Source organism: Anabrus simplex, chromosome 2 (assembly GCF_040414725.1).
Source record: "Anabrus simplex isolate iqAnaSimp1 chromosome 2, ASM4041472v1, whole genome shotgun sequence".
In the NCBI taxonomy this organism is placed as follows: domain Eukaryota; kingdom Metazoa; phylum Arthropoda; class Insecta; order Orthoptera; family Tettigoniidae; genus Anabrus; species Anabrus simplex.
This window is the reverse complement of record NC_090266.1, coordinates 59,815,784-60,104,141: the sequence shown is the minus strand read 5'-3', so window position 1 is coordinate 60,104,141 and position 288,358 is coordinate 59,815,784. Positions and strand designations below refer to the sequence as shown.

General features: G+C 41.8%; 1 protein-coding gene across 3 annotated transcripts; it reads left to right on the top strand.

The window, feature by feature from the left end:
• Window positions 1-73,361: 73,361 nt before the first annotated feature.
• On the top strand, window positions 73,362-265,153 carry LOC136863866 (estradiol 17-beta-dehydrogenase 2). Of its 3 annotated transcripts, XR_010859224.2 has the most exons (5): window positions 198,061-200,975; window positions 201,563-201,716; window positions 202,344-202,436; window positions 202,558-202,604; window positions 250,771-250,908. XR_010859224.2 is itself a non-coding variant. In XM_067140226.2 (4 exons), exons 1-4 carry the CDS (start codon window positions 73,391-73,393, stop codon window positions 264,523-264,525), a joined length of 1,131 nt encoding a protein of 376 aa, XP_066996327.1. In that variant the 5' UTR covers window positions 73,362-73,390; the 3' UTR covers window positions 264,526-265,153. The 3 variants fall into 3 exon arrangements, 1 of the variants encoding a protein (XP_066996327.1); XM_067140226.2 differs by lacking the exons at window positions 198,061-200,975; window positions 201,563-201,716; window positions 202,344-202,436; window positions 202,558-202,604 and adding exons at window positions 73,362-73,868; window positions 164,773-164,925; window positions 264,179-265,153 and having other exon boundaries at window positions 250,771-250,923; XR_010859223.2 differs by having other exon boundaries at window positions 198,061-201,716.
• Window positions 265,154-288,358: the final 23,205 nt, after the last annotated feature.

The following is a 288,358-nucleotide window of genomic DNA, read 5'->3' as shown; positions in this document are numbered from 1 at the left end:
AATGCTCACCTCCCTTTTTCCGCACAGTTAATAATAATAATAATAATGCTATTTGCTTTACGTCCAACTAACTACTTTTTCGGTCTTCGGAGACGCCGAGGTACCGGAATTTAGTCCCGCAGGAGTTCTTTCACGTGCCAGTAAAGCTACCGACACGAGGCTGTCGTATTTGAGCACCTTCAAATACCACCGGACTGAGCCAGGATCGAACCTGCCACGTTGGGGTCAGAAGGCCAGCGCCTCAACCGTCTGAGCCACTCAGCCCGGCCGCCGCACAGTTAAAATATTGCATATAGGTACACTGTAATCTTCAAAATTAACGGCCAGTTCTACGTATTCTTATTCTTGACCTTTTCGCAATTACTTAAGGGTGGCAATGCGTCTGAGTTAAGCCCAGTTTTTACGACCGGATGTGGAGGGACGTATTCACTAGTGGCTGTTTCTATGATGGTTGGTATTGCAATGTGCTGTATGAAAATGAAAATATGTATTAAGATGAACACAAACCCTTGTCTCCGAGCTAATATAATTAACCAGGCGCGGCTGAAATCCCCAACCTGATCGTGAATCGAACACGAGGCCGTTTCAAACTAACGCCACCACCATTCACCCAAAGAGCCTGACAAAAAGCCAAGGACAGTGTGCTTGTTATTTCAACAGTCTCTGAAAATAAGGTTGTAGCGGAGTGTTTCATTCAGTACGTACACTCGGATGTACCCGAACAGATGTTCACAACACTTAATAATGCATGTTTGCGGTTTATGTAAAACATCTTCTTAAAAATGTCAAAGTAGTTAGAAAAGGAAAACATATTGAATTATAGTCAAGTGTAGGGTGGAACATGCCCGGCCCCGCGGTGTAGGGGGCAACGCGTCCGCATGTCACCCGGTGGCCCCGGGTTCGATTCCCGACCGGGTCAGGGGTTAATATCCCTGGCCTGGGGACTGGGTGTTTGTGTCGTCCTTAACGTTCCTTTCCTCACATTCAACACTCTACACTTCCGCAATTACATTTACACGCAGGTTCATATCATATGGTACAAGTAGTGGCAAAAGATCTACAGAGGTCGACGCCACGAACAAATATTTAAGAAAAAGGGTGGAACCTCCTGTGAATGGAGGGCATAGAATAGGCCTACATACACGGTGTTCCCTGCCTGTCGTAAGAGGCAAGTGAAAGCTCTCACCTTGGTGACTATGGGGCCCATAGCTGGGTCTGACCTTCCTTCCACTTCCTTTTCCCAGGCTTCCTACTTTCACCTTTCATATCCGATCTCCCTTGACCAAGTCTTGTTCTCTCCCGACCCCAGTAGTTTTAGGTGTGCGAGGTCTAAGGGACCCTTCATTTTTAACTCTTCGCGGCTGTTTTCTTTCTTTTAACGAGACCCTCATTCACTAAAGTGTTGGAACTTTACCACATTTCCTCCGGTTGGTGCTAAAAGAAGAGCGTATCCAATGTGTACTTCCTCTTAAAATAATACACATCACCACCATCAGGTTGACTTAGGCTATTTGGAACATTGTTTTCAAATGCTTGCAAATATTTTACTGCTGTGAATGAAAAATAATATACAAAGAGAGACAGCGAATAGAACAGCGGTATGTTGATAAACGGGGTTAAAAGTCAGGTTGTGAGTTTCACAAATAGGAAAGGGCCTCTCAGTTTTAATTACTGCGTTGATGGGGTGAACGTTCCTTTTGGGGATCATTGTAAGTATCTAGGCGTTAATATAAGAAAATATCTTCATTGGGGTAATCACATAAATGGGATTGTAAATAAAGGGTACATATCTCTGCACATGGTTATGAGGGTGTTTAGGGGCTGCAGTAAGGATGTAAAGGAGAGGGCTTATAAGTCTCTGGTAAGACCCCAACTAGAGTATGGTTCCAGTGTATGGGAAAGTAGCTCGATTTGTTTTGGGTGATTTCCGAATAAAGAGTAGCGTTGCAAAAATGTGGCAAAGTTTGGGCTGGGAAGAATTGGGAGAAAGAAGACGAGCTGCTCGACTAAGTGGTATGTTCCGAGCTGTCAACGGAGAGATGGCGTGGAATGACAGTAGTAGAACAATAAGTTTGAGTGGCGTCTTTAAAAGTAGGAAAGATCACAATATGAAGATAAAGTTGGAATTCAAGAGGACAAATTGGGGCAAATATTCATTTATCGGAAGGGGAGTTTGGGATTGGAATAACTTACCAAGGGAGATGTTCAGTAAATTTCCAATTTCTTTGAAATCATTTAAGAAAAGGCTAGAAAAACAACAGATAGTGAATCTGCTACCTGGGCGACTGCCCTAAATGCAGATCAGTATTGATTGATTATTGATACTTAGCCGGTACTGCCACTCAGGTGGACGAGGGAAATTCTTGTTGCTTTGTTCCCGAGTGGCGGCGATAGAGCGCGCGGTCAAGCAGAGTAGTGGGCGTGGTTAGCGGTAAGCGTGTGGAATTAATGTTTAGTTTACGAGTAAAGTTCTTGGTGAGTGCACATCCGCACACTTGCTGTTGAACGTTATTTGGGTTAGGCTATCAGTGTGATGATTTATTTCGACTTGAAACATTTCTCCTAAAGACGAAATCGTACGACAGAACCCTTCGCAAATTTCTTCATTGCATCCGTGGCACTGCAATGCTATCGAGAAACCACGTGCTTTCGAAGCACTGGAGAATTTAATCAGCTGACTTCTACGTGAGATTTCAGAGGCGGAGATACAACGACTGTTTCGGAATTGCTTATGCCGAAGCAACGTTTGTATCGAGAACGATGGACTTCATTTTCGGCAGCAGCTTTAATGAAAGGTAAGATCTATATTGGTTTTCAACTTCATTCATTATCAACTCTTACCTAATGATTTAGGCCTGTCGTAATGCAACTGAACGCGCGCCTGCGCTGCTGCCCTTTATCGGTGAGTCTAGCAATGGACTGCGCAGTCTATTTTCTCATTGTCCCCTGGATACTGCCCTCTCTCGCTCTCTCTGCAGCATGGCTTGCTGATCATTGACCAAACAACATGTGAATCAGGTATGTTAGCACATCTGCTGCACAACTAATTCGAATGATAGAAAGGTGAAATAAGTTGCTCGGAAGAATAAAGCCCGTACAGTAAAATCCAGTTTCTAAGAAAATTACTGAGTTCAACTACTTTCAAATTATATACACTCCTTCTGCCTCTTACACGTTCACGTATACACTACTGTGCTGAATCCATAATTCTACGATGAAAAAAAAATAATTCCAAATATTTATTTCATCTACAAACAACTTTTTGAGAGTAGCCATGTTTTTATTTCAAGAGCCTCTCTGTCTCGTGGGAACGAACTCTCCGTGACGAGCGAGCCACGAGCTCGTGAAATACCGGGATTCTTCGGTGGACCTCGAGTATTTGTCAATTTCGAGAAATCCTTCATAACGAGAGATTTTGGCGACATGGTAAATCCAGGAATAAAGGATCTAAATTAGTTATAAACCATATGTGAAGATGGAATCCCCAGGGTAAATATAAATGCAGTTAAGATTGGAGAAAAATTTGCGTCCTGCTCCCGAATTAGCGACACGTGCCAAGGCCAAGGGATGACGAAAAATGCCACGAAACGCCAGGGAAGAAATAATTCATTTCGCCCGTTACAAGTATGGGAAAAATATGAAATTAACACCATGGTGAATTATAAATCTGTCTGAAGTTATGGACTAAATTTCAAGAAAATTGGTCCAGTATGTGGAATTAGCAGATTACATAACCAAGCCTCGTGGAGAGGGTGGCGTCCCTCCCAGAGGGTATAAAAGAAACCTTCCTCCGCATATTTTACACACGCCGTCTGATGGTCTGAACGGCGAAGCCCACGTCATTCGTCTGCAAGAAAGTTCGGGGTTTTTGTCTCATTTTTGAGACAGGCTATATTTGCTGATGGCGAAGAATTTTGAGACAGGATGTATATTCCTGAACTGCCGCCGATGAAAACTTTGAAGGTTTAGGTATTTGGTTAAAATACGTAGCTGAATTTCTCTCTGTGTTACAATTATGTGCGTTTAATATTTGTCAAAAGTGAAGTCTGAAGGCTGGCGGCGAGGTCTGATTTTCTTATCTGTTTGGAACACCTGGCTAGCAGTAGTGTAAACGACAGAATCGTCCTGAGAAAACTGTGGCAGTCGCCATTTGAGAGGCGTGCTCGTCGCATGTTAAACGCCAAGAAAGTGCGGTATTTGCGGTGTTAATCGACACCTAGTGTAAAATCAGTATGCTTAAGTTGTAAATATATATATATATATATATATAAGAAGATGATGTCAAATGTAGCCATGGAAGGCTAAGCACGAGGTCATCTGGCTAAATGCAGCCAGAATCCAGGATGATGACTACGATTGCAGGTCTGTAAATATATTTGTATTAATGTTGTAGTTAGAATTTGATTGTCCCAATAAATGTTCAGTGCGTGTGTGGGATTTCTATTTAATAATGATCAAGCGAATGTATTATATTTCTGGTCATCGTGTGAAACTCTTCAGTTCTGTAAAATTCACGTCAAGAAACTATAAAATGCAAAGTTTAAATAATGTGTTAATATTCTTTGAGTTATTGTTCAAATTGATTAAAAATTAGGAAGATGACAACGATAATGTAGTCGTGGTGAATGTCTTAATTACGAATATCGTATGAGTTCAGAAATTTTTTGTCGAAATAATAATAATAATAATAATAATAATAATAATAATAATAATAATAATAATAATAATATTTACCGCGTGATAAAAATTTTCTATTTTAAAAAAGTATTTAACAGATATGTTCAATAAGGTGTGCGTTTGTCTCGAAATCCAGTTAAGTCTGATAAAGTCATGTTTTTATTCGTGGGAAGTTAAATTTTTTGACATCGAGTATGTCGGTGATATAGGAAATCACGGCGTGTTGTTGTATTCCTGAGGTCCGAAAGTTGTAGTGAAAAGAAAAAATGAGAAAGGATTTTTATAAAAGTTGTTTGTCACGAGAGGATTGAGGTTTGAAAAGTCTTGAAACAGAAGAAATGGATTGATGGCGAAGAATTTTTATATGTTGAGATAAGAGTTGTATAGATGTTGAAGGCAGAGGAAGTGTGTATTTCATGTGTAATACCGCCGTGAGAGGCGATGAGAATGAATTTTTGAGACAGGCTATATTTGCTGATGGCGAAGAATTTTGAGACAGGCTGTATATTAAATGTGATATTTCTGAGGCAGGCTGTAGTATATTCCGCTTACAATCCGGGACAGCTGACCGAGTGAAGGTTGGTTCGAGATGAGTATTGTGTGATACGCAGTAAGATTTCAAGTTAAGATACCCAGTGAAAAACAATTTATGTTGAGGATTGTCGCTCATAGCAGTAAAATCCAAGTCAGCATAATGAATATTATAGTATACGACCTCAAGGGTAGAAGAGCATTCTGAATACACGGTTGGTGTTATTTGAATGTAATGACAAATTTCCACTCAGAAAATTTCATAAATTACGAGACGATAATTTATCATTAAATCGGAAACATTGTGGGATGAGATATTGGACGTTGTTAAAGCGATAGTTTGGCTGTGTAGATTCATTGAATTTCGCTTCACTGGATAGTTAATAGATATGGATATTTGGAATAGTGAGATGGTAGGCGATTTGAGGGCTTCACCCTAGAATTACAGTGTGGATTTTTGCGGTGGTGATGATTACTTTTTTGGCGATATTCACGTAATGTTAGACGTGTGTTGAAAATGATTATTATTTTCCCAAACTTCATTGTGTATGTCGAGATCGTATTTGAATTGTGGATTGCTTGCCACGCGTTATTCATTTTCAATTTCACGTTTATTAACAAGATAGGGACTTAGTTGCATTTCCCGACTTGCGTTCATTCTGTGGCAAGATTTGTTTCATTGTGTGCTATTAGTTTCGACAAGGTTTACAGCTAAAATATTTAAGTGTGTGTTTGAAGTTACGATTTCGCCTGACATTCTACGGGAAGCGTAGATGACCCAATTTCCGTTCGACAATAGATTTAGGACGTCACATGTTATCCTAGGATTATACTGATGATGAGACGTCCTAGTTCACGCTCAACGATAGGTTTAGGAAGGTGTGTGTATGTACATAGAGGTTAGTGTTAGGGTGTGTATTAATTAGGTAGGCCCGGCGATAGGTTTAGGGTGTCGGCTGGATATACTCAAGTCTTAGATTAGGTATTTTTGCTAAGTGACTTGAGCGATGGTAGTGTCTGCAGTAGTGTATGCAATGCGAAGAGTGTTAGCAAAGTAATATTGATGTCATGTTTTGCGCACAGCCCTTGCCAGCTGGAAAGTGTTTATCTAAGATTATGGAACCACTAGTGGGCTGAACGTGAGGATTGTCCAATATTGGGTACTGAGCTAACGGTGATTGAAATATTACTGCAGTTCGCCACGCGTGTTTTGGGTTCATTGAACTTCAGTATTTTATTTTAGTTACGGACGTAATTGTTTTGTCGTTCTGACGTCCGTTTGCGTCCGTAGTGTGCGTGTTGACACTCAGCTTATTTGTGTGAGACTTGAGTTACGAATGCGGGTTCGATTCGTCAGCCGGTAATATATTTTATTTTCAATTTATTTCGTTCTTTCATTTATATACGTAGTTGATTGTGGTCGATCAATCACTTTGTAGGTAGTTTGTTGGGACAAACAATAAGTAGATGGATCTGTAATGGTAGTCGTTGTTGTAAAGGAAAGGACTCTTGTATTTTTATTTTATTTTACCATGTGGACTTGTAATTTTATTAAGCGTAACGTAACCATTTATAACCTGAAAGTTGGTTTTATAATAATATTTTTCAAGCGATTTACCACTTTTTATTTAACTTCAGTGTTTGGCATTTCTTCTAAATGCTTGATGAATAATTGTTTCCTGCATTTCGCAGTTTTGTTCCTTCAGAACGACGTAACGTAAGATCCTATCGGATCGTGTTGTTGTTGGTTCCTTCTGAACAGCTGTTTGGGGTGATGCACGTTTCAGTATCGAGGTTATTTCATGACAAGGGTGTCACAAGGTGACAATACATGGTGGAATTGTATTTTCAATTGTGAATGCTGCAGTTAACTTGTAGCGAATACCATGCTTTCCAGTAATATTTCGCAACCTATTCAAAGCAACCGATAGTCAATTTGGTTCGATTAAGGGTCCATTCGGCGGGTGTTTCCATACCGGACATGGTATTTGACTGGTGGATAACCTTAATTAAGAGTAAATCTGGAACTCCATTTGTTGAAGGTCAGATTTTCCACGGATCGTGTGGATTCATTCTCAGTTACCGTTTGGATCAACAGGTGCCAGATTTTCAGGTTTTCTTTTCACTTTGGGCCGATGACGTAGATGTTAGGCCACTCTAAACCACAAGCATCATCAACAAGCATCATCTTTTCACTTTTCAGTTTCGCCGTCCACTAATCTGTGATATTTCTGCTTTTCTCCGAAGAAAATTCTTCGATACTGTAATCAATAAAACTAACGTCATGCAATGTGACTGCGTTTGAAACATTAATTAATTAAATTTTTCTTGATCAAGGATTTTATATAAATGATTTTTTTTGTGCTGTCAATTGATTCAATAGAAGTTAGTAAGCACATATTTGCTCCTCATTTCAAGTAGTTAGGCTCTCTTCTGAACCCCATCGTTTGGTTAATATCGTGACCGAATTATTCCCGCTACGACCCAAAGATTTAAGAGTTCGATATTGCTCTACTGCAGCAGCTGTGGCCGACCAACGATGGAATGGTAAGTTAAAGGGTTCAGTGCCATTCCACCATTCCAGCAATTAAGCTCAATCGAATTAATCCGGACGCGATGAAGTTAGGCACAATTAATAAATTACGTAAGATATCAAGGAATTGAGAGTAACGCAAAGTCGGAATGAATAAAATCGTGGTGACAGGGACCAAGACAAAATAGATATTCGAATTGTTAAGGACGACACAGTTTAAAAAAAATGAAAGCCTAATTCAAGTACATGGACGTATTCTGAAGAAGAACTAGTAAAATCACGTCAAATTCTCAGAAACAGTGAAGGAAATAAGAAAAAAAAGCTGCTTATAGCACATGTATAAGCCTAAAACACATTGAGATATTATAAGATTTAACAAATATGCGTTAATTAATAAAATAAGCGACATAAACTGATTCGCAGCGGCAAACAAGAAAAGCAGCGACAAGGCCTTGATTTCAAGAAATAATATTCACTTATACCGCACTAGAGACGATAAACAACTATTACAGCCATTCTTTACTGAAACAAATTGAAGTATCTGAAGACATATTGGAGATGTAATAGAAACATTACTATTATACTAAGTTATATCAAGCGGAACCCAATTATATCATTCATGCTAAAAGGCTTTGAAACTCTTACAATGTCACAGCTGATCTCATCATTGTGTTCTATATTCCCACTCGAGTTTTTTAAGGAAACCATGGCTTACTAAGACGATTGAGAGTCCGAACTGGACCGACATGGCTGAGATGACCCCAATGATGCCGGCCAAGCAGAATGACCAGAATCCCGAGCTGAATAGGATGACCAAAATAATGATATAATTCCGGAAAGCGACGGAAAAAGATGAGTTTTCTAAAAGAGGTTAGCCAATAATATAATTTAATAATAATTTCGTGTGGCTATTCCTAGCCGAGTGCAGCCGTTGTAAGGCGGACCCTCCGATGAGGGTGGGCGGCATCTGCCATGTGTAGGTAACTGCGTGTTAATGTGATGGAGGATAGTGTTATGTGTTGTGTGTGAGTTGCAGGGATGTTGGGACAGAACAAACACCCAGCCCCCGAGCCATTGGAATTAACCAATGAAGATTAAAATCCCCGACCCGGCTGGGAATCGAACCCGGGACCCTCTGAACCGAAGGCCAGTACGCTGGCCATTCAGCCAACGAGTCGGACAATATAATTTAATCATGTGTATAGATAAATACTAGCACGGTTAGGATGTCTGTAGTTGAAGCCTACGTTGATAGATATGTGTTTAGAGTTTACATTCTCGCGAGTGATTACTTATGCCAATGATATAAGGGGATAGGTAGTCTTCATCAGATATAAGACAAACTCATGTTAGGAAGTATAATAAAGTGTTAATCGTGTTCTGATCAAAACAAAGAATCACAATCAGCCATGTTATACCGTACCATATGTGAAATGGTAATAAGAGGGGTAATTTTAGGATCTTCGATACGCAATGCCAAGTGATATTACGATGTGTAGAGGTTATATGTTACCGTAATAAATTAGGATATGCATTAAATATGGAGATAATGGCAGATTGAAAACATGTTAACGTTATTTGATAGGATGTTGGTCCGACACTGCGAGTAAATGGAAGTAATATTCCTTGAGCGTCAGATAAGATATATATGGTTAAAATGTATGAAGGAATATGAAGCGATATAAGGTAAAATGGGTTATGATGATATCATAACAATGTTATATGTTGTGAAGGAAGAATTTGTTGAATTAATATGTAATACTACGACGAGATATGAGATATAAACGGTTTATTGGAAAAGTAAGGAAAGGGATATTGACGCACAGCAGGATTATATATGTTTATTATGCAGTAGCAGTATCTTGTCTGAGAATCCATATCCTAGATTAATGGTGACGTGGTTATACATACATATACTTATGGAATGTCGTTGTAGGTCGAGATCAGCAAAAAAAATAATTCTTATAAGAATAATATTGGCTATGCACTCGGATATTTTAACTTAATATTACTATTTTAAAATCCAATTTTTCCCAAATAATGATGGTATAACGGGTATTAACATGGATGATTACTATCATATTGTGTGATAAATATAATTGAGAGTAGATACTACATATTGTCTTCAAAAATGATTTTCCCTAGGCAAGATACTTAAAACAACTCGCACATTAGGTCATTTATTAATACATTTGGTCACATTTGAGAATCTTATCATCCTATTAGACACACCCAATGATTATTTACGTTACAATGAATTGATATATAAAGTATAATGATGATTAACATAGTAATTTTAACTTGAATAGAAGCAGATTTGGACTGGCGAGTGAGAAACATATCTTTTCCAGAAGCTTATATGGAAATGCAACGAAATATCAATCCTGTGTTAACAAAACTTGTCCTAAGCAAAGTTAATGAAAACTAATTTAAAATAAAGAAACATACTGCGATTTAGGCGATTCTTGAACAACAAACGATATGATAATGTACAGAATGATCCCTCAGATCGATAGAAACCAACAATTTCCCATGTCAAGATGCAATTTATATATTATTAATGGATATTTTATTGGATATAATTAATAATCCATTTCAACTGTGATATATTGTAAAAATAGTGAAAGATAGGAGAGGCAAAAAGCCAAAAGCACAATTAATGCCGATTATATGAGCACAGATGATTATTACATATAAGAAGAATGAATATTAATCAAATTTTAAATTTAATTCTCACATTTTACCTTTCTCATCCACTTAATTACTTTTTTCTTGAAAAAAATACATTAATTAAGGTTAATATGATGTGTTATTGATGTTTTCCATAGTACCAAAGATCAACTTAGATTTAAGCTGTAGATTTATCCATTTTCTTGCAATTTCGTGATACGACAGATGGAGACGTCCGTCAATTCCGATGATAGATTTACATAGCGTATCAGCGTTATTTGAATCCCGCGAGTACTCAAAACTAAAATCTATACTATAAAAAGGCGTAGCAACGCATGTACAAAAATAATGAGCCCTGAGATCTAGTCGTAATATCTGCACGTCAGCTATCCTGGACGCGGGGTATGCGTAGTACATAACAAAAGTTTAAGACCACCGGCAAAATTCAGTTAATGAACTCCTGTTCCTACATTTATGGTATGAATTGGTCTGCAAATACTTCTTTGCTTATTCGATCAATCAATCAATCAATCAATCAATACTGATCTGCATTTAGGGTAGTCGCCCAGGTGGCAGATTCCCTATCTGTTGTTTTCCTAGCCTTTTCCTAAATGATTTCAAAGAAATTGGAAATTTATTGAACATTTCCCTTGGTAAGTTATTCCAATCCCTAACTCCCCTTCCTATAAATGAATATTTGTCCCAGTTTGTCCTCTTGAATTCCAACTTTATCTTCATATTGTGATCTTTCCTATTTTTATAAACGCCATTCAAACTTATTCGTCTACTAATGTCATTCCACGCCATCTCTCCGCTGACAGCTCGGAACATACCACTTAGTCGAGCAGCTCTTCTTCTTTCTCTCAATTCTTCCCACCCCAACTTTGCAACATTTTTGTAACGCTACTCTTTTGTCGGAAATCACCCAGAACAAATCGAGCTGCTTTTCTTTGGATTTTTCCAGTTCTTGAATCAGGTAATCCTGGTGAGGGTCCCATACACTGGAACCATACTCTAGTTGGGGTCTTACCAGAGACTTATAAGCACTCTCCTTTACATCCTTACTACAACCCCTAAACACCCTCATAACCATGTGCAGAGATCTGTACCCTTTATTTACAATCATATTTATGTGATTACCCCAATGAAGATATTTCCTTATATTAACACCTAAGTACTTACAATGATCCCCAAAAGGAACTTTCACCCCATCAACGCAGTAATTAAAACTGAGAGGACTTTTCCTACTTGTAAAACTCACAACCTGACTTTTAACCCCGTTTATCAACATACCATTGCCTGCTGTCCATTTCACAACATTTTCGAGGTCACGTTGCAGTTGCTCACAATCTTTTAACTTATTTATCACTCTATAGAGAATAACATCATCCGCAAAAAGCATTACCTCCGATTCCACTCCTTTACTCATATCATTTATATATATAAGAAAACATAAAGGTCCGATAATACTGCCTTGAGGAATTCCCCTCTTAATTATTACAGGGTCAGATAAAGCTTCACCTACTCTAATTCTCTGAGATCTATTTTCTAGAAATATAGCAACCCATTCAGTCACTCTTTTGTCTAGTCCAATTGCACTCATTTTTGCCAGTAGTCTCCCATGATCTACCCTATCAAATGCTTTAGACAGGTCAATCGCGATACAGTCCATTTGACCTCCAGAATCCGAGATATCTGCTATATCTTGCTGGAATCCTACAAGTTGAGCTTCAGTGGAATAACTTTTCCTAAAACCGAATTGCCTTCTATCGAACCAGTTATTAATTTCACAAACATGTCTAATATAATCAGAAAGAATGCCTTCCCAAAGCTTACATACAATGCATGTCAAACTTACTGGCCTGTAATTTTCAGCTTTATGTCTACCACCCTTTCCTTTATACACAGGGGCTACTATAGCTACTCTCCATTCATCTGGTATAGCTCCTCCGACCAAACAATAATCAAATAAGTACTTCAGATATGGTACTATATCCCAACCCATTGTCTTTAGTATATCCCCAGAAATCTGATCTGTTGATATACGACACATGAATAATAACTGTTGAAATATCGAATTAAGTTTATGAGTTATAATTTTTGAAATATGTTTATAACCTACAAAAATATCCCCTTTTTTGGTGTAAAAGCCACCCTGTTCACTAAACTACAGCAGGTGTTGTGGCTACTAAATATTTTTCTAAATAGGTATCTATTCAGTAGAGTATGCATTTCTATAAAAGCCAAAAGTTGAAATTATCACAGGTTTTCTTTTTGCATTTTTCACGACACTCACTTCCCAATTCGGAAGGTAACGGTAACGTCAAAGATAAGACATCAGTCAGCGATAACTGTCCACCTGTAACGTGTATCGACCTCTGCGATCTGTTGGGCGAAGCCTGTACTACGTGAAGAGTGACGGTAGCTCACGTCAGAGATGTTTTCATTCATTTTTAAATACAGTGTTATTTCTTATTATTTAACTGCAAAATTCCTAAAAAGAACGTCCCCAGAAAACAACGACTCTATGATACTTCCATCTTTTGGCTTTTAAACCATTATACATTCTACTGAAACGTTATGTAAACAGAATTAAGTAGCCGTATACCTTCTGTAGTTTATTGAATAGGATGGTCTTAACACTCAAAATCGTGCTTTTAATAGGGGTCGGTAGATGCAGAGTGGGTCTCTGCCCATACGTGGTCACGGCTGGTCCGTAGTCCAACAGCTCTGCACTCTGACCGGCCAACCGAGCAGAGGAGGGGTGGCCACGGCTCTACCGTGGACCTACGCCTCTGTATTCGGGAGACGGCTGGCCCCAGCCGTCGGCTGTCCTGAGAATGGTTTTCCGTGGTTTTCCATTCTCCTGCACTAAGGTGAATGCGGGGATAGATTCTCATTTCGTAGTACAGGCCACGGCTGCCAACCCCCTCACCTTCTCCTGCATCTCCTTCACCGTAACAAATCTCCCGGCCTGAGAGACGGCGTCACCGTCTAAGAGGCCCGCCTCCCCCTTCAAGGGAGGAATGAAAACATTTTAGTAGTAGTTTTAATGGGTTCTCAAAATGTTTCAAAAATTGTAACTCCTAAACTTCATTATTGCATATGTATATTAAAAGGTATAAGCCACAAAATATTTTGCAGACCAAATCGTACAATAAATGTAGGACCAGGAGTTCATTAACTGATTTTCGCTGGTGGTCTTAAACTTGTGTTAGGTGTTGTAGTAATCATCCCACCCGTTGTGTGTGGAAGGATCCACTTGCTTAATACAAAACGCATGTTCATCTCAACATTATTTTACGTGATATTATCGTCGCTTCACCGGTAAAACGTTGTATCCCACAATACTCTTCCTATCCATTATTCTCCTTAAGACTGGTCACGCCTCCCAGCCACATATGGATACACAATCCATCAGAACGATGTCCGTTGTGTTCGTTTTCCTATGTCGACGATTAAACAAAAATGAACCTTACATGCATTGTACACTAGGAGTGCGTAAATACGTAACGCAAACGTACATTCCTACAGTACGGTACTGTAAGGTTCATTTTCCTTCACACATGGGCATAGGAAAATGAACACAACAAAATTTGTTCTGACGGACTGCATATCCATACGTGGCTGGGAGGCGTGACCAGTCTTAAAGAGAATAATTGATAGGAAGAGCTTTGTGGAATACAACCTTTTACCGGTCGAGCGACGTTATGTAAGAAAACAAAAAGAATTGTGTTTTTTGTAATTCAACTGATGAAAGTACTGGAGATTCAAAAAAAAGAAGAAATGGATATTCTGACATTTACCTTTTCGTGGTAGAGATGGGGGCAATATTTGCACAGCAAGCGGATAACGGATGTAGACACCCAGTGTCCGCCGGGATAAGGAGAATTCCCTTAACCAAGTGTCACGGCCTCCTATAGGTCATTCCATGTTAAGAAAACACTATTTCCATGTGAAAACCATATGAAAACAAGGTTTTCATATCTAACTGCTTTGTTCAACAACATCACGGGAAAGCGGAGGCACATAAATTTGTGAGATTCAGTTCTTAAGTTCAAGATAAAAGGGGGAAGGGACTAGACTACATATTTGTTTTTTAGGAACCCAAGGAGACGTGTGGTTTATAGGGGACTTGTTTAGGTTTGTACAGGAACAAGGGTAAAACTACTGCACGTACACAACTTCAGTATTGAATTTCAAGGCAAAGACAACAGATAACTTCTACAGGATACATTTAATGACAGTTAATAAATTTGCCCAAGCAACGCGGGGCACTACCATGTCGTCATATCACCCCACGCAAATAATGGTAACAATTAAACGCGCTTATAAAATCTTTGTAAAGAAGAGGTAAAATTCAAACGAAAAAAATAAACAACAGCTACATAACAAGAGAAAGCACAGATAACAATCACAATGAATTTCTGCATCAGTACAAGTCAAGCCGTGCTGTATGGTAGCACACCTTAGCATCAAAATAGTCAGGAACAACTGCTGTACAGAACGAGTGTGTTAGAACACACACAAATATCAACAGTGACAAGCTGCCGGCCATTCATAGCGTACCGGATTACGCGTTGCATGTACCAGAGTGACTCAAAGGGAAGGCAACAAAGCCGCCATTGTGCTTCCTCCCTGCCAATGTATTTATGAAACAGAGAATGTTAAGTAGTTATTTTAATAACTAACGGGACAAACCTTATCCTTTTTCTTTCTTTCATGTGTATGTGTATGTTTAGTCCTCAGCCCGAAGGCTGGTTGGATCCTCAACAGCTCCGCCATCAGCTGTCATAGATGGCCTAGGCATCACTGAAGAGGCGTACTAGGGAAATGAGTAGTGAGGTAGTTTCCCGTTGCTTTCCTCACTGAGCCAGAAGTTGCTATTACATATCAGTCTGCCAAGCCCACTGAAATGCATGCACCAACCGACCCTATGAGCAATATTTTCACACCATTCATAGCAGGGACTGGCTGCAGAAGGAATGGCATTACTCATACCTCAGTCACTTTCATTTTGTCAAAGCCAAGGATAAAGCTGAGACAGATCAATGAAAGTAACAAGATTGCTCTAGCCCATACCAGAAGACTTAGTGCAGTGTAAACACTAGGTCCCGCCAGCAAAGGCAACTTTCTTTCATAACACAATATAAATTACGTTATAATGTATTTAATAACGAGGAATGCATTTAATAACGAGGAATTATGGTTATCTAAGAGGGGGCGTGCTCACTCCTTGTAGATCCATAAGAGCAGTAGTGTTTTAATAGTGCCATTTGCTTTATGTCCCACTAACTACTTTTACGGTTTTCGGAGACGCAGTAGTGTTTCCTTAACATGGAATTATCTATAGGAGGGTGGAAAAGCAGGTGTAGTGTAGGGCACTCTATTTGTCTTGGATTGGGAAACTGCTTCTTAAGACGGACGAACCAGCATGGTCAACGGTGCAGGATTGAGAAGGCCTGAGGGAAACCACTCCATTAAAAATCCAGTGCATATACCTTCTTTTACAGCAATGGACTAAATGTAATTCCGGAGGTAAAACGGTCCCCAGTTCGTATCTCCAGCTGGGATCAGGGACAAAGCCTGAAAGAAGTACAAGACATGTTATGATAGGAACTTGGAATGCAAGATCTCTAAACATTTGTGGAAAACTAGAGAACTTAGAAAAGGAGATGGCTAAACATGACGTAGACATAGGGCCAGTTTCATCAGCCACTGTCAAAATTCCCATAACGGAGCGTTAGTTAACACACTGTTAAGATTGTAGCGTGGAGTTATGGAAATTGTGTTTCACAGAACACTATAACAACCTCGTTAACTAACGTGTCGTTAACGTTAACGGTCAAGTCAGCAGTGTGTAGCATTAACATTATTTCGCTCTTCTGAACGGTGCCGGGCATAATGATATTCAATTGTCACCTTTCTCCTGTACTCTTCTTGCGAGGAATAAGAGGTTCCAATTGAAATACCTGTACGACATCCTTAAAAAAAGAAGCGCAAATAAAAAGATTATTGGAAGAACAAATTGGAATGGTCCAAGACAAGGAGGTGGTATATTTATTCCAGCATCTGCTGTAAATAGATGACTTCGAAGATTACTGCATTAATCGGCGACGAAGTAGAGCCTCTTCTCAATGACGTGGACTTGTGATGCAGACTATGATGGAGGATTTTAAGCTAAATGTTATTAAGTGGACAGATTATTAATAACTACAGTAGCACAATCATATTAGAAATTAGGACTACCAGGTTACACATAGTGTAGGCTACATGTGATTATGATCTCCCTTCCTTTGAATTTATATTTCAACTCAATGTTTCTTACATATGAATAAGTTAATGAAATATTAGTTTAAATCCGGTAACGATCTGAATGACACAGTTGCATAATCTTTTATTGCAATTAGCAACTGCTGCATTGGAAACAGAGGTGAATTTCGTCCTGTACGATATTCTAGCCTCCCTTCTATCTCTTCGAGTACTTTCCTTACGACAAGTTTAGATAACCTATACCACTCCAAAAACTGCATTTCTGCTAGTTCAGGCATGGCATTTCTTCTCCGTGAAACTTCCTGTCTCAGCATTTTGTAGGTGCCTGAGCACCAAATACAAAACCTCTTCCAGCCATTTTTATTTTAACATGACGTTAAGCAGGTTAACGGGACGAGAGTGCTACGTTAAATTAACAGAGAATTTATCGGCGCGTTAGCGTTAACGAAGATTGATGAAACAGCCATTCTGTTAACTATCCCGTTAAAACGGTTTAACGTGACGTTAAATCCTTAATGGACTTTCATGAAACCGGCCCATACTGTATTAGGAGTAAATTAAATAAAATGGCCGATGGGAACATTTTTGCTATTTGTTCTACGTCACACCGACACAGACAGGTCTTATGGCGACGATGGGATAGGAAAGGGCTAGAAGTGGGAAGGAAGCGGCCGTAGCCTTAATTAAAGTACAGCCTCAGCATTTGCCTGGTGTGAAAATGGGAAACCACTGAAAACCATTTTCAGGGCTGCCGACAGGGGGGGGGGGTTGAACCCACTGTCTCCCGAATGCAAGCTCACAGCTGCGCGCCCCTAACAGCACGGCCAACTTTTGGTGCGATCTGTAACCTTTATTTATAATCCCGTTTATGTCGTTTATGTTATTACCCCAACGACGAACTTTCCTTATAGTAACAGCTTACAGCCGGGCTGAGTGGCTCAGACGATTGATGCGCTGGCCTTCTGACCCCAACTTGGGAGGTCCGAACCTGGCTCAGTCCGGTGGTATTTGAAGGTGCTCAAATACGTCAGCCTCGTGTCGGTAGGTTTACTGGCACGTTAAAGAACTCCTGGGGGATAAAATTCCGGCACCTCGGCGTCTCCGAAAAACCTTAAAAAGTATGTAGTTAGTGGAACGTAAAACAAATAACAGTATTATTATTAGTAACACCTAGGTACTTACAGTGATCTACAAGACGAACTTTCACCCCATCAACCCAGTAATTAAAACTCAGAGGACTTTTCCTCTTCGTGACACTCACACGCTGACTTTTCTCCCCAGATATCATCACACAATTGTCTGCTGTCCATCTCACAATATTGTCTAGGTCGTTTTGGACTCGCTCACAATTTTGTAATTTATTTACTACTCTATATAGTAAGTGTAACATCATCCGCAACAAGCATTATCTCTGATTCCAGTTCTTTACTCATGAAAACAGAAATGTACAATCATACTGCCCTGAGGAATTCCCCTCTTGATGATTAGAGGATAACTGATAGAATACTTATTGTGAGAATATAGAATGGACTAGTATGGATACAGGTGAACATGCCAACAACTGGTCATGCAGAGGAAGAAGTGGACCAGGTATGCGATCAATAACGTGAAATGCAATTTAACCCAGGGGCTGATGTAGCGACTAACCACAACCTAATATTGTAATGTTAAAATCTAACCTAAGACTAATAATATTTAAAGAAATTAGTGTAATTTGATCATATCATGGAAGGAAGAGTTCCATGTGTTTTTTACAAGCTGCTTTACGTCACACCGACACAGATAGGTCTTATGGCAACAGTGGGATAGGAAAGGGCTAGGAGTAGGTAGGAAGCGGCCGTGACCTCAATTAAGGTATAAACTTAGCATTTGTCTGGTGTGAAAATGGGAAATCAAGGAAAACCACTTTCAGGGCTGCAGACAGTGGGGTTCGAACCTACTAACTACCTGGTATTTTGAAGGAAGTGTTCCTTTTATTAAAGTCTCGCGTAGTAAATTTTCAAGGACTGGAAAAATATGGTTTCTTGAGTTTTGATGAGATGAATATAATAAAGATTTTACTGCAGTCAATGGCCATTAAAATATGTTTACATGACATGAGATGAATATTGACTTTCGTGTTTGTTATGATTCAACCGATGATGTAATTATGGGTCCTTACAGGAAAGTCCTTGTAGTCATGGTTCGAGGTTTGTTTTCTCAATGGAAACAAGCTGTGTATTATGATTTTGACAAGACCATGAGAGTCGAATGTCTGCAGGACATTATTACAAACATTGAAGCTTGCCACATTAATATGGTTGCCGTAACATGTGATATGGGAGGGAAAAACGCTAAAGTGTGGAAAGAGATGCATGTAAATATGGCCAACACTTCCTTTTATAATTCCGTGGACAAATTGAGAAAAGCGTGGGTTTTCTATGATGTGCCTCATCTTTTAAAGCTTTTGAGGAACCATTTCTTAGATGAAGATCTTGTGCTGCTCGACGGAACTGAAATACGTAGTGGTATGATACAAGAATTGTTAGCACACCAAAGTGGGGACCTAACACCAACGTATCATATCAATGATGTTCACCTGAGTGTAACTGGACGATCTCGTTAAAATGTACGATTAGCCGCATAGCTGTTTTCTCGGCATACTGCTAAGGCAGTTAAAATACTTTCTGCATAAAGACCATGAAAGTGAGTTCTTTGAGCTGGTTAATGACTTATTCGATGCATTAAATTCTAGAACCCCCAAGACCATGAAACTCCACCTCTCAGAAGTGGCTATGGACTTCACTGCCAATGAAGTACCCTGAAAAGATTTCTGAACATTATCTCCCAAGAAAGGGTTGGCAAAAGAAACAGTCTAATACCTTTTCAGAAGAGATTTTTAATCTCAATGTCAATACTCGGACTTTTTGATAACCTGAAAGGGCAAGGTATTCCTTACGTACTAACATCGTGCCTAAACCAGTATTGTTTGCAGAACTTTTTCTCTCGTGTTCGTGGGTTGGGAGCTTTTTATAACAACCCAACTCTATTTTAAGTGAGAAATCGAATTAGGCTGCTCTTATTATCGGGAAATACAAATTCAATTCCTTTATCTGGAAAATTTAAAGGTCACAAATGAGCTGCGCTTTGACATTGTTGACGAGTCTTCAGAGACTGAAATGTTTGTCGAGGACGCGAAACCGAGTAGTTAAGGGAGAAGAGTTCATGTTAGTCGGTAGCAGGGGAGGATGTCGCCCAAAATTCCCTAAAATACCTCGCGGGATATGTGGCTTTCAAGCGTCCCTCGAGTGACGAAACTCTTAGTGCCTCGAAAGAATACTGTTCACTGCCGCGAGAAGAGACCTGTAAATGGATCTTAGTTATTTCAAAAGAGGGTCTCACACATCCCAGTCATGATTGGATACAAAACATAGCCCAGGTCGCAAATATATTTGGTGTGTTTCACGGTCAGGCTGTATCCAGATGCAAGAATGTAATGAAACTCTTACTTGTATTATTAAATCAACATTTCCAGTATTCCATACCAGAATAATTTGTCTCTATGTAAACCCCAAGGCATTTATTACGATACGGTATTTAAATGCAGAGACTAGCACTGAGAAAATATGCCAAAAAGAAACGCTTTGGGTTTGTTCATCAACTAATAAACTAATAAAGTCTCCCGTCACGTAAGTTTTAATACTTTAATATAATTCCATAAATATGTCGATGTGATGCATATTTCCCTATGTCATTTGATCTAAATGTTTACTTCATCAGGAAAGAAATTAATCATTTTGAGTTGCATGGCAATATTTTATTTCTTATCGTATTGTATGTCATGTATTTGATAGTTGATGTTCTACCTGCTCATAATGTGACGAAATTTAATGCATTTTCACTCATTTTGCTTTCAAATCTATTGGAAGTGTCGGTACTTATAGAATCGGACTAAACCAGATAATTATATGATGTGAGGATTGGGAAGATATTTCACTGGCTAGAGAATTGACAGGCTCTGCTGTACTGCGACTGTGTACCCTACCCGCTATCGTTCATACCGCGTGAGGTCATAGCACTCCAGCCAATGGGAGCTTCAACCGCAGGAGTAGCCTACCTAGTAGTATAGTTAGTTACTTTGGGTTTGCAACGTCCATATCCGATACCCGAGGATGTTCGGCAACCAATCAGTCGTATGTGTACCGCGGGTGGCAGCATTCGCAGGCGATGAAAGTTAACGATGAAGCGAACAAAGTTGAGACAACTGAAGTCTCAGTGGCGTATCCTGGATTCCCCCAGAGGCACGCTACTAGTAACCATGCAGTAGCACGATATATGTAGTAAATTCCAATCCTACTGGCCCTAATTACATGTAGGTGAACTCGATCCTGCAATTCCTTTTTCAGAATTCATTGATGACGTTACTTCAGAAGTCCTCACATGTTTTCAACTCAACAATATGATCCTTCATTATTATTATTATTATTATTATTATTATTATTATTATTATTATTATTATTATTATTATTATTATTATTATTATTCTTTTCAACAAATCGTAGATATACAACTTAGGGATGATAGATGGAGAAAGGGCATAGTCCCACATACACGAATGGCCTCCATCCACGCTATATACATCATTCCTAATACAGATGACTCAGTCTTTGAGAATTTTATTCGCTTTAGAGCAGAGAAAGAGCGTTCTACAGATGCTGATGTAGCGGGAATGGTTTTAAACAATGTGCACAATTTATAAGGCTCAAGAAGAACACCATGAAGACCACTGGTCAATAGGAACTTATCTTTGAAGTGTTCAGAAGTGAACATTGCCTTCAATTCGAATTTATGTCGTACTAAATCAAAATAGTTTCCATACACTTCGATAATTTTACTGAATTGCTCTTAAGAAAAATCGCTAGAAAAAAGGAACGATTCTTGCAATCATTGTGTGGTGCTCAGAAAATTCGTGTGAAATATTTCAGTTTAGAACTCTGGCCTGTAATATTCAGTTATCTAAGGTTCAATATTGTGCGAATTTATATCAAAAAGTTATTGTTCTTAATGATATATCTGCCGCGTGTCACTACTTCTCCAACAACATTGCACATAGCAATATTTTCAAACGCAACGGCGATATAGCCTGGTACTTGCATATATTTTCAAATTGATTTTATTTTTATTTGGCGTGATTTAAGGAATATGAAAAATGCCCTTTTCATTTGATGAAATGACATCCTGCGGTTAATGTTTTTATTCCAGCGTATATGCCCTAACTTTTTCTGTTAGATTAGCCTATAAATTGTGTTCAGTCGAATGGAATGTTTCTTTTTCTCCACATTAACACACTTAAGAGTAAAATGATATTAATATTTGTGTTATTTTCTTATATGTTTATGCAAGGAAACCAATACTACTGTAAATTGAATAGACCTATTTGCTCCGTTTAAGTGTATGTTGGGTATTCTTTACTGAACTTGGGCAGCTGTTAAATTCAGTGTTGCAAACTATCATGAAGTCAGTAATTCGGTTAAAATGTCACTACATGAAAGTTTGTGAGCTAGGTCTACATGGGAAGAATATTGAAGCATTAAATGAATGAGTAACTACAACATATCTAATACATGAGAAGACTCAGGTTCCTCTTCTGGTTTAGTTGCAATTGGAATATGCAGTTGAGGTTCCTATCTTACGCAAGGCACTTTCGGAGAATTCATAATTATGTATAACAGGTCTTCCTGACATTTCTAAGAGCATTTTTGGCGTGAAGTATGAAGCAGTTCTGACGTTAGTCTGTTACGCGTCTTAATTTTCACCTAGTTTAGCTGACGCAAAGGATCTTGTACCTGTGCATTATAACAAGGTAGAGAAATGGCAACACTCTGAATTGATTAACAGCAACAAAATCTAAATCCATAAAAAACCTCCACAAAGCTTTGGGCTGGGTATGGTCGTAAGGCCAGTCTTGGAAAATTGAACAGCCGTATGGGATCCGTACCGAGGGAAAGTCATCTCGCTAGGGGGTAATCCATGCTTGCAGCTCGACGTTACCTTGGACATTCCGAATTTTTTCCAAGTTGCTAACAGTTCGCAGAGGGTAGCACGTGAATGGTGACAAAGAGTCAAGTGCAGTGACATCATGCGGATGGTTTTAGAACTATGCGAGCTACTGAATACAATTTTAAGATTGAATGCGTTACGTCCTTAACTTCTCCATTTTCTCTCTTTTTCTTTGTTTTTACAGTGGATTAGATGACGAGACCACACCGAGCAGAGGAGGGGCGACCACGGCTCTACTGTGGCTCTACGCTTCTGCATTCGGGAGCCGGGACGGGACACGGCTGGGCCTCACGGCTGGCCCCAACCGTCGGCCATCCTGAGATTGGTTTTCTGTGGTTTTCCATTCTCCTGCACTAAGGCGAATGCCGGGACATTTCGTAATAAAGGCCATGGCCGCCAATCGCCTCACCTTCTCCGAGTAACAAATCTCCCGGGCTGAGAGACGGCGTCACCGTCTAAGAGGCCCGCCTCACCCTTCAGGGGAGGAATGAAAACATTTTAGTAGTAGATTGTGACAATCAGTAAAAGCATTCACTTCACAGCGAATTTTAAGTTTAACCCGGAACGAACAGACCAAATAGTGCACGCGCTCTGTAAGTTTACACGGCTCCGCCGCAACACAGCGCTGCTGCCGCTTTGATCGACATTCGACAGGAGTTTATAGTATTCGCTATTCTAAACTTTGTTTTTTCTTAAAAGGAAATGTCAAACATTTAACCCTCCTTTTCGTTACTTAATAGTTCCTGGATTGTCCTTGAACCAACATTCGTATTTTTCTCTCAGTTAATATTACCAGAGGAAAGGAGCCGAATATCGGATGCAGGTATTTCGTCTCTGTGAAGAACTGTGCTCTCTTTCTGTTTACGTGAAGCACTACCTCGCTCGGATGCCATTCAGTTGTACTGAGTAGAAAAAAGATCAGTTGAGATTCTGTTGTGTTGGAAGCGTGTTATTACTTCTTTTGATTTAGCGAGTTTTTCCAGAGGATCTTTCTACAAATTACTTTACGTCGTACTGACATGATAAGTCTTATGGCGACGATGGGAGAGGAAAGGGCTAGGACTGGGAAGGAAGCAGCTGTAGCCTTAATTGAGGTACAGTCCCACCATTTACCTGGTGTGAAAATGGGAAACCACGGAAAACCATCTTCAGGGCTACCGACAGAGGAGTTCAAACCCACTATCTCTCGAACACTGGATACTGGCCGCACTTAAGCGACTGCAGCTATCGAGCTCGGTAGAGGACATTTCATCAGCCTGTAATTCATACTACGTATGTGTGATAGTTAATGTTTCAATAACAAGTACTATAATGTGGTTTATACCGTATATACTGTAACTTACTGTGCTGTGATATACCGAGGGAAAGCTAAATAGCCATATTTAAAACTGCTGATAACTTCTACTATCGGATATCGATGGTAGCGCAATATCATACCGTAAGCAAATTCAATAATATTATTAATTATGAGTTATTACGAAGACTCTGCCCGGCAATAAGGTTTTAATTCATTGTGCTCTCCAATCCGTGAAAAACCTTTAAGATAGTCGCAGTGATGAGGTAATTGTCCATAAAATGTTCTTCGAACATTTAAATTCCATGACCCTAAAAGTAATTCTTGGACCCACGTCCCCTTATTAAAACTATAGTTGCGTTGAACTATGAAATGGTAAGCTATTATACTCCGGTCGTACTCGAGGGGTGGCGTTAGTCCGGCAGATATAAGCCCTCCACCGGTTTTGAAAATGCGGTTCATGGGGTTAAAAATAGATGGAGCACAATGATTTAGGTCTTTTAGCAAAATAGTGGCTTAGTTAATTGTGAGTTAGTTAATAGAAAACCAAACATCTAATTCCTTTTCCGTACATGTTCCTTTTTAAGTTCTTAGAATGTGTTCTTTTTTTCCTTAAACACCTGAGTTATACAAAATTCGCGTGTTGGTACAAGTAATCGGTCCTCGTAATTTAGAGTTGTAGTTTGTAAAATCTCAAACCCACTTACTATAACTGACAAATTACACACAAATAACACGTGAATATTCACAAAAAGTTTCTAAAACACACCCAACTGCAACATGTATCGTAACCGCACATTAGGACAAACAGTAACCATGTGTTTACTTCACGGTTTAGCTTGGTTCAACCTGGCGAACACAACTGCATGTAAAACCGACCAGCACGAAACGATAATCGGCTAAATTCCTTTATCATAAATGAAAAGGAATGTTTCTATACCCCTAGAAGAAGTTTAAATAGTCACTAACTCCCTACATGAACATACACTTGTTTAATTCGCCTTTTCTTAAATGATTTGAAATATATTGGAAATATATTGAACATCTCCCTTGGTAAGTTATTCCAATCCCTGACTCCCCTTCGTATAAATGAATATTTGCCCAAATTTGTCCTCTTAAATTCCAACTTTATGTTCATATTGTGATCTTTCCTACTTTTAAAGACGCCACTCAAACTTATTCGTGTACTAATGTAATTCCACGCCATCTCTCCGCTGACAGCTCGGAACATACCACTTAGTCGAGCAGCTCGTCTTCTTTCCCCCAGTTCTTCCCCACCCAAACTTTGCAACATTTTTGTAACGCTACTCTTTTGTCGGAAATCACCCAGAACAAAAAGAGCTGCTTTTCTTTGGATTTTTTCCAGTGTAGTGATGGAGACGACAGCAGACTGTTATGCCTTTCAGCATTTAGTTAGCAAGCCTCTGATAACCTTCTAAAACATTTCGATACTAAATCTGCCTCTTAACTACTTGAAAAATTATTTTTGGGGGTAGGCCTAGTCAGGGTCTTCATAAATTGTCTTAATTTTATCAATATGAACACAGGATTAGTCAGTATTGACATCTATGAATCAAAGGTTGGAATGTTTGAAATTGGAATCATTAGGATAGATTTAAAAAAAACTAAAACAAAGATCAACACGATAAAGTCAGGTTTAGTTGAGTTAAGTGAGGTTTACATTTTGAATTATTAGGATAGGCCTAGATCACAAAATCTGAAAACAGAAATCAACAGGATGAAGTTGAGGAGAGTCTACACCAAGATGTTTTTGTAAACTTCGTTAATAAAGACAGTAAACCAGAACATTCTTTTTGACTGTTAACAAGGGCCTAAACCATCGGGCGGTTAGGGGCACGCAGCTGTGAGCTTGCATCCGGGAGATAGTGGGCTCGAGCCCCAGTGTCAGCAGTCCCGAAGACGACCTCCAGCGGCCCCCCACTTTCACACCACGCAAATGGTAGAGCTGCAACTTAACCAAGGCCACGGCCGCTTTCTTCCCACTCCCAGACCCCCTCTATCCCATCGTCGCTGTGTCGGTGCGACGTAAAACAAATTGTAAAAATAAAAGTGCCTAAACAAAGTTGCGTGTAAGTAAACTTTTCGGCCATAAAGCCCGGGAAATACAGCGCGCTGGACGCGACCTGGAGATAATTCCGACTACCGCCACTAAAGTTTTTTTTTTTCTTACAATTTGCTTTACGTCGCACCGACACAGCAACGATGGGATAGGAAAGAGCTCGGAGTGGGAAGGAAGCAGCCGTGGCCTTAATTAAGGTACAGCCCCTGCATTTGCCTGGTGTGAACATGGGAAACCACGGCAAACCATCTTCAGGACTGCCGACAGTAGGGGTTCCAACCCACTATCTCCCGGATGCATGCTCACAGCTGCTCGCCCCTAACCGCACGGCCAACACGCCCGGTAGAGTTTTCTTTACTGAGCTGTCTCGCCCTCTCATTACCACACGTTTGAACACGAAAAACTACAATAATTCATTAAAACTAGTCATTTCAGAAGACACTAAACAGACATGAGACCAAAAATTAGATCAAGAGCAACAACTGTATCACTTACTTTCTACAACGTATTTCTCACAATATGCTAAAACGAAATAAACCGGGCGAGTTGGTCGTGCGGTTAGGGGCGCGCGGCTGTGAGCTAGCGTCCGGGAGATAGTGGGTTCGAATCCCACTGTCGGCAGCCCTGAAGATGCCTTCCCGTTGTTTCCCATTTTCACACCAGGCAAATGCTGGGGCTGTACCTTAATTAAGGACACGGCCGCTTCCTTCCAACTCCTAGGTCTTTCCTATCCCATCGTCACCATAAGACATATCTGTGTCGGCGCGACGTAAAGCAACTAGACAAAAAACGAAGTAATTCACGAAAACGTTGTGATAACTTAAGACAAATATATCAGTAGCATTACTGTTTATAAGGACCACTTCATTTCGTACCGGTATTGTACACTGACTGACAGAGCAAATGCAACACCAAGAAGGAGTGGTTCGAAAGGGATGAAAGTTGGGGAAAAAGCAGAGACGGCACGGACGAATAATTGATGTTTATTTCAAACCGATATGCAGGTTACACAATGCGCACGGCATCGACTCAGTAGGATGTAGGACCACCGCGAGCGGCGATGCACGCAGAAACACGTCGAGGTACAGAGTCAATAAGAGTGCGGATGGTGTCCTGAGGGATGGTTCTCCATTCTCTGTCAACCATTTGCCACAGTTGGTCGTCCGTACGAGGCTGGGGCAGAGTTTGCAAACGGCGTCCAATGAGATCCCACACGTGTTCGATTGGTGAGAGATCCGGAGAGTACGCTGGCCACGGAAGCATCTGTACATCTCGTAGAGCCTGTTGGGAGATGCGAGCAGTGTGTGGGCGGGCATTATCCTGCTGAAGCAGAGCATTGGGCAGCCCCTGAAGGTACGGGAGTGCCACCGGCCGCAGCACATGCTGCACGTAGCGGTGGGCATTTAACGTGCATTGAATACGCACTAGAGGTGACGTGGAATCATACGCAATAGCGCCCCAAACCATGATGCCGCGTTGTCTAGCGGTAGGGCGCTCCACAGTTACTGCCGGATTTGACCTTTCTCCACGCCGACGCCACAATCGTCTGCGGTGACTATCACTGACAGAACAGAAGCGTGACTCATCGGAGAACACGACGTTCCGCCATTCCCTCATCCAAGTCGCTCTAGACCGGCACCATGCCAGACGTGCACGTCTATGCTGTGGAGTCAATGGTAGTCTTCTGAGCGGACGCCGGGAGTGCAGGCCTCCTTCAACCAATCGACGGGAAATTGTTCTGGTCGATATTGGAACAGCCAGGGTGACTTGCACATGCTGAAGAATGGCGGTTGACGTGGCGTGCGGGGCTGCCACCGCTTGGCGGCGGATGCGCCGATCCTCGCGTGCTGACGTCACTCGGGCTGCGCCTGGACCCCTCGCACGTGCCACATGTCCCTGCGCCAACCATCTTCGCCACAGGCGCTGCACCGTGGACACATCCCTATGGGTATCGGCTGCGATTTGACGAAGCGACCAACCTGCCCTTCTCAGCCCGATCACCATACCCCTCGTAAAGTCGTCTGTCTGCTGGAAATGCCTGCGTTGACGGCGGCCTGGCATTCTTAGCTATACACGTGTCCTGTGGCACACGGCAACACGTTCTACAATGACTGTCGACTGAGAAATCACAGTACGAAGTGGGCCATTCGCCAACGCCGTGTCCCATTTATCGTTCGCTACGTGCGCAGCACAGCGGCGCATTTCACATCATAAGCATACCTCAGTGTTGTCAGTCTACCCTGCAATTGGCATAAAGTTCTGACCACTCATTCTTGGTGTTGCATTTGCTCTGTCAATCAGTGTATATATTGTGTGACGTACCGGTATATAAGATTTAGATTACCTGAATTGCAGGAAATTGTCATAATTTCAGCACTTTGCTGTTCAGGCGTTTCGTTCTGAAATTCTTGAAGCCTAATCGGGAATTTTCTTGGCGTGATTGTTCAGAATTTGTTTTAGAAACTTTGTTAGGATTATTTTCCTAGTATTTCCTGCTCACAACAACCAACACCGTGAAAGCTTTACAGGAATTGGGCACAACATAGACAATTAGCTTCTTTACAAGATTTGTTTTTCCGAAGTAACGCAAACAGGAGCATGTGCATTTAAAATGTTTCTTACGAAATACACAAACGTTCTAGTTAGATGCGTTAAGAGGACCATCACTGGTGGCTTATGATAGTCCTTGCAGTCAGGTTCCACAGTTTGCATGCTCTTCAGCCGCTCTCAGCTACCACTGCCAGGGATAAGGCCCCTAAATGACCATTTTTACCATTCTTTCCAATTTGGTTTACTTTTTGGGGAAGTTCAGTTACCTTAAAACCTTTTTCTGGTTTCGTTACCTGTATCCTACTTGTCAATTTAAAGATTGTTTTCCTAAATTTGATATTTGATTTTCTCCTCAATAAATATTTAGATTTAACAGAACAACTCCTAGCCTTTCTTTAACGCAGAAACGAGACTTGTACTCCACTTTCCTTTTTGGCTGACGTAAAATAGTTATTACATGCTCATCGTTATCTGAATCGGAAATTCTACCAAATATTGATGACAATACGTCATTTCTGGGAGCTGGATCCTTTCTGCGTGTGACACTTTTCTGTTTCGGAATAGGAAACACATTAAAAACAGAAGGAAATGCATTGGAAAGAATTCGTTTGACTGATGTGCTTACACTGAAACTTGATGTATTAAAATGCAAGCTACACACTGGGAAATAACTGATAGTTACCGGTACCCAAAGTGATCCTGCATTTCTCTCTTAAACCTCACTCCGAAGGACAACTATGGAAACTCATATTTTCTTGCTTTTTAGTGGTATCCGAAGTACATGGAGGTACACACCAGAGCACCATATTCTCACCTTTGCCGGGCTGAGTGGCTCAGAAGTTTGAGGCGCTGGCCTTCTGACACCAATATCGGCAGGTTCGATCCTGGCTCAGTCCGGTGGTATTTAAAGGTTCTCAAATACGTCAGCCTCGTGTCGGTAGATTATGACACATTAAAGAACTCCTGTGGGACTAAATTCCGGCACCTCGGCGTCTCCGAAAACCGTAAAAGTAGTTAGTGGGACGATTATTATTATTATTATTATTATTATTATTATTATTATTATTATTATTATTAGTATTATTATTATTATTATTATTATTATTATTATTGTACCGGGCGGTACACCTCCACACCGTTTATTTAAAAGTTGCGCCAGTTGAAACTCCTCTTCTGGAGGAAGTCTGAACTTTATCTACGGTCTTAATTTCCAAATTTCTCAGAAGATGTCACTACCTGGAAAATTTTGAGTTTGTGAACTGTGTCATTTTCGACGTACTTTTGTCTTGCTTGTATTAAGAAGTGTGAACTTTCTCTTCTAGAGGACACTACTGAAGATCAACAATAGTGCACCCTAGTGTGGAGTCAAAGAACTATTTTGTTGGAGAAAATTTAATTTCAGGAGTTTGTTCTTTGTTAAATTTCTTTCTGTCATTGTTTAAGTTGGCAATATTTACCCCTTTCTTCCCCTTGTTTTGAATGTATCCAATCACGAATTTTTTCAATTAATTTCTGACCAATCTGGTGTATCTTTCCCCAACTTGAATCTGTTGCGGGGTCCTACCCAATAAAATCTTTGTGGGAGGGTGTTTTCTTTCCCCTAACGCCTAGAACTTTCTGCGAGAGTATTTAAACTGCTGATTTTAGGGTCTCCGAGCCACTTCTGTTCCATCTTTCAGTGTATTAAGTACATAGCAGGAGGCGGGAAGCGCCTCTTTCCTCGGCAGCGGTCAACAATAAGGTAATGGCCGATTAATAAATTTTTTCTTTGCCAGCTCAGCAGTTTAACTTTCGGGGCAGGTTCTAAGCGTTCCCCTATGTAACCTTTTCCTAAAATGTAACTTCTCTTTTCTTCTATTCTCTTGTAAAGCGACATACTGGGATAGAGAGTGTTAACCCTCTCGAGCTCCCACTCACATTGTTTGAGGTGAACTTATTTTTCGCAACCTATTCTTCAGTAATGTAAGTTAGTAGTTTCTTAAGTCACCTCTGTAGTATGGGATTAGCCCTTGCATCAGTGGCCTTAGAGCCAAAATAGGTCTTAAAGACAAAGTGTATTAGGAGTGCAAGTTCGCCTCCTCTCAAATTGTGATTTTAGAGGTCATGTATTAACTTTCTTGTCATTTAACAGACCTCAGTAGATTGGGTATTTTGCTCCTGTGTATATGTCCTTTGAGGACGGCTTAAAGGTGGAGTTCGGAGTGGCCTATGATAGGCTTGTATTTTAAGGGGAAGTTGCCCTTTTTGAAAATTGTGTTTCTGCCTCAAGGAGGCTTTTGGATGTAATTGGAAGCCGGTGTTTCTGGCATGTTTGGGGGTTTTCGGCCCCTTTGTTGTATGGTGTTCATTGTAAGGTTGGGCTCATGGCTCAAGAATTATGTTTCTGACTTTTTGAAGCCCCAAATGGGGTACCTATGTAAATGCAATTGTCAATCGTGTTTCGGCTACTAAGTACCTGTTCTATTTGTTGTTACCTAATTTTGAAAAGAAAATATAACCTTGTTAAATTTTAAAATTAATTTCACTTTAGTAGCTTGAGACCCCTTCACCACCCAGCACCTTCTTTCATGCACAACTACCACCAAAACACGGTAACAAGTGGTAGCAGAGCGTGGTTGAATGGGTCTCAATTTAGCCCCTTTTGACGGCTAAGCTCTGTTTTGATCCGAACTCTAACCATTTTCTCAGTTTCTGGAAATTTTTTATTGAGGTTTTTCAAAATTTTTCTGTTATCATGCCCGGCCCTCGCGATGTTCTCCTCCTTAACTACTTGCGCAAAGAGGAGTTGATCTACGAATTAACTATTAGAAACGTGCAATCTGGAGGCACGGTTGCTATCGACACTATCAAGCTTAGAGACTCCCTTGATTTGCCCATTTCCATCCCCAATTTGGGAGAGAAAGAAATTGATGACTCTCTTTCCACGATCGTCGAGAACATTACTGGGCTAGCATCGGTCGTTAGTTTTTTTGATGAAAATGATCCGTCTCCTAATCAAATTAAGCGTGTGCAAGGCAGGCTATATCATTTTTCAAATAGAGTTAATGATCTGTTGTCTCTAAAGGTGAATGACGTTCAGAGGAAGGAAGCTAATACGCTCCTTGAAACTATTTCTGAATTGTCTAGTAAAGTCACTCAATTGTTAACTGGGGAAATTCCTCCCAAATCTGATCAACCCACCATAGTGAATGTAGGTAGTGAGGAAGAGTCTCCTAAGGGAGAAGTAAATAGGAAAACCCCCACTGCTCAAACTATTTCTGCCCCATTGGACAACGAGTCTGAACGCCGTGCATCGTTGAGTAACATCCGTGCTGAATTAACTTCTTTGCCCCTGAAACCTCTACCTACTATGTCACCCGGGTTTAGCAGCTTGCCTCATCCATTGGCAATGTTGCTAAGAGGTACCTCTAAGTTTTCTGTCAACACCACCAGTGAAGTTATTTCATTTTTAAGATTTTTAGTTGAATTTCAGGATCACGCCCTTGTGTTTTCTCTTTCCCCTTGTCAAATTTTACAAATAATCTATCCTTATGCTATTGGTGTTCTCTCAGATAAAATAGTAAGAGCTATTGCTGAACAGTCATCTATTGAAGATTTTCACGCACACTTGCTTGCAAATTTCATTCCTGCCCGCGCGAGGTCATCTCTGATTCAGAAATACTATTATCGGGTACAGCGCTTGGATGAAAACTTGGCTGATTTCATACAGGACATTAAGTTTTATACTAGGGTGTTTGCCCTTCATTTTCCTGAAGATCAGATTGTGCAGGCTATTGTAGAGGGAATTTCACCTCCCTATAGGTCATATTTGTGTTTCGCGGCGTGCCCGCAAACCTTCTCGGAACTTGAAGCGTTGGCCGTCTCGGCGGAAGGAGTTAGATACGCCGATTCTTTGCGTGTCGCGAAAGAACCCCCGCCTTCCTTTAGTAACACTCGGCCTCCACCTCGCCGACCAGTCAATCCCCGTAAATGTTATGCGTGCGGGGCGCCTGACCATCTGCGCAATAAGTGTCCTCTGATCAAGTCTAGTAGGGCAAATAATGGAGCTGGTTCATCACAAGGCTGTTTTAAATGTGGGGCTTTCTCACATATCGCCAAGAATTGTCCCAATTCGAATAGCACCCCCTCCTGCTCAACTTCTGGGGTAACTTCCAACAACAATCAAAAGTGACTAGTGGCTTCGGCTGAGTCAACTAATTCATCTTCCCGAGGCTCAGCCCCTGGTAAGCAGATCGAAAATCCTGGGAACGTTAAATCTGCTAATCTGTCCTTTGAATGCCCCAAAGAGTGTCTTAAGATTGCGGCGGATACCCCCGCACCTGTTCCCTTCCTTAAGATTGAGGTAAATAAGGAACCTATAACAGCTCTATTAGATTCAGGCAGTGTTTGTTCCATTATTTCGGCTGAATGGTACTCGAAATTGAAGTCTGTTTGTAACCTACCTGTCTATGACTCTTCTCCTGTGAAATGTGTTTCAGCTAATACATCTCCATTAGAAATTCTAGGTTCCTTACTGGTCAAAATTCGTATTTTTAAATTTACATGGAAAATTAAATTGTTTGTGGCCAAGCAATTGTCTTGCCCCATTATATTGGGAGCTGACTTTATTTCTCACACTGGTCTTGTGCTCGATCTCCAGTCTAGGTCGTGCACATTCAAATTTGCTTCTAGTTGTAAAATTCCACTATTAAAGTGTAATTCTGTGTCATGTTCTTCTATTTCGCCTACCCAGGATGAGATGTTGTTAGACCTTAGACATCTACCTGAGGAGCAGGCTGATAGTATTCGCAAACTGTGTCAGTCGTTTCCCGAGGTATTCTCTGATACTCTTGGCGTTACTGACCTGATCGAATACAAAATTGAGGTCACGGATTCGATTCCTGTCCGTTTTCCACCGTATAGGCTATCTCCACCTAAAATGAAGGCTCTGAAAGAAATCATCGATCAGATGTTGAAGGATGGTATTATTAGGCCCTCTAAGTCAGCGTATTCTTCGCCTATTTTTCTAGTCCCGAAACCCCAAGGGGGCTTCAGGCCTGTAATTGACTACAGGGCTCTCAATCGGAAGGTGGTGTTACAATCTGTGCCCCTTCCCGACCTTCATTCTTGCTTTTCATGGTTTCGTAAGGCCAAGTTCTTTACTATCTTGGACTTGAATCAGGCCTATAATCAAATTCCCCTTGCTGAAGTGTCTAAACACCTTACAGCGTTTGCCACGGACTGGAATTTATACGAATACAACCGCGTGCCTTTCGGGCTCCCCACGGGGGCAGCTGTGCTCACTAGGCTACTAGATAGGGTCTTCTCCGACATCAAATTTGAGTACTTATATCACTACTTGGATGATGTCGTCGTGTTTTCGGAGACCTTCGAAGAACATCTAGATCATCTGCGAGAAGTTCTGAATCGCCTTCGTAAGGCTGGGTTAACTGTCAAGTTGTCCAAGGTCGCTTTTGCTAAGCCCTCTATGTCATTCCTAGGGCATATTGTGTCACCTGATGGTGTAGCAGTCGATCATTCTAGAACACAGGCCATCCGTGATTTTAAACCTCCCAAGGACATTAAAGGTATCGCCAGGTTCATTGGTATGGTGAATTTCTTCAGAAAGTTCATTCCTAACTTTGCTAATAGAGCGGCGCCATTGAACCTTCTTCGTAGGAAAGGCATCAAATTCGAGTGGGGACCTTCTCAACAAGCCGCTTTTGAAGATCTGAAATTAGCTCTCTGTAATGCCCCTGTCCTTGCCATGCCTGATTTCTCAAAGAAATTCATCGTCCAAACGGACGCGTCGTCGTCGGCGGTAGCGGCAGTCCTTCTTCAAGAGACTGAACTAGGGAGGCGACCCATCGCCTATGCATCTAGGACTCTATCGGCTCAAGAAGCCAAGTATTCCATCTATGAGCTCGAAGGGTTGGCAGTCTTATTTGCCTTAGAAAAGTTCCGTCTCTATCTGGAACATGTCAAATTCGACCTGGAGACAGATAATCAAGCATTAAGCTGGGTCTTAGGTAGGCCGCGTCGTACTGGTCGTATAGCCCGTTGGGCCATCCGTATTTCTGCCTTCCAATTCAATGTCAGGCATATCCGAGGTACCGAAAATGTTGTCGCTGATGGACTCAGCCGTATGTTTTCAGACGACGTTGAGAAGCATGAACAGGTCGACAGTCCATCACCTCCCGAGTCCATGCTATCTGAGGTTAATGCCATCCTAACAGATGTTCCCATGCTGTTTAGGGATATCGAGAAATACCAACGTGAAGATCCGACGCTGGCTCCGATAATGGAAACCCTTTCTTCTGGGGAACATGTTGTCCCTTATGTTCTGAGGAATGGAGTTCTATGTTGCCCTTCGAGGCATGATAAGATGATGAAAGTTGTTGTTCCAGCGGTTCTTGTACCTATGATCTTCAAGTATTATCATGAGACCCCATTAGGAGGGCATCTTGGTATCTTTAAAACTCGTGAAAAGATTCGTGATATGTTCATCTGGAAGGGTATGGACGGTGAAATCCGTGAATTAGTAAAGGCATGTAAATCCTGTTTGCTTAGTAAACCGACCATGTCCACTAAGGTAGGTCTTTTGTCTTCTCATCAAGCGTCGCGCCCCATGGAGCGCCTGTATATTGATTATGTGGGACCCTTCCCCCAGTCAAAGGGGAATGCCAACAAGTTCATCTTTGTATGTGTAGATGGTTTTACTAGATTTTCCTGGTTATTTCCGACTAAGCTGGCTACCGCTCAGTCTACCATTTCTTGTCTTAATACTATCTTTGCTTCTTTTGGTCCTTGTCAATACATAGTTTCCGATAATGCTAAGGCTTTTACATCTAATTTATTTCGTAAATTCTGTTTTGACTTATCCATCTCTCATGTAACTACTTCTGCTTATTACCTTCAACCATCTCTGGCTGAACGGGTTAACCGTAATCTCAGGTCCGCACTCATTGCCTATCATCATGAAGATCCTTCCAGGTGGGACACGTCCCTGCATTGGATAGCTTTTGCTTTGAATTCAGCGGTTCATGAATCTCACAAGTTCACTCCAGCTTCTTTAATGTTCAAGTTTGTTCCCAACTCGCCGCTCTCTAACCTCTGGTCTCTGAATGACATTCTACCCGAGATAATAGATCCGGACAACATTAAAGATCTTTGGAAGAAGGCTAAAGCCAATCTTAAAGTGTCTCATGAAAAGGTTAGGGAAAGGTATGATCGTGGACGGAGACCCACCCCTTTGAAGGTAGGTGACCAGGTTATGGTAAAAAATTTTGTTCCCGCGGGCAAGCTTGCCCCCAGATTTCATGGGCCTTGTATCATTCTCGATTTTCTTACGCCGGTTACCTTATTGTTAAGTAATCCAGCCACCGAGAGGATATTTAGGGTTCACCTGTCCCAGGTGAAACCGGTATAATTTTGTGTTAACTTGCTTCATATTATTTTGAAAGGATATGAAGGTTATATTTTTTTTGAGTTTCACTTTTATGGCATTCTGCCCCTTCTATAATATTTTGGTTTTAGATGTAAGCCTTTTGTAAAACCCGCCCCCATCCGTTAAACTGCCATCCTGTTCTTGCCACGGCCATTACCACGCTCCCGTCTCCTGCTCCACCTTACACTGTAGCTTCATTAGATTATATGCCACGGATATCTACACGCCGCTGGCCCCTCAACCTCTCCATAATGCCTGTGCCTTCAAAAAGACGATGGTCCAACACAATTCTGCCGCCTAGCCTTAATGTTTCAGTGCCCCCGCAGCCGCGCAGCGCCGTGCAGCAACTGGGGAGGGGGATGGGCCCCCTCCTCTCCAGCGAGGACGACATATGCACGGCGAGCCGGAGCTCTCCTCCCGGCCAAGGCTGATGTGCGGCGCACGACCTGCTTCTGGCCCGCAGCCTGTATATGTTCACCGCGGGCGCGGCGTGTTTCAACACTCTGCTCCCCTCATAGTGCGGGCGAGCGGTATCTCAGGGTACTTAAGGGGTCCGAGCGGCCTCCTTTTGGACGCAAGCTGCAACGGCCGGTCCGGCCATCCAACTTCATCAACATCAACTACATGGACAGTTACTATAAGAGATAACTACATTTGGGAATTCAACAGCAATATCTGATGGACATTGCAAATTTTTCCTTCACTTTTAAGTAGTAAAAGCTTATCTTCAGAAATTCAACTTCTATAAACCTAAAGACTTCACTTCACCTCCAACAACAAAATTTTGGAACCGAATTAAGAAATTTCTCAAATACTTCTGCAAGTTATCTTAATAGCAACATCAAAACTTGGAACTTATTTTCAAACAAAAGTTTATGTTCTTCTGTGTTACCCCGTGGAGGAACTTTGGGGGGGGGGGAGGTCTGTACCGGGCGGTACACCTCCACACCGTTTATTTAAAAGTTGCGCCAGTTGAAACTCCTCTTCTGGAGGAAGTCTGAACTTTATCTACGGTCTTAATTTCCAAATTTCTCAGAAGATGTCACTACCTGGAAAATTTTGAGTTTGTGAACTGTGTCATTTTCGACGTACTTTTGTCTTGCTTGTATTAAGAAGTGTGAACTTTCTCTTCTAGAGGACACTACTGAAGATCAACAATAGTGCACCCTAGTGTGGAGTCAAAGAACTATTTTGTTGGAGAAAATTTAATTTCAGGAGTTTGTTCTTTGTTAAATTTCTTTCTGTCATTGTTTAAGTTGGCAATATTTACCCCTTTCTTCCCCTTGTTTTGAATGTATCCAATCACGAATTTTTTCAATTAATTTCTGACCAATCTGGTGTATCTTTCCCCAACTTGAATCTGTTGCGGGGTCCTACCCAATAAAATCTTTGTGGGAGGGTGTTTTCTTTCCCCTAACGCCTAGAACTTTCTGCGAGAGTATTTAAACTGCTGATTTTAGGGTCTCCGAGCCACTTCTGTTCCATCTTTCAGTGTATTAAGTACATAGCAGGAGGCGGGAAGCGCCTCTTTCCTCGGCAGCGGTCAACAATAAGGTAATGGCCGATTAATAAATTTTTTCTTTGCCAGCTCAGCAGTTTAACTTTCGGGGCAGGTTCTAAGCGTTCCCCTATGTAACCTTTTCCTAAAATGTAACTTCTCTTTTCTTCTATTCTCTTGTAAAGCGACATACTGGGATAGAGAGTGTTAACCCTCTCGAGCTCCCACTCACATTGTTTGAGGTGAACTTATTTTTCGCAACCTATTCTTCAGTAATGTAAGTTAGTAGTTTCTTAAGTCACCTCTGTAGTATGGGATTAGCCCTTGCATCAGTGGCCTTAGAGCCAAAATAGGTCTTAAAGACAAAGTGTATTAGGAGTGCAAGTTCGCCTCCTCTCAAATTGTGATTTTAGAGGTCATGTATTAACTTTCTTGTCATTTAACAGACCTCAGTAGATTGGGTATTTTGCTCCTGTGTATATGTCCTTTGAGGACGGCTTAAAGGTGGAGTTCGGAGTGGCCTATGATAGGCTTGTATTTTAAGGGGAAGTTGCCCTTTTTGAAAATTGTGTTTCTGCCTCAAGGAGGCTTTTGGATGTAATTGGAAGCCGGTGTTTCTGGCATGTTTGGGGGTTTTCGGCCCCTTTGTTGTATGGTGTTCATTGTAAGGTTGGGCTCATGGCTCAAGAATTATGTTTCTGACTTTTTGAAGCCCCAAATGGGGTACCTATGTAAATGTAATTGTCAATCGTGTTTCGGCTACTAAGTACCTGTTCTATTTGTTGTTACCTAATTTTGAAAAGAAAATATAACCTTGTTAAATTTTAAAATTAATTTCACTTTAGTAGCTTGAGACCCCTTCACCACCCAGCACCTTCTTTCATGCACAACTACCACCAAAACACGGTAACAATTATTATTATTATTATTATTATTATTATTATTATTATTATTATTATTATTATTATTATTATTATTATTATTATTATGTGTCTGACTCTGTAGTGTAGTGGTTAGGATGATTATCTGCCACCTCCGGAGGCCCAGGTTCGATTCCCGGCTCTGCCACGAAATTTGAAAAGTGGTATGAAGACGGGAACGGGGTCCACTCATCCTGGGGAGGTCAACTGAATAGAGGAGGATTCGATTCACTCCTCAGCCACCCTTGAAGTGGTTTTCCGAGGTTTCCCACTTCTCCTCCAGGCGGCCACGGCTACTTACTTCCCTCTTCCTTTTCTATCCATCTCAATCTCCCCAACTTCCCACAAGGGTCCTGTTGAGCATGGCAGTTGAGGCCACCTGGGCGAGGTTCTGGTCCTTTTCCCCAGTTGTATCCCCAGACCCAAATCTCAGCCTCCAGGACACTGCCCTTGAGGCGGTAGAGGTGGGATCTCTCGCTGAGTCCGAGGGGAAAACCAACCCTGGAGGGTAAACAGTTTAAGAAAGAAAGAAAGAAAGAAATATTATTATTATTCTCACTGTCAAGGACACTCATCGACAGAAACAATACTCACAATAAATAACACAAGAGTAACATAGCATCATAATTACTCCGCACATCACAATGTTAAAGTCCGCCTAGAACCAAGGTCTGTCTAGGGAGGTCAAGTCGTGAATGCTACTTATGTAGCCGCCATATTGGGTCTTGGTAAGTGAACGTAACCAAAGGCAAGTGTATTCGAATTTAGAGGATTTAGGCACCAAATATAAAACAAAAAACAAATGAAAACGATTTCTCATGCAGAATTAACTGGGCTTCTATTGTTCATGTACTGTATATGTAACTGTACATCTCGAAAATGACATGAATGCATTTACAGCTATTTGAATAGGAAGATAATTAATAGAACCTAAATTTCATTTTTCTTTTTGAGAAACAAGAATCAGGAGAAAAGCTCATGCATAGGTCTACTCCTTCACTTCTATATTACTTGATCTTACCGTGTTTCTAATCAATATCGTCTGTCAAAATACAAAATACCGGACGAGTTGACCGTGCGGTTAGGGTCGCGCAGCTGTGACCTTGCAGATTGTGGGTTCGAACCCCATTGTCGGTAGCCCTGAAGATGGTTTTCCATGGTTTCCCATTTTCACAACAGCATATGCTGGGGCTGTACCTTAATTAAGGCCACGGTCGCTTCCTTCCCACTCCTAGCCCTTTCCTATCCCATCGTCGCCATAAGACCTATCTGTGTCGGTAGACGTAAAGCCACTAACAAATAAAATACGTAATCTCAATGACAGAAACATAGAAATCTGCACAGTATCTCTACTATATCATAAATAGCTGAAATATTGAACTTAAAAGCATTTAAAGGCTGTTGTAGTAAATTTCCTTGAGAATTTCCTTTATTAAAAAAGTAGTAACGGGTACTGCGTTTCTAAAAGGCTACTTCAGCATGTTGACAAAGACTTAATGCCCCTTGAGTTGAGTGCATTAAATTATGTTCGCTGTTATCCCATCTTTTTTTTTGCCAGTTCCTTTACGTCGCACCGACACAGATAGGTCTTATGGCAACGATGGGACAGGAAAGGGCTAGAAGTGGGAAGAGAGTGGCCATGGCCTTGATTAAGATACATCCCCAGCAATTTTCTGGTGTGAAAATGGAAAACCACGGAAAACCATTTTCAGGGCTGCCGACAGTGAGGTTCGAACAAACTATCTCCCGAATACTGACCGCATGCTATTGTTATCCATTGATGTTGTAAATTCTTTGGGTTGTGAGGTAAAAATACTCTTCTCATATATAACAAGAGTGATGTTCTTAGCTACTGGGTACTAGTTTATGGATAATCCATGCAGCTGAGTAGTACAAAGTGGTGGTGGTGGTGGTGATTATTGTTTTAAGAGGAAGTACTATTGGGCAACCATCCACTTTTAACAGTAATCAGAGGGGAAATTTTGAAATGATCCGGCACTTCGAAAAATTGTGGTATTGGCCAAAGAAAGACAAAGGCCACGAAGTTCGTGAAAGACTCCCAAAGCTTCGACAGCTCTAATAACGTCGGGGTCGGAAAAGAACAAGAGTTGACGAAGGAAGGTCGGATACGATAGAAAAAGTGAGGAGCCTGGCACAAGTAAGTGGAAAGAATGCAAAGACTGAGCTAAGGGCCCCGTGGTCGCCAACCCACGCTCTCAAGTTAAGAGTCTCTGAGGCCTCCTTTAGTCGCCTCTTGCGACAGGAAGGGGTTACACTGGATGTATTCTACTGTCTCCACAAAATGGTTCAAACCCGACATCTGTATTATGTTTATGTCAACATCATTTGAAAATCGGTGATAATAATTTGTAGGGCTACAGTCTTCAGTTAGCTTTTCGCAAAAAAATAAGGGCAGGAGCATCATCGTCATCATCATCATCATCATCATCATCATCATCATCACCATCATCATCATCATCATCATCATCATCACGAGAAAAAGAAGAAGAAGAAAATAAGAAGACCGAGCAAGTGGCTGTGTGGTTTCGGTCACGTAGCTATCAACTTGCATTCGAGAGATAGTGGGTTCGAACCCCACTGTTGGAACCCTAAAGATGATTTTCCGTGTTTTCCCCCAATTGTTCACACCAGGCATATGCTGGGGCTGTTCCTTAATTACGAGGCCACGGTCGCTTCCTTCTCACTCCTAGCCCTCTCCTATCTCATCGTCACCATAAGACCTATCTGTGTCGGTGCAACGTCAACCATATTGTAATAAAAAGAATAAGAAGAATTATGTGAATATTGGGCTACACTTGTATCACTCGTGTAGGAGCGGTATAACACTTGCGGTATATAACTGCGAACCTGTTTGTACAGGCTTTCATAATCTTTACCCGCCCCCGTGGGTGGGGGTGACAGAATAACACTCACGCTATCCCCTTGCCTGTCGTAAGAGGTGACTAAAAGAAGCCCCAGGGTCTCTTAACTCGGAAACTCGGATTGGCGACTACGGGGCCCTTAACTGCGTCCTGTCTTCTTTTCCGTCACTTAGCTTACTTGTTCCAGGCTTCATACTTCATTTTTTTCCTAAACGACCTCCCTTGTGTAGTTAACTCGAAAAAGAAAACACGAATATTATTATTATTATTATTATTATTATTATTATTATTATTATTATTATTATTATTATTATTATACAGTTCCTATTACATTTGCTGCTTCTTTTTAAAAAACATCTTTGTTTGGAAACTTTCCTATAACATTTTAAAGACTTGGGTGGATTAGAAACATTTTTGGGATCGAATTCCAGTTGAGTGTTACCGTCCATCTACACTCTTCTGTTCAAATTGCGATTCATAAAAATGATGTCAGAAGAAAATACATAATGGAACCTACAAATACAAAAATTGTTCATATAAACATGTGATTCTTCAGGAATAATTCCATTGTAATAACTTACTAACCTCGAACAAGGCGGAATTTTAAGTGGGTTGCAATTTATCACGCCTGCAATTTTTTACCGTATTCACTAAGCTCACCATTGCTTATCACTGGAAAGCGAAACACTATAATCCCGCCACTTGACTAATTCTGACAATTTGGTGTAGCGCAGTATCCCATTTCCTTTAAAAATGCAAATATATTTCATATTATCACATCGGGCCTGCCCGCATCATAACGATGCTTAAGACCCAATATGGCCGTCACCGCAAAGGATTGTGGTAGCGTGACCAGACCTTCCTATACTGACCTTGCTTAGAACAGAGCAGGAACCTGACATCTAGCGAACAAACCGTGAACACGATCGGGACATCTTTTCAGCGATAAATGAGAGCTATGTCCCGGCCTTGTATATCTCGTAGGCAACGGGACAGGACGGGTGCGATCGCCGCGACATCTTGCGGTTAACATTTGTATCTTCAGCTGTGTATTGGCGGTAAGGGACGTGTCTTTCAACAGCTGTTTTCCGGCCGTGTACTTATGAAACTCACCGTGATAAAGACGTATAATCACATATTTCCTTGATTTATACAACAAAATTGTTCTAAACTTTTGTGCAGTAATCACATTTTATAAAAAAACGTGATCGGAACACTTGATTATACAAAATATAATGTTTATACCTTTTTTAATTAGTGCACATATTTTGTGTGAGCGGAAAAGATTAGGATAAATAGAATAAAACTATTATTACTTTCTTTGTACCAATAGCGTAGTCTATTTAATAAAATTCATTGAAGTCGGCATTCTGTACAGAAACACGTCCATGTAAGCGAGATGTGCAGTGTTTAATAATACAGTTCATTGAAATACATAAGTGGCGTGTGGCCTCCGGAGAGACCTGGCGCGGGTCTTTCGATTTGACGCCTCATAGGCGACCTGCGCTTCTGTTAGAATGGAGCCCTCCCTATCATGAATTCTAGAGCCCAACATAGCTCACACACCCAGACCCCGAAACATAGGAATTAATTAATGAAGATTAAAATCCCCATCCCGACCGGGAATCGAACACGGGACGCCTTGGACCAAAGGTCAGTACGCTAACCATTAAACCATTGAGCCGGGCAATCATTGAAATCAGAAACGGTTAATTTAAGCTAGACGTACAGTGTTTAATAACATTCATTGCAGTAATCACACTGTGCAGGAAAATACCTCCTGTGGGTGGGGGGCGGTAGAAATAACACCCACGGTATCTCCTGCCTGTCGTAAGAGGGTCACTAAAAGGGGCGCCGATGGCTCTTAACTTGGGAGCCTTTGTTTGCGCCCACGGGCCCTTTAGCCGAATCCGGTGTATCTACAGTATATAAAACACGTCACATTTTACAGACGTCAAAATTGGTATTTGGGATCTCTTTTAAAAATAAAGAAACTTCTTTTTTCGACATGAGAGAAGACTGTTTCTCACATGTACAGTTCTATGTCGCATGGTCATCTTAGCCCCAAAAGGCAATACCACAAAATTGGTTTACAAATAGTTTCTGCGATAAATGACACTCAATTTTTCGGTGAGTTTTTTATACTTTATTGATTTTCAGATAATGTCTTAGTACAGTACTGAGGAACGATTACTTTTAACAAATTACGAAATCCACGCGAGCAAAGCTGCAGGTAACTGTTAGTATATATATATAAAACTGATTCATCATCGCCGAGCCAAAACTAGTGGACATAAAGAAATAAAATTTTGCGGATACATTTATATTGGAATGTATTTGCACGCTAAGGGAGGATTTTTGGATATTCGAAGGGGGTGAAAAGGGGGGTGAATCTTGTAAATAAGTATATCTATATCTCAAAAACTTAAAAGTTTACAGACAAAAATTGGTATTCGGAATAGTGTTGGCTACTGAATGCATGATTCGAAGCATTGTATCGATTCATTCAAGTATTCGAGTGAATCGATTCACAGGAACGGCGAGCTCTCGGCACACGATTCAGCTTACTCCCAGAGGACAGTGCTGAGTGGCGCGCTCACTGGACGTTGACGGGGAGCCGAGCTTCCGCTGCAGCGAGACAGTGAATCGTGGCATATCGAAAGAAGACATACAGTGAGCCATAGCACACCGAAAGAATCGTGAACGAGCTCGGCTCAGTGAGACACAAGATACACACAGCTCCTTATCGGCACACTGGACACTGGCAGAGAGCCGAGCTTCCGCTGCAGCCGACTGACGCAATGACTTAACCAACAGTATATTGAATCAGAAAACCCGCGGGCTACGGTACATCTCGTGTAGCCTATACAAAATATGACGATTTAAAAAATCCTCAGCTGATATAAAAATACATATTTTCAAAAATGACTGAGCGAGCTGGACGTGTGGTTAGTATCGCGCAGCTATGCGTTTGTATTCGGGGGATGGTGGGTTCGAATCCCACCGTCGGCAGCCGTTAAGATGGTTTTCCGTAATTTCCCCATTTTCACACCAGGAAATGCTGGGACTGTACCTTAATTAAGGCCATGATTGCTACCTTCCTAATCCTAGACCTTTCCCATCCTGCGTCGCCGGAAAACTTCGATGTATTAGAGCGACTAGCATTTTTTTTTCTAAGAAAGGAGTTCATAGTATGAAGACCAGATGGCAGCAGCGAGCACTGAATGTTGTTGCTGCTGTCTTACCAGCACATACTACACAGATGCAGTATGAGTGGTGACTAATGTGCCGTGAATCGGATCACTGTATCGATTCAGTAACGTGAACGGAATCAAATGAATCGATTCAGTAAAATGAATCGAATGTCCCATCACTAATTCGGAAACTCCTTTAAAAATACAGAAACGCGCATTTTCTCTTTTCGGAAAATCCCATTAAGTGGGGGGGGGGGTGAAAAAACATGAAGAAGGGTAGAATACCTTTTATGAGGATACTTATATCCCAAAACTGAATACGTTACAGATGTGAAAATTGGTATTTGGAATCTCCTATAAAATTAAAGGAACATAGATAATTTGTTTTTGGAAAATCCTCTTAAGGGGAACTGAAAAAATGGGGCGAATTTTTAAAATGAGCATATCTACAGTACATCACAAATCTTAACATGTTACAAACGTGAAAATTGGTATTTTGAATCCTGTTTGCACATAAAGGAACACGTATTTTTTGTTTTCGGGAAAAAAAACACTTAAGGGGGTTAGAAAGTACTGAAAAACGGGTTGAATTATTTTTATTAGTATACTAATATCACCAAAACTGAAGATGGTACAGACGTGAAAAATTGGTATTTGGAGTCTACTTTAAAAGTAAAGAAATGTGAATTTCCTTTGTTTCCAGAAAACCCACTCTTAAGGGAGTGAAAGAATTGAACAATTAGTTGACTTCTTTGTATGAGGATACCGGTACTTATATCTCAAAAGCTAAAGAGTTGCGCAACGTGAAAATTGGTATTTGGAAACTCCTTTAAAAAAAGAAACACGTATTCTTTTATTTCGGAAAATCCACATAAGGGGGTGAAAGAATTGAAAAAGTAGTTGAATTATATCTATGAAGATATTTTTATCTAAAAAACTAAAGATGTTACAGACGTGAAAATTGGTATCTGGAATCTCCTTTTAAACACGCATTTTGGGGGAAAATCAACTTTGGAGGGGGGGGGTGAAAAAGGAGTTGAATTCTTTTTATGAAGATACTGAAGCTCAAAACTGAAGATATAACAGTCGTGATAATTGGTGATTGGAATCTCCTTTAAAAACTAAGAAACGCGTCTTCTTTTGTTTTCGAAATATCCACTTAGGGGGGAGGGCGTGGAAGAATTGAAAAATTAGTTAAATTATTTTCATGAGGATACTTATATCTAAAAATCCTGGAAGATGTTACGGACGTAAAGATTAGTATTTTGAATCTCGTTTAACTTTGGGGCGGGATGAAAATAAGGATAATTATATCTCAAAACTGAAGATATTACAGACGTGAAAGTAATGGATCGGTGTGACTTGAGCAAACGTACGGGATGCCTCGCAGACGTGTGCGAGAACCGTACGTCAAATGAGTGAGTTTGAAAGAGGGAGCATTATTGGCATGAGAGAACGTGATGCATCCATTCGGGAAATTGCTGCTCGTGTGGGACGAAGTGTGTCGGCAGTGCAACGGTTGTGTACAGAATGGTTCACACAAGGCCTTAGAACACGACGAGATGGGTCTGGTCGCACCACCCACACCACCCAACGAGAAGATCGACACCTCAACGAATGACATTGCAGGACAGATCTGCGTCCACCTTGGCTCTGGCGCAACAGTGAGACAGTGCATCGCATCGTACACTATCAGCAGTGACAGTCCGTCGCCGTTTATTACCGGCGCTTCGTCCACTTCTCCGCCTACATGTGACTAATATGCATAAACATGCTGGATTGCAATGGTGTATGCAACGACGTCTCTGGGGACAGGAATGACAGCAGTTAGTATGTTCGGACGAAATTCAGGTTCTGTTTGTTTGAAAATTATGGTCGAATTTTTCGTTCGACGCAGACAGGGCGAGAGGCATCAGATTGACTGCATTCGAACAAGACATACAGCGCCAACTCAAGGCCCTCTGGTGTGAGGTGCTATTGGGTACAACCACAAATCAGAGATGGTGCGTGTCCAGGGCACGGTGAGCAGTTTGACCTACGTGAATGACAACCTGCCATCCGTAGCCATACCCTTTCTGCACGACACCCCAGACGCCATATTTCAGTAGGACAATGCGCGACCACATGTTGCTGTACGAACACTTGTCTTCTTGCTGTCACATGATGTTGCTCTGGCCCGCCCGATGACCGCACTTGTCGCCAATCGAAAATGTGTGGGATATGATGAAAGGACGGGTGTGGCGCTGTGACCCAATGCCAACCACCAAAGATTAACTGCGGAACCAGGTAAATGCACAATAGATGGCTATACCCCAGGACGCCATTCGCTCCGTATATGCGTCGATGCCATCACGCATGGAACAAGTTTTCATTGCCCACGGAGAATCCAGTGCCTACTAGGCAACAGGACACATGCTGAATGTGAATGAAATGCTCATCGTTTCTGTAGAACATACTATATATGCCCTATGAATATGAACTTCCTGTCTTTCAAGATGTTCTGTCTTTTATGAACATGAGTGTACAAACGTGGTTTACAAAGAGTTTCTTGCGTAAATGAAACTCAATTTTTCGGTGAGTTTTTGTACTCTAGGGATTTTCAGATAATGTCTTAGTACAGTACCGAGGAATGATTTTTATCAAATTACGAAATCCACGTGAACGAAGCCGTGGGTAACTGCTAGCATAGATATATATTTACAATTTAGCTTTACGTCACACCGACACAGAAGGTCGTATGGCGACGATGGGATAGGAAATGGTTAGAAGTGGAAAGAAAGCGACCGTGGCCTTAATTAAGGTACAGCCCCAGCATTTTCCTTGTGTGAAAACGGAAAACCATTGGAAAACCATCTTCAGGGCTGCCGAAAGTGAGGTTCGAACCCACTATCTCCCGAATGCAAGCTGAACGAAGTAAAATGTGGATAATATGACGTTATTATGTAAAGCAGCTTCATCATATTATGTATGTATACGTATGGGCCCACGAAACGACATGGGGGAGTCATTGCGAAAATCCTGAGACTCTGGCTACAAACTGGGGTGTGATGCGAGTACATGAACTCGCCAAAAGAGTTCACTTAGCCTTTCACACGTCAGTTGTCCACATCCTATCTTTTTAGCTGAGCAATCCAGCAGAAGTTTGGGTAACCAATCTCAGCGAGAAACCACGTCACTGAGCCAACGGACTGGAGGTCAGTGGAAAACAACCGGAAAGCACCACTGTAATTTTCCCAAGAAAACCCCATGGCTTTGCTCAGTTCAAAATGTTCTGGAGTTTCAAGTTCCCCAGTCGGATATCCGGGAGGTCAGTGGAAAACAACCGGAAAGCACCACTGTAATTTTCCCAAGAAAACCCCATGGCTTTGCTCAGTTCAAAATGTTCTGGAGTTTCAAGTTCCCCAGTCGGATATCCGGGAGCGGGACTAATACGTGCGATGCTGGAAGGAGCGGTACTGTTCAGGAACTTGGAAACTGGACATAGTCAAACGTGAAATGGAGAGAATAGGCATCGATATGTTGAGAATAAATGAACTGAGATGATCTGGTGTGGGTGAGATGATAATAAGGTCTACTATTCTGGACATGAATACCAAGGATGAAATGCAGTTGCCCTTATAGTCAGCAACAGGGTGCGTAACAGTATAATCAGTATAATGGGGTGCAACTTTCAAACTGATGGAATGACGCCTATACGTTTTCAAAGCCAACCTTTTGACATCACAGTTATAGAAATGTACGCTCCAACCACCGAAGCTGAAGGGGAAGATATTGACCAGTTCTATAAAGATATACGAGAATTACTGCAGCCGACACCAAAGGAGGATGTCTTCATTATTGGCGTCCGGAATGCCGAAGTAGGAAATCAAAGTGTAGATGAGTAACGGGAAAATTTAGCCTCGCTACAACAAATGGAGAAGGGAAGAGACTCATAGAAAAGAACTCAAGAGATTTCTATGGTTATCTTAAATTGTTTGTTGTGTAACGGTTCAAATCCCGTTACAAGATGATATCTGTATTTTTATTTTTATTTCATCTGTGATATTATTATTATTATTATTATTATTATTATTATTATTATTAATATCATTAATATTATCATTAATATTATTATTATGTCCGTACTATTATTATTTTATCTGTGAGATTACTATTATTGTATTATAATTATTATTCAATTCCATTCTGCAATGCTTGTCGCTTGCGTGATTGTAGGTAAATGTATTCATATGTACATGTGTGTAGATTAACACTAAAGACATGTACAGTAAAGTGTTGCTGTATATCAGATGTAGCTGTGACAATGTTACATTGCGCAATACTGCTGGCGTTTCTGCCAAGTCATCGCTACGTCATCGTGCGTATTTAGCAATGCGCTCACTTTCTTTGAGAAACCCAGGCAGCTCCAGGCTATTTCGCCATTGTAGGTAACACTTGTCGCGAGGTGGGAGTATGTTATAGTTATTTCTGGAGGTTACGTAGGTGCGTCAACCTAACGTCTACAAGCTGGGTGTATCTTGTAGCGTCAGTCATTATTCAATTGGAAGCAGAGGCCTAAGGCGGTCAGTCAACGAGAGTCAACGAGTGTGAACGAGATGGAGAAGACTCAATGAGCCATTAGTCGTTGGTCATTGAGAGAGTGAGGCCAAAGTTGGTCGGTCACTTAGTTGAAGATACGGACGCAAAGGCTTACCATGGAGTCATAGAAGGATACCACTTGCAATGAAGTCATACCATACAGACGTACCAAGAAGTCATATGAGATGGACAAGAAGCAGCCACATGGATACATCACCCCCCCCCCCCCAGATCAAAGGAATGCGTCGTAATTTCACTCAAAGTGTTGAAGGTACAGTAACTGAAACAGTGAGGGATATATTTCGTATAAAATTGTTAAATGTCCGGTCAGGAAGAATTGAAATTCATGCCTAGTTTCTTTCAGTTTCAATGTCATAATTTCATATTCTCATCTGTTTTAAAATCGCAGCAGTTCTCACTATTTTATTGAAATTATTTAAAGAATATATTTTGTTCTATCAAATGAATTCATAGTATTATTTCAATGACAGTAAAATATCGTAACCTCAAATGTAATGGGGAAACCGAACGCCAATCTCCTTTTCCCAGAACTTATATGGTATGTTGTCAAAAGTAAGCTTATTACCCCACACCCTTGAGATAGTCAAGAGTCTCGTTCTATTATTGCTGCACTGAGTGGTAGCTGGCGCCATTCAAATAACGTATGTGTAAGTAAACAGGTAAGAAGTAAGTGTGAGTACAAGGTTCGACGACTGTGTATATTATTTAATGAATATTAATTTTCATATTTTCCATTTTAAATGCAGATATTGCATATTTTCGAGTTAAATGCAGTTTTATATATTTCAAAAGAGAGTCAGCGAGTCACGACCACTTTATAGTTGGTACACTTGAGAAAACACAACTGTTCCATCAACAATTGATTCCCCCTGTGCTTTATCAGGCATACAAGGAAATAAACTACTCAGCATGTCCTGTACAGTGTGAATTTACTCACTAATTAAATATGAAAACTCATTAAATTCAATGATCCCATCTTCAGATATAGAATCTATTTGGTTAGTGTCAGTTTCAATTACTGGAAGTTTTGTACTGCCTACCTCATTCATCGGTGCACTTTTAATAAACACTGTTAAAAATAATTCTTCATTGATAACAATGTAACACACAACCTTAGGCTATGAAACATCACTTATCAACATAAGACACACATGATATCCTTTTTTTCACAATCACCCACTCATTCTGTAATTTAGTCTTTGCTTGAAGTACGTTTAGGTTACTAAACGAAGTACTTTCATGAACAATAAGGCTTTCCTTGACGCTGGACTTCATAAATGTATTTTCCAGTCTTTATCTGCGGTACTTATGATCTCTTGATGCTGAAAGTCTGAAATGATATGGGGGATATCCAGGCAGCAGTGATGGGACTGCATCTGAAATAATATCGATAATATTGTTTTATGTACACCATTTTGGCATACGATGGTATAAATTCTGGTATTATCATACGTATTCAACTATAATCACGTATACTGTAGAACATATAACCCACCTTTCTTGAATCGAGGTTTGCCTAGGATTGCTGGTGATAACTTTCCATTCTCATGGCCATGCACTGAAGTAGTTCTCTCAGTGTCAGTGGACTGGAAACGTAATTCACAGACCTGAAAAGCAGGAAGTATTTCCATATTATGAACATAATATTTGCAAAATATCTATATATGTAAAGTAGCATGTCCTGACTGACTGACTGACTGACTGACTGACTGACTGACTGACTGACTGACTGACTGACTGACTGACTCATTCATCATCGCCGAGCCAAAACTACAGGACATAAAGAAATTAAAGTTTGTGAATGCATTTATATTACAATGTAGGTGCTCACTAAGGGGGATTTTGGCTAATCCGTGGCTAAGGGGGATAAAATGGGGGTGAAATTTAAAATGGTTGTATCTATATCTCCAAAACCTAACAGTTTAAAGACGTGAAAATTGGTATTTGGAATCTCCTTTCAAAATAATGAAACACGTATTGTATTTGTTTTCGGAAAATCCCATTAAGGGGGGGGGGGGGAAGAGCAAAGGTGAAAAATTAGTTGAATACCTTTTATGAGGATACATCAATCTCAAAAACTGAAGATGTTATAATGACGAAAACTGGTATTTGGAATCTCCTTTAAAAATAAAGAAAAACCTATTTTCTTTGTTTTTGGAAAATCTTCTTAAGAGTGGGTAAACAGGAGTGACAAGGGAGGTAAATTTTTAAAATGAGTATAACTGCATTATATCTCAAAAACTTAACATGTTACAGAAGTGAAAATTGGTATTTGGAATCTCGTGTTAAAGTAAAGGAATATGCATAATATTTTTAATGAAAGTCCACTTAAGGGAGTAGTATAAATGGAGAGTTCGGCAGCCACTGCCACCGCGGGCCCCATCACAGAGGCCTCCACCGCCACCGCTGGCTCTCAGCAGAGGCCTCCACCGCATTGCTATGCTGGCTAAGAGAGCGAGCCTGACCTCACATCCGCCATCATGGAGGGGCTTAACCTAACTTTTTACGCGTAAGAGAGCTAGCCTAACCTCATGGAGGGGCCTAACCTCAGTTTTACGTCCGCATGCCCTTCCTGACGCCTAAAAGCAAGGCAAACCTCACATCCGCCACCTTGGAGGGGCTTAACCTAACTTTTGACGTGTAAGACAGCAACCCTAACCTCATGGAAGGGCCTAATCTCAGTTTTACAGCCGGATGCCCTTCCCGACGCCAATTGCACAAGATGGTGGCTATACACGGCCCCTTATAGGACTCCTTAAGGGTGCTTGCGCAAGATGGTGGCCGCAAGATGGCTGCAATACATAGACTCTTATGAGACGCCCCACGGACGCTTGCGCAAGATGGCTGCTATCTAATTCTACAAGATGGGGGGCTATACACAGCTCCTCATGAGATGGCTTAAGGGTGCTTGCGCAAGATGGCTGCTATACATAGGCTCTTATGACATACCCTAGGGATGCTCGCGCAAGATAGCGGCTATCTAATTCTACAAGATGGCGACTATACATAGCTTCTTATGAGCCGGCCTAGGGGTGCTCACACAAGATGGCTGCTGCCCTTATGAGACTTCCTAGGGAAGCTTGCACAAGATGGCGGTTATACATGGGCTCTTATGAATAAAGCTAGCTTAGAGGCTACTGCACAAGATGGCGGCTGCTGTTACGCATGCGGTGGAGTACAATTTGAAATTCTACGTGCTCTTTTGACAGCGGCCATCTTCAATCAACAGACCATCGTGCTGCCATTTTTAGCTACTACCTTTGAAATGTGATGGAGGGTAATTCCACGTGCTTTTTTGACAGCTGCCATCTTTAATCAACAGAGCATCGTGCTGCCACCTTTAGCTACTACCTTTGAAATGTGGTGGCGGCTATTTGAAATTCTATGTGCTTTTTTGACAAGCTGCCATCTTTAATCAACAGAGCACCGTGCTGCCATCTTTAGCTACTACATTTGAAATGTAGTGGCGGGCAATTTCCACGTGCTTTTTTGACAGCTGACAGCCGCCATCTTTAAGTACATGCGCATGGCTTACTACTACTTTATAGCGTGGAATTTAACAGGACGAGCAAGCAAGCTGCCCTTCTTACGATCATAGTTATAAAGCAAGCTGCCCTTCTCAACACACTATTATCTTAGTTTTTAAACCAAGATGCTGTTAGAGATGCCGGCTGTGGGTGATTGCACAAGATGGTGGCGACGACCTAGGGGGCGATTACGCAAGATGGCGGCTATACACAGGCTCTTATGGACAAAACTAGCTTAGAGGTTACTGCACAAGATGGCGGACTGTGATTCCCTTTCCAAATTTCTCTTTGATTTCCTTTACTGCCTGTTCTGTGTAAAATTGAAAAGGAGAGGGGACAAACTGCACCCTTGCCTCACTCCTTTTTGGATTGCTGCTTCTTTTTCAAAGCCCTCAATTCTTATCACTGCAGACTGATTTTTATACAGATTGTAGATAATTCTTCTTTCTCGGTATCTAATCCCTATCATATTCAGAATTATAAATAGCTTGGTCCAATCAACATTATTGAATGCCTTTTCTAGATCTAGGAATGCCATGTAGGTGGGCTTGTCCTTCTTGATTCGATCCTCTAAGATCAGACGTAAAGTCAGGATTGCTTCACGTGTTCCTACATTTCTTCTGAAGCCAAATTGATCTTCTCCCGACTCAGCTTCAAATTGTTTTTCCAATCTTCTGTAAATAAAACGTGTTAAAATTTTGCAGGCATGAGATACTAAACTAATGGTGCGGTAGTTTCCACACCTGACAGCACCGGCTTTCTTGGGAATAGGTATAACAACATACTGCCGAAAATCAGATGGGACTTCTCCTGTCTCATACATCTTGCACACTAAATGAAATAACCTTGCCATGCTGCTTTCTCCTAAGGCAGTCAGTAATGCAGAGGGAATGTCATCAATTCCAGGTGCCTTGTTCCTATTTAGGTCACTCACAGCTCTGTCAAACTCCGACCCCAAAATTGGGTCTCCCATTTCATCAGCATCAACAGCCTCTTCATGTTCCAGAACCAAATTATCTACATCTTTACCTTGATACAACTGTTGGATATGCTCCTGCCATCTTTCTGCTTTGTCTTCTTTCCCTATAAGTGGCTTTCCATCTGAGCTCTTAATATTCATACACCTAGATTTCCTTTCTCCAAAGGTTTCCTTGATTTTTCTGTATGCAGCATCTACCTTTCCCAGGACCATACAGCCTTCGACATTCTTGCACTTCTCCTTCAGCCATTCTTCCTTAGCTACCTTGCACTTACTATCCACTTCATTCTTCAATCGCCTGTATTCTTTTCTGCCCTCTTCATTTCTAGCATTCTTGTATTTTCGTCGTTCATCAATCAGGTCTAGTATCTCCTGAGTTATCCACTCATTCTTAGTTGATCTTTTCTTCCTTCCTAACATCTCTTCAGCAACCCTACTGACTTCATTTTTCATGACTCTCCACTCTTCCTCTATAGTGTTTTCTTCAGCCGTTTCATTTAGTCCTTGTGCAACATGTTCCTTGAAACAATCCCTCACACTCTTTCCTTTCAACTTGTCTAGATCCCATCTTTTTGCATTCTTTCCTTTCTTCAATTTCTTCAACTTCAGATGGCATTTCATGACCAACAAGTCGACGTCTGCTCCTGGGAAAGTTTTGCAATCCAAGACCTGCTTTCTGAATCTCTGCCTAATCATAATGAAGTCTATTTGATACCTTCCAGTGTCTCCAGGTCTCGTCCACGTATACAGCCGTCTTTTGTGGTGTTTGAACCAAGTATTGGCAAGGACTAAATTATGATCAGTGCAGAATTCAACCAGCCGACTTCCTCTTTCGTTCCTTTGTCCCAATCCGAATTCTCCTACTGTATTACCTTCTCCTCCTTGGCCTACCACTGCATTCCAGTCTCCCATCACAATCAGATTCTCGTCACCTTTTACATATTGTATTAAATCTTCTATCTCCTTATACATTCTTTCGGTTGCTTCATCATCCGCTGAACTAGTAGGCATATAGACCTGCACTATTGTGGTGGGCATTGGTTTAGTGTCTATCTTGATGACAATAATTCTTTCACTATGCTGGTCGTAGTAGCTTACCCGCTGCACTATTTTCTTATTCATTATTAAACCAACTGCTGCATTTCCCCTGTTTGATTTTGTGTTGATAATTCGGTAGTCGCCTGACCAAAAATCTTGTTCTTCCTGCCAACTTACTTCACTTATACCAACTACATCTAAATTTAGCCTATCCATCTCCCTTTTCAGATTCTCTAACCTACTACAACGATTCAAACTTCTAACATTCCACGCTCCGACTCGCAGAATGTCAGTATCCGTCTTCCTGATGATCGCCCCCTCTCGTGTAGTCCCCACCCGGAGATCCGAATGGGGGACTAGTTTACCTCCGGAATATTTTACCCGGGAGGAAGCCATCATCAGTACATCATTCATACAGAGAGAGCTGCATGTCCTCGGGAGGTAGTTACGGCTGTAGTTTCCCGTTGCTTTCAGCCGTGTAGCAGTATCAACACAGCTAAGCCATGTTGAGTATTATTACAAGGCCGTAACATTCAATCATCTAGACTGCCGCCCTTGCAACTACCGAAAGGTTGCTACCCCCCCTTTCGATGAACCATTCGTTAGTCTGGTCTCTCAACAGATACCCATCCGATATGGTTGCACCTGCGGCTCGGCTATCTGCATCATTGGGACACGCAGCCTCCCCACCGCGGCAAGGTCACATGGTTCGCAGAGGATGAAATTCTCATTTTAAAATTTCACCCCTTCTTAGTTCCCCTTAAATGGAGTTTCCAAACACAAATTACCTATGTTTCTTTACATTTACAGGAGATTCCAAATACCCACTTTTTACCTCTGTAACATTTTACGTTTCTCAGATATTCTGTAGATATAGTCTTTCAAAAAATTCACCCCAATTTATGACTCCTGTTTAACCGCCATTAATTGATTTTCCAAAAACAAAAAATTACGTGTTTCTTTATTTTTAAAGGAGATCCGATTTACAAATTTTCAGTTCTGTAATATCTTCAGTTTCTGAGATATATGTATCCTCATTTTAGGCATTCAACCCATTATTCACCCTTTTACACCCCTTCTATTGGGATTTACAGAAAACAAAAAAATATGTGTTCCTTTATTTTTAAAGGAGATTCAAAATACCAATTTTTACATGTGTAAAATTTTAAAGTTTTAAGATATTGACACACTCATTTTAAAAATTCACCCCCCTTTTCACCCCCCATTATTTGGATTTTCCAAAAACGAAAAAATACCTGTTTCTTTGTTTTTAATGTAGATCCCAAATACCAAATTACAGGTCTGTAATATCTTCAGGTTCTGAAATATAAGTAGCATCATTAAAGGCATTCAACCCTTTTTTCACCTTTTTCAACCCTTCGTATTGGGATTTTCCGAAAACAAATAAATACGTGTTTCTTTATTTTTAAAGGAGATTCTAAATACCAATTTTTACATCTATCAACTTCAAAAGTTTTGAGGTATAGATACACTCATTTTAAAAATTCGCCCCCTTTTCACCCCCCTTAATTGGATTTTCCAAAAACAAAAAATACGTCTTTCTTTATTTTTGAAGGAGATCCCAAACACCAATTTTCAGGTCTGTAATATCCTCAGTTTCTGAGATATAAGTATCATCATTAAAGGCATTCAACCCATTTTTCACCCCTTTTCACCCCTCCTATTGGGATTTTCCGAAAACAAAGGAATATATGTTTCTTTATTTTAATGAAGATTCTAAATACCAATTTTTACAGCTGTAAACTTTAAAAGTTTTGAGATATAGATGCACTCATTTTAAAAATCACCCCTTTTCACCCTCCCATTAATTGGATTTCCAAAAACAAAAAAATACGTGTTACTTTATTTTTAAAAGAGATCATAAGTACCCATTTTCAGGTCTGTAATATCTTCAGTTTCTGAGATATAAGTACCGGTATCCTGATTAAAGGCATTCAACCCCTTTTTCACCCTTTTCACCCCTCCTATTGGGATTTTCCGAAAACAAAAAATACGTGTTTCCTTATTTTTAAAGAAGATTCTAAATACCAATTTTTACATCTGTAAACTTTTAAAGTTTTTAGATATAGATACACTCATTTTAAAATTTCACCCCCCTTTTCACCCCCATAGCGACGGAATATCCAAAAATCCTCCCTTAGCGAGCACCTACATCTTAATATAAATGTATCTCCAATGTTTCATTTCTTTATGTCCAGTAGCTTTAGCTCGGCGATGATGAATCACTCAGTCAGTCAGGACAAGTTATGAGTAAAAATCTGGAATCACAGGTAAGGCTATTTGCGGATGATGTTATACTATATACAGTAGTAAATGAGTTGCAGGATTGTGAGCGACGGCATCGGACTTAAACAATGTTGTGAGATGGACAACGGACAATGGTATGAATGTAAATGGGATGAAAATTCAAGCTGCAAGTTTTACCAAGAGGAAAAGTCCTCTCGGTTTTAATTATTGTGTTGATGGAGTGATAGTAAATGAAGTGAAATGGCGTATGGATTTTTTTTTGCTAGTGGCTTTAAGTCGCAACGACACAGAGAGGTCTTATGGTGACGATGTGATAGGAAAGGCCTAGGTTTGGAAGGAAGCGGCCGTGGCCTTAATTAAGATACAGCCCCAGCATTTGCCTGGTGTGAAAATGGGAAACCACGGAAAAACCATCTTCAGGGCTGCCGACAGTAGGGTTCGAACTCACTATCTCCCGGATGCAAGCTCACAGCCGCGTCCCCCTAACCGCACGACCAACTCGCCCGGTCCGTATGGATTTTAGTGCCGGGAATGTCCGAGGACATGTTCGGCTCACCAGGTACAGGTCTTTTGATTTGACGCCCATAGGTGACCTGCACGTCATGATGCGGGTGAAACGATTATGAAGACAACACATACACCCAGCCCCCGTGCTAGCGAAATTAACCAAATGGTGGTTCAATTTTCAGACCCTGCCGGGAATCGAACTGGGAAGACTTGAGAGTAAAGAGACGAGATGGTAGACTATGTGGTATGTTTCTAGCTGTCAGTGGTTAGCTGGCGTGGAATGGCATGAGTAGAAGAATAAGTTTGAGTGGAGCTGTTAAATGTAGGAACGATCATAATATGATGACAAAGTTAGAATTCAAGAGAAGAGTTTGGGGCAAATATTCATTTCTAGGACGGGGAGTAAGGGATTGGAATAAATGATCAAGGGAAAATTTCGATGAATTTCCAAGTTCGTTGAACATGTTTAAGAAAAACCTAGGTAAATACATAAATGTAAATATGAGGTAAACAAGTTATAGGGAATCTGCCACCAGGGCAACCGCCCTAAATGTACATCATTGATTGATTGATTGATTGATTGATTGATTGATTGATTGATTGATTGATTGATTGATTGATTGATTGATTGATTGATTGATTGATTGATTGATTGATTGATTGATTGATTGATTGATTGATTGATTGATTGATTGATTGATCTAAGTTACAGTAGGTACCATTCTGACATTTGGCTGAAGATAAATTATGAAACTTTCAGGGTTAGGATTTCAACCCACCGCAACTCAATTGCTCTTATGTGCCTGAGTGCACGCCGCGCCGTTCCAGACTTCCAGACAGATTTTATATATTCAAGTAACCTGGTTATTCCGAAATCAAATCTCAATAGTATCCTGGCAACGGACAGCGCTTTACTGTTAGCTAATGACGTTCTTAGCTCAAGGTGGAGGAGAATGGTCATTTAATCACATTAAGACAGGAAGACAAATTCCTGTGGAATTCGTCAGTTTTGGAAGGCCCCTTCGTACAGTATAGGCCTACGCTTCTTTATACCATTTTTTGTGCACTGTCTGCGAAGCATCACACAAAATCCTGTGAAATATTGCCGATACTCGCTGTGGAAATGGCAATAAAAATCGTTGAAATGTGATGTTATGGAAGATTGTCCAAAGTGAGGTGATATCTCAGGTCACGAAGGAAGAAGCTCTGAATAGTCTCGGAAACAAGGGAACATTTCCTTGACATACTTTCATTATTTACAAATTGCTTTACGTCGCACCGACACAGGTAGGTCCTATGGCGACGATGGGATAGGAAAGGCTTAGGAGTGGGAAGGAAACGGCCGTGGCCTTAATAAAGGTACAGCCGCAGCTTTCATTATTATTACTCTTATTATTATTATTATTATTATTATTATTATTATTATTATTATTATTATTATTATTATTATTATTATTATTATTATTATTATTATTGTACCGGGCGGTACACCTCCACGCCACTAATTCAAACTTTGCGCCAGTTGAAACTCCCCTACTGGAGGAAGTCTGAACTTTATCTAAGGTGTTAATTTTCAAGATTCTCAGAAGATGTCACTACTTGGAAATTTTGGAGTTTCTGAACTGGGTCGTTTTCGACGTATTTTGTTTTTCCTGTAGTAAGAAGTGTGAACTTTCTCTTCTAGAGGACACTACTGAAGAACTACAATGGTGCACCCTAGTGCGAAGTGAAAGAACTATGTTTTTGGAGAAATTTTGAATTCATAAGTTTGTTCTTTGTTAAATTTCTTTCAGTCATTGTTTAAGTTGGCAATATTAACCCTTTCTTTCCCCTGGTTTTGAATTTAGCCAATCCCGAATTTCTTGAGTTAATTTTCCACCAATTATGTGTTTCTTCTTCATATTGTGTAGGGGTTTTCTTGGTTATCCAATAAAATGATTGTGGGCGGGTGTTTTCATTCCTGAAACGCCTCGAACTTTCCACGAGAGTATATAAACTGCTGATTTTCGGGTCTCTGCGCCACTTCAGTACCAACTTTCAAAGTGTAAAGTACGTAGCAGGGGGCGGGAAGCGCCTCTTTCTTCGGGCAGCAGTTCAACAACAAGGTAATGGCCGTTTAATAACTTCTTTTCTTGCTAGCTCAGCAGTTTAACTCTCGGGGCGGGTCCGAAGCGTTTCCACCATGTAACTTTTCCTTAAAATATAAAGACTCTTAGTATCTATTCTCTTTTAAGCTACATATTGGGATAGAGAGTGCTTAACCCTCTCGAGCTCCCACTCATATTGTTTTGAGGTGAACTTAATTTTCCCATCTGATTCTTCCTTAACGTAATGTAAATTGTTTCTTTCTAAAGTCACCTCTTTAGTATGGGATTAGCCCTTGAATTAGCGGCCTAGAGCCAGATTAGGTTCAAAATGTATTAGGAGTGCAGATCGCCTCCTCTCAAATTGGTATTTTAGAGGCCAGGTAATTAACCTTTTCTCACTTAATAGGCCTCAGTAGGTTGGGTATTTTACCCCTGTGTTATGTCCTTAGAGGACAACTTGAAGGTGGAGTTTGGTGTGGCCTTTGATAGGCTTAAAGTTTGAGAGCGAGTGGCTCTTTCTTGAAAATTGAGTGTTGTATGCCTCGAGGAGGCCTTTCTGTGTAATTTGGAGCAAGTGCTCCTGGGCATGGATGGGGTTTTCTGCCCCTCTGTTAAAACTTATTTTGGAGTAAAGTTGGGCTAATTGCCCAAGAATTGTGAGTTCGGGGCTCGAAGCCCAAAACCGGTAAATACTGTAATTGTACTTTTGTTGCCTTGCTACTCTGTACCTGCCATGCTTGTTATTTCCTGATTTTGAAAAGAAAATATAACCTTGTTAAATTTTAAATTAATTTTAATTTCGTAGCCTGAGACCTGTTCACCACCCGCACCTTCTTTCACCTCTGCTGTTCCACAGATACCTCGGAACAATTATTATTATTACAGTCGAACCTCGATATCTCGAACTTCCATCACTCGAATTTCCAGTATTTCGAAATAACTTCCCGTTCGAATATACTGTTCTTCACGTGTTTTTATTTCTCCATTACCCGAAATTCGATTATACGAACTTCTCGAAGCAAAAGGTTCTTCCCTAAAAACAGGAAATATTCTGTAACTCCAATATTGCGCAACATTAACTGTGCAATATAGCATTTACTGTATGTTTTGTGTGTTACTGCTACACCGTTACATCTTCCCGGCCGATCTCATTGTATTTACATAGCGGCTTCCCTCCACCCCTGGCGCGTTGACCACGGATGCGGATATCCGCGATATTAGTGCCTTGGCGGATGCAAACTGTATGCCAGTGCGGATAATTTTGCTGATAATTCCTAAATAATTAAATATATTAATTTTCACTCAGGTATATTCTTATTTTTGCTTGTGGACAGGTGACCCATGACAATGGTATGGGAGAATGGTGATATATAAAGGGACTTGAGACCATAAAGCAGTAAATCTGACCTAAACCTAACTGGCTCCTGCCCTCAATTACTGGAAGGAAGGAACAAAGGTCAGTACGTTGGTAGTTGTCACAAGAGAAAATCCCCCATAAACCTGTGACTAGGAGTTCTGGTGCCAGGTGTCAGGTGTCAGGCCTATTTTACTGTGTTAACAGATTTATCCGTTTCAATACTTTGGGTGTGATATACTGTAGTTAAATATTTACAGTATCTGCGGATAATTATTCACCGATGCGGATAACCATTTGCGGATGCGGATGCGGATGCGAGTGCGGATAATATTTTGTATATCCGCGCAGCGCTCAAACCATAGGCAGCTGAGACAGGAAGTGACAATACGGTAAGGCTCTCCGAACCATCGCCCTGTATAACATCAGTACCAGGAAAATCTGCGGCGTCTTCTTGACCAGTCACTGGGTGTCTGATTACAGTCCTGCATGTGCAAAGCATGGAGAAACGCAAAGTAAATGTGTAAGTCTCAGCGAAAAAGTTCGAGTGATATGAAGTGGAGAAGAGTCAGAAAAGAAGCATATTGCAGCTAAGTGTGGAAATTCTCCCAGCACACTATCTACAATACTCGAAGATAGAGACAAGATTTGCTTGGCGGTAGATGAATCACGATTTACACCACAGCGGAAGGGACTTAAATCATCAAGTTTCCCACAGTTAGTGGGTGGCCCGCATGAGAGACAAAAACATTCCAAGCTTAGTTCGTGAACAAGCAGAAAAATTCCCAAAAGACTTAGGTTGTGAATCCCTTCAGGTCAGCACTCGGTGCTGGAATAATGTAAAATTCGGAATGGAATTGTGCAAATAGTAATGTCAGGTGAAAGTGCTGCAGTCAATGAAGTGGACAGCAAGCATTTCCAAGAAGACGTTTTACCAACCCTGTTAGAAAGTACATTCCTAATGACGTGTTTAATGCTGATGTGACTGCATTCTTCTACAAATGCTTGCCTGGAACGACACTGGGAATAAGTAATGAAAGGATTCCAGTGAAGTTGGGAGCTAATATGACAGGAACGAAGAAACTTCAACTTCTAGTGATCGGGAAAAAAAGTCCGAAGCCTCGCTGTTTCTCGGGTGCGAAGTCGTTAGCGGTCGCGTACGAAAGCAACAGGAAGTTGTGGATAGACAACTGTCCTCTTCATCCCAAGGTGCTCACTCAGGAGTTGAAGGTGGTGCGCGTAGTAGTCTTGCCACCGAACTTAACATTACTGTGGAAATCATGGGCTGGTGTGAAGCAAGAAACAAAAAAATGATTGTAAACTGCTTCCGCAAAGCAGGATTTTCGAAAACTGACTCAGAAGCTGCAGAACACGAAGAGGAGGAAGTCACGTCTGTTCCTGAAGAATGGGTGAGCATCGAAAAAAAGGCAAAGCAAAGTCATTTCCACACAGGTCATGAAGGCCCTTGGAGGGCCGTAACCTCAGCACGTAGTGGGGTAGAGTGGTTAGCTCTACGCCCGGCCACCTTTGTCCCCAAGATTTTTTTTTTTTTTTGCTAGTGGCTTTACGTCGCACAGACACAGATAGGTCTTACGGTGACGATGGGATAGGAAAGACCGAGGAGTTGTAAGGAAGCGGCCGTGGCCTTAATTAAGGTACACCCCCAGCATTTGCCTGGTGTGAAAATGGAAAACCACGGAAAACCATCTTCAGGGCTGCGGACAGTGGGATTCGAACCCACTTTCTCCCGGATGCAAGCTCACAGCCGCGCGCCCCTAACCGCACGGCCAACTCACCCGGTAGTCTCCAGAAATTAACCTGGTACTCATTTGTTATGTAGGCCGAGTGAACCTCAAGGCCTTGTGCACCTCGGAAAATTCTTTAATTTTTCGACTTCCTGGCGGGGAATGGAACCCACGTCCTTTCGGGTGGATCAAGCACGCTTTTACCGCCTCGGCCAGGCGGCCTCTGGGTGGAGTACCAGGAGTTGTTAATTGCGAAGCTGATTTTCAGGGCTACATAAATGTGCTCTGACGTTACAGTGGCTGAGTATCATAAGCTCACCGTACAAGAAATTAGTCATTACAAGCATCATTTAATACCGTGTAACACCGCCTCTGGACATGATGACCGCCTGGATTCGGTGAGGAAATGAGTCCACAATGATGCACAGGTACGTCGCATCCAGGTTAAGCCACTCGCTGAGGATTTGATCGCGCAATTCCACCAAATTGCGGGGATGCTGATGTCGGCGTTGTACCTGCTGTTCCAACGTGTCCTTTCGGGATTAGAGTCAGGTGATTTTGCAGGCCAATCGAGATATAATTGGGTGGGGGAGTGTTCATGTAACTAGTCACATATGCGTCCAGCCCGATGAACTTTCGGGCTACCAATAACATACTCATCATGCAGATGTTGACTGAGAGGCAGAATGTTTAAATAAACATGCTAGTTCATATTAGTGGTAACCTCAGTGAGCGGGCCCAATCCATGATACCAAAAACACCCCCAAAACATCACAGACCCGCCTCCGGCTTGAACCTGACCTTGCACACATATAGGATGAAATGCTTCATTTGGCCGGTTCACTCAGCGACGTGCGTCATTGGAATTCAGGCAAAGTCCGACTCGTTGGCTGAACGGTCAGCGTACTGGCCTTCGGTTCAGAGGGTCCCGGGTTCGATTCCCGGCCGGGTCGGGGATTTTAACGTTAATTGGTTAATTCCAATGGCACGGGGGCTGGGTGTATGTGTTGTCTTCATCAACATTTCATCCTCATCGCGACGCGCAGGTCGCCTACGGGTGTCAAATAGAAAGACTTGCACCTGGTGAGCCGAACCCGTCCTGGGATATCCCGGCACTAAAAGCCATACGACATTTCATTTTTTCATTCAGACAAAAACGTGATTCGTCAGACCACATTACGTTCCGCCGGTCAGCTACTGACCACGCTCGATGATTTCTAGGCCATTGAAGACGTGCAGCTACAGTGGCTCAAAAAAGTATTAGTCTGCCCATAGCCGTGGTATGAACGGAACAGTATAGTACAGATAATGGTGCATATAATGGAATTACACGTATGAAGATATGCAGGACAGTCAAGTACATAGGTAGATTGAATATGGAGCCAAGGGGATTCATGATGTTTGCAAACGGACCAGCAATACAGCGGCGTGCGTCATTACACGCCAAACAAGTATTGGTCTATTAAACAATATAATTGTGACATCGTGCTCTCTGCCACAACTCGGGCTCATTGTGTCTGTGCTGACACCTTAGAAGGTAATATTCAACACTGTTTCCGTGCTCAGCCAGCAATCGGAAGGAAAATGAAAGAAACAAGAATTGCAGTGCTACTATTTCAAAGCGGTAAACTTTCAAGGACATAAGTGAAATTATTGGAAGAGCTGTTACAACTGTTAAAAATATTGTGTACAGGTACAAAAGAACAAAGATAATAGAAAATAGACCAAGAAGTGGCCGCCCCTCAAAGTTATCAGTACAAGACAAACGGCAAATTGTGCGTTAAGCGGCCCAAAATCCTCAGCTAAGTGCGCCGAAGATAGCAACTGCCTTACAACAAGAAGTAGGAGTGCAAGTGTCATCTGAAATCATCTGAAATGTGCTACGCAAAAAAAGGGTATGCGGGCGAAACAGCCCGTAGAAAGCTGTACATCGGTAAGGCTAACAGGAAGAAGAGACTTGCGTACGCTAAAGAGCACAGAAATGGCAACTATGAGGATGGGAAGAGAGTCATTTTTATCGATGAGAGTAAATTTACCTCTCTTCAGGTCAGACAGACGAGTAACTCTGTGGAGAAAGACGAATTCTGAACTTGAAGAGAAGAACCTGCAGCTACTGTGGAACATGAAGGCGGTTCCCTGATGGTCTGGGGTTGCATGAGTGCGAATGGCGTAGGTGAATTAGTCTTTATTGAAGGTACTATGGATCACAAAGCATGGATTAACATCCTCAAGACACATCTTCCATCAATTGTACAAAAAATAGGACTGTCAGCAATGTATACGTTTACGCAAGATAACGACCCCAAACAAAAAGCCCTGAACATGAAGCTATGGCTATTGTATAATACACGGCGTTGGATGGAAACTCCACCACAATCTCCCGACATCAACCCCATCGAGAATTTGTGGCACTATTTGGAGAAAAACTTGAGAAAATATGCAATATCAAACAAAGCTGACCTGAAAGAAGCCTTACTTACCTAATGGAATAGCATACCAAAGGAAACTACGGAAACCTTGGTACGATCGATGCCGAGTAGGTTAGATGAGATTATATACAGGAAAGGAGGACCTACCAGGTACTGAAACGTTCACAAAGGATCAAAAAACTGCATTGTGTTAATTCAGACCAATACTTTTTTGGTGACAAGTGAAGATGATTGTTTTAAGTTATGTTTTTTAGTTATACGGACATGGGAGAATTATGTTCTTTTTACAATGTACATGTTACACAAGACGAAAAATAATCAAGGATTCTAGTATATGTCAATTTTTATCATCATTCCCTTCGATTCCTCTTCCTCACATGTAGCATAACTCGACAGACCAATACTTTTTTTGAGCCACTGTACATGTGCCTATGTGAGCAATGGGCTCTTGGACGGTGACCGACTCCAAATGTTTATTGCCTGCAGTTCCCGTCGCAATGTTCTCTCGCGAACAGGTTGGGATGGACCTTCATTCACTGACTGCAGCAATTCCTCTCGGGTTTGGAAGCGATTTTGATTCACAAGCCGTGAAACGCTTCCCGAGTCCCTGTCAGTCAGGATCTTTTTCCGACTACAGTTCTGACGTAGTGTTTCGTGGAAACGTGTAGTACACCACTGCTTGTAGACACGTTGAACAGTCCCCTCGGAAACACCCACAAATCCAGCAACTTTACATAAAGTATGGCCATGAGCACGGCCAAACATGATTGACCATTTTTGCCACTCTGTCACATCCTTACATCTACCCATGTTGACATACGCTGTCCACTTGAAATATCAGTGTCTCACTGATCGCTACTGCACGTAGAGACAGTGCGCCTGCGGTTGAGCACGGGACTTGTTCGCTGCGCCATCTGTACCAAGCTTAACGATCCATCTGCGCGTGCACACTAGAGCGAATAATTTTTTGTCCGGTGAGTTTACGTATAGATATATCATCAACGCCGCTCTCGAGCAAGTAGAAGAAGAAGAAGAAGAAGAAGAAGAAGAAGAAGAAGATAATGATGATTCCCAACAAGACGACTTGCCAGAGTTGGAGCTGCCAGAGCCCTCCCCTGAACCATCAGCAGACCAGGCGTTCACCCTACATACAGTCAGTCAAATGTAAATGATAGTGCTTTCGCAACAATACCTCTTGTTGAAAACTCTCTGGAAGATGAAGAGTAAAAAGCAGAAGAAACTAACGGATTTTTTCCAAGGTGTTAACGGAGGTACTGCTGTGTAGTGGTTAGTGTGATTAGCTGCCACCCCTGGAGGCCCGGGTTCGATTCCCGGCTCTGCCACGAAATTTGAAAAGTCCACTCAGCCTCGGGTGGTCAACTGAGTAGAGGTGGGTTCGACTCTCACCTCAGCCATCCTGAAAGTGGTTTTCCGTGGTTTCCCACTTCTCCTCCAGGAAAATGCCGGGATGGTACCTAACTTAAGGCCACGGCCGCTTCCTTCCGTCTTCCTTGTCTATCCTTTCCAAACTTCCCATCCCCCCGCAAGGCCCCTGTTCAGCATAGCAGGTGAGGCCGCCTGGGTGAGGTACTGCTCATCCTCCCCAGTTGTATCCCTGAAGCTCCAGGATACTACCGTAGGCGGTAGAGGTGAGAACCCTCGCTGAGTCCGAGGGGAAAACCAACCCTGGAGGGTAAACAGATAAAGAAGAAGTTAACGAACGGAGGTATGTTTCATGTTCCACTACTGTGCGTATCCTGTCTTCAACATGAACAGTGGAACCTCGATATCTCGAATCCCCTCGGAAGCTAAATTTTATTTCGAGTTATCGAAATTGCGAGATATAGAGAATACAGTTTTTGAGCATGTATAGCACATAATTGAATCATGCGTATCTACGGGCTTGTACTGAAAACATTATTTTTAACATTATTCTAAAATATGCAAACAAACTCTATTTTAGAGCATCATTTTGATTATAACCATACTTATAGTAACTTTTTAGAAGACAAGATACAGTACATACAGTAGTGAAACAAGAAACATACCTTTGGAAAATATCCGCTGCTCTCTTCTGCTTGTTACTGTTAACCTTTCCTCCCTTCACGTTGAAATTTCTCGTCAATAGCACGCAACCAAGATTCGTAAATGGAGCTTGTCATCCGCGACTTCGGTGGTTGCTTTCGTACGTGACCGGTAATTAATTCACACCCGAGAAACAGCGAGGCTTGGCCGATTTTTCGATCACTAGAAGTTTCAGTATTCGGTTCCCGTCATATTACCTCCCAGCATTACTGTAACCATTTCTTTACTTGTTAACTGTTCCTCACAAACCACAAATGCTGTATTTCACAGTTAATGTTGCACAAAATTCGAATTACAGAGTATTTTTTGCTTCAAGGGAGGAAATGTTTGCTTCGAGAAATCGAGAAATAGAGATATAAATATACGTGATGAATAGGACAAACGCCGGGAAACTTAGCCTAAATTACTTCGAGATACTGAAAATTAGAATAATGGAGGTTCGAGAAATCGAGGTTCGAGTGTCTTCTTATTCTTCTTCTTTTCCTACCACTTTTCCCACACCTGTGGGGTCGCGGTTGCGATTTTCTTCACGCATGTGGATTTGGCCCTGTTTTACTGCCGGATTCCCTTCCTGACGCCAACCGTATATGGAGGGATTTAATCACTTTTGCGCGTTTTTGTGGTATTTGGTAGTGTAGTGTGTTGTGTGAATATGAAGAGAAAAGTGTAAAAGTGTTGGGACGGACACAAACACCCAGTCCCCGAGCTAGAAGAATTAATCACCTCCCGATTAAAAGTTTCCGCCCGGCCGGGAATGGAACCCGGGACCCTCTAAACCGAAGGCCAGTACGCTGACCATTCAGCCAACGAGTCGGACAATCGAGGTTCGACTGTATAACAATTAAAGTGATAACATACTTCGAGTGTGTTTTATATGGTTAAATAACACTGTATGCAGAATCAGCCCTTAGATACATATGATCCGATTATATCAGTGATTAATTTCGGCCGCAGGGACTTTTTTGTACAGTGGTTTTTTGAGGGGATTTCTCGGTAAAAAGTTACTGGAACATAGTCCACTTACTGAAGCTCTGAACTCTTTCTACAACTCGAGCTCAGTTAAAATTCAGTTAGGGGGCCGATGACCTTACATGTCAGGCTCCTTTAAACAACAAGCATCATCATCATCATCATCATCACATTCAGTATGTTTTAAAATGTAGCCTACTCATTAACAGTAAATATGCAAGCAAATGTAGCGTTGTAGTGGTTAAATAGTATATGCATGACCGAGCTCGATAACTGCAGTCCAATATCCAGCATTCGGGAGACAGTGGGTTCGAACCCCACTGTCGGCAGCCCTAAGGATGTTTTTCCGTGGTTTCCTATTTTTACACCAGGCAAATGATCATGCTGTACTTTAATTAAGGCTACGGCTGCTTCCTTCCCACTCCTAGCCCTTTCCTGTCCCATCGTCGCCATAAGACCTATCTGTGTCGGGGCGACGTAAAGCAACTTGTATAAAATGAAGTACTGTATATGTATCTCCACCCTTGTCCCGTTCCTCTCCAGGGCCGGGTATGAAGTGAGATGAATCTTCATAGTGAGTTTTTATGACCGGATGCCCTTCCTGACGTCAACCTCATCAGTCAATGACATGAGATCTAATAAATGACGCGATATATCATAGTTGAAAGGTAGAGGGTGAAACCCGGTACCGGCACATAGCCTACTCCTATCGAATAGCATTAAGGGGTCCGCTTAAGGTCTTACGTCCCAATCCGACGGACGAATCACCATCAACAGCATCATACGCCCTCACTCTATATGAGCACTGTGGAGAGGTTTGGAATTTAATCCAGGCTTTTGGCACGCAATCTAGTGATTAGAAATTGTATACAACAACCTCCCCTACCGGCCAACATTCTGATGGTGAAAAGTTGTTTCGACCAACAGGACTCGAACCGACTAACCACGGTCTCAGACCGTATAGACTTCAACGCCTCAACGATCATGGCCACCAGGCCGGCATAGTGGTTAAATAGCGGAATAGTTTTAGAAAATGTCATGCACATCTTTATATTCCATTGGTTACATTTAGAAGCTTATTTATTTATTTGTTGGCAGTATACTCACTATTATGAAAGTTACGACAAAATCTGATTGAAGAATATTACATACCACACGCTGTTTATATTAAATGTCTGGTTTTATTGTTTTGATTATAAAAAAATATTTCTTTCTTTCTTAATGCTGGGCTGAGTGGCTCAGACGGTTGAGGTGCTGGCCTTCTGACCCCATCTTTGCACGTTCGATCCTGGCTCAGTCCTATGGTATCTGAAGGTGCTCAAATACGTCAGTCTCGTGTCGGTAGATTTACTAGCACGTAAAAGAACTCCCGTCGGACTAAATTCCGGCACCTCGGCGTCTCCGAAAACCGAAAAAAGTAGTTAGTGGGACGTAAAGCAAATAACATCATTATTATTATCCTTTCTTAACCCGTTTATCGTCCAGGGTTGTTTTTCCTTCGGACTCACCGAAGGATCCTACCTATACCGCCTCACGGGCAGTGTCCTGGAGCGTGAGACCTTGGTTCGGGGGTATATAACTGAAGAGGAGAACCAGTACCTCGCCCAGGCGTCCTCACCAATTATGCTGAACAGAGGCCTTGTGGGGAGATGGGAAGATCGGAAGGGATAGACAAGAAAGAGGGAAGGAAGTGGCCGTGGCCTTAAGTTAGGTACCATACCGGCATTTGCCTGGAGGAGATGTGGGAAACCACAGAAAACCACGTCGAGGATGGTTGAGGTGGGAATCGAGGCTGAGTGGACCCCGTTTCAGTCCTCGTACATCACACTGACCACCACACCACAGATGTGGACTTAAAACGCGTTACGCCACCTAAAATTTTACAAATTAAGCACTGGATATATGCTATATTGTACATGCTCGGAAACGGGAATTCCCTATTTCTTCTTATTCTTCTTATTCCTTCCAATTTCTTCTTCTTCTTCTTTATCTATTTATCTTTCAGGGTCGGTTTTTCCTCGGACTCGGCGAGGGATCCCACCTCAACCGCCTCAAGGTCACTGTCCTGGAGCTTCAGACTCTGGGTCGGGGGTATATAACTGAAGAGGAGAACCAGTACCTCGCCCAGGCGGCCTCACCAATTATGCTGAACCGGGGCCTTGCGGGGGGATGGGAAGATTGGAAGGGATATACAAGGAAGAGGGAAGGATGCGGCCGTGGTCTTAAGTTAGTTACCATCCCGGTATTTGCCTCGAGAAGTGGGAAACCACAGACTTATTATAATTTTTTTTTTTTTTTTTTGCTAGTTCCTTTACATCGCACCGACACAGATAGGTCTTATGGCGACGACGGGACAGGGAAGGGCTGGAAGTGGGAAGGAAGCGGCCGTGGCCTTAATTAAGGAACAGCCCCAGCATTTGCCTGGTGTGAAAATGGGGAAACACCGGGCGAGTTGGCCGAGCGCGTAGAGGCGCGCGGCTGTGAGCTTGCATCCGGGAGATAGTAGGTTCGAATCCCACTATCGGCAGCCCTGAAGACGGTTTTCCGTGGTTTCCCATTTTCACACCAGGCAAATGCTGGGGCTATACCTTAATTAAGGCCACGGCCGCTTCCTTCCAACTCCTAGGCCTTTTCTATCCCATCGTTGCCATAAGACCTATCTGTGTCGGTCCGACGTAGAGCCCCTAGCAAAAAAATGGGAAACCACGGAAAACCATTTTCAGGGCTACCGACAGTGGAGTTCGAACCTACTATCTCCCGAATACTGGATACTGACCGCACTTAAGCGACTGCAGCTATCAAGCTCGGTACCACCACAGAAATTCACTTCCAGGATGGCTGAAGTGAGAATCGAACCCACCTCTACTCAGTTGACCTCCCGAGACTGAGTGCACCCCGTTCCAGCCCTTGTACCACTTTTCAAATTTCGTGGCAGAGCCGGGAATCGAACCCGGACATTCTCTATATCTCGAAATAAAAATTAACTCCCGACGTGATTCGAGACATCGAGGTTCGATTGTAACACGTTAATCCTCGGAGGTAGTGAATGAATAATAATAATAATAATGTTACTGTTTCTACCTCCCACCAACTACCTTTACAGTCTTCGGGGACGCCGAGGTGCCGGAAGTTTGTCCCACAGGAGTTCTTTTACGTGCCAGTAAATCTACCGACATGAGGCTGGCGTATTTGAGCATCTTCAAACACCACCCGAATGAGCCAGGATCGAACCTGCCCATATGGACTCAGAAGACCAGCGCTCTACCGTCTGAGCTACACAGCCCGGCACGAATGAAGAACCGTTACGGAGTTACTTTGATAGCAGAGACGTTCCAGGTACTATTGAAGCTAGGCATATTCAAGTCATCTCTTTATATCTCTACCCTCTCCGTCCGGCTCCATGGCTAAATGGTTAGCGTGCTGGCCTTTGGTCTCGGGGGTCCCGGGTTCGATTCCCGGCAGGGTCGGGAATTTTAACAATCATTGGTTAATTTCGCTGGCACGGGGGCTGGGTGTATGTGTCGTCTTCATCATTTCATCCTCATCACGACGCGCATGTCAGCTACGGGTGTCAAATCAAAAGACCTGAACCGGCGAACCGAACATGTCCTCGGACACTCCCGGTACTAACAGACATACGCCCTTTCATTGCATTCTACTCTCTCCGCTTGCAGTTACTGCCCGTCCGCGTATTTTCCACTCTAGATCATGTAGCTCGATAGGGGTCGATGACCTTGATGTTTGCTCTTTATAACAGCAATCATCATCAACACGTAGCTCGACTTATGGCGGACATAGCTACTTAACTACTCTCTTTTCCTCTTGCTTAAGTATCCTGTTGTCAAACCGGTGTCTGCCTTGCTGAGCAAGGAAGTCGAGAACTTTTGAAATGAGACTTCCAATTCTGGAGACGCATATGGTGGCCTTAATTAAGGTACAGCCCCAGCATTTGCCTGGTGTGAAAATGGGAAACCACGGAAAACCATCTTCAGAGCTGCCGACAGTGAGGTTCGAACCCACTATCTCCCGAGTACTGGATGTCGAGCTCGGCGCATGCACATCTGTCACACTAGCTCAGATAAGAGTCGGATTGTGTGGTTCGGACGGTATAACACCAGATACGGTCCTGGCTCAGTCCAGTCACATTCGAAGGTGCTCAAATACTCCAGCCTCATGTGGGTAGATTTACCAGCAGGTACAAGAACTCCTGCGGGACAAAATTCTGGCACCTCGGTATCTCTTAAAACCGTGGAAGTAGTTAGTGGGACGTAAAGTAAATACTACTAGTTATTGGGATAAGAAAGGGCAAGGACTGTGTACGAAGCGGCCGTGACCTTGCATTAGGTACAGCACCAGCATTTGCTTCGTGTGAAAATTGGAAACCACGGAAAACCATGTTGAAGGCTGCCAATGGTGGAGGGTTCGAACCTTTATCTTCCGAATGCAAGCTTTCAGCTACGTGGCCCATACCACGCAGCCAACTTACTCTGTAGATTATGCATAATAGAAGCCTTTAAACACCCTACCAGAGGCCTTCACGGTGTGTGTGTGTGTGTGTGTGTGTGTGTGTGTGTGTGTGTGTGTGTGTGTGTGTGTGTGTGTGTGTGTGTGCAGTTGACTTTGCTATACACAATTGTACCCGTCAAAGGGAAAAGAGGCTAGCCTCTGAATTCCCACCACTAAGCTATAACTGGTCACTTATTTATCAACCGAATATGTACAATTTATCGACCCTTCAGAGAATTTATGATGATAGTGAATATCTAGTTCGTAGGAAGATCATCTTCTTCCAATTCGTGTGACCTGCTCCCACTGACGTATGTGCTCATGCTTATCGCGTGCTCATATTCTACACACACTCCATGTGTACACTCTGGTGGTTCAAAGGTCGCAGTCTGCATCTTGTTAAGGATTAAATGGTATATCAAGTCCCTTGATATGTGTGACGTAGATATTATTGACGCAGACAGGAGGAAGATTAATTCAAATTCTCGCACCATTTTTCTATTGTGCCGGCAACCTTATCATTTACCTTGATGACATTCCCTCTGCTGAACGAGATATATGGCCTGTTCAACTGAGTGCGATATTTTACGCACACGATCTGTCACTAGGAACGAGAGGAAGGGTGAACGCTCTCCCTCAAAGGCTGCCAGCAAACGGAATGGTGTGTTTGTTGTTTCGCCCTCAAGATGGCACTGCTGGTACAAACTATGATGTTCGAGGTCATTCTTCTATGTGCCCAGTCGAACATTCGTGTCAGGTTTGTTGCACGATGGGGTCAGCGCTGTCTCGCCGCCTGAGGTTGGGGCAGGAGAAGCTCGTTTTAACTGCGGGTTTAACCTTTGTTGCTTGTGTAGTGCGCCGCTGGGGAGGGTGCAGTATTACAGCGGCTGCGTGCGGACTGGGCCTGCTGCTAGCACTAGCTCACTTCTGGCGCAGAAATGTGCGCTTGTCGGGTACTGAATGTGATGCAGTGTTAATCACCGGGTGCGATTCCGGGCTCGGATACTCCTTGGCACTTCACAGTCACCGCTTGGGGCTTACAGTGTTCGCCGGGTGCCTGGACCCCAACGGACCAGGAGCGAAGCAGCTCGCGGAAAAGTGTGGCAAGGAACGCTTTTTTATCATCGAACTGGATGTCACCAAACAATCCTCTATTCTTCAGGCACACGATACGATCTCCAAGATCATATCCACACAGCCACAGCTCCGTAAGTACAGTCATTTAACACCTAACATTCTTTGTAGAAATCTAACCTGTCAGTTAGGCTAAACTTGAAGACAACACCCTTCAACATATTACAATATTTTACTATGTCGGTTTTGTTTATATAGACTGTAATCCATCCCCTTTATCAAAAATTCAAAAGTTTGCAGGGTTGGGCCTTCGTCTAGAATATTTCAATCTAATATTTATATCGGTAAGTCATATAACTTCCAGCCCTTACAAGGGAACAACATTATCTCAGTGTGAATTTCCACATCAGGACAACCGAAGACATGAGCAGGTTTTGGTAAGATTGCAATTTAGAGACTGCACTGGCAGTAATATAGTGATAATGCAGTACCCATTTAGTTATATCGCTTTACCTGCTACGGTTTTGAGACACGCTGTTAATTTACCCCACTTCCCATTACGCGCTGGGTATGTACACTACTATTTTGTATTTATATTAAGAACCCTTTTCGCCATCAGCATTCTGCGTGTAGAAACTGTGTGTTTCCCTGTGTTATAGTGACATTATTATTATTATTATTATTATTATTATTATTATTATTATTATTATTATTATTAGCATTGTACTCTTTATTTGTCACGAAAAAAAAATTAAAATTCTTGACCGAGACCTTTAAGAATGCCATCATCCCAGCATTTGTCTGGATTTGGAACAAGAATGTGGAAGTATTTTTCATTGATGTCCAGTGTGAAAATTTAAAAAAACGCCTGTTTTCCATATTCTTATTATTAGATGATGGACACTTGGCCACCGCTTAAACATAGGGAGTAATCCAAGAAAATATGTGTATGGTGCTGATGTAGTGGTTTCCTTGTTGTCTGACGTCCCCCTTGTGTGTGTGTGTGTGTGTGTGTGTGTGTGTAGAAGACGGTGCAGGAACAATCCCTCGTAACTTGGAGGGTAAACAAGTTGGAAGAAAGAGAGAGTACTGTACATACTGCACACTGCGACCGATCAGCTGTGCTTGCCTGTACTCACACCTTAATGTCTAGCCGGTTACTGAACTCTAGTTGAAACAGGTACTTGGTTCTAATCCACTCCGAAGCATTCCTGTTCGACAGCTGTAAGACCAATATCAGCATCATGGTGTCCGGCTCCATGGCTAAATGGTTAGCGTGCTGGCCTTTGGACACAGGGGTCCCGGGTTCGATTCCCGGCATGGTCGGGAAATTTAACCATAAATGGTTGATTTCGCTTCATCATCATTTCATACTCATCACGACGCGCAGGTCGCCTATGGCGTCAAATCAAAAGACCTGCACCTGGCGAGTCGAACTTGTCCTCGGACACTCCCGGCACTAAAAGCCATTGGTCATTGTTCTTATTCTTAACTAAATCGAGTAGAATTGTTTAGCACTACAAACGCAATGTTTTCATTAAAACATTATAATAAAAATGGTACTTGCTTTACGTCCCACAAACTACTTTTACGGTATTCGGAGACGCCGAGGTGCCGGAATTTTGTCCCGCATGAGTTCCTTCACGTGCCAGTAAATCTACCGACACGATTTGACGTATTTGTCGAAGATTAAGAGATAACAAGACATGAGTGGCGTCGAATATAAAAGCCTAGAATCCGCCGTTGCTTTTTAAGATTTATATACAATAGTAATCTCTAGTATCAAACTGTCCGACCGGGCGAGTTGGCCGTGCGGTTAGGGGCGCGCAGCTGTGAACTTGCATCCGGGAGATAGTGGATTCGAATCCCAATGTCGGCAGCCCTGAAGATGGTCTTCCATGGTTTCCCATTTTACACCAGGCGAATGCTGGGGCTGTACCTTAAGGTCGCGGCCCCTTCCTCCCCACTCCTAGGTCTTTCCTGTCCCATCCTCGCCAATAAGACCTATCTGTGTCAAGTTACAAACAAACAAAAAATCAAACTGTCTGCTGGCCTTTTGAAATTGAATACCCGGGTTCGAACTTCACTCAGTACAGTGCTATTTGAAGGTGTTCGCCTCGATGTCGCCGGCACCTCGGCATCTCCGAAAACCGTAAAAGTAGTTAGTGGGAAATAAAAATTATTAGATGATGTTATTGGCTTTGCGTCTCACTAACTACATTTTTACGGTTTTCGGAGACGCCGAGGTGCAGGAATTTAGTCCCGCGGGAGTTCCTTTACGTGCCATTAAATCTACCGACACGAGGCTGACGTATTTGAGCACCTTGAAATACCACGGGACTGACCCAGGATCGAACCTGCCAAGTTTGGGTCAGAAGGCCAGCGCCTCAACAGTCTGAGCGGCTAAAATCTTTATTATTATTATTATTATTATTATTATTATTATTATTATTATTATTATTATTATTTAACAATCCGAGTGAGTTGGCCGTGTGGTTAGGGTCTCGCAGCTGTGAGCTTGCATTCGGGAGATAGTGGGTTCGAAACCCACTGTCGGCAGCCCTGAAGATGGTTTTCCGTGGTTTCCCATTTTCACATCAGGCAAAATGCTGGGGGTTTACCTTAATTAATGCCACGGCCGCTTCCTTCCCACTCCTAGGCCTTCCCTAGCTGTGTAGATGCGACGTAAAGGCAGTTGTAAAAAACTTTACTAACAATGAAATTTGACGAAAATACCTTCAGTTATTGTTACCACGTGTAAAGGACATGGTACATGCCGGTCAAGAGCTCCGGCGAGAGCATTTGATTGTTGTGTAGTGAAGGGGAACGCTAAGAACGCGTCAGCGCAGAGTTCAAGGAAGTACAACGGAAAGTGAGAATACAGGTCGATTTGAGAGGAATAGCCAATAAATATTTCAGGAAAATAATATTGTAGTTAAAATTACTTTGAAGGCCAAGGGAATGGCTAAGTAGCGTAGATGTTCAGGCGCTCATCTGTGCTCAACTGAAAAGTCGCGGAATTGAAATCTCGGCAAAGGCTACTTTACCACATTTATGGGCAAAATTTTCGGACTTCCAACTTTCTTGCCATCGATAATAATTGAAGGGGCGTAAAACCAAAAGATTTAAAATTGATTTCCAAATTCACTGGTGTTTCCCCATACCAGAATAATTCAACGCCATGTAGGAACTAAAGGAACCCACCAGATAATCCCCAAATGTTGAAACAAAGATATAAAACTCCACTTCTTCTTTGTGGAAGTTTTCTAATTTAGCCTATTGGTGTTGGTATCTGTTGCGGATTTGGCCCAGTTTTACTGTTCTTGTATGGAGTGATGTATTGTCTGTAGACGAAGAGAAGTTTACTAAGACGGATATAAACGCCCAGTAGCCGAGACAGAGAAATTAACTGTACGTAGTTAAAATCCCCGAGCCGACTAGAAATCGAACCCTGGCCCTCTGAACTGTTCTGCCACTCAGCGTTCAGTCTGCAAGGCTCTGTGAATGAACTAAGTCTCCACAATCCTCTGTAACTAGCTCTCTGGGCTCGTGTAGTTCCATACTTATCTTTAAATAATTAAACTCGGTCAATCCATCGTCGCCTACGCCTCCCTCTACTTCTCTTACCCTCCATGACCCAGTTTATTATTCTCCTAAGTAACTATCCGCCTCCATTCGCCTCTCATGGCCCCACCGACGAAGCCGCTTTATGCGTACAGTTTCATTCATCGAGTTCATTCCTAACTTGTCCTGCTCCATGGCTAAATGGTTAGCGTCCTGGCCTTTGGTCATAGGCATCCCGGATTCGATTCCCGGCAGGGTCGGGAATTTTAACAACAATTGGTTAATTCCCCTGGCATGGGGACTGGGTCTTCATCATTTCATCCTCATCACGACGCGCAGGTCGCCTACGGGAGTCAGATCAAAAGATCTGCACGAGGCCTCTCCGGAGACCACACGCCATTTTTTTTGCTAGTGACTTTACGTCACACTGACACAGATAGGTCTTATGGCGACAATAGGATCGGAAAGGCCTAGGAGTTGGAAGGAAGCGGTCGTGACCTTAATTAAGGTACAGCCCCAGCATTTACCTAGTGTGAAAATGGAAAACCACGGAAACCCTCTTCAGGGCTGCCGACAGTGGGATTCAAGCCCACAACCTCCCGGATGCAATCTCACAGCCGAGCGCCCCTAACCGCATGGCCAACTCGCCCGGTATTGTTATTATTATTATTCCTAACTTAGACTCAATCCCCTCATTCCGTGTACCGCCTTCCATTGTTCCCACCTGTATGTACCAGCAATTAGTCTTGATACATTCATGTCCGTGAATTTACTTTTTATTTTATATTTACAATTTGCTTTACGCCGTAGCGAAACAGATGGGATAGAAAAGACTAGGAGTGGGAAGGAAACGACCGTGGTCTTAATTAAGGTACAGCCGCAACATTTTTCTGGTGTGAAAATAGGAAACCATGAAAAACCATCTTCAGGGCTGCCGACAGTGGGGTTCGAATCTGCCGAATGCAAGATCACAAGTACGTGACGCAAACCGCACAGCCACTTGCTCGGTGTGTCTGGTATATATCCTTAGTCCATCCCCTTGTAGCAAAGTTGGGCTGAGAACAGATGGGTGTAATGATAATTGACTTCTTTCTTGCAGAATACTGTTGATTGCAACTACGAGCTCACTGCATTAGCTTTGTTGCACCTTGATTCAATTTCACTTGCTATACTACCATCCTGACCGAGCTCGATAGCTGCAGTCGCTTAAGTGCGGCCAGTATCCAGTATTCGGGAGATAGCAGGTTCGAACCCCACTGTCGGCAGCCCTGAAAATGGTTTTCCGTGGTTTCCCATTTTCACACCAGGCGAATGCTGGGGCTGTACCTTAATTAAGGCCACGGCCGCTTCCTTCCCACTCCTAGCCCTTCCCTGGCCCATCGTCGCCATAAGACCTATCTGTGTCGGTGCGACGTAAAGCAACTAGAAAAAAATACTACCATCCTGTGAGAACACACATCCTATGTGATTGAAATGATCTACCTGTTCCAGTTTTTTATTCCCAACCTGACATTCTATCCCCTTAGGCTTCTTCTCCCCTGGCATCACTTCAGTCTTGAAAAGGCTAATTGCCAAATCATCGCATTGCACCTTTTTTTCCAAGTTCAAGTTCCAAAATGTTGGATTTCATGCTTTCAGCATAGTCTGCAATTTAGATCAAGTTATCGATATTTCCACCTAAGTGAATGCCTCCCGGCCTTTTTGTAGATCTCATCGTCACCATAATACCTATCTGTGTCGGTGTGACGTAAAAATTCTATCTAGTTTTGGAAAAATGGTACGCGAATGAAATGAAAAGAAACTAAAGACTTCTTGAAAACAAAATTCACCTTGAATGCTTAGCTTTTGCAGATAACCTTGTACCTTTCAAGAGATGGTTCATGTAAATTATGAACAACAGAGGGTGGAAGATTACAACCTTCTCTAACTCCTGTAAACACCTTGAATATCGTCACTTCATCAATTCTCACTATAGCCCAATTGTCGACATGAATGTCTTACATAATCTACGCTTGATCCCATAATCCCTCAGCACGACTAAGTCTTCTCTCTTAGTATTATGGCATATGCCTACTCTAGATCAACGAAACTACCGAGCTCGATAGCTGTAGTCGCTTAAGTGCGGTCAGTATCCAGTATTCGGGAGATAGAGGGTTCGGATCTCACTGTCGGCAGATCTGAAGATGGTTTTCCGTGGTTTCCCATTTTCGCACCAGGAAAATGCTGGGGCTGTACCTTAATTAAGGCCACGGCCGCTTCCTTCACAATCCTAGCCCTTTCCTGTCCCATCGTCGCCATAAGACCTATCTGTGTCGGTGCGAAGTAAAGCGAATAGAAAAAAAAGATAACGAAACTTGAGCATAGTGTTTATTAGGTTCTGTATGAGTTGCGCCGAGTAAAATTTGCGCCGTGGAGATTCCCCGCCGGGGGTAGAAGTGGTTTGACAGCTGTCTTAAGCATCTGCTACCTGCGCTGCACTGCAGGGGGTTATTTCCAAGTTCAAGGAATGTCTGTGAATATCTGTAGTACTGAGATTTTGAAATTAATACATTAAAATTATTATTCACTCTATCATTTTTTTGCTGGTTGTTTTACGTCGCGTCGACACAGATAGGTCTTATGGCGACGATGGGACAGGAAAGAGCTAGGAGTGGGAAGGAAGCGGCCGTGGCCTTAATTAAGGTACAGCCCCAGCATTTGCCTGGTGTGAAAATGGGAAACCACGGAAAACCATTTTCAGGGCTGCCGACAGTGGGGTTCGAACCTACTATCTCCCTAATACTGGATACTGTTCGCACTTCAGCGACTGCAGCTATCGAGGTCGGTATTCACTCTATCAATGTTGGTTTCTTGCACATTTAGAAAACCTGCATCGTATTTATATCAGTGGGTGAAATGTGTATAACTACGTAGTTTGACTTAATTTACAAACCAAGTGTGGAAACATGGAATCAGTCTTTCAGTCTTATGAAGAATATCCACAGCCTGTTTGTAGCTAACTGACAAGGTCAGGAATAGAATGAATGAATAATGGGATACCGCTAAAGGAAGAAAATACTGCCGAATGCGATATCTGACGTGCTTTTGCGGACAAAGATTAATGGATGGAAAATGAAATGTAGCGAATTTGTTGAGTAAAGAATGACCAGTGAAAACAGAAAAGAAAAAACAACTGTCTCACCCTACGTTTCCCCGACATGCACCCCTTATGAAGTGATAGGGCTCAAGGATGAACCATAGCTACTGCCAAAGAAAGGAAATTGTGTGCCCTGGCGAGGCCTGTCGCATTCCCCTGGGTATAAAAGATTAATAAATGACAAATTAAATTGTTTCAAACAGTGATGCTGATATAAATATGTAGAAATCAGAAATAATATTTTGAACGCCAGCTTTGTCCAGGATAAACGCTATCTAAAGTGATCGTAGATTTAACCCCCGGAACAGTGATGGGAAGCCTACGTTCCATCAGCGTCATGAAGAAGCTTTTTTAATCTTAACAATAACTGAAATTTACAATTTTCCGTCGCAAATGTTCATTCTATCAGCGTTGTTTCATTCCCTGTGGAATTCCCAAACAAGACTTCTAGTTCCTGGAATGATTAATGACTACGGCGCAAGTTTTACTGATTTTAACACGGCGCAACTTTTACTCGGCGCAACTCATACGACACCGTTTATTAATCTCGTAACACTTTTCATTTACTTGGCGCATACTTAAAATCTAGTCCTGACAGCCCCTCTGTTGTCTGACACCGCACTCGTTTTCATCCAACTTGTTCTCAACCATTGATCGCACACTGAATAGGGCCCTGAGGTTCACTCAGCCTACACCAAAAATGAGTACCAGGTTAATTACTGGAGGCAAAGGCGGCCCGGCGTAGAGCTAATCAATCTACCCCATCAAGTACTGAGGTTACGGATAATGGAAGCCTTTACCTTCCACTCCTCCCAATGGCTGATTTATTATCAGTTGAAACGAATTTATAACTTGAGAGACTAACGTAAATATTTAGTTTAATCCACATGATTGTTTTTTTTTAAATTTCACGTTTAAGAAGGTTATTGAAGTGGAAATCTTGTTTCTTAAATTTTCCACTTCCTCGGGCGTAGTAGCTGGGCGTAATTGTACTGTCATCCCCACGAACTCCCTGTTTGTCCCAATATATTCTTCACACACACACACACACACACACACACACACACACACACAAAACCATCTGCCACAGGTATACGCAATAATGAACACACATCTCTTCTGAAAGGGTATCCGGCCGTTAAACAGAGCCAATCCTCATGCACAGTACGATACAGTTCCTACACACGTCTGCACTAAAGGATAGGAAAAGCGGCGATTTCTGAAAAATGCGTTCGAAAGCCGCTCTGCGAGGTCTCTGACCCTCACCACGGTGCCAGTGACTCTGATAGTCTAGTTGTGGTGCTTGTTGGCACACCTGAATAGCGCGACTGGGGCGCAAAATCTGAACAGGCCTGCCCTAAGTTCACAGCGACTCTCTGAATACTCTGCTCTGTATAAGATTAGAATTCTGGAGATCAATGTTCAGACTAAATTTTGTCTATCAGACATCACAAGATAATTTCATTACCTTGTGCCAAATTAGATCTAATTTCGCCGAGCTCGGTAGCGGCAGTATCCAGTATTCGGGAGTTAGTGGATTAGAACCCCAATGTCAGCAGCCCTGAAGGTGGTTTTCCGTGGTTTCCCATTTTCACACCAGGAAAATGCTGGGGCTGTGCCTTAATTAAGGCCACGGCCACTTCTTCCCACTCCTAGCTCTTTCCTGTCACACCGTCGCCAAAAGACCTATCTGGTTCGGTGGGACGTAAAGCAAATTGTACCACGAACCTACTACGCAGGCGTAGCAGGGGGAGAGGTGATACTTCCACGTGGCGCGTCCCAGGTGGCGGATAGGGGGGGTCCTAACCGGCTTCCCGGCGGACTTGAGGGAAATAAAATACCTCTCGCGGACCAAACACACTACCCCCTGCGGGTGGGGGACGCACATGTAGAATACACCCGCAGTATCCCCTGCCTGTCGTAAGAGGCGACTAAAAGGGGTGACCAAGGGATTATTGAATTAGGACCATGAAACTACTTTTGATTCGTACCATCATGCGGGGAACACCATGGGTTGCCTGTACTTGCGAGTAGTACCACTACATTAGGTACGAAATAGGTTTGTGATCAGTACAGCAAGAGGGGGTTCTCCTGTGGGTTTCCAGTACCCGTGCGTCGTACCCACGTGAGCAACACCGCGGGTCTGGGCGTAGCCTGCGAGTTGTACCGCTATATGAGCGGCACCGTGGGTCTGCGTTGCCTGTGATTAGTACCCACTATGTGAGGAACACCACGGGATAGTGCGAGTCCCTGTGGTTAGTACACCTAGGTGAGGAACCTCATCGGTTTGCGTTGGCTATGAGTGGCGCCATTGTGTGAGAAACACCATAGGTCTGCGTTCCCTGTACGAAGTGCAATACTTGTGAGTAGTACCATCTTGTGTGGAACACCGTGAGTCTTCGCTAGTTTTGATTAGTACCCCAACAAGACAAATACCATGGTTCTACTTTACTCGCGACATGTACCATTCTGTGGGGCCTTAGACATGGATTTTGCACCCCTTTAGACATCAAGCATCATTGTGCTTTGTAAGTGGTCCCTTGGTCAGTAATGGTATTATTCACGATCTTTTTTTTGTGTCTGATCCACTGTTTTTGTTTGTTTGTTTTTGTTTTTGTAGGGTTCATGTCTATCCATTCATTCTTCATGACATTTTTTATTTTTTTGGTCAGTGGATGAATTTGAATTTTTTGTTATTTCATTTCGTACCATTAGGGGCCGATGACCTCGATGTTAGGCCCCTTTAAACAGCAAGCATCATCATCAGCAAATTGTAAAAGAAAAGTAAACGATCTCATTTCAACGTAACCGATGTATGGTGTCATAGGTGCATTGAAACACAAAATGCCATGTTGATTCCTAAAAGTTATTTGGCTCCCTCTGCTATTGCTGGCTGTCTCTGGCGTCTGGCCTCCCCAACAGCCACTCCAGTACAATACAATACAAGCCTGCCATCATGCCGACCAGTTTGTTTACCTGCAGTTCTCAGAGTGAGCAGGTACAAGACTCTCCTTTATCTTCTCTTACAGTGTGTTTCCAATGTAATACCAACCCTTTGGCACTGGTCAGTGTCGTTCACAGGATGCGAGCGATTTTCAAATTATGAATCTGTCCCACCGAGTTTGGTCTTGTTGCAAATAATGACACTTGTCATAAGGAAAATACGACGGTGAAACTAATTATTTACATCATGATGTCAGAGGGTGACGTGAAAATTAGAGAAATTAATGATTCTACCAGTGAAGATTGAGATTTAGGCAATTACCTGCACAAAATACGAAACATAATCAGTCTTTACTTTTTTGTAAGGATATGTTAATTGATCGGTCCGGCGGCTGGTTTGATCGTCAAGTAGCACCACTGAAGACAGGGGCGTAGCCGGGGAGGGGTGTTAGAACCCCCCGCTCAATGGAATTTTTAAAAATAAAAGTATTCAGAACTAACCTTGGAGGGTAAACGGATTAAGAAAGAAAGAAAGAAAGAAAGTCGTCGCCATAAGACATATCTGTGTCGGTGGGACGTAAACCCACTAGCAAAAAACAAACAAAAAAAACAACCATTCAGGGACATAATTGTAGACCCAACAGATATGTAATTCACTTATATCAGTGTCCTTATAATTACAAGTCATTTATACACCTTCATCGTGTTCTACCATCATTTTTTAACCCCCACCATCGGCAATCCTGGCTACGCTACTGATTGAAGTAATGCGGATATGAAGAAACCCCAAAAGCCAAGGGTAGCGTTATACTGAAACGTGATGTTAGGTAAGATGAGGACTGTGCTACTGTAACACGTACATCCACTAGTTCTGCCCTGAATCATTACTCAACACCACCCACAACTTCCATAGAGTACACGTCAAGTCTGGAGCCTGTTCCACGAACGAACTTTGCAACTTTTCACTTTTCATTTCCTGCAAAGTGCAAAGTCTTTCTGTTCCACCATGATCTAGGTTTCACTTTTCAATTTCATCGCAGAGTGAAAAGTCTTTGCGAATGAATTATCCGATCAAGTTAATTCCACGGGCAAACTGTATAATATTCCATGATTTGAATGCTTTATTTTTCGCGGCGAACTTGACGGTATAATTGTGGTACCGTTCTAAAGTTTTGATCATGGGAAAGAAAGATTATTACAAGAAGCTGGCTGTGTGGATGTTGTCGAGGAGAAACGGGACAAATGATGACTAGCATCAATATTAACGAGAGTACCGTCAAAACATCGACACACAGAAGGAAATTCATCCTTCATTAGAAATTCTGTCGCTATATGATGTGGATTATCAGGCCAGCATACTATGTTAGGAAATATTACATTTACAATAACATCTACGACTTTGGTAACAGTACTGCAAATAATTAATTTTGATGTCCCATGCATTGCTACTACACCGTGCAGCTGAGCACCATTTCCTATCCAATGTAAGCATATAAGAATTTGTTCTTTTTCGGAGAGGGATTGACTTCTTTTTCTTTCAGGCTTCAATAAATGACCGATCATTTCAAGAATATAATCAGCTTGTGTTGGGGTAACACGAAAACACTCGCGAAATTCCGTCGAAGTGAGATTATGAAAATTATTCCTGTCTTGGTACGTTCTCTTGTTGGATTCATCATCACTGTCCTCACTTGATGATAACAAAAGCTCTCGTCGTAACATGTTTATATCAATAAACCAAATTCTACGCCGAGAAACTTACTTGTTAATTAACAGATGAAGAGGGAATCATATCTTTGCAAGATTTCTGAAACGTTCCACTTCATTTCTTAGCACTTTTCATTTCTGAACCAATGGAGGAACATAACAGGCCTGAAAAAGTGAAAAGATTCCTAACTTTTGACTTTGCAAGCTATAAATCTGAAAAGTGATGGTGGAACAAAAATCTGAACTGAAAAGTGCAAAGTTGCAAAGTTCGTTCGTGGAACAGGCCCCAACTGGTCTGGTCCATGCCAGGTGAGAGACGAATATATACTGCATCTATCAAGCTACAGGAAGACGTAGAATATTAATAAAATAAATTATGTAGAGCTACTAGCTTTTTTTTTTGCTAGTTGCTTTACGTCGCACCGACACAGATGGGTCTTATGGCGACGATGGGACAGGGAAGGGCTAGGAGTGGGAAGGAAGCGGCCGTGGCCTTGTTTAAGGTACAGCCCCAGCATTTGCCTGGTGTGAAAATTGGAAGCCACGGAAATCCATCTTCAGGGCTGCCGACAGTGGGGTTCGAATTTACCATCTCCCGGATACCGGATACTGGCCGCACTTAATCGACTGCAGCTATCGAGCTCGGTATTATGTAGAGCAATATCATCAAGACTCTCGATCAGTCTCATTTATGGCTGTAAGTAAACTGCTTTCCTCATACCGAGGTGGCGCAACTCTTTTCAGGAATATCCCCATTATAACATTTTAACCACATACTAGCCCTCCTGCCATTCTTAAATTTCTGGCAGTTCCGGGAATCCAAACTGGACCTCTGAGAACGGCTACTAATAGCGCTAACCGTTACGTGGGAGCAGCTGAAATACGAGTGATCCTGAAGATGCTACTCATAGGGCTGGTCGTATTGCGATAGCACTTTCTGTCCAGGCGAGGAAAGCAATGGCAAGTTACCTCACGCTACATTATACCTTGTACGCCTCATCATGGCGCATTCCTCGGTTTTTGCGGATTTCTCTATAACCACATAACATTTGGTGGCGCTTTTCGAGGATCCAGTCAACCTCCGACCTGAAGGCTTGACAATAATAATAATAATAATAATAATAATAATAATAATAATAATAATAATAATAATAATAATGGCTTTACGTCCTATAACTGCTTTTTAGTCCCGCCCCGCGGTGTAGGGGGCAACGCTTCCGCCTGTCACCCGGTGGCCCCGGGTTCGATTCCCGGCCGGATCAGGGGTTTTTAATTGTAAATGACTAATATCTCTGGCCTGGGGACTGAGTGTTTGTGTCCTCCTTAACGTTCCTTTCCTCACATTCAACGCTTTACACTTCCACAATTATACACGAAGGTTCATAACATATGGTGCAAGTAGGGGCAAGATATCTTTCGAGGTCGACGCCCCGAACAAATAGCATTTATTTAAAAAACTTATTTTTAACAGATTTCGGAGACGCCGAGGTGCCAGAATTTTGTTCCGCAGGAGTTCTCTCACGTGCCCTTAAATCTACCGACACGAGGCTGACGTATTTGAGCACCTTCAAATACCACCGGACTGAGCCAGGATTGAAGCTGCCAAGTTGGGCTCTGAAGGCCAGCGCTCTACCAACTGAGCTCAGCCTGCGGAAGAAGAAGAAGAAGAAGAAGAAGAAGAAGAAGAAGAAGAAGAAGAAGAAGAAGAAGAAGAAAGACAGACAGACAGACAGAAAAATATCAGTATTAAACAATTATGAATAATACTTTTTAAATTAATAAATTCTGTAGGCCCGCCTCTGTGGTGTAGTGGTTAGTGTGATTAGTTGCCCCCGCCACCACAAGGCTCGGGTTCGATTCCCGGTTCTGCAACGAAAAGTGGTACGAGGACAGGAACGGGGTCAACTGAGCCTGAGGAGGTCAGCTGAGTGGAGGGGAGCGGGGGTTCTAATCCCACCTCAGCCATCCTCGAAGTGGTTTTCCGTGGTTTCCCACTTCTTATCCGGGCAAATACCGGAATGGCACCTTACTTCAGGCCACGGTCGTTTCCCTCCCTCTTCCCTGCCTGTCCCTTCCAATCTTCCCATCCCACCACAAAGCCCCTGTTCAGCATAGCAAGTGAGGCCGCCTGGGTGAGGTACCCGTCCTTCTCCTAGGCTTTATCCCCGACCAAATGTCTCACGCTCCAGGACACTGCACTTGAAGCGGTAGAGGTAACCCTGAACGGTAAATGGACTAAGAAAGGAAGAATAAATCCTGTAAGAGATGACTATATTCAATTGAGAATAGGACGGAACGAAATGTATCAGATGTAGGCAAATTTAAAATGGCCTATATGAGAGATTGAGGACGTTCGGAACGAAAATACTTTGATTGCCAACAGTACAAGCTGTGCATACGACATATTCCAGAAATGCTTACTGCAGATGCTGAGAGAAACAATATTCTAAATATGCAAACCAACCCACCATGTAGAACAGGCTTCGGTTTAACCGTGGCTAGCGTTGGCTCGCCCTGCAGCTCTTCGCAGGGCTGGCCACTGCCGTCGGCATTCCTGTCCGGATACCTCCCCTCCAAACCACACTGTGAGCATTGCTACTATAGCAGTTGACGATGGGATAGGAAACGGCCGTGGCCTTAAGGTACAGCCTCAGCATTTGCCTGTTGTGAAAATAGGAAACCACGGAAAACCATCTTCATTGCTGCCGACAGTGGGGTTCGAACCCACTATCTCCCAGATGCAAGCTCATAGGTGCGCGCCCCTAACCACACGACCAACTCGCCCAGTGAGCTGCAGTTTAGAGTCCATTTGGCATGGATGTTTATGTTGACCGTGTTTTGTTTTAAGATTGTATACTTCATTCACTTCACACAATTAATACCTCAAGACATAGAAAAGCTACCAATGCAGCATACGCTAGTGCAATTGCAGTCAACAATCCGTTCGTGACTTGATCACCATCGTATTTTCCTATACTTAGGTTCCGTTATATCAACTGATTCCCACCTGACAGCTGCATTCTACGCCCCACTGCAGTGCGGTCTATATTACACTCAATAATAATAATAATAATAATAATAATAATAATAATAATAATAATAATAATAATAATAATAATAATAATAATATAATTTCGTGTGGCTATTTCTAGCCGAGTGCAGCCCTCCGATGAGGGTAGGCGGCATCTGCCATGTGTAGGTAACTGCGTGTTATTGTGGTGGAGGATAGTGTTATGTGTGGTGTGTGAGTTGCAGGGATGTTGGGGACAGCACAAACACCCAGCCCCCGGGCCATTGGAATTAACCAATGAAGGTTAAAATCCCCGACCCGGCCGGGAATCGAACCCGGGACCCTCTGAACCGAAGGCCAGTACGCTGACCATTCAGCCAACGAGTCGGACAATAATAATAATAATAATAATAATAATAATAATAATAATAATAATAATAATAATAATAATGTACGTGTATTTTCAGTCCTCAGTCAGAAGGTTGGCTGGATCTTCAACAGCTCCACCATTAGCTGTCATAGATGGCCTGCGCATCACTGTAGAGGCGTACTAGGGAAATGAGGAGTGAGGTAGTTTCCCTTTGCTTTCTTCACTCAGCCAGAAGTTGCTATTACTTATCAGTCTGCCAAGCGCACCGAAATGCACGCACAAACAGACCCCGTGAGCAACATTTTCACACCATTCATAGCAGGGACTGGCTGCATAAGGAATTGCATTACTAGCATCGCTCATACCTCAGTCACTTTCATATTGTCGAAGTCAACGATAAGACTGAGACAGATCACTGAAAGTAACAAAATATCAGAAAACACAGTGCACTGTAAACACTAGGTCTCGCCAGCAAAGGCATTTAATGATAATAATCTCCTCGTTCAGGGACTTTTGCCTACCGAGTGAGTTGGCTGCGCGGTACGGGTCGTGTGAAGCTGTAATATGGTCACGACCATTACTTTCCCACTTCCAGCTGTATTCTACCCTATCGTCCCCGAAAACCTATCTAAATGAGTGCGACATCAATACAAATATTTTAAAAATGGCAATATCACGATTCAGTTAAATACCGTAGGGCCTACTCATGATTATTAATGATTCTTCTTTTATATTAATAATTCACTTTTCAAAACTGTTACTTTTTGGAACTTATTTCAACATCTTGTATGGTCGCATACTGAATACACAGAAAGGAGCATCCGGTGTACAGATATCGCTTAAACTGCACAACAGTATTACATCTCGCCAGAAAATTACGCTGACGAAAGAAGATAATTCACTAACCGTTGATCTGCATGTAGGCCTTATCAATTGTTTACCTAGTTCTTTTAAATAATTTCAAACGACTTGGAAATTTATCGAATGTTTCCCTTGAAAAATTATTCCAATCACTAATTCCTCTTCCTATAAATGAATATTTTCCCCAGTTTGTCCTTTTGTATATTTATATATTGTATATTGTATATATTGTATATTTATTCTCCGCTCCGCACAAACTTATTCGGCTACTACTGCCATTCCACGCCATCTTCCCACTGAGAGCTCGGAAAATGCCACTTAGTCGAGCAGCTCGTCTCCTTACTCTTCCCAGCCCAAACTTTGCAACATTTTCGTAACATTATTCTTCCTTCGCAAATCGTGCTCCTTTCCTTTAGATCTATTCCACTTTATTTTATGACTTTACCATTAGTTTTTGGCTTCAAATGTGAAAATTGAAAGATTTTATTCTCAACAACAAAAAAATACAGTTACATGCCAAAAGTTAAGGGATAACAGTATTTGAAGCTAATAGTCGGAGGCGCCATGGTACCGCGAAGTCTTGAAAGTGCCCAGACCTGTTATCAGGTGTGATCTGACTGTAAACACAGTCTGTGCTGGTCGTGGCAAGGCGATATGAAATATCATCTTTCGAAAGCGGCACGATAATGGGGGCCAGATGAATGGAGAATTCCATTGTCGAAGCTGTGCGGATAGTTAATATTTCTCGATAGATGGTATCACGTGTGTATCGGGAATACTTCATGAAAGGCAGAAAACCCCACAGTGAACAGCGCAGTGGCCGACCACGGATGTTTAATGATCACGATTAGCGGCATCTGGCTAGAATTATCTGTGGTAACAGACAAACCACACTGGCTAAAATCGCAACCATATTCAATGCAGGAAGTTCTTTAACGCCAGTGCGATATGGGAGCAGAAGAGCTCAGGAATTAGAGATAAGGCTTTTTGAAGGTGATTTTATTCTGTATAGAGTAATAAATGCCGTAAGTTACAAGATTGTGAGCAATTGCAAAATGACCTCGATAATGTTGTGAGATGGACAGTAGGCAATGGTACGATGATAAACGGGGTTAAGTCGGCTTCTGAGTTTCACAAATAGAACAAGTCCTCTCAGTTTTAATGGGGTGAAAGTTCCTTTTGGGGATCATTCTATGTACCTAGGTTTTAATATAAAGAAAGATCTTCATTGGGGTAAACACATAAATGGGATTGTAAATAAATCTCTGCATATGGTTATCGGGGTAAGGATCTAAAGGAGAGGGCATATGAGTCTGTAGTAAGATCCCAACTAGAGTATGGTTCCAGTGTATGGGGTCCTCACCAGGATTACCTGATTCAAGAATTGGAAAAAATCCAAAGAAAAGCAGCTCGATTTGTTCTGGGTATTTTCCGACAAAAGAGTAGCCTTACAAAAATGTTGCAAAGTTTGGGCTGGGAAGAACTGGGAGAAAGGAGATGAGCTGCTCGACTAAGTGGTATGTTCCGAGCTGTCAGGGGAGGGATGGCGTGGAATGACATTAGTAGACGAATACGTTTGAGTGGTGTCTTTATAAGTAGGAAAGATCACAATATGAAGATAACGTTGGAATGCAAGAGGACAAATTGGGACAAATATTCGTTTATAGGACGGGGAGTTAGGAATTGGAATGACTTACCAAGGGAGATGTTTAACAAATTTCCAAATTCTTTGCAATCATTTAAGGAAAGGCTAGGAAAACAACAGAGAGGGAATCTGCCACTTGGGCGACTGCCCTAAATGCAGGTTTTGATTGATTGATTGATTGATTGATTGATTGATTGATTGATTGATTGATTGATTGATTGATTGATTGATTGATTGATTGATTGATTGATTGATTGATTGATTGATTGATTGATTGGTAGATAACGTCTCACCTGGAGGACTGGCGACATGTAGCTTGGTCCAATGAGTCACTGATCAAGTTCTTTCAGGCTGATGGTAGGGTTCGGATATAGCGCAGGCCTCATGAAGCCATGGACCCCAATTGAAAACAAGGCAGCATACAGGCTGGTAGTAGATCCATATCGGTGTGGCTTGGTGTTCACTTGGCATGGGTTGGATCTGCTGATCAACCTGAACAGGTCGTTGACCAATGACGGCTACGTTGAACTGCTTGCTGACCACTTGCAGCCCTTCGTGGACTTCACGTACTCGTACAACAACGAGATGATAATGCACAGTGTCTTCGAGCCCAAGTGATCCAGAAATCGTTCGACGAGCGTTCTGGACAATTTCAACGGCTACTGTAGCCTCCTCGTTCGCCTGATATGAACCTTGTCGAGCATTTACGGGACGTGATGGTGAGGACCATTCACCCCCAAGACTATGCACCTGTAAATAACAGGAAGATACAGGTAGCTATCCAAACGGCATGGGTCAGTATCTCACCACAGGTGTTTCTTCCACTTGTGGAATCGATGCCACGATGAGTTACTGCATTTGGCCGAGCTAGAGAAGGGCCTATATGGTACTAGACAACTATTCCATAGCTTTCGGCATATCAATGTGTTTTCTGGAATAAATAAAAAATTTAGTGACGTCTGCTGGAAACTCAAATTGTTCATGAATTAGGCTACTACACCACACCTTTGAACAAATTTCGCACATTACTAGCCTACCTATTTTAAAAGAATTACATATTTTTACATAAAATTTACATCCACGCCAAATGCTATTTGATTGAATACCTTGTAAGGAGAATTATAAAATGTATTTAAGTAATTTTTAACCTGAAGTTGTCAGTGGTAGATATTTCTGTCAGCCACATCCATGTGTTGAAGTATGCACCTGTGACCTCATGCGATGATGTATCGTTTTCGGTATTTAAGAACATGGTTGCCAATAGCCCACGAAACTTGTCTCCAGAAAAAGAAAAAAACACATGAAAATGAGCTTGCGGAACTGCTCGCAATAATAAAAGTGGCAGCTCTGTAGAACGTAAGTTTTCCTCGGTACTCTTCGGAGACAGGCAATGTTACGTGTTGTTGGACCACGGTCTGACGTGGCCTGATATCTGTAGTTATAAACTTGAAATGGACGAGTTCTACATGTTTCTATTGCAGTTTAGTGGTGAAGTTGCGAACTCTTACTCATGAGATCCTGCGTTCGAACACAACATAGTGCCTTTTTGAAGAGAGAGAGAGAGAGACAAAATAAATTTGGACCTTCCTCTCTTATGACTATTTGTATAATTTACGCAGAAATTATTTCGGAGGGTTATTAAATTTGAGGACTTCTATAAAATAATGTTGGGTGCATATTGTGAAATTAGAAACACTAAATTAAAACTTTCAAAATAACACAATTATTTAATCAAGACGCATTTGAATTCATGTTCATTACAATAGTAGATGTTGGGTTTTTTGGCCAGCTCATGGATTATATTTTCTACGGTCGCGTGTTCTTTGTGTACACACAAAATAGCTAACACATTCAATCTTTCCTTTGCAGTCATATTCTGCAAATAACCTTTTAAATATTTCAGGGGTGAAAAAGTGTTCTGGTGTGGCAGTGCTTACCAGTAACACAGCAAACAGTTTTCAGCACTCGATGTATTGTTGGGAAAATATCACTGTCGCGAAATGTTAAGTGCAGTCCGTTGGTTCAGGATGATTGCTTTTAGAAGAGAAACTTATTTTTTTATTTATTAATGGAAGCATAAACACATTGTTGGCAAATACGTAGTTCAAATTAAAAACAAAACAATGAGTTACATGAAATCATCATGTACATTGTTGCCACAATGAATCACAAGTTCAAAACTTCAGGGGGAAGGGGGGTGGATTTATCACCAAATCGCCCCCTCTGCGAACGCCCCTGACACCAGATTTATACATTTATTATGTTATGACTTTATCGTTGTTCGTTATGTCATGATGGCTGCAAATAGAAAAGAAAAATATTATTCTCAACAAAAGTTATATCGTGTGTAAACAAAAAACTTACGGGCGTTTGCCTTAGATAACTCAAAAATTAAAATTTCGAAAACAAAAAAGATCCATGATAACAATATTTAGTCAATCTTCCTCCCAACTCTATCACATCTTGCAATCGAGTGGGCATAGATTCGACTTGTCTTTTCACGACAACCCAGGAATCCTGGACGACCTTCCACAGATCCTCAGGGCGACTTCGAGGAGAATAGGGCCAGTGTTTCTCCATATGCTTCTTTACTTGTGCCCACATATTCTCAGTTGGGTTCATGTCCGGAGAGTGATGCGGCCAGCCTATCAGTTCGATATCCTGTCTTCTCGAAAACCAGTCTCGAATCAGTTGAGATGTGCGGATTGGATGATTAGCCTGCTAAAATTCAAGAATTTCAACTCGATAGGGTATAACAACCTAACATAAAATCCATATAGTGTTCGAATACCCGTTGACATTCCTGCTGGTTCAGTTATGCACGAGTGTGATGGATTATGCCCACTCCACGACGACAAATCCACCCCCAACACGACACAGACATTCTGTCACCGAGACGGCGGCCTATCTGTGGTCGAATCGGGTGCCAGGAGGACGATATACAAAAACGGGTCCTTTCTTTAGAAAAGGTGACTTCTTCAGACAAGATGTCCGGTTTCTTGGCTGAATGGTCAGCATAGTCGCCTTCAATTCGGAGGCCCCGGATTCGATTCCCGGCCGGGTCGGAGATTTTAACCATAGCTTAAGTGGTCATTTCACTGGCTCGGGGACTGGGTGTTTGCAATGTCCCCAACATACCTGCAACTCGCACACCACGGACAACACTATCCTTCACTACAAAAACACGCAGTTCCCATACACGTCAGATACCGCTCACCCTCGTTGGAGGGTCTGTCTTTCAAGGGTTGCACCAAGCTAGGAATAGCCATACGAAATTAAATTAAATTAAATTAACTCATACAATTACTCTGTGTCCGCCTCTGTGGTGTAGTGGTTAGTGTGATTAGCTACCACCCCCGGAGGCCCGGGTTCGATTCCCGGCTCTGCCACGAAATTTGAAAAGTGGTACGAGGGCTGGAACGGGGTCCACTCACCCTCGGGAGGTCAACTGAGTAGTGGTGGGTTCGATTCCCACCTCAGCCATCCTGGAAGTGGTTTTGCGTAGTTTCCCACTTCTCCTACAGGCAAATGCCGGGATGGTACCTAACTGAAGGCCACAGCCGCTTCCTTCCCTCTTCCTTGTCTATCCCTTCCAATATTCCCATCCCTCCGGCAAGGCCCATGTTCAGCATAGCAGGTGAGGCCGCCTGGGCGAGGCACTGGTCATCCTCCCCAGTTGTATCCCCGACCCAGAGTCTGAAGCTCCAGGACACTGCCCTTGAGGCGGTAGAGGTGGGATCCCTCGCTGAGTCCGAGGGAAAAGCCAACCCTGGATGGTAAACAGATTAAGAAAGAAAGAAAGAAAGACAATTACCCTCTCCCAACCCCGATCTTAATTTCCCACTGCAAAGATGCTAGTGGCTTTACGTCACACCGACACAGATAGGTCTTACGGCGACGATGGGATAGGAAATGCCTAGGAATTGGAAGGAAGCGGCCGTGGGCTTAATTAAGGTACAGCCCCAGCATTTGCCTTGTGTGAAAATGGGGACCCCCCCCCCGCCCACTGCAAAGACTGTAAACCTGGGAAATAGTGGGTTCGAATCCCACTGTCGGCAGCTCTGAAGATGGTTTTCCGTGGTTTCCCATTTTCACTCCAGGCAAATGCTGGGGCTGTACCTTAAGGCCACAGCCGCTTCCTTCCCAGTCCTAGCCCCTTCCTGTCCCATCGTCGCTATAAGACCTATCTGTGTCGGTGCGACGTAAAGCAACTTGTAAAAAGATTGTAAACCGAAACAAAATGGATATCAAGGATGCATTGCATTGCAGGGACACATAACATAGAAATGTAAACTTTTACAAACTCAAATGTTTTGTTCCGATATCTAATGCAAATAAACAGTAACAATGAAAAGTTTACAAATTATGGGTTTTCTTGGTGAAGGTTGTCCCTTCTTCACTCTGCCTTAGTACTGTGTACGGCCTCCTCTGGCATTGTTCAGGTCTCTGACACACCGTTGTATGCTTGTTATCAGTGCATTGACTTCATCATGAGGAAGAATGTCACATTCCATCTGGACAAGTCTAATGGGGTCTGAGTGTGTCTGTGAAGGTTGTGGGCGATTAAAACCAATCAGTCTCATGTATGCTCATTGCTGTTCACGTTCGTTGAATTAGTCGGCCAATTTGTATGGTTCAAACCTGCCTCTCTCATAAATTTGCTTACCGATGAGGGAGAACACTTCAACACAATATTCATCCCTCAAGCGCAGTACAGATGGTCGAAGAATGTCATAGGTAGGTCTATACCACTGGCAGTTAACGTCCTCGAAATGGCATGGAAGGTGTACGATGCCGACGCACAATCCCAGCCTAAAACATTAAACAAGTACCTCCAAATGTACGCACCTCTTGAAGTTGCTAATACTTTCCACCGCATATTCTACGTCTACAAACCATTTATCGTTGTGTATCTGGCATAAGGGTCGTATTCAAGAACAAAACTTAGTGGGAAAATCGACTTTGCGGTAAGTAGATTTTAGCCGAGACTTCGCTTCAGAGTCGTTAATAGCCCGTAGGCCTACTTTGATTTCACAAAGTCGACTGTAGAGGATAATACAATGGCGGACATTCTAAACATAATCCAGTTTGTGGAAGATTTTGAATATGTTCAGGATATTATACAGGCCCCGCATACTGTCCGTCGAGTTACACGAGATCGCAAAACACGATTGAGTTCTACAAGGATAGCGAATTCAAAATTAGGTACAATTCGATAAACTAACCGTGTGAGACGTCTTCGCAATATCGAAGGTGTACTAATGACGGAAAAAGATTTATTAATTTATTATTTAGTAGCTGTTAACCGCGGCTTCGTTCGCGGAGATTTTGTAATTTGATGAAATTAATCGTTGCTCGGTATTGCACTAAGACATTATCTGAAAACCCCTTAAGTATAAAAACTCACCGAAAAATTGTGTTCCATTTTCCCCCAGAACCTCTTTGTAAACCACGTCTATGGTATTGCCTTTTGGAGCTAAGATGAACAGGCTACTGGCAGAGCTAACTCTTGAATATGCGACATGGAACTCTACATGTGAGAAACAGTCCCCTCTCAAATCGAAAACAAGAAATGTGTGTTTCTTTGCTTTTAAAGGATCCTCCAAATACCTATTCCCACGTCTGTAACATCTTCAGTTTTTTAGATACAGGGTGAACAAGAAATGCTGCACGTGGAGGTCGGCATGCGGCTCCTCGTCGAAATTCACGACAAAAGTTTATCTTGCAAAACCTAGTCGCAACGATAGGTTTAATAGAAATGAAAGTTAAGAAATGAGGCTCTTGGAACGCTGTAACGGCATGCAGCGTGGCCAAGCACAGGTCGTATGAACTCGGTGCTCTGCCGGAGCTGTCTCATTAGCTCAGTGAGACGAGGTAATGCCATAAATGCCTATTTTTTTCAGTTAATGTATCAAAGTGTATGCAATGTGCACCTCCATTATGCAATACGCTATGTTCTGTCTTGCCGTTACAGTCACATTTATTTAAACATTCAAACATAACATGAACTTCTTACAGACGTAAACGACCACTTTGTTTCGTCCATGGCACAAATAAAGCCAATACGTAGAATATAATAGTGGATACAGTAACATCGTCTCTATCCAATGCGGTACAAGGAAACACAATACTACAGTACAGTAGGTAGGCTACACTGGATTGCCCATTATGCTACGCACAATAATTCCATAGTGTACTTGTGACGTCCAGTCTTATCTTCACAGAGCCGGTACGTACACTTACGAGCAACGTTCACTTCACAGCAGATGTTCAAAGCGACCACCTTGCATTTGCACACACTTCGCCACTCGCTGGAGCATACATTGCCGGACCCTACGCAACACACCTGCATCCACCATTGCCGATGCAGCATGCACGCGAGCTATTAGGTCTTGTACATCCATGGGTGGAGTACTATAAACATGTTCCTTTAAGTGTCCTCACAAATAAAAATCTGGTTGATTAAGGTCCAGGGAACGTGCAGGCTAGAACATTGGACACCTACGACCAATCCATTTCCCTGGAAACGCTTTATTTAACAAGTTACGCACAGTCATTCCAAAGTGTGGCGTTGCACCATCATGCTGAAACCATAGCTGTCGCCGAACAACAAGTGAAACGTTTTCTAAAGCGTCAGGCAAAGTATTCCCAGAAACGTACGATAGCGGGGCGAATTCAACTTGTCCAGCAATAGGTAAGGGCCTAAAAGCACTCCTCCCACGATTCCAGCCCAGAGGTTTATGCCAAAGCGTGCCTGAAAGCCACGTACACGGGTGATATGTGGGTTGCGGTCAGACCAATAATGGCTGTTGGGTGGTTGAAAATACCTTCCCGAGTGAAGCTACATTTGCCACTCCATATCACATTCTTTATAAAATGTTCCTTATCTTCAACTGTACTCGTTGAATGCGGTCTTCTGGCCGCACAATAATTCCATAGTGTACCTGTGACGTGTAATGATATGGATGCAGTTTTTCGTCGTGGAACACGTCAAAAACCAGTGTTTGAGATACCTGGAACTGCCCTGCAATATCACGGGTACTTCGCCGAGGTGATTGGTGAACGGCTTCAAGAATGTCGTGCTCTGTTTGTGGAGTACGTCTAGTCCTTGGACGACCTCTGTCCACTTCTTGTGGACGAAGATTACCGGTTTTCCGCAGGCGTTGCTCAAGGCGACGAAAAACATTCTTATCGGGATGGTGCCTTTCAGGGTACCATGCTGCATACTCACGAGCAGCAGCAGAAGCTTGGTTATCGGATGCACCCAACACTAAAAGCATATCGACGTATTCGCCGTTTGTGTACTCAATCAGGAAGCCGCCCTACATGCACTTGACAGGACCAGTTATGGTTGTGCATTGCGTGGTTAGTCGACTCATGCATTCAGTTGTATGGTCACACTGTCATGTGTTCGACTATTGTCATGTGACAACAGGATGTCATGCTTACAAACGCCGTTACACGACGGGAACTAGGGACCTGACGTCACACACACAAAAGAAAAAACCTGACGTAGATTCGAGCCGTAGCTCCATGGTGCGTGTGGGTTTGATAACCCAGCAGTCAACTCAATGAGCTAGGACGGCGGGTGCGGTAGAGCGGGATGATGCACGTTTCTCTATTACATTCCGATGCGCTGCAGGATGTGACAGTGTTGCCAGCTTCTCGTTTTCCACTTGTTTTCCAACAGCACCAGATCCGATTTGACTATAGAAATTTTTGTCTTGCAATTGGATGAGAAATCGCATGCCGACCTCCAAGTGCGGCATTTTTGTTCACCCTGTATACTTACCCACATACAAGTAACTCAACTCCTTTACTCATTTTCACTACCGTTAAGTGGCTTTCCCGAAATAAAAAAATATATCATCCTTTATTTTTAAAAGAGATCCCAAATCCCAATTTTAACGTCTGTAACATCTTCACTTTTCCAGATGCAACTATCCTCATAAAAATAATTCAGATCCTGCTTCGTTTCTTTCCACCGACTCCCCACTTAAGTTCACTTTTCGAAAACAAAAAGTAAGTGCTTCTTTATTTTTAAAGGAGATTCCAAATGCCAGTTTTCACGTCTGTAACATCTTAGTTTCTGAGATATAAGTATCCTCAACAGACTTAAACTCCTTCTACACTTATTTTCATTCCCCACCTGAAGTCGATTTTCCGAAAACGTGTTCCTTTATGTTTCAAGGAGGTTTCAAATACCAATTATCACGTCTGCAATGTCTTCATGTTTTGAGATATAAGCATCCTCATAAAAGAATTCAACCCCCTTTTCACTTATTTTTCCCTTCCGTAACTGGATTTTCCTAAAACAAATATTGGTTTTTTTTTTATATTTAAGGAAGCTTCCAAATACCTATTATGACGTCTGTAACATGTTCAGTTTTTGAGATATATGTATCGTTATAAAAAGAATTCAACTCCTTTTTCACTTCTTTTCACCCTCATTAAGTGGCTTTCCCATAAACCAAAGTAATACATGGTCCTTTATTTTTAAAGGATATTTCAAATACCAGTTTTCAAGTGTATAACATGTAAAGCTTTTTCTTTCTGTTTGCTTTACGACGCACCGACACAGATATGTCTTATGGCGACGATGGGATAGGAAAGGCCTAGGAATTGGAAGGAAGCGGCCGTGGCCTTAATTAAGGGACAGCCCCAGCATTTGCCTGGTGTGAAAATGGGAAACCACGGAAAACCATCTTCAGGGCTGCCGACAGTGGGGCTCGAGCCCACTATCTGCCGATTACTGGATACTGGCCGCACTTATGTAAAGTTTTTTGAGATATACTGTACATAAATTCATTTTTTTAAATCGCCCGCCGCTTTCTATTCTTTTGAACCCCCTTAGAGATGAATTTTTCAAAACCAAAAAACACGTGGTTCTTATTTTTCCAGGAGATTCCGGATACAAAGTCTCACGTCTGTAACATCTTCATTTTTTGAGATATAAGTACTGTCATTCAAAAATTTACCTCCTTTTTCACTCCTTTTCACCCCTTTTTTACCCCTAACCGCTATGTGGATATTCCGAAAACAAAAAATGAGTGTTTCTTTATTTCTAAAGGAGATTTCAGATACAAAAGTTCATGTCTGTAACATGCTAAGTTTGAGGTATACTCTAGATATACACATTTTAAAAATTCACGCGATTATTTAATTATTTCCATCTCCTTTCGTGGATTTTCCGGAAACAAGAAAAGGTGTTTTTTGTTATTTTTAGAGAATATTCCAAGTACCAATTTTCACGTCTAAAACATCTTGAAATTTGAGACATATGTATCCTCATTACATAAAATAAACTTCATTATAAAGCCCGTATTGTCGTGAGTATACGTTGAAGGTTAGGTCAAATGTTCCACCTTTACAATACCAAGATTCTTTATTAACTAAATATTTACATGATTTTTAATTATATCGGGACATGTTTCGTCTACCTTGTAGACATCATCAGCCATAAAAACTTTTGAGAAAAAGCTACAAGGACAAGGACAAAGTAACACATTAAAATAATTCGGATAACCGAATATGTCATTTAAAATGGTGAAGAATTCAGAACTGTTTTGAACACAGCACTTAAGAATACCGTTGACATTAAAATTAAAATTGTCCACATGGGATGATTCAGTAAAAACTTTGCGTTAAAATTCTTCCTTTTTGTGTGATGTGTAAATATATAATATTCTGTTATGTCGTGAAGGCTTGATAATGAATTGCACAATATTCATTCCAATAGGATAATAACGATGTATAAAAAATCCAGCGAGCAGATGTTAAAGCCGTCTTATTGGTGTAGTGTTGGCATTTCTTGTTGAGAAGTTAGGTGGAAAACTTGAACGTGATAACGTAATGTGGAATGTGCAGTAGAGGGCCCTAGAATAAGAAAGATAGCTGTTGTTAGTGTTAAAATAGGCAAGTTTTTGTGTCTTGAGATGTAAAGTAATGAAAAAATGAAAAATAAGAAGTGCGGCACATCTGATTACTTACGTTCTCGCCTGTCTGACAGTGACTAGTTCAGTGTGGAAGCCTGTGGTTGACTGAGAGCGAACTATGGAGGTCGTGTGTGAAGGGAGCCGCCACGAGGGGAAATTAGGGGAAGGTTAGGATCAGTAGGCGGGAAGCCGTCACATGGAAGCTTGTTAGTGGGTTTGTCAAAGTAAGAACTATTGAGCAATGCCTCAAAAATTACGTTCGCAGTTTCGGAAATTTCATTCAAATTGTGAAAGGGATTGCATTTATGATCTATATTAATATAGATGTTTTCTAAAACATTGAGTAAAGTGCTTTTATTATGATAATAAAGAATTTTTAAGTCCTGTTCTATGGAAGTGAAGGAATGATTGGACTCTGTCATGTGAGTACTCATGGCGGAGTACCTTCTATGTTTAGCGGCGTTGATATGTTCCTTATATCTAACTGAAAAGCCTCTTCCGGTTTGCCCAATGTAGCTCGCGGAACATTGGTTACACTTTAACTTATAAACGCCTGACCTATTATATTTATTCATAGTGTTGTTAATTTTATGTTGGTTGTAAAAAAGATTAGTATTATTGTTGGCTGTTTTAAAAGCAATGTTGATCTTATGTTTCTTGAGGGTGTTGGTGATATCATAAATCTTACTATTTGTGTAAGTGAAAGTGGCGTATTTGTCCGTTTTCCTTTTTGTTTCTCTAAGTAAAGTTGAACTGGATTTGTTAGTAACTTTATTGATTATCCTGTCAATGAAATGCCTGCTAAAACCATTTTTACTCGCTATTAAGCGGATAAATTCAAGTTCTTTTTTACGATTGGCATTTGATAAAGGGACGTGAAAAGCTCTGTGGATTAAACTATAAAATGTTGCTCTTTTTTGAGATTCCGGATGCGTTGAGTCTTGTCGAATAGTATTAATAGTTTGGGTGGGCTTCCTAAATATGGTATAAGAGAATTTGTTGGAGCTATTGTTAATAGTGACATCTAAGAAGTTTAATGAATTATTGACTTCCGCTTCGGAAGTAAACTTTATCCATGGATTGACTGCATTCAACTGTTCAAGAACGACATCGCCGTTGGAGACGTTGTGATCTATTAAAGTAAATGTATCATCAACAAAGCGTGTCCAGAATACGATACCTTTAATTTTGTTAAGAATTTTGGAATTTTCCAAGTGGTCTAAATAAATTTCTGCCATTATTCCTGAAGCCGGGGAGCCCATAGGAAGACTATCCTGCTTATAAATTTTCCCATTAAAAGTGAAATATTTGTTGGAAGTCACAAATTCTAAAATATTTAAAAATTCTTCTATTTCTTGTATGCTTAATTTTCTGTGTTTTAGAAAATTATCCTTGATGATCTTTAAAGTTTTCTTGACTGGTATATTGGAATACATGTTTTTAATGTCAAATGAGTACATTTTTTGTTGCGGCTGTAATTCTAGGTTTTTTTGTCAAATTACAAAATTCTATAGAATTCTTGATGGAGTTGGGATTTTCAAATTTGTAGTATTTCTTCAAGAAGTTATGAATAAATTTGGAAGTTTTGTAAGTCGGGCTGTTCCTGTAATTAACTATGGGTCTTATGGGAATATCTATTTTGTGGACTTTAGGCAATGCTTTAGCTGTGGGGATACTGGGATTCATATTAAAGAGTTTTTGAGAATCATGTTCAGTAAGAATAAAGGACGTTTGTTTCAATAATTGTTTTAAGTTTTTTTGAATATTGTTAGTAGGATCTTTTTTTATCAGTTTAAAAGAGTTATCAGAAATGAAGGTTTCAGTTTTTTGCACGTAAGTTTCTTTGTTCATAATAACTGTGGCATTGCCTTTGTCCGCTTTCGTGACTATTAGATCATTTTCGTTAATCTTCTTTTTTAACGAGTCTATGGCTTTTTTGGGAAATAAAGGAGCTGTAGATTTGCTGACTTTAATTAAATTAGAAATTTTTTTGCGAATATTAAGTCTAATTTCAGTTTGGCTGTCAATTGGTAGTTTTTGTATGGCGTTTTCAGTTTCGGCAGTGATACTAATGGCATCTTTCAACTTAAAAGCAGTAGGCCAATTGAATTTAGGGCCCTTCTCTAAAATTTCGATATCCGAAGCGCTAAGTTGGGTATCAGAAAGATTTATAACCGGGTCATGGAACTTCACGTCTTCCGAGTCGGAATCGTTGATGTGCCTATTGTATGGAAGGAAGTTTTTATTGTGACTATTATTACGCAAAAGTGTGTTGAATTTGTTGTCTAAAGTGGCCTGTTTTTTGACAATTACATTCTCTATCTTCGTAAGAGCGAATTTCTGAAAAGAATCCCATTCTAGAGGGATTAGGGAGGACGAAGCAAACAGATGTGCTTCATATAACTTTGTGTTAAGTAAATATTTTTTCCTGTGTAGAAACTTAATTTCATTCCTGATCCATAATGAATTAGACCTACATTGTGTTTTTCTGTGCCAATAAGAACTGTTGTTCTTATTTTGATTGAACTTCAAAAAATTTGGAATGAGTCCATTATGTAAACATTTCTTCAAGAAAGCAATGTCCTTGCCTATTTTTGATAGCTTAATTTTAAAATTCAAGTAGGTGTTAGCTTTGTTTGCCTGGTTGGCATAATCATTACATAAAATAAACTTCCGAAACTGCGAACGTAATTTTTGAGGCATTGCTCAATAGTTCTTACTTTGACAAACCCACTAACAAGCTTCCATGTGACGGCTTCCCGCCTACTGATCCTAACCTTCCCCTAATTTCCCCTCATGGCGGCTCCCTTCACACACGACCTCCATAGTTCGCTCTCAGTCAACCACAGGCTTCCACACTGAACTAGTCACTGTCAGACAGGCGAGAACGTAAGTACTCAGATGTGCCGCACTTCTTATTTTTCATTTTTTCATTACTTTACATCTCAAGACACAAAAACTTGCCTATTTTAACACTAACAACAGCTATCTTTCTTATTCTAGGGCCCTCTACTGCACATTCCACATTACGTTATCACGTTCAAATTTTCCACCTAACTTCTCAACAAGAAATGCCAACACTACACCAATAAGACGGCTTTAACATCTGCTCGCTGGATTTCTTATACATCGTTATTATCCTATTGGAATGAATATTGTGCAATTCATTATCAAGCCTTCACGACATAACAGAATATTATATATTTACACATCACACAAAAAGGAAGAATTTTAACGCAAAGTTTTTACTGAATCATCCCATGTGGACAATTTTAATTTTAATGTCAACGGTATTCTTAAGTGCTGTGTTCAAAACAGTTCTGAATTCTTCACCATTTTAAATGACATATTCGGTTATCCGAATTATTTTAATGTGTTACTTTGTCCTTGTCCTTGTAGCTTTTTCTCAAAAGTTTTTATGGCTGATGATGTCTACAAGGTAGACGAAACATGTCCCGATATAATTAAAAATCATGTAAATATTTAGTTAATAAAGAATCTTGGTATCGTAAAGGTGGAACATTTGACCTAACCTTCAACGTATGTATCCTCAGAAAAGAATTAATCTCCTTCACTTCTTTTCACCCCTCCCCCTTAAGTGGATTTTCGCAACAAAACAAAAAAGCGTGTTTTTTGTTTTCTAAAGGAGATTCCAGATAAAAAATTTCACTTCTGTAACATCTCCAGTTTTTGAGATATTAGTATGCTCGTAAAAATAATTCAACCAGTTTTTCGGTCCTTTTCACCCTCATTAACTGGATTTTCCGAAATAAAAATACGTGTTTCATTATTTTTAAAGGAGATTCCAAACACCAAGTTTACGTCTGTTTTTCGGATGTACTCATTTTAGAAATTGATCCCAGTTTTCAATTTTTTCACCGCCCCTAAGTGGATTTTCGGAAACAAAAAAGTAGATGTATCGTTATTTTAAAAAGAGATTCCAAATAAAAATGTTCACGTCTTTATACTGTTAAGTTTTTAAAAATTTGCCCCATTTTCACCCACTTAGCGACGCAATATCCAAAAATCCTTTCTTATTAAAAACCTGCATTGTAATATAAATTTATCCGCAAAATTTCAGTTCTTCATGTCAAGTAGTTTTGGCTGTCAGTCAGTCAGTCAGGACATGTTATTTTATATACACTGACTGACAGAGCAAATGCAACACCAAGAAGGAGTGGTCAGAACTTTATGCCAATTGCAGGGTAGACTGACGTCACTGAGGTATGCTCATGATGTGAAATGCGCCGCTGTGCTGTGCACGTAGCGAACGATAAATGGGACACGGCGTTGGCGAATGGCCCACTTCGTACCGTGATTTCTCAGCCGACAGTCATTGTAGAACGTGTTGTCGTGTGCCACAGGACACGTGTATAGCTAAGAATGCCAGGCCGCCGTCAACGGAGGCATTTCCAGCAGACAGACGACTTTACGAGGGGTATGGTGATCGGGCTGAGAAGGGCAGGTTGGTCGCTTCGTCAAATCGCAGCCGATACCCATAGGGATGTGTCCACGGTGCAGCGCCTGTGGCGAAGATGGTTGGCGCAGGGAAACGTGGCACGTGCGAGGGGTCCAGGCGCAGCCCGAGTGACGTCAGCACGCGAGGATCGGCGCATCCGCCGCCAAGCGGTGGCAGCCCCGCACGCCACGTCAACCGCCATTCTTCAGCATGTGCAAGACACCCTGGCTGTTCCAATATCGACCAGAACAATTTCCCGTCGATTGGTTGAAGGGGGCCTGCACTCCCGGCGTCCGCTCAGAAGACTACCATTGACTCCACAGCATAGACGTGCACGCCTGGCATGGTGCCAACGTTCTTCAGATGTCCCCAGAAGAAGTAGTCTAATAGCGTGAAATCCGGTGATCTGGCAGGCCAAGAAACAGGGCCTCCTCGTCCTATCCATTTCCCTGGCAGTTCCTCGTTCAGATGGTTACGAACGGGCAAAGTCGAATGTGGTGGAGCTCCATCCTGTTGCAACATCGTCAAACGATCGTGCAATGGCACATCCCCAGCAGCAGTGGGAGTTCCTGACGCAAAAAGTACGGGTACCGTGGGCCCGTCCAATAGCTCTCAAAGAAACAAGGTCAAATCAGGCGATCCTCCAAGATTCTACACCAAACATTCACTCCCCATCGTACTTGATGGGCCGCCTGTCTCACCCAGTAAGGATTGTCTGGACTCCAATATGCATGTTGTGGCGATTGACGTTTCCAATATTGTGGAAGCGCGATTCGTCCGAGAACAAGATATGCGATGCGAATGCTGCATCATTGTCCAGTCTCCCTAATGGCCACCGACAGAACTCCATTCGACCTTCGAAATCCCGCCCATGGACATCACGGTGTAGCTCAAGATGGTATGGGTGAAATTTGTGTTCATGCAGTATTCGCCAGTCGGACGGTTGGCTGGTGTGTTCACCTGTCGTGCAATCGCCCTTGTAATAATGTGTGGATTATAACGAGTTGCCTCCAGAACGGCCTCTTCTGTTTCACCCGATGTAACTGGCCTAGCGCGGACTGGAGGCTGGTTGGAAATCACGCCTGTTGTCCTTAGGCATCTTTCAACACGGTGGAATATCGTAGCAGCTGTGTGTCGCCTGTCGGGATACCATTCCTGGTACAGACGTAGTGCTTCGCACGCGTTTTGTCTTGCTTCCCCATATATGAGAAGCATGTCAACTTATTCCTCTGTGGAAAACATGGCGAATGACAGCAGAGATTACAGTACATTCAGGCCCTAACCAGCGGAGTAGGCGAAGGGCACAAGATGAATAACAGCGTCATTCTACTGTTTGAATGTGGCAAACGTGGGCCACTGGCCAAGGACACAGCCCTTGAGCCGGTAGAGGTGGGATCCCTCGCTGAGTCCGAGGGAAAAACCAACCGTGGAGGGTAAACAGATGAAGAAGGAGAAGAAGGAAATATTGTTGTTTTCTTCTAAGGTTGAGAAAAACAAGAAACGAAAAATTACGATACGCTAGGCCTGATGAGAAATAACTAAGAATGCTTGACGGAAGGCGCTCTTTTCTTGTGGTTTATTATTATTATTATTATTATTATTATTATTATTATTATTATTATTATTATTATTATTATTATTATTATTATTATTATTATTACGGACATAATCATTGCCAACCTCAAATACTGTTCATAAAATATCTAGTATGCAAAGTCTACTTCACCCAAAGTCGACTTTGTAGAAAGTAGCGTCTATGAAACAGTCGTAGAGCAAAGTTAGACTTTCCTATCGATGAAATGAAATGAAATGAAATGAAATGAAATGAAATGTCGTATGGCTTTTAGTGCCGGGAGTGTCCGAGGACAAGTTCGGCTCGCCAGATGCAGGACTTTCGATTTGACGTCTGTAGGCGACCTGCGCGTCGTGATGAGGATGAAATGATGATGAAGACGACACATACACCCAGCCCCCGTGCCAGCGAAATTAACCAATTATGGTTAAAATTCCCGACCGTGCCGGGAATCGAACCCGGGATCCCCGTGACCAAAGGCCAGCACACTAACCATTTAGCCATGGAGCCGGACTTTCCTATCGATGATGATGATGATGATGATGATGATGATGATTGTTGTTTAAAGGGGCCTAACATCTACGTCTTCGGCCCCAAGACTTTCCTATCAAAGTGTCTGCTCGAAGTCTTGCTCTTGAATGTGACCCTAAGTGATCCGTGTTTCACCTACAAACATGGCATTACATGACGACGGTTCTGTAGTAGAACACGTCAAATGACCTTAATTGGGCACTATGCAGCCGATTGCTTACAGTTTGTGTAAATATATAGATCCCGATTGCCCTCAAGAAGTATTCTCGGAATTGTTGAGCAGTCGAAGATGATCTCTGCGCTGTTACTAGGATATGCCGATATTGATATGGCGTTGTCACCCTCGGTCGAGCGGATATACCGATCATGACTAGGCGTTGGTCCGCCTCTGTGGTGTAGTGGTTAGTGTGATTAGCTGCCACCCCCGGAGGCCCGAGTTCGATTCCTGGCTCTGCCACGAAATTTGAAAAGTGGTACGAGGGCTGGAACGGGGTGCACTCAGCCTCGAGAGGTCAACTGAGTAGAGGTGGGTTCAATACCCACCTCAGCCATCCTGGAAGTGGTTTTCCGTGGTTTCCCACTTCTCCTCCAGGCTAATGCCGGAATGGTAGCTAACTTAAGGCCACGGCCGTTTCCTTCCCTTTTCCTTGTCTATACATTCCGATCCTCCCATCACCCCACAAGGCCCCTGTTCAGCATAGCAGGTGAGGCCCTCTTGGCGAGGTACTGGTTCTCCTTGCCAGTTGTATCCCCGAGACCAAAAGTCTCACGCAACAGGACACTGCCCTTGACGCGGTAGATGTGGAATACCTCACAGAGTCCGAGAGAAAAAAAACAATCCTAGACGGTAAACGAATTAAGAAAGATTATTATTATTATTATTATTATTATTATTATTATTATTATTATTATTATTATTATTATTATTATTATTATCATCGCCAGCTTGCATTCGGAAGATAGTAGTTTCGAACCCCACTGTCGGCAGCCTTGAAGATAGTTTTCCGTTGTTTCCCATTTTCACACCAGGCAAATGCTGTGGCTGTACTTCAATTAAGGCCGCGGTCGGTTCGTTCCCACTCTTGGCCCTTTCCGATCCCATCGTCGCCATAAGACCTATCTGTACAATTATTATTATTATTATTATTATTATTATTATTATTATTATTATTATTATTATTATTATTATTGTAATAGTAGTATTAGTTGTAGGAGAACATGCCTGGTTCTGTTTCTAACACAAGTTGGCTATCCTTGCATGTTCCAGTGATCGGGCACGCTGAAGTTATTTAACACTAGGAGCTCCACACCTTCACTTCTCTCGACCCGCTTCACTGTATATAGGGTCGTTCACATCGCGCCAGTACAATAGCGTCTGGCAGCTGCTGGCCTCATACAAATTCATCAACTGCTTAGCACATGTTCAGTTTATTGAATCTTCTCCGATTCCGTAGTCTTAAGGAACACACTATCACAGACTCGTAATAATACAGCATATCGTTTAAAAACACACATAAGAACGCTGGATCATCAATCGCGACGTTCCATAACCACTCAGCAAACTCAACCAACCCCATGGCGCAACTGCCCCGAAGGGCCTTGGTCTACCAAGCGACCGCTGCTCAGCCCGGAGGCCTGTAGATTAAGAGGTGTCGTGTGGTTAGCACAACGAATACTCTCATCCGTTATTCTTGGCTTTCTTGACCGGACTCAGCAAACTAGTAACAATATTTCGATCAAATTCCTATTTACTGCACCCCAAAGCACTGGTTCATGCTATGGTATTTATTTATTTATTTATTTATTTATTTATTTATTTATTTATTTATTTATTTATTTATTTGTTTGTTTGTTTATTTATTTACGCCCAGTGTGCTAATGCCATTATTATTATTATTATTATTATTATTATTATTATTATTATTATTATTATTATTATTATTATTATTATTATTATTATGACAGGCTGAGTGGCTCAAACGGTTGAGGCACTGGCCTTCTGACACCAACTTGGCAGGTTCGATCCTGGCTCAGTCCGGTGGTACTTGAAAGTGCTCAAATACGTCAGCCTCGTGTCAGTAGATTTACTGGCACGTAAAAGAACTCGTGTGGGACTATATTCCGGCACCTCGGCGTCTCCGGAAACCGTAAAAGGAGTCAGTGGGGCATAACAAATAACATTATTATTATTATTATTATTATTATTATTATTATTATTATTATTATTATTATTATTATTATTATTATTTCTTCGTTATGCCCATTCAAAGAGTGCGTTTGCCTGATGGTTTTCGCCGTCTTATCCTCCCAAAATCTGTTCGTGAATGCACTGTGTTGCATCTTGCGTTCTGTGGACCATTTCCTACCAGTTTTCTTTTTAGTTTTCACCACGAATTTCTTCTTGGCTACTATTGCACTAAAGACTCCACGATCTAAATGTCGTCCATGATATTTATTTCTTGGAGGTCCGCCTTAGTTTCTTCTAGCCAGTTTATTTTTACCTTCTTTGACTTGATTACTAAAAATAATATTTCGGTAAATGAAATGGCGTATGGCTTTTAGTGCCGGGATTGTCAGATGACATGTTCGCATCGCCAGGTGCAGGTCTTTGAGCTTGACACCCGTAGGCGACCTGCGCTTCGTGATGAGGATGAAATGACGACGAAGACAATATATACACCCAGCCCCCGTGCCAGCGAAATTAACCAATGATTGTTAAAATTTCCTACCCTGCCTGGAATCGAATCCGGGACCCCAGTGACCAAAGGCCAGCACGCTAACCATTTAGCCATGGAGCCGGACAATCTTTCGGTGAGTCTGTCACTGTCCATTGTATTGATATGGTCATAGAATTTCAGGCCATTTATGTACGGCATCAGTGAACCTGTCAGTTAATGAGTAGAGATCCGCTGTTCTCCTCTTAATCCACATTATTTTCTCTCGTGGGACCATAAATTTTTCGGAGAATTTTCCTTTCTTGCTTTTCAATGCTATAATGTTTATAATAATATATGTATTATTATTATTATTATTATTATTGTTGTTGTTGTTGTTGTTGTTGTTGTAGAGGCTCCGTGGCTCAGACGGCAGCGCGTCGGCCTCTCACCGCTGGATACCGTGGTTCAAATCCGTCACTCCTTGTGAGATTTGTGCTGGACAAAGCGGAGGCGGGACAGGTTTTTCTCCGAGTACTCCGGTTTTCCCTGTCATCTTTCATTCCAGAAACACTCTCCATTATCATTTCATAACATTTATCAGTCATTAATTAATCACCTTGGGAGTGGCGACCCCATTGTAATGATAGCCTATATATGGTTCATTCTTACATCCCTGACCCAGTCAAAGACTGGGAAACAGGTTGTAGGTTTTCATTATTATTATTATTCCCAAATGCCTTTGCTGGCAGGACCTAGTGTTTACAGTGCACTGTCTTCTGGTATGGGCTAGAGCAATTTTGTTACTTTCATTGATCTGTCTGTCTTATCCTTGGCTTTGACAATATGAAAGTGACTGAGGTATGAGCGATGCTAGTAATGCCATTCCTTCTGCAGCCAGTCCCTACTATGAATGGTGTGAAAATGTTGCTCATAGGATCGGTTAGTGCATGCATTTCAGTGGGCTTGGCAGACTGATATATGTAATAGCAACGTCTGGCTCGGTGAGGAAAGCAACGGGAAACTACCTCACTCCTCATTTCCCTAGTACGCCTCTTCAGTGATGCCTAGGCCATCTATGACAGCTGATGGCAGAGCTGTTGAGGATCCAACCAGCCTGAAGACTGTACATACATACATACATACATACATACATACATACATACATACATACATACATACATTATTCCCACAAAGACGGTTTGGCGTGAGGAAAGTCATTCGGCTGTAAAACTGTGCCAACCACAGGTAACTGGGAAAAGGCCAGGAAGAAGAATAAGAATTAAATCTATAAATACTGTGTAATATTTCTTGTTGGTAAACGCAGGGTCTGTGAATTACACACATACATCTTCATTATAGACTTTTATGACTTTCAGCGTTCAGTCTGCAAGCCTCGGTGAATTTACAAAGCGCCTGCACAGTCCTCTATTTATAACTAGCTCTGTGACCTCGTTTACTTCCATGCCTCTTATCTTTAAATCGTTAGAAACTGAGTATAACAATCGTCGTCTCAGTCTCCCTCTAATTCTCTTACCCTCCATGACAGCATCCATTATTCTCCTCGGTGATCTATCCTCCTCCATTCACCTCACAGGAACCCACCACCGAAGACGGTTTATGTGTACTGCTTCGTCCATCGAATTTATTTCTAACTTATCCTTTATCTCCTCATTCCGAGTACCCTCCTGCCAAGGTTTTCACCTGTTTGCAGGCCTACCAACGATCATTCTCACTGCTTTCATGTGTGTTACTTCTAATGTTTGAATGAGATATCCCGAGTCCACCCAGCTTTCACTCCCGTAAAGCAAAATTTATCTGAAAACAGACCGGTGTGAAGATAGTTTCGTCCGGAAGCTAACTTCTTTCTTACTGTTGTTTCTGGTGGGAAAACACCTCTCAGGTAGCTAAGAAATTAAATTAAATTAAATCACACTGGATTAAAATGCATGTGTATTCTAACACTAGTTACAGTTTAAACTGAAAATAACGAATGCACTGTGCGACTGCAGACACGAACAGTCGCCGAGACCCTTGGCTGAGACATGGTGCCTAAATACAAGCCACGCTACCCTCTCACCCCATCATGCACCCCTTCCTCCTTTCACTTCGGGTGCTTGACAACTGTTTCACATGCCATCAGGCAATGGAGAAAGCCGGCTGACACTATAAATTATGTTTAAAAGCTATTTGCACAAGCTAATTGTCTCCTTTACTTTCTTCCTTTCTTCTTTCTGAATCTGCTTACCCACTAGAGTTCGGTTTTCCCTCGGACTTAGGGAAGATTTCCACCCCTACCGCCTCAAGGGCAGTGTCATGGAGCGTGAGACTTTGGGTCGGGGGATACAACTGGAGAGGACGACCAGTACTTCGCCCAGGCGGCCTCGCCTGCTATGCTGAACAGAGGCCTTGTGGGGGGTTGGGATGATTGGAAGGGATAGACAAGGAAGAGGAAAGGAAGCAGCCGTGGCCTGAAGTTAGGTACCGTCCAGGCATTTGCCTGGAGGAGAAGTGGGAAACCACGGAAACCACTTCCAGGATGGCTGAGGTGGGAGTTGAACCCACCTCCACTCAGTTAACCTCCCGAGGCCGAGTGGACCCCGTTCCAGCTAAACACTACACCACAGAGGCGGACTTCTTTAATTATTACCGTAACAAAATGATTAGCGGAAATAAGCACAAAACCGATGTGTATAGCGCCACAGCAAGCAGGGACACTGCATGATCTGTGAGTAAGGGTAGCAGGCATATATATTTTTATTTTTATTTTGCTAAGATCGTGGACACTGAAGAATGATTCACCCGCTTGCCGCGTCAGTCTGGCAGTCTCTTTGGTGTCCGTTTCTTTTTTTAATGCTATTTTATTCGGGGCGACAACCTATAGAGATCTTTTGCCCCTATTTGCAACATATGATATGTGTAGAATGTTAAATGTGAGTAAAGGAACGTTAAGGACGACACAAACACCCAGTCCCCAGGCCAGGGATATTAATCATTTACAATTAAAAGCCTCTGTCCGGGCCGGGAATCGAACTCGGGGCCGCCGAGTGACAGGCGGACGCGTTTCCCCCTACACCGCAGAGCCGGACTGTCAGTTCCTTAGTGTGTAGTTAAAAATACTAAATGACTGTAATCGTATAATCACGCCGTACTTCTATTTAATTGCAATAAATGTGTATTATTGTTCCGTTGCTGAAAGTTTTATAGTATAGTACTGTATTGAATTAAAATCTCAAAGAAAAACTATTATCACCGCACGTAAGTAGGTGAACTATCAACCCTTACCTCTCTGTCGGAATTCACTCAGAGAGCATCAAAATCCTTACCATTTCGTAGGGTATTTTTTGTTTTTTACTTTGATGTATGTATAAACACCCTCCCCCTCCCTGCCCGTCCCGCATATCCCACAAACCCGGCTACTGTTTGTCGTCTGTAGGTTTTAAAAAAAAACTAAACTGGGCTAAGCGACCCAACACTTCCAGAATACTCTTAATCGCAACTGCGAGGTCACTGCATCTTGATTCAGTCTCACTTACTACAGCCTACTACCATCCTTAAGGAATACACATCCTACATACTTGAAATGATCTACCTGTTTCAGCTTTGTATTCCCAATCTGACACTCAGTTTTCTTAGGTTCCTTCCCTACTGACATCACTTTCTTCTTGGAAACGTTAATTTTCATATCATACTCACTGCACCTACTTTAAACTTGTAAGAGCCGTGCGATTAGGGGCGCGCAGCTGTGAGCTTGCATCCGGGAGACAGTGGGTTCGAGCCCCACTGTCGGCAGCCCTGAAGATGGTTTTCCGTGGTTTCCCATTTTCACACCAGGCAAATGCTGGGGCTGTACCTTCATTAAGGCCATGGCCGCTTCCTTCCCACTCCTAGCCCTTTCCTATCCCATCGTCGCCATAAGGTGTCGGTGGGACGTTAAAGGAAAGTAAAGAAAAACTTGCAAGACATGAAATCGGAAACTTTCAGCACAGTATGTCTTTAAGACCTAGTAGTCGGCATAGGGCAAAGTTCTTACTTAGGGATGTGCACGACCAGTGGTGCGATAAGGATCCCGGAGAGGTGAGGGGCCCATGGCTTGTGAGGGGCTCATGACTCTTTCTTAATTCAGTAGCTGATAAAGCTACAGCACACAACACAGAGGGTTATTCCAAACTTAGGCCGTCGTAGTGCAGAGCTTCTCTCTTCAATAGGAGTACGGTAGTTATTTCTGAAAGAATGTGGGTCTCCCAACCTGTTCCAATAATAATCATCCCTTGCTGCCACTCACAACAACCAACACGGATTTTGAAGTAATTAGCGAGATCTGAGAACCCAGTAGTCAGCAAAAATGCGATGACAAATGCATCCTCCTTATCTATACTGAAGTCTCGAGCCTGTTTATAACTCTCGACAGTGTAGCTAAGTAGGCCTACGATTGACGGTTGAGTTGAAAATAGTAGTAAATTATTTGGTCCTAGGAACGAGATTATTTCTTAATATTGTGACGGTCAGCGTGTTTTGGTTACTCTAATTGGAATATCCGAATTTACCCCGGTGTTGGAGTCTCGATTCCAGACTTCAGTCGCGTACAGTAGCGGCGCTAAGAAGCTCGCCGACCCCCCTCCCCCGCGTGTGTGTGTGTGTTTTCGTACCATATTAGTGTATTACTTTAATTCCTTCGAATTTGAAAACTAAATTGTGTAACTTACTGTTATTATTATCCTCATCATTGGCGTTGCCGCTCATTGTAATAATATACAACCTTGTACTACGAAATAAACTTGTAACTTTCCTCATCAGGAAACGAGGGACCCATTCTTAATTATTGCGGCGGGTGGGGGTGGGAGCGAGCTTCTTAGCACCGCTACTGTACGCGACTGAAGTCTGGAATCGAGACTGTCGACTCCATCGACTCCAACACCGGGGTAAATTCGGGTGAAGCCTCGCGAATCCACGCGGCTTTCTTTAATTCTTTATTTAACGTTAAGGTTTTCGGCGACGCAAGGATAGGAAACGGCTAGGACGGGAGGGAAGTGGCCGTGGCTTTAAGGTACAGCCCCAACCTTGCCTGGTGTGAAAATGGGAAACGATGGAAATCCATCTTGAGGGCTGCCGATGGTCGGATATGAGCCCACCATCGTCGAATGCAAATCCAATCGTACAACGGTGCATTAACTACTAAGATGAATATTAGCCTATTTTATAACAATACTTAGGCTGTTTCCATTGTACAAATTATATTAGGAAATGGGGAAAGAGTTTTTTATAAATAAGATTATGAAGATAAATGAGAAGAAGGAACAGAGGAGGAAGCTGGAATCAAACCAGCGGAAAAGGAGTTGTTTCGGATGAAGGTTGAGGAATTTATGTGGTTCCAGGAAAAACAGAGTACAAGAGTCGAGATCGAAAATAATACTTTGGTTTACGTCACTGACATGCTTTAAAAGACGTCACCATACCGGAATTTCGCCCTGAAATGGAATTGTACTGCCAGTAAATCTATTGAAATGGGTCCTTTGCATTTATACACTCCTAAATGCCAATAAAATATGTCGAAATTCCATCCTGCAACCTTCAGCATAGGAAATAAGTACCCAACCAATTTTCCAGTCGACACTTATGACGTCAGTTAATATATTGTCGAATGACTGCTTTACTTATGGCGAAGAAAACGCAGTATTCCTTAAAATATTTGGCCACCGTCGTTGGGGCACATGTTGAATTGGCCGTGGCCTAAGCGCGTTACAAGATCTTATGACTTTGATACCTGTACAATCCCCTGAAGGCCATTCTGTATCTGACATCATGGCACTCACTCAGGTGATGAACGGAGTTTCTGCCTGCATTGTTAAATTACGCAATCGAGAACCCTGTAAAAGAGACATAACATTATAGCATTGTATGTAATGAATTAATTCCGTTAACATAAGCCGATTCTATCCAGGTGCCAGATGATGTGATAAGCCTCAGCCAGCGGTGAGTAGAGAAACGTGCAGGATCGCGAGACCTGTGTTAATCTCCAGGGCAAGGACGAAGATGTGAAGACAGAAACGATAGATTTACCCAACACACACTACTTAAGCAGGAACGACCTTTACTTTCGCACAGATACTGAGAGCAGTATCCAAGTCCTGTATATTCGTGAACCTGGACTCATGGGAGAGAGATCCGCCCTTGTCGCGTGATCAGAGACGTTTCCAACATTGGGTAATGTTAACAAAAGGATGATGCAGCTTAAGACGAAAGTGAGTTTCGAGCTGCGACTCGTTAGTTTCGTATTAACAATAATGTCCCCTGTCCGCTGAACCATATTTTTGCTACTTGGGGACACAGTGTCGAGAATCCAATTGTTTTTCATCCTGCCGCCGTCAAAGGAAGCGGTTTGGGATTGAAGTGACAATATACTAGTGTTAGTCTAACAATGCAGCAACTATTGTCGTTGAATACCATGGGGTCTTAGAGCTGTTTCATCTATGCTTGTTCACAGCGCAGTAAACCGTTTAGAGTTCACCGTTTCAAAGGCTAGGTAGTGTATAACAGTAGTGGAATGGAGTATGGAAAGATAATGACCCACCATATTGTAACAGAGAAGTAAAATGTTCAAGAAGAAGGTACAGATTAGAAAGAAATGGAGTTAAGTATGGTTGGGGACTAAAGAGAGAATGGAGGAGCTTACTAGGAAATTGAATCTAGCGAAAAAGTCAGCCAGAGATAACATGATGGCCAACATAATTGGCAGCCATATGAATTTTAGGAAGCAATTGAAGGATATGTATGGATATTTCAAGGCAGAAACAGGTTCCAGGAAGGACATTCCAGAGATCATTAATGAACAAGGGGAGTGTATATGTCAGGACTTACAGAAGGCAGAAGTATTCAGACAGCAGTATGTAAAGGTAGTGTGATATATGGACAATGTCCGGATAGAGGAGGCTGCTAATACTGGCGAAACACTGAAATTTACCTTTGATAATAAAGACTTTCACGAAAATATACAAACTTAAAAACTAGAAAGGCATCTGGGATTGGTAAAAGTTCTGGGGATATATTAAAGAGTATGGATTGGGATATAGGAGCATATCTGAATTACTTATACTGTTTGCATGAAGGGGCGAAATCAAATGAATGAAGAGTTGCAATAGTAGCCCCAGTGTACAAGGGAAAGGGTGACAAACATAAAGCGGATAATTACAGACCAGTCAGCTTGACATGTGTTGTTTATAAGCTCTAAGAAAGCGTTCTTTCTGGTTATATTATACATGTTTGCGAAATTACTAACTGGTTAGATAGAAGGCAGTTCGGGTTTAAGAAAGATTATTCCAGTGAAGCTGAACTTAGGATTCCAAAAATATGTAGCAGATATTTTAGATTCAGGAGGTCAAATAGACTGTGTCGCTTCGACCTATCCAAGGCTTTTGATGGATAGATCATGGGATATTACTGAAGAAAATGATGCCCATTCGACTAGAAAAAACAGTGGTCAGAGTCAAATTCTCTGCTTCTCACTACCTTGACGATCACGATTTCTTTCATGCTCATAGATAGATATATATGTATATAGATAGATAGATAGATAGATAGATAGATAGATAGATAGATAGATTATGGCTATATGGTCCAGTTGAAGTTCACCTAACATCGGATTTGGAAATATACATGTCGACCGAATATAAAAACCGGGCTAAGTGCCAAAACAATCAAATTCCATTTTATTGCTAAAACGTGGGCTATGTGCCTATGCCTGTGCAGTAAAAACCGGGCTATGTGATATTCAGTCTGCAAGTAGTTCAAACCTTAGCCACAATAATTCGCATGGGTCTAAGTGCCACCTACCATGTATCAAAATCCGGGGTATGTGCCAAGCGCCATGTGACTGGTTTTGTAGTTACACGATACTGCCGGTTTTACTTAGAAACAGTGAGAAAGTACTTTCCAAACCTAAGATTTCGGAAACCGATAAAAGACACGTGCAATACCTGCGATTTGTTGCACAACAAAATACAAAATGACCAGAGGAACAAGGAACTACACCAAACCTCACTGGAAATTCACCGTAGGAAAGCAGAGCGAGCCAGAGAAATGATGAAACTAAATCAGAAAGAATCGGCTGTTCCCGTAAGTGATACCTGTACAATTTCAGTCGACTTGCAGCAAGTGTTTCCTTTACCAACACTAACCCACTGCCAAATGTATTACTTAAGACAATTGTCTTGTTTTAATCTGAGTTTGCACATGGTACACAACAATCAGGGATTTATGTTTGTTTGACATGAGGTTTTGAGTGGCCGGCGAGGCAATGAAATTCCCAGTTGCATATTCGGAGGTATTAATAGTAACATAACAAACAAGAAAAAACTGGTCGTATGGAGCAACAACTGTGGGGGCCAAAATAAGTATAAGATGCTATTGTTTCTTTGGATATATTTGGTTTCTAACAACTATGTTGATGAGGTTCAACATAAGTATGTTGTCCCAGGCCACTCCTACTTAAGCTGCGATCAAAACTTTGGTCTCGTAGAAAGAAGAAAAAGAGTTGAGAAATGTGAGGTTCCCTTGGATGATGTCAGACTTCTGTGTACAGCTTGCACAAAAATACATTTATAACAACTTTGATGGATGAAGATTTTTATGACTTCAGTGCAGCAGCTAAAAGTTGCCTTAATACGACAACTTTAGAAATTTCTAAGGTTGTTTGGGTCAGTCACCAAGAAAAATCCAGGAACTGTATACACAAAAAAATATTCAGTGATTTTGAACTCTGGGCAAAAACAAACGTGTTTAAAAAAGGGGTATATAAACTATATAAACTATAAAAAACTTTCGACTGCCACGGTTGGGAATGACATCAAGATTGAAGCCTGAAAAGAAGGAAAATCTGGAAGATGATTCTGTACCTAAACGAAGAAAACAAACCTTTTTGCACTGAACTAACACAGTAGCCATGGTTTGAAGAACACCGTTTACGCATTAAAACTTTTAATATTTGTATAACAATGATTATAGCCTAAAGAAAAGTACTGTACACTAGGCTACATTGTTTTCAAATTATTAGTTTTTTCTACTTATGGCCTACTATTATTATGACTTGAGTACTTAGTTTTTTTATGAATAAAATTCATTAAAAAATATTTTCTCCTTTCTTTATCGAAATGTTATCCATACCTGTCGTTTGCTCACTCTGCTCTTGTAAATTTTACCTTTCATTATTGTGATACTTTAACGGCACTTAGCCCGGTTTTAATGGAACAGGGGTTGGCACATACCTCATTTCATAAAATGTTCAGACAAAAGAAGTAATTACAACAAAAATATTTCTTAGGTAACATTAAGCTTTCATGAGTGTTTATAATGTACGCGCTTCTGACTTTTCTGTGCTTTTTCGGAAGGAAAAATAAAAAACTGCGAAAATGACAATGTTTCTTCTGTTTATCTCAGAACTTAGATTTTGGCACTTAGCCCGGTTTTTATATTTGGTCGACACCTGTCTTATTGGTCTATAAATTCTTTCTCTTCCAGTTTGGGCGTTGAAATCTCCTAGTAGTATCACTGCGTTTGATTTTGGAATTTTAGATAGTTGGTCATCTAAGAGATCCCAGAATTCTTCTACTTTATTCGGATTCCTGTTGTCTTCATTTATTGGTGCATGCATGACAATTAGCAAAGGCTGTACCTAGGAGTGGCATTCCTTTCATAATTTTGATCGCAGGTTTACCATTAAAGATTGTGTAATATTTTGTCTTTTGTCACATTCTCATCCAAAAATCTGGTCTCCTGCACCACTAAGATATGAATTTAATTTATATCTAGGAGCAGATTATATTTTACTGAATCATATTATTAAATACATTTTGCGAATGTATGTACACTTCTAACCACGAGAGCTGTTTATGCAATTTTGTGTAGACTGTTCCTAGTTTATCAACCTTTAGCAAAGAATTTACATTTAGAGTACCTGCAAAGAAAACTCCCTTTGAATTTAAGTTTGGAGGATGCTCCGACTCATCCTTCTTGTACACGTTGGAAATCCCCAGAACCATTAGGTCCCAATGCACTGCATAACGCAATGGTGGATTCCTTTTCCGCGCTGCCACCATGGGTAGTGTTTTCTTTCAGCGGCTTTTCCATTTTGCAATTGAAATGGTTTGTTTTTAGGGTAGGGATTACAGTGAGTTTCTCTCATCGGCTGGCCGGCAGGTGCGCCCAACATTTGTGCTTCCCGTTGACTCATCACTTCCCGTTACACAGCGCATCGACAGCACGCCCGCATTTCGCAGTTCGGGTCCGTGGTTAAAACAAGTCGCTCCAACTGTTCTCTCGAGTTGTGAACTGTTACTTCGGGGTATAATTCTCATAAAGCCTGCAGGTGTGTGCACGGTAGAGGAAAAGGTACGATAATTATGTGTGAAGTCCTTAGGCGATTTGTAACACAATTTGCAGGTGTACACACTCCACACAGAGAGACCGTACGGAAACTCGTAAACAAATTGAGAGGAACTGGTTCTTTACTCGATAAAAAGCGAGACTTGGACAGGAAGCCAGGGTTTCGAAGAGCCTAGCGTGGTGGGCTACGATAATGTTAAAACTGAAATCATACAAGGTAACTGTAATACACGAACTGCATGATACGCGGGTACGGTTTTGTAATTGGATGTTGCGAAACGTTCATGAACATACAATTGATCCACGCATAATATTTTTCTCTGACGAAGCATGGTTCCATTTACACGGGTATGTTTCGACGCAGAATAACAGATGTTGGAGTACAGAAACGCCCATTGCATATAGCAAATTCCTCTGCATGCCGAAATTATCGGAGTATGGTGTGCAGTGAATGGATACTGAATTATAGGGCCTATCTTTTTTCAGGGCACAATTAATGCTCAGAGATATAGGGATAATATACTCAAAACATTTTTTGACGATAAAGTGAGAGCAGTTTGTAAACTTAAAAAGAAGGCTTATCAGAAATAGCTCCAAACAAGTGCTGATGCAGACAGGGAATTGTACATAGATGAAAGAAACTGAGTAAAACAAACAGTTGCTGAATCCAAAAATAATTCGTGGGAAGATTTTGGTAAAACCTGGAAAGGGTAGATCAGGCAGCAGGGAAACATTTCTGGACAGTAATAAAGAATCTTAGGAAGGGAGGGAAAAAGGAAATGAACAGTGTTTTGGGTCATTCAGGTGAACTCATAATAGATCACAGGGAACCACTGGACAGGTGGAGGAAATATTTTGAAAATCTTCTCAACGTAAGAAGAAATCTTCATGGTTGTGTCGTGAACAACGAAGCTCATGAGGAGGAGGAGGAAAATTATGTTTGTGAAATTACACTTGAGGAAGTGGAAAGGATGGTAAATAAACTCCATTGTCATAACGAAGCATGAATAGATGAAATTAGACCAGAAATGGTGAAGTATAGTGGAAAGAGAGTGATGAAATGGCTTCATAGAGTAGTAAGATTAGCATGGAGTGTTGGTTAGGTACCTTTAGATTGGACAAAAGCAGTAATAGCACCTATCTATAAGCAAGCGAAGAGCAAGGATTGCAACAATTATCGATGTATCTCACTGATTAGTGTACCAGGCAAAGTACTCACTGCCATATTGGAAGGGACGGTGCGATCAGTCCTTGAGGAAGTTGGATGAAAACCAGTGTGGTTTCAGACCACAGAGAGGCTGTCAAGATCAAATTTTCATTAAGCGTCAGGTAATTGAAAAATGCTAGGAGAGGGATAGGCAGTTGTGTTTGTTTCGTAGATCTAGAGAAAGCATATAACAGGGTACCGAGGGAAAAGATGTTCGCCATACTGGGGGACTATGGGATTAATGGTAGATTATTGCAATTAATCAAAGGCATTTATGTTGACTATTGGGCTCCAGTGAGAATTGATGGTAGAATGAGTTCTTGGTTCAGGGTACTTACAGGGGTTACACAAGGCTGTAATCTTTCACCTTTGCTATTCGTAGTTTACATGGATCATCTGCTGAAAGGTATAAAGTGGCAGGGAGGGATTCAGTTAGGTGGAAATGTAGCAAGCAGTCTGGCCTATGCTGACGACTTAGTCGTAATGGCAGATTGAGCCGAAAGCCTGCAGTGTAATATCTTGGAACTTGAAAATAGGTGCAATGAGTATTGTATGAAAATCAGCCTTTCGAAGATTAAATTGATGTCAGTAGGTAAGAAATTCAACTGAATCGAATGTCAGATTGGTGATACAAAGCTGGAAAACGTCGATAATTTCAAGTATTTAGTTGTGTGTTCTCCCAGGATGGTAATATAGTAAGTTAGATTGAATCAAGATGCAGTAAAGCTAATGCAGTGAGCTCGCAGTTGCGATCAGCAGTATTCTGTAAGAAGGAAGTCAGCTCCCGGACCAAATTATCTTTACATCGGTCTGTTTTCAAACCAACTTTGCTTTACGGGAGCGAAAGCTCAGGATAACTTATTCATAAGTTGGAAGTAACAGACATGAAAGTAGCGGGAATGATTGCTGGTACAAACAGGTGTGAACAATGGCAGGAGGGTACCCGGAATGAGGAGATAAAAGCTAAGTTAGAAATGAACTCTATGGATGAAGCTGTACGCATAAACCGGCTTCGGTGGTGGGTCATGTGAGACGAATGGAGGAGGATAGGTTACCTAGGAGAATAATGGACTCGGTTATGGAGGGTAAGAGAAGTAGAGGGAGACCAAGACGACGATGATTAGACTCAGTTTCTAACGATTTAAAGATAAGAGGTTTAGAACTAAATGAGGCCACGGCACTAGTTGCAAATATAGGATTGTGGCGACATTTAGTAAATTCACAGAGGCTTGCAGACTGAACGCTGAAAGGCATAACGGTCTATAATGATGATTTTTGTATGTATGTTTGTGATTTTTGAAATGGTTTTTGTGTCGGATAGTGATGTCTGTAATTCTACATCGTCACAAAAATCGAAGCCATTATTTAAACCCGAGAAGGCTAAAGGGAAAAATAAACGCATATAAGTATATAATGCAAAAAGAAACCAACACGCCATACTTTTCTCCAGATCGAAATAATGTCCACAAGACGTTTTGTAAACGTTGCAATAAGACGTTCAATATATCTCGTGGATGAAGCGTCTTCAACCCACAGAGTGGAAAAGAAATTGTTCAATAAAAGTGAGTGAAATTTATTTTTCTATGTTGTTACTTCAGAAAGGGTACTCTTGGTCAATCTAGAGGGAATGAGATAACACAGTGCTTTTGAAAATGTTAATATACTTTTGATATTTTAAAATTACTGCTAAAATGTAGCTGTCCCCCAAAATTATGAAATGTCCCACTTTTCTTGACTGTCTTGTCTCTTATTCCTTCATTCAGCAGTTGGTCACCCTCAGTGGAGCCCAGATCCACGTGGTACTGGCTGTAGAACGTAGCCCCAATCCACGTGGTACTGGCTGTAGAACGTAGCCCCAATCCACGTGCTATTGGCTGTAGAACGTAGCCCCAATTCACGTGATACTGGCTGTAGAACGTAGTCCCAATCAACGTGGTACTGGTTGTAGAACGTAGCCCCAATCCACGTGGTACTGGTTGTAGAACGTAGCCCCAATCCACGTGGTACTGGCAGTAGAACGTAGCCCCGATACACATCGGCGTATTTTCCTTGAATGCTAGGCACTCATTGCATGCGTTATAATAGCGCAAACAACTGTCTGAAGTACGATTTTAGGTTGTTTCAAGGCAATTATTATTAATTTCATCTCTCAGAAGTTGAAAAGTTCCGCACAACTGCACTAGTTCCCTTGCATGACTACGTGTGACGCTGGTGTAGTCTCGCCAACTAATCCACTGCAAATTCACGTCAGAACTGCTTCATACTTCAATCAATCAATCAATCAATCAATCAATCAATCAATCAATCAATCAATCAATCAATCAATCAATCAATACTGATCTGCATTTAGGGCAGTCGCCCAGGTGGCAGATTCCCTATCTGTTGCTTACCTAGCCTTTTCCTAAATGATTTCAAAGAAATTGGAAATTTATTGAACATCTCCCTTGGTAAGTTATTCCAATCCCTAACTCCCCTTCCTATAAATGAATATTTGCCCCAGTTTGTCCTCTTGAATTCCAACTTTATCTTCATATTGTGATCTTTCCTACTTTTATAAACGCCATTCAAACTTACTCGTCTACTAATGTCATTCCACGCCATCTCTCCGCTGACAGCATGGAACATACCACTTATTCGAGCAGCTCTTCTTCTTTCTCTCAATTCTTCCTAACCCAAACATTGCAACATTTTTGTAACGCTACTCTTTTGTCGGAAATCACCCAGAACAAATCGAGCTGCTTTTCTTTGGATTTTTTCCAGTTCTTGAATCAGGTAATCCTGGTGAGGGTCCATTACACTAGAACCATACTCTAGTTGGGGTCTTACCAGAGACTTATATGCACTCTCCTTTACATCCTTACTACAACCCCCTAAACACCCTCATAACCATGTGCAGAGATCTGTACCCTTTATTTACAATCATATTTATGTGATTACCCCAATGAAGATCTTTCCTTATATTAACACCTAGATACTTACAATGATCCCCAAAAGGAACTTTCACCCCATCAACGCAGTAATTAAAACTGAGAGGACTTTTCCTATTTGTGAATCTCACAACCTGACTTTTAACCCCGTTCATCAACATACCATTGCCTGCTGTCCATCTCACAACATTTTCGAGGTCACGTTGCAGTTGCTCACAATCTTGTAACTTATTTATCACTCTATAGAGAATAACATCATCCGCAAAAAGCCTTACCTCCGATTCCACTCCTTTACTCATATTATTTATATATATAAGAAAACATAAAGGTCCGATAATACTGCCTTGAGGAATTCCCCTCTTAATTATTACAGGGTCAGATAAAGCTTCACCTACTCTAATTCTCTGAGATCTATTTTCTAGAAATATAACAACCCATTCAGTCACTCGTTTGTCTAGTCCAATTGCACTCATTTTTGCCAGTAGTCTCCCATGATCCACCGTATCAAATGCTTTAGACAGGTCAATCGCGATACAGTCCATTTGACCTCCAGAATCCAAGATATCTGCTATATCTTGCTGGAATCCTACAAGTTGAGCTTCAGTGGAATAACCTTTCCTAAAACCGAATTGCCTTCTATCGAACCAGTTACTAATTTCACAAACATGTCTAATATAATCAGAAAGAATGCCTTCCCAAAGCTTACATACAATGCGTGTCAAACTTACCGGCCTGTAATTTTCAGCTTTATGTCTATCACCCTTTCCTTTATACACAGGGGCTACTATAGGAACTCTCCATTCATCTGGTATAGCTCCTCCGACCAAACAATAATCATATAAATACTTCAGATATGGTACTATCCCAACCCATTGTCTTTAGTATATCCCCAGAAATCTGATCAATTCCAGCCGCTTTTCTAGTTTTCAACTTTTGTATCTTATTGTAAATGTCATTGTTATCATATGTAAATTTTATTACTTCTTTGGCCTTAGTCTCCTCCTCTATCTCGACATTATCCTTGTAACCAACAATCTTTACATACTGCTGACTGAATACTTCTGCCTTTTGAAGATCCTCACATACACACTCCCCTTGTTCATTAATTATTCCTCAAAAACGCTCTTAGAAATGTTAGGAAGACCTGTTATACATAATTATGAATTCTCTGAAAGTGTCTTACGTAAGATAGGAACCTGAACTGCATATTCATATTCCAATTGCAACTAAACCAGAAGAGGAACCTGAGTCTTCTCATATATTAGATATGTTGTAGTTATTCATTCATATAATGCTTCAATATTCTCCCCATGTAGACCTAGCTCACAAAATTTCATGTAGTGACATTTTATCCCAATTAGTGACTTCATGATAGTTGGCACACTGAATCTAACAGCTGCCCAATTTCAGTAAAGAATTACCAACATACACTGATCAAAGAGGTATATTGAATTTACAGTAGTATTGGTTTCCTTGCAGAAACAAATAAGAAAATAACACAAATATTAGTATCATTTTACTCTTAAGTGTGTTAATGTGGAGAAAAAGAAACATTCCGTTCGACTGAACACAATTTATAGGCTAATCTAATAGAAAAATTAGGGCATATACGCTGGAATAAAAACATTAAACGCAGGATGTCATTTCATCAAATAAAAAGGGCATATTTCATATGCCTTAAATCACGCCAAATAAAAATAAAATCAAGTTGAAAATATATGCACGTACCAGGCTATATCGCCATTGCGTCTGAAAATATTGCTACGTGACAGTGTTGTTGAAGAAGTAGTGACACGCGGCAGATATATCATTAAGAACAATAATTCCTTGATAGAAATTCGCACAATATTGAACCTTATATAACTGAACATTACGGGCCAGCGTTCTAAGCTGAAATATTACACACGAATTTTCTGGGCACCACAACATGATTGAAAGAAATGTTCATTTTTTCTAGTGATTTTTCTAAAGAGCAATTCAGTAAATTGATCGAAGTCTATGGAAACTATTTTGATTTAGTACGGCTGAAATTCGAATTGAGGGTAATGTCCACTTCTGAACACTTCGAAAATAAGACTGTGGCTCAAATCTAGAAGTTCCTATTGACCAGTGGTATCCATAGTGTTCTACTTGAGCTTTATAAATTGTGCAAATTGGTTAAAACCATTCCCGCTACAACATCATCAGTATAACGCTCTTTCTCTGCTCTAAAGCGAGTAAAATTCTCTAAGTCAGAGTCGTCTCTCTGCATTAGAAATGACGTCTATAGTGTGGGTGGAGGCACATTCGTGTATGTGGTGATATGCCCTTTCTCCATTCATCATCTCTGAATTGTAGCCTATCTACACTTTGTGGAAAATAAATAAATAAATAAATAAATAAATAAATAAATAAATAAATAAATAAATAATAAAGAAGGATCATTTTGTTTAGTTGAAAGAATGAGGGGACTTCTGCAGTGACGTCACCAAGGAATTCTGAAAAAAGGAATTGCAGCGTCGAGTTCGTCCGGCTCCGCGGGGTAGGGGGCAATGCGTCCCCCTGTCACTCGGCGGCCCCGGGTTCGATTCCCGGCCGGGTGAGGGTTTCTTAATTGTAAATGATTAATATCCCTGGTCTGCGGACTGGGTGTTTGTGTCGTCCTTAACGTTCCTTTCCTCACATTCAACACTTTACACTTCCGCAATTTCCAAATACACGCAGGTTCCTAACGTATGGTGCAAGTAGGGGCAAAATATATTTCTGGATCGACGCCTCGGACAAATAGCATTTAAAAAAAGGGTCGAGTTCACCTACATGTAATTAGGGTCAGTAGAATTGGAATTTTTCTAAATATATTGTGCTACTGCATGGTTACTAATTGCATGCCTCCGTGGGGAATCCAGAATACGCCACTGCCAATACACGTGGTACTGCCTGTACAACGTAGCGGCCGCTCTACACGTCGGATGGCAAGCAAAGCTCTGCTGCTGCGCAAGCGCGCTTCCACAGTGAAAGGTTATCGTAGAACACACCTTCAGCTTTTGTCTGGGTGGTTGCTTTCCATAACAGTCAAATTAAGCGAGGTAGCAAAAACAGAAACATGCTTTGCCAATGACGCATTCGAATTCGGTAATCGGTCTCTTCTTAATCACTTTATTGATATTAGCAGAATGTGCTCGTCACTCATATTGCCTCACTCGTCCCTGACCACTCGTTCAGTATATCGTATTGATTAGCTCAGAGTGGCTCAGACGTTTAGTCGCTGGCCCTCTGACCCCAACTTTGCAGGTTCGATCCTGGCTCAGTCCGATGGTATTTGGAGGCGCTCAAAATATGTTAGCCTCGTGTCAGTATATTTAATGACACGTAAAAGAACTCCTGCTGGACTAAATTCCGGCACCCCGGTGTCTCCGAAAACCGTAAAATGTAATTAGTGGGACGTAAAGCAAATAACATTATTATTATTATCTCATTGATTGCCCAGATACCAACCCCATTTTGAGGCATGTATTATTCTGTTCCGTGTTTCTGTGGTGCTGGGATTTCAAGACAAACACGAACACCAAGTGCCCCCTCTCAATCAGTTTAGTGATTTTGGGATCACCGAGCTCGATAGCTGCAGTCGCTTAAGTGCGGCCAGTATCCAGTATTCGGGTGATAGTAGGTTCGAAACCCATTGTCGACAGCCCTGAAGATGGTTTTCCGTGGTTTCCCATTTTCACACCAGGCAAATGCGGGGGTTGTACCTTACTTAAGGCCACGGCCACTTACTTCCCACTTCTAGCTCTTCCCTGTCCCATCGTCGCCATAAGACCTGTGTGTATCGGTGCGACGTAAAACAAAAAAAAAAAAAAAAAAAAATTGGGATCAAGCGTACCAGAACACACACAATTGAACTGACAGGTTTTGAAAGTGAAGTTTCCAAAGACGACGGTTTCGATCTTGGCAGAGGTGAGTGGCATTTGAAGTTATTGCAATGCGATAATTCCAGCCTATTAAAGAATACGTCACCGGTACCTCCTGCCTCTTGTAGGATGAGTAGTCCGACCTTCCCTTTTCTCGTACTAACCCAACGGTATTAGGTTTACCGAACAAGTGGCTGTGCGGTATGGGTCACGTACCTATCAGCTTGCAATCAGGCGCGGCAGCCGTGAATTTTCCGTAGTTTCCCATTTTCACACCAGACAAATGCCGGGGCTGTACCTTAATCAAAGCCACGGTCGCTTCCTTCCGACTCCTAGCCATGTCCTATACCATCGTCGCCATTAGATCTATCTGTGTGGGTGCGACGTAAAGCAAATTGTAAATTTGTGAATCCTGGAATGTTTCTGAGTGGCTCAGCCGGATGAGGCGCTGGCCTTCTCTTTCCAACTTGGCAGGTTCGATCCTGGCTCAGTCCGATGGTATTTGAAGGCACTCAAATACATCAGCCTCATGTTGGTATATTTACTAACACGCAAAAGAAATCTTGCGGGACAAAATTCCGGCACCTCGACATCTCCGAATAAATTTAAAAGTAGTTAGTGGTCCGTAAAACCAGTAGGCTATTATTATTATTATTATTATTATTATTATTATTATTATTATTATTATTATTATTATTATTATTCATATGCACGCCCTTTTGGTCAATCTCATCATTTCCTCGGTTCTTTTTAGAATTTCTCCTCCCTTTATTACCCGGATTAGGGTTAAGAGAGAAGATGGTTGCCCAGTCACTACCTCCACCACCGGACAAATTCCGATACCCTGGCGTCTGCTAAAACCCTTAACAGTAAGAACAAATTTGTAACAAATGCCATTTGATTTCTTACTGGAATACCGATACAGATTAGCATTTATGAGTTCTTAGATGCGGCACATCCGTGTCTGAACGTTATCGTTTCTTAAGACTGGTCAAAGGTACGTCAGACACTTGTTGAAATATTTTCTAAATTAAGGCCTTCAGATTGATTTTGCCTTATCTGTTGCCGAAATACATAGGAGAATTAACGACATCACCAAGTATGGGAATGACAGCTTGTTTTGACAAGTTTGAGCATTGTGTTGGTGACAACATCGGGACAGGCAGTATTCTGCCAACTACTCAACTTCCAGAAACATGTAATGATAGGTCATCATGATAAAAATAAAACCTATTTCTTGATTCTGTGACTTCAGATTGCGATTTGACACCATCAGCCAGTTACATACAATATTGGAGATTACTGCATTGCGTTTGAAAGGAAAGTAACAGTATTTATATACTGCGAAGTTATGACTATGAAACTGTCAGATCTGCATTTGGGGATTTCGCCCAGGTGGCAGATTCCCTATCAGTTCCTTACCTAGTTTTTTTTTTTTTTCTTCTTAAATGATTTCAAAGAAGTTCGAAATTTATAGAACATCTCCCTTAGTAAATCATTTCAATCCCTAATCCGCTTCCAGTGAACGAATATTTGCCCAAATTTGCCCTCTTTAATTCTAACTTAACATGGGTAGCTCAGGCAGTAGAGCGCTGGCCTTCCGAGCTCAAGTTGGTGGGTTTGTTCCAAACCCAATCTGGTTGTACTTGAAGATGCACAAATATGTCAGCCGCATGTCAGTACATTTAATGGCACGTTAAAGAACTCCTTGGGGACAAAATTCCGGCACCTGGGCATATCCGAAAATCGTAAAAGTAGTTATTAGGACGTAAAACCAATAACTTCACCTTCTAGAAACACCGAGCAAGTGGCCGCGCGGTTTGGATCATGTTGCTTTCATTCGGGAGATAGTAGATTCACCGGGCGAGTTGGCCGTGCGCGTAGAGGCGCGCGGCTGTGAGCTTGCATCCGGGAGATAGTAGGTTCGAATCCCACTATCGGCAGCCCTGAAGATGGTTTTCCGTGGTTTCCCATTTTCAAACCAGGCAAATGCTGGGGCTGTACCTTAATTAAGGCCACGGCCGCTTCCTTCCAACTCCTAGGTCTTTCCTATCCCATCGTCGCCATAAGACCTATCTGTGTCGGTGCGACGTAAAGCCCCTAGCAAAAAAATAATAGTAGATTCGAACCCCACTCTCGGCAGCCCTCAAGATGGTTTTCCGTAGTTTCCCATTTTCACACCAGGCAAATGCTGCCACAGTTGATTCCTTCCCACACCTAGGCCTTTCCACTTCCATCGTCGCCAAAGGACCTATCTGTGACGGTGCGACGTGGAGCAAATTGTAAAAAATAGAAATAAAAACCCTCCTAAAAACTCCATTCAGACATATTTGTCTACTAAAGTCATTCCAAGCCAGCTCCCCTCTGACAGCTCGGAACATACCGCCTCGCCGAGCAGGTCGTCTCTTTACTCCCAGGTCTTCCCAGCCCAAAGTTTGCAGCATTTTCGTAACGCTATACTCCTTTGTCGGAAATCACCTCGAACAAATCACGTTGCTTTCCTCTGAATATTTTCCGCGTCTTGAATCATGTAATCCTGGTGATGGTCACATACACTGGAACCGTACTCTAATTGGGGTCGTACCATTGACGTATACGCCCTCTCCTTTAAATTCTTGCCACATCCCTCCATACCCTCATAACCAAATGAAAATAAATCTGTAGCTTTTCTTTACAATCCCGGTAATATGATTATCCCAATTCCTTAAGCTATATTAACATCCATGTACTTCAGTGACTCCTATGACGTACTTCCACTCCATAACACAGTAATTACTACCGAGAGTACTTTTCCTCTTGGTGAAACTTACAGCCTGACTTTTCACCCCTTTTACCATCATGCCATTGTCTGCTGCCCATCTTACAACATCGCTGAGGTCTTTTTGCAGTCGCTCACAATACTGTATCTTCTTTATATCTTTATAGCTTTGCCTTGATTCCAGTTCTTTGCTCATATAATGTATATACGTGAGAAAAAACAACGGTCCAATAACACAGCCCTGCGGAACCCCTCAGTTGATAAAGCTCGACCTACTTTAATCCTCTGAGTTCTGTTTTCTAGAAATGCAGCCTGCCGGGCTGAGTGGCTCAGACGGTTAAGGCGCTGGCCTTCTAACCCCAACTTGGCAGGTTCGATCCTGGCTCAGTCCGGTGGTATTTGATGGTGCTCAAATACGACAGCCCCGTGTCGGTAGATTTACTGGCACGTAAAAGAACTCCTGCGGGACTAAATTCCGGCACCTTGGCGTCTCCGAAAACCAAAAACGTAGTTAGTGGGACGTAAAGCAAATAACGTTATTTATTTTAGAAATGCAGCCACCCTCTCAATCACTCATTTGTCTAGTCCATAGCCCTCATTTTCGTCTGTAGTTTCCCATGATCTACCCTGTCAAAAGCCTTGGATAGGTCGGTAGCCACACAGTCCATTTGACCTCCGGAATTTAAATTATCTCCTATATCTTGCTAGAATCCTACAAGTTGAGCCTCATTGGAATAGCCTTCCCTAAATCCGACAGCTTTCGTTCAAGCAAGTTAGTAATATCGCAAATGTATCTAATAGAATCAGAAAGGAGAGGGCATATGAGTCTCTGGTAAGACCCCAACTAGAATATGGTTCCAGTATATGGGACCCTCACCAGGATTACTTGATTCGAGAACTGAACAAAATCCAAAGAAAAGCATCTCTATTTGTTCTGGGTGATTTCCGACAAAAGAGTAGCGTTACAAAAATGTTGCAAAGTTTGGGCTGGGAAGACTTTGGAGAAAGGAGACGAGCTGTTCGACTAAGTGGTATGTTCCGAGCTGTCAGTGGAAACGTGGCGTGGAATGACATCAGTACACGAATAAGTTTTAGTTGTGTCTTTAAAAGTAGCAAATATCTCAATTGGAAGATAAAGTTGGAATTCAAGAGGACAAATTGGGGCAAATATTCGTTTATAGGAAGGGGAGTTAGGGATTGGAATAACTTACCAAGGGAGATGTTTAATAAATTTCCAATTTCTTTCCAATAATTTAAGGAAAGGCTAGGAAAACAACAGATAGGGAATCTGCCACCTGGGCGACTGCTCTAAATGCAGATCAGTAGTGATTGATTGATTGATTGATTGATTGATTGATTGATTGATTGATTGATTGATTGATTGATTGATTGATTGATTGATTGATTGATTGATTGCCGGGGACGCATATCAAGCTGACTGGCCTGTAGTTATCCGGTTTATGTTTATCACCCTTTACTTTGTATACTGTCGCCAGTATAGCAACTTCCCATTCATTTGGTAAAGCTCCTTCACGCAAAAGTTAATGCGAAAAGATTATTACCCGATAGCACATATCTACCTTTCTTTCTTTCTTTCTTTCTTTCTTTCTTTCTTTCTTTCTTTCTTACCGGGCGAGTTGGCCGTGCGCGTAGAGGCGCGCGGCTGTGAGCTTGCATCCGGGAGATAGTAGGTTCGAATCCCACTATCGGCAGCCCTGAAGATGGTTTTCCGTGGTTTCCCATTTTCACACCAGGCAAATGCTGGGGCTGTACCTTAATTAAAGCGACGTCCGCTTACGTTTCAGTCTTAGTCCTCCACCATTCCAGCATCGCCATTAGACCATTAGCAAAACAAAACGTTTTTGTGTGGTTAAGTGAGGAGCTTAAGATGTGATTATTCAAATTACCTGTTGAATGATCGCCGCAGGAGCAGAGGAGTGAATTGAAGGCACTCTTCCTGTGCCCATTGTTCGTGAAGCTTCATAGTTGAACCGCATTCCAATTAATTATATGGTATAATTTCTTTTTCTTTCTTTCTTTCTTTCTTTCTTTCTTAACCCGTTTACCTTCCTGGATTGTTTTTCCCTCAGCCTCAGCGAGGAATCCCACCTCTACCGCCTTAAGGGCAGTGTCCTGGAGCGTGAGACTTTGGGTCGCGAGATACAGCTGGGGAGGAGGACCAGTACCTCGCCCAGGCGGCTTCACCTGCTATGCTGAACAGCAGGGACCTTGTGGGGGATGGAAAACTCGGAAGGGATAGGCAAGGAAGAGGGAAGTAAGTGGTCATCCCGGCATTTGCCTGGAGGGGAAGTGGGAAATCACGGAAAACCACTTTGAGGGTAGCTGAGACAGGAATCGAACCCTCCTCTACTCAGTTGACCTCCCGAGGCAGAGTGGACCCCGTTCCAACCCTCGTGCCAATTTTCAAATTTCGTGGCAGAGCCGGGAATCGAACCTGGGCCTCTGGGGGTGGCAGCTGTATACCGTATACCTTTAAGTAAATATCACTTGGCTTGTTATCGTCGGAGGTACCCTGTAGAAGAAAATCGACAGTCGTTATTCACAAATGACGAAGATTGGAACTAGAATTCATTCCAAGGGTGTCGCTTATTTTTACATTCATCCATAGACGAACAGGCCTCGCATGATAATACTTGATTTGAATAGCAGATGTGACAAATTATTCATGTGATAGTTTCACATTACGCCAAGATCACGCAGAGGTCATCCACGTGTGGAGAGAACGCTGCCTCTGGCCCTTCCGTTGTGAGAAATTCGTAGCCAGGAGTGTTTATTACGTATCACCTCCCACGTGTGTTCATCTCGTGGATGGCAAAAATAAATAACTGATTGTGAACTTTCGTGTTGACATGTCTACATTGACTCCTAAGCCATGGAAGAATCATATTGCTGAAATAGGAAACGTTCAGCCACCGTGTCCTGAACGCTGTCATGGAGTCTACCGCCAACCCAGTTAAAGCGAGACTGACTTTCAGTTGTACCATAAAGTTAAGACTCCATGGCTAAATGGTTAGCGCGCTGGCCTTTGGTCACAGGGGTCCCGGGTCCGATTCCCGGCAGGGTCAGGAATTTTAACCGTCATTAGTTAATTCCGTTGGCACGGGTGCTGGTTGTATGTGCCGTCTTCATCATTTCACACTCGTCACGACGCGCAGGTTGCACCTCGGACACACCGGGCACTAAAAGCCATTGAGGGGCTGAAATGGTGACCAGGTTTCATCCACTCAGTCAACTGTTCTTCATAGCAAATACAAATGTTGTAGTATAAATAGGTCTGGTTTAATATCCTGTACACCGGGCGAGTTGGCTGTGCGATTAGGAGCGTGAAGCTGTGAGCTTGCATCCGGGAGATAGTGGGTTCGAACCCCACTGTCAGCAACCCTGAAGATGGTTTTCCGTGATTTCCCATTTTCACACCAGAAAAATACTGGGGCTGTACCTTAAGACCACGGCCGCTTCCTTCCCATTCCTAGGTTTTTCCTATCCCATCGTCGCCATAATACCTATCTGTGTCGGTGTGACGTAAAACAAATAGCACAAATATCCAGTACACTAACGAGTAAGTTGCACGATACGGGTTGTGTACCCCCGGTGGGTGGGGGACGCAGATGAAGAATACACCCACGGTATCCCCTGCCTGTCGTAAGAGGCGACTAAAAGGGACCAAGGGGCTCTCAACTTGGGAGCGTGGGTTGGCGACCACGGGGCCCTTAACTGAGATCTGGCATTGCTTCCAATTACTTGTGCCAGGCTCCTCACTTTCATCTATCCTGTCCGATCTCCCTTGGTCAACTCTTGTTTTTTCCGACTCCGACGGTATTAGAGCATTCGAGGCCTAGGGAGTCTTTCATTTTCACGACCTTCGTGGCCCTGCCTTTCTTCGTCCGTTACTTCATTTTTCGAAGTGACGGATCCCTTCTTATTTCTTCCTTTTTCTCTGTCTACCCGCTGTAGGTGGAGGATGCAGAAGAAGAATACACCCACGGTATCCCCTGCCTGTTGTGAGAGGCGACTAAAAGGGGTGACCAAGGGATGATTGTATTAGAACCATGAAACTACTTTTGATTATTACCATCACGCGGGGAACACCATGGGTTGCCTGTACTTGCGAGTAGTACCACTATATTAGGTACGAAATAGATTTGTGATTAGTAGCATCAGAGTGTGTGTCACTGTGGGTTTCTAGTACCCGTGAGTCGTACCCTTGTGAGCAACACCGTGGGTCTGCGTTGCCTGTGCTTAGTACCCACTGTGTGAAGAACACCACGGGAATACCGGCGCCCGTGATTAGTTCACCTAGGTGAGGAACACCATCGGTTTGCGTTGCCTATGTGTGGCACCATTATGTGAGAAACACCATAGGTCTGCGTTACCTGTACGACGTCCAATACTTGTGAGTAGTACCATCATGTGTGGAACACCGTGAGTCTACGCTACTTTTGATTAGTACCCCAACAAGACAAATACCATGGTTCTACTTTACTAGCGATAAGTACCATTATGCGGGGCCGTTGACATGTATTTTGGACCCCTTTAGTCAGCAAGCATCCTCGATTCAGGACTGTGCTTTAGAAGTGGTCTCTTGGTCAGTAATACTTTTTTTGTGGTAGTCTTTGGGTAGGATCCACTGATTGTTTTAAATTCATATCCATCCATGCATTCTTCATGCCATTTTTTATTTTGGTCAGTGGATGATTTAAAACTTTTAATTTGTCATTTCATTTCGTACCATCAGGGGCCGATGACCTGGATGTTAGACCCCTTAAAACAACAAGTATCATCATCACGGGTTGTGTATCTGTAATCTACATTCAGGTGATGCTGCGTTTGAACCCCACCGTCGACAGTTTCACATTTTTACATCAGGCACAAGCTATACTGTCAAATTCAAGAAAGTTTATTTTTTTAAATATCGGTTGCGTTTGGAAAAGCTACAATTCGACAGTGTCGGACAGAGTGCTCTCGTGTACTGCCATTCTGAAGTGGGGTGAGCGTGTCAGAGTGCTCTCGTGTACTGCCACTCTGAAGTGGGGTGAGCGTGTCAGAGAGTTCTCGTGTATTGCAACTCTGAAGTGGGGTGAGCGTGTCAGAGAGTTCTCGTGTATTGCAACTCTGAAGTGGGGTGAGCGTGTCAGAGAGTTCTCGTGTACTGCCACTCTGAAGTGGGGTAGGTGTGTCAGAGTTCTCGTGTACTGCCACTCTGAAGTGGGGTGAGCGTGTCAGAGAGTTCTCGTGTACTGCCACTCTGAAGTGGGGTAGGTGTGTCAGAGTTCTCGTGTACTGCCACTCTGAAGTGGGGTGAGCGTGTCAGAGAGTTCTCGTGTACTGCCACTCTGAAGTGGGGTGGGTGTGTCAGAGAGTTCTCGTGTACTGCCACTCTGAAGTGGGGTGAGCGTGTCAGAGAGTTCTCGTGTACTGCCACTCTGAAGTGGGGTGAGCGTGTCAGAGAGTTCTCGTGTACTGCCACTCTGAAGTGGGGTGGGTGTGTCAGAGAGTTCTCGTGTACTGCCACTCTGAAGTGGGGTGAGCGTGTCAGAGAGTTCTCGTGTACTGCCACTCTGAAGTGGGGTGGGTGTGTCAGAGAGTTCTAGTGTACTGCCACTCTGAAGTGGGGTAGGTGTGTCAGAGTTCTCGTGTACTGCCACTCTGAAGTGGGGTGAGCGTGTCAGAGAGTTCTCGTGTACTGCCACTCTGAAAGGAGAAGACGAATCGATGATCCCCCAGTACCCAAGGTACCTGATATGATTCTCGCTATGAATGGTCAGTATTTCCCAGTCGAGTCTGTCGAATGGCGTTCAAATCCAACATCACCCAAATGTAAGCTTATAGATACACAGCCCGTACGTGCAGTTTGCTCGTTAGTGCACTAGATATTGGATCAGGCCTATTTATGTTTGCTGTGAAGAACAGTCGACTGAGATCGGTATCCCTTAAGGCTGACTCGTCACCACTCCAGCCGCTCAATCCAGTCTTAAATTTATCGTACAGTCGGAAATCAAACCCTCCTCAACTGGGTGGGGAATATAGTGTACTAGCCATTCAACCACGGTAGCAGATTTCATGATTACCTTCTGCCTGAGGATCGTAGGGCACCATAGTGGTACCATCATCTCGATCTCGGAGAGAGCTTTGTAATGTTCCCGGGCATAAGGGTTAGAATGGATATTAAAATGGTCAAAAGCCGATTTATCAAAGAAAACCTCCGACTTCAAATGATAGGTCGTTTATTCCTTTGGAACTTGGACTGTTTTGTTGTGAGAATATAAGGCTTCAAACGCTGTATCAAATAAAAATGTTACGTGCCAGCCCTGTGGTAGCTCCTTTCGGTACTTCCAGGAGGGGCTGGTGACTCACACGGCCTGGGATCTCCCAGTCGGCTTGTAAGGTGGGGCCGGCCTTTCCGTGTAATTATTTTCGTCGGCCGGCTTACCTGAGAGTTTCTTGGAGATTCAACAGGAATGTTCTGCCTCTAGTGACATCGCAAAATTTCTGGCTCAAATCACCCGAGCTATAAAAAGGAAGCTAGCCGCGGACAGTCAATCAGTGCTGGACTCGGAGTGACAATTGGGCTCCAAGGTGGAGTCGGTGTGAGACTCGGTGTGTTGGGTTCGGTGGCTGGGCTAAGGGCGACAGAGGTGCTGGCTGTTGCTTGTGTCCCACCGAGATCTGAACGAGCGAGCTGTTGTCGTGCTGTCGGAGGGACCAGTGAGTAGGTGGAGACGACAGAACGGAAGACTACCGAGCTCGATAGCTGCAGTCGCTTAAGTGAGGCCAGTGTCCAGTATTCGGGAGATAGTGGGTTCGAACCCCACTGTCGGCAGCCCTGAATATGGCTTTCGGTGGTTTTCCATTTTCACACCAGGCAAATGCTGGGGCTGTGCCTTAATTAAGGCCACGGCCGCTTCCTTCCCACTCCTAGCCCCTTCCTGTCCCATCGTCGCCATAAGACCTATCTGTGTCAGTGCGCCGTAAAGCAACTTGCAAAAAAAAAAAAGAACGGAAGACTGTACTGTGTGTTCGTGTATTTCTGTGAACTGAGGCGAATGTAAATGGACCTGTGTTAATGTTCGCTGTTGTGAGTATCGTCCTGCTGTTGAATACTGTTGAGCTGCTTGGTTGTTCATTGCATGTGACTGTGTGAATTACTGGACTGTCTGTGGAATCGAACCAACGGACAGTCGTCGGGTGTCGAGTAGCCCGTAGCCCTGTGTTCAGATCCAGCGGCCTACACACAGCTGCTGTATGAGGTGACTGGACTTGTGGAGGAAAGGGAAAGTAAGGCTTAAGCGTCCGCAGGTAGACAAGGTAGACAAACGGGCTGGACATCCTGCTGCGCTATAAGGAAGAGCTATTTGTAAACATACAGTAATTAGTAAGTGAGGCCATTCATAACTGGTTAGAATTGTGTGTGTGTGTGTGTGTGTGTGTGTGTGTGTGAACATTTGAGTCGTCCTGAAATAAATTAGAGTAATGAAACAGATGGAGTTTTTTTTACAGTTGGCTTTACGTCGCACCGATACTGATAGGTATATGGTGACGGTGAGGTAGGAAAGGGCTAGGAGTGGGAAGGAAGCGACCGTGGCCTTAATTAAGGTACATCCCCAGCATTTGCCTGGTGTGAAAATGACAAACCACGGAAAACCATCTTCAGGGCTGCCGACAGTCGGGTTCGAACCCCCTATCTTCCGAATACTGGATACTGGCCGCACTTATGCGACTGCAACTATCGAGATCGGTGACGTATTTGAGCACCTTCAAATATCACCGGACTGAGCCAGGGTCGAACCGGCCAAGTTTGGGTCAGAAGGCCAGTGCCTGAACCGTCTGAGCCACTCAGCGCGGCAAATGCTGTATCAGTAGACATCTTAAGTATACATGGGGAAAAAACATGACGGCTACTACTCTCCAACGACAGCCCGGTGTCTATTAGCGGCTTACAGGATTTATTACGTCCATTGTAGCCGGAGTTGCCAAATTGTCTACTCTACTCGGCACGAATGTAGGGTAAATACTGAAGGGAGTGTGAAGAAATTGGTTTGGCAACCTCTCCGCACCAAACAAGGATCACTTAGAACTCGTTAACTCAGCAGGGAGCAGGGTGTGATTGACTGCTGGCTTACAGGAACTGAGGCCATCATGTTTTGTCTCAATGTATACCTTGGCATGTCTTTTTTATTCGGAGTTACTGATCGCAAACCGGATTATACAGCGTACCTCAAAGTCGTCACTTCTTTTGAAGACCCCCCTCCGTCTCGTCACGCGTATATCACTGAGGGTAGTGGAGTGTCACATTCTCTCTTCCAGTCAAACGGTACCTCAAGCATTCGGATCGAATCTTTAGTTCCGGAGTTATAAAACGAAACGTGAGCGCATGATTTCGGCACACTAAGCTTCGAATGCATGCAGCCTGATTTTGTTGGCGTTGTCAAGTAGAACCACCTGTCTCTGACTAGGAAGATGATCAGTAGGAGACAGGAGTGCTATATTTCACAAAGAGTGTGTTTTTGTTGTTGAAAAAGAAGCCATATTTTTCAGTGTCGACTTAATTATTGTAACTCTAAAGATTTCCAGTCTGTCGAAACCCAGTGATAGGAAAAGTACAAAATAAAAGTAACTGGGCCCAATTACAGTGGGGACGAAAAGCACAATAAAAGGAGAAGCCGCCAAATGCCCTGAGGCCGGCCAAGAAATCTCCAGCCTGATTCTCATTTCAAGCACAAGGCAAGGAGAGGCCGTCACATGCCCTCAGACCGACCGGGAACTCTCCAGCCTCACTCCCTCAAGGCAATACAGGAAGAGGTCTTTCTAAGGGCTGGCAGATGCATGAGCACATAGCAATAAGTTCTTCGAGAATGGTTGCACATCTCTCAGCCGTTAATGGTTTACCAAACGGAAAAAGTTCACTTTGGATGTAGAAGGAGGGGACAGCGAATCGTTCTCCATTCGCTGTTCATACTGCAAGTTAAAACTCTGTTTTGATGCCCACTTTGTGAACTGTAACACCTATCTTCGACAGATTATCTTCCTATTCAGAGGCACGTGATTTTCGCCTCACCCATTGTACTCCTGTACAGTACTGGCACGTAAAGCTGTATGTATACTGAAAAGCAAATATCGCCGACCTGTTCTCTTTTTTTTAATCGCTCATCACTGCTGTCAAATTGATCTAGTTACATATTGAAATCAGGAGACATAACCATCAAGAAATGTATCAAAAATGGAGGTCCCCTTACCAACATAAATGATGGATCAAAATATACATAATATACATAATTGAGTCGGTTTCCAAGCTCAGTGAGAAATTAAGGAAATAAACACTCTCTCCCAACTTCACTCAATTTAATGTCATATATTTGTGCCTTTATATTGATATACTCATTACTATAATCGTGTTCTTCGATGTTTGCGTGGTGTAAATAAATCAGCTCCCTTCTTGAAATTTGCCATTCCTTGGCGGAACGAAGTGAAACAACGCTTTAATAATGCACACAAGCAAATATATTTCATGTGCATATGCCGTAAGTCAATAAGAATACACAAAGGCGTGACAAGACAAGGTCCAGACAGAGGAGGTGACTAATACAAAAGAAGTATTAAAATATACCTATAACAATGATATTTACAGTAAGATACAAAAGTTGAAAATTAGGAAAGCCGCTGGAATTGATAAGATTTCTGGGGATATACCAAAGACAACGGTTTGGGATATACTACCATATCTGAAGTACTTATTTGTATTGTTTGAATGAAGGAGCTACACCAAATGAATAGAGTTGCTAATGTAGCCCCTGTGTATAAAGGAAAGGGTGATAGACATAAAGCTGAAAATTACAAGCCAGTCAGATTGACATGCATTACATGTGAGATTTGGGAAAGCATTCTTTCTGATTGTATTGGACATGTTTGCGAAATTAATAACTGGTTTGACAGAAGGCAGTTCGGTTTTAGGAAAGGTTATTCCACTGAAGCTCAACTTGTAGGTTTCCAGCAAGATATAGTAAATATCCTGTATTCAGGAGGTCAAATGGACTGTATTGCGATTGACCTATCTAAGACATTTGATAGGGTAGATCATGGGAGAGTACTAGCAAAAATGAGTGCAATTGGACTTGACAAAAGAGTGACTGAATGGGTGGCTATATTTCAAGAAAATAGAGCTCAGAGAATTAGAGTAGGCGAAGCTTTATCTGACCCCGTAATAATTAAGAGGGGAATTCCTCAAGGCACTATTATTGGATCTTTATGTTTTCTTATATATATATCAATGATATGTGTAAAGAAGTGGAATCAGAGATAAGGCTTTTTGCAGTTGATGTTATTCTCTACAGAGTAATAAATAAGTTACAAGACTGTGAGCAACTGCAAAATGACCTCGATAATGTTATGAGATGGACAGCAGGCAATGGTATGGTGGTAAACGGGGTTAAAAGTCGGGTTGTGAGTTTCACAAATAGGAAAAGTCCTTTCACTTTTAATTACTGCGTTGATGGGGTGAAGGTTCCTTTTGGGGATCATTGTTAGTACCGTGGTCTTAATATAAGGAAAGATCTTCATTGGGGTAATCACATAAATATGATTGTAAATAAAGGGTACAGATCTCTGAACATGGTTATGAGGGTATCTAGCGCCTGTATTAAGGATGTAAAGGAGAGGGCATATAAATCTCTGGTAAGACCCCAATTAGAGTATGATTCCAGCGCATGGGACCCTCACCAGGATTACTTGATCCAAGAACTGGAAAAAATCCAAAGAAATGCAGCTCGATTTGTTCTGGGTGATTTTTTTTTCTTTTTGCTATTTGCTTTACGTCGCACCGACACATATGTCTTATGGCGATGATGGGAGAGGAAAGGCCTAGGAATGGGAAGGAAGCGGCCGTGGCCTTAATTAAGGTACAGCCCCAGCATTTGCCTGGTGTGAAAATGGGAAACCACGGAAAACCATCTTCAGGGCTGCCGACAGTAGGGTTCGAACCCACTATCTCCCGATTACTGGATAATGGCCACACTTTAGCAACTGCAGCTATCGAGCTGGGTATGGGTGTTTTCCGACAAAGGAGTAGCGTTACAAAAATGTTGCAAAGTTTGGGCTGGGAAGACTTTGGAGAAGGGAGACGAGCTGTTCGACTAAGTGGTATGTTCCGAGCTGTCACTGGAGAGATGGCGTGGAATGACATCGGTAGACGTTTAAGTTTGAGTGGTGCCTTTAAAAGTATGAAAGATCACAATATGAAGATAAAGCTGGAATTCAAGAGGACAAATTGGGGCAAATATTCGTTTATAGGACTGGGATAACTTACCAAGGGAGATGTTCAATAAATTTCCAATTTTTTTGCAATCATTTAAGAAAAGGCCAGGAAAAGAACAGATAGGGAATCTGCCACCTGGGCGACTGCCCTAAATGCAGGTTAGTATTGATTGATTGATTGATTGATTGATTGATTGATTGATTGATTGATTGATTGATAACTAATTTCCTTCCTTCAAACTGAATTGATGTTTATAGAGGAGGTAATGTTGCTTTCCTTTTTGGAGGAGTTCTTGCAGATTTTTCTTGCTTCTTATACATCCTAAATGGATTCTATACATATTAATTGTACGAAATAAGACTGTATTGATAAACAGGTGCGTTCGTCGTTTAACGCCGACTACGTTAGTCGAACATGCCACAGTTCTACTTACCTGCTATTTACCAAACAGATTTAAAATCCTACAGAGAAAGGAAATATGCTTTACATATACCCGCAAATGTAATAATAGTGATTTTCACAATACGGCAGTGGCGATACGAATATCTCGCAAGTCTCGATTAGAACCATGGCTATATAGTGTAACTGTAAGAGGTCATATCGGCATGTAGGGTGCGTAAACTGTAGCGACACTGAGTCGAACCCAGCAGTGAGAAAATAACTATAAATCACTACCTTCAGTGTTAACAGGGGGAAAGAGTAAGGTTGTACCCTTGGTGTGTGCGATTACATGGTAGGAAGTTGATATAATTGTGCAGTTATTCATAAACAGTTTCTCTGAAGACGTATGCGTGTGTATAATAATACCGTAGTTATATTTGTACAGTTAATTTTTAAATATTGTTTGTGTTTCTTATATGCCTAGCATCTTTAAAATTCAATCCAGTGGCCGGAAATGAGGAGAGGAAACGTTTCGACAAAGGCAGTCTATAAAGGGACAAACTCGAGACGTTATTTCTTATGTACGAATGTACTTGGAACGGGAGAAAGATAATAGTGGTCCTCTCATTTCTGTAAATAAAGTGTTAGGTAGAACTGCAGTTGCGGTTAAAGTAAGCAAAAACACTGTAGTTAAAATATGAAGAGGCAAATATGGCACGCAGTCCCTGGCAAGTCACACGCCTATCGCTCGTAGCACAATGTGTACTGTCTGTTCGTTCTTCCCTGTATTTGTGTAATTAAACTTCGTGTGCTTTCACGCTACGAACTTAAACTTCTCTCAACATGGCTAATGGAGTAAACCCTGACACAGGCACTATATTAAAATAAAGTTTCTTAACATATTATTCGTCGTCAGCGGACATAGATTCTACGTAACCAATTCAACTCAGTCAACAATACAACACAAACCAGCTTTCTGTGAATGTTCCATCACATCTACAGCAACAAGCAACTCAATAGCAGAAGCAATTATAAAGTAACTTGAGGACTTATTAATCAACATTCTGTGTTTTCATCCCCATCACGACCTATTTTACAACCAAGTAAACTTGCAGAACTTAAACGTGCACACGAAACTATTGCTTCTCGCGATCCTAATTTTTTTAAATATTTTGCTTTACGTCGCACCGACACAGATGGGTCTTATGGCGACGATGGGACAGGAAAGGGCTAGGAGTTGGAAGAAAGCGACCGTGGCCTTAATTAAGGTACGGCCCCAGCATTTGCCTGGTGTGAAAATGGGAAAACCACGGAAAACCATCTTCAGGGCTGCCGACAGTGGGGTTCGAACCCACTATCTCCCGGATGCAAGCTCACAGCTGCGCGACCCTAACCGCACGGCCAACTCGCCCGGTGATCCTCAATTACAACAAGACGATGGTTTTCAGACTCCTAGTAAAAAAGGTAACTGTATAAGCTGCAAGATTAAACAATAAATATATGGTAGATCTTACAACCGTTCAGGATAATTATGCTCTTGAACACATGGATGATAACACTGCAGGTGACGATGTTGCCCCATTAACACCTGAAGTTTACGTGCCACCAATCTTTCCCCACCTGGCGAGTTGGCCGTGCTGTTAGGAGCGCGGAGCTGTGAGTTTGCATCCGGGAGATAGGGGGTTCGAACCCAATTGTGGGCAGCCCTGAAGATGGTTTTCCACGGTTTACCATTTTCACACCAGCCAAATGCTGGGGCTGTATCTTATTTAAGGCCACGGCCGCTTCCTTCCCACTCCTAGCCCTTTCCTATCCCATCGTTACCATAAGACCTATCTGTGTCGGTGCGATGTAAAGCAAATAGAAAAAACATCTTTCTCCACGAAGTAAACAATTATCAGCAAATTATTAGAGACTTGAACATTGTAACCAGCAGTGATTACACTACACAACAGCGCGGCAAAGTTCTTAAGGTAAATACACCCGGATATCCTCGACATAGCCCTAATCAAAAACATCGCATTCCCGCTTACCATGAGACCAATGGCTGAAATGGGCTCGAATCATTTTCTGCTGAAACTTTCTTTCAACAACCTCGCTCATTCACTCATGGTTATATTAACAATGACATGTATCAACAACAGCTTCAACCAAATATGCCCCTAAAATCTAGTGGAGATATTGACAATGCTATTCACCACTTCACTATATCACATGAACCTCACTTAATGCAGCTACAGTAACCCAAAGGAGACAAAAGGAACACAACTACTCACTCAACATTTCCTCTCAGAATTTTACGACTAAAGGCCAAACATATATTACGACGTCTATGGCAGGCTCAGCGTCTACCTTGGCACATAAACCAGCTCATCAGATTAGCAAGCACAACTTTAGATAATCACGGTTATGCATCGTACCAGAATCATCTCTCCGGTCTATCGCCCGATAATTGCGCACTCTGGAAGGAAACCAAACGAATACTGTATGAATCAAGCATTATTCCACCTCTGAAATCAGCTCATACCCATTATTTATTTATTTATTCATGAAGCACAAGATACAGCTACACTGAGCAAATTTCACTTGCACTGTCAACAGACTATTTAACAAACGTAAACTTTCATAATAAAATATAACAAACATAACAAAATATAACAAGATCAGGTACACATCCTACTAATAACTGTCCAAATCGAAAACCATGAGAATGTCCATGTTCACAGCCAAGTCGTCGTGGGTCAAGATGGCGGTATAATCCCTGCACATCAACTTATCTTTAAGATACTATTTACACACCTCTCGAATACACTTTTATTTGATGCTATATCAAGCTCTTGTCTCCTATTAATATTGTTAAAGAGTGTTGGGAGGCGGATTAGGAAAGATCGTTGAAGTATTGAGTGTTGAGTGTGGGGAATGTGGAGAAGGTCTTTGGTTCTGGTGGAGCGGAAAGGAACGCGGAGAGAGAAGAGTGAGACAAGATGTTCCGAGCGGTAATGTCCATTTAAGATCTCGTGGAGGAAATTCAGGTCAGCTACCTGTCGCCTGATGTGCAGCGGTGACACATTAATTGCCATTAATACCTGCTGCGTAGACAGATTTCTGAGCTTGGGGTTTCTGTTCCTTACAATTGCAGCAAAGAAGGACACTGCTCTGTCTAACTGTTTAGTATTGGAGGGGGCGGCTGTTGTCCAAATCGGAGAGCAGTAGTTTAAGAGAGGTTGAACGATCGTGAGGAAGAAGTGACGAAGAGCAATGGGGTCAGAAAATTCTGTGAAGCGATAGAGAATGCCTAGTAATTTCATAGCGTTGGTTGTATATGTTTCTATATGGGTCTTAAATTGTAATTTTGTATCGAATATTACACCTAGTTCACGCTGTTGCGTAACCACGGTGATGGGCTTGTCGAGTAGGTAATATGATGTCGGTAGAGGAGATTTACGTAGTGTTATGGTCATGTGGCTGCATTTTTGTGGATTGGGGATAAGTTTCCAAGTACGGCACCAGTTCGAGAGGGCATTAAGTGAGGACTGTAGCAGAGCTGCATCTGCTGGATTCCTGATCTCCCTAAATATCTTGCAGTCGTCAGCAAAGAGTAGGGTATTGGCTGTTTCGTTGAGTTCGGACGGCAGATCGTCCATAAACAAAAAAAACAGCAAGGGGCCAAGAGTACTGCCTTGTGGGACACCGGAGGTGACTGGTAACCATACGGATTTGAGTGATTCTGAAAAATGTGATATACTCGCAGATGTTTTTTTTTGAAGCTTCCTTCACCCCAAACCCACCAATCAAGTACGAGTTTAACAGTGAAGTAGTAGTAGTTCCAACATTCTACTCTACACTTCCGGAAAGAATCAAATTTACCTCACTGGGAGAAATCCAACATCTGATCAAGAGCCTGCCCGTCAAGAAATCTGCTGACATGATCTTATCCCTAATATAGCCTTGAAGCACTTCACTCGAAAAGCACTATCATTCCTTGCATTTATATTCAATGCACTCCTTCCTCTTAGGTGCTTTTCTGACACATGGAAATACGCAGACATAATTGCAGTTCACAAACCTGAAAAACCTTCGTCACTACCAACGAGTTACCGACCAGTAAGTTTATTCCCAACGTTAACCAAATTATTTGAGAAAATTATCCACAAACGTCTAAATAATTTCTTAAAGGAAACATCTCTCTTTCCACATCATCAGTTTGGCTACTGTCAAAGGCATTCTACTACTAATCAGCTACTACGTATTACAGAACATATTACACAAGGTTTCGATATCAGACATCACACTATTGCAGCATTCTTAGATTTTACAAAGGCATTTGGAAGATTTGGCACAAAGGCCTATTATACAAGTTGCAAACAATCGGAATCCCATATTGCACAGCTTCTTGAGCCAGCGTATCTTTAGCGTACGTATCAACTCCACGAATTCAACACCTCGGCCCATCAGATCCGGAGTTCCTCAAGGTTCTATTCTTCGTCCAACACCCTTTAACATTTATACAAACAACATTCCATCGCATCCATTCGTCAACATCGCAATGTATGCAGATGATGCTGCTGTCTTCGCATCACACCGTGACATTTTAACTGCCACTCACCGCCTGCAAGCTTCCCTGCAAATCATATCAAGGTGGTTAGATGACCGCAGAATTTCACTGAATGTACCGAAATGTGAAACCATGATATTTATTCTTCGATGTCCACCACCCCCACCATCAATAATTCTAAATGGAACAACCATACCATGGACGCCCAATGACAAGGCCGTGAAGTACCTGGAAGTTTTCTTTGTCTGACACTTATCATAGAAATACCACATAAATCAGAAATTAAATCCAAGTTATGCAAGACTAACAGGATTATTTCCTCTACTAAACAGGAAATATTCCCCCAAATTTGTATGTGAATCACTTTTCTACAAATCACTGCCACGTTCTTTATTCACTTACGCCAGTCCAGCCTGGGGAGGGGCGGCTCGAACCAGATGTTGAGGAAAGTAGAAGAGAGGGAGGAGGGGAAGGAGAAGGTGGTAGTGTTTCACGTTGGTGCCAACAACGTAAGGCAGCTGATATAAGTACCAACATAGTTGGAGATGTGTGGGATCTGGTAAATGCAGCACGGGTGAAGTTTAAGAAAGCGGAGATTGTTATTAGTGGAATACTGTGTAGGAGGGATACTGACTGGAGGGTGATTGGGGATTTAAATGAGACTATGGAGTGGGTATGTAGGAAACTGGGAGTGAAATTTCTAGATCCTAATGGGTGGGTAGGAGAAAGGGATCTGCGCTCAGATGGCCTTCATTTAAACCGCAGTGGTACGTATAAGTTAGGAAATTCGTTTGGAAGGGTAATAGGGAGGTACATTCAGGGAAACGGGATGGCCTAGGGAGCGGTGATAAGGGAACAGGGAACTGGAAATCAAGTAGGGATGACATAAACTTGTTAGTGTTGAACTGTAGAAGTATTGTAAAGAAAGGAATAGAATTAAATAATTTAATAGATATATATTTACCAGATATTGTAATAGGAGTTGAATCATGGCTGAGAAATGATATAATGGATGCAGAAATTTTCTCACGGCACTGGAGTGTGTATCGTAGAGATAGGATAGGTGGGAGGGGTAGTTTTCATTCTGGTGAAAGAAGAATTTGTAAGCTACGAAAAAGTTAAAGATGAGACACATGAAATTCTAGGTGTAAGGCTCATTTCTAAAGATAATCGGCAACTTGATACATTTGGAGTGTACAGATCGGGAAAGGGTAGCACTGATGCGGATTCGGAATTATTTGATAGGATAGTTAGCTATGTGGGAAACGACATGGAAAGAAATGTGATTGTAGCGGGAGATCTGAATTTGCCAGATGTCAATTGGGAAGGAAATGCGAACGACAGGAAGCATGACCAACAAATGGCAAATAAGTTAATATGGGAAGGACAGCTGATTCAGAAAGTGATGGAACCAACCAGAGGGAAAAATATTTTGGATGTGGTGCTGATAAAACCAGATGAGCTCTATAGGGAAACTGAAGTAATAGATGGTATTAGTGATCATGAAGCTGTTTTTGTGGTAGTTAAAAATAAATGTGATAGAAAGGAAGGTCTTAAAAGTAGGACTGTTAGGCAGTACCATATGGCTGATAAAGCAGGTATGAGGCAGTTTCTAAAAAGTAACTATGATCGGTGGAAAACGGTAAATAAAAATGTAAACAGACTCTGGGATGGTTTTAAAGAAATTGTTGAGGAATGCGAAAACAGGTTTGTACCTTTAAGGGTGGTAAGGAATGGTAAAGACCCACCTTATTATAATAGAGAAATAAAGAGACTAAGAAGGAGGTGCAGACTGGAAAGAAATAGAGTTAGAAATGGCTGTGGAAGTAAGGAGAAATTGAAGGAACTTACTAGAAAATTGAATCTAGCAAAGAAGGCAGCTAAGGATAACATGATGGCAAGCATAATTGGCAGTCATACAAATTTTAGTGAAAAATGGAAGGGTATGTATAGGTATTTTAAGGCAGAAACAGGTTCCAAGAAGGACATTCCAGGAATAATTAATGAACAAGGGGAGTGTGTATGTGAGGATCTTCAAAAGGCAGAAGTATTCAGTCAGCAGTATGTAAAGATTGTTGGTTACAAGGATAATGTCGAGATAGAGGAAGAGACTAAGGCCAAAGAAGTAATAAAATTTACGTATGATAACAATGACATTTACAATAAGATACAAAAGTTGAAAACTAGAAAAGCGGCTGGAATTGATCAGATTTCTGGGGATATACTAAAGACAATGGGTTGGGATATAGTACCATATCTGAAGTACTTATTTGATTATTGTTTGGCTGAAGGAGCTATACCAGATGAATGGAGAGTTGCTATAGTAGCCCCTGTGTATAAAGGAAAGGGTGATAGACATAAAGCTGAAAATTACAGGCCAGTAAGTTTGACATGCATTGTATGTAAGCTTTGGGAAGGCATTCTTTCTGATTATATTAGACATGTTTGTGAAATTAATAACTGGTTCGATAGAAGGCAATTCGGTTTTAGGAAAGGTTATTCCACTGAAGCTCAACTTGTAGGATTCCAGCAAGATATAGCAGATATCTTGGATTCTGGAGGTCAAATGGACTGTATCGCGATTGACATGTCTAAAGCATTTGATAGGGTGGATCATGGAAGACTACTGGCAAAAATGAGTGCAATTGGACTAGACAAAAGAGTGACTGAATGGGTTGCTATATTTCTAGAAAATAGATCTCAGAGAGTTAGAGTAGGTGAAGCTTTGTCTGACCCTGTAATAGTTGAGAGGGGAGTTCCTCAGGGCAGTGTTATCGGACCTTTATGTTTTCTTATATATATAAATGATATGCGTAAAGGAGTGGAATCGGAGGTAAGGCTTTTTGCGGATGATGTTATTCTCTATAGAGTGATAAATAAGTTACAAGATTGTGAGCAACTGCAACGTGACCTCGAAAATATTGTGAGATGGACAGCAGGCAATGGCATGTTGATAAACGGGGTTAAAAGTCAGGTTGTGAGTTTTACAAATAGGAAAAGTCCTCTCAGTTTTAATTACTGCGTTGATGGGGTGAAAGTTCCTTTTGGGGATCATTGTAAGTATCTAGGTGTTAATATAAGGAAAGATCTTCACTGGGGTAATCACATAAATGGGATTGTAAATAAAGGGTACCGATCTCTGCACATGGTTATGAGGGTGTTTAGGGGTTGTAGTAAGGATGTAAAGGAGAGTGCATATAAGTATCTGGTAAGACCCCAACTAGAGTATGGTTCCAGTATATGGGACCCTCACCAGGATTACCTGATTCAAGAACTGGAAAAAATCCAAAGAAAAGCAGCTCGATTTGTTCTGGGTAATTTCCGACAAAAGAGTAGCGTTACAAAAATGTTGCAATGTTTGGGTTGGGAAGAATTGAGAGAAAGAAGACGAGCTGCTCGACTAAGTGGTATGTTCCGAGCTGTCAGCGGAGAGATGGCGTGGAATGACATTAGTAGACGAATAGGTTTGAATGGCGTTTATAAAAGTAGGAAAGATCACGATATGAAGATAAAGTTGGAATTCAAGAGGACAAACTGGGGCAAATATTCATTTATAGGAAGGGGAGTTAGGGATTGGAATAACTTACCAAGGGAGATGTTCAATAAATTTCCAATTGCTTTGAAATCATTTAGGAAAAGGCTAGGTAAGCAACAGATAGGGAATCTGCCACCTGGGCGACTGCCCTAAATGCAGATCAGTATTGATTGATTGATTGATTGATTGATTGATTGATTGATTGATTGATTGATTGATTGATTGATTGATTGATTGATTATGAGACGACTGCAATCATTCCAAAACAAATTTCTCCGTATCATCACCAACGCTGCTTGGTACGTTCGAAACAAACGGTTACATCGTGAACTTCAGTTAGACACTCTGGAACGCATGATTACAACGTAAGCCAAGATGTTCTTCAAGAAACTACAAATAATGGCTGGTGCTGTGTTCTTCGTCCTTGAAAAACGGTCAAAACTACCACATCGGATTAAAAATAGCTTCATCAAGATATTTTACTTTCGCCAAGAGAAGAATCTGAAGATGATCAGTGAGTATGGTATGGTAATGGCACCACAGACCTTGAAGGGCCTTGTGCTATCAAGTGACCGCTGCTCAGCCCGAAGGCCTTCAGATTACGAGGTGTAGTGTGGTCAGCACGACGAATCCTCTCGGCCGTTATTCTTGGCTTTCTAGACCGGGGCCGCCATCTCACCGTCAGATAGCTCCTCAGTTCTAATCACGTAGGCTGAGTGGACCTCGAACCAGCCCTCAGGTCCAGGTAAAATCCCTGACCTGGCCGGGAGTCGAATCCGGGGCCTCCGGATAAGAGGAATGCACGCTACCCCTACACCACGGGGCCGGCTATGATCAGTGAGTACTCGTGTAAATAAGTTTACTACGTGTGCTATTGCCCAGTGCTTCTCTTAATCAACTGTAAATTTAATTATTAATAAAGTATTCTGTATAACAAGTATTACAGAAAAAAGAAGTTAACTAGAAACAGAAAACTGGAAAATCACTTTGTGTTTGTGAACAGTTGCTTTTTCTAATGTTTGTATGTCTCTATTCAGCTCTTTTTATTACTCAACTGTGCTCTCTTGTATAGTCACAGAAGGATCTATAGGAGGTCGACTTCAAATCATGTCAATAGTAAGTGATTACTTTTGCCTGTATTATTGTGTAACACGATTTTTTGTTTGTTTGTTTGTATGTTTGTTTATTTTTATCTCTTGTCAACAGTAATCTGATATAGCATATTGTAACTGTTTGATAAATAATAATAATAGTAATAGTAATAATAATAATAACAACAATAATAATAAAATAAATGACTGAATAAATAAAATTAAATATACAAATGAAATAATAATAATAATAATAAATCGAATACTGACAATAATATCTCTCACTTCTATACATAGTGCGAGGGTGTGATATATGTACTATCACATAACGCCCCCATGGTGAATCATGATATCACATATTATGATTCACCATAAAACAGAATTTCATAAATAACCCTAGAATTACATAACTATACATTTAAACAACTGTGATAAAGACATATACATTGCATCTACTGCATTGTATTCGCACACGCGAAATACAATTAGTCCAAACAATAATAATTTCGCTAAATACAGACAACTCCGATTGTTTCATATATCATTGAACACAACCCCTTCTTACTACAGAACACTTAATTCAAAATTGATAATATTTACATCAAAGGTGCAGATCCTATCTCTTATATCTGCGAGGACCATTGATATTGTATGTCCCAAGGACCTTGTTGTCAGAGGTTAGAAGTTGATAAGTACACTTGCCTATTCTACTGTCCACAGTATATAGACCCTGATACAATTGAAAAAACTATATATAAACTGAACATCTGCATCGATAAGCGAGGAATGCGTACCGTAATAAAATCTAAATACATCTAGAATACAATCTATCACACACACAAACATTCATCCCATCCAGTCACACAAGAATCATACAAGCTTTCATTCAGAAATGCGCAAGAATCTCACAACGTTGCCTCTTCCACAAACACATAATTAATGCAAGCAAACAGGTCACATTCTTTAGCACACATTCCACATCGATATCATTCAACACGTCATTCAAATCATTCACACAACTCTCATCTATATATATATATAAAATAACTTGTCCTGACTGATTCATCATCGCCGAGCCAAAACTACTGGACATAAAGAAATGAAATTTTGGGGATACATTCATATTATGATGTAGGTGCTCGCAAAGAGAGGATTTTTGGATACTCCGTCGCTAAGGGGGTGAAAAGGGGGGTGAAATTTTAAAATGACTGTATCTATATCTCAAAACTTTAAAAGTATACAGATGTAAAAATTGGTATTTAGAATCTTCTTTAAAAATAAGGAAACACGTATTTTTTATTTTCAGAAAATCCCAATAGGAGGGGTGAAAAAGGGTGAAAAAAGGGTTGAATGCCTTTAATCAGGATACCGGTACTTATATATCAGAAACTGAAGATATTACAGACCTGAAAATTGGTACTGTGGATCTCCTTTAAAAATTAAGAAACACGTATTTTTTTGTTTTTGGAAAATCCAATTAATTGGGGGGTGAAAAGGGGTGAATTTTTATAATGAGTGTATCTATATCTCAAAACTTCTAAAGTTAATAGATGTAAAAATTGGTATTTAGAATATCCTTTAAAAATAAAGAAACACGTACTTTTTGTTTTCGGAAAATCCCAGTAGGAAGGGCGGAAAAGGGTGAAAAAAGGGTTGAATGCCTTTAATGAGGCTACTTATATTTCAGAACCTGAAAATATTACAGACCTGAAAATTGGTATTTGGGATCTACTTTAAAAATAAAGTAACAGGTATTTTTTCGTTTTTGGAAAATCCAAATAATGGGGGTAAAAAGGGGGGGTGAATTTTTAAAATGAGTGTATCTACATCTTAAAACCTTTAAAAGTTTACAGGTGTAAAAATTGGTATTTAGAATCTCCTTTAAAAATAAATAAACATGTATTTTTTGTTTTCGGAAAATCCCAATAGGAGGGGTGAAACAGGGGTTGAATTCCTTTAATGAGGATACTTATATCTCCGAAACAGAAGATATTACAGACCTGAAAATTGGTATTTGGGACCTCCTTTGAAAATAAAGAAACAAGTATTTTTTGTTTTTTTTGTTTTTGGAAAATCTAATTAATGGGGGTTAAACAGGAGTGACAAATTGAGGTGAATTTTTAGAAAGAATATATCTACAGTATATCTCAGTAACGTAAAATGTTACAGACGTAAAAATTGGTATTTGGAATCTCCTGTAAAAGTAAAGAAACATAGGTTCTTTGTTTTTGGAAACTCCACTTAATGGGAACTAAAAAGAGGGGTGAAATTTTAAAATGAGCATTTCTACAGTATATCTCAAAAACATACATATTACCGAAGTGAAAAATAGTATTTTTTTATCTCTTTTGAAAATAAAGAAATATGTATTTTTGTTTTCTGAAAAGCCACTTGGGTGGAGGGGTAAAAGTGACTGAAAATGGGGTTGCATTCTTTTAATTAGGATACTGATGTCTCAAAAGCTGAAGATGTTACAGACGTGAAATTTGGTATTTGAAATTTCCTTTAAAAATAAAGGAATACGTATTTTTGTGTTCGGAAATCCCCCTAAAGAGAGGAGGGAAATTGAAAAATTAATTTAATTATTTGTATGAGGATACTATTGTCTCAAAAACGAAAGGTTTGGCAGACGTGAAAATTGGTATTTGGAACCTGTTTTAAAATTAAACAAACATGTCTTCTCTTAAAATCCAATGAAGGGGGGCGGAGATGAAATGATTGAAAAATTAATTGAATTAATTTTATGTGGATACGTACATCTAATAAAAACTAATGTTGTTATAGACGTGAAAAATGGTATTTGTATCTCCTTTAAAAACAAGTAAAAACGCGTTTTTGGGGGGAAATCGTCTTGGGAGGCGGCGGTGAAAAGGAGTTGAATTCCTTTTATGAGGACACATATCTCAAATTCGAAGATGTTAGAGTCGTGATAATTGGTATTTAGAAGATCCTTTACTATTAAAGAAACAGGTATTTTTTGCCGGAAAATTCACTTCAAGGGGGGGGGGGGGGGGTGAAAGGAAGTTGAAAAAAAAGAGAATTATTTTGATGGGGATACTCATATCTCAAAAACGGAAGGGAACAAGCGTGAACATAGGTATTCGGAATCTCTCTTTAAACATAAAGAGAAACGCCTTCTTTACTTTTTTGGGGGGTGGGGGTAAATCAACTTAACGTGGGTGCCGGTGGGGTGAAAAAGTAGTTGAGACAAATTGATTTTACTATTCACAATGTACTTATTCTGATCATAAACCGATCATTTTTAATCTTTCCTGGGTTCGTTTCCAAGAGCCATCTTTTCCTTCGGAGAACTTAAAGTTAGATTACAGTTTCTCCCAGCATATAAATAAAAATTTAAACACATTTGAAATAAACGATAGGAATTATATTTACCGTGCAATTGTTCACATCTATAATAAGGTCAATAATGCACGGAAGTTTATCATTCATATCGCCAGAAATCCCGCGCACTTGCCTACGCGCGACAATGGTGCTGGTCACATTGTCCATAATGACAATGGCAGCAGATGTACAGTAATTTACCGCCAAGTAGCGGTCTTGCATCTTGCTGTGGGGTCCATAATAATAATAATAATAATAATAATAATAATAATAATAATAATAATAATAACCTAAATTCAACTAATATCACCCACACTAATAATAATAATGTTCTCGACCGTCGTCAAAATGAGCGGACCGCGCTGGAAACGGGTCCTGCCCGGGTAATGACTACGAATGCAGTCCGGCCGCGGGTTCAGTACCGCCAAGTCACCCAAGACGACACCACTCCGGATCTCCTCAAGGATTTGATCCACGTTAAAAATGCTTACAGAAAAAGGTGGCAAGGATTTAGGGACCCAACTGACTGGATGGAATACCTGGACCTAGCCCGGGAAGTACGAAATCGATTCCTGGAAAGAAAGATTGAAAAATGGGAGGAACTTTGCCGTAATCTCTCAGAAAACGAGTCAGATCGCGGATTTCGGCGGATTATATATAAAACGTTAAGCATTTAACTATAAATTTCAGTATAATACCGTAGCGAAGCACGGGTATCTTGCTAGTCCTTAAATAAAACGTTACACACTCACTGGGATAGACTTTCCTTCATCTCACGCACACTTCCATTCTCACTCACGCTCGCTCTATTACTGAAATCATTACCATATTCACTATGAAATCAATATCATTACTACTTAATGCCCCAACAATTAAACCAACCGGCTCCTACTTTCACTAACTTCATGCCAATAACATTGCTACTCTCGACTCCCCCAACAACACCGGGCGAGTTGGCCGTGCGCGTAGAGGCGCTCGGCTGTGAGCTTGCATCCGGGAGATAGTAGGTTCGAATCCCACTATCGGCAGCCCTGAAGATGGTTTTCCGTGGTTTCCCATTTTCACACCAGGCAAATGCTGGGGCTGTACCTTAATTAAGGCCACGGCCGCTTCCTTCCAACTCCTAGGCCTTTCCTATCCCATCGTCGCCATAAGACCTATCTGTGTCGGTGCGACGTAAAGCCCCTAGCATTATTGACTCCCCCAACAGAAGTTTCATTAATCTCAGTCACCATTTTCACACATAATCGACCTAACCTTAATCTTCTCATTTACACTTAAATGAACAAAAATATCCTCATGATGTATACTCCGTAAAAACTCTTCACTCACGAAACAACCTTCATCAACTTCACAAAAAACTTCAATTTCAATTTCAGAAACTTCTGTAGGATTATCGATCGCAACACCACTATTACCATTACCACTAGCACAAAGTAAGTCATCCGACACATTATCCTTACTTACATCACGCCCCCTATACTAAAAATCTCCCTGATCACAAAACACGTGGTCATACAATAATTCCTCCTTCACGTCTAAATCATAACTGCCTGTTTCATCGCGTAACTAGGAATTTCGGTATCGGACTCCCTATCTGACCCAACTAAGAAGTCGGATTCCGGTTTAAATTACTTGGCGTGGCTTGTTCACTGTTATCATGTCTCTGCACTTGATCTGGAGGTCTTTGATCCGTACGCCCCCTTTCTGATTCCCCTTGATTAGGTCTTCTGCCATAATATTCCTGGTGATTAACTCCCTGATTAGAGTGTCTGTTTCTCCTTCCGGAATTACCACCTTGATTCCCTTGCCTAGAATGACTGAAATGCTGATTATTCCTGTCTCCCATTAGCTGATTACCTTGTCTCCCATTATCCGCATAATTCCTACCTTCATTTTGCCTAGTCCTCCCCTGTCCTTCCAAAGCATCAAACCTCTCTAACAGCTACTCTAATTCCTTAATCGTAACGATATTCTGCATACATCCAGCTAATCCGACCATCTCAGGAAAATGCCTCAACATCTGGCGGACTGTATCTCTCTCCGAAGCTAGACCTTCAATATTCTGGCTGATCAGAACCTGCGCCAAGAAATACTCCGTCATACACACACCTTCCTGAGGTCTATATTTGCCAAATAGCACGCGATCTCTTTCCCTTCCCTGAATAGCTTCACTACAATATTTAGAAAGAAATTTCTCCCTAAACTCCTCCAAACTCGAAATACCCTCTCTATAAACTTGAAGCCAAGATCCCCCTTCTCCAACAAATGCAACATCCAACATCTCATCAACCATACTCCACTCAATCAAACCGTCGTCAAGATTCTTGGAAAACCGTTTCTCCGACGTTTTCAAGAATTCCATCGGATTAAACTGCCGACCATTAAACTTGGGTAATTCAGAGTCCTTCGTACAAGATACGTAGCTACTACATATACTGCTGCCTGCTTGGATTTGACTAATCTCCTGCCTTAACTTCACATGACATGCTTTAATTCTTTCTTCCACTACCATTCTGGCATTCACTTCTACTGACTTGAGGTCTTCTTTTACCGACTTAAGGTCTTTCTCCAATTTCTCATTCTTCTCATATATTCGCTTCGCTAAGACATTCTGATTGATTTTAATAATAGCTATTTCTTCGGCTTTATCTTCCACTATTTTTATTCTCTTATCACATTGCTTACTGTTTTCAACAAATTCCTTCCTAACTGCATTAAATCAGCATTCGATTTTCTCAGTCAGTTCCAAGCATTGAACTTCTACCTTATTATTGAGTTCCTGAATTTCCCTGGTTTGTTGGCCAAACTTCTGGTTTAATTCATCTATTCTACCATTCACAGCTCTGCTTAAACTATCAATTTTACTACACAATTCAACACTCACTGAATTTAAATCCTTACTCTGATTCTCAATCTTACTGGACAGTTCCGTACTAACTGAATTTAATTCATCTGGATGTGCTAGGAGTAAGTGATATTCGGTTAAGGGGAGATAACGAGGAAGAGATAGGAGATTATAAAGTGTACTTGACGGGTGTTAGAAAGGGAAGGGCAGAGTCTGGGGTAGGGCTCTTTATCAGGAATACCATTGCACGCAACATAGTTTCTGTTAGGCACATAACTGAGCGAATGATGTGGGTAGATTTGTCAGTTGGAGAAATTAGGACTAGAATTGTGTCCGTGTATTCACCATGTAAGGGTGCAGATGAGGATGAAGTTGACGAGTTTTATGAAGCATTGAGTGACATCGTGGTCAGGGTCAACAGCAAGGATAGAATAGTGCTAATGGGCGATTTCAATGCGAGAGTTGGGAATAGAACTGAAGGATACGAAAGGGTGATTGGTAAATGTGGGGAAGATATGGAAGCTAATGGGAATGGGAAGCGTTTGCTGGACTTCTGTGCTAGTATGGGTTTAGCTGTTACGAATACATTCTTCAAGCATAAGGCTATTCACCGCTACACATGGGAGGCTAGGGGTACCAGATCCATAATAGACTATATCTTAACAGACTTCAAATTCAGGAAGTCTGTTAGGAATGTACGAGTTTTCCGGGAATTTTTCGATGATACAGACCACTATCTGATCTGTAGTGAACTAAGTATCTCTAGGCCTATGGTAGAGAAAGTGAAATCTGTCTGCAAACGAATAAGCGTAGAAAATCTCCACGACGAGGAAATTAGACGGAAGTACATGGATATGTTTAGTGAGAAGTTTCGAACAGTAGACAGTAAGCAGGTTCAGGATATAGAAAGTTAATGGGTGGCATACAGGGATGCTGTAGTAGAAACAGCAAGGGAATGCCTAGGAACAACTGTGTGTAAAGATGGGAAAAGGCGAACATCTTGGTGGAATGATGAAGTGAGAGCAGCTTGTAAACGTAAAAAGAAGCCTTATCAGAAATGGCTCCAAACAAGGGCCGAGGCAGACAGGGAGTTGTATGTAGATGAAAAAAACAGAGCGAAACAAATAGTTGTTGAATCCAAAAAGAAGTCATGGGAAGATTTTGGTAACAACCTGGAAAGGCTAGGTCAAGCAGCAGGGAAACCTTTCTGGACAGTAATAAAGAATCTTAGGAAGGGAGGGAAAAAGGAAATGAACAGTGTTTTGAGTAATTCAGGTGAACTCATAATAGATCCCAGGGAATCACTGGAGAGGTGGAGGGAATATTTTGAACATCTTCTCAATGTAAAAGGAAATCAGCCCGGTGGTGTTGTGAACAGCCAAGCTCATGGGGAGGAGGAAAATGATGTTGGTGAAATTATGCTTGAGGAAGTGGAAAGGATGGTAAATAAACTCCATTTTCATAAGGCAGCAGGAATAGATGAAATTAGACCTGAAATGGTGAAGTATAGTGGGAAGGCAGGGATGAAATGGCTTCATAGAGTAGTAAAATTAGCGTGGAGTGTTGGTAAGGTACCTTCAGATTGGGCAAAGGCAGTAATTGCCCCTATCTATAAGGAAGGGAACAGGAAGGATTGCAACAACTATCGAGGTATCTCACTGATTAGTATACCAGGCAAAGTATTCACTGGCAGCTTGGAAGGGAGGGTGCGATCAGTCGTTGAAAGGAAGTTGGATGAAAACCAGTGTGGTTTCAGACCACAGAGAGGCTGTCAGGATCAGATTTTCAGTATTCGCCAGGTAATTGAAAAATGCTACGAGAGGAATAGGCAATTGTGTTTATGTTTCGTAGATCTAGAGAAAGCATATGACAGGGTACCGAGGGAAAAGATGTTCTCCATACTGGGGGACTATGGAATTAAAGGCAGATTATTAAAAGCAATCAAAGGCATTTATGTTGACAATTGGGCTTCAGTGAGAATTGATGGTAGACTGAGTTCTTGGTTCAGGGCACTTACAGGGGTTAGACTAGTCTGTAATCTTTCACCTTTGCTGTGTGTAGTTTACATGGATCATCTGCTGAAGGGTATAAAATGGCAGGGAGGGATTCAATTAGGTGGAAATGTAGTAAGCAGTCTGGCCTATGCTGACGACTTGGTCTTAATGGCAGATTGTGCCGAAAGCCTACAGTCTAGTATCGTGGAACTTGAAAATAGGTGCAATGAGTATGGTATGAAAATCAGCCTCTCGAAGACTAAATTGATGTCAGTAGGTAAGAAATTCAACAGAATTGAATGTTAGATTGGTGATACAAAGCTAGAACAGGTCGATAATTTCAAGTATTTAGGTTGTGTGTTCTCCCAGGATGGTAATATAGTAAGTGAGATTGAATCAAGGTGTCGTAAAGCTAATGCAGTGAGCTCGCAGCTGCGATCAACAGTATTCTGTAAGAAGGAAGTCAGCTCCCAGATGAAACTATCTTTACATCGGTCTGTTTTCAGACCAACTTTGCTTTACGGGAGCGAAAGCTGGGAGGACTCAGGATATCTTATTCATAAGTTAGAAGTAACAGACATGAAAGTAGCAAGAATGATTGCTGGTACAAACAGGTGGGAACAATGGCAGGAGGGTACTCGGAATGAGGAGATAAAGGCTAATTTAGGAATGAACTCGATGGATGAAGCTGTACGCATAAACCGGCTTCGGTGGTGGGGTCATGTGAGGCGAATGGAGGAGGATAGGTTACCTAGGAGAATAATGGACTCTGCTATGGAGGATAAGAGAAGTAGAGATAGACCAAGACGACGATGGTTAGACTCGGTTTCTAACGATTTAAAGATAAGAGGTATAGAACCTAATGAGGCCACAACACTAGTTGCAAATCGAGGATTGTGGCGACGTTTGGTAAATTCTCAGAGGCTTGCAGACTGATCGCTGCAAGGCATAACAGTCTATAATGATAATGTATGTATGTTAATACTGTATATTTCATTACGTAAAAAACTCAATTCACTCTTCAACTCTTTGCTCTAGCTATCAATTTTACTGGACAATTCAGCACTATTATTATCGATTTTACTGGACAGTTCAACATTATTATTATCGATGTTACTGGACAATACATCACTCTTACTGTTAAATTCACCCTTCAACTCTTTACTGAACTGATTAAATAGCGATTGAAGCATACTAAGAGTTAAAGTCGCCCCTTGATCTCCTACATGCTGAGTCTGAGATGGGTTACTTGGTTCCTCACCTATCGTTGCCAACTGATCTTCACTACTATTAGCCATTTCGCTTCTCTCACTTAAATTAGATAGACTTGATGTGGTGGAATTATTTTGATTTCTCTTATCCTGATTCATAGTGCCAACAACTTTAACAACCTCTATATTTCTTAATTTTATTATACTCGACTCGCTAAAACATTTCTTCATACACCAAAATACATATGAAACACTTCACTGACATAGTTTGTAGAATTCCAACCACACCTGACAAGTGCGCCTACGCTTATGAGCCTAACAGATGTACCAATCATTCAACCCGACGCTGGGCGCCAATTGTAACTGTTTGATAAATAATAATAATAAAATAAATGACTGAATACATAAAATTATATAAATAAATAAATAAAAAAACTCGAAATAAATTAATACAAATAATAAATCGAAATGTCCGTGGTATGGGCGCCTGAGTTCACCAGAATGGATCCCTCGAATTTAGATAGAGCATGATAATTATTTATATTCCAGGGCGTGTACATAATGGTACATCTGCTTCAGGCCTTACCTAACCTTCTGAAAACGACTAAATAGGAAGGACTGCACCTAGGTTCATCAATAACTCCACTGATTCTAAAGTAACTATATTCTCAATAAAATCCGTGCATGAGCACCTCATCAACACACCAAAATATACACATAGTATACACATAAAATATTGCTAGAAGACTCCATATTTACAACAACAACAACAACAACAACAACAACAACAACAAAGGAAACAGTGGGAAAACGAAAGCGAGAACTATGCCACCATTTGCAGATAGTCCGTTGACCAATGTACATATATGTAGATAAGAACCATTCACTGTCTCTGTATCAACACGACTTGCCGATTCTCATAATTAATCGGCACTTATATCACACAAATACTGTACCTCGTAATACTGTGTTCACTGACTTTAACACTTGTTTTAAAGATATATACATTTGAGCAACACACGCTTGTCGTTCTTGAACATAAATTATGGAAAGTCTGAGATAGTTTTCACCAACATATAATGCCAAGCCACCACAAGTGCTACAATACTTAGTTGTATGTCAGTCACTTTTCACAAACATAAAAAGACTACGTTCTACAAACGTTTGAAGTCCAGTCCAGTATAGTGCAGCAGTGTCACTCCAGTACCGTATATCCAGTTTCACTCCCGTATCGTGTGTCCGCACAACTTCATTCCCGTACAGTGTGTGTCGTTTCCCGCCGTATGGTCAACCTTTATAGACATCAGCATTCCCCTTCCTCTCACATGATACGCCTAGATTGATCCTGGCCAGCCAATCATGAGTGTATCCTCTAGTTAAGACCACGACGTGAACTTCTTCTTGGTCCCAAGAAAATAACAAACTCTGGGGTGTTTCACATGACTCATCGGAGATTTCTGACTACAACATCAACAAGCTCATGTGATTCTGGGCTATTCACATGATTCATAGAACTTCCCGACGACAACAAGAAGTCCATCTCGTCAAACACAGGGATATACACGAGTCATGCAAAGTTTCCAAGTTCAATATAGCAATGTTTTCCCGGCCGTTGTACAAAACAAATTACTCATACCACATATGGAGACCTCCCAGCTTATAAATATTAATGACAAAATGTACAAATGAAATACTGATGATGTTAATAATAATAATAATAATAATAATAATAATAATAATAATAATAATAATAAATCGAATACTGACAATAATATATCTCACTTCTATATATAGTGCGAGGGTGTGATATATGTACTATCACAATATACTTATACTGGACGATTAAATACTACATTAATTTTTCAAGAAAAGTAAGACAAGTAAACGGGCAACTGTCGTACGGGAAATGAAAATCCACAGCCTATTTCCAGTAATTCGATTGGGTCAGGAATGTAATGAATGAAGCCCCTTCCAGCGGCGAGGATGGGAATTGTGCCGGCTGCCGAAGCCTGTCGCACTCCTCTGGGGCAATGATTAATGAATGACAGATGAAATGAAATTATATTGTAGAGTGTTGCTGGAATGAAGGATAACAGGGAAAACCGGAGTATCCGGAGAAAAACCTGTCCCGCCTCCGCTTTGTCCAGCACAAATCTCACATGGAGTGACCGGGAATTGAACCACGGAACCCAGTGGTGAGAGGCCGGCGCGCTGCCACCTGAGCCACGGAGGCTTTGTCGTACGGGAATTATATTTGACATTGTTAAATATGTGTTCTTGTCACAAATACTAATCTTAGTTATGTATTCTTCTTTTTCTACAGCTTTTCCCGCACCTGTGGGGTCGCGGGTGCGAACTGTGTCGCACATATGGATTTGGCCATGTTTTACGGCCGGATGTCCTTCCTGACGCCAACCCTACATGGAGGGATGTAATCACTATTGCGTGTTTCTGTGGTGGTTGGTAGAGTAGTGGGTTGTCTGAATATGAAGAGGAAAGTGTTGGGACAAACACAACACCCAGTCCCCGGGCCAGAAGATTATTTTTTTTTGCTAGGGGCTTTACGTCGCACCGACACAGATAGGTCTTATGGCGACGATGGGATAGGAAAGGCCTAGGAGTTCGAAGGAAACGGCCGTGGTCTTAATTAAGGTACAGCCCCAGCATTTGCCTGGTGTGAAAATGGGAAACCACGGAAAACCATTTTCAGGGCTGCCGGTAGTGGGATTCGAACCTACTATCTCCCGGATGCAAGCTCACAGCCGCGCGCCTCTACGCGCACGGCCAACTCGCCCGGTCCAGAAGAATTAATCAGAGGCGATTAAAATCCCCGACCCGGCCGGGAATCGAACCCGGGACCCTCTGAACCGAAGTTCTCAACGCTGGCCATTCAGCCAGTGAGTCGGACAATCTTAATTGTGCGTTACATGCGTTTATTTTTAAATTTTACTTTGAATATCTGCTAGAATTCTTTAAAATACATCTTTAACGTACGATATTGTCTTTGCCGCAAAGAGGCTTTCGTTGAGTAATACGACGTGACAACACCAAGCATCTCGCTCTCTTAAACGTCAATCCCATTGTAGTTCCGCACGAACAATAATATAGTTAGTAAAGAAAATGTCTGTTTTCTTCTATTCTCAGTATTGTGCAAAACTATCTTCATGGTCGTGTAAATGACACTAAAGTAGCTTTAAAGACGAAGATAGATTTTTGAATTAAGAACACAGGACTAGCTGACTTCTCATCTTCCATGTAAATGTTTCAGGACTGAAGGCCATTGTGAACAACGCAGGAGTGATGGTATTCGGAGAATTTGAATGGCAAACTGAAAACCTCATCGCCAATCAAATTAACGTAAACTTCCTTGGAACTCTAAATGTTACTAAAACATTTATACACCTGCTGAGAATTCACAAGGGTAAGTGTTTCTCTACACAGTTCTTTCATGTAAGATAATTATGTAAATAAGTTGAGGAAAGAAATGCTTGCCTTTGTATTTTCTTTATGTTTGCTTTCTAATTTTCTTCGCTCGTAACTCCAGAACAACCTCATCCAGGCGTAGCTCTCACTTTAGAAACATTCGTCGATGAAGTCTATAAAGGTTGCCTTTCCTTCAGAAGTCAGCAAACTGTAACTACAATCATCTGTTATAAACAGACTATTCTACTGACAATAAACGAATTTAAATACAACAATGGCTTACTAACAGTATGAAAATATTGCTGTGCTAAAACACGAAAAGAAAATAATGGTCAGTTTTGAAAATATTTCGAAGGGGATGTGGTAAGTTTCGAAGCCACCATGACATAGCCAGTTCTTTTGTGATACATGAAGATATATCTTTTCAGTTTCAACTCAATTAATTTGTAACAGTTAGGGTTTCCAGTCTGCTGAAACTGATTTTGAATAAATAAAAGTATTCATTATTTTTAGGTATACTTCTGTTACCATATTGTTATGAATAAAACTCCGTCCTTTCTATTACTCTAATTTATTTCAGAATGAAAAATAAATGCGCGCGCGCACACACACACACACACAGCTGTAATCAACCATGAATGACCACTCGCACTAATTGCTGTATATTTACAAGTCTCTCTTCTTTCGGCCCAGCAGGTTATCCGGCCCGTTGCTATACCTGGGGACGATTAATCCTTACTTTTACTTCCCCAAGTCCAGTCACCTCATGTATCAGCTGTGTGAAGACCGCTGGATTGAACACAGGACTACAATCCACTCAACACACGATGACTGTTCGTTTTTTCGACTCCAGAGACAGTCCAGTAATTCACGCAGTCACATTCAGTGAACAAACACACAGCAACAGCTCAACAGCATCCATCAGCAGGACGGTATTCACAACAGCGAATCTTAACACAGGTTCACACTCACGATAGCGGCTTCCCTCACTCACTTACGGCGATCTTCAGTCCACAGAAATACACAAACACACAGTTCTCTCAGGCAGTACAATCTTCAATTCCGCACGTCGGCTGTAGTCCATCTGCACGCTTGACACTCCGACACGCCAACAACAGCTCCCCGTTCATACATCGATGGGGCACTATCGACAGCCACATTGACTGTGACTCCACCACGAAGCCCAACAATAACTGGTGTCCTCCCTTTTTACAGCTCGAGTAATGTGAACCAGAATATTCGCGAGTGCCTAGAGGCGGAACACTCACTAGTCCCTTCCAAGAAGTACCGAAACTGGGTACGGCAGGGCTGGCACGTAACAATATATTCTAATTTTTACGTAGTTTATAAATGTATTTATTGAAAATTAGTTTTGGCAGAATGCAGGATCTAACAGTTCTTTTTCTTACATTTAAAAGCCTGTTCTGTTACTGATATGCACGTGGGAATGGGGAATTCAGTTATTGAACCCTATTTTCAACATTGCATTTTTACCAGTTTATGGGCATTTTTCTTACTCATAAAATACATCACGATGATCAGGTCAACAAACTTACATAAACTAATTTCAGTGTTAATTCATTCTTCATAAGAAGCGGTCATAACGAGTTTTGATTGAGGTAATCTTAGGTAATCAAATGAACAAGATAACATTTTCAGCCGACCCGGATCTATGCGGGGGGGGGGGGGGATGCTTAAGAATTTTATAGTGGGATTAAATATCAAGGTTTTTTTGTCAGCTTCGATTTTTTCCTGTTTGTTAAATTTTACCGCTTGTTTTTTCCGGACTGCATGTGGTAGATCGATCATTCTGGATTTCATATTAATATTATTTTGCGATAGTTTCAGTATTTTCCTGAACGACCTGGAGATCAAGACCCTGGATGGTCTTTCCTACCAGGAAGCGCGCCGTAAGTTTAATTCTCTGAATGCATCGGCCAAGACACTAGACTTCAGCATGATAGCACAGTCTCTCCCCGGTTCCTCATTTTCAACTAGAGCACCTTTCCAGAAGATCGCTGCGCCCAAGGCGGCAGTTGCTCCTGTGAGCAACGCCGCAAAGAGAACGAGCTCGAAGGAGGGTCCATCACGGCCTTCGACCACCAATAAGTCTGTGCCATCTAAGAAACCTACGCCGGCACAGAAGAGGAAGAAGACAACGTCTCCTTCCCTCACGAGGTCGGTGAAAGCCGCGCCTAAGCTGGCGGAGGCGGCATCGTCGACCATGGCTGGAAAATCCCCTCCCAGCCCGTCTAAACAAGAATCGACGACGGGGAAGAAGAGCGCCCTTACCAGGCGTTCTTCCACATCTCCTACAAATGAGGCCTCACGCCCTCCATCCGGAGGGTCTGATTCTGCGCCAGCGGGTTTTCCTCCTGGAAAACCTGCGCGCTACCCTCGTAGGAAGAAACCCCGCCCCCGGACTACGTCGAAGTAATTCAAGGCATGCATCACCTCGTCTGGTGACGAGATGATGCACATGGAGTATTTGTCTCCATCTTCGGATGGGGATGTAAGTGTAGGTTAAGTAGTATTACGCTGCTTCTAACCTAATCACCAGAAGTTCACACCCACACTATGGATCTGTAACGGTTATGATAGGCATCTTGCTGAGCTGCGCCAGCTCATTAGCGAGTATTCGGCGAGTATAGTCTGTATTCAGGAAACAAATTTCAGACCCGGACGGTCTTGAGAAATTTCCGACTATACTCGACAGAACGAATTATAATCACCGGGCTTCCGGTGACGTTGGCATTTTTGTCCGTTCTGATACCTACAGCGAAGAGATTCCAGTAAGAACTCCGCTGGAGGCTGTGGCAGTTCGCGTTCCGCTGCCTTTCATAGCAACAGTTTGTAATGTTTATTTTCCTCCAGGCCCGCCCCTTAGCATTAATGATGTTATTGATCTTATAGATCAGCTTCCTCGTCCCTTCCTCTTATTGGGGGAATTTAACGCCCATCACCCCATATGGGGCTCTGATGCGCCTTGCCCCAGGGGAAGAGAGTTGGAAACATTAGTAACAGAACTGCATTTTGCATTTTGAACACAGGCGAACCAACTCATTTCAGTGAACGTTACGGCACATCCTCTCGCATAGACTTAAGTCTATACAGCCGAATGTTGGTTCAGCTGTTTCGGTGGAATACACACGACGATCTTTGTGACAGTGACCATTTTCCCATTATTCTTACTTTGTTACAAAAAAATCCGTCGAGGCTCCTCCTCGATGGATTCTTAAACATGCCGATTGGCCAAAGTTCACATCCCTAGCTGTCTTTAACGCCAATACCACGTGGAACGTAGACGGCGAAATAACTTACATAACACAAGCTATCCTTGCTGCTGCTTAGGAGTCCATTCCCTCCTTCTCAGGGTCTCCTCGCCGAAAACTCGTTCCTTGGTGGTACGAAGAAATTGCAGCAGCTATCAAAGAACGCCGTCGAGCCCATGAACGTTATCATAGGCAGCCTACTGTGGCCAACTTGGTAACACTTAAGAAAATCCGCGCTAAGGCGCGAGTTCTTATTCGCCAAAGTAGGAAAGCTTCGTGGGAGAGATATCTGTCGTCTATGACGTCACATACTCCATCATCTCAAGTGTGGACTAAACTTCGGCGTATTTCGGGTATCCAAGGAGCATCTTCTGTACCGGGAATTTCCATTGCAGGCAGTCTCGTCACTGAACCTCTCTCGATTGCTAATCATTCCGCAAGTCATTTCGCGGATGTGTCTGGCTCCAGGAATTACCTTCGTGATTTCTTCGCTCTGAAGCGGGAGGCAGAACGTCATCACCTTAGTTTTGCCACTCACGCTTCCGAGGATTATAACGTGCCCTTTACGGAGTAGGAACTCCGCAGCACCTTGGCGCTTTGCAAGGACACTTCTCCTGGGCCAGACAATGTCCATAATCAGATGTTGAAACACCTTAGTGAGTATAGTATATTATCTCCTTCGCGTTTCAATCGAATCTGGGTAGAGGGTGAATTTCCGTCTCAGTAGCGAGAGGGCATAGTAATTCCTGTTCTCAAGCCTGACAAGGATCCTAAGAATGCAGGAAGTTACAGACCGATTTGTCTTACAAACTGCCTGTGTAAGCTATTTGAGAGGATGGTAACTTGCCGACTTGTGTGGTGTCTGGAGAAACAAGGACTATTGTCCGAGTACCAGTGTGGTTTTCGAGCCACTCGCTAACCACTGGCCATTTGGTACACCTGGAGAGCTCTATCCACGATGCGTTTCTCCGCAAGCAGCATTTGGTAGCCGTTTTCTGTGACTTAGAAAAGGCCTATGACACCACATGGCGATATGGTATCCTTTCAGTCCTGCATCAGTGGAGATTCCGAGGTAACTTGCCGGTATTTATTGCGAAGTTTTTGTCCCTCCGTCTATTCCGTGTCCGAGTAGGGAGGACATATTCGCAATACCACGTTCAGGAAAATGGAGTCCCACAGGGATCGGTCCTTAGTGTCACTCTGTTCGCGATTGCCATAAACGGTATTGTTGCTGCTGCTGGTTCAGCAGTAATACCGTCGCTATATTTGGACGATTTTACTCTGCACTATAGCTCGCGTAATATGGCAGTCGCCGAGCTACAATTGCAGCAAGCTATTAGGTGAGTGGAGCAGTGGACCTTCGAACATGGCTTTCGGTTTTCCACCACAAAGACCTCTGCTGTCCACTTTTGTCGGCAACGTACTTTTCACCCACATCCTGAGCTTTATTTAGGAAATGTCACTATTCCTGTAGTTGACTCTTACCGATTTCTTGGGCTCCTTTTCGATAGTACATAATCGTGGGAGCCACACGTGCGGCAGCTAAAGTGCAATGCACCAAGATGCTTAATCCCTTGAAGTTTCTTACCAGCACTAATTGGGGAGCCGACCACACGGTGCTCCTACGTTTCTATAGTGCACATATTTTATGCAGCATATGGCTCAGCAGGACCAAGGGTTCTTGCGAGAATTGAACAGTATCCATCACAGAGGGGTTAAGTTGGCGACGGGAGCTTTTCGAACAAGCCCCATAGCTAGCCTGCTCGCTGAATCTGGTGTGCCACCTTTACACCTGAGGCGCCAGCAGCTCTTTCTGTCGTATGCTGCAAATTTGCGACAGATGCCACTTCACCCAAGCTATCCTTGCGTATTCAACAATGGACACCGTCGGCTGTACGCTGCTTGTCCTCGACCAAAGCGGCCGGTTAGAATACGCTTGGTTAGCAGTCACAGATTGTTTCACGTACCTTCGGTTCCTTGCCTTGTACGACAACCAAATGGGGTACCTCCGTGGGTAGTACGACGTCCTGAAATAATCCTGGATCTGCACACTGGCCCGAAGGAAAACACGGACCCTTCGATTTATCGGAGGCTCTTTCTGTCAGTTCTTGGCCGGTATCCAGGTTCAGTCATCGTCTACACGGATGGCTCGAGAACAGACACTAAAGTAGGCTGTGCGTTCGTTGTCGACACTGATAGGTTTATTTTTGCTCTCCCGGAAACCTGTAGTGTGTACACAGCAGAGCTCTATGCTATCCTTGAAGCTCTGCGGTATGCACTGTCCGATGAGCGCCGACACTTTATTGTGTGTACTGACTCCTTGAGCTCGCTACAGTCTATTGATACCTGTTTCCCTCGGCACTCTCTGGTGCAGCGGATCCAGAACCTGCTGGCCTGGTGTTCGGATGCCAGCACCAGAATCACGTCTCTGTGGCTCCCAAGCTACATGGGTGTAGAGAGAAACGAGTTAGCAGATAAGGCTGCCAAGGAGGCGGTAACACTGTCCCCGTTGCAAGTGACATTCGCTCTCAGCTGAGACATCTGGTTATGCCCCATTGGGAGATGGAGTGGCAGGTCACTCCTCTTCCAAATAAGCTGAGAGCGATTAAAGGTACAACGAAGGTATGGAGGACTTCCCTTCGGGTTTCTCGGAGGGAAGCAGTGGTATTATGTCGTCTTCGGATCGGCCACGGTATACTAACGCACTCTCCTTTATTGAAAGGAGAACCCCCTCCGGTGTGTACTTGCGGCGATCATCTTACCGTGGTACACATCCTTACGGAGTGCGTGGACCTGGTCGGTCTGCGCCGTAATCTAAAACTCCCGCGTATCATCTCCTTCATCCTGCGCGATGACGAGCAGTCCGCAGAGCTCGTCATCGGTTTTATGAGGGATAGTGGTCTGTTTTTATCGTGTGTAATGATGTCCCTTGTCCTAGTGTGTTTGTGTTCACTGCGCTTATATCCCATTGACTTTGTTAGTTCGTGTTGCGTATTTCAATGTGTTATTTTAACTTCTAACTTGAATTATATACTGTATATATCTGTATTCCAGGCAGCGCCTTCTTCATTTGTCACCTGTATTTTCTATTATTTTATTAGAAATAAGGCATTGCGAATTGGATTCACTGATTGTTTTAATCCCATAACCATTTTTCATCACGATTATTTTAACTCCTATCAGTGGATACATTTTAAACCATGTACCCTTTATTTGCAATCCCATTAAATGTGATTGCCCCAATTGAGATGTTTTCCTTATATTAACGCTTATGTACTTAACAGTGATACCCATAAGGAACATTCACTCCATCAACGCAGTAATTAAAACTGAGAGGACTTTTCCTATTTGTGAAACTCACAACCTGACTTTTAACCCCGTTTATCATCATGCCAGTGCCTGCTGTCCATCTCACAACATTATCGAGGCCATGTCGCAGTTGCTCACAATCTTGTAACTTATGTATTACTCTGTACAGAATAACATCATCCGCAAAAAGCCTCATCTCAGATTCCACTTCTTTACTCATATCATTTAAATAGTGTGTACCACAACTCGACCGCAAAAATTTAGAAATGGATTTCAGGTAGAGAAAAGGAAAAAAGGTTATGACAGCCAGGGTCCGGAAACGTATAGTTACAGATTTATTCAAAAATTTTTACATTTATACCATACGTCTGAAACGGCAGCTGAAACACTTTGAGCATGTATCAGAGGAAATGTCCAAAGTGACGACATTCGACTTGAAAACAAGCCTGCCCTCGTCGTCGCATTGAGTTACGCACGCGATCAAAAATGCCTGGTGTACTGCGTACTGCCTGACAGGTTGTCATAATGCGCTTACGTAAAGTTGATTAATCAGGAACAGGGGTCGAACACACGAGAGACTTAACGTGTCCCCACAGGTAAAAGTTCAGGGGTTTCAAGTCAGGCGAACGTAGTGGCCAAGCAATCGGTCCTTCTTTACCTATCCAGCGCTCAGGAAAATGGGTATTCAGGTCCCTACGGCCAGGCAGACTGAAATGTGCGGGAGCACCATCATGCATGAAAAAAATTGTCGACGGGATGTAAGTGGCATATCTTCCAAGTAATCAGGCGATGAAGTACGGAAGAAATTCATGTAGTTACATCCAATAAGCCCATTCGGAAGAACGTATTCTCCCAACAAGGAAACACCAACAATGCCTGCCCAGATGTTAATGGCGAACCTCTGTTGATGAGAAGATTGGATGATTGCATAAGGATTTGTATCACTCCACAGGTGATGATTATGGAAATTTTGTATTCCCTCTCTTGTGAATGTTGCTTCATCTGTGAACAACACAGAAGCTGTGAAGTTAGGCGTCATGCCGCATTCTTGTAGGAACTACCAGCAGAAGGTTACTCTTGCAGGATAATCCGCAGGAGACAAGGCTTGTACACGCTCCAGATGATACGGATACAACAGGTTTTCTCGTAGCAGTATCCAGATCGTCATGTGCGGCCTATTCCTCTGCAAGCCTAACCTCCTAGTGCTGATTCCAGGACTTTCATCCACAGCGTTGAGTACAGCTTCCTCCTCCTCAAAGGTTGTATTGCTTGACCATCCCCCGGTTCCTGGTGGACGTGTGGAACTCCCGGCTTCACAGAGGCGGCGATGGATTCCTTCAAATGTTTTTCGGTTCGGCAGTCTGCACCTAGGGTATCGTGCGTGATACAAGCGACGTTTCTTCAGTGCATTACCATTCACCAAACCATACATGAAATGCATGATCGCGAGCTCTGCGTTCATGTAGATGAGCATTTCAGAGAGGCCTGCACACCACAATATTACAATTACTGTTCAGACACCATGCACCAAATCTCACACGCCTACGGCTACTTAACTTAAATTCACTTATTAATTTAGCAGACACCAAACAACAGTGATTAATTACAGATACCAGACGTGTTAAAGAGACTGAAAACTACAGACGTGTTTTTCTTTTTTTCGTAAGTTTTCATTCCACTCCCTGAACGGGAGGGGCGGGCCACCTTGAAGGTTACGCCTTCGCCTTGGCCAGGAGCTTCGGAGGGTTGAGAAAGGAGTACGGGCATTAGAAAGTTGGGAATTTTAATTGAGGAAAAGGGAGGTGTGCGTGAGGAGTGAAAGTTTAGATGGGAGGGTTAGAGTGGAATTGAAGAATTAGGAGGTGTAGGGTTGCAGTGATATTGCATAATGAGGAGGTAAGGAGTCTGAGGTGTTCAAGTTGCGGAGGAGGTTGATAGAAGAAATTAGTTGGGGGTAGGGGTGGACGGACGGGTTGACTAGGTTGAAATGGAGGGCTGGCTGGCCGGGGGAGACGATATGGAGTGTTGGAAGTATGGCGAGGGGGTTGGGGTGGGGAGCGAGAGGGCTCCACTTTGAAGCGATATCGATAGACGTAGGCACCAGTGCTGATAAGTTGTTGGACATCATCGACGGTGGGAAGATGTACTCGGATCATATATGTAGGGCCAGAGGCGCTGTGAATCCTGAACACGCGCCGGGAGGGGATGCCTGCTGCCTGGAGTTCCCGGAGAATGTCCCGTTCGGAGATGGTAGGTTCTACGCCGCGGATGATACAGCTTGATATAGTGTGGTCAGGTGATAGTGGCGACGTAGCTGCGGCGGCTGCTGCGGTGTCGTCTGATGGTGGCGAAGGCTATGACGCTGCGGTGGAGTCTGAGATGTTGTCATGGAGTTGATGGGGACAAGGTTGTGCTGAAATTGGGGCAAGTGGGAGGTATGATATCATTACAGGTGAAGGATGGCATGACGTAACGGTAGTGGCAGGAATGTGGTAGGGAGTAGAGGCTGACATCGTAGTGGTATTGGTGGTAGTAGTGGTAGTTGTGTGAAGAGGAGGAAAGGAGGGCGATATGGGTTGTTGCGGTGGCCTGGGTTGAGGCGCGTTGACGACGGGCACGGTGGTTGGATATGCTGTGAGCTGAGCTAAGATGGGTTGAGAAGTAGGCTCCACTTGGTAGTATCGGTCATGAAAAGTCACTCCGGCGTCAAGGAGGCGCTTCCAGTCGTCCAGCGTACGTAGATAAAGAAGAATCTGTGACGATGGTGATGAAGTGGAGGCGTCCAACGTCCGGTAAACATCGTGGACTGGGAAGCCGGCTGTGCGCAGTGCGCTGCAGATGTCGTCTTCGGATATGGCAGGATGAACATCGGGAATGATGCAGGTACGCATGGTGGTGGGAAGGCCGACTGCCAACTTGGTGTCAGCCTATTTGTTTGATTGGGGTCGGCGAGGTAGCAAAGTATAGATGGCAAGCCACCCGGCCGAGCAAAATATATTTGCAGATGTTGCGACGGAGATCAGTTGTCCGTAAAGAGAGGTCGATAATAGGCCAGTCAATGCGGCGTGAACCAGAGCTATGTGTCTTGCGAGTCCAGAGACGTGCTTGCTTACTTGCTCAAATGTTTTCATTCCCCACCCTGAAGGGGTGGGGCGGGCCAACTATAGGGTTATGCCCTCTCTCTGGCCAAGAGATGCGGGCGGCTTGGGTAGAGGTGATGGAAGAAGGAGGTGGGTAAAGGATGTGCAGAAGTAGGAAATGGGAGAGGAAGTGTGTCTATGCCTAAATATTGGACAATTGCTTTATTTATTTTATCGGTTAAGTTACACACCCGTATAAGATAGAATATTTAAACTAGGGTATAATGGGAAATGTGGAGTGCCAGGATGTGAAGAAAAAGTGGTGAGTTACACGAGGGTGTGAGGGGCAATTTGTAGTGCCAGGAGGTGGAATAAGGAGGAGATATTATTCACGAGCGATGTGAGGAGGAGACGGAGGAGGTCAAAGTTAGGCGATGGGGATGAAAAGTAACCCGGAGGGGGTGGAGAAAACGGGTATGTGGGAGAGGCGGCGGAGGAGGGGCTAGCCAAGTACGTCGTCGAGATGTGGGTGGTCGGTTCGGAGATTGATGGGGGAGAGCGGGAATATTCCACACGACGATGGCAGCCATATAGATGCAGTCCATGTTCAATGAGGCGCTCGGTGTCGGCGGAGGTCGGAAGATGAAGGCGAACCAGAAAGGTAGGGCCATCGGCATTGAAGATCCTGGACGCCCTGCGGATCGGTTGTCCTGCCCGGCGAAGTTCGTGGGCGATGTTTTCCGGTGGAATACTCGAGTCCACTCCGCAGGCCACGCAGCTGAATATGGTGGTGCTGTCGCGCGGCGGTGGGGACCATGGTGGATGCGCTGTATCAACTGGAGCTGTGGCAGTTTCCGCTGCAGGAGGTAGAAAGTGTGCGGGCTGGGAGCTAGGTTGTTCAGGGATGGGACAGACGGGGAGAGAAGAAATCGTAAGTGGGGAAGTATGAGACATGGATGTTGAGGTGATGGGAACGGAAGAAGAGATGGGATCAGACGAAGTGATGGAGTTGGAGGTGGTGGTAGTAGTCACTGGATGAAGTCTGTTGTGGCAATGTTTCCCGTGGTGGCGTGGCTGCTGAAGATTGAGCTGGTGTGTTGTCAGGGAGCTAAGCCAGATTATTCGGAGGCGTAGAGTCGGTACGATGGTGGTTGCGATGGATAACCACTCCGTTGTCAATGATATGCCATAAGTCATCTGCATTAGGAATAAGCAACAGTACATCCGAGGAACGTTCAAGGCCAGCGAGAAGTCTTGAAACACTATGGACGGCCAGTAGACGGAGTTCCATTTCGATGTCATATTCGGCGATAGTAGGGGAATATCACGGGCGATGCAGGTGTACATGATGGGAAGGCTGACTTCTTTCGTGGTGTCAGGCCGGTGTGCTAGTTGGCGCTGGTGAGGTGCAAGTTAGAGATGATGCGGCACCTAGCCAGGCAAAAAGTGAAGTGATCCTGTATTTTTCCTCCTCGTAATGGTGATGGATCTGTGATAATCCCTCTGTAATGTGTATGATCTCTCAGAGGTGTTCGTTCATTCGAACATGTTTTCATTCCCCACCCTGAAGGGGTAGTGCAGGCCACCCGGACGGTTACGCCCTCCCTCTGGCCAGTACCTTGGGTGGGGTTGAGATTTGATAGAAGAAGGAGATGGGGGAAGGAGATGTGTAATATTAAGGAGTGGTGAGAAAAAAGGCCTCTTGGCTAAGTGGGGTGTAGTGTGTTGAGATTTTATTGCCAATGGTAGTTACAGATTTACAAGTCCGGTTGCGACATGTTACAAAGATTATTCACTGAATTATAAGCATGTAGGGAAGAATGATGGGATAAAGGGAGAATGCAAATGCTGTGGGACTAGTGAGGGGTGTGTGCGATGGGTGAAGGAACGGGCTAGGTTGTGGAAGATACAAGAGAAGTGATGCAGTGAAGTGAGTAAGATATAGGGTTGGGTTTGATAGGGGTAGTGGGGGAGAGAAATCGGGTGGAGTCGGGTAAAAACGGATTTGTGGACTCGGTGGAAGGAAAGGTGGAGCTGACCGGGGACGGTGACGGTGTGGGAGGTCGGGTAGAAGGTTGGGGAGGAGAACGAGAGGGTTCAATCTGATGATGGCGGCCTTGAAGATGGATTCCGTTGTCGATGAGGTGTTGGGTGGTGTCCGAAGTTGGTAGATGAAGTCGAACGAGGTACGTAGGTCCTGAGACATTGTAGGTCCGGGTTGCTCGGCGCACTGGTGTTCCGGTCTGGCGGAGAGCTTGGACGATGGTATCTGTGGATAAGAGCGGATCCACTCCTCGGATGACGCAGGTGCAAGATGGTGATGATGGTGGCGTCGCGTCGGTGGCAGTTTCAGTTGCTGATTGTTGACTTGATGGGGTAAGGGTGGGAAGGGTGGGGACATTAGTTATAGGGGTGGGATGGGTAGTAACCGAAGTGGTGATATAGTTTGTGATGGGGTTGCGAACAGAGGAGGTGGTGGTGGCGGTGGTGGTGGTGGTAGAAGTGATGCAGAGAGAGGACAAGGGTTGTGGCGGGGGGATGTAGGGAGGTTGCGTAGAAGCAGCAGTAAAAGTAGCAGATGCAGAAAGATCAGTTGAGTAGTCCGGTAATTGTTCAAGAAGATGGCGAGGAGTGGTTTCCACGCGATGAAGACGGCTGCGAATATGGACACCAGTGGCGAGAAGATGGTCACGGTCGGTCGGAGAGGTGAGAAATAGAAGAACGTCTGCTGCTGGTACGGAGCCTTCTTTTAGTCTGGTTGCGTTGTACACTCCCGTATTGCGGAGGTCGGATTGGATGGTTTCTTCCGAGATGGATTGGTAGACGTCCAGGACTGCACAGGTGAACATTGTGGAAGGCCGACTTCCAACTCGGCGTCTGGCCGATATGCTTTGTTGGGTCGGCTGGGTGCGATGTTCGAGTTGCGGCGCCACTCGGCCGAATCACAAAAAAGAGGTAAAGGAGTATACAGTCCACTGTAGAGACAGACGGCGAAAAAGCCTCTCAGACGTGTCTTCTTCTTGAAGTTCTAGAGAGTTATGCTGCTCTCTTTCGGTCCGGGAGGTGTGAAGAGAGTAGTTCGGTGTGATAGATGAGAAAGATGGGTAACGGGGCTACGCTGTCAGGAATGAGCTTGGCTGGGGAGATGAAAGAATGTGAGGATTTACACAGGAGTACAGAGAGGGAAGTTGCGAGAGAGGATAAGGCGGTGTAGTGTAGAAGCTATGTGGGAAAGGACAGTCGTGAGTTGTCGTAGATGGTTTAGTATAGGTGGGGGAATGATATATGAACAAAGGGGTAAGTGGACGGACATGTTGTGTACGATGAAAAGGAGGATGATCGAGCCGGTGTGACGACGAGATGTGGAATGAGGATTTCTGGCGTGGAGAAGGGAACGAGAAGGTTCGACAGTATGGCGACGGCTGTAGAGGATGACACCAAGGTGGTCAACTGCTGCTGCGTTGGCGAGCTGGAGACAGATTAGATAGGTTGGGCAGTGGGTGTTAAAGATGCGAAACGCCCTCCAAATGGGTATGGCATGACGACGAAGTTGATGGTGAACTTACGCTGGCGAGATGAGCAGGTCGATGCCGCGAACGACGCAACTGAACAGTGCGGGTGGAGTTGATCTCGATGGCGTTGGATGGTTAGCGCCTGCTGCAGGTGCGGTTGAAGACGGTGGTAACACTGTTGATGGTGGCAACGAAGGTTGACTGGCTGCTGCTGGTGCGGCTGAAGATGGTAGTGACATTGTTGATGCCGATACAGATGGGGTTGACATAGACAATCGGTAGATGCGATGGGGTCGAGAGAATTGACGTGGAAAGAAAGGTTGACATAACAAGCGATGTATGGGACGATGTAGTTTTGGTGAGGGAATGGGAAGAGCAGGTGTGATAACAGGACGCTATGGTAGTGGTGATTGTGGTTGTAGGCATGGTGGTGGAAGGTATTAGGGAGGATAACGTCCAACGAGGAGTCGGCCTTATATGCTTTGTTGGGTCGGGGGGAGCGGATAGTAAAGATGTGTAGCCACCCGGCCGATCAAAAATAGCAGGAGAGTCTACCGCGATGAGTTGTGTTGTCCACTTGAGAGACGTCGATGAAAGACCCTCTCAGACGTGTTGTTCAAATGTTTTCATTCCCCACCCTGAAGGGGTGGGGCGGGCCACCTAAAGGGTAACGCCTTCTCTCTGGCCGGAGATTAGACGGGGTTTGGGAAGAAGTGAAAAAATGAGGGAGTTGGGTAAAAGGCGATTTAATTAAGAGAGGAGATGTGTAAGCGGGGTGTAGTTATATATAGTGCTTTATTGACAGAATTACAAATACAAGTGCTTTATAACTGAGATGAAAAGAAGGGAAGATTTAAGCTGGGTTGTAAGGGATAAGATGAATGGCAAAGGAGGAAAAGTTGACTAGTGAAATGAGGAGGCGAAGGATGTCAAAGGTAGATGGTGGTGGTGAAAAGTAACTGGGTTGGGGTGGGAGTGGGTAAGGTCGGAGATGTGGAATAGATGGGTGGGGAGGTGGGGCAGGCCGGGGACAGCGACGAGGTGTTGCAGGGTTGGTCGAAGGTTGAGGAGGAGAACGTGACTGTTCAACCCTGTGGTGGCGGCCGTCGAGCTGTATCCCGTGGTTGATAAGTTGTTGATCATCTTCGAGTGTAGGAAGTTGGACTCTCATGAGATACGTGGGTCCATCTGTATTAAAAATCCGGAACACTCGGCGAACGGGTAATCCTGCTTTGCGAAGTTCATGGACGATAGCTCCAGGTGATATGTTAGGGTCCACACCGCGAACGACGCAGCTGTAGGTGGTAGAGCGGTTGGACGGCGGCGATGACGATGGTGGATGTTCCGTAGCTGCAGGCGTGTCGTTAGCAGGTCCCTCGGCAGGTGGCTGAAGTAATGTGGTCAAGGGACATAGTTGGTCAGGGGTGGGAGGGATGTGGTGATTAGACGTCATGATGGGGAGGGGATGCGACATAACTGAATTGGTTATGGGAATGTTGCTTGAGGTGTGAGTAGAAGTGGTGGTGGTGGTGGTGGTGGTGGTGGTGGTAGGAGTAGTGGTGTAGCTAGAGGAGAAGGGATGGAATAATGTTGGGGGCGTGGTTGCTGCAGGCGATTCGGCGGTGACAGGCGTATCGGTTGCCTTGAGAAGTAGTTGAGCCATGATGTTCGGAGTAGTATTTTCGACGCGATGGAGGCGGCCGTGGATAAACGCCCCTTGTCTAGAAGGTCGAAGTAGGCACCTGAAGAAGAAATAGGGATATACAGAACATCAGGCGATGGTACCGGGCCGGCGTAGGGTCTGGAAGCAGAATGGATGCCTGCCGGGCGAAGTTCCGTGAGGATGTCTTCATCGGCGAGAGCAAGGTTAACATCACGAACCAGGAGAGTGTACATGTTGGGGAAGCCGACTTCCAGCTTAGTGTCTGGCTAATTTGCTTGATTGAGGTCGGCTGGGTGCGAATTATAGGTGCGGCGTCACCCGGCCGAAAAACGTGGCGTTGCTTGGAGCAGTGTAGAGTCCTCAACAGAGATCTGTGTGACGGACGATGAGTGCAGTCGACAAAAATCCTCAGACGTGTTATCGGGAACGGTTAAGCTGAAAGATGATCGGATATAATGTGTGAGAGCTCTAAGGTATTTTAAGACTCACATCAGTTTCATTCACAACCGGTGTCTGGATGATTTTTGCAGCAAACAGGACTTGTGCATTATTACTAATTTGTGTCTCAAAGCTTGAATAAATCTGTAAGTATACGTTTCCGAATCATGATGTCATAACATTTTTTCCTTCTCTCTATGTGAGGAATCCCTTCCTAAATTTTTGTCGTCGAGTTTTGGTACAGCCTGTATATATCAGAAAACATAAAGGTCTAAAAATACTGCCTTGAGAAATTCCCCTCTCATTTATTACAGGGTCAGGTAAAGCTTCGCCTACTCTAATTCTCTGAGTTCTATTTTCTAGAAATATAGCCACCCATTCAGACACACTTTCTTCTAGTCCAATTGCACTCATTTCTGCTAGTACTCTCCCATGATCTACCCTATCAAATGTCTTAGATAAATCAATCGCGATACAGTCCATTTGACCTCCTGAATCCAGGATATCTACTATATCTTGCTGGAATCCTACAAGTTGAGCTTCAGTGGAATAACCTTTCCTAAACCCGAACTGCCTTCTATCGAACCAGTTATTAATTTAGCAAACATGTCTAATATAATCAGAAAGAATGATTTTCCAAAGCTTGCATGTAATGTATGTCAAACTGACTGGCCTGTAATTTTCAGTTTTATGTCTATCAGTCTTTCCTTTATACATAGGAGCTACTATAGCACCTCTCTATTCATTTGGTATAGCTCCTTCCTGCAGACAATAATCAAATAAGTACCTCAGATATGGTGTTATATTATACCGTACAGGTACTTACAGTAATTAATTATAAAAGTGGAGTGGGTACGGGGTTATACAAATTACCTAAATTTCCTGTCCTTGCTGCACCGGTCTAGTAGTCGAAGAGCGCGTGAACGGTCCTGTGGCCTTAATGAATTATAACTAAGAGGATCTTAAAGATATAATCGGACAGGAAACATCGTTGTGTGAGCAAATGAGGAATAAAATAAGATAAATACGTTTTAATAATCGAAAGAACAAGCATTAAAGTAGAAAAGAAACTCAAAATTTACATAATGCAGTGGCAATAAATTGCAAGTTAAATCACATGCCATGAAGTGGCAAAAAACAATTGATTCGTGGAGTCCAACAACCATTGCTTTCACCTTGAGGATTTACGATAAGTGTGAACAGGCGCTTATTATATGATGCATTGGCAGAACGTTAAAGGTTTATAATGTTAGGAGCAGTAATACTTCGCAGATCTAAAAAATTATCACTATTATTAATTCCCTCGCATACGGGATATATTTACACATGTACATAAAAACACGACTGCATTATTCCCTTCCAAAATCACAGAAGTTGAATGTGAGCCCGTATCTCACTAGGCACAGGATGGGATTGAACCCACAACCAAACTAGGTAGCTTTACGTGCTACATCACTCTCTAATCAGCGACACATATGACAATACAACAAAATATAAACATCACAATAAGCACAATAATATAACAACACTCAGTGAGACGAAGATTCTGACACCTGAAATTTAAAAACAAGCTAAATGAAAGAAACACATTTCATACGCAGTCTTCTGAAAGAAAGGATCTCCCCTCGCCTGGGGTGTTATGCTATGTCGTTGACCATTGGCAGAGCGGGATGGGTCAAGGTCGTCTCACACGACAAAAAATATAAACAGACCCTTTTTAACACGGCGTAGTTCCACGCACACATCTGTCACTGTCTCGGCAAAATGGGACACTTTAAATTTTCTGCTTCTATAAAGCAGGTATTCTCTGGCTCACTGGCCCACTTCATAATACACATGGGATCATTCTTTCTCATTCGCATTAAGGCCTATGTGCCTGACCTCATCATGGGTCCATTTCATTAAAAACAAAAAAACACTTCCAAGTGTCAATTCCTCACATAATTTACGTTCAATATAACACTTGTCCCTAAGTCCCAGGTTCAGATCGAGTGCACAGTTGTGGAAAAACTCTACCGGAAAACTTAGAAATTCCTTACTGGTTCAACGTTGCATATGCATGCACATTGCTTATGCATCACTATGAATTACACGCATACATGAAATCATGCCAATCCTCTCTTTAAGTTAACTAACACTTTGTAATGAATTCCCATTCGACATCTTAAGTTAGCAGAAATTTCCCGTTGTAGAAACTAATTTTACAACTAACTACGTCAACATGCATAAAGAAATAAGATCAAATATTTACATAGTAACAAACCTAAGTTATACCTGTCTCCCTCGTAACCCGTATAACAGCTAAAAATACCACTAACACATGCAGTAGTCTGTAAGAATTAACTACTTGCCAGAAGGGCCTAATCCATATATTATATACATAAGAAGGCCGCCTGAAGGCCTCAATCACCATGTTGTTGTTTGAGTCATCAGTCCATAGACTGGTTTGATGCAGCTCTCCATGCCACTCTATCCTGCGCTAACCTTTTCATTTCTACGTAACTACTGCATCCTACATCTGCTCTAATCTGCTTGTCATATTCATACCTTGGTCTACCCCTACCGTTCTTACCACCTACACTTCCTTCAAAAACCAACTGAACAAGTCCTGGGTGTCGTAAGATGTGTCCTATCATTCTATCTCTTCTTTTCGTTAAATTTAGCCAAATCGATCTCCTCTCACCAATTCGGTTCAGTATCTCTTCATTCGTGATTCGATCTATCCATCTCACCTTCAGCATTCTTCTGTAACACCACATTTCAAAAGCTTCTATTCTCTTTCTTTCTGAGCTAGTTATCGTCCATATTTCACTTCCACACAATGCCACGCTCCACACGAAAGTCATCAAAAACATCTCTCTAATTCCTATATCAATGTTTGAAGTGAGCAAATTTCTTTCCTTAAGAAAGCTCTTCCCTGCTAGTGCTAGTCTGCATTTTATGTCCTCCTTATTCTGCCATCGTTAGTTATTTTACTACCCACGTAACAATATGCATCTACTTCCTTTAAGACTTCATTTCCTAATCTAATATTTCCTGCATCACCAGCCATCGTTCGACTGCACTCAATTACTTTTGTTTTGGACTTATTTATTTTCATTTTGTACTTCTTACCCAAGACTTCATCCATACCATTCAGCAACTTCTCGAGATCTTCTGGAGTCTCAGATAAAATAACAATATCATCTTTCCTCTTTCCTCTCCTTGGACTGTGATTTCCTTTCCAAATTCCTCTTTGATTTCCTTTACTCCATGTTCTATGTAAACATTAAAAAGGAGGGGGGACAAACTGCAGTCTTGCCTCACTCCCTTCTGGATTGCTGCTTCTTTTTCAAAGCCCTTTATTCTTATAACTGCAGACTGATTTTTTTATACAGATTGTAGATAATTCTTCGTTCTCGGTATCTGATGCCAATCATCTTCAGAATCTTAAATAGCTTGGTCCAATCAACATTATCGAATGCCTTTTCTGGATCTATGAATGCTATGTACATGGACTTGTCGTTCTTGCTTCGATACTCTAAGATCAGACGTAAAGTCAGGATTGCTTCACGTGTACCTACATTTCTCCTGAAGCCAAACTGATCTTCTCCCAACTCAGCTTCAACTTGTTTTTCCATTCTTCTGTAAATAATACGTGTTAGAATTTTGCAGGCATGAGATACTAAACTAATGGTGCGGTAGTTTTCACACCTGTCAGCACCGGCTTTCTTGGGAATAGGTCTAACAACATTCTGCCGAAAATCGGATGGGACTTCTGTCTCATACATCTCACACACTAAATGGAATAACCTTGCCATGCTGGTTCCTCCTAAGGCAGTCAGTAATTCAGAGGGAATGTCATCAATTCCAGGTGCCTTGTTCCTATTTAGGTCACTCACAGCTCTGTCAAACTCTGACCTCAAAATTGGGTCTCCCATTTCATCAGCATCAATGGCCTCTTCATGTTCCAGAACCAAATTATCTACATCTTTACCTTGATACAACTGTTGGATATGCTCCTGCCATCATTCTGCTTTGTCTTCTTTCCTTAGAAGTGGTTTTCCATTTGAGCTCTTAATATTTATACACCTAGATTTCCTTTCTCCAAAGGTTTCCTTGATTTTCCTGTATGCAGCATCTACCTTTCCCAGGACCATACGACCTTCGACATCCTTGCACTTATCCTTAAGCCATTCTTCCTTAGCTAACTTGCACTTTCTATCCACTTGATTCTTTAATCGCCTGTATTATTTTCTGCCCTCTTCATTTCTAGCATTCTTGTATTTTCGTCGTTCATCAATCAGGTCTAATATCTCCTGCGTTATCCACTGATTCTTAGTTGATCTTCTTTCCTTCCTAACATTTATTCAGCAGCCCTACTGACTTCATTTTCCTTGACTATCCACTCTTACTCTATTGTGTTTCCTTCAACGTTTTCATTTAGCCCTTGTGCAACATGTTCCTTGAAACAATCCCTCACACTCTTTTCTCTCAACTTGTCTAGATCCCATCTTTTTGCATTCTTTCCTTTCTTCAATTTCTTCAACTTCATTTCATGACCAACAAGTTGTGGTCAGAGTCCACGTCTGCTCCTGGGAAAATTTTGCAATCCAACACCTGGTTTCTGAATCTCTGCATAATCATAATGAAGTCTCGTCCACGTATACAGCCGTCGTTTGTGGTGTTTGAACCCAGTATTGGCAAGGACTAAATTATGATCAGTGCAGAATTCAACCAGCCGACTTCCTCTTTCGTTCCTTTGTCCCAATCCAAATTCTCCTACTGTATTACCTTCTCTTCCTTGGCCTACCACTGCATTCCAGTCTCCCATCACAATTAGATTCTCGTCACCTTTTACATATTGTACTAAATCTTCTATCTCTTCATATATTCTTTCGATTTCCTCATCATCCGCTGAGCTAGTAGGCATATAGACCTGCACTATTGTGGTGGGCATCATAATTACAATAAATAAACCTATCTGCGAAATATTACTAACCTAACACATGCCAAAACACCTGTTCACTTATCTCATTGTTGATAACCTCAGGACGCCCCCCATTTCGGACACGTCTACACTGCTCAGCACATCATCATGCTGCCGTCATCGAAAGTTGACAGTCCAGGCTTCACTTCCTTGGATGGCTTCATGGCGATGTCGTCTGCTTGAGATGAATGTAGGAAGGTCTCGTGCTCTATCAGCTCTTGAGGTCGACTCCACTTCCTAACTGCAATCAGACACCTATTTAGTCTACTAAGTTGCACAAGAGATGCTCCTACTCACTCAGCATGGATATTAAAAAGATGTTGGCAATATGCAAAGCCAAGCATAACCATTACTGTCTGCTGCTTAACCGCACGCGAACTTGTGTGAAAAGTGGCTCTAATTGAAAGCAGAAATGATAGCCTAGTTAGTTGAAAATTAATGTTACTATCTCGTGCTCAAATGCACACGCATATCAATCTGGCGGTAATTATACTGGTTGCTGGAGTCTCTAGCTGTGCGCTACATTCTCATATTTACACAGTTTGCCCATACAGCTTCTACGACGAAGTCTATGCGTATGGCGTTATTACCAGTCATACCTGTCGTGCGGCCGAGTGGTGTGTCGATTGTCAGTTGGCGTGGGAGCAGGGTTGGTAGTCACGGAGAATACTAAGTGAGAACAGCGACTGAATCCCTTCCTCAAAATTAATATACATTGGCTTCTTATTTACAATATGTACACGTTCTGATGACTCTTTTAGGTAGCATGGAAATCATGTTGCTCTTCAGATTAATTCTCTCTATCAAACACTATACTGCCATTATCTCTAGTCTAAGACTGTAATCTGTCTCTCGAATAGCTACTTATTGCTCCTAATGTTCCTTGGAGTACAAGCTCGACTTAAACCCTGACGTCTAATATCTTCCTTACTACATAGCGTTACCTTACACTGCTGGCTGTAGGTCTCTCTGTTCTGGCTATTCGCTACTGCTTACTCTCTTACATAGCTGTTCGCTGGTCACTTCCTATCTGACCGGCTTACTGACTGTCTCTCTACTCAAGGCTACCGAAGACCTACTGGACAAGAACCTTATCTCCTCTAGCTACCCTCTTTATACTCTGTACGCGGGCTGACTAATTTGTTATTCCCGATAGCGGTGTCTTTCATAACATTGCCGCAAAGTTAACTGTTTATAGTTTCCGGACCTTGTTTGGTTTGGTTTCTTATCTGTAGTTGCTCCTAATGAACAATCACTGCCTGACCGTCGCAAACATGTTTTCCATGCGTCCTGTACAGTTATAAAAATGGATGTTTTATACAGCTTATCAGCTGTCCTTATACAATTCCATTTTGCTAACAAATAGTCTATGTTGATTACATAAACCTCCTCTGGTTTCTACAACTCCTGGCTCCATGCTGGCGGTAGTTCGGTCGTTGGACAGAACATACCGTAATTCACTCCCGACAGCACTATGAAATGTTCATCCGGAGTAATTAAATCAAAACTGTTCTACACTGAGGTCATTGCGCGATTATCGGCCGAACTATTGCTGTTAAGTCTTTGTACAACACAAAGTCAATGGCGCAATATCTTGATCAAACCGACATACGACCGCACTGGAAAAATCTTGGAACAGAATGAGATGCCTCCCTCCAAATCTCTTAGTTCTTATAGGGAAGAGCAAGCCACGCCACGCCAGGGGGTTTACCACCAAACACTCTGGAGATTGGTATGCGGCTACTTATCTCGATCCCACGGTTCAGGTGCGAATGCTGATTTATTGAATTAATTATAATTTATTGTCTCAAGACGCATCATTTCGTTCGGAAAATTACGAGGATTATTATGATTTTCTCCACTCTAATAACCCTCCGAGCGAGTAGATATCGCTCGATTTCTTTGACGTGACAAGCCTGCTTTCTGCCGCTTTAATTTTTATCACGGTGGTATGGTGCTTACCAAAACAAAATTCAAGTATCTCTGTCCCTTTCCAACACATTTTATCTCACTCACACATGATGCCACGCTCGTCTCAGCGGACTACGCCTCAACAACAGCTTCCAATATGGCTTCGCGCCAAATGTAAATTGAGTCTTATGGTTCAGTAATATAATTTTCTTAAATATCAGTCTATCACATTATGAACGATATGGTTCCATATCTCATCCCATTATCTTTAATATATCCCCAGAAATCTTGCAATTCCAGTCGCTTTTCTGGTTTCCAACTTTTGTATCCTTCTGTAAATGTCATTGTTATCATGGGTAAATTTTAATAGTTCTTCAGCATTGGTCACCTCCTCTATCTGGACATTATCCTTGTAACCAACAATCTTTACATACTGCTGACTGGATACTTCTGCCTTTTGGAGATCCTCACATACACACTACCCTTGTTCATTAATTATTCCTGGAATGTCCTTCTTGGAACCTGTTTCTGCATTAACGTACCTCTACATACACTTCCATCTCAACCAAAATGTGTATGGCCGCCAATTATGCTTGCCATCATGTTATCCTTAGCTGACTTCTTTGCTAGAATCGGTTTCCTAGTATGTTCCTTCAATTTCTCCTTACTTCCAGAGACATTTCTAACTCTATTTCTTTCCAACCTGTACCTACTTCTTAGTCTCTTTACCTCTCTGTTATAATAAAGTACTATTTATCATTCTTTACCACCTTTAAAGATAAAGGCCTGTTTTCATATTCCTCGACAGTTGCTTTAAACCCATCCCAGAATCTGTTTACATTTTTATTTACCGTTTTCCACCGATCATAGTTACTTTTAGAAACTGTGTCATGCCCGCTATATCAGTCATATGGTACTGCCTAATAGTCCTACTTATAAGACCTTCCTTTCTATCGCATTTATTTTTAACTACGACAAAAACAGCTTCGTGATCACTAATACCATCTATTACTTCGGTTTCGCTATAGAAGTAATCTGGTTTTACCAGCTCCACGTCCAGAATATTCTGAATCAGCTGTCCTTCCCATATTAACTTATTTTCCATTTGTTGGTCATGCTTCCTGTCGTTAACATTACCTTCGCGACTGGCATTTGGTAAATTGAGACCTCCCGCCACGATCATATTCCTTTCCATGTCGTTTCCCACATAACTGATTAGCTTATCAAATAATTCTGAATCAGCTTCAGCGATACCATTCCCCGGTCTGTACACTCCAAAGACATCAAACTGCTTATTATCTTTAGAAATGAGCCTTACACCTAGAATTTCATGTTTGTCATCTTTACCTTTTCGTAGCTTACAAATTCTTCTTTCACCAGGATGAATACTCCCCCTGCTACCATTCCTATCCTATCTCTACGATACACACTCCAGTTCCGTGAGAAAAAGTCTGCATCCATTATATCACTTCTCAGCCATGATTCAACTCCTATCAAAATATCTGGTAATTATATATCTATTAAATTACTTAACTCTCTTCCTTTCTTTGCAGTACTTCTACAGTTCAACACTAACAATTTTGTCATCTCTACTTGACTTCCAGATCCCCGTACCCTTACCACCGCTCCCTAGATCACACCGTTTCCCTCAGTGTACCTCCCTATAACCCTTGTAAAAAATGTCCAAACTTACGCGTACTGTGATTACTCACTCATAAATTTTTAAAATATGAAACTGAATTAAAGTTTAAACAATATTAAAATATTCATGAAATAAAATACTCAATCGTCGGACTATGTACTCACGGTTTGTACTTACCTGATTACTTACACATACAATTGTTGATGTGCGCCAGCTACAAATAGATGTAACGATAATAGAATGAGAGTCTTGAATATTTCTAGGGTGTGATGTAATAAGCTTACTTTGACAGCATAACATATAGGTTCAGGGAAAAGGATACTGGCGTTCGGTTTCCCCATTAAAATGTGAGGTTACATGATCTATAAATGTGAAACAATTAATTTATTTGATACTAAACAAAATATATTATTTAAATGCTGATTTTAACGAGTGAGATTTACTGCTATAATTCAAAAGATAATATAAAACTGACATTATAACATTTTTTTGCTATTTGCTTTACGTCCTGACACATATAGGTCTTACGGCGACGATGGGATAGGAAAGGCCTAGGAATTGGAAGGAAGCGTCCGTGGCCTTAATTAAGGTACAGCACCGGCATTTTCCTGGTGTGAAAATTGGAAACCACGGAAAACCGTCTTCAGGGCTGCCGACAGTGGGGCTCGAACCCACAATCTCCCGATTACTGGATACTGGCCGCACTTAAGCGACTGCAGCTATCGAGCTCGGTGACATTATAACTGAAGGAAACTCTAGGCATGAAATTTCAAACCTCTTGACCGGACATTTAAAAGTTGTACAAGAAATTTATCCCTCATTGGTTCACTTTACAGTACCTTCAACACTTTGAGTGTTATTACGACGTATTTCTTTGAGTTGGTATCAGCTATGGGTATCTCAAGCATAATTTCGTGATGTATCCTTTTAGTTTCACAAACGAGGTATAGTATGGCTTGAAATATATTTACACTTCACAATCAACTTTACAAGTAATTCACTGATAACTGTTAGTCTGCATTACGACGACTCAGTATTCGGCTGTTACCGAACTGACAAAGAACTCGACCGAACAGATACACGAAACACACTCCGAACTATAAGCCATTTGGTCACTGACGATTACGTATCCATATCACTGTTCCCCATTCGTCTCCTTCCAATTGACTCCAACTGACTTCATGGCAAGTCTCTCCATTCATCTCCTTCCAACCAACTGAACTATCCAACTGACTGCCGCTTTAGGATACAGCCCCTATATATAGCCATTAGTTGACACACGGTATAACACCCATGTCAGAGCTCAAAATAGATATGATGTCACTCTCACCCTGCTATAAATGTTACATATTGTGTTGAAATAGCCTCAGGCAAATGTGGAGTTCCCTAAATATGATCTCATTGCAAAATGCATACAATGACAGAGTTATGACTCGACAGTTACTGTAACAGTATGTGTTGCAATGTTTTAAAAGGTAGTATCACAAATAATATATCTATATCTGATATTAGGCAATAAGTCTCACTCTACATAATTTTGATGCTAATACACACACACACACACACACATACATATATACACAATAAATTAACTACAATGAAGCAAGCAATAATTAATACCTAGCGAAATCAGATTATAGAATTGAATCAAACAACAACAATAATAATAATAATAATAATAATAATAATAATAATAATAATAATAATAATACAGATGAATGCTTGTAACGGGATTTGAACCGTTACAGTAGCACTGCAGTTTAAGTGAAGGCCATCTGAAATCAGATCCTTATCGCCTTACCCACCCATTAGGATCCATAAATCTTACCCCCAGTTTCCCACATGCCCAATCCATCAGTAGCGGCGCTAACAAGCGCGGGATCTCCCGCAGTAATTGAAAATGGACCCCTCGTTTCCTGATAAGGAAAGTTACAAGTTTATTTCGTAGTACGAGGCTGTATATTCTATGACGCTCTTTAAGGCACCGATTCTCTTATTCGTAGTTTTTTTTTCAGGTGATTTTTTAAGAATTCAGGAAGAAAACATCTGCGGCTCTCATAAGACTACCGTTCCTCGTTCCAATACTTCTCTGGTAATGAAACTGAGAAACGCATTTGCAGGTGAGCCAACGTGGAACGCTGTCTCCTGATTGCATTGATAGACCCAGACAGTAGTGTTGGCTACTGAATGCATGATTCGAAGCAGTGTATCGATTCATTCAAGTGTCAGAGTGAATCGATTCACAGGAACGGCGAGCTCACGGCACACGATTCAGCTTACCCCCAGCGGACAGTGCTGAGTGGCGCACTCACTGGACGTTGACGGGGAGCCGAGCTTCCGCTGCAGCGAGACAGTGAATCATTGCACATAGAAAGAATGGTGAACGAGCGCGGCTCAGTGAGACACATGATACACACGGCTTCTTATCGGCTCACTGGACACGCGGAGAGCCGAGCTTCCGCTGCAGCTAGACAGTGAATAATGGCACATCGAAAGAATCGTGAACGAGCGCGGCTCAGTGAGACACATGATACACACGGCTCCTTATCGGCTCACTGGACACGCGGGGAGCCGAGCTTCCGCTGCAGCGAGACAGTGAATCATGGCACATCGAATGAATCGTGAACGAGCGCGGCTCAGTGAGACACATGATACACACGGCTCCTTATCGGCTCACTGGACACGCGGAGAGCCGAGATTCCGCTGCAGCGAGACATACAGTGAGCCATGCTACACTGAAAGAATCGTATGCTATAATGAACTCTCGAGCTCAGCTCATTTGAAAATAATACCCATTTGCATTCACTGTCCTCTTCTTACAGGGAGGTTTAAATAATAGATGGATTTATTTGCAGTGTTAAGAAGTTGGTCACAACATAATTCTGAAGTAGCTAGTAAGTAGGTAGGCTATTAGGTTATACTATTTATTAGTTTAATGAATCTTAGTATTATAACTTAGTTGACATTTGACAATTAAACTCGACTCTAGCCTGCCCTATGACTATGAGTCATGCTCATGACCACTCAAAAGTACCTGTTTTATATTGGGAAGAACGGCTCAGTATTCTCTCAGTTCATATGTCACATCGTTGCACAAGACTTCAGTCATATATGGACAGACGCAATAACAGTATGTTGAATCAGAAAACCAGCGGGCTACTGTACATCTCGGGTAGCCTATACAAAATATGACGATTAAAAAAATCCTCAGCGGATAGAAAAATACATATTTTCAAAAATGACTGAGCGAGTTGTCGTGCGGTTAATATCGCTTGGCTACGCGCTTGCATTCGGGGGATGGTGGGTTCGAATCCCACCGTCGGCAGCCGTTAAGATGGTTTTCCGTATTTTCCCCATTTTCACACCAGGAAATGCTGGGACTGTACCTTAATTCAGGCCATGGCTGCTACTTTCCTAATCCTAAACTTTCCCACCCTGCGTCGCCGGAAACCTTCGATGTATTAGAGTAACTAGCATTTTTTCTAAGAAAGGAGTTCATAGTATGAAGACCAGATGGCAGCTGCGAGCACTGAATGCTGTTGCTGCTGTCTTATCAGCACATACTACACAGATGCAGTAGAAGCGGTGACCAATGAGCCGTGAATCGGATCACTGTATCGATTCAGTAACGTGAACGGAATCAAATGAATCGATTCAGTAAAATGAATCGAATGTCCCATCACTACCAGACAGCACACGAGTGCTCTGACGTAAGTGGGTTGAAGCTGATAATGTTCTTTTACCACTTACTTCGTTTTCAAATATGAACTCGGGAGTTGAGTGTTGAGATGAGATTCGCATAGTAGGCTACAAGTTTTAGGTCAGTGTGTCTTTCCTTAGAGAGCAGTGGTGAACTGGATGAAACTACGTGTAGCTAGTAGTGGAGTGTATGGGCAGAATGAAACTGGACAACATGCATCGCATACGCTTTAAATAAAGTGATGTAGCACTGGATCTCTTAGGGTTACTGTGCTATCGTATGTGTTCACTATTGTGTGTATCTGTGATATTGTTATGTATACAGATGAAGAGGGATGAAGTATGATAGATAGCCTACTAACATCCATTCCCCGATCAAGAGGAATTTGCCATTCGCGACTATGATATTTCGGAAATCGAACTCAAGACCAGTGTTCTGATCACTCGACCGCAAAACGTCCGCTTTCAACAGCAAAATCTCCTTATGAACCGACTAGGAATCGAAACCAGGGCTTAGCGATAATTACTACAGAGACTAACCGCTTCACTAACGTATTCTACTTAGAAGAAGAACGGAACATTTGAGAACCAATTTTCAGATGAAAGACGTAAGTGGAATGATATTTTTGTCCGCATAACTGATGTAATTCGAACATTAGCTTTCTGTTCTGGCATAGGGAGGATATTCGTACCTTGGTATCAGAAAGCGGAAGAAACATTCATTGGCCCCTCACAAGCTATGCCCCCACCCCCCACCCCGCGGGGTCTGCGGGGTCCTTATCGCCGCCACTGCACTCCATAGTCTCATTTAAATTCCCAAACACCTTCCAGTCGGTATCCCTCCTACACAGTATTTTACTGATAAAAATCTCCGCTTCCTTAAACCTCACCCTGCTGCATTTACCAGATACCACACATCCCCAAATATGTTGGTACTTATACCTGCTTGCCTTACGTTGTTAGTACCAACGTGAAACACTACCACCTTCTCTTTTCCCTCCTCCTGCTCTTCTTCTTTCCTCAACATCTGCCTCAACCTAATTCCTGGATAACACTCTACCCTGGTTCCCTTTCCTCCACGCATTTTCCGCACATGTCTAACAATGGAATCCCCATGACCAGAGCCTTCACCCTAGCCCCCCCCCCCCCCATTTGATCCCCTCCCCTCCTGGTCAGCCCTGTCTTTCCTGACAGCTGCAGAATCTACTTCCTTCTTTTTCTCCCTCCCATGACCCTGTTCCACTTGTTTTTTCCTATCATCTACTCTATATTTCCGTTTCCTCCTACTTCCACACTTCTCAGCAACAGCTCCCTGTTCATATTCCCTCAGTTGTTCTACGTGCAGTGATTCGTACCGATTTCTCACAGAAACCTGTCCTGAATTTTGATTCTGAATAGAGCCCTTAGCCTGAACTCTCCTTCCCCTTAGCCACGAACCTACTACGCTGGCGTAGCAGAGGGGAGACGTGATGCTCCCACGTGGCGCGTCCCAGGTGGCGGATAGGGTCCTAACTGGCTTTCCGGCAGACTTGAGGGAAATAAAATACCTCTCGCGGACCAAACACACATCCCCCGGTGGGTGGGGGACGCAGACTAAGAATACACCCACGGTATCCCCTGCCTGTCGTAAGAGGCGACTACAAGGGGCGACGAAGGGATTATTGTATTAGAACCACGAAACTACTTGTGATTAGTACCACCACGCGGGGAACACCATGAGTCGCTTTTACTTGCGTGTAGTACTACTATGTTAGGTACCAAATAGGTTTGTGCTTAGTAGCACGCAGGAGCACCGTGCGGTCAGCTTTTAAAGTACCTGTGATTAGTACCACTATACGAGCGACGCCATGGGTGAGCGACACCATGGTTTTGGCTTGCCTATGATTAGTACCCACTATATGAGGAACACTACGGGATAGTACGAGTCCCTGTACCGTGATGAACACCATAGGCTTGCGTTGCCTGTAACTGGCGCCGCAATGTGCGAAACACCATAGGTCTCTATTACATGTGCGAATTTCATTACCTGTGAGTAGTACCATAATGTGTGGAATACCGCGAGTCAACGCTACTTTTGATTAGTATCGCAACATAACAAATACCATAGTTCTACATTCTTAGCGATAAGTAGGCTACCATTATGAGGGGCCGATGACTTGGAATTCGGACCCCCTTTAGACTACACGCAGTCGCTTAAGTGCGGTCATTATCCAGTATTCGGGAGATAGTAGGTTCGAACCCCACTGTCGGCAGCCCTGAAAATGGTTTTCCGTGGTTTCCCATTTTCACACCAGGCAAATGCTAGGGCTGTATCTTAAATAAGGCTACGGCCGCTTCCTTCCCACTCCTAGACCTTTCCTGTCCCATCGTCGCCGTAAGACCTATCTGTGTCGGTGCGACGTAAAACAACTAGCAACAACAAGAATACACGCCTCATCGATTCAGTATTGGGCTACAGAAGCAGTCCCTTGGTCAGTAATAATATTGTTTTCTTTGGTTTCGTCATTTTCTGTGAATGTGAGGCATTGCGGGTCAGATCCACTGATGGTTTTAAATTCATATCCATCCATTCATTCTTTATCTCACGTTTTGGATTCTGGTCAGTGCAGGATTTTAGACTTTTAATTTGTCATTGCATTTCGTCTCATTTCGTACCATTAGGGGCCGATGACCTAGATATTAGGCCCCTTTAAACAAACAAACATCATGATCACCTTAGAACATTAGACCACCTGTCTTATACAGTTCCCCCTTTCCTTCCCATCCCTCTTTTACACCTACTGTATCCTATACATTGTTTGAGGGAGGCCTTCCTTCCTTCCTGTCTTCTGAGAGAATCTTAATTAACTCCCTCAAACTTATTGGACATTATAAATTTTCCAACTAACTCATTCCTGGTTGCCAGCGTTTCGTCCTCGTGTGCTAGGCTGGGCTCATCAGTTGGTACCTAGCACACCTACCAAGACGCTGGCTAGTGCATACCGTGGAGGCCACTGCGTAGGCTAATTGTAGCCACCGGCAGTGCCAATGCACTATGAGACACTTCGTCTCATTATCAAAAATTGATGCCTGCTTGCCTCATTCGGAACAAATATTTCAGATTCCCTATGGGAATCAACATCTATATCATCCCTCAAACTCTCCAATTCCTGTCTCATACCCCTTAATGTGTGGCCACACCCACAGTTCCTACACTTGCACTCCTTAGCCATCTTTACGGAAAAATGAAAAGAAAAGGAAAAATTAAATAAATTATGTGCAGAAAGGAAATGAAAGGAAAGAAATATTGTCTAGAATAGTACACTAGTTTCTTCATCCTGCACCCTCTCTCTATGGTCCTCATCTTTTGAGACTTCTGTGGTGATCTCCTTGTTGTTTTTCTCAATTTCCGCATAAGCTGATAGGTGTTCATTCTCGCCAGCATTCAGTGGTAGTTTCTTTCTGTTCTTGTTCATGACCTTTATCTTTAGGTTCAGAACCTATTCTTTAAATTTTGAATTTGAATTTTCCCTTTCTTCAGATATATATGAAATTTCTTCACTTCCTATCATCACGTCTTTGATAGGCTATTGTTTGATTTTCCAAATTTGACCTTGTAGCTTTCGGTCATTCGTTTCCGCCGTTCCATATATATTTTCTCGGATTTGATGATGTATATTTTTCTGTAAATGTTCTTTGATATAGGTACCGGTAACTTTTTAAATCATCTGCCTTTACCTCCAGGGTGGCTATTATAACAGTATATGACTTACATGTAACGCATCAGGTTTGCATATTTCGTATAATCATATTATCTTACGGTTCTTCCTTTCGTGATCTTTTGCTACCTGATCGGTGAGACCGGTAGAGCTCTCGTGTGTCTTTTATTTGCATCTATCACATTCTATTATGCTGTCCTCCTTTGTGCATCGCCTTCGACATTTACGGCAGTATTCCTTTCCATCACTTCTGTGTGCATCCCGAACGTGCATCATCTTGGTCACCAGAACTCTTTTTCACTTTAAAATGTCTCTTCCTTACTTCCTCCGTTTTCGTCTTGGTTGATTTGCTCTTATTCTACTAAAAGATATCACACGTCGTTCCTGGGGAGCTGATCCTGTCACAGCAAAATTAGTACAGAACTCTTTTTCACTTAAAATGTCTCTTCCTTACTTCCTCCGTTTTCGTCTTGGTTGATTTGCTATTATTCTACTAAAAGATATCACACGTCGTTCCTGGGGAGCTGATCCTGTCACAGCAAAATTAGTACACTCCGCAACAATCCGTGCTCGTTTTGATTACGGTGCACACATAATAGATATTGCATCCCACTCCTCACTTCAATCCCTCAATACGATACAGCATCAAGCACTACGAATTTGTTTTGGCGCATTATATACCACCCCTGTCCGGCTCCATGGCTAAATGGTTAGCGTGCTGGCCTTTGGCCACAGGGGTCCCGGGTTCGATTCCCGGTATGGTCGGGAATTTTAACCATCATTGGTTAATTTCGCTGGCACAAGGGCTGGGTGTATGTGTCATCTTCATCATCATTTCATCTTCATCACGACGCGCAGGTCGCCTACGGGTGTCAAATCAAAAGACCTGCACCTGGCGAGCCGAACATGTCCTCGGACACTCCCGGCACTAAAAGCCATACGCCATTTCATTTCATATACCACCCCTACTAACGCACTATTAATAGAAACGGGTGAACCTCCTCTTATACTTCGCCGAGTAGTTCTTGCCTATAAATATCTTCTCAAACGACTTCTAGTTGTCTCAAATAAGCTCCCTACCCAAAATACAACTTCCTGCTGACTCATTCCCATCACACCCCACACAAAATTGCAGAGCCCCAACCTTAATTTGGGCTTATGAGTCCGTCTTCCCATTTAAATCTGATATAATTCGTAACAATGTGTTACCATATTACTCTGTAATATACGACGTGCTTCAATACACTCGTTCAATTATTTTTTCTAAAACTTCATCCTTTGCTATGCTCCCATATCGGTTTACATGTTTTCCTCTATTTTCTAAAAAATATGTATCTCATCTGTGCATGCTAGTAACAACTTTTATACCGACGGTTCCAAAAATTCTTGTGGTGTTGGAGCTGCCTTTTATTACGAACAAACCAGTATGTTGAATTGTATCATTTAGCGTCACATTTTCTAGTTTTTTCTGCAGAACTGCTTGCCATACGTCAAACGTTACTCTACATAAAAAATTCATCGATACATTCCGCCAAGATATTTACTGAATCCCTATCTGTGCTACTATCATTAAAATATAACAAGTTTACCTTAAACTGGTATGTATGTAATGTAAAACAAATCCTATTTAATTTACATCAATTAGGTGTTCAAATTACAGTCATTTGGATACCTGCCCATAAAAACATACCAGGTAATGAACAGGCTGATCGATTAGCCAAAGAGGCTTCCATATTTACTACACCCCTGTCCAATTTTTCTGCTCCAGCATCTGACTTCTTTTCTCTGATAAAATGCCAACAAAAACAATGATGGCAACAAAATTGTGATCTATTTACTCCTTGATATTGGCTGTTATTCTATAGCGGGCAATTTTTAATAACACACATATGAAGCAATGTTAAAAAATTAGTGTTATCAATTAAGCAGATCTATATTAGTAATTGCACTTAGGAACGTTTATACTCTTCGTATTTATATGTTTACACTTCACACACCACAATGGCACATTATTGCCGCACTCAATTCACATGTAAAGTATCGTCGCCTTCATGTATACCGTATATAAACCAGTTACCACGAACCCACGACACTGCACTTCATCGTACACTTGTACTGCTTGTATTGCCGATATGTGTATCCGAAGTAATATAAAGTTGAACGTTTTTCTTCCTCCGTTGGTGCTAGTCATTCAGTTTCTTTTTGTCAAACTGTGCGGTAGGCTCCGGGCCTTGTCTTAACTTCACTTATGGAGTTCTAACCAAGACCGACTCCAATCCTCAGACCGTAATATAAAACAAACATGGCTGCCGAAGTGCCGGATTGCTGGTATTGCCTAACACGAAAAGATCACGTACATATTATATAAACGGCGATAATTTAACGTGATAAATGTAACATCATAGGGAAATCACTTTTACACGTATGAAAACGCTTCGCCAACAAGTATGCACCACATATAATCAACTAGAATCACATATGTTCTACTAGAAAAGACACCAACTAGGTGATTATTTAAAAATTTCAATTCGTCAAATAAAGTTTTCTCTCAGATTTCACTTCGCTGGATAGATGAAAATGCATGATAAAACTGTTAAAATGATATTTCTAACATCATTTTGGATGTTTCAAAATAAATTAAGGTGCGAAATTCCTCGATTTATTCGCACTCTTGAGAACTACGAAACATAATTTGTTGCCTTAGTTTTGAAGTGGTGGGCAATTTCTTAAATTCAGCAACCAATGAAAGGGAAGTACACCCGAAATAATAATGTTATTGGCTTTACGTCCCACTAACTACATTTTTACGGTCTTCGGAGACGTCGAAATGCCGAAATTTAGTCCTGCAGTAGTTCTTTTACGTGCCAGTAAATCTACCGACACAAGGCTGACGTATTTGAGCACCTTCAAATACCACCGGACTGAGCCAGGATCGAATCTGCCAACTTGAGGTCAGAAGGCCAGCACCTTAACCGTCTGAGTCACTCAGCCCAAGTACACCCGAAATGATTGTTAACCCAATGAACGGCCCTGGTAATGCCAACAGAATGTTGACATATGGCATAATATCACTTCAAACAATGATAGTAACCTTAGTAATGAAACGTTCAGACACTAAAGATATAATAGATTTTTACCCATTAAAGAACATTAGTGCAGAAACTCTGATATTTAACCACATGGGCGAGCTTCAGTTCGGCGCTGTCTGTTTGATAACAGATAACCACAGCATGAATCGGACGGTGTTGGTAGTGTAAAACCCTACGTTACAACCCCAGCTAATCCATCAAGTCACTATTTCTTCTCTGTAACAGTATACAGATTGCTCCATCTGTCACACTTAAAAGTTTTGTTATACTCCAAGATCCAGCCAAACACTTTCGCAGGCAAAGCACAGATTATTGTAAAATACACTTGCATCTAAATCACTAGACACTTTGAAGCACATAGACACTGACAGAATAACACAATATCAGTTATATTCCAACTAAATATTTTTCGAGGAACACGAATAGTTTTGAAGTAGAGAAATGGCTTCCCTAACCTCAGACTTATTCTCAAAAGGATGTATGCACGCTACAGTTTTCTCATGGACTTCAAAATAATCACGATGTTTATTCCTAATCCATTTCTCTCTTAATGTTCCATTCCGTAGGAAACTTAAGAATAGTTGTATGAGAGGCATTGCCATAGTTAGACTAAAACCTGGTGCACCTAGTGCACTCGAGTTCTTTAATGGGTAAAAACACTATCAAAACAAGGTGTATAATTACAAATCCTGTGTGTCCACTGACTCATATAAATACACTCGCACACTTATATTCTACAAAGAAACTAGCATTTATCGTCAACTTTCATAAAATTATACCGACTACATACAATAACAACAAACCAAAACAAACCCACATTTCCAACAATTCCGGCTACTCGATTCGCCATCTTTGAACGATCGAGAGTAGCATGAAGGTCTGAGGATTGGAGTCGGTCTTGTTCTAATATACCTCCTAGTTATTTATTTCGACTATCCACTCGTTATTGAATCAGTGCTAAGTTTGTAACCGTGCGTCATCTTGACAACAGTAGTTATGTCTAAAACACTGATCTTACTAGCATAAATGACCAATTCGATGCAACAATCATACACGTTCTTTATATTAAATGACCTTTCCCTTGCCGTGCGATAGCAGCTCATTCTATGGGAGCTAGAAGGTAGTAGTACAAGATTAATTAAATGAATTATTTACTTGTGCTTTTCATCTGCGCGGGTTGGTGACGGATGACGTCATATCCGATTATGTGTTGGCCAAGAGCAATGCTAGTAGCAAATGTACCAAAAGCGAATGGCGTGTGCAGGGGTGTGACAGTCGCATAGATCCTACGCTTCCGAGGGCCCACTCAGACTGAGTACTTTACCCTACGACCCCCGTGCGCCGCTGTTGTACCTCACGTCACTTCACCGAACACCACGTGACATACGGGAGCTCCTATTGGTAGAAACATCTCGCGATTGCTATTGGTCGATTTCGAGTTGACAATTTCCGGTCGATCGGGCCGCTTATCGCTGTCATAGTTTGTAATTATGTGTTTTGAACTTGCCAGCCCGTTTTTAATTCCAATTTCACTATATGCGAGTATGTTATTAACACAATTGCATGTGTAACATACATATTTGTCACGTTATGGCCTTTCGGCTGAAATAAATTCGTAATTATTGCTTTGATTACCACGTGTGAGACCAGTCTACTGTGTCATCTTTGTTTATCTTCTTGTTTATTTTCGTTTTCATGCTCTGCGGGTGTTTTTCAGTGAAATTCTGAGTGGAATTTCTTGTTTGAAGAAGTAGAAGATGATTGAGGTAAGAACTCCTTATAAATCTTATTTTATTAACCTCCTGTGGTCAGAATATGAAATGCATATCACACTAATGTAAATGAAATTTCAATAAATATAGCACCAACTTTTCGGCCTACTCATTGTTATATTTAGTTTATTGTTTAAATTTTTTGCGGGATACTTGATTCTATTTTTAAACAGTGTCCTCTTAAAGGAACACTAGGCCACAGGAGGTTATGTAAGTTATTAAGTTGATGATTGATAGCTGTGTCTGTTCCCAAAAATATATTTTTTAAAGTTTGTTTACGTGGTGGTTGTTATTAATAACAATAACATGTGTATCATACTTATTTATGTCACGTTATGGCCTTTTGGCTTAAATAAATTCTTAATTTATTAAATTCAGTTGATGTAATATATTATTTCTGATAAGCCACTGTCGTTTTGATGGTATTGAATTTAGCAGTAAAAATATAAATTGTTGACAGTGCTCTTAATTTTTTCTTCTATTCCTTTTTGGAAAGTGCCAAATTCGTGGGATATACACCGATAGCAAAGAGTTCCGGCAGCAGGGAATCTTATCTTATTTCACCATTTCCCTGTTCCTAGACGTGATATTTGCAAAGAGTGGCTGGACATTGTGGGAATCCGAAAGTTGCGGCAGCTTTCTTCAAAGCAGCTGAGAAGCCACACTGTGTGTTTGAGACATTTTCGCCGCTCCAGCTGTCCAGGACCTCTATCAAAGATACTGTCCCAGATAGAAGTAAGTAATTATTATCATTATTATTAATATTATTAATGGTCACAGTATTGTCACCTATCAAATTTTTCTGTTGTTCATTTCAAATAGCACTTCGGAGGTAAATATGGTAAATTCAACAGTGGCAGACGAGGTTGCACCTCGCTTCTCATAATGACAGTCACTGTAATGCCCGTCATACCTAGTCTTGCCTTATCTAGTAAGTTGAAATTTGTACATCTCTTAGAGGCAGAGTGTAGCTGAAATTCTGAACATTTGAATGTACCTTTTTAAATTTTTGTCCATGTTCCTCTCAGCATGTAGGGATCTACTTTTGGAGTCAGTAAATATCAAATTTGCAACAGCAGTAAGATTTTCTTCATTAATTTCAACCAAACATGAACAGAGCAAAATCAGTCCTTTAATATCCCTCAATACAGTCGAGTGCCTAACGAATTTAGGTTGACAATGTGCTCAATGTAATTTTATTCCTGTTATTCCTACCTTAAGAATTGTAGGAGGACCATAATATCTATAGATATTTATAAATGAATGATGATGTAATGAGATTTGAAAATCAATACCCTGCATTCTCTGTAGTAGGAGAGAAAAAATTGATATCTTAGTGATTTTTTTATTTTTCCCATATAGATGTGCCTCGACATAAGTCTGGACGTCGGTCAGGTCCTTCAGCTGCTACGAGTTCTGCTGCTGCTCCCACTGCCTTCACTCCTCCTGTTACCGGTACTGCTGCTACTTCTACCACTGTTACTATCACTTGTAGTATTGCTGTTTCTACTACTACAGCCAATAGTGATACTGTTGAACCCTTACAAAATGCTTAATTCCTTTTCATTTCCTACAGGCATTGGCACGGCTTTCTTCAAAATGTTAGAATCTCGAGTCAGAACTGTGAGTATGCTAGTGATTAAAAAGTTTGGTCTCTTATTTTTAATTAAGTTTCTTTGCTAGACTATATTACAATGTGACTTTGGATTAAATTGGTGGGTACAAAGACTATGGACACCTAGGATGTACCAACAGATTTGCTGTCATGCCACCGGGCGAGTTGGCCGTGCGGTTAGGAGCGCGCAGCTGTGAGCTCGCATCCGGGAGATAGTGGGTTCGAACCCCACTGTCGGCAGCCCTGAAGATGGTTTTCCGTGGTTTCCCATTTTCACAACAAGCAAATGCTGGGGCTGTATCTTAATTAAGACCACGGCCGCTTCCTTCCCATTCCTAGGCCTTCCCTGTCCCATCGTTCCCATAAGACCTATCTGTGTTGGTGCAACGTAAAGCAACTAGCAAAAAACTCATCATGCCTTGGTGTTCATGGTTAGAGGTCTCCTCAGAAAATGGAAACAACCTGTTGCTTACTTTTTCTGCAGAGCCACTGTACCCATTGAGAAACTTGAAAGTTTTGATAAAGGATATAATTTGTGCTTTGCAGAAAACTGGCTTGGAAATTGTGGCGAGTGTGTTGCTACTAGGGTCCTACAAATAGCAGGAATGAGTAGCCAGGGAATACTATATAAAAACTAAATATGATAAAATTTCAACTTATTCCTCTCAGGCTACTAACAATAATATTAGACAGGTAAACATTAGCTGCAAAAATGAACGATTTTAGTTTTAGCACGAAGAAGACGTAACAAAGTAGTTTGAAGTTCCAGTGTTCTACTGCTCGTTCATAATCACTCGGATGCTGTGAAGAGCCAGACAGGTTTGTTACGTCCCGCGGAATCGACTGCTTGCATGCTATTCCACGCTAATCCAGACACTGCTCGCGCACGACAACACCGATGTAACTCGCGCAATTATGCTGACAATAATGACGATTTTTCATTTAAATAAACAGTTTTACAGTGTTTATATTTTAATTTGGAACACATAATGACTGAAATATGTGTAGCCTCTGTAGCTCAGATGGCAGCGCGCCGGCCTCTCACCGCTGGGTTCCGTGGTTCAAATCCCGGTCACTCCATGTTAGATTTGTGCTGGACAAAGCGGAGACGGGACAGATTTTTCTCCGGGTACTCTGGTTATCCCTGTCATCTTTCATTCCAGCAACACTCTCCACTATCCTTTCATCTGTCAGTCATTAATCGTTGCCCCAGAAGAGTGCGAGAGGCTTCGGCAGCCGGCACAATTCCTATCCTCGCCGCAAGATGGGGCCTCATTCATTCCATCCCTGACCCGGTCACTGACTGAAAAACAGATTGTAGGTTTTCAGTGACGTAAACCAAGTGAGTTAGAATCGCGCAGCTGTGAGCTTGTATTCGGGAAATAGTGGGTTCGAACCCCACTGTCGGCAGCACTGAAGATGGTTTCTGTGGTTTCCCATTTTCACACCAGGAAAATGCTGGGGCTGTACCTTAATTAAGGCCACGGCCTCATCCTTCCCATTCCTAGGCCTTTCCTGTCCCATCGTCACCATAAGACCTATCTGTGACGGTGCGACGTAAAGCAAATAGCAAAGCAACTTGAAATATTATGTAACTAGCAGATATCTAGGTTATGAATGCCCGGCGGTCAGTGAAAGATCCTAGGGAGAACACTGTGTATGGGTCAAATATTGTTGAAGACTTCAAATTCAACAATTTTAATTTGTAGACTCCTAATGATTTGGGCATTAAAGTTTTTAATTGTGTACTACAAAACACCCAGCAAGTAGGCTACACAGTGTGGTCATATATCTGTGAGATTGCGCTCGGGCAGTGGTGTGTTCGAATCCCACTGACGGCAACCTTGAAGATGGTTTCCCTTCTTCGCAGTAGGCAGGCAGATATACTAAGGCCGTACGTTAATCAAGGCCACACTTGCTTCCTTCTGAGACCCATTCCATCGTTGCCATGGAACGGTGCTATATTAAACTAATAGCTTAAAAAATGAGACATCATTATGAAGCCCATAACATGATTATAATTGTTCATAAAGGTAGAAAACAAGTATGTTCAGTTCATGTTCAATGTTCTAATTCAATATATGCCAAACATCTGCATGTTTCAGACTCCATTTGTCTTAATTGCATTCATAATGACTTTTATAAATTCCTGCCGTAGAGTTGTATAATCAAACAATTTATTTAATCTTCATGGGACATTTATTATTATTATCAGTAATATTATTAGTATTAATATTATTATAAGGAGATTAAGTACAGCATTAAGCATATCTGCTGAATGGGAAGTGAAAAACTGTGGCATTATTTTTCAGAACAATGAACCTTTCAAACATGTGGTTTACTGTCCTCATAGTCTGTTCCTTTATATTGTACCCGCCCCCTACCCAAAAAGGCTCCGGCAAAATATCTATAGGGCGTTAACGCGTTGAAGTATAATAAAATAGGCGGTTATCTAATATTACCTTAATGGCATACAGGGTAGGAGAAACGGGGCATACTTAACTACAATGAGAACACAATCAAATAAAAGTTTAAATTAATACAAGCGGTTTATTAGACCTTGATGACGATGTGAATGACGCATCTATATTCACAAATGAATTACATTAATTATTAACAATTGTTGTGGATTATTTATCGACTTGTAGTCGTGTGTGATAGATCAGAGTATTGTTTATCGCAAAGCGATTTGCCATGACGTGATATGAACGGAAACATTTACCATAAACACTGAGGCTATATGACATTATTGACAAATGAAGTTAACATTCATGCAACAAGTCTGAGCTATCCTTATTCTAAAAGCACACGATTATTTCCCAACGAAATACCATGAAAGAAATTATACAAATGTGGAACAAACATCCGGGTTTGAACCGACCCTCATTGGGATACAATTCGCTACGCCGATCGGGCAGAACCATCGCCGACGCTAATTATAGTCACAACATGTCACATAAAACAACATAAAGAATCACATATTTTACACAATGAACACGTGAGGCACCCCATTCTTCATTTTAGCATTGTGGAATACCAATGTCGGCGTAGGGAACCGAACTGACGACTCCCGGGATGAAAATATGGCTCTGAAATCCCTAGCTAAACTATACTCAAATGAGTAACCACAGTAAACTAACAAATACTAGTACCAGTTACCGTGCCATTTATAAGCGAATGCTTCATTCTGGCGTGTTGAATATTTCCCATTATTAGTCGATCCATACAGGCCTTCATTTCTTAGCTCAGGGCCCCTTCCTACAGAGGCGGACACACACAAAAAACACGTCTGTTTGCAAGGTCTGACGTATCCACCCCCTACCAGGGCGGTCAATAGCCTTGGCCTCCACAGGCATAACACGCCATTTCTTTAACAAAATCACCTCGTCCCGAGGTACGTTCACAATAAACTGAGGTCTATTCTTCATGAAGCAAATTGCATCGGCTTCCAATAAATCACCTCGAATCAACATATATATTTTTCATGGTCCAATCATGACTTCACAACACGACACCGGTTTTTATGATGCCAATATTCGCATGATTACTATCATTACAATTTTTATTATTATTGTTGCTGGATTCATCATTACACTATCTTCCTACGTGATTTACCTGGTAATTAAATCATACTGACCACGAACCTGCTACGCAGGCGTAGCAGGGGGAGAGGTGATACTCCCACGTGGCGCGTCCCAGGTGGCGGATAGGGGTTCCTAACCGGCTTGCCGGCGGACTTGAGGGAAATAAAATACCTCTCGCGGACCAAACACACTACCCCCTGCGGGTGGGGGACGCACATGTAGAATACACCCGCGGTATCCCCTGCATGTCGTAAGAGGCGACTAAAAGGGGCGACCAAGGGCTGACTGAATTAGAACCATGAAACTAATTTTGAATTGTACCATCATGCGGGGAACACCATAGGTTGCCTGTACTTGCGAGTAGTACCACTAAATTCGGTACGAAATAGGTTTGTGATTAGTAGGAGTTAAAAAAGCCTGGCCTGGTGGATTCCAGTACCCGTGCGTCGTACCCATGTGAGCAACACCGCGGGTCTGGGCGTAGCCTGTGAGTTGTACCACTATATGAGCAGCACCGTGGGTCTGCGTTGCCTGTGATTAGTACCCACTATGTGAGGAACACCACGGGAATACCGGCGCCCGTGTTTAGTACACCTAGGTGGGGAACCTTCTCGGTTTGCGTTGGCTGAGTTGCGCCATTGTGTGAGTTACACCATAGGTCTGCGTTACTTGTACGTATTGCAATACTTGTGAGTAGTACCATCTTTTGTGGAACACCGTGAGTCTTCGCTACTTCTAATTAATATCCCAACATGACACGTACCATGGTTCTATTTTACTCGCGACATGTACCATTCTGTGGGGCCTTAGACGTGGATTTTGCACCCCTTTAGACACCAAGCATCATTTTGCTTTATAAGTGGTTCCTTGGTCGGTAATAATGTTATTTTCGATCTGTTTTGAGTCTGATCCACTGTTTTTTTGTTAGTTTCTTTTTGTTTGTTGGGTTCCTGTCCATCCATCCATTCATTCTTCATGACGTTTTTTATTTTTATTTTGGTCAGTGGATGCCTTTAAAATTTTGGTTATTTCATTTCGTACCATTAGGGGCCGATGACCTTCGATGTTAGGCCCCTTAAAACAACAAGCATCATCATCATCATCAAATCATACTGAGTCATCGCAGCGAAATTTCCTCGTAATTACGATGTAATTAAATAACCCAACGGCAATTAATTCATAATTGAACCTTAATCAACTTATGATTAACACATAATTAATATCTAATTAAATCGTCGCACGGTAATACAATAATGAAATAAATATTCACACGCTAATCAGCTCAATCAAATATTCACACTGTAATTAACTTCTAATTAAATATTCACACAGTGATTAACCCAATTAAATATTCACACGGTAATTAACTCAATCAAGTTGTAATTAAATTATGATAAATCTGATCAAATAATCCAGCTTAATTGTAACACTCCCTAGCTAAATATTTCAAAGGAGGCCTGGGGTATCAGTTCCGTCTACATTTCTTATATTATTTACCAGTTATGCATTTATTAATAATAGATCAACTACAACCTAGCTTGAATTACTCTGAATTTACTAAATTTACTGAATTTACTAAAATACTGGTCTCCTGACGCATTAACTGACCACAAGTCTCCAAAAATAAAATAAATAAGTCAGTCTTCTACTGCATGCAACCCTATTAGACTATTGTTTGCCTTACTTACAATTAAATCACTCAGACCTGTTATTAATTAAATAAAATAAGAAATAAAAGCTACGTGCCCCATTTCGGCACTTCTACATTTAAATAAAGTTATCCCTAACATGATAGCGTCAGCTTATGATAAATAATTCCCGTCCCCTGTAATCAGGCCATATAATATGAAGAATACTCATCTCCATCACTTGATGACACCTTGTCAGCTCGGGAAATCCATTTCAAGTTTTACTGTTGACCCATTGGCACCAAAGTGATCACTGGTAGTTCCATCCCTCCTTCGAACTGGAAGTCCATAGTTACTGGTCGATGAAGCCGCTGGCAGTAATCCTGGGCACATGACGCGTCACTGTTTATTTCAAAATCTGTTTAATTGCATTCGGCGTGAACGTCCGGCCACAGTTTCGGATATTACTTCGTAATCCGCGATTCAGTATCGGATTTCGTGTACCTCTCAGCCACTCTACCTCTGTTACTACCTGACACAGCAGTGCCGTAATAATAATAATAATAATAATAATAATAATAATAATAATAATAATAATAATAATAATAATAATAATAATAATACGATTCGCGCTGAATGTTCGCGACACGTCACATTTTTTTTAATTTTAGTCACTGGTGTCATGTACACCAAATCTATGCAATATTGACATGAATTACACTATTTCACTTGAAATTTAAGTTTAAAGTCACTTAAACAAAGCTGTAAGCTGAGAATCCCGAATGACGCGCTTCGAACACCGCAGTGCTTTTTACAAGGAGGCAATTTCCCCTACTCCAAATCTGCATATAGCCTATCCACGACCCACTAGAGGTCAAATAGTACGACCATCAGGTGACCAGTATTCACCTGATATGATTGAGACATATCCGTACGATTATTCTTCGTAGGATCTCCTGTAATTTATTAAAGTTTGTCCTGCTTCCCCTTCCACGCGAGGGTGAACTCCCTCGTCAAGGAGGTGTTTTGAAAATAACCAGATGGCCCTGGTACTTTTCCACACAGAAACAACACGATATTCTTTCTTCATCTGAAAGTTATCGAGTAAGAGGACATTAGACACTCTAAATAAATGTCCCAGTTATAGTTATCTCTTTTAAATCGGAGGACGACTCCAGAATTCGGATTTCATTAATTTTTACATCGTAGATATTTAAGTTGGCTAGTCTGAATTAAAGATGGTTCCCATATTTCGTTTCGAAAAAGTTTGCTTCCCCTCATTCTCCTAGTCGTGGGAAAGGGATGTCTTCTCTCGAGTTACGTTATGGCGAACCCCCGATTGCAGCCCCGCCCGAGTCTAGGTGGGCTTGACTTCTGCCGCGGGTTCCCGCTACACAAAAGAAGGTATTGCGCAATAGATTGCAAGTAATGAAATCCTGTAGAATAAATTTAAAAGACTCATTTTACCTGTCTTAATGATATGGATATTAATTAGTTTTGGTTTTATACCCTCAAAGATCATTGCATCTGTAATTTCAAAGAAGAGTATTAACCAGAGGTCCTTGGATCATGCCCCTGTCGGGTGCAATATAAGAGCTCAAAATTTCTGTAGAATTGTGTGATAATGATCAAATACTGAAGTGGAAGTGTCGTGTGATATTGTGTGGATGAATTTTGTAAAGAGGTCTTAGTTTTGGTTAAGCATCCATTTCTACCAAAGGAGTTTTTACTGAAAATTTCGTATTTTGGAAACAATTTCTCATCAGAATATAGAAAATATGTTATGCTCTCTCCTCTCTTATTTGCAATCTGTATGCACATCTTCCTCTACAGAAGTATGTACTGGTATGTATTGAATGTACAAGTAACTAAATTAGTATTTGTGAATTTTGTGGTATTGGTAACTCATTCATTTGATGTAATGGTAACAATTGTACAAACTTTCCTTATCATAGCTGTCCCCCTGCGGGTGGGGGCAGTAGAATAACACCCACGGCATCCACTGCCTGATGTAAGAGGCGACTAAAGAACATCCCATGGGGGCTCTGGGGTAGGCGACCACGGAGCCCTTAGGTGAATCCTGGCATTGCTTCCCCTTACTTGTGCCAGGCTCCTCACTTTCATCTATCAAAATCCCATCTACCTCGGTCACCACCTGTTCTTTTCTGACCCCGACTGTATTACGTATGGAGACCTAGAGAGACTTGTTTTCACGCCCTTCGTGGCCCTGGTCTTTCTTAGGCCGATGCCTGCATTTTCTCGTAGTGTCGGCCCACTTCCTTTTCTTTTCTCCGATTACTAATATGCCGGGCGAGTTGGCCGTGCGGTTAGGGGCGCGCAGCTGTGAGCTCGCACCCGGGAGATAGTGGGTTCAAACCCGACTCTCGGCAGCCCTGAAGATAGTTTTCTGGGGTTTCCCATTTTCACACCAGGCAAATGCTGGTACTGTACCTTAATTAAGGCCACGGCTGCTTCCTTCCAACTCCTAGGCCTTTCCTCTCCCATCGTCGCCATAAGACCTATCTGTATCGATGCGACATAAAGCAAATAGCAAAAAAAATTCTAATATATTGTAACAGTAAATATGGTACTTGGATGAGCATGAGAAACGCGGGGCGTGTACCGTTCTGCTTGGAGTGCTTACAGAGGGAGAGGGTTTTCTTTTTTTTAATCGAGTTTTTTCTGAGTTTATTAATAAGTTCAAAATCATATCACCTCTGTACAGAAGAAACAGTGGGAAGTGTTCTTTCCTCGTCCTAGGGTTGGCGATGTCCCAGAATTCCGGCTGCTCTCTGCACCATTGAACAGTCATTCCTCCCTCGATGGAAGTTCTTCAAGATCTCGAATTTCTAGAAGATCCATGCGATGTCTAAAAGATCCATGCGGTGTAGAAGTGAGGACGTCGAGATAGACCACGTAAATGATAACGTGAACGAACACCGTTAAGCCTTGGACGTGTTAATACGAAAAGGGGCTTCTGCAAATATGAAAAAAGATATAGCAATGGTTATGGCAAGGTTTATAACACATAGGAACTGTATAACTGAAGAATTATCACACGGTAGAATGTCACTGAAATTTATCCCGTGTTATGCCATTAATCATTGGAAATGAATTCTATGCGGCAAAATGTTACTAAGCTCGATAAGCACATAAGTTTAACACGCGGAAATTAAACTCAAAGCGAATAGCCGCTTGAAACTTGTTGTCGAATGTCAATAAAATCAGCCTAATAAATAGCCACCTAAAGTTTGTGATACTTGGCATAATCTGAAGTTATTCCACACGACATATTTCTTAGTCTGAACACTGTTCAATGAAATCAATTAGATTGAAATGAAATAAGAATATTTCACTCGTGAAGTTAATCTTGGTCACGCATGTAAAAAATAAAAAAATAAAGTGAAATTGGTCATTCACCAACAGTCCTTAGTTCGAATGTTCGTACAATTAAAAATGCACAGTTCAAATACACAGTCTACAGTCCATCATCTACAAAATGTTTACACAGTTTAGAGAATTATCTCCACACGAAATTGTAAGTTAGTGATGTAGTCACTAAGTTCAAGCAAATTCTGTACTCAATCACTTGTTAATGTTTGCCACTTGAGGAATTCTAAGTTAAAGCACAGTCACGTCAATGAGTTTTCCCTAAATATTCAATCACTTTGTAAGGAGCAAAGACTGTTCCAAATCCTATCACTGTCCACAACATTAACTTTGAATTATGAACACTTGGAAAAATAATTGCAAGTCTTAGACATTCATTCAGAATAAACAAGCACAATGTATATCACTCTCCGTTGGAGCAGAATTCTATCATTCACGATTTAAAGAAACTTGTATAAGTCCACACTCGACGCTACAGAGTTAAAGTCCAGGACTCGTCGAAATATGACAATCACTACACGTCGTATCGCAGTCTCCGCGACCCGACCGCTCGCTGCTAGCAGCACGAACTCCACTGCAAAACACACTGGTCTGCTAAGCGGTTTTTTCTTAATACGGGGGGCCCCCGTAGCCGCTCCCCCGCCGTGACCATCGACTCAATCTACATGGCCTCCGACATGCTATTAATTTCTAAGTAGAAAAGAGATAGCTGGGTAGAGTGGGAAGTGATACAAGGAGTATCTGCCTGTTTCCATGTCAGACACGTTACCAGGCGAGATTGTGTTAGGTATATGGTGTTGAAGTATGGTATTGAAGGGTCAGGGAAAAACCACATAGGCAGAAAGAAGAAAGAGCCTACATGTAAAACCTGACATCTTTTGATAGCACATGCAAGGATGTGGGCTGGATAAAGACCAGAGGTTGTGTTAGTTAGGAATATGTGTCATGCAGTCATAACCATTTACCTAGCTTTTGTCAATTATTGTGGGGGATCAGTCCTACTTGTCACTGCCTGGTGCGGCTCGGGTCCGCTGGCGTCTGGGCTTTGGGCCACAGGTTAGTCCCTTGGTCCAGCAGCCAGCAGTCCCTGGTGCCAAGTCTCCTTTTAAGGAGAAGGGGAGTAGTACCAAGCCTTACTTGTTGTAAGGGGCATCTTCTTTCCCGCCTGATGACGTCCCTTCTTTGCGGTGTTGGTGTCACACACTTGTCTCTGTAAACATATACACATATATACACACATCCTATTATATATACATTATTACTTTTCTTCTGTAGAGTGCGGGCCGCTTTTCCGCTCTCGTGTCCTGTAGAACAAGTACAAGTACAATTAGTAGATTAATAGTTAATGGTATTAGCAGGGGTGGGTTTTTCGTCCACTCCTTTGTCGCTGGTGGGGGCGGGGTTGGATTGGATCGTCTCTTTCTTGGCTGTGTTGCCTTCGTCGTGTTGTATTTCTTCTCTCAATCCTCCCTCGCTTGGCTAAATCTGTAACATAGTAATAACATAATCTAGGACAAGGATGTAGGTAGTAAACAGGCATGCACATATATACAGGTGTTGTGGTGTGTGTGCATAGTGTTAAGTGGTGCGGTGTAGTGAGTTGGTGTCAGTTTAAGAGCGAGGGCGGTTTTGGGCCCCCGGCCTCCTGGCCCTGTGCCTGAACGGAATGTGTTTCGGTGTGGGGTATTTGGTGTATAGGTCGACGTCATAGCGTCCTATTCCACTGACTAGTGGGTTGACCTTACTACTCCATGATTTCTTGTACATTCGGAGTGTTTGCTTTCGTATGTGTTGCCTTATCGAGGTGACTTTCGCAATTGCGCGTAGGTGGCGTATTGGTGTGTCATACGGGAGTCTAGCCGCTGCTCGAATGCATTTGTTTTGTATTAGTTCCAGCTTATCCAGGTTCGTCATAGCAGTGTAGCCCCAGGCGGGAGCTGCGTACGTTATTATCGGCCTAATTAGGGCCTTGTACATGTTTATTGCTACTCGCTTGTTAATACTGGATCTTTTATTCAGTATCGGATAGAGCTGTGACAGTCGTGCGTTTGTTTTCCGCTGGATGTCTTTAATGTGATATAGCATGGTTAGTTTTCTATCTAGGACTACTCCTAGATATTTGACCTTGTCGTGCCATGCTATATCTCGATTAAATAGTTTGAGCGGTTTTATGTTGGCTGGCCTATGTGTGCGTCTGTTCTTCCTAGTAAACATCACAGCTTGGCATTTGTCAACGTTGACCTTGATACGCCATTTGGTTAGCCAGCTCGAGAGTTCGCAGTGCTACTTGTAGTCTCTTTCGGGTGCATGCTAGCTGAAAGTGTTGTACTGTGATAGCAGTGTCATCCGCGTAGAGGTGCGTGGTAGTGAGTTCCGCTGTCGGCATGTCATTCGTAAATAGAATGAACAGGATTGGCCCTATTAGTGACCCCTGGGCTACGCCAGCCCTGATCGGTCGCGTGCTTGACAGTGTGTTATGAACATCTACTTGGAACTCTCGGCCTTTCAGGTATGATTTAATTAATCTTATGTACCCTGGGTGGAATTCGAGGTCTATTAATTTCGCTAATAGGCCTTCGTGCCAGACTTTATCGAATGCCTTCTGGATATCAAGGAATACCGTGCCTATGTCTCTCCGCTTGTTTAGTCCGATGGTCGCTTGTTCTAGGACCCGGGTAAGCAGTTGCGGGGCGGAGTGGCCGTTTCTAAAACCGAATTGTTCGTTTCGAATGATTCCTCTTTCCTTGATATGTGCTATGAGCCTTTTCAGCAGTATTTTCTCGAATACTTTGCTGAGGGCGTCCAGGAGACTGATGGGCCTGTAATTATTAGGGTTGGATTTGTCCTTGCCTGGTTTGCCGAATACAAGGATTCTCGCCTTTTTCCACTGTTCCGGATAATACTGCAATTGGAACATTGCATTGTATATTTTAGTGAGTAGTGCGAGGGCTTTCGGGGTTAGCTTTTTGAGTATTATGTTCTGAATTTCATCTGGGCCGGGTGCCTTCTTCGGGTTAAGGTGACCTATTATCCACTTAATTTCGTGGATATTAGTCTTCTTAACCTCGGGCTTAGGTGCGTTTGTTAGGAATTCCGCTACCTTGGCCTCTGTTTGCCTAATGAAGGCGGGGTCCGACGGTTCGTCATTGGGCTTAAAGGCCTCTTCGAGTGAGTCGGCTATCACCTCTGCTTTATCTTGATTTTCATATACTGGTCCGTTAGGTCCCTTAATTGTTGGGATCACGTGTGGTTCTCGCGTGAAATATCTCGCTAAGTTCCACACCGGTCTGGTATTTGTGTCAAACGTACTCAGTTTGTTATTCCAGATCCGAGACCTATACTCCATTATTTCGGTTTCGATTTCGACCCTGAGTTCATTCTTACGTATCCAATCTTCATCGCGGTGGTGTCGGGCCCAGTTGCGCTTGTGTCTGTTGCGCTGGCGTATTAGATCTTTAATGTGGGCCGGTGTTTCAATGTTAGTGTTTTGTCTAGGTTTGTGTACCGGGATGCTCGCCGTTGTGGCTGCCTGGATCGCATTTACGAGTGTTTTATTGATTCATCCGTTTGGGCTGGGTTTACTATTTGTATGTCCTCAGTCCCCTGTAGGAGTGAATCGAGTTTTCTTTCAAATTTACCCCATTTGGCTGCTTTATAGTTGAGTCGGCGCTTGGGGTTATTCTCATATTCCTCCGGGTTCGCTTCCAGTGTAAATATTACTGGTTGAAGCCTCGATCCTAGGTCGTTAATGACCTTTATGGTGTGTCTTTGAGGAATATTTCGCAGTAGGGCGATGTCCAATATGTCGTCAACCTGTTCGTTTGGTGCTAGGAACGTGGGTTCACTGGGGGCTGTTACCACATAGTCCTGGGATAGCATGTGGTTGTACAGCCTTTCGCCGTCTGCGTTAGGTTTCAGGCACCCCCAGTTGGCGTGTTTCGAATTTAGGTCGCCTCCTAGGATCGTGTTTCGATTTTGCCTTAATACCGATTCTATATCTTGTGTGTTAAGGTGTTTAGGTCTGGAGTATGCCGATATTACATTGACGAGTGTTCCTCGCACTGGCATGGCAATTCCGCACGCTTCCAGCTCAACCAGTTCTGGTAAGTCTATTTCAGTCTATTTCCATACGTTTAATGTCCTTCCTTACCAGAACTGCCACTCCTCCGACTCTATTAGCCTTATCGCTTCTGTGTATTTTGTAGCCTCTTATAGTGAACTTCTTCCCCGGTGGGAGGAAGGTTTCAGTTAGGAGGGCTACGTGTATAGTGTTCGCGGCTAGGAAGGCTTCGAGTTCGTATTTCCTAGACCTGACGCCCTGGCAGTTCCATATTAGAACTCGAAGCTCCTGCGTGTTATTATTGTTATTATTATTATTATTATTATTATTATTATTATTATTATTATTATTATTATTATTATTATCATTATTATTGTTATTATTATTATTATCGTCCTCGTTTGGTTGTTCAGCCATCTAGGGTTAGGAGGTCAGCAATGGCATTAATCAGGTCCTTCAACCAGGGGAATGGTAGCATGCTGGCCATCATAACCCCAGTGGTAATGGCTGCCGTGAGGTTCAGGTTCGGGAAGAAGGTTTTCAGGATTTCTTCGATCCTTTCCCTGAACGTCTTTACTACCATTTTCCCTTCCGGCTTCTGTGCCTGTTCTTGTGTAGGTGGTGTGGTTGGTGTGGTGCTGGGGGCGGGCGTTGGGGGCGGTGGTGCAAATGCCGGTTTACTAGTGGCAGGTTCACTGCGGGCGGTGGAGCTGGCCTGGGTGGGGGGCCCTGTGGCTGCTCGGGATGTGGTTGCGTGGGCTTAGCCTGCCTTTGATTTCTTGCCTGGGTCTGGGCCTTCTTTTTGTTCAGATTGGAGGTCTTGGTTTGAACGGTGGTGGGGGCTGGTTGGGCTGAGGGCCCGGGGTTGTGTTCACCCACCGTCCTTAGGGGTTTAAAATTTAATATTCTTATGCCTGAAGGGCGCTGTGTGCCTGAAGGGCCTTGTTCTTGGCCCTTTGTGTCTGAGGGACCTGCAGGACCTGAAGGGTCCTTTTTGCCTGACTAGCCTGGTTTATTTTTGCGTGATGCGCCTTTGCCTGAAGGGCCTGCTTGGGCTTTAGGGTTGCCACGCTTATTACCCTTTGGCCCTTTGCCTTGATTGACGGCTTCGAAGGTCCTGCGGCTGGGACAGCTTCTGAAATTAGCCGCGTGTTTCTCCCCGCAGTTTGCGCACTTGGAGTACGAAGGGTCGTTGCCATGGGGGCAGTCGCGGGACAAGTGGGAGGCGGCGCATCTGCGGCACCTGGGCTCCAGTCGGCATCCCGCCCCTGGATGGCCATGCCTCTGACACACTCCACATTGGGGGCCAGTGGCTGGGGGGCGGTACGGCTCGACTGACACCAGCATTCTGCTAAGCGAAGCAGCTCTCCATTTATACCCGATTCACGCCCAAAACATGCCTTCACATCTCGCTCCACAACTTCGTCGTCTCATGTCGGATTTTTATTAAACCTTGCAGGAATGCAGATAAAATATCGGGCTACACGATGATGTGGTTGATTTTGTCTAGTTATTATCGTGGGGAAAGTTATTATCCGAAGAAACTCAAGGAACATTCCATAATAGTCTAGGCTCACTCTGAGTTACGGGGAGGTAGGCTGTGACGTCACTCCGCTCTACGTCACACACAGCTTTTGCTTGCTGTTCCAGTCTGTCTTCCGCTGCTGAGCCGGCGCGTAACGCGAAGTTTTAAATTTAATTACGGGGACTTAGTTTCGTACCGGCTGTTCCCGGTACAATAGAGGATGGCTGTCTAGTCGTACTCCCTCTTGAAATAATAATCACCACCACCACCACCACCACCACCACCACCACCACCACCACCACCACCACCACCACCACCACTATTATCATAGTCGGTGCGATAAAACTGAATAAACATAAATGATTCGAAAATTGCATTCTTTATAACTTTTGTTATGTAGTTATCTTCGTTAGGACCAATTATCCAGAGTGAATGAAATTATTTATAGCCTACATTGTAGTGGCATATTCCCCGACATAAAATACCAATTTTCATTGAATTTTGTTCAGCCATTTTCTCGTGACAGAAATGACGAAAAATTAACACCACCGGATAGTAAGAGTCCCTGTGATTAGTACACCTAGGTGAGGAACAACATAGGGTTATGTTGCCTGTAAAAGGCGCCGCAATGTGAGAAACGCCATAGGTGTGTGTTACATGTGCGCATTACATTACCTGTGAGTAGTACCATAATGTGTGGAATACCGCGAGTCTACGCTACTTTTGATTATTATCACAACATGACAAATACCATGGTTCTACTTTCCTAGTAATAAGTACCATTATGAGGGGCTGATGACCTGGTTTTTGGACCCTTTTAGACTACAAGCATCATCGATTCAGAATTGTGCTTTAGAAGCAGTCCCTTGGTTAGTAATACTATTGCTTAACGCTAGTTTCTGGGAATGTGGGGCATTACAGGTCGGATCCACTGATTGTTCTAAATTCATATCCATCCATTCATTCTTCGTCATTGTGTTTTGAATCCTGGTCAGTGGATGATTTTGAACTTTTGAATTGTTATTATATTTTGTCTCATGTTTTACCATTAGGGGCCGATGACCTAGATGTTAGGCTCCTTTAAACAACAAGAAATCATCATCTTAGGCAAGGAGATTTGTGATGAAGGCGAGACGTTGGGTGGCAGTGACATATACTAGGAACTGTCCCATCATTCGCCTAAGTGCAGGCGAAAGGAAAATCATTCTCAGGACAACCAGTGGTAGGGGAACAGCCCCTTTCTGTGTCCCAAATGCAGAGGTGTAGAGCCATGACCACCCCTCCTCTACTCGGTTGGCCGGTCAAAGTGCAGTGCTGTCGGACCACAGATCAGCCTACTCTGCAACCACTGACTCATTTTTCTGCCTTCGATATACAGGAGGTACAAATGGCACTGTATATGAAGTGAGTTTCCACTGCCTTTGACTGGCATTTTGTCTAGGTCACAGCAAAGCCCCTTGCACGTGGTAATGTCGCGGAAGGTTGCAGCATATTGTCCGTAATACTGTACATAAATTAGCGACCAATTCCTTGGACGTAGATCTTAATAGGTTGAGCTATCTTTTGACATGGCATGGGGATTGTTTTGTGCTGGATCAGGTGCCATATTGTTGTACATAGATCCTGATGCTACATATTTATTTCAATTTATTGGAACTCCTACCCTGTTGATGGACTGAAAGGAAGCATTATTTCTACTTCCTGCATGTTGTAAGAGGGGAACAATCACAGAATCTGTAATCGCTTTCTTGTCTTTTAAGCCCATAAACATATTCATGATTCTATCTTTTTCTGTGTAGCAGAGAAATTTAGATATATCTTACCGTCACATGAAATAGAACAATTTTAAGTACTGTAAACACAAGGAATTCATACAATTTTGTAGCTTGACATTGTTTATCATCTAAATGCAGATGATTGATTGAATGATATGTTGTGTTTTGGTGCAATTTGTAGAAACAGAGTATGTGCTATCATGTCTCGGTTTCTTCAAACACTACTCTGCCAGAGACTTGCCATCCTTTAGCAGATACAAAAGAAGTACAAATCTCAATATTTCCCAGTGTGTGGCCCTAGGTGCCTCATTTGACAGACTGAAAGATGTATCATATACTGTAGTAAGTTCCTTGAGAAAATACAAATGGTTTTGCCAAAAGCTTTTGACGTGCCAGTGCAACCTTAGACAGCAAAAAAGAGAGAAAAGTATTTATTACGTTGTAACTTGTCAGTTCCAGTCTTTCTTTCATAAATGAATGATTTTGTGTTGTATTGTATTGTTTTCTGTCTGATGAATATTAATTGATGATTAACACTACTGAATGTAACTTAATGAAATTATAATATACTATGATGACAAAAAAATATGCTAATTTCTACACAATTTTTATACCTGTATTACTGTGGATAGTAGGTAGAATATAGCTCCATAAATCAAAAGATCATGTTTAATTTCAATTTACCTTTGAATCCTACAAAAACCTCCTTAAATCATTTTGGTTCCTGTGTATAGTTTTCTTACATTGTATTTATATTTCATTTCCTGCATAACTGGCATATCTTTATACTGTTTACTGTTGAGGTTGGCTTAGATAGTGTTAAAGGGGACTGAGGTACGAGGTGATGTTAGTGTCTATTTCTGTCGTAGTTCTAAATCGGAGATAAGGATTGCCAATCCCACTCACCTTCTGGTTAATCCCTTCCTTCCTTCCTTCCTTCCTTCCTTCCTTCCTTCCTTCCTTCCTTCCTTCCTTCATGGATTTGTGAATTAGTAAAAATAAAATTATAATTAGCAGCACAGGCTGGTAAATTTCTTTTCTCCAGCAAAAATAAATAAAATAATAATATAATAAAACACAGGCCAACTTCCAGGTGTATCATTGCTCAGAATGAAGTGTTTTGGAAAAAGGTAAGAGAAAGAAATTAATATATTTAAGAGTGGAGGGAGAGTGAGAACCTGGGGACTCCACTCGCTAAACGATTTAAATCGCCCGCCCAGTAATTTTAGTTTACCTTACGACCGCCAGAGGTGCTAACATGCGGCGGCTGTTGTGTACAGAAGTAAAAAATAACCTTGATTGTCACCTCTTACGCATTCTCTTTGGGCGTGTGTTAGTCTTCTTTATTAGGTCCTCCTATTATATCCTCTTTGATTAGGTCTCTCGGGGGTCTCTGGATATCACAATGAACACATTTATCATCTAAAAGCATTTCCACGTAAGGTTTGCATGATTTCTATTTCTTTATAATGTTATAAAGCTTGCATGAACCATAATACATCGTTACAGTTGACGCAATCGCAAAGACCGTTACAGGTAGGTACTGTACTAAATCATCATTTCACAAGTGGAAAGTTTGTTTCCACATCCTATCTCGTACTCTTACAGTATATTCCCGTAGAGCAGATTCCATTTTCTGTGTCCCGTGTCGCTTATATGAAGATTTTCCTTGCAACTTCAGGACTTTCTGTTTGGAACCAGTAGCCTAGCCAGGATCGACCAACAGGAGGGTGTTTATAAACTGATGACAGAACACAACTATATTCGCATTCCTGGACCTCACAAAGAATCACAAGCTTTATTACAGCACCACAGACGGCGAATAGCCTCAGCCTTTTACCCGATATCCCGTCTAATCCACAGTATAGTAGAAAACTCCAACCACTACATCTACGTCATGCCCAATAGCCCTACCGACAACCACACATTCCTTAAAACCCTACAGAACCACAAAATATCTCACTCATGCAATCCACACCCAGCTACCCTACCACCCCACCGTTTGGCACCCACCCCACAACAGCACCAAGTTAAGTGGCAGAAGAAGAAGAAGAAGAAGAAGAAGAAGAATCCGACCCGGCAACAGAACCCAAGGAAGTGAATGAAGAACACCACGAAGAAGACTCCATGTTCGAACAACCCTTCCACTACACCAGGAAGAACACCCAATTTCCCATATCCCAGAAATGCAACTTCCTCATCATTCCGCTCACAAACCCAGGGCACGTACCTCTCACCCACAAAACAGTTATTGAAGCAATTCAGCCAATAATCAGACACCACATTGCCATCATAGAGGAAACTCGTATCATTCACCACGATCACCTACATTAAATAGGTCTATACCTTTCATCCTCAACAAACTCCTGCACACTGGTATCCCCTTCCCACCCCAATCAAAATCAACCCTGTTGCTAACTCATCCAACCAACGAGAACTTTCACCCTCAACCACACTCGTGCACTCAACTGCAGAAACCGGCTTCCAAACAACCCCCCAAACCAACAACCCTAACACAACCAAATATACCCAAACTAAACCCAATACCCGCCACAAAACATTCCAAACCACCCCACGCACCTCAGCCGTAGCAGTACAAACCAACCCACCTCTTCACCTCCACACCACCTGTCACCACACCGTCGCCACTACCCCCACCAGAAACTACACCCCTCCCCCCACCCCCCACCCCCCCAGCAGCCCAACAGAAACAGAAGTCAGGATCGAGGCTGAACTACCTTCGAAATCAGCCCAAGCTCCGACAATACACGACACATACATGCAGACTAGGAGGAGGCATAAAAACCCTCCCCCTAAGTCACGGTCACAACCAACTCACATATCTAACACAGAAACAGGATCCCACACATCTCCCCGTCCCACCCTGGTCACGCAATGCTACAAATGTTTGCTCAGGGTCCACCCGCTGCAACAGATGTGGTGGCTCTCGCCATCACTCTGTCTGAAAGGTGCCACGGGACCAGCCGAAGTGCACAAACTGCCAAGGCAGCCATGCGGCTTCGTTTACTGGAAAAAGGCTATCAGGAGGCATTACCCTCAGCAGCGCCAGGTTACCTACTTAAACACCCATCCCCCGTTATCGTTCTCAAATGCGATTTTATTTGACGGAAATAAATATCACATGAGAACACGTTCACTTCCTTGTGTAAATTACTTTATTGTCACCGTAAGTCACAACACACAATTATACACAGTAGCAAGTGACACTACAACACTTAATAGCGGAGTACCCTGAAGTCGCTTCTGACAAGTACAGATATCAACAACACTGACTCGCGCACTATAACATACGCTCTCTTGAACTCCCCGACTCCACCTTGGAGCCCAACAGTCACTCGCAGTCAATCACTTGTCTTCGAGTCCAAACTGACTGACTCACTGACTGAGAGCTCGATATATATATATACTGTTTGATCAACCATCTAGAATTATCGATTTCTGTAAGGGTTCGTACAACACTCTAATGGAACACACTCGAAACATCGATCGACCAGCTGGTCGAATGGAGTACTCCAGTAATGGATCCAGCTAGAACTTTCCTTACTGTTTACCAATACACATGGAAATTTCTCCAACATTCCTAATGTCTCTACATGTATCTGGATAATAAACCTTACAGTAAGTTTCTAGAACCCTTCATATATACCAAATTATAGTAGAATAAATCTAATATACGAACATTATAGAGTTTTTTACCGCTTTCGACTATATAGATTTTGAGGTTAAACCTATACACAAGACATATTTGAGGTTATACAAATTTATAATACATACTAGCTGATGTACCCGTGCTTCACTACGGGATTCTCAGAAAGACTTACTTCGTGGTTTTCCTAACTAAATTCAACACAGGTCATGACAAAAACGTCAGTAGGAATGTAACGATTGAAAGCAATGTTGTCATATAAAATACCGGTACTCGATGAAATGAAAAACCGCACTCTTTCTCACTTTCAACGAACAGTACTGCGGTGCCGATCTAACAGTCCAAAGTTCCAGAGCTGGAACAACCAGGTCGCAGACTGCCATGAACACTCCTCTGTCATTATTCCATTAAATATGCACACTACTCATTCCAATCAGTGCCTCAGAGTAGGGATTGAAGAGCTCGAATGCTATGATGAACCAGTGTGTTACGTACCTGCAGCATCAGAAAATGTATGAACCAGAGGAGTGGCATGCTAAAGAAAAAAGTTTTCCAACTCCCTAGCTATTTCCCGCCAATGTTCAGTCAGGCTGTTATACTCAGTACGCAGTAGTAATCCCATTTATTGGAGTTGAGCGGCACGAACAACATCACAACAAACAATGGTCAATGTAAAGTTATTGTTGATCAGTGTTATGCGCTTTGGATATTGTAGGCCTTCTGAAATACCCCTCTTATCATAGTCGGTACAGTAAAATTCAATGAAACATAAATGATCGGAAATTGTATTGTCTATAACTTTTGTTATGTAGTACCGTACTTTTCGATAGCACCAATAACATAGGTACCGGTATTTAAAAATTAAATTTCAGGCGCCTTCCCCTAAACTACCATTTCATCACGGGAAAATAAAATTATTTACAGCTTAGACTGTAGTTTCTTATTCCCTGACTCTATATAGCGGTTTTCATTAAATTCTCTTAACCCATTTTCTCGTGGCTCGGCGTTGATATGGACTTAGCAACAAAAATACAAATTCATTAATATCTGTGTTATCAGAGCCGCTACGGTAAAAATGTATAAGACATAAATGATAGGAAATTGAATTCTATATAACTTTAGTTATATAGTATTTACCGATAGGACTGCTAATAATATAAATATTCGATAATTAAATTTAAGGCCTTCCCCTAAACTACCATTTCACTCAGCGTGAATAAAATGATGTATAGCCTAGATTGTAGCAGCTCATCCCCCGACTTAACATACCGATTTTCATTAAATTCTCTTCAGCCGTTTTCTCGTGATGCGTGTACAGACAGACAGACAGACAGACAGACAGAAATTACGGAAAAGTAAAAAGTACATTTTCTTGTTACTATGGACATGACCGATACAGAAATACCATTCTTTTCAAATTCTGAGCAATGTACAGACAAAACTCTTATTTTATATATATATATATTTACAGGGAAACCATGTATTAGTCATATTTAACATTTGATAAAAGATAATTTAGCATTTAATAAAATATGACCAGAATATACCAACACATTAATTGAAGGTTTTACACCGATTACGACACCGTCCCTCCTACACCTCAACATTCCACCCCCTGTGAACTCAGCACCTTCATACCTCCACCCAACTTAACCCAAGATCCCAACAACCTACTCCTTATATTACTATGCCGCCTCACTACCCAGAATAGCTCAGCCACAGTTCCATCCACCCTGTATTAAAACAAGTCCTCACCAGCCACCCCCCCCCCCCCCCGCCAAGACGCCTTGCAATCTTTAACCTCACTATTAACATCTAAGCCTTCTTCTTCTATTAAAGCACTGGAACAGACTCAAAGCTGTTATAGACAAGAGTTATCAGTGGGGGGGGGGGGGGGGGTCACCCTCTGGATGGGTGGACTTAACAACCGCATGTGTACTTCGCTCTCACAGCACCACCACTAGATGCGTAACAAGCATGAACTGCGCATATGCGCCAGGCCCCACTCTGGCCAGTAAATGACAAAACCATACTCCGACCCAAATTCTTCAACAGTATTAACGCAGGAGTACACACCATTATGATATGGCTCTCAAAACCAAAACTGGCTGGCAGGCCATAACATTCCCGGCTTAGCGACTCACATCACTAAGTCGACGAAAGAACTGGGTCTTGCTTGCTTGCTGCAATGAAGGTGCATTCGAGACCTGTCTCTTCTTGCTCTGTGCCCGGACTGTGTTAGTGTGTGAGCGCGCTCGAGTGTATTGACGGGAGTGTTCTATTGGAGATTGCCGGAGCTGCCTATTACCTGGATTGTGATTTAGATCGAGGATGACTGAGCCCCCACCTGGTGGTGGGGTCCCGACCAACCAGCCAGCCAACCAGACGACGACTCAAGCTTTGACCACGGACTTCGATTGGGTTAAGTTGGCGGAGGCTGCTGGGTCATAACCTAGCACCTCCAAGATTCATTTATTACCGGATCCGCAGACAGTTGAGGAACAGGCTAAAATCTTAGCCAGCTTCCAAAAGTCCGACGACTCCCAAGTTCAATGGTTGCTCGGAAAGTCAAAGGAAAATCCCAAGCTCGGTAAGTCCTTTAAAAAGTTTTGGCTACTTCTCCGGTCAAATTTTTTTATAAGACTATTAATTCTCTTCAACCACTTTCGCCATTTGCCCCCCTCTACGAGTGCCTCCCGTTTGGCAACACCACCGTCTGTGTGTGACAGGAATGGGACTGCCTATGCCACAGCTCCTGGTGGGGGGATCGAGCACATGCAAGTGACACCATCCCCCAAGAAAAAGTCACTACTGCCAGTAGTTGTTTATAATAAAACCAACTACCAGCAGCACTATCAATATCTGAAAGAGCGATGCACTGGAGATCTCAGGGTAATAAACACTCGGGATGCTCTTAAGTATCATGTCGACAGTGAGGGAGACCACCGACTGTTGATTCAGTATTTTGACACTGCAGATGCCAACTTTTACATTCATCAGCTGCCTAGCCAGTGGAAAGACAGAGCAGGGATGCAGGGTGGGGGCGTGGCCTTGCTGGTTAAGTCTCGTTTTATCTATCATGTGCTCGAACCCCTCCCTCACTCCGTGCTGAAATCCCTCGGGATAGAAATCTGACATCGGGACTATCATTACAGAATTTTGTTGGCCTATTTACCACCTTCCGTGCCTTTAAATCTCATCGAACTACTGTAAATGCTCTTTTAGAAAACCCTGGCCACATACCCACCATAGTGGCTGGTGGCCTCAATTGCAAGCTTCAACACTGGAACTCCAGGGTTGCCAACCCAAAGGGAAGAATATTAAGTGCCTACATGAGAGATAGTGACGTCAAGGCGTATGCTCCTACAGAGCCCACAATATACCCGGCTAATGGGTTGCCTGACGTCATAGATGTGACAGTCTCTAAGTATTATAACAAGACAATTGATTTTTTTGTCCCCAGTGAATTAAATTCTGATCACAACCCCATTGTTTTCAATCTTAACTGGGAGCGTCTTGAGGGGCCCACTCGTTCGATCCCTCCTGCCAACCTGGACTACCACAAGTTTCGAAAACATATGGATAGAAATTTAAAATCTTTCAACATTCGCACCCGGGATGATGTTGACTGGGCGGCTGAGCACCTTACTCGTAAGTTGCTTAACGCCAGGAAACACATCCAGAAAGTTGCTTAAAATCCCCACTCGGCCCGTAGTCCACAAGTTGAGGAGGGTATTCCAGATCTCCTCAAGGATTTGATAAAGAACAAAAATCGCTATCAGAAGAAATGGCAACTCTACCGTGATCCAGCCGACCGGGCAGAATACAAGGAACTTGCGAAGGTCGTCCGCCAATGACTGCTGGAACATAAGATTGAAAAATGAAAGGACCTCTGTCGCACTCTCAATGAAAATGACTCAAATCGCAAATTTTGGACTGTTACTCGCAATCTGACTCGACCACGGAAACCTCGTTGCACACTTCATGGCCGACGGGGACTCATATTCTCCCCTTTGGAGAAAGCAGAAGCTTTCGCTGTATTAAAGGACTTAGTGAGAATAAGTCTCCCGAGGCTAATAGGGTCACACAAAGGATATCAAATCCCTCCCCTACAGGGCAGTGGTACTCCTTGCCACTATCTTCACGGCTGCCCTTTCCATGGGCTACTACCCACCGGCCTGAAAGACTGCCAAGGTCTGCCTTATTCCAAAACCGGGGAAAGACAGGCTGTTTCCTCAAAATTACAGATCTGTCAGCCTTTTATCTCACCTCTCCAAAGATTTTCAAGAGACTTATTCTCAACCGCCTCAATTCTTACCTCGGGTCCAGTAGGATATTATTGAGACCAGAGCAGTTTGGTTTCATGGCCAAATGATCAGCTCCATTGGCGGTATTGCACCTAGTCCAATATGCTACAAGATCATTCATACTCTGGCGTAGCATGCCAGTGGTCTTTTTTGACGTAGATAAAGCTTTTGACACTGATTGGCACAACCACCTCGTAGTGAAACTGGGGGGACTGTATAAAGTCCCCTCTATTTAGTCAAAATTATCGCGTCCTACTTACGTCAACAATTTTTTGTCACTTGTGATGGTGAGAACTCTTCCCTTCGGCCCTTACTTGCAGGAGTGCCACAGGGAGGACCACTGTCGCCAACATTATACCCCCTATATGTGAACGATCTCCCTAGGGTAGCTGGAGTAGAGATACAACAGTTCGCTGATCACATTGCAGTTTATACCGCTCAGCAACAACATTGCAATGCCATCACGATGCAAGCCTGGGTTAACCACTTTTTATCCTGGTGTTCCAAGAACAATGTCAAAATTAATCTGGACAAAACCCAGGCGATCCTCTTTTCGAGGAAGCAACCGAGGTTTTGTCATCTCAACATTTGGAGGACAGAATTACCATGGCTGACTAAAGTCAAGTACCTTGGTTTGATTCTGGACAAGAAACTAACTTGGAGATGGAATATAGACCAGACATTACAGTGTGTCAACGCCCAGACAGTAGCATTGCGCCCTCTGCTGCTCAATCAATCAATCAATCAATCAATCAATCAATCACTGCTGATCTGCATTTAGGGCAGTCGCCCAGGTGGCAGATTCCCTCACAGGCATTTAGGTGACTGGATTAAGAGGTCATTGTACCTCACGTGCGTTCGCCCAATCTTTCTCTGTGGCTGTGAGGCATGGTGCTATATTGCGAAGACGCACATTTGGCGACTCCAGGTGTTCCAGAACAATGTACTGCGGCGAATGAGCCGTTCACCATGGTACCTTTCCAATATTAAGATTAGACAGAATCTTCACATCCCCAAAGTAACTCAGCAGATTCTTAAGCAAGTTAGGGTGACGAGGTCTCGGATTAACTTAACCCAATCAAATGATGTGGGCATCGCACTGCTAAAACGGGTCATCAGGACCAAGAAGCCCACTACATGTTACTGCATTCGCGGGTCATGGCTCCTGTACTCCAAATTGTAAGTTTCAGCCTTTTCCAAATTTGACATCACTTCGAGGTATTCACTAAAAGGTACAAAATTCTGTTTCTATAAAAGACTGACCCACTTTCTAGTTTGAGATCAAGTTAAAGCCCAGCGATGAGGGGGTTTCCATTCTACCCTACCGAGTCTTCGGTAGGAAAGAGTGATATTTTCCCCCGCCATTGTAGGTAACTCGCTACTTTTTCTGGCTCATCAGGTAACCATGGACACAGATGAGTAAGAGGGCATAGTTTTTGCCCTGGGGCTCCCATGTACTTGACCTCATTGAAAAAAAAATAACAGTGAAGATGCTTATGGATGTGTGGTGCACACATGCATGACTTGTCATTATAAGGACACTGATACAAGTGAATTATGTTGATATTCAGATTGCAGTAGGCCTACACTACAATATCTTGCATTAAAATTCAAAGCAAGAAAAATACGATCAAGGTCAACAGTGTTACAGTGAATGGGAAATGGCGTATGGCTTTTAGTGCCGGGAGTGTCCGAGGACATGTTCGGCTCGCCAGATGCAGGTCATTTGATTTGACTCCCGTAGGCGACCTGCGCGTCGTGATGAGGATGAAATGATGATGAAGACGATACATACACCCAGCCCCCATGCCAGCGAAATTAACCAATTATGGTTAAAATTCCCGACCCTGCCGGGAATCGAACCCGGCACCCCTGTGACCAAAGGCGCTAACCATTTAACCATGGAGGCGGACGCAGTGAATTGTATGTTCAGTTTACAATCTAAAATCCCTTTGACGGCTTCTTAGAAAATAGATACCGTACAGCATATCTGTTGGTTCTACAAATATGTCTCGTAATTTATAGTTTGTCAGTTTCTGTTTATTTCTGTGTGTAAAAATTCTGTGGTGTGGTGATTCTGACCCCCAGTACCCCTCCCCCTCCCCCCTCCCCCTCCCCCCACCCCCTGCCTTTGGATAGGCCCATGGTTTGGAAACATGGAAAATGGCTTATATTCGAATCAGAGCGTGCGAATAGTCAAAAGCCTTGCATTATGTTAATGAAACAGAGAGGTCAGCAGTTGGAAATGATTGTCCAGAATCATCTTTCCACAGATGACAATGAAGTAAAGTACTAGAGGAATATGTTGAGAATAGCAGCTGTTGTCAGGACACTAGCCTTACGTGTTCTGCCCTTTAGTGTTACTGGTGAGATTTTCAGTTCACAACATTATGGGCATTATATATTGTTCTTACCGGGCAAGTTGGCCATGCAGTTAGGGCCGCACAGCTGTGATCTTGCATCCGGGAGATAGTGGGTTCAAACCCCACTGTCGGCAGCCCTGAAGATGGTTTTTCTTGGTTTCCCATTATCACACCAGGCAAATGCTAGGGCTGTATCTTGATTAACCTGCGACTGGTCGCTATATGAGATTTTCTCTCACATTATTTTGTATTGTGAGTTTACTTCTCAGTGATGAAAAGTAGGTGATTGTTCCCTCTTCTAGTTGAGTTTATAAATGTCGTCCGTAAGGCGATTCACATTTGAAGGGTATGCATCCCCTCCTCTAGTCGGAACAAAGATTCGTAAAAGTTTGTGCGCCCTGTGTGAGAGTTTCTCTCAACTAGTGGCCTTGGTGTTATGTTGAAGTCGAGGGGGAAACTTTCTCCTGTTGTAGGCGTTAGTATTTGACTTAAGTTGGGCACGAAACATTCTCCATTTGCAGTTACTGATAAATGAGTCTTCAAAAATTATGATTCGAGGAAGAATGCTGGGTAATAGGCGCTGTTACAAACTCCAAACCAAACCCTATGGCACTACAGCCCTTGAAGGGCCTTGGTCTACCAAGCGACCGCTGCTCAGCCCCAAAGCCTGCAGATTGCGAGGTGTCGTGTGGTCAGCCCGACGAATCCTCTCGGCCATTATTCTTGGCTTTCTAGACCGGGGCCGCTATCTCACCGTCAGATAGCTCCTCAATTCTAATCACGTAGGCTGAGTGGACCTCAAACCATCCCTCAGGTCCAGGTAAAAATCCCTGACCTGGCCAGGAATCGCACCCGGGGCCTCCGGGTGAGAGGCAGGCACGCTACCCCTAAACCACGGGTTACAAACTCCATCTAACTCAAATGTTAGCGAGAAGACCTATTGTACTTTATTCTTGCATTTGTATTGCGCCTGTCAGGAAGTTCTATATTAATAACAATGTCATTTGTTTTAGGTCCCAATAACTGCTTTTTCCGTTTTTCACAGATGCCGAGGTGCCGGAATTTTGTCCCACAGGATTTTTTTTTCATTCCAGTAAATCTACGGCTGACATATCTGAGCACCTTCAAATACTACCGAACTGAGCCACGATTGAACCTGCCAGCTTGAGCTCAGAGATTCAGCGCCTTCACCGTCTGAGCCATTCAGCCCGGCACTCTTGTGAATACAGTGTTCTCTTCAGAAATTTGTGTCAGTCGGGTGGCAGGAATGAGTAGCCGGGAGGGGAATATTACGTAAAACTTCAATATGAGAATAAATTCAATTCATTCCCCTCAGGGCATTAAACATATCAGACAGGTAAACATTAACTGCAAAATTGAACAAGACATAACAGAGTATTTTGAACTTCTAGTGTTCTACTGCTCGTTCAAACCCATGTAACAGCGGACTTAGGTCTACCACTCGGTTACTGTGGACATGTTCACTGCCATACGAGTTTGTGACGTCATGCGGAATAGAGAGCCCGCATGCTATTCCACGCTAATCCAGAACCCGCTCGCGCACGACACTATGTGGTGGTCGAGCTAAACATTTGATGTCCGATGTAATTGATGCAATTATGCTGACAATAATGATTTATCATTTAAATTAACAGATTTACAGTATTTACATGTTAATTTGGAGCACCCAATTACTCAAACATATATTTTACGTAACTGGCACTTATCCAGGTTATAGTAACTGGGCGGTCTGTAAAAATGGCAGGTCCTAGGTAGAACACCGTGAATATTGCGTACTGACATGTGGCTGAACTAATGACTCATTTCCATTAAGTAGTAATTGTTTCTGCATATTGGCTAATCATTTTTTTTTTTAAATCTAAAATGTATAACGCACACTTTGCGTCCCATTTCAGTAATTCAGTTCACTCTTACGCCCCACAAAATTGCGGAAGATATGTTTATTTTAAATGAAGTTTAATGTGAGAGAAAGTCTCATATGCGACCACTCGTGTTATAGTTCGGCTAGCGACCACTTGCGGGTTAAGGTCACGGCCGCTTCCAGTAGCGGCGCTAAGAAGCTGCCCCCCCCCCCCCCCCCTCACCGCAATAAATGAAAATGGGTCCCTCGTTTCCCGATAAGGGAAGTTACAAGTTTACTTCCTAGTACAGGGTTGTATATTATTACAGTGAACAACAATGACAGAACTACAATAATAATAATTACATAGGATATAAACTTCATGCTATTTGATCCATATTGAATTGTGATCACAATAATAATTAAATGTACGTTTATATGGTCCACCTTTTCAATACTACACTAGTGTCCAAACGTTAAGCATAATCACTAAACGAGGCCATACCGCCTGATGGGAATGTATTTCCTGTTGCCCTGCTTACTCGTAACTTATGCTTAACATTTGGACAGGAGTGTATATAGTATAAACAGGCTCGAAACTTCGGTATTTAGAGTTCAGATAATGAGGATGTCTTTGTTATCACATCTTTGCTGAGTACTGGGTTCTAAGAACTGGCTAATTACTTCAAAAGCCTTGTTGATTGTTGTGAGTGGCAGCAAGGGACGATTATTATTGAAACATCTTGGGAAACCCACATTATTTCAGAAATAACTACCGTACTCCTATTGATGAAAGAAGCTCTGCACTACGACGGCCTAAGTTTAGAATAACCCTTCTTCTTCTTCATCATCATCCATTCCCTTTTCCAGATTATCTCTAGGTAGGGTAGTGTACCAAAGCCCTCCACCTTATTCGATCTTTCCACCATTCCTCTTCTAGTACTTTATTGCTGTCGACTTATCTATTTGCAATACAGTCCACAACAGAGCTCCTCCATCTCATTCTAGGACGTCCCCTAGGCCTCTTTCCAGTCACAGCATCCATGAATGTTCTCTTTGGTATTCTCTCGCCTGCCATTCTCATCATGCGTCCAAAGCATTTTAGCTTTGCTGTATCAACCTCTTCTTGAAGTTTACACACTCCCACGCTTCTCCTTATTTCCTCATTTCGTATTCTATCTCGTCTTGTATTTCCCTGTATGCTCTTCAAGAACTTCATTTCAGCTGCTTGTATCTTACTTTGGTTCCTCTTACTTAACGTCCAGGCTGCTGAAGCATAGGTCAGTATAGGTTTATAATAGGATGAGTATAAAGCCTTCTTGCACTTCATTGGCACATCTTTGTTCCATACAATGTCTCTCACACACTGGTAGAAACTTTCAGACTGCTGTATTCTTAAATCAATTTCTCCATCCAAATTTCCATCTTGTGATATCACGCTGTCCAAATATTAAAAATTTTTCACTACTTCAAGAGGTTCATTTCCTATTTTTATAACTCCCCTAGATTTTCTGTTACCTCTTGTCATGATGAAAGTGTTACTTTTCACAGTACTAATCTTCATTCCAAAATTTCTTATCTCCACATTCCATAAATCAACTTGTGTCTGTACTTCCTCTTCATTATCTCCCGAAACTACAATGTCATCAGCAAGGAGCACAGACTTTGCTTGCTCGCCAATTATCTTTTCCTTGATATTATGTAGAATTCTATCTATGATGATAATAAAGAGTAATGGAGACAATACACTTCCCTGTCTTAAGCCTGTCTCAACTCCGAATCATTCAGTTTGACCCACTTTGGTTCTAACACAGCTTTTGCAATTTTCATACAATGCTATTACCATCTGCATTGTTTCATTCCCAATCTGCGCCTCTGTTAATGTTTTCCATATCAAATTCTTGGGACACTGCCATATGCCTTTACAATTACTAGAAACGTTACTACCATGTCCTTTCATATGCCCAATACCTTTCCATCATTTGACGCAATGTAAATATTGGGTCAAATGTAGACCTGCCTCTTCTGAATCCATACTGGTGTTCTGCCAATTTTCCCTCTACTCTGTTTCTTATTCGTCTATCCAAGATTCTTTCAAGGATCTTAGCTGTATGAGGTATCGGTGTCACTCCTCTGTGATTTTCACATTGCTTCCTGTCTCTTCTTGTCTTCTTGTTATAATGACCCCTTTCGTCCACTCTTTTGGAACAGTCTTTTCTCTCCATATCACTCTGAAGAGTCTATACAACCACTGTAGACCAACTACTCCTGCTGCTATTATCATTTCTATGATGACCTCGTCAATTCCAGCGGCCTTGCCTCATTTCATTCTTTTAGGGGCCCACTCAATCTCTGCCATGGACACCTCGTTTTCCTTACCTTCTATCTGCACTAAATCTGGTTCTTCGATTTCTCCTTGTACCGAGGTATTTTGCACATTATAAAGCTGTTCAAAGTATATCCTGCTTCTGTGTCATCACTTCCTCCTGTTCATTTTTAATGAAGTTAGCACCTTCTCCTGGGTTTTTCATCTTTTTAACCCACTGGAATAAGATCTTTTTGTTTCCGGTTGTATCTTCTTGCAGAGATTCAGTGAATGTTTTCCAGCATTTCTTTTTCTCTTCTTGAACCACCGTGGAGCACTCCTTCTTGCAGTGCCTGCATTCTGTTTTGCATTCTGTTGTTCTGTTTCTCAGCTATCTTTTCCAAGCTTGTTTCTTCCTTTTAGCTATATCTTTTACCCTGTCAATCCATCAGGGCGTTTCTTGATCTTTCTTCCTGCCTGATACTCTTCCACAGGTCTTTTTTTGCAGACTCGACCATGACTGTTTTAAAGTATGTGCATTCTTCTTCGACCTTTCCGATTTCTTCCTTAGGTATACTTGTTTTAATGTATTTCTGGAACTCTTCATTTATTTCCTTCTGCTGAAATTTCCACACCCTTAGCTTTCTCTGCCTACTCTCAGTCATCTTTTGTATCTTTCCCTTCTTTAACTTAGCTATCACAACTCTGTGATCTCCTTCGAAAGATTCACTTGGGAGGGCTGTTACGTCTACCAACATTTTCCTTTTACCTTTCTCGACCAAAATGTAATCTATCAGAGTTTTGATTTTGTTATCCCAACTATATCTTATTATCTTCTGATTGTTTTTCTTTCGAAACCATGTGTTACGAATGATCAGCTCATTTCTTCTAAATAAGTCTACCAAAATATCTCCAGCCTTGTTTCTCTTCCCATATCCAAATGGACCAATAATCTCCTCATCTCCTTTTCTTTCCTGACCTACTTGGATATTCATGTCTACTACGATCACAACTTGTTTGTCCTGTATATGGCCTTCCAGAAATTCAAGGTATTCCTCTACATCCGTACCTGTATTTGTTGTTTGTGGAGCATACCCTTGAATTATGTCTGTAACACCAGTTTCAATTCTCAATCTGACCTTAATCAACCTGTCACTTATGTTTTCCACCAATTCTAGGTATTCCTTTAGGTCTTTTCTAATTATGAGACCTACACCATTTTTGGCTTCTCTTCCTCCACTATAGTATAAGGTGTATCCTTTCTTTAGTTTCCTCTCACCTTTTCCTTTCCATTTGGTCTCACTAATTCCCAGCAATGCTATAACTTTGTCATCCATAAAATCTACAATTTCTACCACTTTCCCTGTTAATGTCACTACATTGATGGTCGCTATCTTGATGTATTTGGTTGCTGGTCGCCCATTACTCACATCTCTCCCAGCATCACAAGAATTGCACATCGCTTGTGGGGAACACCCTAGCATTTTGCACATTGCTTGTAGGGAACGCCCTAGCATTTTCCGAGGCTTCAGTACACTTGTCATCATATAGGATTTTATTACGATGGATTCGCCACTCCCAAAGGCATTTTAGAGCTACTGCGATCCGAAACTTATAGGCCGCTCCTAACATGGGGAACAGACGCCTTTTGTAGCCGGTCCTCTGGAGTACAGACGCTACAGCTGATACGGGGTTTCAGTGGCGTTTCCTCCAACGAGGGCCCATTTCCCTTCTATAAGGACTTCTCCGTCCTTAGCCATTGGTGGGTCAGGCTATTTACTGCCGCCCAACACTCGGCTTGGAGTCACTGGCTGTATGGTTTACTCCATTACCATAGCAGATTAACTGGCCAGACCCACTGTATTACAAATAATACTGTGTTGTGTGCTGTAGCTTTATCAATATGTAAAATCACTCTTCAGCTACTGAATTAAGAAACTGTCATGGGTCCTTCACAAGCCAAAGATCCCACCCCGCAGGGTCTGCAGGGTACCTTATCGTCGCCACTAGCCGCTTCCTTCCCACTTGTAGGCCTTTCCTATCCCATTGTCATCATAAGACCTATGTGTGTCAGTGCGATGTAAAGCAAACTGTAAAAATAAAATTTTTAAAATGTAAATCTTTATACACTGACTGACAGAGCAAATGCAACACCAAGAAGGAGTGGTCAGAACTTTATGCCAATTGCAGGGTAGACTGACGTCACTGAGGTATGCTCATGATGTGAAATGCGCCGCTGTGCTGCGCACGTAGCGAACGATAAATGGGACACGGCGTTGGCGAATGGCCCACTTCGTACCGTGATTTCTCAGCCGACAGTCATTGTAGAACGTGTTGTCGTGTGCCACAGGACACGTGTATAGCTAAGAATGCCAGGCCGCCGTCAACGGAGGCATTTCCAGCAGACAGACGACTTTACGAGGGGTATGGTGATCGGGCTGAGAAGGGCAGGTTGGTCGCTTCGTCAAATCGCAGCCGATACCCATAGGGATGTGTCCACGGTGCAGCGCCTGTGGCGAAGATGGTTGGCGCAGGGACATGTGGCACGTGCGAGGGGTCCAGGCGCAGCCCGAGTGACGTCAGCACGCGAGGATCGGCGCATCCGCCGCCAAGCGGTGGCAGCCCCGCACGCCACGTCAACCGCCATTCTTCAGCATGTGCAAGACACCCTGGCTGTTCCAATATCGACCAGAACAATTTCCCGTCGATTGGTTGAAGAAGGCCTGCACTCCCGGCGTCCGCTCAGAAGACTACCATTGACTCCACAGCATAGACGTGCACGTCTGGCATGGTGCCGGGCTAGAGCGACTTGGATGAGGGAATGGCGGAACGTCGTGTTCTCCGATGAGTCACGCTTCTGTTCTGTCAGTGATAGTCACCGCAGACGAGTGTGGCGTCGGCGTGGAGAAAGGTCAAATCCGGCAGTAACTGTGGAGCGCCCTACCGCTAGACAACGCGGCATCATGGTTTGGGGCGCTATTGCGTATGATTCCACGTCACCTCTAGTGCGTATTCAAGGCACGTTAAATGCCCACCGCTACGTGCAGCATGTGCTGCGGCTGGTGGCACTCCCGTACCTTCAGGGGCTGCCCAATGCTCTGTTTCAGCAGGATAATGCCCGCCCACACACTGCTCGCATCTCCCAACAGGCTCTACGAGGTGTACAGATGCTTCCGTGGCCAGCGTACTCTCCGGATCTCTCACCAATCGAACACGTGTGGGATCTCATTGGACGCCGTTTGCAAACTCTGCCCCAGCCTCGTACGGACGACCAACTGTGGCAAATGGTTGACAGAGAATGGAGAACCATCCCTCAGGACACCATCCGCACTCTTATTGACTCTGTACCTCGACGTGTTTCTGCGTGCATCGCCGCTCGCGGTGGTCCTACATCCTACTGAGTCGATGCCGTGCGCATTGTGTAACCTGCATATCGGTTTGAAATAAACATCAATTATTCGTCCGTGCCGTCTCTGTTTTTTCCCCAACTTTCATCCTTTTCGAACCACTCCTTCTTGGTGTTGCATTTGCTCTGTCAGTCAGTGTATATCAGAACATATACGAGGTTTAAGGTAGGGAATCATATCTGTCCCCTACTATCTGGAGCAAATTATTATGTTACTGTTTGATAAAATACAGTATTGAAAATAATAGTTAACAAAGCCAAATATGGCTGAGGCGTACAATGGCTCGCAGCCTTGGACTAAAAAAGATTTGTCCAAATGAATTCTGTGTCCCTTGCTCAGCACATTCATTTAATTTGGTTGGATTGCATGCAGCTGAATCCTGCAATTTGAGCTGTTTCAAGAATTTTCTTTTCTTTTCTTTTTGTCAACTCAACACACAGTTGGGAAACATTACAAATGCATTTAAACATTTCTGGAAATGTTTCGGTTAAGGAGATATAAAAAAACTAGATGGTCTCCCAGAACCTTGCTATTTGTTTTATGTTGCTCTAATTTGAACACAGACAGGTCTTATAATGACACTGGGATAGGAAGAGGTTAGGAATGAGAAGGAAGCCACCATTGCCTTAATTAATGTACAGCACCAGCACTTTCCTGGTAGGAAGATAGGAAACCATGGAAAACCATCTTCAGGGCTGCTGACAATGGGGTTCAAACCCACTATCTCCTGGATTAAAGCTGACAGTTACATGATGCAAACTGTGTAATCAACTCCCTTAGTTAAGCCTGGGATCAACTATTTAGAACTAAGTAAGTTGGCCATGCTGTTAGTTTTGCGCAGCTGTGAGCTTGCATTCGGGCGATAGTGGGTGCAAAACCTACTGCCAGCAACCCTCAAGATGGTTTTCCATGGTTTCCCATTAGACAATGCTGGGGCTGCACCTTAATTAAGGCCACGGTCACTTCCTTCCTGCTCCTAGCCCTTTCCTATCCTATTGTCACCATAAGACATGCAGCGTAAAGCAACTTCATAAGAAATAATTTTCATGGTGATCCATATTGATGAACAATTACAATCCAAAATAAAAAGATAATCCACGTGTTTAATATAACTGTAATTATATGAACCTTGTGTTACTAGTTTCAACCTGACAGTGTCATCTTCAGCCGCTTCACCTAAAAATTGACAAACACATGACAAATCATATACAATAAAACAAGTATTGAAACCTAGTCTTAAAAATTAATGAATCATCCAGATTTAAAATGTTGTGCTCTCTTCTTATCAATGACAATACTTAATTGCAATTCATCCAGTTAAGATTAGGCCCTACGTCAGATGACGTGTCTTAAGGTGCTTAATTGTAGTAGTAGTAGTAGTAGTAGTAGTAGTTGGAGATGTAAACAATGTGATTTATCTTCAGCTAGGGGACATCTGAAGTAATATAGTCCAAAAAAGTTTGTTTTGTTTACAACACGGATCTGAATAGACAAATAAGATGTCCCCTTGAAGTACATTCTAATAGATGTTGTTGAGGTTGTAACAGAAATTGAAGAAAGTACTACTGAGATATCAGTGGCCAGGAGTGATTCTGTAGGTTTTAAAAACAGACTGAAAAGATTGGAAACACCTCTTTTGGTAACTGTTTGGGGAGCAGTTATAGAATGATGTGAAGCTGTAAACAGATAGTTAAGTTACAGGCAGTTGATATTTTTACATCGTCATGCAACTGTCAGCCCTGTTGTAGACCCTGTCGGTGTATCCTGGAAGGGATGAGTGAGTCCAGCTGGGGAGCTCCCAATCAGCCTGTGGGCATGTGACAGCTTCTGCTGCTATTGTACCTTTTGTCTGATGTGTCCGTGGAATTTCTAGAAGGCAAAACCAGAACTAGCCTTTTATGGTTACTCTCTGAAGATATTAGAACTTCATCACCAGGTATATAAAAGCAGGCTCACCGCAAACAGGCAGTCGTAGTTTTATTCTGTTGTTGTAGTGAGTGTTAAGTAGTCTGTTATGAGTCGGTAGCTGAGAGTTCAGTGTGAAGAACGGTTATATGAGTTGCTTGTGCAAGTTCTCGGTCTTGTCTGGAGTCGAGCCAAGTGTACAGCAGTCGTGCATTGTGATGGCCAGCGGATTTGGATTTGAACCTTTCTACATGGAACTGCTGTGTGAAGTGACTGGTGCATGGGAATCTAAGTGAAATGTTAAGACCTGTCAGTCGAGATTAGGAAGGATTGCTGTTCCAGGTAAAGACTGCCAGCAGGAGACCTGCTGTGAGGACAACAGACTTTTGTAAATAGGCATTTATTAGTGAGGTGTAGTTGTTCATTTTCAAGGATAATTGTGTTGTGCATGTATGCGTACTAATTGGTCATACTCATAATTCAGTAAAGCAGTCAGTGTTTTATTTGCAACAATATTGATTCAAGTTTAGCGCTTGAACTCTGATTTCCAATATAAAGATGTAACTGAAATACATTAGGTGTATGACTATTAGGAAAAAATGCCACTGAAAAATCCAAACTCACTAGATATGACTCCAGCAAGAAACAACAAAGAAAAAGGAAATTGATGGTTGATGAAGCTATGAACTTTCATAACAAAATGACTTTACACGAGGGAGAAATTTGAAGTAAGGACATACATGGTAGTGCTTGTCTACATGCTTGTGGAAATAGATAAACACAGAAAGCATACAAAGATAAGAAAACCAATTCTTAATTTCTGAATAATATAACAGACCTGACATCTGTTGCTTCATCGGCTGCAGTTCTACATTCACGTTATAGTGCTGACCTGGACAAGGCGCTAATTCAAGAATGCGTTCATCTACGCTGCCATTTAATTAGTTCAACAGATTTTCCTACCAGATCTCTGATTTGACAAAAGGGTTTGGAAAATGTATAGACTACCCAGATGTAGACATAAGTTTGTGTTTTTACCTATGCACCTCTGCATCGAACAGTTGAGCCAAATATTCAGTTTCGTCTTTGTGACGAATCAAAACATACCTTCATTCTTCTTCTAAGGAGAGCTTACAGGAGTTTTCTCTTCTACGCATTGAAAGTAAACTCTTAAAATCCATAGACTGTGGTGAAGTGTTTGATGCCTTTGCCCAATAGAAAGTGTGAAGTATACCTCTTCAGCATTGATCTCATATTGCTAAACTAGCAAGATACCCGTGCTTCGCTACGGTATTATACTGAAATTTATAATTGAATGCTTAACGTTTTATATACAATCCGCCGAAATTCGCGATCTGACTCGTTTTCTGAGAGAATCCGTCAAAATTAACGATCTGACTCGTTTTCTGAGAGATTACGGCGAAATTCCTCCCAATATCCAATCTTTCTTTCCAGCAATCGATTTTGTACTTCCCGGGCTAGGTCCAGGTATTCCACCCGGTCAGTTGGGCCCCTAAATCTTTGCCATCTTTTCCTATAAGCATTTTAAATACGGATCAAATCCTTGAGGAGATCCGGCGTGGTGACGTCTTGGGTGCCTTGGCGACACTGAGCCCTCAGCCGGACTGCATTCGTAGTCATTACCCGGCCAGGACCCTTTTCCAGCGCGGACTGCACATTTTGACGACAGTCCAAAACATTATTATTGATGTCCTGGACCCCACAGCAAGATGCAAGACCGTTACTTGGCGATAAATTACATCTGCTGCCATTGTCATTGCTGACAATGTGACCAGCACCATTGTCGCCCGTAGGCAAGTGCGCGAGATTTCTGGTGACACGAATGGTAATTACACTTCCGTGCATTATTGACCTTATTATAGAGGTGAACAATTGCACGGTCAATGTCATTCCTACCGTTTATTTCAAATGTGTTTAAATTTTTATTTATATGCCAGGAGAATCTACTGTAATCTAACTTTATGTTCTCCGAAGGAAAAGATGACTCCTGAAAACGAACCCAGGAGAGATTAAAAATGATCAGTTCATGATCAGAATAAGTACATTATTAACAGTAAAATCAATTGGTCTCAACTCGTTTTCCACCCCACCGCCGTTAAGTTGATTTACCCCTCCCCACCCCCCCCCCCCACCCCCCAAAAAAGAAGCCGTGTTTCTCTATGTTTAAAGAAGATTCCAAATACCAATGTTCACGTGTGTTACCTTCAGTTCTGAGATATAAGTATCCCCATAAAAAGAATTCACATTTTTCACTTCCTTTCACACTCTCCCCCCCCCCCCCCCCACAAGTGTATTTTCCGGCAAAAATACTTGTTTCTTTAATGGTAAAGGATCTTCTAAATACCAATTATCACGACTCTAACATCTTCAGTTTTTGAGAAATTTGTTTTTAAAGGAGACCCAAATACCAATTTTCATGTCTGTAACAAGTTTACTTTTCATTAGGTGTAAGTATCCTCATACAATTAATTCAATTAATTCTTCAATTCTTTCACCCCCCCCCCCCCCCCCATTTCATTGGATTTTCGAAGAATGCGTGTTTCTTTAATTTTAAAGCAGATTCTAAATACTCATTTTCACGTCTGCAAAATCCTTCGTTTTTGAGATAATAGTATCATCATACAAATAATTCAACTAATTTTTCAATTTTCCCCTTAGGTGGATTTCCGAAAAAAAACAATACGTATTTGTTTATTTTTAAAGGAGATTCCAAATACCAAATTTCAGGTCTGTAACATCTTCACCTCTTGAGATATCAGTATCCCAATTAAAATAATTCAACCCCATTTTCAGTCACTTTTACCCCTCGAGTGGTTTTTCAGAAAACACAAAATACATGTTCCTTTATTTTAATAAAGATAAAAACAGTTTTGAGATATACTGTAGAAATGCTCATTTTAGAATTTCACGCACTTTTTAGTTCCCCTTAAGTGGAGTTTCCAAATACAAATCGCCTATGTTTCTTTACTTTTACAGGAGATTCCAAATACCATTTTTTACGTCTGTAACATCTAACGTTTCTGAGATATACTGTAGACATTGTCTTTCTAAAAATTCACCCGAAATTGTCACTCCTGTTTAACCCCGATTAATTAGATTATCCAAAAACAAAAAAAATATGTGTTTCTTTATTTTCAAAGGAGATCCCAAATACCAATTTTCAGGTCTGTAATATCTTCTGTTTCTGAGATGTAAGTATCCTCATTTAAGACATTCAACCGCTTTTTCACCCTTCTTTCAACCCTCCTTTTGGGATTTTCCGAAAACAAAAAATGTATGTTCCTTTATTTTTAAAGGGGATTCTAAATACCAATTTTTACATCTGTACACTTTAAAAGTTTTGAGACATATACACACTCACTTTAAAATTCACCCCCCTTTGCAACCCCCACATTAATTGGATTTTCCAAAAACAAAAAATATGTGTTTATTTTTGAAGGAGATCCCGAGGAGATTCTTGATTGCTGGATGCGTTATCTGTGTTATCTCTGTGATAAAGTACGGTAGTTAATAATTGTAGAAATTTACCAAATTTTGTGATTTTGTGTGTGTGTGTGTGTGTGTGTGTGTGTGTGTGTGTGTGTGTGTGTGTGTGTGTGTGTGTGTGTGTGTGTGTGTGTGTGTGTGTGTGTGTGTGTGTGTGTGTGTGTGTGTGTGTGTGTGTGTGTGATACATTTAGCTCCACAAATAATTTTGTTTAGTGTTTATTTGTAGTAATCTGCGATTAGTGGCATTTATTTACAGTTTTCACACTGAGTAGTTCCGTAGGCGTTCGCTAGACTACAACTGGTAATTTAGGTCTGCGTGGAAGAAGAAATATCTCTTTCTTTTTAGTAGTATTATTAAAATATCAATAGGTTTGTTGATAAAATACGGTACTTACAAAGACGAGATATTAAAGAGAGTCGTAACTTCGGTAGCTGTTATATTTCTTAGTGCAGGCATATGACAGGGTAGCGTATTTCAAATAGCAGTTCAACGGTCCCATCAATCACGAAGGTAATAACTTCTTTTAATAACGCGATACTGTTGTAAATTTTGTTTAAAGAAAGGATTTAAACAGAATAGACACTATTTCACTGGCGAAATAGTTAACAGTCGCTCTTCTTATTCAAATATTGGCATTGTTGGCTACAGTCTGTGAACAAAGGGTGTAGTGTTTCAAGAAAATATAAATAAAAATCAGCTGATTCTTGTATTCCGATCATTGTAGTTCTGAGTAGGCAGTTAAAGTATCCGTAAGTTATATTTCACACCCTCGACATTTCAGTATTTATGAGCGGTTAGCTAATAATCAAGTTCCTGCCGTACCGTACATTCCAATAATTGCAATTCAAGTCCCTGGCGTAATTTAGACAGAAATACTTTTGAGAAATGATTGTAAACAACCTCATATTTTTCAGCATTTAAGAGCACTTTTGTTCTTCGTCCCGCGGAGTAGGAAAAATAATAGTAATCCGCTATCTGTAAAGATCACATAACCGCATTTCAGTTGAGAATTGTAGTGTACCGGTAGGTAGGCCTACAGTATATTAGATAGTAACATGCCTGTTATATTCGTGTGTATTTTTGTGCAAACGGCAGGTTTCATTTCTAATACAACATAGTAGGACAATGTAGTACTAATATTAATCTGTATACTTGTTTAGGTTTGTTGGTAATCTTTGAGTAGGCCTACCTACCGGTAGTTCTTGCGAATATCTAAATTTAGGCCTAATTGGAATTTTCATCCCTATTTGTGCTTAGTAAGAAGCTAGGATACGTCTGAACGTAGTTTTAACATTATTGTAGTGCAGTATAGTAACTTATTAGAGTGTCTATTCTATAATTTTGAGTAATTTTGCGAATTTTGAACTTTAATGGTAATTTTCTTTTCTGTTTTTGCTTGGACCTGTTGTAATTAGAATACGTCTGAACGTAGTTTAAAATTATTGTAGTGTATTGTAGTATCTGTACTTAGTCTGAAAGTAGTTTAAAATTATTGTAGTGTATTATAGCATCTTATTCGAAAGTAGTGTGTTTATTCTATTACTGTGAAATATTTGTATAGTATAGTACCGTTTCTGTGGTATCTGTAGTAACTCTATTACTAAAATTCTGTTGTAATTAGGGTAGACTTAACTGCAGTTAAGAATTGTGTAATTCTTGTGTATTATTCTGTTTCCAATAATTAGCAGCAATTTTCATCGTGTTAGCGTGTTGTAGGAATAAAAATAGTACAATTAAGTAGTATTGTAGTGTAGTAGTAGCTTATATTAAATAACTTACTGTCATGTGTTCTTTGTAAACTAACCTAGACAATATTTCTTTCCTTTCATTTTTATTTTGCACAGAATATGTTATCTTATTTTCCCTTTTCTTTTCGGTATTTACTAAAAATTGACTAAGCAATGCGAGTGTAGGAACTGTGGGTGTGGCCAGGCATTAAGGAGTATGAGGGAGGAGTTGGAGAGCTTGAGGGAGATAATTAGGATTCTCTCAGAGGATAGGAAGGAAAGTAGGCCTCCAAACAATGTACCGGTACAGGATACAGTAGGTGTAATAGAGGGATTGGAAGGAAATGGGGGAATTGTGGAAGACAGGTGGTCTAATGTTTTAAGGGGAAGGAGATTGCAGGCTAAGGGCTCCATTCAGGATCAAAATTCAGGACAGGTGTCGATGAGAAATCGGTACGAGTCACTGCAGGTAGAACAACTGAGGGAAGATGAGGAACAGGGAAATGTTGCTGAGAAGTTTGGAAGTAGAAGAAAGGGAAGAGGTAGGAAAGAGAAATGTGGAGTAGTGGATAAGAAAAGACAGGTGGAACAGGGTAATGGGTTGGAGAAAAGGGAGGAGGAAGTAGCTTCTGCTGCTGTCAGGAGAGATAGGACTGACCAGGAGGGGAGGGGATCAAATGAGGTGGGTAGGGTTGAGGCTCTGGTCATGGGGGATTCTGTCGTTAGACATGTCGGGAAAGTGTGTGGAGGAAAGGGTACCAGGGTAGAGTGTTATCCAGGAATTAGGTTAAGGCAGATGTTGAGGAAAGTAGAAGGGAAGGAGGAGGGAAAGGAGAAGGTGGTAGCCTTTCATATTTTTACTAACAACGTAAGACAAGCAGGTATATGTACCAACATAGTTGGGGATGTGTGGGATCTGGTAAATGCAGCATGGATGAAGTTTAAGGAAGCGGAGATTGTTATCAGTGGAATACTGTGTAGGGGGATACTGACTGGAAGGTGATTGGGGATATAAATGAGACTATGGAGTGGGTATGTGGAAAACTGAGAGTGAAATTTCTATATCCTAATATGTGGGTAGGAGAGAGGGATCTGCACTCAGATGGCCTTCACTTAAACCGCAGTGGTACATATAAGTTAGGAAATTTGTTTGGAAGGGTTATAGGGAGGTACATTCAGGGAAACAGGGTGCACTAGGGAGCAGTGTTCAGGGAACTGGAGATCAAGTAGGGATGACATAAAACTGTTAGTGCTCAACTGTGGAAGTATTTTAAAGAAAGGAATAGAATTAAGTAATTTAATAGATATATACTTACCAGATATTGTAATAGGAGTTAAATCATGGCTGAAAAATGATATAATGGATGCAGAAATTTTCTCACAGAACTAGAGAGTGTATCGTAGAGATAGGATAGGAATGTTAGGAGGGGGAGTATTCATTCTCGTGAAAGAAGAAATTGTAAGCTACGAAAAAGTTAAAGATGACAAGCATAAAATTCTAGGGGTAAGACTAATTTTTTAAGATAATAGACAACTTGATGTCTTTGGAGTGTACAGGCCAGGAAAGGATAGCGCAGATGCTGATTCAGAATTATTTGGTAAGATTATCAACTATGTGGGAAACGATAAGGAAAGGAATGTGATCGTAGCGGGTGATCTCAATTTACCAAATGTCACTTGGGAAGGTAATGCGAACGACAGGAAGCATGACCAACAAATGGCAAATAAGTTAATATGGGAAGGGCACCTGATTCAGAAAGTGATGGGACCAACTAGAGGGAAGAATATTCTTGATGCGGTGCTAGTAAAGCCAGATGAGCTCTATAGAGAAACCGAAGTAATAGATGGTACTAGTGATCACGAAGCTGTTTTTGTGGTAATTAAAAATAAATGTGAAAGAAAGGAAGGTCTTAAAAGTAGGACTGTTAGGCAGTACCATATGGCTGATAAAACAGGCATGAGGGAGTTTTTAATAAGTAACTATGATCAGTGGAAAACGATAAATAAAAATGTAAACAGACTCTGGGATGGGTTTAAAGCAATTGTTGAGGAATGTGAAAATAGGTTTGTACCTTTAAAGGTGGTAAGGAATGGTAAAGATACACTATATTATAACAGGGAAGTAAAGAGACTAAGAAGGAGGTGCAGGTTGGAAATAGAGTTAGAAAAGGCTGTGGAAGTAAGGAGAAATTGAAGGAACTTACTAGGAAATTGAATCTAGCAAAGAAGGCAGCTAAGGATAACATGATGGCAAGCATAATTGGTGGCCACACTAAATTTAGTGAAAAATGGAAGAGTATGTATAAGTACTTTAAGGCAGAAACAGGTTCCAAGAAGGACATTCCGGGAAGAATTAATGAACAAGGGGAGTGTGTATGCGAGGATCTTCAAAAGGCAGAAGTATTCAGTCAGCAGTATGTAAAGATTCTTGGTTACAAGGATAATGTCCAGATAGAGGAGGTGACTAATACTAAAGAAGTATTAAAATTTACCTGTGACAGCAATGACATTTACAGTAAGATACAAAAGTTGAAAACTAGAAAAGCAGCTGGAATTGATAAGGTTTCGGGGGATACCGTATACTAAAGACATGGGTTGGGATATCTTACCATATCTGAAGTACTTGTTTGATTATTGTTTGCATGAAGGAACTTCGCCAAATTAATGGAGAGTTGCTACAGTAGCCTCTGTATATAAAGAAAGGGTGATAAACATAAAGCTGAAAATTACAGGCCAGTCAGTTTGACATGCATTGTATGTAAGCTTGGGGAAAGCATTCTTTCTGATTATATTAGACATGTTTGCAAAATTAATAAGTGGTTTGATAGAAGGCAGTTTGGGTTTAGGAAAGGTTATTCCACTGAACCCAACTTGTAGGATTCCAGCAAGATATAGCAGGTATCCTGGATTCAGGAGGTCAATTGGACTGTATTGCGATTGACTTATCTAAGGCATTTGATAGGGTAGATCATGGGAGACTACTAGCAAAAATGAGTGCAATTGAACTAGAAAAAAGAGTGACTGAATGGGTGGCTCTGTTTCTAGAAAATAGATCTGAGAGTTAGAGTAGGTGAAGCTTTATCTGTCCCTGTAAAAATTGAGAGGGGGAATTCCTCAAGGCAGTATTATTGGACCTTTATGTTTTCTTATATATATATCAATGATATGTGTAAAGAAGTGGAATCAGAGATAAGGCTTTTCGCAGTTGATGTTATTCTGTACAGAGTAATAAATAAGTTACAAGATTGTGAGCAACTGAAAAATGACCTCGATAATGTTGTGAGATGGACAGTAGGCAATGGTATGATGATAAACGGGGATAAAAGTCAGGTTGTGAGTTACACAAATAGGAAAAATCCTCTCAGTTTTAATTACTGCGTTGATGGGGTGAAAGTTCCCTTTGGGGATCATTGTAAATACCTAGGTATTAATATAAGGAAAGATCTTCATTGGGGTAATCACATAAATATGATTGTAAATAAAGGGTACAGATCTCTGCACATGGTTATGAGAGTATTTAGGGGTTGTAGTAAGGATGTAAAGGAGAGAGCATATTTGTCTCTGGTGAGACCCCAATTAGAGTATGGTTCCAGTGTATTGGACCCTTACCTTATTTTTAAAAGAGATCAAAGTACCAATTTTCAGGTCTGTAATATCTTCAGTTTTTGAGATATAAGTCCCAGTATCCTGATTAAAGGCATTCAACCACTTTTTCACCCTTTTCACCTCTCCTGTTGGGATGAAAACAACTAGTTTTTTTTTTTACTCTTGAAGTGTTATATTCTTTCCTCTTTATTGTTTTTAATTTATATTCAGTACTAATTATATTAATTTCTTTGTCTTCCTTTCAGTTATTTTGACATATACCGGCAAATCCATTGTAAAGGGGGTGGATCCCATTTTGTTAATGGCCTGTGGCGGCAGGATGAATATCCATTACAACCTGCAGGCTAACTCTGCAGGATTCCAGGAAGGTGACAAAGCGTGGGTATACCAATCCATATGGACGAAAGAGAAGTCGGTGAAGTTCCAGATGCCTTCTGTAGGTCCTTTTTACAATTTTTGTCATGATTAACGAAGTGGTCTACTAGATTCAGCAGCCTCCCTGAACAAAAATTAAGGTCGTCCACCTAGATTGGCTGGCACCTTATCGTCGAGCCACTCAGGACAAGCAGCTTTAAGGAGGGAGTATTATGACAACGATGGCTGAATGCAGTGCAGCCAATGAAAGGCAATAATGCCAGCACAGTGAAGACAATGTGGATGGGATCAGCAGCGAATGAAACAGTAGCGCCAGCATATTGTTGAGACTTACAATAAGGAAGCTACTAGAAGAAGCTGGAAGCTATTTAGCAATGAAACGGCCATCAAAAATGATCTGGAAGTGGAAACTACTAGAATCTTCTGCGGCCTGTATAAAGAGAGCTGTTGGCACACACCAGTCAATCTCGCTCAAGTGAACTTGCCAATAAAAGTATATAGTAGTTGCATAAATTTAGTGGATTGTAAAACACACTACCTCTCTGAGTAATGATCTTAATTTTTATTGCCATCCATAAGCAAGTGACTTTCAAGTCAGATGGCATTTTATGAATCATGTTCAATTCAATAATGAAATGGGACATCAAACTCTGTTAACTGACCTTCTATTATATTTGTGTCCATCACTTCTGAGCTTGAGTTTCTGCATATACCATAAGAAGTGCATTATAAATACATGTTCACAACAGTTATAACAGGGAGCTTCATAAAACGACGCCTGCAGTGAGCCATCACAGGCAGTTTTGTTACAATACTTAATGCCCGCTTCTGGAGAAATAAAACTTCAGAAATCCAGCTACAGTTTCCCCACAGTAGAATTCGATATTGCAGAATACTGTGAAAGATTGCAAAGAAGTAATATACAGTAAAATATATTTACAGATAACTTTATCTCTGATGGCTCTCAAGAGATATGCTACTCTTGATAATTTCCTTGAAATAATATCTAATGTGAGCATCCCAGTTCAAGTTTGGATCTAAATGTATTCCTAATAATTTCACCAGTTTATTATAATCATTTAATTGATTCTTATGTAAATGAAATACCATTCACTGAGTCCTTTTATCATTTACTGAGAGCTTCTTTGCAGAGACCCATTTAATTGCTGTTTTCAGTGTTGGCCTGATTAGTACATTGAGACCGAGCAAGTTGGCCATGTAGTTAGGGTCACGTAGCTGTGAGCTTGCATTCGGGAGATGATTGGTCCAAAGCTGACTGTTGGCAGCCCTGAAGATGGTTTTCTGTGGTTGCCCATTTTTTCACCAATGAAATGCAGGGCTGTACTATAATTAAGGCTACAGCCACTACCTTCCCAGTCCTAGCCCTTCCCATCCTTGTGTCACTATTAGTGTGACGTTAAACCACTAGCAAACAAAAAAGTACATTGAGCTCTTTGACTGTTTTGGTCTCATTAGAAAATGGTGTATCATCTGCAGTCGATGAATGTAGTAGAGTGTTAGTCATACGAATAACCCCAGAAAGATAAAAGTCCTGACAAACAGCTGAGAAGAAGTAGTAAGCATCAAAGCCTAGGCAGATAAGAATTTACTTGCTTACTTACTTACTCCAATCCTCTTGTACCATGAGGTGTCAAGAATACAAGAGATCTTCATCTATTTCTATCTCCGGTAATGGCTACTGCCTCTCTCACAGAGTGTGCCCTCTCCTATAATGCTTCTCTGATTCCATCCTCCCTAGTCTTCCATGGTCTTCCTCGAGCCTTCCCTCCTACTACTTTCGCCCTCTTCATTAACAAAACCATTCCAATTCGTATTATTATTGCATGGTTTTCTCTAGTAACTTCATATTCAGTATTCTCCGGATGGCTGTATTTTGGATACTGTCACTTCTGGTTTTGTTCTCTTCTTTCCAGAGGTATCTCATCTCTGCTGCCTGGATTCTGCTCTTGGTGTGTTCTGTTAGCACCCGAGATTTACAGCCATAGGTCAATGTGGGTACAAAGGTCGATTTGAAATGGCTAACTTTGTGCTCTTGGAGATCTCCTTGTTGAGGAAGTTTGTTCAGATGGCATTAAACAGACTCCCTGCTGTTCCTATTCTCTCTGTTATTTTCTCCTCCATCTTCCTGTCTGAGCTAATGATTGAACCAAGATACTTGAACTTGATGACATGCTCCAATGGATTACCATCAACCATGATACTGTGCCTCTCCTCATTCCGGATGATAATTACGGTCTTTGTCTTGTCCACATTTATCTTCATGCCTTTTTTTTTTTCTTCAGCTCTTCCACCCATACATTGATGTTGTCCTGTAGGTTTTGTTCACTGGAGGCAACAGCAATCAGGTAATCAGCAAATGTCAGGTCAGAAAGTCCGTACTGGCCACATGAGATAATTTCCGTCCACCAACTTCTGGATTCTGTCATGACACAGCTTCATAATTTGGTTGACGTACACGATGAAAAGAAGAGGATTAAGACTGCAGCCTTGCCAGACTCCTTGTCTTATAGTGAACTCCCCAGAACTCACATTTCCTGTCCGCACGTAATACTGACAGTTCATATAGAAACTCCTGTTGGAACTGCAAAGTGACTTGCTGACTCCATGCTACTTTAGGGCTTTCTAGAATTTGGACCTCAGGACACTGTCAAATTCTTGTTTCAGTTCGATAAAGGCAGCATGAAGGGTCTTGTTCTTCTCCGGTAGTTTTGCACTGTATTTTCTGCCCTCATTCTCATTCTTGTATAAGAATCATTCTCATCAAGTAGATGTCATCCATCAGATCCTTCTTAAAATAAATATATATATTTATATATACCACCGTCCGGTTCCATGGCTAAATGGTTAGCATGCTGGTCTTTGGTCATAGGGGTCCTGGGTTCGATTCCCGACAGGGTCGAGAATTTTAACAATAATTGGTTAATTTCTCTGGGGTCTGGGTGTATGTGACGTCTTCATCATAATTTCATCCTCATCAAGACACGCAGGTTGCCTACGGGAGTCAAATAAAAAGACCTGCATCTGGCAAGCCGAACTTGTCCTTGGACATTCCCGGCACTAAAAGCCATACGCCATTTCATTTCATATATACCCCTTTGGTTATACTGAATTGAATATCTCACTTCTCTAAAAATCCTTCCTTTCTGTCTTGTTTCAAGGGAGGATAATAACTGTAACCAGTCACTGTGCCAAGGAAGCTCTACCAGGATTAGCTACTTATGGAGGAACAAAAGCTGCTTTGAAAGCTTGGTCTGATGGACTTCGTGTTGAACTAGCTAAATATGGTGTCTCCGTGATAACTGTTATCCCAGGTAAGCAACATATTTCAAAAATCTTGTTAATACTGGTGGCGATAACAAACTCAGAGCATCCAGACAGATTAAGATACAAACCTCATACTACTGCACAGTACGCCACCATTGCTTAAAGGCTTTATTAACATCCGTAAGTTCATAAGCCAACACAAATGCTTTTTAATGATATACAGGTGGTCAAAAACTACATGAACTAGGTATATGAGCATTGCTGGGTTTGACACACACGTAAGTAATTTGAAAAGATTAATTTGATATTTCATGCTGTTGTCATTTTATCAGCTGATGAATTTAGCCAATCAGATCGCTTCGCTGGCAAATTCAAAGGGGCTTTGCGTGGTGGTACTTCTGAATCTGCAGGTGGCTTAGACGGGCTTGAGAGCCATGCCGACAATCAGCACCAAACACAAACACACCGTGGGTTTCAGCCGGTGTCACCGTAGCTTACTTGCTAAGGGGCAGTCCTGCCAACTCTGTGGTCGATGTTCAAATTCCTCTCATGGCAAAGTTTTTTCTTCGATTGGTGCTGGTCTTAGGCCACTTGTAGATTTGGCATCACTGCCTCACAAAGCCTATTTGAATTTATCGTTCCACGTTGCAATTTTATTTGACGTAAATAAATATCACACGAGAACACGTTCACTTCCTTGTATAAATTACTTTATTCACACTGTACGTCACAACACACAATTATACACACTAACAAATGATACTATATACAACACTCAATAGCGGAGTACCCTGAAGTCGATTCTGACCAGTACAGATATCAACAACACTGACGCGCGCACTATAACATACTCCCTCTTGAATTCACCGCCTCACTCATTTGAGCCCAATACTCAGACTCCGCCTCAGAGCCCAACAGTTACTCCCAGTCCATCACTTGCCTGAGTCCCAAGAACCAAGATCTGTGAACTGAGAACTGACTTCACTGACTGACACCAAATACAGTAGAGACAATACGCGACACCTACGGATTTCGCCTTGCTAAAATGGGAGACAATTCGACGGTGGCGCTCCTAGTGACTTGACCTGAACAAATCGCGCTAAATTCAAATATCAATGGAAATGTATATACGGAAATGGATAAATAAATTACGTCTAGAAAGAAAGTGGTATTGAGATATTAACTTCGAAGTTGCTAAAGCAATTCTGGATAAATGAATGAATAATTATTTAAAAGGTTATTTATTCAAAGACTGAAATTAGACACATAAACAAGATATGAAATGGGCTGCTGTGAACTGGCTTGATCTTTCATTTATGCATTACTTTTTTAGCTTTAGCATTCCTGCCTGAACTTTTACGTTTAGATTTGTCTTTTTTCTCATTTAAAAACATTGTATGATCACATTAAGACACTTGTCAAGTCAATAAAAATATTGGCACATTCCTTGCACACATGATGCAATGAATTTAACATTTAAAAGCTGGACAATTTTCCTCTTAACATGAAGCCTACTAACAGAAAGAAAATCTATAAAATTCCTTCTTTAATCTGAGAAGAGGGATTAAAGAAAGAAAAGTATGAAAATGTTGTCGATAGTGATGCTTTGAGGAATATTTACGTACAATTAGAGTAAAAATGTAATATACCCTTGGCTGTATAGTCGAGGATTTTTAAAGTCGCTGGCCTGGAAATGATCTGAACAGATCTTATAATTCTTATATAAGCGTAACGTCCCTTCTTTCTTGTACACCTTATCCAAATCACTTCTGTGACATTTCAAACCCCACAGATCACACCTACAACAACACATTGGTATTGAAGTTTAACTGCTGCACTATACAATAAAATATGCGTATTACATTTTATGCCAGTTAAAATATGGGTCGAGCAGGTCAGAAGATTATGAAGTACTATAAAAATCTCTGTCACTGGAAGAATATATATGCAAACACAATATTACTTACTGCACATGTTCTTGTCACGAGGGAACCTGAAGAACGACTGTGCATTTTTCTCTACTTCGTAATTACTGCAGCCAAACACAGCACATGCCTTTCCCCTCATGTTGAGAGGAGATATCAAGGAGTGACACACGCTACTATTTAATTATGTCAACTCACTGAAAACGCATAAATAACACCAAAAACTTCACACGAAAGTACACGTGCTCTTATGAGAGAATCAGTACTGTTCAGGTCTATCCGCTAGAGTGAGTTCCAATAGCTGTCCCTCGATATCTCGCTCAGTGTCGCGTATTGTCTCTACTGTATTTGCTGACACCTCGATATTTATACTACTGGAGCAACCATCTAGAATGATCGACTTCCGGAAGAGTTCTTACAACACTCTCATGAAACACACTCGAAACATCAATCGACCAGCTAGTCGAATGGAACTCGAACGTTCTTTCAATATTTAAAAATGTACATGGAAATATCTACAACATTCGTAATGTCTCTGCATGTATCTGGATAATAAAACCTTACAGTAAGTTTCCAGAACCAAATTATAGTACAATAAGTCTAACATATGAACATTATGGAATTTTCTACCGCTTTCGACTCTATAGATTTTGAGGTTAAACAATACGTATTTGAGGTTATACAATTCTATACTACATATTTACAGAGAAACCCGATACTAGTCATGTATAACACTTAATAAAAGATCATTTAGCATTAAATAAACTATAATTAAAATATATTAAACATAGTAATTGAAGGTTTTACACCAATTACGATGTCGTACCTACGACAATTATCCCTCCTAAAACCTTCAATATCTACCCTGTACATTTGTTATTCTAGGTCTTAAATTATATCTAGGTGTCCTTATATCTATTTTTATGTCTCTCTTAGTCCTCACTATTCAAATTACACCTAGACTACCTCAATCAAACTGTCTTCTCGTTGGCGTTGTTAAGTCCACATATCGCAGCTAGATAGTTCAATCGGTGGCCACCACCTTCCCATGGGGGATCCGCTGGGTCTGGCTGATGGTGTCCCTGTTCTCCATAGCAATGATCCGCAGCTCCTTGTGAGGCATTCGACACTCCACTGACTTTCCCTTGGTCGTGCCTTCGTGTTCTGCCAGGGCCCACGCGCCTTCGTAGTCCGCTGGTGTGATGCACGTCGTGGACTTGGCCCTGTTGAGTCTCCTCTTTTTCCGGGGTGCTGGATTCAATGTTCCTATCAGCATATGGTTTCGTGCTGGGACTAGTGTCCTGGTCAGGTGGCACCCTTGTTTGTTGGTTGTCGTCGCCAAAATGATCCCGTCGTCCTGTGGAGTTGCCATCTTCATGACGCCAGATCCGCCATCACTGCTAGCAGGCTTCACCCGTGTCTCCAGGGCTGTCGTGCTTTCACACAAAGCACTCGCTGTTTCCGCTGGGCCTTGAACTACGGACTCCACCACGGCTCGTACTTCGTTGTCCACCGACTTGATTTGGTCATTTATTCCTTGAGACTGGGCCTCGATTTTCCACCCGAGTTTTTTTGACTGGTCCTCAATTTTTCCCTAGAGTTTTTCAGACTGGGCATCGATTTTCCACCCGAGTTTTTCAGACTGGGCCTCGAATTTCCGCCCGAGTTTTTCAGACTGGCCTCGAATTTCCGCCCGAGTTTTTCGAACTGGGCCTCGATTTTACCCTCGAGTTTTTCGGACTGGGCCTGAATTTTACCCTAGAGTTTTTCGGATTGGGCCTTGATACCCTCGAGTTTTTCGAACTGGGCCTGAATCAACGCAGTTAGTTGTGCTAACATAGTGCTTACCCGGTCGTTGGTTTCTTCCTCCGAGGTGACTGCGAAGTCGAAACTGTCTGGGTCCTCCTCGCTGTCTATCAAATCCTGGCGCAGCCTCTCCTGTAGGTCCGCTTTGCTTCCACCTGTCGGTAAACCTCGGGATGCCAGCACTTTCTGTAACATCGCCACGGTCATTTGTTCGATCTTCATTGCCGAGTCTTGAAGTGTCCTGTCCACAGTCGCCAGTTTGTTCCACATTGCAATTGTATTTGACGTAAATAAATATCACACGAGAACACGTTCACTTCCTTGTATAAATTACTTTATTCACACTGTACGTCACAACACACAATTATACACACTAGCAAATGATACTATATACAACACTCAATAGCGGAGTACCCTGAAGTCGATTCTGACCAGTACAGATATCAACAACACTGACGCGCGCACTATAACATACTCTCTCTTGAATTCACCGCCTCACTCATTTGAGCCCAATACTCGGACTCCACCTCGGAGCCTAACAGTCACTCCCAGTCCATCACTTGCCTGAGTCCCAAGAACCAAGATCTGTGAACTTAGAACTGAGAACTGACTTCACTGACACCTCGATATTTATACTATTCGAGCAACCATCTAGAATGATCGACTTCTGGAAGAGTTCTTACAACACTCTAATGAAACACACTCGAAACATCGATCGACCAGCTAGTCGAAAGGGTACTCGAACGTTCCTTCAATGTTTAAAAATGTACATGGAAATATCTACAATATTCGTAATGTCTCTACATGTATCTGGATAATAAAACCTTACAGTAAGTTTCCAGAACCAAATTATAGTACAATAAGTCTAACATACGAACATTATGGAATTTTCTACTGCTTTTCGACTCTATAGATTTATTTATTTATTTATTTATTTATTTATTTATTTATTTATTTATTTATTTATTTATTGGTCATGTTTAACACTTAATAAAAGATAATTTAGCATTACATAAACTATAATTAAAATATATTAAACATACTAATTGAAGGTTTTACACCAATTACGATGTCGTACTTACAACAAATTTGCTTGCAAAGTGATTTCATTGGCCAACTTCATCAGCTAAAATGACAACGGTGCGAGATATCAAATTATTTATCAGTACGACCAACCCTGTAACGCTTATGTACCTCATTCACATTGTTTCCGATCACCCTATCGATTTTGATTCCTATAGGGGACTTGAACTACTTTCCTGAATAACTCATAATTCAAGTGTAATTGGTCTGTTATTGGAAATAATACATTTTCCAGCTAACTCATTCTTGGTTGCCAGAGTTTTTCCATAGTGCGCCAATTTGGGCTCGTCCGTTGGTAACTAGCACACCTACCAAGATACATGGCTAGTTCATGTAGAGTGGAGGCATCATCACAAAAGTGAGGGAGGGGCAGGCCACGTACAATGTTATGCTTTCTCTCTGGCCAGGAGAGATGCGGGAGATTGCGGGAAGGAGGAAGTGGGTAGGTTTGATTTTGAAGGATTGAAGGAGGTGATGGAATTGTCGGCCTCTTGGCTATTCATTTTATTGCACTGATTGTTTCACAATAGTGAGTATAGAAAAGAAATGCAATGTCCTTCCTGGGTTGGTATTTCTTAGATTCCAAATTAGACAAAGCATTTTATATAATCATTTTTGTTTATGAAAACTAGAAGTGCCTTATTGAACAAATTGTAATTACATGTATGGTAAACAACTATATATAGTTGTTTTACTTTTATTGTTTATTATTTAATTGGTTTTGTTTTCATTTTTAATGTTTATTCCTTTTAATTTTTATATATTTTTAAAATTGGTTATGCCTTTCAATTTTTTAAGTTGAGAGAAAATGACATATACACTGCCAGGAAAAAACATTCAACATCCTCAAGGATTGTGTCAGTGGTACCAGGGTATAATATGTGCATACTGAGGAGGTTGTTGTGTTAGTGATTCATTTGTCACGGACATTGGTGATCAGATGTCGCTCAAGAGGCCTGTCGGTGCACACTGTTTTGACTATGCAGACAGTAACTGTGCTGAAGTTGGAGGTGAACAGTTTATGCAACATTCATTGTAGAGTACAACCATGGCCTGCCGATGAGTACGTGCTCCTGTTGAACAACTGCAACCATTTTAACGGGGTTGCATTGTGGGCCTGCGGGAAGCTGGATGGACGTATCGGTGGATTGCTGCACATGTTGGGCACGATGTATGGGTGGTGTGCCGCTGGTTTCAGCAATGATCTGTGGAACATTCCCACACCCGTAGACCAGGCTCCGGACGTCCGCATAGTACAGACACACGTCAAGATAGACGCATTGTGCGAGCAGTGGTGGCCAATCGAACATCATCCAGGAACAAAATCCTGTCACATATTGCACCTGCTATGTCACCAAGGACTATTGGGAACCGTGTGCTTGCAGCAGGATTACAGTTATGTGCCTCTGGCCAGGCTACTACTGACCACGAAAGAGTCGACTGGAGAGGGAAATGGCGCTCTGTTGTCTGATGAGAGTGGGTTCTGTCTGTATACAAGTGATCGATGTACACGTGTACGGTATAAACGTGGTGGGCGACCTGTTCCAGGGTGTATTTACCCATGACACCCAGGTCCCACCTCAGGCTTCAGGATGTGGGAGGGGGGGGGGGGGGGGGGAGGAGGAGGCCATCAGTTACAACTAGCAGTCACAGTTGGTGTTTCTCCAGGATAAAGTAGCCAGTGCCCGCTACATTGCCATTGTGCTACTGCCATTTCTTCGACAGGAAGGTGATGTGCTTTTTCAGGAGGACAGTGCACATCCATATACAACTGCTGCAATGCAATATGCTCTACAACTACTACCCTGGCTAGCAAGATCACTGGATCTCTCACCGTTTGAACACTTGACTTACACGTTTTCCAGAGCCTGCAAGAACCATTGCCGAACTGCATCAAAAGGTGCAAAATGCTTGGGGCAGCGTATCGCAGGATGACATTCAGCACCTCTATGATAAAATTATCTGATTTTAGACTTGTATTAATTTCTGCATGTCAGTTGAGACCGACGCTATGTGAAAATGGAGACTCCGTTAAATGTGCTCTTTGAAATGATGATGAAGATGGAAGAGAGCCAGAAGATAACGCTGGAGATGATGAAAGAAGGCCGGTAGATGATGGAGGAGAAGATGGTAGAAGGCCGGAAGAAGGTGGAAGATGGACAGGAAAAGATCAAAGAGGGTCATCTTGAGATAAAGCACATTCTCGAAGCAAAAATAGCAAATGTGAAATATGAACTTCAGGGGGAAAAACAGGCACAGTTGGTGAGAAAATAGGCATGGTTAACAAGAAATTTAACAGTGTTTGCCAGAGGTTGCAGACAGAATCACCCGGCTATGCGATAACATATGAAACTGGAACTATGCGGAGGGTCATCGTATGCAGTACTGAGTTTAACGAAGGTGACACTACCAACGTTCGATGGGAAGGTGCCATGGAGTACACACCTGTGGCAGTTCTAGGAGGCCTGTTGTCCTAACTGTTGGAGTGAAGGAGACAAAGCTACAGCCCTCATTATGGCTCTGAGAGGGGACGCCTTCAGTGTCCTACAGGCATTACCAGAAGGCATTCTGAGCAACTACATCGCACTACTAGCCCACATGGTGTAACAGTACAAAAATGACTATCTCCCGATTTTAGGTTAGGACATTTTGTAAATGATCTCCCCATTTTAGGTTAGGAAATTTGGTAAAATAATTTGTAATATAAAATAGCGAATGTCATGTGCATTTGTTAAATTAAGATGTAAGAACATAATATTGTAAGTAAGAATTTGTACTTAGGGAATATTGCATATGTGCATCGTGATATTTTGTACAAATTTCTGTATGGATACATGGCCTAGCTGTGAAGATTGTGCAATAAGGAAAACCATGACTGTATCTGGAAAGATGGTTGAAGTCTGATAAGTGTTGCAACAAGTGGTTTAGAAAGCCAGGGTTTGGCCGGGAAGTATATGCTGAAGATCGTAATCCATCAATGTGGATGAACATGCAAGATCGCTTTTTGCGGATTGGCAGCTTTGTAACCAGTCAGGAAGCTCAGAGTGTGAACGAGCTTGTGTTGACTGAGTGACGATGCTTGGAGATGTTTCAGTGGTAGCATTGCTACCAATAGACTTTGACAGATTGCTACGCCACATGAAGTGAGCCTATATATACATGTGTGAGCATGCGATGGAGGTATTACTTTTTACGGGGTGCTGGAGGAAGCATATACAGTACATATATATAAGCTGAGTGGCCAAATGTCACGAGAAGAGGTGTCCCATTATAAAATGTGCCGTGAATGACCCCTCAGCATTGCAGCTAGCAGTGGTATAACTGAGCAGTTTGCCACAGACACCAGTGTTGTGAAGATGTCAACACATTGCGAGTAAACCGACTTTGAATGCGGGATGATCATCGGCGCACAGTGCATGGGTCATAGCATTGCGGAGATTACACGCAAATTCGGATTTCCGAGGTCAACAGTGTGGAGGATGGATGTTCAATATCGCAGAGAGAATGTTACCACCCGCGTAAACCGCCACGCAGGAAGACCACAGGTGTTTAACAAACGGACATCACGTCGCCTCCACAAGCCATACTGGATGCTCGATGGGCTACTGTGAGTCAGATCACCGCCCAGTTGAATGTTGGGAGTCAAGAACCTATTTCTACCAGGACTGTAAGGAGGCAACTGCACCGCATAGACTTCACCAGCCGACGACCAACTCATGTCCCTTTGCCGACACCTTGACACAGAGCTCAACGACGTGCATGGGTCTGCGAACATCGGCAATGGACCACGGAACAGTGGCAGTGTCTGATATGGTCCGATGAATCCTGGTTCCAGTTGTATCGAGCTGATGGGCGCGTGAGAGTGTGGCATATGGCCCATGAAGCTATGGATCCTGCATATCAACAAGGTTGTACCAGGCAGGAGGTGGCACAGTTCTGGTCTGGGCAGCGTTAGGCCCCATTTTCCAGCTGCAAGGAGCACTGACAGGTGCACGTTATGTGGACAGTCTTTCAGACCATCTGCATCCCTTTCTGGCCCTAGAGTACCCTGATGGAGATACCATGTTTCAACAGGGCAATGCACCATGTCACCGCTCTGTGCTGGCACGCAGGTGGTTCAAGGAGTGGAGTTACGACCATGGATTGGGCCTCCAGATCTCCCGATCTTAATCTAATCGAGCATTTATGTGATGCTCTCAATGCTGTTGTACTCTCCATGAACCCTGCACCAACTACACAAGACCAATTGTGGGTAGCAGTGCAAGATGCGTGGGTCCAGATCCCTCCAGAACTGATTCCGCCACCTTGTAGAGTTGTTGCCTCGCCGTTTTGTGTTTTGAGGGCTCAAGCAGGAACAACTTGTTATTAACTTCACATTTAGTGCCTTCCCGTGACTTTTGGCCACTTAGTGTGTGTATGAATATGTGTGTGTGTGTGTGTGTGTGTCTGTGTGTGTGTGTGTGTGTGTGTGTGTGTGTGTGTGTGTGTGTGTGTGTGTATATACACACACACACGTGCGCATGTGCAACGAGTTGATTACCATTACTGTTCATGACCATTGTAGTTGCTGTTCATGACGATTACCATTACGAAGTCTGTACTGCAGGGGTTCTTTACGGTTGCATTGCTCTACCATCACTGAGTCATGACGAGCGCATTACTCAGTAATTACAAGTTTCCTGTGATCACTAGGTGGAAGTCACTACATAGTGTTCTTATGTAAGTCAGACTCTGGATTATTCCTCTCCGAGGAAATGCATTATTTGAGGTAGTTTATGTGTAATCTGGAGGTAGTGTGTTGTTGTGCATAGAACTGATTGTGGCTAGATGAAACCATAGGCCAGGTGTTTATTACTTGTTCATTCTTTGAATAATACGACATGATAATCGTTATTTATTAATCCCACAGCAGCCATTTTGCATTGTGAATGTGTATGGCTTTATAGTACTATCCTCAACCACAATAACACGCAGTTACCTACACATGGCAGATGCCGCCTACCCTCGTCGGAGGGTCGCCTTACAAGGGCTGCACTCGGCTAGAAATAGCCACACGAAATTATTATAATAGAGTATAGTGAGGTAATGGAATTTTTTTTTACACAGTTAAAAACTGTGGTAAATTGGTTCCATGGTGATGGTGCTATTTTGTTCAGGAAAATGAGGTTAACTTGTATGAAATAGCAAGTTTGAAGCGTGGCCTTCAGAACTATGTATAGTTGTAGTGTATAACTTGTAGATGTTGTTTGTGGAGGTTTATATTGGTTTCATCACGCGATGATTATTGTTGGGGTTTGTTTGGTTTTATTTTGTTTCAGGAATAAGTTCTAGTAGTGAAACTCAGAGCAAATCTTTTATTGGTGAAGTAAGGAGAAACGTGGCATACTACCCAAATTTATTTTCAGAATTAAATAATAGTAAGGAAAGGTAATGAAGCAAGTTTGGAACCTCATCAGCCTGATGACCGTCGCCTTGGGAGAGGGAGTTCTTTCATGCTCTACAGAGTCAATTATTCTTGTAAATCTTTTGCAGGTGGCATCCAATTTTGTTATTTATATTTCAATCTAGTTATCATTTATCCATTTTGTGTTTCTATTTTGTGGTAAATTTTACAATGGATGCTGAATATGCAGATCGCCACTTCCAATATGCCTACCAGACACAGTTTCGGACCAGAACTTGGAGGAATACAGAGAAGCTCCAAGAGTATGAGACAGATGTTGCCCATCCTGTCCGCTTGGCCTACCCAAGAGTTCCTCAAACAGCTGGGTTGATAAACATTCGTAGATGGACTACATGACCTAGGTACTCAACAGGAAGTTCATCTCACCTGCCACAAGACCCTAGGAGATGCTATCACTAACTACTGTTCATGGTGTTTGGAGATACCAGTATACCAGAATTTTGTCCTATCAGAGTTCTTTTACATGCCAGAGGCTGATATATTTGAGCACCTTAAAATACCACCAGACTGAACAGAGATCAAACCGCCAAATTGGGGTCAGAAGGCCATTGCTTCAACCATCTGAGCCACTCAGCCTGGCTCATCCTTTTCTCTCTATATATAACAAATTCCAACTTGTACATTTGGGAAGTTCCACCTTTCTGCCACTTTAAAATCTTACGATTTTCTTAGATTACAATAACATTAATTTATTTTTTTAAAATTTTGTTGTTGGTACATGTTTTGTTTTCCATGGAAAACATCTTCAGCTGTGATCTTGAATGATTAGTTAAAGTATACACAAAAACACAATATTAAAAACAGCTCGTCCTTGATTAAATAAAAGGATTAAATGTCTAAAAGAATCGATGTTTTTCTCTTCGTTGTCACTGTTTGGCACCTCTTGATGTAAAAGATGTGTTCATGAAAAGCCACTTGAAAACTATCCTAAAATAGAGGGATCTTAAAATTTCTTAATAATTAATGAAAACAGTGGTGTATAACTAGGCAAGAAAAATCCTCTTTCCATCACATCAAGGTTGAATGTTACAAGAAATTTAACGTTGAAGTCGCCAATTATGAAGACAATATCTTAAGATGTAAAAAGTCAGCTGTCTCCTCACGGGTGATGTAGTATTCCACTTCTGTATGGTCTGCATCACAAGTAGGAGCATATACTTGGATCAAATGTAGTTCACATGGCTTTGCGGATATCGTGAGAAATAAGAAGACTATTTATCAGTTTTAATCCCTCAATAAATCTCACAAATTTTCTTTCCACAACAAATACCACACCTTATTCACCAGTGGCATCATTGCCAGAGATGTAGTTTCCAGATTCAAAATGTCCTTTCCTTTTCCAGTGTGTTTCTGAGATGCTACATGCAGGAATTTCTTGTTGTCTGAGTTCTTCCTTAAAAATCTCTAATTGAAGCAAACCTTGCATGTTCCAAGTTCCAATTCTGACTCTTTTATTAATTTCTATGATGGGATATCCTTGAAATGCCTAACAGGTCATAAATTTTCCTTACAGGGCCCAATCTGCTACCTCTGCATGCCCGGTCACCCATTTCACACCATCTATGTCGGACCCAGACTGGCGCTAATCGCTACTCGGTTTGCTGTCAGATTGCCAGTGTTTCGCTCCAGTGCAGCACGGCCTCTTCAGTTGGATACCGTATCTTCCCAAGACACTGACTGGCTAGTGATCTTGGGATTATAATTGGGTGGTATCCCATTGCCTTTCTGATCCCTGTGTTATTAACCAGGCTATGTTTAGAGACCTGTGCGGCTTTACAAAATAATATCTGCATCAACACTTCCTTCATCCGTATCCGCGTATGGTTATCCGCATCCGTGAATGATTATCTGCGGATATTACAGTATATTACACCCAGGGTTTTGAAACGGATAGATCTGTTAACGTTGTACAATACGCCTGATACCTGGCACCAAACCCCCTACAGTCACAGGTTCATAAGAGATTTCTCTGCGACAACTACTGACGTATTGACTTTTGTTCCTTCCTTCCATTAATTGTGGGCAGGAGCCAGTTAGGCTTAGGCCAGATTTACGGCTTTATGGTCTCATCATTCTCCCATACAAAAGTCAAGGTTCGCCTAACCACAAACAAAAATAAGAGTTATGCCTGAGTGAAAATCAATAAATTTCATTATTCAGAAATTATTAGCAAAATTATACGCACTGCCATACAGTTTGCATCCGCCAAGATGCAGGGCTCTAGCTATGGTAATTCATCCACCATTTAGAGTGATTTCTCATCATAAGGACAAATGAGTGCCATTCCTTTTCAATTCATCCACCTCTTTTGCCATTGAGATGCTGGATCATCTTCCATCATCAAAGACGTTCACCATTTTTGCCCATATCCATTGGTAGTGGTCCTTACAGGTACTCACAAGCCACTCCTAATATGGAGAGCAGACGCTACACAGTGGATTCGAGTAGCATTTCCTCCACTCGGAGAACCACCTAAATCAATCAATCAATCAATCAATACTGATCTGCATTTAGGGCAGTCGCCCAGGTGGCAGATTCCCTATCTGTTGTTTTCCTAGCCTTTTCCTAAATGATTTCAAAGAAATTGGAAATTTATTGAACATCTCCCTTGGTAAGTTATTCCAATCCCTAACTCCCCTTCCTATAAATGAATATTTGCCCCAGTTTGTTAGGCTCGTCTGCCCAAAGTCGTTGGCTCCCTTTGGGAATTAGGATATTTTCCGCAGCCCGTCACTCGGCTTTGTGTCGTTGGCTGTATGGTCCACTCCATTTCCGTAGTGGTATGCGCCAGCCAGACTGATGTAGTAATTCTGCTGTATTTAAAGGAAAATATGAAAGTAGGCCCTACATATTTTAGAATTATCTATTAAAAGAATCAATAACTTTAAAGTAAGTTTGTCTCTTTTAAATTATTATATATATCTTATTGTTACAGTAATGTTGATGGTTTGAGTTGATGCTGTCTTCTGGAAAATTTGAACCTAAAACCATGAGAGAGTTACATATTGTAATTAATTGTTCCAGGATCCTTTGCTCAACAGAGTAACATACTCTCCCGACAGCGCACGTACATGCTGGAAATGCAGAAGGAAATGACTTCTGAAGCACAAGAGTTTTATGGAGATTATTTTTTTCGCTACAATGAGTACCTCTGTGGATTATCCTCACAGCGAGATCCAGAGGAGTTAAATGATAGTGACCTCTATCACATGTATGAGGATGCACTTCTCAGCCAATACCCTCAGCCTCATTATGAACATGGACCATTAAGATACACAATCTATCATTTCATGTTCAAATACTCACCTATCTGGCTAAGAGATAAACTTGTCCTTAGATTTATGCAAATGCCACAATGGAAACCTATGTGACTGAACTGAAATGTATAAGTTTAATGTTTGTTAGTTTTTACTGTGTCCCTAATTTGACTCTGAGAACAAAACATCATGTTTTAAGAGACTGTACTGGATTATAGAATCTTAAGAGGTAAGACGTATTGGGCTGTCTTAGAAACTTAGAGGTAAAAATGAAGAGTCTGATACAAGTAAGTAAGTAATTATATCAAAGCAATGACTTATCCACTTATAAGGAATGTAAAACAAAGAAATCTCCTCGTTATTGAATGTGGCAAAACACACTATTTTTTGAAAAACTATTTTACATTGAATGTTAATATTGTTCAGTTAATTACACCATGCTTGCAGCTTTTATTAGGGTAAACAAATTTCTGCTTTGAGATGCTTTTCATTGGGAATGCAGTGATGAGATTTGTATTCACGGCAGCAGATGCACCAACGTGGCAACAAAAGTTATTAATCTTTGTTGTAGTGCACATGGTCTAATTGACAAATTATAATGAAATATACATTTAGGGCCTTCAATAAGAAAGTCATAAGAGTTATTTCAGCATATACTGTTCAGTATTTTTGTAAAATTCATTAAGCATTGAGGTATCAATACTTTTCTCCATGGCTATTAATAAAAATGAAGTGAAATTTATGTGTACTGCCTGTAGCTCTTTATATCCAAGTCTAAATAATGTTATTGTTTTTACTTCCCACTAACTACTTTCTTGACGGTGTTTGGAGATGCCAAGGTGCCGGAATTTCGTCCTGCAGGAGTTCTTTTACATGCCAGTAAATCTACCAACATGAGGCTGACATTTGAGCACCTGAACCAGGATCAAACCTGCCAAGGTGGAGTCAGAAAGCCAGCGCCTCAACTGTCTGAGCCACTCACCCCACCACATCCAAGTCTATGGTGGTTGTTTGAGTCATCAGTCCACAGACTGGTTTGATGGAGCCCTCCAGGCCACCCTATCCTGTGCTAACCTTTTCATTTCTACATAACTACAGCATCCTACATCTGCTCTAATCTGCTTGTCATATTCATACCTTCTTCATTTATAAATTTCATTTTTCTGTATTGATATTTACCAATTGTCATAAAAGGAAAAGAAAGTTCCACCTGATCAATACATTTTATTTTATTTTTGACCGGTTTCGACCTCTTAACAAGGTCATCCTCAGCTACATTAGAATCTTATTTGCATTTTCACCTTATGCCTCATGAAGATCTTTATGACATACTCTATTGTTTAACAATATTATTTAAAATATTTTTTATACTCTTGCTAAAAAATGTTAAAACATTACATCATAACTGAAATTATGACAAAGCTTATATCTTACTATACACATGCAATTGTAGCGGAATGAATTCAGCTTTAAGCTTATTGAGTGTAAATTCACCATAGGCGTTTTGCCTATTCAGTTGAAATAAGCCCCATTTTACAAATGTATAGTCACAAATGAGAAAATAGAACATCTGGCCATAAAAAAGCAGAATACCCTAGATAAGAGATTAGAAACCTTAAAACGGACGCAGAAAAGAAAACACGTCACTCACTTCACAGAAACAAGTAACTCAACTCAGTCTATAGGAGACAAAATGCATCATTTTTACCCACCTGTAAAAAACCTCACGAGTACAGTATTCAGCAAAGCAGAAAATGAAATATTAAGCAAAGGACCAAAACATAATTGGGGCAACACCTCAATACTACAGAACGTCACAACCGCTGTGACAGAAACAGAATTAGCCATACAAAGAATTCCGCATGAAATACGGGAAGAAGTTGGGCACGATATTGTAAAAAAACTTCTGCAATACATCAGAAAAATACAAGATAACATATCTAATAGTAATAAAGCGGACAAAGCGCACATTAAGAGTCTAAAAGAAAAAGTCAAACAAGATAATCTCCTTATAACAAAGGCCGATAAGGGAAATACAACGGTTGTTATAAATAGAGATGTATACATTCAAAAAACAAAAGAGTACTTCAACAATAATACATTTCGTATTATACGTAAGGATCCCACAAATACAGTACAAACAAACCTAAAAAATTTGCTCAAAAACACACGTTTTTTACTAACCGAAATAGAAGCAAATAGTCTAATAACAATGAACCCCCAGTTACCGAGTGCAAAAGCTCTTCCCAAAATTCATAAAGAAAACACACCAATGAGAACCATAATAAATTAAAGATCTAGCCCTACATATAATCTTTCCAAATATATTAAAAAATATCTTAAAAACCATTACTCTTTTCAAGATAATAAGAGCATACGTAACTCAATAGATTTTTGTAACAAAACAAAGAACCTACAGTTAGAACATTATCACTCCATAGTTTCTTATATGATATAACTAATATGTATCCAAATATCCCCACTGACAAAACCATAAATATAATTAGAACCAATCTCAAAACACACAGCAAGTTAAGTACTTTGGAAATCGATTAATTCATGATGTTACTCAAATTTGCAGTTAATAACAACTTTTTTAGATTTCACGATACAATTTATCAACAAGCAGGTTTACCGATGGGGTCACCCACGTCTGGCATACTAGCGGATATATACATAGACTACTTAGAATATACTTCAGTTTGCAAAACAAACTGAATATTTTTCTGGTGCAGATTTGTCAATGACGTCTTTGTCATTATCTACAATAGAACAACTAATGATAATGCAATATTGGATAAATTGAACGCCATAGACACATGTATACAATTCACTAAGGAATCCGAGAATAACTGTGAACGAAATTATCTAGATCTAACGATTACTAGGCACGAAAAACATCTTACTTTCAAAATTTACCGCAAACCCACTTATACAATAAATACTATAAAAATGGATTCTATTCACCCTAATCCCCATTAAAAAAAAGCAGCATACCAAAGCATGATTCGTAGAGCATTTAGTATACCGTTGTCAAAAACAGATCTCAACGATGAATTACAATTAATTCATGAAATAGCCCGAAAAAATTGTTATAAAAAAGAAATGATTAATTCCATCATTCGTAAGTTCAAATCACGACCCAAAACTACACTGACAAAACCAGAACAACCTAAAAAAGATTATGCAACTTTCACTTTTAATAATACGAGTATATATTCACTAACTAATATCCTTAAGAAACATAATATTAGAATAGCTTCTAGAACTACACATAATAATAGACATATCATACGTAATACCAAATCAGTCAACAATAACAACAAATATCTTCAGTCAGGAGTCTATCGGATGAATTGCAACAACTGTCTAACAAGTTATGTGGGACGTACTGGCAGAAATTTCATGATTAGATATAATGAGCATGTTAATGCCATCAAGCATAATCATTTTTCTGCAATAGGACAGCACATGCACGAGTACAGGCACAAAATTCACGGATATAAGTAATGATTTGAAAATATTAAGTACATAACCCAAAGGTCCTTTACTTAATATAAATGAAGAATTGTACGTAACATTTGATCAGTATACAAATCCCAACTACAACATTAATGAAATATCTGAAAAAAACAATATTTTGTTCAATAAGATTATCCCTATCTTAAAGAATGACTACGTCAGACTAGTCAACAAACGTCATATACTGGCTACAGCGCAGACAGCGAACTTGCCTGACTCCGCCCACACACACGCTGAAACTTCCCCACTCGTCCCTCCGTCCCCCTCACAACAGACAACACCAGAACCATTAGTACGAGATACAATACGCGACAGACAGCCAAGCAACTCGCATCACAACCACCCCACAGCAGTAAGTAGATTATTTCAGAACTTATACTATATCACGTAAAGTTTCATTTCAACTAGAATTTTTAATTCAATTCATTCATTCCGACTTACAGATTTTGCCAGCTTCATAAAAAGGGAAAGGAACCACCAACATTTACGACATTCAGAGTGAGAAAATTCCAGAACAACAGTCACATCAGACAGGCCAGAATATGTTCAAGTCAATTAAAAAGTGGTTGAGTCATACATAAAGTGTATAAGCATTGCATATTAAAGCTTGTAATTTGAATTTGCATTTTTAAAATATAAGGAAGTGCTGTCACTTACTATTTGGACTTAAAAGACATTCATATATACCATATCTTAGAATGTGTCAAATATCTAATGTTTTGTGTAAAAGGCAAATTTGTGCAGTATTTTAATGCAACAACATAATATAATCCAAGAACTAAGGCCAACAGCTATTCTGGACTTTCAGTGTCACAAAGTACATTAGTCACACTTCATAACATTTTAATGTGAATGTGTAAAATTTTATTGAAGTCAACACGCAATTTAGTCTACTAAGTACATCATACTTTAATACACTGACTGACAGAGCAAATGCAACACCAAGAAGAAGTGGTCAGAACTTTATGCCAATTGCAGGGTAGACTGACGTCACTGAGGTATGCTCATGATGTGAAATGCGCCGCTGTGCTGCGCACGTAGCGAACGATAAATGGGACACGGCGTTGGCGAATGGCCTACTTCGTACCGTGATTTCTCAGCCGACAGTCATTGTAGAACGTGTTGTCGTGTGCCACAGGACACGTGTATAGCTAAGAATGCCAGGCCGCCGTCAACGGAGGCATTTCCAGCAGACAGACGACTTTACGAGGGGTATGGTGATCGGGCTGAGAAGGGCAGGTTAGTCGCTTCGTCAAATCGCAGCCGATACCCATAGGGATGTGTCCACGGTGCAGCACCTGTGGCGAAGATGGTTGGCGCAGGGACATGTGGCACGTGCGAGGGGTCCGGGCGCAGCCCGAGTGACGTCAGCACGCGAGGATCGGCGCATCCGCCGCCAAGCGGTGGCAGCCCCGCACGCCACGTCAACCGCCATTCTTCAGCATGTGAAAGACACCCTGGCTGTTCCAATATCGACCAGAACAATTTCCCGTCGATTGGTTGAAGGAGGCCTGCACTCCCGGCGTCCGCTCAGAAGATTACCATTGACTCCACAGCATAGACGTGCACGCCTGGCATGGTGCCGGGCTAGAGCGACTTGGATGAGGGAATGGCAGAACGTCGTGTTCTCCGATGAGTCACGCTTCTGTTCTGTCAGTGATAGTCACCGCAGACGAGTGTGGCGTCGGCATGGAGAAAGGTCAAATCCGGCAGTAACTGTGGAGCGCCCTACCGCTAGACAACGCGGCATCATGGTTTGGGGCGCTATTGCGTATGATTCCACGTCACCTCTAGTGCGTATTCAAGGCACATTAAATGCCCACCGCTACGTGCAGCATGTGCTGCGGCCGGTGGCACTCCCGTACCTTCAGGGGCTGCCCAATGCTCTGTTTCAGCAGGATAATGCCCGCCCACACACTGCTCGCATCTCCCAACAGGCTCTACGAGGTGTACAGATGCTTCCGTGGCCAGCGTACTCTCCGGATCTCTCACCAATCGAACACGTGTGGGATCTCATTGGACGCCGTTTGCAAACTCTGCCCCAGCCTCGTACGGACGACCAACTGTGGCAAATGGTTGATAGAGAATGGAGAACCATTCTTCAGGACACCATCCGCACTCTTATTGACTCTGTACCTCGACGTGTTTCTGCGTGCATCGCCGCTCGCGGTGGTCCTACATCCTACTGAGTCGATGCCGTGCGCATTGTGTAACCTGCATATCGGTTTGAAATAAACATCAATTATTCGTCCATGCCATCTCTGTTTTTTCCCCAACTTTCATCCCTTTCGAACCACTCCTCCTTGGTGTTGCATTGTCACTGTCAGTCAGTGTATTTTAATGTTAACATGTGAACTGAACTGAATAGGCAAAACACCTATGGTAAACATTTACACTCAATAAGCTTAAAGACGAATTCATTCCACTACAATTGCATGTGTATATTAAGATAAAAGCTTGCTTTTTCACAATTTCAGTTATGATGTAATGTTTTAAATTTTTTTAGCAAGAGTAAAAAAATATTTTAAATAATATTGTTAAACAATAGAGTATGTCATAAATATCTTTATGAGGCATAAGGTGAAAATGCAAATAAGATTCTAATGTAGCTGAGGATGACCTTGTTAAGAGATCGAAACCGGTCATAAAAAGTATTGATCAGGTGGAACTTTCTTTTCCTTTTATGACAATATTCATACCTTGGTTTACCCGTACTGTTCTTACCACCTACTCTTCCTTCAAAAACCAACTGAATAAGTCCTGGGTGTTTTAAGATGTGTCCTATCATTCTATCTCTTCTCGTCAAATTTAGCCAAATCGATCTCCTCTCGCCAATTCAATTCAGTATCTCTTCATTTGCGATTTGACCTATAATTAAACCAACTCCTGCATTTCCTCTGTTTGATTCTGTCTTGATAATTCGGTAGTCGCCTGACCAAAAATCCTGTTCTTCCTGCCAACGAACTTCACTTATACCAACTGCATCTAACTTTAATCTATCCATCTCCCTCTTCAGATTCTCTAATCTATCACAACGATTCAAACTTCTAACATTCCACGCTCCGACTCGCAGAATGTCTGTATCCATCTTCCTGATGATTGCCCCCTCTTGTGTAATTCCCACCCGAGATCCGAATGGGGGACTAGTTTACCTCCGGAATGTATTACCCGGGAGGAAGCCATCATCATTACATCATTCATACAGAGAGAGCTGCATGTCCTCGGGAGTTAGTTACGGCTGTAGTTTCCCGTTACTTTCAGCCGTGTAGCAGTATCAACACAGCTAAGCCATGTTGAGTATTATTACAAGGCCATATCAGTCAATCATCTAGATTGCTGCCCTTGCAACTTCCAAAAGCCTGCTACCCGCCTTTCGATGAACCATTCGTTAGTCTGGTCTCTCAACAGATACCCATCCTATATGGTTGCACCTGCGGCTCGGCTATCTGCTTCATTGGGACACACAAGCCTCCCCACCGCGGCAAGGTCACATGGTTCGCAGGGGAGGAAGTCTATGGTAGCATTTAAAATCACTGAAATATAATGTGAAGTGTAAAAACTATGGAAAAACTAAATTTTAACAGTAGGATTTTTGTCATGACCTTTTACTGACCAGTTCTCTATATTACCAGCAATTGCTATTTGCAGCTAAAATGGATGGTGTTGTGCATCACTTGATCAAGTGCCAAAATTGAATGTTTTTAGATTATTGCTCTGTCTAGTAAACTTTATACAGGCTGTATCTAAATGATACTGACAAAATAATCAGGGAAGCTCTTCGTGTTATATAAAGAATGATGGCAGAATCGGATTGGCGGAGAACATTTTTCTTTTCGAGAAAGTGAGGTTATTGGACTGAATCAGGATCGAACCTGCCCAGTTGGGGTCAGAAGACCAGCACCTCAACTGTCTGAGCCACTCGCCCAGCATATCCAAGTCTACAATAGCATTTAATATCACTTCACATTTTACTTCCGGGCACGCCATTCAAATTGACGAAATCACCATGCTGTGCTTGGTCGCAAATCATTGCCCACTGTTGTGCTTCACTGAAGAAAGGGGAAGTGGGATGTATGATAGAGTTTGCACAAGTTTCTTCGTTCGACTCGTGCAGAATATTGTCCTTGTCTCTTACAGGCAATATCCACAGTGTGTTTAAGACACACTTGTCAGTCAAGGAATGCGCCTGACCATTTCTCCTCTTATCTGTTGGTCCATTGGAGTTAAATCGGCTGAGCACAGAGGCCATTTAACTGGCCCACTACAGCCTACCCATTTCCCTGGATAATGATTGTTTACTGCAAGTGCTACGTGACACAGCGGGCGAAATGCAGTGGAGCGCCATTTCGACACAGCCACATTCACTGCCGAATAGCCACAGGAACATCTTCCGATAATCTACGCAGTGATTCTACTGAGAAACAGTAGCATTCCTCACCGTTCAGATGAGAGGAAGGACATAACAGCCCAGGTAAATAGTCGCCAACAAAGCCGGCCTAAATATCGATACAAACCGATGCTGAAATGTGTGCACTAGTCGCATAAGGGGATTCTTCCGCCCTCCTTCACGCAGTTGCCTGCTAATGGACATGAGGTTGGCAGCGATTAGGGTGCGGGATGCCATAATATCTCCTGTTGCCATTTTCTGCGCCATAGGCTACGTGCATATCAGCCATTTCTTCACTGGTGTTCTGAAATGGAGCCATTCTCACCCATTTATACTGCAAACATAGTGACTAATATGGACAAAGAAAACTGTAGACTGCCAACTGGGACCGGTAAGTGGCTGCGCTAAACAAACGAGAAACTTGTGGATTCGCACAGACTATTATCTCTGTCTCCACCCATCATACACCCCACTTACCCTCCCATCCCTTCCTTCCTTCCTCTGGAGCACAGGAGCAGTGATTTGCGCCCTGACAGAGCAAATACGGCAATTTGACGATTTGAATCGTGCTCCGAGAATTAACAAAGTAACCTCATTTTCTCAAAAAGAAAAACTTTCTCTGCCAATCCGACTGCTCTGTCGTTCTTTAGATGACACGAAGAGCATCCCTGATTTTTTTTGTTGGTATAATTAAGATAGAGACTTTTGTTCTCAACATGCTTTCATGGGAAATTAATTTTTACCTAACGTCAACCACTCAATCATTAAATTAAAGGTTTGCATCAACGGACTAACCGCCATTTCTGATTCTGAATTATGCATCAAAATTGCAAGGATTTGTGAAAGAGGCCTGTAGATGAATATGATCAATACAACATATGATGTGGTGTTTGACAGAATATAGTCCATAGGGACCACTGAGTAAGCACTGTACTTATTGTATCCTGGAGACATAGGCTCGCTCCTATATGGAAATAACTTAAGCTATGGGCCACTGTAATCCCTGCAGAAAGTTCGGTGTTTCTGGGGTCATACATTTTTACGATCATAATAGTACTCGACACCTGCCATACACACAAATGCCACCCCTAAACGGTGATATGTAATTGCATATGACTTAAAAGAACAATGAACTTAAATCAGCCCGGGTGCTGTCTTGCCAACAGTTGAAGCACAAATAACCCGAAAATATTTAAATGAAAGTATTTTCTATAAATGTGAGTGAAATTTGCCCGCGGCGCTACGCGGAACCACTGGTCCCAGCAGAACATTTTTAAGAGAGGACCATGGTGGTCCCTGGAACGCTAGGAATATTATCAGAAAAAACATATTCTTCATTCCATTCATACATATTTATATTTTAGTGCACAGTTTTCTACATTTGAGAAGAGATTAATACAAAAAAAAGTAAAGTGGTCCAACAGGAAGGTTTTAAAAAAATTGTCTGGTGCTCGGCTTGTTAAATAAGCAATAAAATTTGTAAGAAATTCCCTGTATGAGTCAGTGGTAGTGTTTGCCTCCAGATCCCAAGATCTGCAGAGGTAGTTGGATTTTTGAAGGGAAGAGAAAAGTCCATTTAACACTCCATGTCATACGATGTTGGCATGTGAGAGATCTGTGGTCACACATTTGGTGCTTACCCAACGAAATTAATTAAAACTCAGCCATAAACGCCCAAGGGATATTCGGTTTACTCTGCCATCTAGGAGGCCTGGAGTAAAATGGAACATTCGACGAGCAAGCAATCAGATGGTGTCAAATTAAGATGCCTGCATACAGTAGCCTAGGCCATAAGATTAATAATAATAATAATAATAATAATAATAATAATTGTTCCGAGGTATCTGTGGAACAGCAGAGGTGAAAGAAGGTGCCGGGGTGAACGGGTCTAACTACAAAATCGAAGTTAATTTAAAACTGTAACAAAGGTTTTTTTTTTTTCTCTCTTTTAAAAGAAACAAGAAGTAACAAGGTACCAGTAACAAAAATTTAAGTCTAGGAAAGACAAGATTGGTGGTATAAACAGGACTTGGGCTTCAAGCCCTCACTTTACATTTCCTGAGCTCTCAGCTCACACAACACATATTTACCAAAGGGCAGAAAACCCCTCCATACATGGAGCACTTACTCCCAACTTTTAATATCAAGCCTCTCTGACAAGGGAACATCCACAATGGTGAAGTCGCCGATCGCGATGAAACTTAGCAAACACATTGAGGTACATGTAATAACAATGCCAGCATCAATTTTAGGTGCCAACATTCATTAGCGCGTTAACTAAGGGGCCTAAAAGTTGCGACATTTCAAGTTCCGCGCGAACAGCGATGAATTCCTCCTGACCAATGCTTAGCCGGAACACTGCTTTGTGCCACACCTCTGCTCCTCCTCTCCTCCGCCCCGCCTGGTTCAGCACCACTCGTTTCCCTCTCCCCGCGCTGCCGGCTGCTTAGCTGTCGAACAGAACCTGTGCTACACTGCGTACGCTATCAGCCTTCCTCATAGCTCTCCCTTGGAATTTCCACATTGTATAGGCAGTTTACATTGTTGTACCAGTTCGTACAATAGCCATGTACACTTTTACGTATGTAACTGCCATTGTACCCAGAAGACTGTATTGTAATACTTTAATATGGCTAATTGTTGAATACATAGACCTCTGTCAGCTATAGCGCAAAAGTACAAGTAGGAGTACAGCTCTGCCTGTGAATACGGTATATCTACTGCATATATAAATGCACGTCTTTATTTATTTTTAAAGACTTTGCTTATTACGTCAATCATTCCATGTCATACTCATATCAAAGTTGTCTATGCATTTAATTGATTTATGTTCGACAACCATGGCTGCAATTGAAATGTGTTGTGCCTTTCACTGCAAAACATAAATACATCGTTCAATACAAGCACAAATAAAAACATATATCTAGATTCCTTATACCAGAGTACGTAATACGGGAAATACCAGCAGTTTCTAACTCGGAGTTTATAATTGCTGTTGTTCGCGATTTCGTTTCGTTATGACACAACTGATAGCGTACACAAAATGGGGGTAGGGGAGTGGACATTAAAAGAAGGTCTGGACCTGTAACCATATTTTGATATCCCGAGGTACAACATCTCATTACATTCATTGAGATCCTCTACCCGGGCACGTAATTTCTTTAAATAAAAGGATATTTAACGTTGTTTCAAGGTGGGTGATTTATTTTAATAAATTTCATATCCATGTCCACTCTAAATGACACTACCGACAGCTGCAAGGTGTTTCAGACGTAAATACTAATTTAAGCCTAGGTCGGACGCGGTACCTTATACCACGTTTGTCCACGCCCGATGGTGCTTAACTCAGTGTTGTACCCACGAATTGACAACCCACCGGAATTAGCAGGAACGAAAATATAACATTTGCATAAAATATGAGTAAATACGTTTAGGTTATTTAGTATCATTATGTGTGAAACGGAACGTGATTTAAAGGATTTCAATAATTATAGTACGTAAAGAAGCAAAATATAGCGCCGGTCTCGTTCCACAGCCAAGCAGCCGGCAAGCGCGAGGAGAAGGGAGGGGAACGTGCCGGGGAGAACCACTTGGAGGGTAAAAGGCGGTGCAGAGGGTGTAGACGGGAAGTGTGTGTGCCGGCTTAGCATTGGCCAGCAGGTATTCATCGCTGATCGCGCGGAACTTGAAATGTCGCAACTTTTAGGACCCTTAATTAACGCGCTAATGAATGTTGGCGCCTAAAATTGATGCTGGCATTGTTTTTACATGGACCTCAATGTGTTTGCTAAGTTTCATCGCGATCGGCGACTTCACCATTGTGGATGTTCCCTTGTGAGGCACTTTTACCACAAATAAAAGAGCTGACCCGCTCTCAACTTTCTGAGCATATTCAAGGCCACAACAGACTTTACCATTAACTGCCCTGAAGGCACACTTACCATGAAACAGGGGTATCTTGTACCCAACCTACTGGGCCTTAGCAGAAAAGAATAGGTTAAGTAAATAGCCCAAAATACAAAGATAAATGGAGGCGTGTACTTGCACTCCTATATGAAACTTCTTAAAACCTAAGAGGCACTAGGCCGATGAAACAGGGGCTATTCCCAAGCTATGGCGGTGACTCGTATAAGAAATTACAGAAGGGAAGAAAAACCAGTTACCGGTACAAAACGTAGTCACCTCAAACCAATATGAAGGGGAGCTCGAGAGGGTAAAGCACTCTCTATCCCTGAATTGCAGTTACAGATTTAATGAAGTTTTTACATCAAACGGCAAAAAATATTACATGTCGGAAAGATAGTTTACATTGTAAGGGATTCGGACCTTTCCCGAGGGTTAAACTGCTGAGCTAGCAAGAAATAAAGATGTTTAACGGCCATTACCTTACTGAAGAGCTGTTGCCTGATGAAAGAGTCGCTTCCCGCCTCCTGCTACATGTCCATACACTAGGTTAGATGTTGATGGAGTGGCTGAGAGACAAGAAAATCAGCAGTTTTTATACCCTCAGGGAAAATTTGAGACCTTTCATGAATAAAACAGCCACACCCACTCAATTTTATTGGTCAGTGTAGACGGTACACTCAAAATCGAAGAAGAAAGACACGATTGGTCAAAAATTAATTACAGAAATTCTGAATTGGCTCAATTCAAAACTGGCGGAAAGAAAAGATTAATATTGCCAACCCACAAATGAATGAACGAAATTTAGTAAAGAGAAAACTTATGAATATAAAATTTCTTCAAAAAAGTTCCTTCACTTCGTACCAGGGTGCATGATCATAGTTTTTCAGTAGAGACATCTATAAGAGAATGTCCACACTTCTTGATCGATGGAAAGCAACACAAGTTGAAATCCACACAGTATTGACAACTTCGTAATCACAACATTTACGGTAGTGACATCTTCTGAGAAACTTATGAGTTGATCCAGTTTTTAAAGTTCAGAGTTTCTCCTGTAGAGGAGGATTTATTGGCGCAAGATTTAAAACTGCGGCGTAGGCGTAGGCCCGGTACAAACCTCCCCCCCCCCCCCAAATGTCCTTCCAAGGGGTGACACAGAAGAAGTTTTTTTGTTTTACCAAAAATTAATCATCAGTTGAAGAAAATTTCTACTTCCTTGCAAATAGATTGGTGGAAGAACATGGAAGAAACATTAATAGTTGAAAAGGAATTTGGCAAGGGCAAGTCTATTAATGTTGATTGGTAGAAGAATTTTGACAAAAAAAATAATTTCAAAGTCTTTTTTTTTTTTGTGGATAACTAGTTAAACTCCAGATTTAGAGTGTCTTTGTTGCCGTAGAATGTCAACTACATGATGATAATTTTCACGGCAAGACCATTTAAAATACCAATGTCAAAAGCAAACCTAAAGAAGGAACTAAACACCATCCGTTCCATTGCCAAATTCAACGGATATAATGACTATTTCATGGATAGAATAATAAATAAATTCAAGCACCGACCTAACACAACGCTAGAAAAAGAAAAACTCAATCCTACCGTATATTCCACTTTCACCTTCAATGAAAATGTTTACAGTGTCACCAACATCTTTAAGAAGCATAATATCAAGATATCCTTTCTTACCAACAATAGGAATGTTGAAATAATTCACAACTCTAACACAATAAACAAAACACCTTTTTGAGGTCAGGCGGTATATAGGTTTAGTTGCAATAATTGCAATTCCGCGTACATAGGACAGACCGGACGAAACTTCAAAATCAGGTACATGGAGCACGTCAATGCCATTAGACATAATAGGTTTTCGGCAGTGGGCCAACATATGCATGACGCAAAAACACACTTTTACTACAATAGACCAAGACTTGGAGATCCTTAGAACATTAGGAAAAGGCCCTCCTGGACGTCACCGAAAATTGCTTTATACACCTTGATCAGTTTTTTAACCCTAATTTAAACTTAAATGACATTTCCGAGAAATCCAATATTATTTATAACTTTCTTATTACAGTTCTTAAACATGTTAAGTTTACGGAAAAGCGTTTGATCTTCCACGCATTACATAACACCCTACCTTGCCACACGTTCCCACCACATAGCCCTCCAGACCCACCCCGAACACCTCCCCCGTAGGTGTTTCCTCTCCAAGCCCCTCCCTTCCTGTCCTCCTCTCCCTTAACCACCTTTATTCGCAAACCTGCTGCAGTCGCCAGCTCCTCTCCACAGTATAAGTTTCCCGGCACGCCGCAGCAATGTGAGTCTCCATCCTTTGATTCTCTACATCCATGCTTCATTTGAATTACCCTTTACAGAACTCCACACTCAAATCAGCTCTCTGTTTTCTTTAGGTTTTACGTTCCGATTGAACCGCGAGGAACCTTGGTCCTACACAATACAATAGGACCTACATGTACATTCTAACACCCACAGCACAACTTCAAATTAAGAAGACCATGCCACCAGCAGTGACCGGACTATTCCTCAGTACCGTATTATGAACAAGATTTTAACGTGTTCACAATTTTTTATCATATCAAAGCATAAATTCACATAAAGTGCTCCAGCTCATGTACAAGACTAATACGCCGCTAACACGTAGCTATCTGTAGACATTTTGCATGAACTATTTTAAATGTGACAATTTACGAATTTTATCTAGTCTGTGTGTCTTGTTGCTATACGCAAATCTATTCATTTGTTTGGTTTTATCCGTGGCTGATGATGACTTTGTATACGTGTCAAAACCGGTACCATTATAATTAAAATGTTGTAACATAATCTGTGTGCAGCAGTTGTGTATTGAAAAGGTGGATTCTATTATATTAAATTACTTTTGTGACAGGAAGACATCACGGGAGTGGAGTGGGCTCGTATCCCACCTCGGTTGCGGCGCGGCGCCGAACGGCTGCTGGGCACTGAAACAGTAAGATCTCGGCGGCAGAATTTGTTGGTGACTTATGATTTTAGGGTACGATCTTGTTGGTGAGGCTGAGGGGCCAGCGGCGTGGCAGGTTTTTAGCCACTGGTATGGTTTAGCCGGAGACGGGAGCTTGGTAATGGCCACACAGGAACAGACAGCAGGAAAACCAGAGGGAAAGTTCGTACATCAAATACATATTTTTATAACACTTAAAATAAATTGGGACAGAAGGCCTCTTAAAAAGAATATAACCTTCACACTATTGCACAACGTAGATGGCTAAGTTAACAATGACTTTACACAGGATTCACCTGAGACAGGTGAACCCTAAAGATCCTCTAGGTGGCTGGATTGCTAACTAATAATGTAACAGGAGTTAGGAAATCTAGAATTACGCACGGCCCATGAAATCTGGGGGCAAGCTTGCCCGCGGGAACAAAGTTTTTGACCATAACTTGATCTCCTACTTTTAAATTGGTGGGCCTCCGTCCACGATCATATCTTTCCCTAACCTTTTCATGAGAAACTTTAAGATTGGCCTTAGCCTTCTTCCAAAGATCTCTAATATTATCTGGATCTATTGTCTCAGGTAGAATATCACTAAGAGACCAAAGGTTAGAGAGCGGCGTGTTGGGTACAAACTTAAACATCAATGACGCTGGAGTGAATTTATGAGATTCATGAACCGCCGAATTCAAAGCGAAGGCCAACCAATGCAGGGATGTATCCCACCTGGAATGATTATCATGATGATAGGCAATAAGAGCCCATCTCAGATTACGATTGACCCGCTCAGCCAGGGATGGTTGAGGATAGTACGCTGATGTTACATGTGAGATGGATAGATCAAAACAGAATTTACGGAAGAGATGGGAGGTAAAGGCTTTAGCATTATCAGATACAATATATTGACACGGAACAAAAGAAGCAAAGATGGAATTTAAACAAGAAATGGTGGACTGAGCGGTAGCAAGCTTAGTCGGAAACAACCAGGAAAATGTTGTGAAACCGTCTACACACACAAGGATGAATTTATTGGCATTCCCCTTTGATTGGGGGAAGGGTCTTACGCAGTCGATATAGATGCGTTCCATGGGGCGCGACGCTTGATGAGAAGACAATAGCCCTTGCTTAGTGAACATGATAGGTTTACTAAGCCAACAAGATTTACAAGCTTTTACCAATTCACGAATTTCACCGTCCATACTTTTCCAAATGAACATTTCTCGAATCTTTCCCTGGTTTTGAAGATGCCTAACTGTCCCCCTAATGGGGTCTCATGGTAGTACGTGAAGATCATGGGTACAAGAACAGCTGGAACCACAACTTTCTTCTTCTTATCATGCCCCGACGGGCAACATAAAACCCCATTCCTCAATACATACCAGGGTGCATGATCATAGTTAATTAGTAGAGACATCTATAAGAGAATGTCCACACTTCTTGATCAATAGAAAACAAAACATTGAAATCCGCACAGTATTGACAACTTTGTAATCACAAAATTTACGGTAGTGACATCTTCTGAGAAACTTATGAGTTGATCCAGTTTTTAAAGTTTAGAGTTTCTCCTGTAGAGGAGGATTTATTGGCGCAAGATTTAAAACTGCGGCGTAGGGGTGTACCGCCCGGTACAATAATAATAATAATAATAATAATAATAGTAATAATAATAATAATATTTATTATTTAGTACTAGATTCTACACTGCACTGAACTTTTTAGTCAAATTAAATCATTGAATCACAGTTTTGTTGGTTAGTAAGTGATGCAAAAAACTGAAATAATTGCAATAAAGTATTAAATGACCAAGCGTCATTATCTCAGATCAAAATTTATCATTTTCATGTTCCGTATTGATGACAATATAGTTATTGCAGATAAATGAATGAATCCACCTAATCAATACAATATGAAATTAGTACTTCAATTTATTTTAATCATGGTACTAGTTTCGGCCTATTGATATTAGGTCATCGTTAGCCAAGCCGATACTCACTCGCTCACTCCGTAGGCTTCTGAGGGATGTGATGTTCCCGTTCCGATCTCACAATCCTCTGCCATCCTTTTCGATCTTGAGCCTGCTCTTCCCAGTTATCAGTTTGGAGGATCCGGCATACCTTGTTGATCTCCTCCATCCAGGTGCATCGGGGTCTTCCTGAAGGACTTTTCCCATTAAGAGATCCCTTGTATAGATCTACTGATGCTGTGTTATACTGCATCCTCAGTACATGTCCAGCCCAGTGCAGTCTGTTGGATTCTATCACACCCATTATCGCGTGTTGTTGAGAGAGGGCGTAAATATCATAATTAGATCTTTTCTGCCAGCTTTAAGAGATGGGATCGAACCATGGGCAAATATGTTTCTATAAACTTTATTCTCAGAGACTTGAAACTGCTGCTGCTCTTCCTTGGTTATACTCCTCGTCTTGGAACCATACTGAAGTACTGGTGGAATGATTGAATTGTAGATAATCATTTTTGCATGCTTCGTTAAAAACTTGGAGCCTAATATAGGGCTCATAGTGTAAAATGCCTTAATTGCATTCTTAATTCTAACTTGGTGTTCTCATTGCCTTCAGATTTGCTCGTCGATTAATACACCAAGGAATTTAAACTCCTCTATCTTTTAAATATATATTTCCCAATCTTTAAAGACAATCTGTCAAACTACTCATGATTCAGTCTCTGTACAACCAAGTAATGTATCTTCTTATCATTTACTCGTAAGCCAATTTTTGCTGCCATTCCCTCTAGTTCCACAAATAACTGCCTAATTTCTAATTCATTGCGGCCAATAAGAACAATATCATCCACATATGCAAGGACTTTATGTTGTCTCCCCAATATGATGCCAGCAAGTACTAGAGCTAATTTCCTGATAATCTTCTCCAGTGCAATGTTGAACAGAAGAGGAGGTAGTGCATCCCCGTGTCTCATACCAGTTTTATTCTGGAAGGAACTTGATTTTCTGTCCTTGAGCAAAACACAGCTAACATTACCATCCATAAACAGCTTGCACATGTTAATTAATTTTATGCTAAAGCCAAACTCCATCATGATGTTCCACAGGCCTTCTCTATGAATTGAATCATATGCCTTAAAGAAATCTATAAAGAGATAATAAACCGACTCCTTGTGTTCCAACACTTTATCATTAATAGTCTTTATTGCAAATACAGTGGCGGTCAAAATAATAGAGCCACCTCTATTGACGAGATTAAGAACTAGGATATCTATTAGTTCGCAAAATCTCCACGAGTGCCGTGTGTCAGTCCCTTTTAGACAATATCAGGGAAGACGTCGCTGCTGTCTGTAGTCGTGCGAAAGGAAGCGTTTGAGCTAGACGTTCGAAAAGAGGCATAAAGGTAAGAATCTTATGGGTCAAAATCATAGAGCCGTTTTACTGAAGTCCCGTTCAAATTGATTTTTTGCAGTTGTTTTGGAGGCTAGCGATATTATTTGTCAACAAACCTCCACTCAATATTATTTTGTATGTAAACTGACGTTTGGTTTTGTTTACATTCTTCTAGATGGGCAGAGCAGAGCATACAAGTGATGATGGTCGTGTAGTAATGTTCCGGATGTTCAAAAGTGGGATATCCATGAATCAAATAGCCAAAGATTTACACGTTTCGCGAAAACGAGTCCAGAACGCCATTAGACTGGCAAAACAAACAAAGCCGCAGGTGGGGAACAGGGGGCGACCTCGTGTAACTACTCCTCGCGTAGACAGATTCATCACTAGGGAAGTAAAGAAACCCATTTTTGTCACCACCACGACTGAAAGCCATTTTGTTTAGCGACAAAAATGATGTTCAACCATCAACTTCAACGATTCAAAGACGACTGAGATCCGCAAAATTGAATGGGCGCATTGCGAGACAGGAGCCACATGTTTCAAAAGCTAATGTTCGGAAAAGGTTGGCCTTCGCCCGGAGAAATGAACACAAACCCAATATTTGGTGGAGGAACATCCTTTGGTCCGATGAATCCAAGTATAATAGGTTTGCCTCAGACGGAAAAGTCTATGTGCGCCGCCCACCAAACCAGGAATTTAATCCCAAGTACACTTTAAAAACTGTGAAATACGATGGCGGAAGTGTTACGGTATGGGGAAATTTTTCATGGTATGGCCTTGGTCCAATACACCGTATCAACGGCATAATGAACGCAGAAATGTACAACGACATCTTAGCAAATGTGATGCTGCCTTATGCTGAAGAGGAGATACCGCTGAAATGGAAATTTCAGCACGATAACGATCCAAAGCATACTGCAAGGATCATAAGGCAGTTTTTTCAATATCACCATATCGAAGTATTAGAGTGGCCACCTCAATCCCCTGACGCATCATCCATCGAGAACTTATGGGAGATCGTAGACAAGAGAATTGACCGCTCAAAAGCTACATCTTTAGATAAACTTTGGGAAGAAATCCAGAGAGCCTTGTATGCGATCAGCAGCGACGAATGCAGGCGTTTAGTCGACGCTATGGGTAAGAGGTGCAGGGAAATCCTCAAAAATAAGGGTTACACCACGAAGTACTAATGCACTCCTATGCGAAGACGACTGTTCCTGTAAATTTCATAAGACTTAGATCAAGTACAAAATATTTGTGTCAACTGGCTCTATTTTTTTGACCCTGTGGTCTGGTATTATTTTGAATATTATTGATTACTTTCAGTTGTGTTATCTATATAACTGACTGTGGTACAATGTGACTCTGTTGTAATGGTTCCTGTACAACGTAAAATTTTGTTTCCATCATAGTACAAACATGTCTAGTAATAAATTTGCACTTTATTCTAAACCTTTGCCAGGTGGCTCTATTATTTTGACCACCACTGTATGTTGTCTGTAGTGGAACTGTTACTACGAAAACCACTCCGACAGTCCCCAATAACATTTTCAGCAAATGGTTTTAAACGCTGTAAAAGAATAAAAGACAGACTTTTGTAGGCCCTGTTTACAACAGATACGCCACAATAATTTTGAAATTCTTCCGTATCCCCTCCTTTATGAATTGGGACAATAAGTGATTCTTGCCATTCTTTTGGAATAACATCATCGTGCCATATCCTTAGAATGATCCTACATATTTACTAGCAATTACCCGCGGCTCTGCTCGCGTGGATTTCGTAATTTGATCAAAGTAATCATTCCTCGGCATTGTACTAAGACATTATCTGAAAATTCGTAAACTATAAAAACTCGCCCAAAAATTGAGTTTCATTTACCCCAGAAATTCTTTGTAAACCATGTTTGTGGTATTACCTTTTGGGGCTAAGATGACCATGCAACATAGAACTGTACATGTGAGAAGCAGTCTTCTCTCAACTCGAAAAAATAAATACATGTTCCTTTATTTTAATGGAGATTCCAAATACCTATTCCCACATCTGTAACATCTTCAGTTTTTGAGATATACATAAGTATCCCTATAGAAAGAATTCAACCCCTTGATCAGTCCTTCCCCCACCCTCACCCCCATCTAAGTGTATTTTCCGAAAACAAAAATGCATGTTTCTTTATTTTAAAAGGAGATTCCAAATACTAATTTTCATGTCTGTAACATCTTCATTTTTTAAGATATAAGTATCCTCATAAAAATAATTGAACTATTTTTTTACTTCATTTTACCCCCATTAAGTGCCTCCTCTGAAAACAAAAAAGTTACATGTTCCTGTATTTTTAAAGGATTTTCCAAACACCAATTTTCTTCTCTCTAACATGTTAAGTTTTTAACATACAATGTAGAAATACCGGTACTCATCTTAAACAATTCACCGCTTTTCCAATTCCTTTCAGCCCGTTAACTGGATTTTCCGAAAACCAAAAAATACGTGTTTCATTATTTTTAGAGGGGATTCCAAATACCAGTTTTCATGTCTGTACGTCTGTAACACTCCACTTTTTGAGATAAATGTATACTCATAAAAATTATTCAACTTCTCCTTCTTCACTTCTTTCCACCCCCCTCCCGCCTTAAGTGGACTTTCCAAAACCAAAAAAATGCGTGTTTCTTTATTTTGAAAGAAAATTCAAAATACCAACTTTAACGTCTGTAACAGCTTCAGTTTTTAACATAAAGTATACTCGTAAACATATTGCATCTCCTTATTTAATTAGTTTCAACCCCATACCCCTTACATCGATTTTCCGAAAAAAGCAAATGCGTGTTTCTTTATTTTTAAGAGAGATTCCAAATACTAATTTTCATGTCTGTACCATCTACAGTTTTTGTGATATAAGTATGCTCATAAAAGAAATTCATTTCCTTTTTCACTCCGCCCCTTTCTGCCCGTTAAGGTGATTCCCCCCTCCTCAAAAGTGCGTGTTTCTTTATTTTAAAAGGAGATTCCAAATACCAATTTTCACGTACTTTGAAAGAACATTCCAAATGTAAATTTTCATGTCTGTAACATCTTCAGTTTTTGAGTTATACATGTAAGTATCCTCATGAAAAGAATTCAACTCTTTCACTCCACCCCCACCCGTTAGGTTGGTTTTTCATCCCACCCAAAAAATGCGTGTTTCTTTATTTTTCAGGTAGATTCCAAATACCAATTCCCACATCTGTAACCTTCAGTTTTGAGATATAAGTTTCTCCAGAAAAAGAAAACAATTATTTTCACTTCCTTTCACACTCCCCACTTAAGTAAATTTTCCAAAAATAAAAAGTACTTGTTTCTTTAATAGAGCTTCCAAATACGAATTATCACGACTCAAACATCTTCAGTTTTGAGATATATGTATCCTCGTAAAAGGAATTCATCTCTGTTTTCATCTCCCCTACCAAGTTGATTCCTCCCACCCAAACTGCGTGTTTATTTTTAAAGGATATTCCAAATGTCAGTTTTCACGTTTGTAACATTTTCAGATTGTTTGGTATACGTATATATATTCATACAAATAATTAAACTAATTTTTCCATTCTTTCACCACACGCCCCCGTTAAGGGTTTTCCGAAAACAAAAGAATATGTATTTCCTTATTTTACAGGAGATTCTATATACCAATTTTCACGTCTGCAACATGTTCAGTTTTTTAGATATACTGTAAATAGGTTAATTTTAAAAATTCACCCCTTTTCAGTTCCCCTTAAGTGAATTTTCCTAAAAAATATTTATGTTTCTTTACTTTTACAGGAAATTCCAAATACCATTTTTCAAATCTGTAATATGTTACGTGTGTGAGATAATTTGCAGATATAGTCTTTTTACAAATTCACCCCGTTTGTCACTCCTGTTCACCCCCTATTCATTGAATTATCCAAAAACACATAAATACGTGCTTCTTTATTTTCAAAGGAGATTCGAAATACCAATTTTCAAGTCTGTAACATATTCAGTTTTTGAGATATAAGTATTCTTTGGTTTCCGGAAAAAAACCTTAACTGGGGAGGGGGTGAAAGAATTGAAAAATTAGTTGGTTTATTTGTAGGAGAATATATACAAAAAATCTAAAGATGTTACAAATGTGAAAACTGGTATTTGGAATCTCCTTTAAAAATAAATAAACATGCATTTCGGGGACAAAAACTTGGTACCGGTATTTGGAAAGTCCTTTAAACATACAGGAACATGTACCGTTTTGTTTTCGGAGAAGACACTTAACAGGGGGGGGGGGTGTTGAAAAGCAGTATGTATCTTATGTATATCTCAAAAACAGATGTTACAGATGTGGGAATAGGTATTTGTAATCTCCTTTAAAAATAAAGAAACATGAATTTATTTTTTCAACTTGAGAGAAGACTGTTTCAATCAATACTGATCTGCATTTAGGGCAGTCGCCCAGGCGGCAGATTCCCTATCTGTTGTTGTCCTAGCCTTTTCCTAAATGATTTCAAAGAAATTGGAAATTTATTGAACGTCTCCCTTGGTAAATTATTCCAATCCCTAACTCCCCTTCCTATAAATGAATATTTGCCCCAGTTTGTCCTCTTGAATTCCAACTTTATCTTCATATTGTGATCTTTCCTACTTTTATAAACGCCACTCAAACTTATTCGTCTACTAATGTCATGCCACGCCATCTCTCCGCTGACAGCCCGGAACATACCACTTAGTCGAGCAGCTCTTCTTCTTTCTCTCAATTCCTCCCAACCCAAACTTTGCAACATTTTTGTAACGCTACTCTTTTGTCGGAAATCCCCCAGAACAAATCGAGCTGCTTTCCTTTGGATTTTTTTCCGGTTCTTGAATCAGGTAATCCTGATGAGGGTCCCATACACTGGAACCATACTCTAGTTGGGGTCTTACCAGAGACTTATATGCCTTCTCCTTTACATCCTTACTACAACCTCTAAACACCCTCATAACCATGTGCAGAGATCTGTACCCTTTATTTAAAATCCCATTTATGTGATTACCCCAATGAAGATCTTTCCTTATATTAACACCTAGATACTTACAATGATCCCCAAAAGGAACATTCACCCCTTCAACGCAGTAATTAAAACTGAGAGGACTTTTCCTATTTGTGAAACTCACAACCTGACTTTTAACCCCGTTTATCAACATACCATTGCCTGCTCTCCATCTCACAACATTTTCGACGTCACGCTGCAGTTGCTCACAATCTTGTAACTTATTTATTACTCTATAGAGAATAACATCATCCACAAAAGGCCTTACCTCCGATTCCACTCCTTTACTCATATCATTTATATATATAAGAAAACATAAAGATCCAATAATACTGCCTTGAGGAATTCCCTCTTAATTATTACAGGGTCAAATAAAGCTTCACCTACTCTAATTCTTTGAGATCTATTTTCTAGAATTATAGCAACCCATTCAGTCACTCTTTTGTCTAGTCCAATTACACCCATTTTTGCCAGTAGTCTCTCATGATCCACCCTATCAAATGCTTTAGACAGGTCAATTGCGATACAGTTCATTTGGCCTCCTCAATCCAGGATATCTGCTATTTCTTGCTGGTATCCTACAAGTTCAGCTTCAGTGGAATAACCTTTCCTAAAACCGAACTGCCTTCTATCGAACCAGTTATTAATTTCACAAACAAGAACTGCAACAGGCAGATATACTAGCAAAAGGAGAAAGAAAGCCCACTACAGAAGCGAGGACAACACCGAAACACTAGAAACAGAACAACCAGCATACCCATAAACCACCACAGCAGAGTCA

Coding starts and splice junctions, on each gene's coding strand:
- LOC136863866 (XM_067140226.2), top strand. CDS start 73,391: ATGTGCCCAGTCGAACATTCGTGTCAGGTTTGTTGCACGATGGGGTCA. Junction 164,926..250,770: donor CCTGCTGAGAATTCACAAGG/GTAAGTGTTTCT, acceptor TCTTGTTTCAAG/GGAGGATAATAACTGTAACC. Junction 250,924..264,178: donor CGTGATAACTGTTATCCCAG/GTAAGCAACATA, acceptor TAATTGTTCCAG/GATCCTTTGCTCAACAGAGT.